We start from the raw sequence: 288,358 nt of genomic DNA on the forward strand, positions 1-288,358 counted from the left end.
ATGATGCAGCTCCATGATCATGTGATCAAACTTCAAGTGTTTGGTAACTGACTCATGACAATTATAGTGTCCCTGGGTCATGGGATCACCTTTTGTTGCCTTTTGGCAAGCAAAATCGGTGGGGAAGGCAGGCTCACTTAACGGTGTTACTAACCACTGCAGTGATTCGCTTAACGATTTGCATGAAAAGTCAAAAAAAGGGGCAAAAATGTCTCACTTAGCAACCGAAATGTTGAGCTCAATTGTCATAAATTGAGGAATACCTGTATTTATTCTAGGATTGCTGAATTAACTCACCTAAAACACCTTCATGAGGATATTACTATTCAGGTTCATTGCCTTCATTCCACTAAAGGAGCAAATTTGCAGGAAGAACATACTGGTAGTCCTTGTTTAAAGAATACTTAGTGACTTTGAAGTTATGGTGATCTTACGACCCAGTTCAGGAGTAATAACAGCCGCTAACACTCTGCAGTCACATGACTGCAATTTGCTTGGGAACCCGCTTGCCTTTACCACCAGTTGTAGCATTCTGTAGCAGAGTGACTGCAATTCCTTTTTTGCCAGTTTCTGGCAAAATCCTAATCCTAACCCTGCAAAAATAAAGTTATAGAATTGAGTCTGGCTACATGCGTGTCTCAACTTACAACTATCATGACTTACAAATTCCAGTCTCCATTACAGTAAAATGTTGTAATACATTTTAAATCATAGAAATAATAACTGCTCTTAACATGAGGTGAACTGGCTGCCATTTTGCTTCTGGGTCCACTTCAAAGTGTTGTTTATTATTACCTATAAAGCCGTTCATGGTATGGGTCCATAAAACAGCAGCAGGACATATTAAAAAAATTAGGTGGCAAGAAAATGCTACTAGCTATATAATCACTGGATAATAAAAAAAATACTGAATTTATTTTCCTAGATGTTATGAAAGACTATCGTAAGTTAATTTCAGGTCTCTTATCGTGTGGCTAAAGATTCTAATGTGTACATAGATAATTCAATCTAAAGTCTTCCATCACCCCAGTTTATTTATTCATCTACTTTATTTTATCATTTTATATGGCCAAACAACATGAGGGTTGTGACACTGAGCAGATAAAACAGGGCTAAAAATAACCAAAAGAATAACCAAGCAAGATACAACCAACCAAGAACATAGTACAATTGAGGCCAATCCTAATTGCATTCCCAATCATTACAGGATGAGTTCATCCAACACTCTGACCTAACCCAATGGTCAGGTAAAAGACAAATTTCCAAGGCCTTACAGAAGGACAACAGGGTTGGATCTATCCAAATTTCATGGCATGTTGTTCTGAAGGTTAGGAGATCACTATTTTGATCACTTCCGAAAGAGTACTATTGTACTCTTCCAGCTCTTGAATGGAACCCTGTGATTGACTGCATATGCTGGTCAGACTGCTAACTAAAATAATAATTAAACAATTTATTGAGCACAAGCAGATTCTTCTGGGTCAAAGACTTTTAACACTTAATACACCTGAATTAGACTTTGATACCAGGAAATACCAATAATCACCAAGTCACACTATAGGAGATGAGTCTTCAGTTTTGTTAAACTCTCAGTATTGTTTTAGGATCATAATGTCTATGCAAGTGTGTGAGAGAGGAAATAACACAAAAACTAGATTTTTAACTTATTGTTATCAATGTCCTTATCAAATATACATTTTCCAGTTATTCAAAAATGCAGAGGGTAGAACATACAAATTTAAGCTTTTTTATGCTTCAACTTTACACAAACATTCTTACCCTCCTCATCTTACCCAAGTTCCTCAATGTATTTTGTTACAATTATCCCAGCAAATATTTCTGTAACAACCATATTTTATAGAACTTTGAGAAACTACTGGGAAATTTTTAGCAGTCCCATTAGGTGTATCCTGGAATTTTAAGAGTTGGGCTTCAAACCATGATTTCTGTACTGTAATGTTTGATAAACATATGGACCTTTTTCAAAGCACCCTATTCGTCTGCTATCTGTAGTCACTTCACAGAAAAACAGATTTTTCTTCTTTTACCTTCAGAACAATGTTGCATCTGAGGTATGTAAAGCTTAAAATACCATCTGTCCTGATTTAGATAGTAACAAATTTTTCAGTTAAGATCAGGTCCAAGAAGAATTTTTCACCACAAGACAAAGGTGCTACTGTCTATTAAACTATAGTAATTGTGATACTGTACATGACTTTGAAATGTAAACTGTCTTAACGCTTTTCCGCCTGACAAAAAATAAAAAATTTGCAGACATGATTGTGGGCATTTCAGCCAATAGTGCATCCAATTAGAATACAACTTTAAAACACTGCTTGAAATCAGTTGCAATACTTTTAGATACTTTTAGTATTTTTAGACACTAAATGTTTACAATTAAAAACATCCTGCTGCATGTTATTGTAACTTCTACACACTAATTGGAATACAATAACGGCAGTGAAAAAAGTCTTTGTGAAGTTAACAATTTTTTTAAAAAAAGTTACTTCTACCAAATTATCTGAATTTCTAAGATAACATTTCAGTCTTCTCCCTTCTTCCCCTGACATTCCTGACACCATATGAAACACAGATAAGCTCAAACATACCTCCATCAGAATGATTAATAACATAATTGTCATTGATGTTGGTACTCAACAAAAATATACTCTAGCAGCTAGCCAAAAGGTATTCAAATTCATATGCACTGCTGAGTACTCTTTTTAAATAAAAATCTTAAATTGTTAAAAAGGCATTATATTCTATATTCTAATCTGCACCAGGTTATCAGAGGTTTTCTCTATACATTTAAAAGATAATTCTTTTAAAGATTAAATACTTAAATTCTTTTGAAAAAGAAAAAGCTGTTTTAAAAATCAAATAAGAATATATCATTCCGTCTTCAAAATAATCTATTTACATTTGGAAAAGAAAGACTCTAGATTTAAGGTTTTATTTATGGATTGTTGATGAATACAGTAGAATTTACAAGGAACAACATTAGATTACAAGTTCACAGGCAAAAGAAGAAAGCTTATTTGAAAATATGTATATTTCATTCATTAAATTTTGTATCTTGGTATTATATTCTTTTCTTTATAAAATATTTGTGTTATATGAATCAAGATATTTTCTTTGAGAGAAATTGTTGCTATTGTTCCCTGGATGTTTCCCTTACTAAAATTATTGATCTGCAAAAGCATTAATTTCTGTTTGCAACATCCGAAGTAAAATAGTATTTCAGAAAGATCACGGAATTATGTAAGATTTAGGTAAATTAAATACAAATGCATTTGACATTATAGGAGACAGGAATCTTTGAACAGTGCTTCTTACTAGAATTTCTTACTCAAATTATTTGATAATTAATACTATTAGTTTACTATGGTAAAGGCAATCTACCTAGATAATTTATTTATTTATTGTGTTCATTGTATTGTATTCATTTTAATTCTCTGATTTTGTACTGAGATTTTGGAAATATGTTATTTAATATGTCTATAAAGGTGCAAAAAAAAAATAACAGATTTTCCTATAAACATTACTGTTTTTGCTGAATTCTCAATTCTGAGCTTTCACAATTTTTTCAGCTGGAAAGCCAAACAATTCAAATAGGCTCATGCAGCATAATCAGTAGGAATAAAGACAGTAGCACAAATATGACTTTCATTACAGTTATACCATAGAAATGTACTGTAAATATTTCTTTAACAACAAATAATAAAAAGCACAAATATTTTAGATCAAATACATTCACAAAAAACAGTTAAGAGAGAGAGACAACAGAAAAGCTTTCTATTCAATAGTCCATACCAGTGAAGTACATTGAAAATTACACTCTTGGCAGGTGTCCGACTCCTTTGGACAAATTAATAACATTTGACACATTTGGAAGGCTATAAGCATTCTAGCCATTGACCTTGTTATTCTTACTTTTTAAAAGTTTTAAAGAGACTGACAAACATATATTTAAATCAAATCAAGGGGGCGGAGGAGAGGCAGTTGCTGCTATTACAACATATAATACTATTAAACCAGGCATTTTTGTTTGAACGATTTTCTGCTCTTCAGTGGAATTTGCCCTCTTTCTCATTAGAAGTGTGTAAAATGTTACAGATCACAGTACAAGAGGAGAAATAAATTTATGGTCGGGAAATCATTCAAGAGCTGAGGAAGAGGCCATGTCACTGCTTAATTTCCAAGCTGCACTGCAGCCACGTTCCTTTGTTCTGATGCAGAAGGAATGTTCTTACTGATGGACAAACTAGGAAAAGTTTGGAGACATACCTCACATGCACCAATAGCAACACTCAGGAGTAAAGTGAGTAAAATAAGCTGTATTTTTTAAATATTAGGATAACACAAACTGCCCTTGTTTCATCAGTGAAGAAATCGGATACTCATTTTTTGTTCTACATCCACTTTTTCCAAAACCTGTAAAAAAAAAAAAGCAGTTAGAATATTCCAGTTTCACTTCATTTTGTTTAAACTTGCTAATCTATAAAGGGATCCTTGTATTTTTTGTCAATGAGAATGCTTCTTATTGTTGTGACCCAGTCCCAAGTAGGTAGTAGGAAACTCAGTCAGTGAAAAAACAAACAAACTTTATTCAAACAGCTGAGAATTACTTCATTCTCAGCGTAGTTCAACTAAATTAAAGCCAATTCCTCCCAACACAAATTCCTTAGTCCTATCGCAAACCTTGGTCCAAATTAGGCAAACTGCCAAAGGCCTTTCTTGGCAAATGTTCAGAAGAAACCAATACAACAATAAATGCAATTAGACGAAGCTACCAACATTGTTTTCCAGCAAAGCCCGAACGCTGTTGCTGGTCTGTTTTAAGCCTTATGGGAGGGGCCAATCATCTCTTGGCCCTACTCCTGAGTCGTCCTCTTTGCTTGAGCTGCTCTTGCCTTCTGGCAGCTCTTCTCATGTGTGCATTAAGAACACGCTCTTCTTATGCATGCATTAGTGCCTCACTACTATCAGTCTCTGGAGGCTCTGGAGTCCGCACCCCACTCCCCAGTGGCCCTGGCATCACCTCAGCCTCCGACGCAGAGTCCTCATCCAGGCCTTCCCCAGCTTCCTTGCTGTACAATTCTGTTGCCAGCTCCGCAGGCTGCTGGTGGGCCACAACACTTATGCTCTGCATAAATGTTATGTGTTTTTTAGTCTCAATTAGAGATGCAACCAAAGAGCAGCCCATCAAATTTACCCAATCTGTCCACAAGGAAGTTCATTAAACTGGATCCCAAAGAGTAATTGGAAAAAAATAACTCCTCCATTGCTTTTTGACAGCTCAGGAGGATCAGGACTGGTCTGAATTTTCAGGGAACTTTATTTTGAAGAAACAGGGCAGCCACTGAAAAGGGCTGAACCCATGGTCTCTGCAGATGGTGTCCTCTTGGGAACCAGAATCCATAGTCAATATCCAAACTAAATACCCTTCTAAATAACCCCAAAAAGATTGTTATATTAAATGTTCTTGGTATAGAAAGATGGCTTAGTTAGCTAGCTATGATTTCTTTATATAACTTTTCTATATTTGTTGTGTTTTTGATATCCACCTTCAACTGTAGGAAACAGGCAGTATACAAAAACAAATAAATAAGAAAATAAATGTGGCCAAATATTAATAGTATGTAGGGAAAAAAACAATCTGGAGAATATTTAGAGGAAAACGGCTGTCTCTAGAAGATCATTTGACGGCCGTCTCCAGGAGAGCGTTCTACCAGGTTCGCCTGGTACGCCAGTTGCGCCCCTTTCTGGACCGGGATGCCCTATGCACGGTCACTCACGCACTCGTGACGTCTCGCCTGGATTACTGCAATGCTCTCTACATGGGGCTCCCCTTGAAGGGCATCCGGAGGCTACAGTTAGTCCAGAATGCAGCTGCGCGGGTGATAGATGGAGCCCCCCGTGGCTCCCGCATAACACCTATCCTGCGCAGACTGCACTGGCTACCTGTGGCCTTCCGGGTGCGCTTCAAGGTTTTGGTGACCACCTTTAAAGCGCTCCATGGCATAGGGCCGGGTTATTTACGGGACCGCCTACTGCTACCGAATACCTCTCACCGACCTGTGCGCTCTCATAGAGAGGGACTCCTCAGGGTGCCGTCAGCGAGGCAATGTCATCTGGCGACGCCCAGGGGAAGGGCCTTCTCTGTGGGGGCTCCCACCCTCTGGAACGAACTACCCCCCGGACTTCGTCAGCTTGCGGACCTTCGGACCTTCCGCCGCGGGCTTAAAACACACTTATTTAATTGCGCAGGACTGAGCTAGATTTTAAATTTATGGGTTTTAAATTGGGTTTTATTTTATATTTTAATTTTTGGGGCTTTTAGAATAAGTTTTTTAATTGTTTTTATATTGTATTTATGTGTTTATGTGTTTTTTAAGTGCCTGTAAACCGCCCTGAGTCCTTCGGGAGATAGGGCGGTATATAAATACGATCAAATAAATAAATAAATTCCGATTGTTATAAAACAGAATGGCAGCTATACTCTTAACACTTGAGCAAACAGATTTACTGATTTGAAAACTGTCACTGACTTTTACAAACTCTGCAAAGGAGATTGCACTGTCACCATCTTGATCAGCCTCCTGGATTGTTCTATCAGCAATACTACCAAGTTGTTCATCAGAGATATTTACACCAACCATCATCCGCAAGACCTGTAATGGGCAAAAGTTCAAGGAAAATGAGAAAGTAGCTTTTGTTTTAAATTTGAACTATTAGAAATAGTCTATCAATCTCATCACTACCACCCATTTAAATACATAAATTTAAGTAGAACATGAAAACCTCATTTCTAGATGAAAGGACATCAGCCCACATCCATTTGATACCATCAATAGAATCCGGTATTTCAAAGATAAGTTATTTAAAGAGGTATTGTTACCTTGAAAATTCAATCAAAGTAATAAATAATACTTATATATTTTCCAATGCCTGGACACAATTCTCAAAAGTAGTTAGTGTAGGCACAATGAATGAAGTGGGCAACTTGCATTTCTCATTACTTAAACCACCCTAGCTACAGCAGATGGAAATTAGCATATCTGGAGGGTAGCACACTACTCATAATATACCGAAATGGATTTCAGCCAAAGACTGTTCCTTATCCAGAAAGAATAATTAGCTGAATCCTTTTACCTAAAAATAACTATGCAAAATCTTTAGAACAGTTTCAGAAAAATGAAACAAATTCAAAACCACAGGGAATAACAAAATCAAAATTATAAACATGACTTTACCAGACTAGAAATGTGAGAAGGAATACCTACAGAAACAAGAGGTAGGTAGAGCCCAACTATTGGTTGCTTAATGACCATTTGAAGTTGTGATGGACTAAAAAACAGTTACTTACAACCCATCCTCAAAGTTACACTGCTGTAACCACACCCCGGATATCAGGTGAGTGCATTTTGATTGTTTAGCAACCAGCTCATGTTATTTACAATTGGTTGCATCATCCCAGTTAAAAGACAGCCATTTTTGATGTTTTTGCTGGTTTGTGAGAAAAAACATCCATTGGATATGCTAGATTCACTTAATGACCAAGTTGTTTGCTTAACAATCACAATGGCATCCTTACTGACCATCGTAAAAACAATCATAAAATCAAGTCAGGTTACCTGGTAACAACTGCAATAACATGATGAAAATTCCCGGCTCAGTTGTGGTTGCAAATCAAGGAAAAAAACACTATTTTTTTCCTGTTGGCTCTACTATAATGTGCACAAACATCTTGAAAAATAAATATAGAAATACTCAACTGATAAATGTTGTATGTTTAGTTACTATTCAATCTTATCCATTAAAAATGATCACTTAGAGCAGGGGTCCTCAAACGTTATAAACAGGTAGCCAATTCACGGTCCTCTGACTGTTGGGGGGCTGGACCGGCCGGGTGGCTGTGGCTAGGTTGTCATGTGACTGGGTGGGCATGGCCAATTTAACAGTCCATTAAACAATGCACACAAATTAAACTTTAATTTGTTTTGGTCCTGGGGGTGTTTTATTTGCTTTTTTTTGCATGTTGCTCTTTTGATTGACTTTTCTATTTACTAGATCATTTTTTGAGTTGTTTAGGAGTCTAGTGGTCCACTTCAGGAAACTCAGTTTTGCAGCAATTCAAGGAACTTGCAATCAACAAGTCTCTGTCTGTCTGTCTCTGTCTCTTGTCTCTGTGTGTGTGAGAGTGTGTGTGTGTGTGTGTGTGTCTGTTTCTCTCCCTCCATCTCTCTCTCTCTCTCGTTTTTCACCTCCCCCACTTCCAGAAGCATTCTGCAGGCCAAAATGGGCTAAAATGGCCCATTTTGGCAAAAAATGGGCTAAAATGGCCTGTTTTTGGTCAAAAATGGGCTTAAACCGGGTGTTTTTTGCCCTCCTGAGGTATCTTGCATCCTGTTTTTCACCACCACCCCTCCAAAACGTCTCTGCAAAACGTCTCTGCCCAAATTGTTGGTCTTACCTTCTAGTTCCAGCCTGTGGGGCGCGCGAAGGTAAGTCCTGTGTTTGGCCGAAGGGTGGGGGCTGGCAGGTGGGCAAAGAGAAGTGGGCGGGGCAGTCTTGTGGTCATGCATGGGCTGGATTAATGGCTTTGGCAGGCCGTATGCAGCCCATGGGCCGTAGTTTGAGGACCCTTGACTTAGAGATACAAACCTTTTTTAAAGGATAAAATAAGAAAGTAATTTCAATCAGATTAAAGTAATTTACAGATTATGCAATCTTACTCTACCTGAAGCAGTTCATCTCGAGAAATTTTATCATCTTTATCCAAGTCATATAATTGAAAAGCAACTAGAAAATGAAATGAAACAAGATTAGCATCTTTGCTACATCGGTCATATACATACCACATCATATAGTCAATATGGATTCAGACCAATAGACAGGACCATAATAGAAAGGCATTCTTTTAATCTTAAAATGTTGCTAATGGACATTACATCTATGTAAATTCAATAATGAATATAAATCTATATTTCTCCAATGACTATATGTAATTTACATTGTTAAATGTCAGCATAATTTTTTGTCATTAACATCCATTTACAGGGTGGTTATATAAACCTTCAATAAAATCGTCAAAAGGAAGATTTCAGCTTTCAGAATAAATTAAGTTACTGAATTACAGTAAAAGTTTAATAAATGCCCAATATTTATGTTGATTCTAATGAAACAGATAGCAGCCATTTCCTTTGCAATTTTGATAAGGTTTTCAATTTATTTACTCTATACTTTGATATACTTTGAATAATACTTTACAGTAATATTCTTCAGTGGATAATATTAAAGTATAGAGTAAATAAAGTGCACAGTATTCTATACTCGATACTAAAGTAGTATATAGACTAAAGAAAGGGCAAATCTTAAAACAAAATCCATGAAGTAGAATACAAACAATGCCGTTCACATGAATTGCCATTAAAAATGTCTTACAGTGCAATTTGTTGCTCCGGCTGTTAAGAGGTTCTGGCCCATTCTGGTCTTTGCTTTTTTCATTATCTTCAATGGGTCGGAAATGGGCCAAAGTTCTCATGAATCCACGGAAATTCACCTGATCTTCTCTACATGTATACAATACCGATTGATAGATTATTTTAACGATGCTTTCAAATAAATATGAACAATAAATTATTGCTATTTTTTGTGTAACATTCTGTATTACTCTAATTTTCTTTTCAATGGCTAGAAATTCAAGGTACGCTCTTGTTCAACCAAACAGTAGTGAATTGCTATAGCAAATCTCTTGCTCTCTCTTAATCAGGAGGATAGTCTTAGCAATTAGCAAATAGTCAAGGTTTCATCATCCAGTTACATGTTTCCTTCTTCTACCACATGGATATTCAAAAACTGTTCCAAAATATCTTCCTAACTTGCTGGAATAGATATTGAGGGTACATAGGGAAGCCTTATAGTGCAACAATATATTACCAAACAGGGACAAAATGCTACATTTTACAAATGCTACCTTATTTGTATTTTGCAATTTAAGATCTTAACAGAACTCTCAAGTATTAGAGTATATTTAACTGCTTTCAAGCATATGCAATTGGCAGCAATTGAAGATTACATACACTACTGATTTGAATTTAATCCAGATGATATTGAAGATCAAGTCTTAATCTGAAACTTTACAGATTAGCATTTAAGAATATCATCTAGATATATTCTACTAGCATTCTCAAGGAATAAATTGAACTCAGATAACATAAAACTTACCCTTCTGGAAAAAAGGCATTGATAATCCTATCCCCCAATGGGTTAATAGCAAGTTCTGGAATGCGTTGAAAGTCTTCACGGCTACAATATCAAATAAATGAATGTTAGCTCATAACAAATGTAATTGAAAGTATCCATTTATTTTTCTATATGTTTAGTACCTATAGCACACTCTACATTAATAATCATTGCAGTGAAATCATGAAATATTGAACCAAGTTTAACAAAATATCTACACACTTGTACTGTTGTGACTTTGAAGTGAATAATACGATACTTTCTTTAATTTGGAATCTTCTAGCTTTCCCATTAGCTCACTATCAATTTAAAAATACTGAATTACAGTAAAAGTTTAATAAATGCCCAATATTTATGTTGATTCTAATGAAACAGATAGCAGCCATTTCCTTTGCAATTTTGATAAGGTTTTCAATTTATTTACTCTATACTTTGATATACTTTGAATAATACTTTACAGTAATATTCTTCAGTGGATAATATTAAAGTATAGAGTAAATAAATTGCACAGTATTCTATACTCGATACTAAAGTAGTATATAGACTAAAGAAAGAAGGGCAAATCTTAAAACAAAATCCATGAAGTAGAATACAAACAATGCCGTTCACATGAATTGCCATTAAAAATGTCTTACAGTGCAATTTGTTGCTCCGGCTGTTAAGAGGTTCTGGCCCATTCTGGTCTTTGCTTTTTTCATTATCTTCAATGGGTCGGAAATGGGCCAAAGTTCTCATGAATCCACGGAAATTCACCTGATCTTCTCTACATGTATACAATACCGATTGATAGATTATTTTAACGATGCTTTCAAATAAATATGAACAATAAATTATTGCTATTTTTTGTGTAACATTCTGTATTACTCTAATTTTCTTTTCAATGGCTAGAAATTCAAGGTATGCTCTTGTTCAACCAAACAGTAGTGAATTGCTATAGCAAATCTCTTGCTCTCTCTTAATCAGGAGGATAGTCTTAGCAATTAGCAAATAGTCAAGGTTTCATCATCCAGTTACATGTTTCCTTCTCCTACCACATGGATATTCAAAAGCTGTTCCAAAATATCTTCCTAACTTGCTGGAATAGATATTGAGGGTACATAGGGAAGCCTTATAGTGCAACAATATATTACCAAACAGGGACAAAATGCTACATTTTACAAATGCTACCTTATTTGTATTTTGCAATTTAAGATCTTAACAGAACTCTCAAGTATTAGAGTATATTTAACTGCTTTCAAGCATATGCAATTGGCAGCAATTGAAGATTACAGACACTACTGATTTGAATTTAATCCAGATGATATTGAAGATCAAGTCTTAATCTGAAACTTTACAGATTAGCATTTAAGAATATCATCTAGATATATTCTACTAGCATTCTCAAGGAATAAATTGAACTCAGATAACATAAAACTTACCCTTCTGGAAAAAAGGCATTGATAATCCTATCCCCCAATGGGTTAATAGCAAGTTCTGGAATGCGTTGAAAGTCTTCACGGCTACAATATCAAATAAATGAATGTTAGCTCATAACCAATGTAATTGAAAGTATCCATTTATTTTTCTATATGTTTAGTACCTATAGCACACTCTACATTAATAATCATTGCAGTGAAATTATGAAATATTGAACCAAGTTTAACAAAATATCTACACACTTGTACTGTTGTGACTTTGAAGTGAATAATACGATACTTTCTTTAATTAGGAATCTTCTAGCTTTCCCATTAGCTCACTATCAATTTAAAAATACATTTTTACCAAGTAGAAAATCTACATTAAATATGAGCAATTTCCACTATAATACAACTACAAAGAAAGCTTATAAGAAGGCCCATCTTCAAAGTGCAAGATGGTCATTTTGAAATTAACTTTCATGTTGCTACATATATATACCAATCACTTATCTCTCTTTATTTTGCGCCGTACATCTACTCTTAATCTTACTTTTTTGTTCAAATGCCATCTTCATTAACATCTTTCAGTAAAAGCCAAAAGTGCATTAAAAAATAAACCACCATGCTCAGTTACTTTTGCTTCAACTTTATTAAACATTTTTAAAAGCTTCAGGCCTTTGTGTCCAAGGTTTTTGCACTAGCTATATCTGTCCAAAACTATTCTATGAAAAAGAAAGCTCTCTTAATCAAAATGTCTTTTAAACATAGCAGGTTAACATTAAAGGTATAGTACTCTACAGTACTCTAGTTTCATATAATGTATACCTCTGCAATTATATTTTATTTTTATTATATAATTTTAAAGATATTGTTTAGAATGACAGAGAAAATTACTCCTTCAAGTCTAAATGAAAAAGTCTGGAGTATACAGCAAGGTGCTGTACAATAACTGATATATAAAGATTTACTAAAGAAAGATTGCAACCTAATAACTCAATTATTTATATTGAAAGTCCAATTCAAGTGCTATTTTGCCCATTGCTAAGGAAAACAAGAGTATTATTTTAAGAATCCTTTTTTCACTTTTACATCCAATAAGGCCAATAAGATATTTCTGACACCTCCCTCCTTCAACCAAACGGATCTTTTCTTGGGCTCTTGCTGCAGTTACAAAGAGAAAGCATAATGTGTTAGGAAAAGCCATACCACTTTTTAAGAAGATTGGATTCAGATTGGATCCTGAAACATTATCCTGGGACACGTATTATTTATCTTCATTTGTGAGTCGCAGAAAGTGTTCGCATGTCTACATGAGTGTTCTCATATGCTCCAAAGGACTTTTTTGTTTGTGGCTCCAAAGTACAACTGCCTCAACCCTACTCTAAAATAAAATAAAAATCAAATAGCAGCTATTCTAGAAAATATTAAAACTTTGTTTTTATTTGAATATTCTCCCAATGGATGTATATAGTAAATGGACATTTAAATTGGGATGTCACTGTGTAAAAGTTTCCCATATCACATGTCTAGTAATCCCACTATCCAACCATATCTAATTGTACAATCTGAATCCCATTCAACCATATTTACGTGTGCAAAATTAACTAATTTAACTCTATTTACTGGTTTGTTGTTCAATTTTTACAACCACCTGTCTCACAGATGTGATTCTTGGTGACTTACGAAGTTAAAAACCAAATATTACAGTACAATATTACAATCTAAGCTATTATATATTATCATATATTATATATTACAAAACATTATTGTATTATATATAATATGCATAAGCTTACTCCACTAATGTTTTATTCCTCTTTGTTCAGATTCAGGTTTTAAAATTTAAACAGAGGATATCTGTCTCTATATTGTATGTTTTACAGCTGAGCTTTAAGTTGAACATTAACCTCATGTTAACGACACTTTTTTTTAAAATCTATTTTTGTCATTGTCAAACACCTTTAAACATGCCATTTTACCCATGAAGGGAATATTATTTACCAGGAATGTTAACTAAAAAATCTGCACATGTCATAAAAGTAAATGAATACTGAAATGCAAGTTTCATTTTAATTAAACCTTCTTACACTGGTTTAGGTTGGAATTTACAGGAAATGTTCGTTTCTTCCACTAATATACCATAGCAACACTATCAGGTAACCTCTACCCAAGAATAATTATTTTTTGAAGCAATCTTGAATACTTAGTTTTGATTGCTATCATTCAGAACAAATCATACACCATATATTTAACAAATCAGTCTGCCAAACTACACTTAAACATTTCATTTTTATTTTTAATTAAATTTAATTAATTAAATTAAATTAAATTTTAATTAATTTAAATATTTTTAAAAATTAATTAATTAAATTAAATTTTAATTAATTAAATTGCAGAGGTGTAAATCAACAGATTGATCTACCATACCAGGGGTAGCAAAGTCAATTTCATTGAGGGCCACATCAGGATTGTGTTTGATCTCGCAGGGGTGGTGGTGGTGGCCAGGTGGGGCATAGCCAGTTCAACATCATTCATGTTGGAGGCTCCTGTGGTGACCTGAGCACTCTCCCACTGAAAACAGGCTCCCAAGCTCTGTTTTCAGCTGTGATGGCCTCCTGCAACCCACTGCTAGCGAAAACAGAGCTCGGTAGGGCCATGGCCCTCCTGAGCGCCGTTTTCAGTGGCAGAGGCACTGCAGGCCTGGCCTTTGCTGTTTCCAGGGCAGCCCTGTGGGCCAGATCTAAGCGGGCCTTGAGTTTGACACCCCTGTGTGATTAAAAAAAGATGTCTTTCCATTTCAAGCGAACATTCGCTGTTCTGGTAATATCACCATGCTTTTCTCTTGCCTAAATAATGCCACAAATCTTGCCTAAATTTGACCACAAAGTAAGTCAAATGTAAACACCGAGGGCACAGTTACAATGATGAAGTCACCCACAAATTTTCCTATTACAGTATGTAAAACAAGCATGTGAAATCAGAATGGGAAAGAAGGGATAGAAACATATAAGTTGTGCATGATTTCTATCCGACTTTAGGGACAATCATAAAGAAATCAGATGCCTACAACAGATGGATGGATAGAATTGTGCAAAATCTTTCTACATTGCGTTTATAATTAAGTAAATAATACAATCTATAAACACGTAGAAAAATAATAATTAGGGATAATGCTAAGAAATCTGAAGAGATACTTTACTATTTTATAACTATCATTAGTACCATATTTGGCATAATAGTGGCTAAGAAGAAGGCAGATATCAACTTCTTAAGTAAAAGGAAAAGAAATACATATTTATTGTGATCATGACGAAGAAGCAAAAAAAGTAGTACTTAATTTAAATTAGTTATTTTATGTAAAAGAATACTCAACAAATAAATAATAGACAAGTATGTCCTTTAGTAAACCATTTTCCAATGCATATTACACAGAAGATATTTCAAAGTCAACAACATTTTAAGCATTAAAATAGTAATATAATAAGGATTACTGATAAATGCAATCTTAATAAATTGGAAGCGCTCCTGCACTTAACACATTTAGCTCCTATGTAAAGTTCCAAACAGAACTTATATAAGCTTGTTATGTAAGCTTCTGCAGACTACTGCCTTACCCTATTTAGGGGAATGAAAGAAATACAAGATTTGGTCATAAGAATTCAGATAATGATTGATTCTCCATTTAGCAAAAGAAAGTAATATTTATTCCAGTGAACATCAAAAAAAAAATATTTCTACATAAAAATTATCTACAAACAGTAATTTATATTCATCAGAATGGTGCACCGTAACGATTATATGCTAACTGCACAGAGGATGCCAAATCCAAAATATGTATTACTTGGCATACACATTTGTGAATTAATGAGAACTGAAATAATGGTCATTGTGAATTAGTGTTTCAGTTCAAATATTAAATACTAAGTTTCTTTACAGATTTCATTAAGGACCTTCCAGACTTGAAGTAACCAATAATTTATAAAAATAGCAAAATTATCTCTTGGCAAAAAAGTCTATGAGCTGTTGTAATAAAAATACCCATCTGATTAAGCTACAGTCATTTTCAGCACAACCAGATATAACTATTGTTATACAAAGAATTGAAGCCTTTGAACTCTGGTGCTGGAGAAGACTCCTGCGAGTCCCTTGGACTGCAAGGTGAACAAACAAGTCAGTTCTAGAGGAGATCAACCCTGACTGCTCTTTAGAAGGCCAGATCCTGAAGATGAAACTGAAATACTTTGGCCACCTAATGAGAAGGAAGGACTCACTGGAGAAGAGCCTAATGCTGGGAAAGATTGAGGACAAAAGAAGAAAGGGACGACAGAGAACGAGGTGGCTGGATGGATTCACTGAAGCAATAGGCACGAGTTTAAATGGACTCCAGAGGATGGTGGAGGACAGGAAGGCCTGGAGGAATGTTGTCCATGGTGTCGCGATGGGTCGGACACGACTTCGCAACTAACAACAACAAATACAGGAAAAGTATAAATTATGTCACACCTTCCCATAGCTCAGTGTGGAACAACCTATTGAATTAAACACTTGAGCAATTTGCATGATAGGGACACTTATACATAATTTTAATATGTATAAAAAATCCCACTTAGGTGTAGCAATTAGCAATCTAGCTTGATCTTGAAAACTAAAATAGCCTGAGTAGATTAAGACTTAATAAGACGGTGTTGACAGGGGGGCAGAGGTCAGCCCCGAGGCGCCTCACTTGTGGGGTGCCGCAGGGGTCGATTCTCTCGCCCCTTCTGTTCAACATCTATATGAAGCCGCTGGGTGAGATCATCAGTGGCTTCGGTGTGAGGTACCAGCTGTACGCGGATGACACCCAGCTGTACTTTTCCACACCGGGCCACCCCAATGAAGCTATCGAAGTGCTGTCCCGGTGTTTGGAAGCCGTACGGGTCTGGATGGGGAGAAACAGGCTCAAGCTCAATCCCTCCAAGACAGAGTGGATGTGGATGCCGGCATCCCGGTACAGTCAGCTGAGTCCACGGCTGACTGTTGGGAGCGAGTCATTGGCCCCGATGGAGAGGGTGCGCAACTTGGGCGTCCTCCTGGATGAACGGCTGTCTTTTGAAGATCATTTGGCGGCCGCTCCAGGAGAGCTTTCACCAGGTTCGCCTGGTGTGCCAGTTGCGCCTTTCTAGACCGGGATGCCCTATGCACGGTCACCACGCCTCGTGACGCCTCGCCTGGATTACTGCAATGCTCTCTACATGGGGCTCCCTTGAAGGGCATCCGGAGGCTGCAGTTAGTCCAGAATGCGGCTGCGCTGGTGATAGAGGGAGCCCTCGTGGCTCCCGTGTGACACCTATCCTGCGCAGACTGCACTGGCTACCTGTGGCCTTCCGGTGCGCTTCAAGGTTTTGGTAACCACCTTTAAAGCGCCCATGGCATAGGGCCGGGTTACTTACGGGACCGCCTACTGCTACCGAATACCTCTCACCGACCCGTGCGCTCACAGAGAGGGACTCCTCAGGGTGCCGTCAGCTAGGCAGTGTCGCCTGGCGACACCCAGGAAGGGCCTTCTGTGGGGCTCCCACCCTCTGGAACGAACTCCCCCCAGGACTCCGTCAACTTCCGGACCTCCGAACCTTCCGTCGCGAGCTTAAAACACATTTATTCATCCGCGCAGGACTGGATTAGATTTTAAATTTATATTGGTTTTTAATGGGTTTTATTATTTATACTGCTTTTTAATAATTCGGCCTTTTAGAATAAGTTTTTTAATTGTTATTTTAATTTGTATTTATATGTTTTTACTTGCCTGTGAACCGCCCTGAGTCCTTCGGGAGATAGGGCGGTATATAAATGTGATTAATAAATAAATAAATAAATAAATAGACTTAAATCTATTTTGGAACGCTAGTTGAAAGGGGCCAAAAAATGAGAAAATGAGACACTTTGAGATTTGGTGAAAAACATTTCATTAAAAAAAGGAATTTTCTTATTCCCACTAGTAGATGAAGCTTTCTTTTGAAACTGCTATTTGATTATTATGATTCATCTTAAATGTTTTTGCTCAACAGTAAAGTAAAAGCATTTGAAATAAATATTAAGTAGTTCTGTGCAAACTCTACTTCATTTTCAAGTAACCAACATAAAGAAACAAGCAGTCAAGAAACATACTGCAAACTCTTCCGGTGGCTCCGCTTCGTTAATGGCGGTCTATTTCAGACCGCCAGTTCTGTGTGATTCTGTAGAGCCACTCAGACAGCGTTAATCTGCTGTCAAGTGGCTTGAAAACCTCTTCCCTCGGGCAAAGAGGGAGAGGTGAGCATTCGGGCTGAAGTAGAGCCCCCAGGAAAGCCCCAGGAAGAGTCTGGTGGCTTGGTGGGAACGCTCCTTCTATAGCCCGAAAAAAAGCTCCGGAATCTGGAACGCTTCTGCCAAATGGCGGAACAAAACGCAGCGTCCATCTCCGCAACTGGAATAGATTACTGCAGGACTGCTAACACGGACAGAGCTGAAAACAGGAGCGTTGGCATTTGATTGTAAGAAGATTTTAACTCCCTGACAGAGAATGTATTCGTAGTCAAGATTGGAGATGATGAAAGGAAATGGCGTTTTGTGTATTGGAAATGAAAGCTAAGCTAAGTGAAAGCAAAGGAAATGCTTATTACAATTGCTGGTGTGGAACCTTTAGGAAGAATATAACAAGATAATTTTTTAAAATGGAATATTTTTTTTAATCTCTTTATTTTTATCTTTTTCTTACAATGTTTAAGAAGAAAAGCTTACTGAATTTTTATTTTTATTTTTTTTCTTCTTCTTCTTGGTATTACTTAGTTTAAAAATGGCTTTTAAGCAAAGAGATTTAACTACTTCTAAAATATTGGAAATTTCTTCAATTCAGATACGGAAATTAAAGGAAGATATCAAAGAAGGTCTAAGGAATTTTTTACAGGAGCTTATGGAGGCTCATCTTTCAGAAATAGATCAAAAATTTAATGAAATGGAGAAAGAAATACTGGATTTTAAAGATACGGTGGAAGAGCAGAGGAGGGAGATGAAAAAATTAAAGGAATCAATTACCCCATTATTGCTATCTAGTATTCAGACCGAAGAAAGACTGGAAGAACTTAACCAAATTAATTTAGATTTGCAAAGGAAGATAGACGAGGTTCAAATTAATTTTAATTTAGAAAATAAAATAAATGATATTCAGGTTAAGGTAGATAGGGCAGATGAAGAAAGGGTTATATTACAATATAAATTAATGGAATATGCTATAAGGGTGAGGGGATTAAAAGAATGTAAGGAGGAAAATTTGAAAGAGATTTTTACTCAGGCCTTTGCTCAGATAGATGGAGTGGAACCAGAAGATTTTGAAGTTAATATTGAAAATGGAATATTTTTTTTAATCTCTTTATTTTTATCTTTTTCTTACAATGTTTAAGAAGAAAAGCTTACTGAATTTTTATTTTTATTTTTTTTCTTCTTCTTCTTGGTATTACTTAGTTTAAAAATGGCTTTTAAGCAAAGAGATTTAACTACTTCTAAAATATTGGAAATTTCTTCAATTCAGATACGGAAATTAAAGGAAGATATCAAAGAAGGTCTAAGGAATTTTTTACAGGAGCTTATGGAGGCTCATCTTTCAGAAATAGATCAAAAATTTAATGAAATGGAGAAAGAAATACTGGATTTTAAAGATACGGTGGAAGAGCAGAGGAGGGAGATGAAAAAATTAAAGGAATCAATTACCCCATTATTGCTATCTAGTATTCAGACCGAAGAAAGACTGGAAGAACTTAACCAAATTAATTTAGATTTGCAAAGGAAGATAGACGAGGTTCAAATTAATTTTAATTTAGAAAATAAAATAGATGATATTCAGGTTAAGGTAGATAGGGCAGATGAAGAAAGGGTTATATTACAATATAAATTAATGGAATATGCTATAAGGGTGAGGGGATTAAAAGAATGTAAGGAGGAAAATTTGAAAGAGATTTTTACTCAGGCCTTTGCTCAGATAGATGGAGTGGAACCAGAAGATTTTGAAGTTAATATTGAAAAAATTTGTGTTAATTCTTGGTTGGCAAGGCAGAAGTGTTTACCGAGAGATGTGGTTATTTATTTTACAAATAAGAAGATTAGGTATGGAATTTTGCAAGTATTTTATAAAAATAAATTTCAAATATTAGGACAAGATATAATAATGATGAAGGAAATTCCTCCTAAAATGTTAAGAAAGAGAAAAGAATTTGCCTTTTTAGTGGATGAGCTTAAGAAACATCAGATATATTTTAGATGGGAGGTTCCAGCTGGCTTAACAGTGAATTATAAAGGAAGAAAGTATTTTCTCAATATAGTTTTTAAAGCACGAGATTTCTACACTAACGTATTAAAGATTGGGAATCCTTTATCGATAGATGTTAAGTTGATTGGTGAATAGATGGTGGAAAATGTGTAAGACAGAAGATAAGGGGAGGGAGAATGTTTAATTTTATTATATATGATTATGGTTAATTTTTGTAAATGATTTATTTTGGATATAAATGTGTAATTTTAGGGGTACTATTTGATATATTTGAGGTATAAAGGAATAGGAAGATGGAATATTGTTTAATCTTGGAGGATAGATAGTAAAATTTAGGAATTTGGATTAAATATTATATTTGAGAGATGGATGTAATGTTGTTATATGCTTAACTAGAATTTAATTGTTATAACTGATATATTTTAGATAAGTTATAGGTGTAATTTTAATAATGTTATTTGATATAAGCAAGGTAAAGTGAAGATTTTAATTATTACAACCGATATATTGTGGAGATAATATAGGATTAATAATAATATTTGTAATATTATTTGATGTATGTAAATGATACCTAAGATATGAAAAGATGGATTATTTTTTACCTTTGGAGGTTGGACAGTAAAATTTAAGAAATTATTTTTTACCTTTGGAGGTTGGACAGTAAAATTTAAGAAATTATTTTTTACCTTCGGAGGCTGGACAGTAAAATTTAAGAAATTAAGTTGGAAATATGAACTATTCTTGAGAGACTGCTTAATGAAGAAAGACATTATAGAAGAATCCTTGGTGAATATTGGAAGATGGAACATTCTTTTGGTATTGATTAATGAAGGTTGGATATCAAAAACTATGTACTTTATTGAAGAACAAACACCAACTCAATTGGAAATTTCTGAGAACTTTAGGAATGGAATGGTCTGATATATGATGGATTGGAAGAAATGTATTTTCTTTGTTTCTGGAAGGGGAGTTGAGATTTTAAGGAGTGACTATGGATTATGATTGGTGTTATATTTTAATTTTTGACTGTTAGTTTTATACCCTGTATTCGGTTCTGGGAAGTCCCGGGGGGTGGGGGGAGGGAGGGGAAGGGAGGGGGAGGGGTGTATGAGGGTAGAAAATGGATTGATGGTTAATGTACAGAGATGGTTGAAGATGTATAATTAATGTAAGATCGGAGCTGCCTGGCTACCATTTCAGAATGATGGGAAGGAGGGAAGGAGAAGAGAGAAGGAGGTAGGAAAGAGAAGAGGAGGAAGAGGAAAGGAAGGAAGAGGGATAGAAGAGGGAGAAGAAAGGAGTAGGGATGAAGGAGGAGAGGATGTAGATAAGAGAAGGGGAGGATGGTTGTGGAAAGTAGAAGGTAGAGAAGGGAAGAGAGTTAAAGGAAGGGGGTGGTGACCGGGCAGGTCTGATTATTTGTATATGATGGTACACTAAATATGTTACTGGATATGAATGTTAAAATAAAACTTTTTTGAAAAAAAAAAAAGAAACATACTGCAAAGTAGCACTTGGGAGACCAACCCTGGAAAAGTTGCTGTAATATGTATGTACCTACAAAGATTAGTATTCCTTATGACCCTTCATGGAATTGAAAGTGTCAAGTGCAAGGAACCAGAACAACACCGTGAGCTGATCAAAGCTGCATCTTTACTGTAGCTCACCTACTTACAAGAATTTCACCAGACTGACTGTATTCTCTTGGGAACAGCCAGAGTTTGTGAATTCTGGGGGAGATCACTTCCTGCTACACAAGAACTCTAAGTTAGCCAAACTCTTCACATCTTCCCTCTCTCTGGCTGGAGATTTTATCACCATAAAATTAGACTTTAAAGACACAGGATGGAAAGAATACCAGTAGTCCTCGACCTACAAGAGTTCATTTAGTGATTGTTCAAAGTTACAACGGCACTGAAAAAAGGGAATTATGACCATTTTTCACACTTATGACCCTTATAGCATCTCCGTGGTCCCGTGATTTACATTAGCATGCTTGACAACTGACTCACATTTATGACAATTGCAGTGTCATGGGGTCGTGTGATCCCCTTTTGCAAACTTCTGACAAGCAAAGTCAATGGGGAAAACCAGGTTCACTTAACAACCGTGTTACTAATTTAACAACAACAAAATTGTAAAATGGGGTAAAACTCACTTAACGAATTTTTCACTTTACAATGCACATTTTGGACTCAACTGTGGTGGTAAGCCGAGGACTACCTGCATCTATGCTTTTGAAGAAAACTCCTAAGAATACCATGGACAGCCAACAAAATGTAACAAATGGATCACTGAACAGACCACTTATGGTAACAGACCATAATGTGTCTGTTAGACACATTATGCTAAGGCTCTTTGGAGAAAGCTCTAATGCTGGGAAAGATGGAAGAGAAAAACAGCAGTAGCAAGTTGGATGAATGGATTCTGTCATCATGGCGATATGTACAACATGTAATGCCTGAAGACCAGGTTAGGGATAGATCATAATGAAGAAAATCTGAATCAGAGAGAAGTATTTGGGGAGAAATGGCAAAGACCACTTGTATAATTAGAAATCTAAGAGAATAACTAAAAGTACTTACCTTAGGGTACCATTCTCTCCTTTGTCCAGGCTAGTAAACCGACTGTATAGACGAGTAATCTGACTATGAGAAACTGAGAGGAAAAAAGAAAAAAGGCTTAAATTAAACATAAATATCAACAATTGATCCAATAAAGACTTATTTTACAGCAGTTCAAAACTTGGTTTTTGTAATATTCCAAATTTAACAAAGAAATCTTAAAATTGCTCTTGCAGAACATAAAGCTAATGAATGTACTTTACTTTAGATGTTACTTTAAAAAAATGTTTGCAATCCATGTTTGAAAGCATTATTAATAGACAAAGTTGGAAATTCTATGATTCCTAATATTTTCTTCACTCTTCCTGTTCAAAAAAGCACAGGACTCAAAATATATTCTCCCTTTCTTAGCTGCTATATTGATTTGGAAATGGCTCCTTTGGCTTAGTTTTATTCCTTATCAATGGAACTCTGTTGAAGATACCACTGCTTCCTTTCAGGCAGTTTACATAAAAGGATTGCAGCCTTTCCTTGAACCAATCACTGCTGCCCAGAAAAAAATGTTGTTTGCTATGCATAAACATTGGTAAATAAAATAATAATGAGGAAGCAATTCTTCAACAAACAGAAGGCTATTAGCATTTCAGAAAGTGTTATAACCTACAAAACGAAGGAACATTAACTAAAAAAAAAACCTGGGTGGGAACTACCAGTTCCCTGAAAATAAGACTGGGTCTTATTTTCTTTTGGGCTCCAAAATAAGCACTGGGGTTTATTTTTTTGGGATGTCTTAATGTTTTTTCTATGTACGGGAGGTCTACTTCTTCGGCTTGCTCACAGTGGGGTAGAGGGCTGTGTGGCATGCTAGTGCTGCTGCTGCAAGGTGGAGGAGTGGAGCTGACCCTGCACCGGCTTACCTCAGGGCCCCGTTCAGCCAGGCCACCTATGCCCTGACACCTGCCTCACCGCAGCTCCATTAACCCTGTCCAGCAGGACCCCGCATGGCCACCAGCCCACTTCTGCTTTCTCACAGCTGCAACAGAAGAGGCCGTGCCGCAGCCACGAGGCAGTTGTCAGGGCATGGATGGCCTGGTTGCAGGGCCCCTGAAGTAAACCGGACACATCGGGCAGCTCCACCCCCTTGCCTCGCCTCCTGGACGTGGCACCGGCATGTCGCTTGGTCTCCTGCTCTGTTGCAGTGGTGAACAAGCAGAAGAAGTGGGTTGGTGGCCATGTGGGCTCCTGCTGCACATGGTTGTTGCTGCTGCCACCGTGAGGCAGTTGTCGGGGTGTGGATGGCCTGGCTGCATGGGCTCTGAAATAAGCCTGTGCAGGGAGTATGGGGCAGCTCCATCCCCACCTCACCTGACTTTATGTTGGCAGCACTATGAACAAACAGACAGAATGGGCGGGTGGCTGGATATGCAGGCACTTAATTAGGGTTTATTTTTGGGAAAACAGGGTACCTATCAAGCTGATATTGTCAGTTTTGGAAGGCAATTTTCTTTTTGCTTGTTAACTGCCACATATTTTAGCTGGGGAAGTTGGGAGGGGGTTGTTGTTGGAGTGGTAGAAAGTTAGTCATAACAGCATTCCGTATTCAAGGACTTTTGCCTGCGTCTGATGTAGACTGCCTGAAGATTGTATACAATTGAGTGTGAAGAGTTGATGGGACAATGTGATGAACTTGTAGGTGTGGGGCAGGGCTGTGAACTATCAACTGGGTGTGGAAAACCTGGAAACTTTCCGTTTCAGGTTTTCCCAGCTGTGCCAGCATGACATCTCTAATAAATTGGAACTTTGAGGAACCTCAAGCCTCAGAGCTTTATTTTGTTGGGGGTGTTCCTTGGAACCCTGACAGATATAGCAAAACAATAGGACTTTCTCATCTCACATGCAATTCTTGCACATCTTCAAAATCTTTCCTATGGTTGGCTACTGCAGTGTATAGTGGTAGCATGGAGGAAAAGAAAACTGTAAGTTATATATGTGTGTATATATACAAGATCAGAATTGATATATGTTTTAGATTGTAAATGTAAAATTGCAGAATATATTTGTTCCTCCTTCCCCTCACTCAGTTTCATCCCCTTTTGTTGGAGTCTCTGCATGGCTACCTTTAGGCAACTGGCATTTGAAGCCATCTGGTGGAGGTAGAAGAAGACACCTTGTCTGGGCCATGTGGTCATGCTTCACTTTACATGACCCTTTCATTCTCGGTAGAAGAGAGCCTTTTGATCATGCTACTGGATATTAATGTAATCTTCAAACCATTTATAGTTGCAGTAGTTCTCTATCCTCTGAACCTTCATCTAAGACTTTGCCCTGGCAATATTCCTCTAATCCAAATTATCACATAAGAGGTAACTGAAGTCAAACTATGCAAATAATAGTCAATTCTTTTATATTCTATTTTGGCATAATAGAAATATTCAAAGGACAATATTCCTCTAATCCAAATTATCACGTAAGAGATAACTGAAGTCAAACTATGCAAATAATAGTCAACTCTTTTATATTCTATTTTGGCATAATAGAAACATTCAAAGGAAGGCTTCTATTACTAAAGGAATAGCATTATCTCCATTCCATGAACACTCCATTCATCATCTTCTCCGTTCTGTCTAATCAGAACATAAATTTGCAGAATTCAAAATATCTATGCATAATATAAAGCAAGTAAGCAACCTTTACGTGCCAATTTGAAAAATGATTGCCATGTCCATCGATTTATGCCAATAAAGAGTTACTGTGCATATCTTTGCAGAATGCCTGTGCTAAATCAAATGAACAGGAGCTGCTCTCACATTGATTAAATAATGACTTTCAAGAACTGGAAGCTTAGGTACTTGTTAAATGATTGTCCACATTTTTAGTTTAAGTAGCAGAGATTCTGACAGTCCCAAATGAATGTAACATTAAATACTTTAAGGCAGTGATGGCAAACCTTTTTGCCATCGCGTGCCAAAAATGGGGGGAGCGCAGGGGAGTCAGGAGCGTGTGTGCCCACACTCATAATTCTATGCGCCCTGCCCCCATGCATGTGCATGTGACACCCCCCGTGCTCCCCCTGCTTTTGGCCGGTGGGCCTGGTAGGTCGGGTTTTTGCTCTCCCCAGGCTCCAGAGCCTTTCTAGGAGCCTTGGGAGAACAAAAATGGCCTTCCCCACCCCCCCTGGAGGCCCTCTGGAGGCTGGAAATGGCCTGTTTGCCAATTTCTGGTGGGCCCAAAAGGCCCAAAAATCAGTTAGCAGGCGCACACATGCGCGCCAGAGTTGACCTCACGTGCCCACCAATATGGCTATGCATGCCACCTGTGACACGGGTGCCATAGGTTCGCCATCATGGTGTTAAGGAAACCAAAAGGGTGCTTACATGAAATCCACAAAACACCACACTGTTTTCACTCATTCATTCATTTACTCATTCATTCATATTTCATACTTCTTAACTGCCCATCTCTTTTATTTACTTTATTTATTAAATGTATATGCCACCTTTCTCCCAGTTCCCAAGTAATTTATACTGAGATATTGTTTCTGATCCAGTATTTCAGTAATGACCCAGTCCTATCCTCTATGAATTTCCTAACTATCTTTTAAAACCAGCAGCATATGTTCAGTATTGACAGTCTGAATATATACTGTGTGAAATGCTTAAATAATTTTAATTAAGTTGTAGTTTTATATCACACTTTTTATCTAGATCAAAGAGATGTACATATGTAGAGGGAATGGAGAATGGCCTTGAAAGACAGAAGGAAGAGCCACTACCAAAGGCAACAGTTACGTAAGAGGGCCTCCAGGCTCATGCCAAGAAAGGAGCGTGAGTAAATGTCTCAGACAGACCTCTCCCTAATTGACATGAAGATAAAGGGAGGGGGAAGAACAATCAGATTTGCAAGATTTTCTTACTATGTTACAATAAAAGTAGTCCTGACCTGTGTGTCATTTTTAATAAATGGGGTGGCTCAAGGTTATAAGAAGCCTGTTATTAAAACCAGCTGCCTGCAATTACTGCAGGTTCAAGCCCCACCAGGTCCAAGGTTGACTCAGCCTTCCATCCTTTATAAGGTAGGTAAAATGAGGACCCAGATTGTTGGGGGGGCAATAAGTTGACTTTGTAAATATACAAATAGAATGAGACTATTGCCTTACACACTGTAAGCCGCCCTGAGTCTTCGGAGAAGGGCGGGATATAAATGTAAACAAAAAAAAAAAAAATTGTATATATAACTGAATATGTCTCTCAATGGCATAAAATGATGAAAATGATATAAAAATCATTAAAACAATTAAACATAGCTAATATATATATATATATATATATATATAAACATAAAAATGAAGATTGTGGAGAATAACAATCACCTCAATACAATAGAAACACCTTATAGGCTTCCCATATTTTAAGGCTTTTCTATAAGGCTAGCCAGGATGGTGGCTAATCTCACCTTGGAGGGAATGACAACATTAAAAAAAAATATTTATTTATATATTGATTTTAATACTAATAGTCCTTTTTCCGACTATGATCCCGACAACAATAACCCTGTGTTGAGCTGAGAGAGAAAGTGACTGCTTCAAAGTCTCCCAGCCAGACTTCATAACTAAAATGGGATTAGAACTCACAATTTCCTGGTTTTTAGCCTGGTGCCCTCAGCCACTAAACAAAAAGATATTCCTTCCTCCAATTTTATCACCATAATAATCACTCTGTCAGCACTGTGTGAACTCCTGTCCTGAGCCATAATCTTTAACCTTGGATCTCATAATGTAGAAAACTTCTTTCCTCGTGCCCTTGAATATAGAATTAGGGTTTTTTATGTAATAACACTGGTCAAGTAGTCAATGATCAACCATTATGCCAAGATCCCTTACCTGTATTTTGGTATTACTTATCCAGTCCCTAGTTTCAGACTGTTAATGAAAAGACTACAATCCCAGCTCCTAAAGTTTCTTGATCATTTTCTGTTGTAGTGAAAAACACTAACATCATTTAAAAATTAAAATGAAGAAATAATAAGTCAATCATGAGTTGGATCTTTTATTGCATAACAACCAAATGTGTCGCATCTTTTTATGAGACTTTGCAAAATCTTCTAAAAATCCAAGTTCACAGTGTTCCTAGTCTGCTGTTAATTTATTTGTACTGATTTAGCCTACTGTTAATTTATCTGTACTGATTTAGTACATGATAATGTATTAAATCAGTACATTTAAATTTAAATTTAGTACATGATAAGTAGGTTTTTTACACCGACATATACTAAATAGTTTCCAAGGATTACTCTAACATTTGCTGTAGTTAAGAACTGGAGAAAAGAGATATAAAGTACACAAGCAGTCAATCGTTTATAGACTTATCACCTGCACAACCAGGAAGTTCAGCATCTTAATTGAGAAAATTGAATTGTCTGCTGTGAACTTTTGTACCATAATGAGATTATTTAGCATTCTTTATCCCAAGGACTCCTATTGCAATAGGTCTCTGAGAGCAGTGTTAAGGAGGAGGAGAATAGTTTGTGTGAGCAGGTGAAGCAGGAATTAAGACTAAAAAAATGAAAAAGTAAAGTCTAATTAGCTGTTCTGAAAAAAGATCAACACTGAAACAGCTGCAAATACAAACTGACTCCATAGGGAAACCCCTGAAAATATTACTCCTAACCTACCCCATTATCAATTAAGCAACAGATACATCCACTTCAGTAGTGTGTTTCAAATGCCAGTACTACCGGTTCGCTATCGGTAGTATGCGGCACTTCTGCGCATGCACAGAGCGTTTTTGATGATGTCTGGGCATGTGGGCGGAGCCTCCCGCCGCCGCCACTACCGGTTCGCCTGAACCAGGAGCAACCCACCACTGATCCACTCCAAAAACACCAAAATGTTACTTATTGATTCTCTTTTTGATATTGTAAGCACAGTAACAGAGAATTTTCCATTTATACACCTCAGCACAGAGGCTGGTATCAGTCTTTATTATATAAGGACACTACCGACTTATAAATCATTGTTTTGAGTTCTAATATTTTATGACAAAGCAACCCTATACTACTACCCTGACTAAGTTAGCTGTCATCATTGATATTTAATAACCAAGGTAGTATTTCACTTAATTATTAAGAGACTTCAACTACTGAGGAACACAAATTTTAGGTCTCAAGTTAGAACTAATAGTTGGAATAAAAATCTGTATTAAAAACACCTTCGTCTAATTCAGTATGGCAGTTCTTACAATAGCTCACGCTGGTAAAAGCCTGTTATTAAGGCTTATTAAGAACACAGTAGCCTGCAATTACTGCAGGTTCGAGCCCGGCCCAAGGTTGACTCAGCCTTCCATCCTTTATAAGGTAGGTAAAATGAGGACCCAGATTGTTGGGGGGGCAATAAGTTGACTTTGTAAAAATATACAAATAGAATGAGACTATTGCCTTATACACTGTAAGCCGCCCTGAGTCTTCGGAGAAGGGCGGGGTATAAATGTAAACAAAAAAAAAAAAAAAAAAGTGCTCGATTGGCTCCTCTAACATAAAACTGTGTCAAACCAAACACACACACACATGCAGAAAACATTGAACATTTGCAAGTAACTTCAAACTATATAACTCGTCTTTCCTCTATTATAAGATGGCATTGCCTAATAAACCCCTCTTTTTGAGAACAGACAATCCATATTAGAACCCAACTTTTCCACAAAACTACTAGGAGGCCCGAGGCAACTTGCTCTTTTAGCTTTAATTCCTTAACTATAAAAAGGAAATTACAATGTTATCGGGTTGTTCATCTTTACGAGATAAAGGCTGCAGCATATTTTAGGTTAAAGGTACAGCATATTAAATTAGGGGAGGATGGAAAGAAGCAAAAATTCCAATTTTATTTATATATATATATATACACACACGCTAATTGTGCTTTATCAAGGATAAAATAGGACATATCAAGGATAAAGTATACTATTTATAAATAACATGCCAATAGCATGCATGCATTTTACATATATAAAAACAGATATTCCTAGACTAAAGTAATAGATCTAATTCTATGGAGGAGAAATAGAAATGAAAGAATATGTAAGATTAATATATTGTTGTATGACTAAAATATACCATATTTTTCAGAGTATAAGACACATTTCCCACCCCCCTAAAAGAGGCTGAAAATTTGGGTGCGTTTTATATTCCAAATGTAGCTTTTTAAGTTTTTTGCTATGGGCACTAGAATAGAATAACAGAGTTGGAAGGGACCTTGGAGGCCTTCTAGTCCAACCCCCTGCTTAGGCAGGAAACCCTACACCACTTCAGACAAATGGTTATCCAACCTCTTCTTAAAAACTTCCAGTGTTGGAGCATTTACAACTTCTGCAGGCAAGTTGTTTCACTGATTAATTGTTCTAACTGTCAGGAAATTTCTTCTTAGTTCTAAGTTGCTTCTCTCCTTGATTAGTTTCCGCCCATTGCTTTTTGTTCTACCCTCAGGTGCTTTGGAAAATAGCTTGACTTCCTCTTCTTTGTGGCAACCCCTGAGATAGTGGAACACTGCTATCATGTCTCCCCTAGCCCTTCTTTTCATTAAACTAGACATACCTTTTCATTAAACTAGACATACTAGACATACCCACTACATGGAAAACTTCAGTGACAATGTGCTTGGACAATTTTGTTAAAGGTAAGATCTGCCCAGCTCTTATGAGTTATCTAAGCCTGCTGTAACTTTGCCTCCTTTCCTTTATCCTGTCTCCTAATTTTATTTTGGCTTGCCAAGAGACTGGATATCTGACTTCTGTAGAGGCATCTGTACATGTGACAGATTCTTTCCAAACATTTGTGGGCTCTCACACAAGATCCTTATATACACTAATGTAATCCTCTTAAAAAAAATTAGACCTGTGTTTACAAAACAGAATTTGCATTCCCTTTGAGAGAACACAATGTCTGTGTTGCACACAAAGTCATTTTAATCACAACTTTGTTGTTGTTTTATCACCACAACTTTCATATGGGGAGGATTGAATGAGTGGAAATGTCTGGCAGCCAACTCCTTCCAAGTTCCAGACTCCTCACATCAGAAGGCAAAAAGAACATGGAAGCATTGTGATAGCAACGTGCTGCAGCATTCTTTTAGCTTGCATCAGATCTTTCCCTTATTTGCTCTGGGATAGGAAGCCCGTTTTCCTTCCATTGCTGGAACCAAGCCCAAAAATCCAAAACAATCACAGACAGATTGGATTTACGGAAGAGGAAAAAGAGGCATTGCTTGGAGATTGCCGGATATTGATGTTCTCATTGGCCATTCCTATCTTCCTGTTCTGCCCACTTTAAGTTGCTGGAAATGTTCAATTTACAAAATCACCACAGCACTTTTATACAGGACATTTTTCTTTACTCATGATACTTTTTTTTTTTTTCATTTCAATTTGTCCTTGGCTTCCGGGTCCTCCTCACACAATTTCCAAATTTACAACCTTTCCAAATTTACAACAGTTCCAATTCCTTCTTATGCTAATTCTTTCATTCTTATGCCTCCACCTGCCCTGTCTCTGATCTCTTGGCTTGATCTTTCAGGAGCCCATCTTTAGAAATTGTCTGAGAACAAGCCGCAGGCAAGAAGAGAGATTGCTCTGAGCCAGGAGCATCAGATGAATTCCCTCCTGTTTTGCTGTGAGCCTATCCCTCCGCACCTGTGACATGCCAGCTCAGCTATTTTTGGAGACAGGTGTAGTATCCTCTTTTCAAGTCTTATCTTTAGAATTGATTTGACTGAAACTTTACACAGGTTCAAAATATTCCCATGCCTAGGACCTGGTAGTTGGGCAACTGAATAGGTGTGAAATTCACCTTTTAAAGCCCCCACCTACATTTGCACAATCCTGCTCCGCTCCCTATTAAGGAAAGTGCCCAGCAATTGTTTTTCCCCACAGGCAGGCACTTAATAAAGCAGGAAATGAAGCAAGAGGAATCCACCAACTGGTTTTCTTAACTTGTTCTACATTAAAATGGACAAGACAGTCCCATTCAGGAGGCCCTACCTTACCTAGCCTGAAGCAAACTAGGAAAATGACCATCAGAGCAAATAATACATACAAACGTAAACCGCTCTAAACTTGATTGCAGAAAATATGACTTCAGCAACAGAGTGGCTGTTTTGCACTGTTTTGACATTCCATGCCTGGAATGCACTACCTGACTCTGTGGTTTCTTCCCCAAACCCCCAAAACTTTTAAGCTTAAACTGGCTACTGTTGACCTCACCCCATTCCTAAGAGGTCTGCAAGGGGCGTGCATAAGCTCACCTGCGTGTCTACCGTCCTTGTCCTAATATTGAGTCCCTAGGGAGATAGGGCGGTATAAAAATATGAATAAATAAATAAATATTCCTTTTTTACTTACTCTTTTCATGTATCCAAATTATGTTTATACTTTTATATATTTTATATATGATTGACAAATAAATAAAGCTTAAGAAATAGAGCTTAAGACACATCTATTTATTTGCGCAGGACTGGACTAGAATTTTTAAATGTTTTAAATTTTAAATCGGGTTTTAATGGGGTTTTATTATTTATATTCCTATTTTAAATATTCGGCCTTATGTAATAAGTTTTTTAAATTGGTGTTTTATTCTGTATATATATGTGTTTTATATGGCTGTAAACCGCCCTGAGTCCCTGGGGAGATAGGGCGGTATAAAAGTGTGAACAAATAAATAAATAAAATAAATAAAATAAAAATAAATAAATTCCCTGCCGACATAGCTTTTCTGCCGACTCAAAGACCGGGGAGGTATTTTAACGCGACCAGATATCTAGCCTTCTCCCAAATGTTGTAAAATAGAACCGTTTCCCCCAAACGCCAAGCTCTCTCGGTGTCCTGTGACCGGATCTAAGGCATACTAAGACACTTCGTTCTTCCATGAGCCAGGCTTTTTTTTGGGGGGGGGGGATGCTCTAGGTCGCGCCGACTCAGACGACCGATACCGACCCTCGTTGAGCAAAGCGGGCAGGCTAGGGAGCGGGGGAGACAGCTGGGTGGTCCCGCAATTAGCCCAAGGTGACCCGACACCCGGGGAAGGGCTTCGAGCCGAGTGATGGGCATGACCGGGAGAAATCACAGCGCCACTTCGCTCAATCCGGCCCCTCCATCGTCCGAGGAGACGAAAACGCGGAAGGGGTCGTTTGCCTCGTTCGTGCCGGGGCAATGAAAGCGATTCAGCCAACGAAGGAAAGGAAATTCGCCCGGCCAGAATCCCAAAGGCGAAGGTCAGCGCTCTGCATCTGCCGCCGCCGCTGCTAAATTATTTCTCATCGGTACTCACAGCCCGTCTCCTTCTTGATCTCCTCGATCTCCTCGTCCCTAAGCAGCGTAGAAGCCCGAGAGCCCATCGCAGCCGCTTCACGAACCGTCAAAAGGAGAGCTCCAGTCCCTTGGCCTAGAGCCGGCGCTGGAACCAATCAGCTGCGCGGACGTCGCGCGAGCTCCCGGCGATGCAACTGACAGGAACGCGCGACGCCCCCTCCCCTCCACTTTATCATCCCGAAGTTCCCCGCCCACTTCCCGCCCCGCCCCTCTGTCGTTGCTTCTGCGCAGAGGGAGCCACTCGCATTTCGGGTCGTTATCTGTCTCGCCCTCGAGATCCGTTCTGGCGTCATCGGGCGGGCGTTTCTCTCACCCTTGTCCCCGAAAAGTACGGAGTGCGGAGCACAGCGCCGGTTATACTTCCCTTATAGGTCAAGTTGGCTTTGACCCCTTTAAGCGATTGAATTGGGGGCTTTCCTTGGCTCCTAACGTGGTGACATGCGTGTTTTTTTTTAAATTACTGTGTCCTCCTCCTTACAGTACAGGATACAGTATTGTGAGGATTGTAGTTGCGGGCTCTTAAAGCGTTTTTATAGTTGCCCGCTTTACTCCGGCTGCCTATCTGCTGCCAGCAAAAAATGCAGTATATCTCAACCGGTGAGACGCAAGACTCCTGAGAGCTGTGGCTTGTCCACATATGTCCACATAGTCTCCACAATGGCTTGAGATCCGATTAATTGATGAATGGATGGAGGAGTCCTCCGGGCATGAAGAAAAAAAAAATCAGCTTTGGTGGTGTAATTTATGTCCTAGATGAATTTGCTTTCTAAAAAAGCAGGCTAACCGTTTTCCTACAAAGGATTGTCTGATCCTTGTTAAATGTTTAGGGGGAATTACTTTCAGCTTTAATAAGAGTGGCTATACTAGTCTTGATAACCACTGCCCTCCCCACCCCCAGGTATTTCTAGATTCTTTCTCTTCTTTTGCCTTTTCCTTTCACAATCTTTATTTATTTATTTATTTGTCACAACAGTATATATAAGCATAAGCATGAAATAACTATACGATATATAAGCATCCATATATAAGCATAAGTATGTAATAACTATATTAATTGAATATAATGAAAGGAAACATTAGGACAGGAACGGTAGGCACGCTTGTGCTCTTATGCATGCCCCTTACAGACCTCTTAGGAATGGGGTGAGGTCAATAGTAGACAGTTTTTGGTTAAAGCTTTGGGGATTTTGGGAAGAGACCACAGAGTCTGGTAGTGTATTCCAAGTATTAACAACTCTGTTACTGAAGTCATATTTTCTGCAGTCAAGATTGGAGCGGTTAACATTAAGCTTAATTCTACTGTGTGCTCGTGTATTGTTGCAATTGAAGCTGAAGTAGTCTTCAGCAGGAAGGACATTGTAATAGATGATTCTATGAATTAAACTCAGGTCATGTTGAAGGCGGTGGAGTTCTAAGTTTTCTAAACCCAGGATTTCAAGTCTGGTGGCATAAGGTATTTTGTTGTATTCAGAGGAGTGGAGAACTCTTCTTGTAAAATATTTCTGGACATGTTCAATTGTATTAATGTCTGAAATGAGGTATGGGTTCCAGATAGGCGAGCTGTATTCAAGAATTGGACTAGCAAATGTTTTATATGCTCTGGTTAGTAGTGTAGTGTTTCTGGAGAAGAAGCTACGCAAGATTAGGTTTACAATTCTTAAAGCCTTTTTTGCGATGTAGTTGCAGTGGGATTCATCTGAGTGAGGAACAGCTCTTTCAAACCAGTTTCCAGAAGAATGTGTGAGGCCTTTTCTTAGTTCCTGTGTAGAGGAAAATAGAAGCTCTTTCTATTTTGTCTAGGCTGGGCCACAGCATTTAATGCTGAAAGGTGACTCTAATCTTAGCAGTCACAAATATAATAGAAGATGGGAGTAGGCAATACATATGATGTTGGTCCCTGAAATGCTAACATCAAGATTAGTGTGTTTAATTTAGACGTATAGAGATGGTAGGGAGAATTAAAAAATAAATAAATATGGGTCTTTGGCAACCTTTATTGAAAGCCAGCTGGTTGTAGTGGTTAAGGCATCAGGCTAATAACTGGGAGACTATGAGTTCTAGGTCTGCCAGTGGCATAAAGACAGCTGGGACACTCTGGGTCAGCCTCCCTCTCTCCTAGGAAGAAGGTGAAGATTTTAGAAATTTTTCCAAGCAAGCTGTGAGGACTTGTCTGTGCAATTAACACATGTTTATTACAATGGATGTCATTTGCCTCAGCAGTATTCTTAGAAGTGCTATTCAATGCAAGTAGTCCTCCACTTGCAACAGTTTGTTTAGTGACTCCTCGACGTTACAACAGCAGTGAAAAAAGTGACTTATGACCATTTTTCACACTTTACGATTGTTGGGGCATCCCTATTGTCACGTGATCTTGGCAACTGACTCATATTTATGATGGCTGCAGTGTCCTGGGATCATATGATCATCTTTTATGCCCTTCTGACAAGCAATGGGGAAACCAGAATCACTTAACCGTGTTACTAACTTAACAACTGCAGTGATTCACTTAACTGTGGCAAGAAAGGTTGTATAATGGGGCAAAACTCACTTAACTCTCTTGCTTAGCAACAGAATTTCTGGGCTCAATTGTGGCCATAAATCAATGTTCTTTTTCCTTTTGAAACAGGATGCAGGGTTTATCTGGTAAAGTGGGGGGTTTTAGTTTGAGCTCTGGCCTGGTAGCAGGAAAACTGGTAGAGTTTTGTGTGATTTAAGGATGTGGAAACACTAAGCAGACAGGCTGGGAGTGGATTGAAGACAATTTACCATGATGGGTAGGAAAAGGAGAAGAAAAAACAAATGTGATCAGAAATGAAACCCTCACCATTTAGGAGAACAAATGAGTAAGATGGCAAGAAAAACAGGAAAAATCCCATCACCAATCTCTTTCCACTTATGACTGTATGACTATAACTTGTTGCTGGCAATCCTTATGATTTATATTGATATATTGATCATCAATTGTGTTGTAAATGTTGTACCTTGATGAACGTATCTTTTCTTTATGTACACTGAGAGCATATGCACCAAGACAAATTCCTTGTGTGTCCAATCACACTTGGCCAATAAAAAAAAAATCTGTTTTCCTTGAGCTGTGGCTAGATGATATGAATGCATATATGGCAAGGTTTATATATTAAATTAAGTCTTAAATGATTTGTGAAATATACCACAAGTAACTGAGTTCTGAATATGGTAAGCAATAAATCCTGTTTTATGAACTACCATGCTAAAACCAAAGTATGATATTTCAATTCAGTGTGTGCATGAGAATGAGTTGAAAAAATCAACTCAGCTCTGTAGCTTTAAGAGTTGAGGATATGAATCTCTGAAAGGAAAGGTTTTGAATGAACACTAAACTGTTGGTTTCTTGGTATTCTCTAAATTAGGTTGTTTTCTTGCAGATTTTTTTAGCAGGTTAAGTAACATCAGGGCATGGGAGAGTGAAATTTGCTGATAAACTACAATATACAGTATTTTGCTGATAAACAATATATTTGTAACAAATTTGCTGATAAACAATATACAGTATAACCAACCAGCAAGATTATTTCCCCATGTCCTAATGATGTTACCTAGCTCAGTAATGAACCATCTATGGGAAAACAGCCAAAGCCTCTGTGGCTCAGACTGGTAAGACAGTCTGTTATTAACAGCAGCTGCTTGCAATTACTGCAGGTTCAAGCCCCACTAGGCCCAAGGTTGACTCAGCCTTCCATCCTTTATAAGGTAGGTAAAATGAGGACCCAGATTGTTGGGGGCAATAAGTTGACTTTGTATATAATATACAAATGGATGAAGACTATTGCTTGACATAGTGTAAGCCGCCCTGAGTCTTCGGAGAAGGGCGGGATATAAATGCAAATTTAAAAAAAACTTGAAAAAACATCCAGAATTTAACAGTTCAAACTTGTGTTACATATGTTCTCTACTGTTAGAAAGACGGAATTGTAGGTTCCGTGGAATGAGTTTTAGAATTTAGGACCAATGCCTATTTTTTTAATTAAGTTCTTAGATAATTTACTTGTCTTTTAGAATTACTATTTCATCTTGTATGAAATGTAAAATACAATAAATGGAATAGCAGACATGGTATTTTTAAAAAAATCTGTATTTTCCTCCCAGGAAGTTTTAGAAATGTCTGCGTTAAGTAGTAACTTCCATTAATAGGACTGTCTTCTGACAAAATATACTTAACAATAGTACTTTATGTACCATGTTAAGGATCTAGGGATCCTTCTACATGGCTTACTTTTATACACATTTGAAAGCTTTGCCTACATGAATCTGTTTTTATTCATTTTATATGTTAGATACAAAACATCTAAGTAAGTTAGATGTATCTTTTGTAGTGACTTAACTATTACTGATTTGATAAAATATCCTACTTTTTGTTTTATTTATTATTTTGTTTTGGTTTTATAGTATATATGTACAATACACACACACACACACACACACACACACACACACACACACACACAAAGTATACATACATGAATAAATTTTTATATATATATATATAGTGTCCAGATGAGAGACTTGTACTCTTGTAGCTCAGCTTTATTGTATAAAGATCTACAGTATATTTTGTGTTTTTCGGTGTCTTTAAATTTTTTACTGTTTTATTTTGTAGTTTCAGAGCAGTAGTTGTATCCAAAAAAATTACCATATAAATTGACCAGGTTTTTAAGTCAAAAGAAAACACTGGAAAATCAACAACTTCTTGATTTGAAAGTTGGTTTCTCATTGTTTACAGAACTGGTTTAAATGGAATGGCAACCTTTCAAAAAAAGAAAAATAGACCATCCATAAACTATCTTTCAGGCCTGCCTGAGGGATCAAGAAACTAGCTACACTGGTTGAATTAGATGCTATGCATGTATATGTAAGTTTTAAAATCTAGAGGAAAGATCTAATTACGTTGCAAAATTCAGAGATAATCATGATGCTGCTTTTCATGGTAATAGAATAGAATAGAATAGAATAGAATAGAATAGAATAGAATAGAATAGAATAGAATAGAATAGAATTTTTTACTGGCCAAGTGTGATTGGACACAAATCACAATTTGGACAGCAAATGCTCTGTCTTACACATTGGAAAAAAGAAGCTAAACACTAAATACAAGCTCGATGGATATTACCTTACAGATGACCCCACCCTGTTAAAGACCTTGGAGTTTTCATATCAAATGATCTAAGTGCCAAAGCCCACTGCAACTACATAGCAAAAAAGGCTCTAAGAGTTGTAAACCTAATTTTGCGTAGCTTCTTTTCCAAAAATTCTACTAACCAGAGCATACAAAACATTTGCTAGACCTATTCTTGAATACAGCTCACCTGTCTGGAACCCATACCACATCTCTGACATTAATACAATTGAACGCATCCAGAAATATTTTACAAGAAGAGTTCTCCGCTCCTCTGAAAACAACAAAATATCTTATACCACCAGACTTGAAATCCTGGGTTTAGAAAACTTAGAACTCCACCACCTTTAACATGACCTGAGTTTAATTCATAGAATCATCTATTACAATGTCCTTCCTGCTGAAGACTACTTCAGCTTCAATTGCAACAATACACGAGCACACAATAGATTTAAGCTTAATGTTAACTGCTCCAATCTTGATTGCAGAAAATATGACTTCAGTAACAGAGTTGTTAATACTTGGAATACACTACCTGACTCTGTGGTCTCTTCCCAAAATCCCCAAAGCTTTAACCAAAAACTGTCTACTATTGACCTCACCCCATTCCTAAGAGGTCTGTAAGGGGCGTGCATAAGAGCACAAGCATGCCTACCGTTCTTGTCCTATTGTTTCCTTTCATTATATCCAATTAATAAAGTTATTACATACTTATGCTTATATATATGCTTATATATTGTATAGTTATTTCATGCTTATGCTTATATATACTGTTGTGACAAATAAATAAATAAATAAATAAAAATAAATTTGTCTTGGTACATATGCTCTCATTGTACATAAAATATACTTCATCAAGGTGCAACACTTGCAACACTTAATGATAGTCATAGATACAAATTTAACACTTAATGATACAACACTTGATAGTCATAGGCTACAATTAAGCAATCAGGAAACAATTACAGCATAAATCGTAAGGATACAAGCAACAAAGTTACAGTCATAAGTGGAAGGAGATTGGTGATGGGAATGATGAGAAGATTAAATAGTCATTATTAAATAGTGCAGATTTAGTAAATAGTTTGACAGTGTTGAGGGAATTATTTGTTTAGCAGAGTGATGGCGTTCGGGAAAAAATTGTTCTTTTGTCTAGTTGTACTGGTGTGCAGTGTTCTATAGCATTGTTTTGAGGGTAGGAGTTGAAACAGTTTATGTCCAGGATATGACATATCGTAAGTATTTTCACAGCCCTCTTTTTTATTCGTGCAGTATACAGGTCCTCAATGGAAGGCAGGTTGGTAACAATTATTTTTTCTGCAGTTCTAATTATTCTCTGAAGTCTGTGTCTGTCTTGTTGCAGAACCAAACCAGACAGTTATAGAGGTGCAAATGACAGACTCAGTAATTCCTCTGTAGAACTGGATCAGCAGCTCCTTGGACAGTTTGAGCTTTCTGAGTTGGCGCAGAAAGAACATTCTTTGTTGTCCTTTTTTGATGATGTTTTTGATGTTAGCTGTCCATTTTAGATCTTGTGATATGGTAGAATCTAGAAATTTGAAGGTTTCTACTGTTGATACTGTGTTGTCTAGTATTGTGAGAGGTGGAAGTATGGAAGGGTTTCTCCTAAAGTCTACCACCATTTCTACAGTTTTGAGTGTGTTCAATTCCAGATTGTTCTGGTCACACCACGAGGCTAGTCGCTCAACCTCCCGTCTGTATGCAGATTCATCATTGTCTCGAATGAGACCGATCACTGTTGTGTCATCTGTGAACTTCAGTAGTTTAACAGATGGATCGTTAGAGATGCAATCATTGGTATACAGAGAAAAGAGAAGTGGGGAGAGCACACAGCCTTGGGCTTGGATGTGATACCATTACCTAAATGTTTAATTCCGTTAAGTGGGGAGGCTTGGTCTGAGTTTCTATAGATGATTTATCTCTTCATTTTAAAGATATACTCAAATTTTCTCTGGTAACATAGTTGCGATAATTTTACTTTTTTATCTTTTAGATATTTTATTAGTAGCTTTAAATGAAGGGGAAAACATGTTTTACTAATCAACATCAAATTATATAATTACAGTTTGCCAAAGAAAGCAATATATATAATAACTTTTATACGTTGTTGTTTACTTGGAACTTTAAAGCACCATGAACTTAAAAAGAAAACTAAACACAATTGTAAAAGTGAGTCATACTTAGTTATATTATTTATCAACTTTAGACTTGAGTCTTCATAAGTGCTGTGGGCCAACTTGAGCCTTGAAAGTTGTGCTGTTCTTAAATCCTATATCTGTGGGTTTTAAATATATAATACTAGTGAATTTCTGGAAAATATGAATTCATATTCTCAATTTGTAATATTTAGTGTTAAACTTGAAAAGAAAGCTATGAAGCAGCTGATTGCCATACAGGAAACTCTGGGGAAAAAAACAAGGCACCAGAGGAAGACCACAAGGTCTTTTCTGGAACCAAAGAGGACGGGGCAGTGTAAATAATAGAATTCGTATCTTCAACAACAAATGAGAGAGACATTGCATGACAATCTCTTCACCATTTCTTCAGCTGCAGAGGTGATGAATGTCTGATTTTCATTTTACCTTATATAGATATGAGAAACAACCATATTTTGTTTCCCTGAATAAGCAGTATAGAATAAAATAAGTCTATAAACAAAATAGAGAGGTGTGTGGGTGTGGGTGTGGGTGTGTATTGTTTATAGTATATTACAGTATATTGTCTGTCTATAACAGTACAGTATATTACTGGATAGTCTATAAGCAATATGTATGTACATTCTATAAATAATCTAGACTAGAGTAACAATATCTACTTAGGTTGCTTCTGATTCACAGAATACAAAACTAGATGCAGCACATAATAGTAAAAAATGAAGACAAGCAAAGCAGTAGGAAAGCAAACAGGGAGATGCACACTGAGAAAGAAGAGGAGGATTCTGCTGCCTACTTTGTCCATATTGAGAGCCAATAATAAGGCAACACTGCCAGAAGCTATTTGGCACTGTCAAGGCTAGTTTTCTCCTTGGGATATCAACATAAAAGGAATATTTATAAGTAAATGAATTTGGGCAGTGAACTGGACTTAGTCCATGTGCTGATAGTTCTCTACCCCAGTAAGAAAGAGTAGATTAATTTATAAACCATAGTGTCTTTACAGACTGGGCACTCTCTCTCCCTCCCTCCCTCTTTCTCCCTCCCTCTCTCTCACACACACAAACATACACTATGTCTCTGTTATTTCTACTGTATTCCACATTCATTTATGAAATTTAAACACTGCTCATCTCATAATTCAAATGACTGGACAGTTTACAAATGCAAACCATAAAACCATTTTAAAAAGACATAATTAAAAGCAAAATTAAAACAGTGAAAAACAGAATAAAAACAGAGTTACAAAGATGAATTAAAAGACAGAGGAAGCATTCTCAAGCCACTAACCACCCCACCCACCCACCCACGCCTGGATTGCATGCCACTCTCATTTCCTATGCCAATTGGCAGAGCCAGGTCTTCATGTTCTTCCAGAAGGTCAAAAGAGTGGGGTCCAACCTCACCTCTGAGGGCAAGATGTTACATAGGCAGGGACAGTGATAGAGACGGCTCTCTTCCTAGGCTCTGTCAATTGAAATTCTTTAATCAATAGGGTCCATAATATATCCTCGCTTCCTCACCAAGTGGGATAGGTCAATGTAATTGGGGTAAGACAGTTCCTCAGGTAACCTGTCTTATGCCATGGAGACCTTTAAAGGTGATAATCAACACCTTTAATTGGACCCAGAAGCAAAATAACACCAGTGAGACATAAAAGAATTATTAAACAGCTATCAACACTTGTTTTGAAGAAGTAGATTGCTGATATACTGTATGTTGTTTCTTAATATTTAAACTAGTCTTTTCAACAGGGATAAGGAAAAGAATTTGAGATTGGAAATCCAATTGTAAGTTATTACGGTTGTAAGTCAAGACAATTAGATTTCCAGTCCCAATTGCAGTTATAAGAGCAGTGGTGGCGCAGTGGTTAGAGTGCAGTATTACAGGCTACTTCTGCTGATCACTGGCTGCCAGCAATTTGGGAGATTGAATCTCACCAGACTCAAGGTTGACTCAGCCTTCCATCCTTCTGAGGTGGGTAAATGAGGACCCAAATTGTTGGGGGCAACATGCTAACTCTGTAAACGGCTTAGAGAGGGCTGTAAAGCACTATGAAGTGGTATATAAGTCTTAAGTGCTAGTGCTGTAAATTGAATACCTGTATATTGGTTTGTTTGTAGCTCAGACAAAGCACATGCCCATGAACTCATAATTTTTCTTAAAAATTGAAGACATAGGCTTTTCTTAAATAATCAAATTGGTTTTCTTCCTTGTCCTTGATCTATAATCATTATCATATGAACCTAGATTTTTTACTTCAGTTGTCTCATTCATTAATGACTTATTTGAGTATTTTTATATTTTTATAATGAATTTTATATGCAAGATCATTCTACAGGTCACTTATTAGTCTGCATTTCTATGATTGTTTAATTATGTGGTCTTGTGATTAGAAGCCAGGCAATTTATAATTTCATTCTAAGTAACTAAACTATATATCACTGGTTGGAGAATAGGTTTTAATTTTATAGTCTACTTAATGTATTTTTATATACTTCTATAAATAACAAAATATTTATTTGGTGGGGTTTTTTTTAGACTGAATGCCAGATTCCTTGGAGGAAAAAATCCATAATGGATCCTAGCTGTGATTACCACTTTCTTCACCGTGTTTTGGGGAAAGCTGTACACATCACATTGAAATGTGGCATATTCCAGGGGATATTGCAACATGTGGATTCCAGTCAGTGTATCTTTCTAAACAGAGGTATTGCTGCTCTTTTTAAATTTAGTGCATTTATATTGAAAATTGTAGTGGGGTTTGATGTATTTTCTCTATCAAGATGACTAATTTCTATACAATAAGGTATCATTCTGGATTGTCTTGTGGAATAAAAATATAGTTTGGTCACAGATTATCAAAAAGCTAAAGTATGTAAATATATTTGAAATTACATCTCCCCACCCCATCACTGAATTCCCAACATTAGGTCTCATTTTTCAGAACATTTGATTTAATGTTATTTCCTTAGAGATCAAGCTCCAAATATTTTTCTCTAAAACTTGTTTAAAAGTTCATATCTGGATTGGCTGTGAAAATCAGAAATGCTGGACTGAATTACAGCTTCAGTCTAGAGAGACCTGAAATTTGAGAAGGAAATGAATAACTCCAGTACTCGAAGCTCTTATACTTGTGGTGTGAGTTCTTGGCAGATATAGTTGCAAAGCAACATTCCTCTCTTTTCCTAATAATTTGTTTGCTGTAATTTTTATGAACATTTGATATAGGATGATCAGCAAAAGAATTGGATAAATTATGATCAAGCTTATTCTTCCTAATAGGGGAGTTGGAATTAAAATATGGGACAATCTTAAACACCACCAAGCTGAAAACTTAGCTTTGTTAATCTTTTGTAGCAGAATCCATCCATGTTCAAACAAAATATGTTTCATGAACTTCTAGAAACTTATTACAGTCTCCTAGTATTGTCACTGACTCAAATACTTTGGCCACCTAATGAGAAGGAGAAGAGCTCTTCTCACTGAAGAAGAGCCTAATGCTGGGAATGATTGAGGGCAAAAGAAGAACGGGACGAGAGAGAATGAGGTGGTTGGATGGAGTCACTGAAGCAGTCAACGTGAGCCTAAATGGACTCCGAGGGATGGTAGAGGACAGGAAGACCTGGAGGAACATTGTCCATGGGGTCGTGATGGGTCAGACACAACTTCGCAACTAACAACAACAACAACAACAAAGTATTGTCACTGATTCATCAAATCCTGTTCCTGTCAAGAGTGGCGTTCCTCAAGGCAGCGTCCTTGGACCAACACTCTTTATTCTATACATTAATGATCTTTGTGACCATATCTCAAGTAATTGTGTTCTCTTTGCTGACGATGTCAAACTATTTAACACCACAGACAACACTTCTATCATTCAAAACGACCTTGACCATCTAACCGCTTGGTCTAAAATTGGCAGCTCAAATTTCAACCAGCAAATGCTCAGTCTTACATATAGGAAAAAGAACTCTAAAACTAAGTACATACTAGATGGACATTACCTTACAGACGACCCCATCCCGTTAAAGACCTTGGAGTTTTCATGTCAAATGATCTAAGTGCCAAAGCCCACTGCAACTACATAGCAAAAAGCTCTAAGAGTTGTAAACCTAATTTTGTAGCTTCTTTTCCAAAACACCACACTACTAACCAGAGCATATAAAACATTTGCTAGACCAATTCTAGAATACAGCTCACCTGTTTGGAACCCTCACCACATCTCTGACATCAATACAATTGAACGTGTCCAGAAATATTTTACAAGAAGAGTTCTCCATTCCTCTGAAAACAACAAAATACCTTATCCCACCAGACTTGAAATCCTAGGCTTAGAAAACTTGGAACTCCGTCGCCTTGACAAGACCTAAGTTTAACTCACAGAATCATCTATTGTAATGTCCTTCCTGTCAAAGACTACTTCAGCTTTAATTGCAATAATACAAGGGCAACCAATAGATTTAAACTTAATGTAAACCGCTTTAATCTAGATTGCAGAAAATATGACTTCTGCAACAGAATCATCAGTGCTTGGAATACTTTACCTGACTCTGTGGTCTCTTCCCATAATCCTAATAGCTTTAACCAAAAACTTTCTACTATTGACCTCACCCCATTCCTAAGAGGACCATAAGGGGCGTGCATAAGCGCACAAACGTGCCTACCGTTCCTGTCCTATTGTTCTTCTTTTCTTCTTCCTATATATGTTTATATGTGTATATACTATATAATCTTTTTGTATGATGTTGTGACAAAATAAATAAATAAATAAAATAAATGTGACATATTGCAACTTTCCCCCCCTTCGCTAAACCAGGTGTGGATGTGGCCCACACGTGATGCATCTGGGCTGCAGGCCGCAAGTTTGACAGCCCTGATCTAGAATCTCTTCATATTTAATTTCAATGGATGACCCTCCATTTTGAGAGAAAAACTTGTTTTTGACCTCATTTTCTTCATCTCTGTCTCATCTATACAAGTCTTTGCTCTAAGCTTAAAAGTACATTGTAACTATTCTAGCCTCCTAATAATTTTAGTTATTCTTTTCTACATATTGATTCCAAAGCCTTACTAATGTATTTTTTATAATTTTTTTGTTATAATATATGTAATATTTTAGGTTTGGTGCATAAAAGATTGCTAGCGAAGAAAACAGCTTTATCAAAAGTAATATTAGTGAATAATTAATTAAGAATAGGTTCATGGAAGGAAACTTATTATTTCTGAATAACTATATATAACTATTTATAGAAGAAATAACTATTTCTTAGTATTCTCACATCCTAATACTATACTGTATTACAGGATTCAAAGATATTTTATTCTTCTTAGAATTGGTTTATTCTAACCAATTCAGAATTGGTTCTAACTTTTAGTATTAAACCAAACTTTTTGTTTATCTAAACAGAATGATGCTTATTCTGTTTGTTTGTTTCAGTTAAGAATTTGGAAAATGGCAGGAATGTACCTGGAATAAAGAGGTTCTTTGGCCATGAAATCATTAATGGTGAGAATATTTTACAATTACATTCAGAAAATATTTGATATTTGATATAATGTTAACTGTTTTCAGGACCTCATATTAATTAGGAGTGTCTTTTTTAATCTCAAATTTCCAGCTGACAATATTTACCATATAGTCTTTGATACTGACTGAAGTATAACATAAGTTTTAAATACATTTTTGAATATATTTTCATTAGATCTTTTTTATCTTAAGCCTTAGAAAACAACAATGAAATGAATTACTATAAAACTATTTATCAAGAAATATTGCAATTCTATTGCTTTGATTTTATTGAATTGGGTTCTATTTATAAATTTAATTACATATAAAATATTTTGGATCCATTGGAATCTATAGATACAATCATTCAGTTTTCACAAAATACTTTGTAAGTCTATAGTAAGACCTGTTGGGTAAATTCTAATATTTTACACACATTATTTCTAAACTTTACTGAGACCCAGTTAATCTTCATTTCCTTTAAAGCAAAATGTTCACAGATGAACAGTATTTGAAAGCTAACCTATCAAACAAAGCAATTAGGTCTAATACAATGCATGCTAAGGGCATTTTCATAAACCCTTTATGTGTTGTTTTCAAAATTAACTGCATTACAGGTAGTCCTCAACTTGCGACCATAATTGAACCCAAAATTTCTGTTGCTAAGCAAAAGAATTGTTAGGTGAGTTTCACCCCATTTTATAACTTTTCTTGCCACAATTGTTAAGCGAATCACTGCAGTTGTTAAGCGAATCTGGCTTCTTCATTAACTTTGCTTGTCAGAAGGTCACAAAAGGTGATCATATGACTCACAGGATACTGCAACTGTCATAAATATTAGTCAGTTGCCAAGTGTCTGAATTTTGACCATGGGACCATGGGGAATGCGGCAACAGTCGTAAGTACAAAAAACATACCGGTACTTATGACTGTCGTAACTTTAAATGGTAAGTATGAAAAACACAGTGCTGTTGTAACTTTAAACTGTCATTAAATGAACTGTTGTAAGTCAAGGACAACCTGTATAGTTTCTAAAACTGCTGTAAAGCTCTTGCTCGCTCTCTCTCTTTTTTTTTTTGCTTAAGATCTTCTATTTCTCACATGACATGGAACTCTTGTCTTAACTTTCATTTTGTCTTTTGGCTTCTGATCCTGAAAAGGAAATCCTGGTTTGGATTTTGTAGCCTAGGTCAAACATGCAAAGCCCCAGGACTCAGCTGGTAGGGAAGGGAGTATCTTTTCTTTTTAGATGGCATAGGAATGAAAACAGTTTCGCTGTTGGAGTGCAGCAGCTGGAGGTGGGAGAGTGACTTTTGTTTCTTATTTAGGTCAGCCGGTAGGATTTCAAGAAGAGACTAGACAGCTATTGGTCTGGAATGGTTGCTTGCTTGAGCAAAGGGTTGGACTACAAGACCTCCAAGGTCCCTTCCAATCCTGGTATTCTATGTTCTATGTTCCATGTTCTAATTATGGATCATAATATTAGTAGTGAGCAGTGTCCTGAGATCATTGGAAGTCATTTTTTTCCTATCCATTTTAATCCTCTCTGTGCTAATAAAGTAAGAACCAGTTTATGTGGAAAAATATTGAGACTGTATATTATTTGAATATATCTGAAAATTGTAAATTACCTGCATGTAGTTTTTCTGAACATTTGCTTGTGTTCCTCCCTCTCTGCTATTTCTAATCTGTCTCAAAACCTTGAAAAGTGCCAAGGTACTCTTCTGAACTTGCCATATTTGGAAGATCTTAAACAACAAGCTGCTATTGCAAATATGTGAATGGTATAATATGAGCTTCTTTGACAACAAAGCCAAAATTGTTTTAGGAGAGTTAATTTAGAATAAACTATTGCAACCTATATTCTATTTACATAATGCTTGCATGTAAAATTATATAATCCTGTTGTGGTATGTAACATGCACATCTCATAGCTTGTTGCTACTTAATTTTCTATCATGACTTAATCCTGGCAGGTTTACTTGTTACTATGTCTGTATTCACTTTTAACTTATCTCATCTGGTTAAGTATACTTCCTGGTTGAACTTTAAATCCTTAATAGGAACTGTTGATCTATATTTCAGTGGAATTGCTCGATGACCTGGAACAACCTGCTGCAGAAAGAAATTTCACTCCTACTGGATCCAGGTACACATGAGGTTTTGCTTGTGAGAAATTACTGAGATCCTGAGTATTAGGAAAAGCTATTTATTCCCAGTGGAAAATCTTATTTGTATATTAGTGATCTATCAAACCTAAAGAAATTAAGGCTGACTACTATTATTTAATAATGTACGTGTATATACAGTATATATAGTATGTCTATCAATAATATATAATATAGCCTTCTCCAATTTAGTGTTCAGGTTCTATACCATTATTTCCAGCCAAAGAAATGCTGTTATATACCATCATACTATAAATATGTATTTGTCATGAACCTGCTTTACTTTAATATCAATAAGGGTGACTGTGCATATTGTTGTTCTTTCAAGGTTCTCACCCCAAAATTATGTAAATTACTGGCTAAGAAGTCAGACAATTTCCTAGCGTCCTATTTAGATCTCATCTCTTCCATATCCTTGTCAGAAATTATTATAATGAATTATAATGAAATTAGCTGAAGTAGAGATTCTACCTAGATTCAGACATTGTGCTAAGCCAAGTTTTGCCTTAATCACAATTGAATCCACAAATGTTGGATGAAGACCCCCATCTTACTACAGGGTTCTCGGTGGTCTCTCACCTTTGTTGTTTTCTTACAGACATTTCATTACCCATCAGTGCTAGAGAGGAATCAGCACTTGCTCCCTTCTTATATACTAGTGGCTTACCCTGTCAGCATTGGTGGGAATGTTCTTGGTGATTCTTTAATTAGACTGTTGTTTACTGTTAGCTCCCACCAAAGAGGAATGACAAAAATCAAACCATAACAGGAAGGTCTTCACTTTGCAGGATAGTACTATAAAACCTCACCATAGGTAGTCCTTGACTTATCACTATTCATTTAGCGAATGTTTGAAGTTACAATGGCACTGAAAAAAGTGACTCATGACTAGTCATCATTTTATGACTATCATAGCATCCCCAAGGTCACCTGATCAAAATTTGGGCAGTTGGCACGTACTTACAACAATTGCAACTTGCAACATTCCAGCATCATGTGATTGCCATTTATGATCTTCCCAGCCAGCTTCCAACATGCAAAGTCTGGGAAGCCAGATTCGTTTAATGACTGCATGATTCTCTTAACAGCTGCAGTCATTTACAACAGTGGCAAAAAAAGATGGTAAAGTCAGGTGCAGCTCAGTCAGCAACTGCTTTGCTTACCAATGGAAATTCTGATCTCAACTGTAGATGTAAGTCAAGGGCTACCTAAAATGAAGCTTAGCCATCCATGCAGATCTGTGGAGATAAAAGCAGTTCATTGCGAGTTCTTATTTTGTAACTTCTATAGGAATATTTGGGATAATTGCATCTTAACCCTCAGTGCTCAGGCAGATCAACCCAGGAAAGATGGATAATTATTCTGTAAACCAATTCTTACAGATATGAAATTATTTATGACCCCTACAGTAGCTAAATTTTGTCTTACTGTGATGAACATGAGGCAACGGTTGATACAAGTCTATATATTATTGCTTTTTCTTTTTAGCTATTTTTAATATATTTTTTATGGTCACCGACTAAAACCGATTGAAAGTACAAGGGTTTCCCCTTATCACAACTCTACTTCTAGGATTTCATGAAATAGCAGGATAAATAGCTTTCTAAAAAAAAAAAAACCAATAGGATGGTAGCCAATTTAACCTTGGGACTAGTGCTGTTCCAGAGAAGGAGGGACTGTGACTGTGAAGACTTGTTATTGTAGGCAACTTTCAACTGATGGTTGCATTGAAACTGCCATTTACTTCCCGAATGTTATGTTTTTCAAAATTTTGTAAGATATAAACAAGAAAATTATAGGCCATTTATTTTACATTTCTTTGTCCTTGGGACAAAGTCTATACACGTGCTAATGTTGAATTCCTTAGACCTAGCTTTTCCGCTCCATTACCGATTAGCCATGCCTCAGGTGCTGCCTTATTTGATACATTAAAGTTCTTTCTTATCACAATCTTTATGATTGAGCTTGCCTTTGGTAATGCATTCAGGTAAAGCTAAATCCTTTTTTTTCTTTTGAATGACATTTGAGTAATTAGCTGATAAAGCAAGATTTAAAGAACAGTTAACATCTGCAGCCAAAAGTATATTTGACAAAAAAGCCACCTCATTACTGTATGTAACCAGCATCCTGCCAGCAATTTTACTTTTATTAAACAAAATTCAAATAATATCTTCTGCAGGGAATTTCTACTTACTAAGTTTTCTGAAATCGACCAAGGATCACTGCTGGATCAAAGCACCCATAGAGCTAATGTTGTTTCCCCAGTGAGCCAGCAACTCTGTTTGGGTAACGTTAAGTTTAAATTTCCTGGTAATTATCAAAAATTCATGTCAGTACTTAATTTGTAAATCATTTATGTCCTGCACAATGCATGAACATCCACAGAATGGGGTGGTAAATGATAAAATGTATGTGATGACAATGACATGTAAATGTAGTGGTGCAAATATGTAATGACAGCATTTGTCTGAGGATATTACCTTTGTTTTGTCAATTTGGCCTTATCATGGTTCACTGAAGAGATTGCTGATACCGCTTCTACTATCATCTTAGTGTTTAGAAACCCCTAGAACCACCCAAGATTACTGAAATTTGGTGGCAAACCTCTAAATAACAAAAAATTAGGTTTTCCTCACATTTGTCAGGAAGAAACAGTTATATTAAGTTTTAGATGGACTAAAATGTCTCAACAGGTCGCAACATCTAGCCAATCCTGGTTGATCTTGAAAAAAAGTTACTGTCAGGTTTTACTCCAACCATTACTTAAGAATTAGTGTGTGGAGATTCAAGGACACAGCTCTTTGATTAGCTAATTGATTATTAGCTAATCAAAATTAGCTAATTCTAAATATTAGAAAAGGTTATATTAGAAAAGAAAGCTAGCAATGGATAGCTATAAGCCTAAAGCCATTTGGCCCCTCTTTCTTTTTTCCAGTCAGTCCCCAGGTTGAAATCTTATATCTCTTTTTATCTCCCTAAGTACTGCTATGGACCAGAATGTGACCTGGTTGATTTTCAGTTGAAGGAGCAATTGATGTTTGTGAACTATTATGGTAATAGGCCTATGAAGTCTCAGGCTTTTTGAATCTGGCTTGGTCCTCAAAACTAAATTGGCTTAGATCTGGTCTCAATTGATGAAAGAGCACAAGGAAATCCCAAGGGCAGATGGGGAAGCTGAAAAAGGGAAGAGTAAACCATTTTTGAATTGCCGCTGAAAGCATCACATTGATAAGAGTATATAGCCATCAAATGTTGATTTCAACTCAAGGAAGCCTTTACCTTTAGGCTTATGCCTAGAAAAAGTTAACTAAGAAACTAGAAAAAGAAGAAAAATGGAGAATTACAGCATCCAATTAGCACATACTTGGGCTCTTTTTTCCTAGTCATATTATAAATATGATCTTTCATAACCTTTTGAAGTTCTACTTTCTTTTTCTTCAACAGACATACATTGCATTCACATATTTCTAAAAAGGATGTTGGATTTTCCATTTTTTGAAATATCTTATTTATCTACACGTGTTTCCCCAAAAATAAGACCCTGTCTTATATTTTTTTGAACCCCGAAATAAGCGCTTGACCTTATTTTCAAGGAAATTTTATTATTTTGGGGCAGATGGAGCAAGACAGGGCTCCTCTTGCCATCTTACCTGATTTCCAGCTCTGTCTCCCTAACAAAAACCAGAGGAAATGGTGGGGACTGGCTGCGCATGTAGTTAAATATTTTCAGGAAGGTCTTATTTTCAGGGAGATCTTATTTTTGGGGGGGAGGGCTTATTTTAGCACATGCGCTCAAAAGCCCAATTGGGCTTATTATCTGGGGAGGTCTTATTTTCAAGGAAACAGGGTACATATATTTACATAGATACATATGCTGCAATAATGTGCTCAGATTCCCAGGAGTTTACAATAATAAACCAATATTTAAACTAAAAAAGCAATACCTTAATAATACATTTAATCAATACTGATAATACATATATATCATTCCTCAAATACTTGCTGAAAAAACTAGCTTCTGGAAGGCTATTGGGATTGTTGCCGAATTGACCTCAGGATGGAAGCTTTCTGTACTGTAACATAGGCGCTGCAACAGAAAATAGAAAAACGACGTGAGGTTCTACTGTCTTATTGTCTCTCTATTGGTGACCATTCATACATTTTGTTGGGAAGAATACACTGAGTGAATTGATCCCCCATGGACTGTCCAAATATTATAATACAGAATTAATACATGTGCTAAGGAATGCTTTATTGTAAGCTTTATCACAGGGTGGATTTTGATGGCAGAAACAGAAGTGGTTCTTTGTTTAACTTCGGTTCTTGAGCTAACATGGCATGAGGCCAGGTTTTTGAGGAAACCACTTCTCCCTGGTGACATCTCTCCGGCCCATCAGGTGCAGCAGAAGAGGCTTGTTGAAGGTTCTGTCCACTTGAGAATGTCATCTGCTGGGAACAAGAAGGTGGGCCTTTCTGCTGCTGCACCCTGTCTATGGAACAACATTCCTCCCAAAGTCATGTTGATTACTATTCCAGGAGAGCCAGAAAACCTGTTTTGTCTTCTGACTCTAGGGATCAGAGAGTGGTGCGGAGCTCATAAAATGGCTATACTGTTCTTGATTATCTAGGTTCTTTGGGTAACTTCCTCTAAGACTTTTAATTCTTAACTAAACAACCCATGATCTGTTGGGTCATCCTTTCAGAATTTTTTTTTTACCTAAATAAAGAAGTAAAATGACATTGGGCAGGCACAAAAGCAGTGTGAATAGAAGTGTCAGGCTCCCAAAACAAAGAATGTTGATTCTTCCTTACTTTTCTTTACTGTTCCACACCTGTAGAGACAAACATGCAAACTGAAAATTGAAGCACCCAACTATCTATATCAAGCATAAACTCTGATAACTTTTAGGGAGGGACTATCCTTATCCACTTCGTCTTACACAAACTATCTGAACTGAACTGCTTCTTATTCCTCTGGAATGCACCCCCTCCCTCCTGGGAATCCTGGCCACAACATACCATCACGGGGTGACTTCTGATTTCCTACTGGCTTCTGCATTGATTTTGTTTCCGGGAAAGCTGACAGGGAGCATCAAAAAATCATGATCACGTGACGTCAGATGACAGCGGTGATGCTGCAGTGGCCACAACTTGGTGTGAACATGCTTGAAGTTTTACTTACATGAAAGTAATAAGTTTGGATTTTGGAAACATTTTATAAGATAATGGGCTTGACTCCCAGATTTAGTATGTATTCTATAAATTCGAGGATTTGAGTTATCTTGATTCAAATGTCTACACAATGATACTCAGTTTGGGCTTATTGAAGGTTGCAAACAAACAAAGGTTTTAGTAGTATATATGCTTTTATTGTTTGTATGGCTTTTTAATTTTTTTTGGCAATGTTTATGTTTTATTTGTTAACTTCCTAGAGCCATGAATGTAAGATGGGCAACTATATAAATTGAATATATAAGTAAATACCTCAAATATTAACTTCATATTAGCATAAAATATATCCATCTGAGCAAAAGAGGACATTGTTTTCAACTATCATGACTTCCACTGTATACTATTAAGTATACTATTAAATTGAAATAGTAGTTTTTAAAAACATGGGAAAAAGCAAAGATATATTTAATGCTATTTATAAGCATAGAATTCCATTTATAATTGAAGAAAGATATATGGCCGTACAACCACCCATAATAGTTCAAATAACAAAACATATTTATTAAAATCGTTCATTGATGTATGGATTGAATAGTAGAGCCAAATGGAATCTTTGCGTACAAAAATTGTATATTAGGAAGCATTTATTTATTTAGCACATGATGGGAACATGACAAAATAGAAGTAAAAATATACCCACAATCCATATAATTATGTACAAAACTTCTATGGGAATACAGCAGTGGCCTCATAACTGAATGTCCAATTCAGTTATTCAGACTCCTCTGGCATTGCTTTGTGCTGGTCTCTAGGGAACTAGAGATTGCTTGTCGTGGGCAATATTAAACAATATGTTTAATAGTATGTATATCGGCACCACAAACAAACAAGGGGAATCTTTCCATCCCTCCTGATATAGGGCAGAAGCACTTCTTCCAATATCACAACTAATTCTGTTCAGTTTCGTCCAGAAAGAATGGGGCAGGTCAAAACCAGGTGGCTTGGTTGAGAGATCACTAATGATCAGGCTTCAAGAAGCTAGCTTGGACCATTCCTTTCTCCAGGCATTCTGCAGGTTAAACTGGGTAGATGTTGAACAAATCGCTGTTTTCCACGCTGGCCTATGGGATTTCAATCTTGAGATAAACCTTGCATTGTCCTGGTGAATAAGGAGGGCCTTATTGTTCAGCATCCTTGACCAGAGCCAAAGGACAGCTTCTTGTCTTCTAAAGTATGATATTGCTAAGTACTGGTAACCAGTACACAGGAGTGGAATGCAACATTTCAGAGATGATACACATTGTCTGGTGGAGTTGGACATCAACCATTTGGGTGTGGGTGCTGTTAAGCCACATGCTGACACATTATTCAGTTGTGGAATAAAGCAAACCAATATTAGGAATGAGGTTCAACTTGAGGGATTCTTTATCTTGTTAAGTGGCTAGCAAAATACTGCTTACCTGACATTCCATTTAATAATTTGGTCTTCGAGGCATTGTATGTGAGGATGCTTTGAAAAAGCACATTTTCTGTCTAAACCAGCTTTATCTTGATTGGTTTGGTTTATTAATCTTAGTTTATCTATTCTTGTAAAGGAAGAAGCAACATATATTTGGAAAGTATTTTAGGAGATTATATAGTGATTAAAGGTAAAGTTAATACTTTCAGAGATTGTTTTAATATTTTGTTACAGATGAAGATAGCGGGGAAGACATAGAATATATTGTTATTAATCAATTCCAGAAGACATTTGGTTCTGCTGTAAGTAGTTGCTTCTTCTCAAGGGTATTTTTCTTATTTTGGTATATCCCAGGGGTCTTAAACTCAAATCATCCTGAGTATCTCAAGAGGATTTGTTCAAGGGCTGCAATAGTGAAGCCCTTTTATATATTGATACAAAAATCTTGTTTAAAAAATGGGGAAAATAGCATTATGATATGTTTTAAAATGTAAATTTCTTACATTTGAAAAAATCACAAAGAAAAAAATTCAATAGAGTTTTCTACTATAATTAATGGAGTAGCATAGTTGTTTATGGTTTTGAATATTTGAGCCTAAACATGGTAACCAAATTATCTCAGTCCTCTCTCTCCCCCAGATCACCTAATCAGGACCCAAAATTCAAACAATCCACTTACTCAGAAAATTGTATTGGGATAAAAATTTTGTTTTCTAGTTCATAAAATGCTTTGGTAGAGACTTGCCTTGTTGCAGAGCAAGAGAAAACTGAAGTGAGCCTTCAAAGATCTAAAATTAAGATCTGATGGAGATGAGGGAGAAAAAAGGAGCGGCCACCTTGCTAGCAGCAGAGAGAATAGGAAATTTCTTACTCAGTGCACACATAGGAAAGTTACTACTAGAAATAGGTCGCAGCTTGCCAGTTTAACCAGGCACTATAGCTCATTGGCTGAGAAGAAACAGGTCTGTTTCTGGGCAAGGCAGGCTAAGGAGCAGCTGAATTCCTAACTTCACAGTGTCATCACAGCTAAAGCATGGCCTGCTCCCATAGTCACCACCCCTCTTTATGGCTTTAAAGTGAACAGTGTAGCTCTGTATCCAGGCAGGGCAAATTGAAGAGTAGTTGCACTCTGAGTCCTACATTAAGGTACTAGTGATGCCCGGATCTGGAGCTTGCTAGGCAGCTGTCCTTTGGTCAGTCACATTTGAATGGAGCATGCATTGGAAATGGTAAAATCAGCATGCTCTCCTTCTAGTCATTACTCTTCTGCTAAATGTATGAGTGAAGCTTTGAGTGTGTGACTCAATCACACTGAACAACTATTTCAAAGAGTCATGGAATCTTCCTGAACAGTGGCAAAATCTGTATTGAATTTCCCTATATTGCAACTTCTCCATTTCCAGCAGAAGAATCCTTCTATGGATCAAAATTTTCTTCCCCATACCTCTCACCTCCAAAAGTTTGTCATATTGTGCAGCTAAATTAAAAATGAACCCAGCAGATATAAGATGACCCTGGGCACTATGTATGGCACACTTTTTAATTGCTTATAGTGTGTGAGATCCTGCGTGGTCTCTGAGTTTGGTCGTTTTCTTACAGACATTTTATTACCAAACTAGGTAACATTATCAATGCTAGAAGGGAGTGAAATTTGCTCTCATTTTATATACTAATTGCTTGCCTTGTCAATGTTGGTGGGAACAGTCTAGGTGGTTTCTTGATTAGGCAGTTGTTTACTGTTAGCTTATTTGGTGGTTTCTTGATTGGGACATTGTTTAGTTCTTGATTGTTGGTCTAGTGTTAATCATGGTGTTAATCTCTAATCTAGGTGATGATTGCTAGTGAGATGTTTTGGTCTTGCTTTCTTTTTGGTTGTCTCTTTTGAATGGGATGTAGATGTTGTTTATCTCTATGTGCCTGTTGATGGATGTTTTGTCTGAGTGCCAGGCTTTCAGGAATTCTCTAGCATTTTTGGATTAGGTTTGGTCTAAGATGCTCACAATTTCCTAATTGAAATTATGATTAAGTCTGTCTATATGTTGTGAAATGAATGGGTTTTCATCATGTTTTCTGACTGCTAGTTCTTTTTCATGAATGTCATCTACGTACCGATCTGCCTAGAATCTATAGCACTCCCACACATATAACCCAAAGTATGGATCTGGTATGTAGATGACATTGTTACACACTGTGCTTATAAAATCTTTTCTATCTTCCTACATTTAATGATGCAGTTTAACACTGTATACAAAAACTAATTTCATGTTGTTTTACATGTCTTCCATATCCTGCTGCTATATTTTTTGTTTCCTTATTAGATGATGCACATCAAAAATCAAAGTGTATGTAGTATAGCAGCAGAGGGTGTCAATTTGTGTCGGCATGGAAAACTTTCTTGGTTACAAGTAAGAATGCACAATATGCAAAAATAGTCTAAGAATAAAAAATATATATCTTTGCCTTTCAGTGTAATTCCTCATTTTTGCTGTTTTATAATTTATATTTTGCTGTTTTTATATCTGCCCTTCATAGAATTCTCAGTTTCTATAGAGTACTTGGGGTTGTAATTTGCTTTGAAACATCAAGATATTATGGAAGGTGTTAGAAGCTATCCATATCAGATGCATCAATTGAAATAAACGAAAATATTGCCACTGTGACATCTTTAGAATTAAGATATCAAAAATATATTGATACTCTAACCATATTCTAGTATTAATATTTGAATTACAGCAGATCTATAATTTTGTTCTTTTCTGTATGTATTTACTATAGGTTGCAACAAAACATCATGTTTTCTTATTAGCAAAAATAGTCTAAGAATAAAAAATATATATCTTTGCCTTTCAGTGTAATTCCTCATTTTTGCTGTTTTATAATTTATATTTTGCTGTTTTTATATCTGCCCTTCATAGAATTCTTAGTTTCTATAGAGTACTTGGGGTTGTAATTTGCTTTGAAACATCAAGATATTATGGAAGGTGTTAGAAGCTATCCATATCAGATGCATCAATTGAAATAAATGAAAATATTGCCACTGTGACATCTTTAGAATTAAGATATCAAAAATATATTGATACTCTAACCATATTCTAGTATTAATATTTGAATTACAGCAGATCTATAATTTTGTTCTTTTCTGTATGTATTTACTATAGGTTGCAACAAAACATCATGTTTTCTTATTTGATGTTTTTGTTTTGGGAGCTCAAGTGTTCAAGAATGGACTACAAATGATACTGGAGGACCAGAATATTTTGAAAGTATGTATCTATGTAAAACAAATATCCAATAACATATAGTGAGGAAACATGAAATTGTTTTTTTAAAAAAGCCAGAAAATGTGTTACTTTTATTATATTCCTTGATCAAAATAATCTTGCTGCTTCTTCATATTTCTTAGGTTATCCATGATTGTCGTTGGCTCTCCGATTGTCTTTCTCACCAATATGGAATTGTGCTGTCCAATGTCTTTGATACACAGGTAGCTTGTCAAATATTCTTGTATGTAAACTGATTTGAAGGGAAGTAGCTTAATATGCTACTCCATAAAGTAATGTTTTAGCTGAAATGTATCTGTCCTAAATAATGCATAAAACATTCCATACAACTTAAGTTTCTCAGTCAAGATATTTACAGCCGTATAACAGCCTTTTATTGCCTTTCTATTTCCTAATAACATATCACTGATTTGCTGAAAAATATTCTTAAATCTACAAAAAACTATTTGTTGGATTAATATTAAAATGATAATGACAGAAGAATAATCCCCTATATTCAAGTTTCTCTGTGTGAACTTTTTCTCCAATAGGTTGCTGATGTATTACAGTTCTCAATGGAAACAGGTGGCTACCTTCCACATAGGATCAGCACTTTACAAGAGTGTTTAATGCGATATTTGAAGCTGCCTGACAAATGCGTTTCTTTTTTGGAATACAAACAGCAAGCAATGGAGGTGAGATGGCTCTGATGGTATCATGGTGTGAGTTGAAGGAAATCAGATCTGCTTGTAGCCCATTATCTATTTTATAACTTCTTAAAGTTGCAATAGAAATTATGTCTAAAATAGCATACACTTAATACTTATCCTAAATACTAATCCATGATTTTTCTTTCATTTGGTACCGAGCTAGATGTTGCAGATAACAAGGTGGAATTTATGTGCAAAATATTTTGAAGCCCTTCCAAATGAAATTGGAAAAAAGGGCTCTGTGGCTCAGACTGCTAATGCAGTCTGTTATTAACAGCAGCTGCCTGCAATTACTGCAGGTTCTAGTCCCACCAGGCCCAAGGTTGACTCAGCCTTCCATCCTTTATAAGGTAGGTAAAATGAGGACCCAGATTGTTGGGGGCAATAAGTTGACTTTGTATATAAATATACAAATAGAATGAAGACTATTGCTAACATAGTGTAAGCCGCCCTGAGTCTTCGGAGAAGGGCGGGATATAAATGCAAATAAAAAAAAAATGTTTCTTTGCTGTTAGACCAAGTCAAACTCCGGACCCAAAGGGGGAAAAAGTCCTGATACGTCACATGATGCTGCTATGATGACCTGAGTTTGACACCCCTGAGTTAGCCTATACCTGCAATTCTATTAACAAGTCAGTTTTGAGGAATACCCCAAGAATACTGTTTTGTACTTTTTCATATAGGAAGATCCTGAGGTCTGGTTTCTGCGACCCCTTCCACCTGTATTGTTAAATATATTAGCCCTGGAAACAGTGTATCTCTTACCTCTCCGTTTACTGCTGCTTGGTGAAATTATGTCTGATTTAACAACATTAGTGGATAGTTATTTGGATGCATTTCGGCAAGGATCTGCAGATCCCCTGGGGAGCATCAAGGTAAATTCAGTCTCAATTATACACTGTTGGGTAGGATCATCTAATTTATTAATGCTATTATTAATGCTAAACTACTACTACTAAAGTACTTTATTGGCACTAAATCCTAGTAAAGGATTCAGTAAAGATTTTTTAAAAAAAACCTTTATTGTCATTCTGTTTTAATTATGTGGAAGAATGGCAGTTGCAAAACTTCATTACATGCTTTACATTTTATTGTGAGAGAAGACACAAAGCTCATTGAGTTGGATGTTAGTATTGATATTAATTCAGAATTTTCATTCAGCAGAACATGTACATTAAAAAATTATTGTTCATTTTTCCTACTATATTTAATTGTGAAAAGAATATTTGTTTTATCTATATTTCTTATTTTATTATATATCTTTTTAGGGCATTAGCAAAAGAGAAAGTCCATTAACATTAAATAAAATGTAATAGCGGTAATTTAAATCAATAAAAATTGATGCAAAATAATGTTAATATCTAAAATATCAAATAAAACTGGAAGTAAGTCAAATCAAATATCAAAATAATAGTAGTATTGGAACAGGTACAACTCCTGTTTTTAGAATAGAATACAATTTTTTATTGGCCAAGTATGAATGGACACACAAGGAGTTTGTCTCCGGTGCTTAAGCTCTCAGCGTACATACAAGCAACAAGTGATATTTTAATGTATCTAATGATCAGTGGCTTAATATTTTTGGGAATATTAGTGAATTTCATATTGAAAATATGCAGTAAATACTCAATGTGTATAAAGGATTCAAAACAGGTTGTCTGCAAACAGCTGCAGCTTTGAACTTTGCTTATACATGTGCATCCATGCAAACTTCATTTTAATGCTGGGATGGAAAGCCTGGCTGTGTGTGGCCAAACACATGCCAATAATCATGTGTGAAGTTTTTCAAAGAACAGAGCTGATTTAATGTTTTGAAAGCAGGGCTTTACACATGCTTTGCTGATTACCTTTGTCAAATACCTTGCACAGCCTTAGTAAAATCCCCTCAAACGTATAAATATTCTTCAAACATTATAGAAAATATTTAAAAAAATTCCTTGAAGAAATGAGGGAACTTCTGAATTCAGTGCAAAGTGCTGTATTATTTATATTAATCTCATTCATTGATAAAACATAGCACTTCAAAGAAATAATGCTAATCAAGTGCTGCTCTAATCTGTTTGTGTTCCTGTGTTAATCAGATATCTTCTATGGAATTACCAGAAGAACTACGACAACTGGCAGATCTTTATAACACCCGAAGAAAAACTGCAGTGCAAAAATTCCAGCTCAATGAGGAAGGTTTCCTTATCAGAGGAATAGGGGCAATAAGAAGAAAAAAGGCAGAGAATGAACCATATCCTAATACATACTGTCCAGGTTCTGATGCTCAAGGCAATTATAAAAAAGAAGAGATATATAACCATGATAACCAAAAACCCATAGTTAGCAATGATGAGATAGACTCTAAAATGGAAAAGGGACATTTCATGTAAACTGACATTGGAAGAGACTAAAACCAAGGGAAAAATAATCACAAAGAAAGTTAAATTTTTCTCTAGAAAAAAAAATGAGATAGCTCTTCTTCAGCTCTGAGAAGCTTCTTGGATGAGAAGCGAAACTTCTTCAAAGAAAAAACAGAAAGTCCAGTTGCCTCTTGAAAAAAGCACCTTTGGGACAACCATGACCTGGATGACTGAGAATCTCCATAGATATCATATTAATCTTCTTTCTAGAATCTATTCTGTCTAATTTTCAGAAAACATGACATGAGATTTTTTTCCCTTCAGTAAAACAACTTGTTCAGTTTAAAATAAAACTTTAGATTTGTTGTGAAAGTCTTTTTGTAGAATGGATATAACAATAAAATTGCTTATTTCCAAGGGGGATAGTGCAATGGATCTATGCATTATTGTGTGCAGTCTCTCTTTTAAAAGACCTGGATCTCTCACTCCCTATTGGGACCAGCCTTGGCGAAAGGAGCCAAGTCAGTGCAAGACTGTTGTTGCCCAGCTGCAGACCATGTAGCCAGCACAAAAGGGTACCAGGGTTGATAGTATCAAAGGCTGTTGAGAGGTTAAGCAGAGCAAGGATGATTGCACTACTCCCATCCTGCTCTTGCTAGCGAACAACAAGAGTTTAACCAGGTCTGAATCTTGATTGAAAGGGGTCCAGATAATCTCTTTCATAGTTAGGAAACAATATAGATTGTTCTTATTTAAGAACTGCTTATACAGTGATAACTTGCAACCAATCCTCAAATTTGAAAACCCCTGCATATCTATAAAGCAAAAAAAAAGCTGAAGAAAGATCATAAGCACAGAAGTGCTTTCTTTTGGCCAACCCCATTACTTAATGATCATTGCCAGCCCCAACTATGTTCACTAAATGAGGACTACTTGTAGCAGGAACAGTTTTTAGCTACAATGCAATCAATGACCAATTAGACTTCAAGACAGTCCTCTAATGTCACAATTATTCATGTTTATGCTCTAACCCAGGGGTGTCAAACTAGATTTCTTCGAGGGCCAGATCAGCATTGTAGTTCTCCGCAGCATATGATGAATGGTTGCAAGAACTGGGTATGTCTAGTTTAATAAAGAGAGGAACTAGGGATGACATGATAGCAGTCTATTAATATTTGAGAGGCTGTTAAAAAGAACAGGGGGTCAACCTATTCTTCAAAGCACCTGAGGGCAGGGCAAGAAGTAACAGATGGAAGCTTATTAAGGAGAGATCCAACCTAGAACTAAGGAGAAATTTCCTGTCAGTGACAATAATTAATCAGTGGACAAGCTTGCCTGTTGAAGTTGTCTGCTCTATCCTAAGGTTTTAAAGAAAAGATTGGACAACCCTTAGTCCTGAATGGCATAGACAAGTCTCCTGCTTAAGCATGGGGTTGGACTAAGACCCCCAGCATCCCTTCCAATTCTCTTATTCTGTAATTCATTAAAACTAGCTCTCTTGAAAAATTTATAACGTGATAGAAGGAAGACAACATCAAGGCAGATAAATTTGATTATAAAAGCAATGGTTGCACTTTTGGAAGACCCATGGGCCCCAGTTGCAGACCAAGCATGGAGAAGAGTCTACCTACTGACATCAATTTTATGGCACATCAGTAATTTTGGATTTATTCATATCTTTCCTGTAATGATACACCCCTTATTAGTTCCAAGGCATATTATGATGACACATCCAAGGCAAAACTAGACAGCCAATTTGGTACTAGACTAGAAACTGGGATACTTTGAAGTATTAGTCCACTTTGAGCATGAAGCCAGCTAGGTGACTTTACTCCAGTCACTTTGTCTCTGTCCAGAGAAGGCAATAGCAAATCACTTCTGAAAATGTTACCCAGAAAGCTGCAAGGACTTATTCAAGCAAATGCCAATACAGGTAACCCTCAACTAACAACCACAATTGAGCCCAAAATTTGTTATTGAGTTTTGTCTTATTTTACAACATTTCTTGCCACAGTTGTTAAGTGAATCACTGCAGTTGATAAGTTAGTAAACTGGTTGTTAAGTGAATCTGGCTTCCCCATTGACTTTGTCAGAAGGTTGGAAAAAGTGATCACATAACCCTGGAACAATCATGTCAGTTGCCAAGCACCTGAATTTTGATCACATGACCAGGGGGATGCTACAAAGGTTGCAACTGAAAAAAACGGTCATGTCACTTTTTTCAGTGCTGTTGTAACTTTGAACGGTCACTAAATGAGCTGTTTTAAATCGAGGACTACTTGTAGACAGGGCTGACTTGAACACATCCCAAAAAATCCCCAAAACTACTTTAGGCAGTCTCCGCTGGAATCCTTAAAATGAAAATAATATTGCAGTTTTCACCAATTCTAAAATAATAATAATCTTAATGCTGAATTGGAACACACAGAATCAGAAAAAATAAATTTAAAGGTGTGTTTTCCCACACATTTAAATTCTAAAGTAGCCATCTACAGCTATTGGCAAGCAACAACGCTAGGAAAAAGGCCCGATTTTAACGTATCTGAAAGGGTGAAGGTTTTGAAAGTGTTCGTAACCCTACCGTCCACATAACTGGAGACTTAACTACCCTATTCAAAGTTGAGGCCTACCTGGGCCCGCAACTACACTCCATGCCTAACTAAGATTAGGAGAAACAATACGTCACTTCCAGGGAGGTCCCGTTGGAATAGCACTCTCGCGACTCTTTCCTTGAGCTTCGCGCGAGAACTGCTAACTCACGCTAGTTTCTGGGAGCCGAAAGCACTCGGCAATTTCCGTCACTGTCAGACTCAACCAATCGAGTGATAAGCGAATCGTTTCTGGATTACTTCTTTTGGGTTCTGTACTGGGACCGAGCACGGGATATGAACTTAAGGTCCGCATAAAAGTTGCGGCGAAGCCCATTGGGGAATGTCGGTGTGTCTCTGCTCAGAGCACTAGCTGCGGGTGCCGCTTTCGATTATTCTGGCCTGGCTATGGCGCCTCTCCTCCCCCCCGCCATGGCTCCCCGTGTCCCTGCTCCTCTCCTCTCAGTGAGCGAAAGTGGCCGCCGCCGCCGTCCCAGCGCCCGCAGCCGCCGCCTCCTTCTCAGCAGCAATAGCGCGGCCGCCATCTTGTCGAAGCAGAAGTCGAGGGCGCCGCGGCAGGACACAGGCAGCGCCAACGCAGCAAGGGGCGAGAAGCCGGGAGGGAAAAGCGGGGCGGACAACTCAAGTCCTACTCACGGCCTAAGCCGAGCTACGCACGCAGGTGAGGCGCCGTGATTCGCGGGCCCGGGGCAGGTGGCAGCAAAGCGGGGACCCGTTAGACCAGGCCGCGGGATCAGCCCCCGTCCGACCACTCCTTCGCAGTCCCCCGGCAGGCGCCCCGGCGGCCGGGCCTACTCTTAAAGGGACAGGATGTTGCCTTGTTGGGTGGGTGGGGGGAGACAACCCGCTAATGGGGAGGGGGCTGTACTCCGGGGGTCTCCCCTTCCTCCTCCCCCAAAGGCTGTTGCAGGGCGAAGGAGGTTCCTCAGGCGACGCTTCACTACCTTCTGGCCTCGGGCAGCATGCGGTGTGTGAGTGTGTGTGTGGGTTGGTCACACCCAGTCCACGGTCACACGTGCGCACCTTGCTTGCTCAAAGCCTGGCTGTCGAAAACGAGGAAGCCGATCAGTGCCCTTCTCTGAGATACGGGATTTCTAGTTGTGGGAATACTTGGGAGAGATTCATGTTGGTATGTTGAATGAATCTGAGATCCAGGTACGGCCGTTTATGAAGGATAAAAATCCAAGAGCATGGAGTGTCAATGTGCATCTTAGTCACCTTAATCAAAAAAAACTATCCGTATTTATTTATATATATATATATATAAGATATAAGATATATAAAATATAAGATATATAAGATATCCTTAATCAGGATATCTTTAAAAAGTGCTTCTTCATGGAATATATCACACGAATAGATGATGCTTTAGTTTAGTGGCTTTTGGCATTGATTGTTGTGCCAAAGGTCTGGTCTTTATGTTTTCTACAAACTAATAGCCCTTTAAAACCTTTAGCAATTTTGACTCTCGGAATTAGACTTTGTATATATATATATATATATTTTTGATTAAATGTACCAGTTGATCAAACGCTGCAGTGAAACATACAGCACATTGGAGGTGATCACTTTTTTAACCCCTTCTTGCATGCATGGTCTGCATATCAGATAAATTCTTGAGTAAGTTGAGTGTTTCTGATCTTTAAGCAAATTTGAGATTGTGAAATGTAAGGTACAATTAGTAAAGCTGCACTTGAGAGTTATTTGGAAAAAGGTGATTGGGAATGCCTGGAGTGCAAACTCAGCACTGTGAATTTTTTATTGGCCAAGTGTGATTGGACACACAAGGAATTTGTATTGGTGCATATGCTGTCAGTGTACATAAAAGAAAAGATACGTTCATCAAGAATCATAAGGTACAACACTTAATGATAGTCATAGGGTACAAATAAGCAATCAGAAAACAATATCAATATAAATCGTAAGGATACCAGCAACAAAGTTTCAGTCATAAGTGGAAGGAGATGGCTGATGGGAATGATGAGAAGATTAATAGTAGTGCAGATTTAGTAAATAGTTGGACAGTGTTGAGGGAATTATTTGTTTAACAGAGTGATGGCGTTTGGGGGGAAACTGTTCTTGTCTCTAGTTGTTCTGGTGTGCAGTGCTCTATAGCGTCGTTTTGACGGTAGGAGTTGAAACAGTTTATTTCCAGGATGCGCGGGGTCTGTAAAAATTTTCACAGCCCTCTTTTTGACTTGTGCAGTATACAGGTCCTTGATGGAAGATAGGTTGGTAGTAATTGATTTTTCTGCAGTTCTAATTATCTTCTGAAGTCTATGTCTGTCTTGTTGCAAAACCAAACCAGACAGTTATAGAGGTGCAGATGATAGACTCAATAATTCCTCTGTAGAACTGGATCAGCAGCTCCTTGGGCAGTTTGAGCTTTCTGAGTTGGCGCGGAAAGAACATTCTTTGTTGTTGTAAAGGATAAAATCCTTCATAATATTAAATCAATTTTATTTTGATTAAGCACTGAAGCACCTTATTCAGTGATGTTGAATTAGAAATGTTGTTTGGGATATGATGTTTTATATGATAATTAAAAAAAATCTTGTGTGTAAGATGTATTTATCACCAGAGTGTTATTCCCTAACTAGATATTCTTCTACATGATTGACATGTATATTGGTCATATTCAATGCATATTTATTTATTTTTATTATTTATATCCTGTCTTTATTATTTTTAGAGCCAATTCAAGACAGTGAACATATCCAACACACTTTACTCCTGTTTTCCCAAGAAAGCATACCAAACAATTGTGATTATGTCTAACAATCCAACTAACAAAATAATGTTTCTCAGAAATCCTTGTACACAACCAAGGGAGATGGGTGGCCCTTATAAAATTTAATAAAAATAAATATTAATATTTTGATTCTGAACTCATAAAATGGTTAAATGTGAAAGAAATTGAGCTACATCAAATAAAAAAATTGAGCTACATCAAATAAAAAAATTATCTAACATGAAAGAGAAGTTGGCTTTTTAGAAATAGAGCTCCAATTTTTAGAAATTCATGAAATTAAGAAAAAAAAAGATCTAAAATGAAGAAATGACAGCATTTCATAAGCAGAAAATGAGAGTGATTATACAACTTTTTTTTGTTGCAGAATGTGTTTTTAGAAGCTTTGTCCCTTTCTCAGTGTTCTAAAATTAATGTATTTCTTGCAGAGGAAGAAAATACCTACTTTCATATCTTCTTTTATTTTATCATAACATTGATGGAGTTTTGTTTTCATTTTTAACTTTGCCTACCTGCTTCTATTAAACATCGAAAAATAAAAAGGTGACATATTCAGAATTCAGCAACCATGCATATATTTTCATTTTTCCTAAATTTTCAGGTTCTTCCCCCAAATTCTTTTAGCAATATTATCATTTCTGGAAATTTAAAAAATCCATAACTGAACACAATTTAATGCATTTCTGATCATGAGTTAGGGTAGTAATTAGATGCTTTGCAGCATGCTGTTTGTTGAGGCTTGTAATTTTCCTTTCCTGAACCTGTGCTAAACTTAAGTAAAAAGTGCTAGACTTAAGTAGAAAGTCACATCCTCCAAATAATATTTTATATAAATTCTGTCAAAGTATTACAAGCTTTTGAATATTTTAGATATGGTGCTGACTGTAATCCATGATGCCTGCCATGATGTGTGAATGTCACCCAAAATATAAGTTGTACAGATAGTTTGTGATTCAGCATATTGCGCAATCATGTTTTGTGCTGATACATGGTGCCAACACCACTCATAATTTATGATTTAGCTTGTCATAAGAAAGTAGAAAATTGAGTTCCCTGAGTAAAATATGTTTGAGTTTTCTATGTATATAATCCTAGTGCAACTACAAATACAAATGGCCATATGCTGCTATGGGCCATTGACATTAGTGTAGTTAAAATGCTATATACACCTAGCAATAAAAGATAAACATAAACATACCTACTTTAATTAAAATAGCAGCACTGACACATTTCCTTGGCAATACAGTCGACTTAAAACAGTTACTGTAGCTTGATGATATTTTACCCAAAGCTATAATTTGCAATAAATCAGTCAATGTAAGATAATGATAGACTGTATTTATAATGTCAACTATGTCTTCTCCTTTCTCCACCATAATATTCTCACCATAATATTCTCTGCAGCTTCAGAGATCCTGTTGGGTCCTTAATACTAAATACAAAATTAAGCATGCATACACAGTAGCATTCTCTACAGGTAGTTCAAATATTTTTGGATTAAAAAAAATGAATCATTTATACAAATGATTGAAAAGTGGATGTGCAAAGCATAGAATTTCAATTAAAATAAATAACGATCTTTAGTGCTTATTTTAGAACAGGGGTCACCAACCTTTCAGACCTCAGGGACCACTAAATTCGTATTGTAAATCCCCCGGACCACTAACATGAATTTTTAAAAAAGATAAATAGTATTTAGTTCAATATAAAAAATGCAAATAATTTTTCTGCAGACCACCAAAATTTTCTCAGGGACCACTGGTGGTCCACGGACCAACAATTGGTGACCGCTGCTTTAGAAGATAGAAAATGCATTGGAGAAGAGTAGTTTTCAATACATTGTGGGATATTGCTTATATTAAGATAGATGCTTTTTGTAGGGATAGAAAGAGGAATTGCTTATTGGAAGTTACAGTAAGCTCAAACAGAACAACTTTATTACTTGACTTCTTAGGTCAAGGAAAATGAAGGTTGTTGTATTTCTCATAACAATTGCCTATTTGTCTTATGTGTTTGGAACATGTTAATTAACTGCCAGAATGCAAAAATCCTATATTGACTATCAATTCTTTCCAGTGGGAAAAAAGAAGCAAATTTAATATGCTTTTAGAACCCAAACCTTGTACTCTTAAGAAGAACCTTGTTACCCCATTATTTATCTGTAGTTGCTTGCCATTGTGCTTAGTCTCCTTCATCTTATTCAGCTATGACTGACACATTTATCTGACTTGTTCCTAATATGGTGATGATGACCTATGACATGTGCGGATGCCCCCCGCACACGCAAGATGCATGTGCATGGTGCCGTACATGCGCGACAGACCCAAAGACCAGCTGGCCGGCGGGAGGTGCGCACAAAATCATAGCAGAGCTGAACTAGCACAACAGCCATCACAGAGAGCCTGCGTGCCACCTATGGCATGGATGGTGAACCTATGAAAAGGCAGCAAAAAATCAGAGCTTTCACTATTTCTTTGCTGTTATCTAGATTTTTTTATCAAATTTTGTGTCTCTAGTTTACACGTCCTATGCCATAACATTGTTTTCTTTACTTTTGCTTATGTTTAACATGTTAGTAAACCCACTCACTTATATGTAAGACCTGGTTTTTGAGTTATAACATTAAATTACATTAGATTAACTTGCCAATTATGATTTATTCGCTGGGCAAACCCAACTAGAAAGTGAATATCTGGATTTATTTATGTGCTAATGACTTGTTGGTAACAATTTATGGAATAAATTGCATTTTGCTGCATTTATTCAGCAAAATGCAATTTATTCCATAAACAGAAGTTACCTGAAAACCGAACAAATTATATTATGGCTTAATATAAACAAGTCAGCCCATAGCAAGGGCATTCATGGGGAGAGTCAGCAAAATCAGATGGGAATTATGACTGCTATATTGATGTGTGGCTCTTTTGTATCTGTACCCAGGTCACATGTACATAAAAGGGATAGGGCTTTGATTACGTACTATCTTCACTTTTCTGATTATCCATCCCTGTGTACACAGTGATAGTCCTAATGTTTCAAAATTTCTCTTTACAAAAAAATTTTTAGCATACATTTCAGTTTGTTGTAGAGACAAAATTATGAAAGTTAACAGTTTTCCGTTCCTGGCCAAGTCTGATCAATTCTCTGAAACTTCAGGTTTTGCTGCATATATCTATAGGTTTGGATTCTTCAGGATGAATGCCTCTTTATTGACAGTTATAGACAATAATTACCACACTGGTCCAGTTAGGGGTTTTTAGATAGAGGTTATTCAATTTCCCAGTCTAGGAGAAGCCCAAAGATACCTAAGGAGGGACTAGAACCTGGGGGGACCTGGCGCCTGCTTCAGCACCTTAACCACTATTTTGATGTTGTTCAAGTTGTGTTTGACTCTTCTCCATAGGGTGCCAGGACTCCCTCTACTGTAGTGTAGTTTGCCCAAATTAATGTACATTGTATCAATGACACTATCTAACTGTCTTATCCTCTACCATCCCCTTCGCCTTTTATCTTCTATCTTTCCCAACATCAGGGTCTTTTTCAATGTCTCTTCTCATTAGGTGGCCATAGTATTAGAGCTTCAGCTTTAGTGTCTATCCTTCAAGGAACTGTCAGGGTTGATTTCCTTTAGGATTGATTGTCCTTGTAGTCCCAAGGGACACCATATTTCAAAAGCATCAGTTCTTAGGCGCTCATCCTTTCTTATGGTCCAACTTTCACATCCCTACATTGCTACTTGGAAAACCATAGCTTTGACTCTACAGATCTTTGACAGCAAGGTGATGTCTCTGCTTTTTAATATGCTGCCTAGGTTTGCTATAACTTTTCCTCCCAAGGTGCAAATTTTAATTTCATGGTTGCAGTCACCATCTGTAGTGAGCTTGGAGCCCAAGAAAATAAAATCTGTCACTGCTTCCATTTCTTTTCCTTCTACTTGCCGGGAAGTGACGAGACCAGATGCTCTGATCCTAGTTTCTTTAATGTTGAGTTTCAAGCCAACTTTTGTATTCTTCTCTTTTACTTTCATGAAAAGATATTGTCTGCATTTCTGAGGTTGTTGATATTTCTCCTAGCAATATTAATTCTCGAGAGCTAGCATTCAGCATTTCACATTATGTACATATATATATAACCTAAATAAGCAGGGTGACAATATATATAGCCTTGTCATATTTCTTTCCTATTTTGAACCAATCAATTGTTCCATGTCCAGATCTACTTACTGTTGTTTCTTGATCTGCATATTGGTTCCTCAGGAGATAGGTAAGGTGGTGTGGTACTCCCATCTCTTTAAGAACTTGCCATAGTTATTGTGATCTACACAGTCAAAGGCTTTGGGATAATCAATAAAGAAGAAGATGATTTTTTTTTCTGGAGCTCCCTTGTTTTCTTCATAATCTAATAAATGTTGACAATTTGACCTTTGCCTCTTCGAAACTCAGTACACTGTACTGGCTCTCATATAGGCATAGAAAGGACAAGCTGGTTTATCTGTAGTCTGGGGTGATGATCTCTCTTTGTTGGAAGGCCATTTTCTTTTCATTAGTGATAGCATCAAGAAACTTCCAAAGAGCCTTTGGTTTCCATAGGATTCTATTGGAAAATCAGGTCCCTTGTTCAATGTGTCTATGCTGCTCAGCAATTGTACTTGTAACAGTCCAGATTGCTGCTGTTAAGTGAGCATCTCACCTGATTGTGAGTTGTGACTTTTTTCTAGCTTCCCCATTAATTTTGTTTATGGGAAACCAGCAGGAAAAGTCACGAATTGTGATCATGTGACTGAGGGGAGGCTGCAACATAATCATGAGCTTGTAGTTATGTGACTGTGGATGTCCTGCAACAGCTCTAAGCACAAGGACTGGTTGTAACTACTATTCGTTCAGCATTGTCATAGGTTTGAACAGTTGTTGAACGAGAACTATCTGTATATTACATTCAATATATATAAAATGGTTAGCATGTTTAGAGTAGTTTGCAATTTGACTAATATGTACAATAACATGTATTTAAGGAAATGTCATACAACATACATATTAAAGCAAAGTATGCATAGAAATTCACTATACTGTGAAAAAAATGTTTGTAAAAATACAATATGTATCATGTAAATCAATACAGAATACTGGAAGCAAAAGATGAGCCTAAAATAGACAGGATGCAACCACTGTATAGGGTGATATACAAAACACACTATACATTTAATCAATATGGCAAACAAATTTTATGGGATTATGATTTGTGTATTAACAAGGATATACAAATAATTGGATAGTAATAATTTTTCTTTGGGAAAATACATATGGGGAGGATGTAATTTACTTGCCTATTCCAGCATCAGCTCCATATTTTCTCTTTCAGGTGGAATTAACTTTATGTAGAATAAGCATGCAATTCTGCAACTTCTGATTTCTTAACTATATTCTTCTTTGGGCTTGCTGTGTGTGAAATGTGATGTAGGAAAATGTTGTATTTTCTCCAGCCACTGAAAAAAAAGATCCAGAAAATAGTTATGATGTGTTAAACTGCTACATTTTGTTTCGAAACAGCTGTGCGTTAGGAGACATCTTTGCATGAAGAGAGACTTGTTCTATGGCCTCAGAGCTGGGTTCAGGAGAGGATGGCAACTGCACAGAGCTGGCAACACCTCTCTATCTGCGGTATTTGGAGAAAGCTCTGCGATTGGATCACTTTTTACGACAGACTTCTGCCATCTTCAACAGGACTGCATCCAGGTATCAAAACCATTTTGATGTGGATCTAAAAAACTAGTCATTTCATATTCCAAGCATCTTAATTTCTAACATTAGTTTCAGTAATGAAGGTGAATGAGCTCCATAAGGATGGGGACCTGCAAATAAATCAACAGACGTTAGCTTCAGATTTTAATATTTAGGAAGGAGCAGTGTATATACCCAAATATCCACATGCATATCCTTGTGCTGCTGTTAATGCTTTTAAAAGAATGGGAGATGTGATCAGAACTTACGTGTTTGTTTTTCATATAGTTCTGAAAGGGTATTTAAAAATACACAAATTAAGTTTGCCAAAGTCACTCCTTGTTTTCTAACGTGAACTGGAAAATTTGAAATCATGGAAGAAGAAAAAAGATTTGTAGAAAAATGGAAAAAAATTAAAAGTATACAAAACTATACAGTACTGAATGTGGAAAAATGTACTTTATATAGCAGTATTTTAAATTGTATTTTGCTATATATATATATTTACAAAATCATACTTGATTTTGTCTTATTCAGACATCTAATACATTATATCCATCAAGGGTTAGAGCAGTGGTTCCTAACCTTTCGTGGTCTGTGGACCAACAGCAGTGGGGAGGGGGGGATAGTTTTGCACACACAAATGGAACTTCACACGCTTGCTCACCATATGCAAGGCCAGGTTCCCAATAGGCCACAGTCCAGTACTGGTCTGTGGACCGGGGGTTGGGGACCCTTGGGTTAGATTGTCAGGCAACAATTGGTTAATCATGTCTGAGTATGGAAACTAAACAGAGTTGGGCATAGTTAGTATCTGGAGACCACAGAGAATATCAGGGTTTTTAGGCTAGACCAGTGGTAGTCAACCTGGTCCCTATCGCCCACTAGTGGGCATTCCAGCTTTCATGGTGGGCAGTAGGGGTTTTGTCCGATACTGAAGCACTTTCCCTTTTTTTAATTTAATTGACTTTTAAAAAAAAATTCAAAGCATTATTTAAAAACATTTTCATTAGGTTACCATAAAATTCCCTGTGACAATTTAAATTTTTGAAAATATACTATTTGTATCGCCCGCGCATAAATTTAGTTTACGTTACATAAGTGAAATTAAATGGCGCTATAGCAGAGGTTCCCAATCTTTTTCGCCCGCGGCTCCCCCGGAAATCCGACCTGCAACTGCGCATGCGCACCAGACGCCCCAGAAATGGCGCATCAGCGCCAGACCCAGTGGGCGCAGATATTCCGCGGCGCCCCCATGACGATAGCGCGGCTCCCTGGGGAGCCGCGGCTCACACTTTGGGAATCACTGCGCTATAGTGTGACCGCAAACAAAAGAGCCTCATCCCAGAATAGCTCATGCATCTCCCCCCACACTACTCATCTGTAATAGACAAGCAGAGCTGATAGCCGGCGCCCCCCCCCCCAAGCCCAATCCATGATACATGAGAGGCATGCACAGACAACGATACACGGCACATTACTGTGGAACCGGTGGGCGGTTAGAAAATTTTACTACTGACAGAGTTACAAAAGTGGGCGGTAGGTAGAAAAAGGTTGACTACCCCTGGGCTAGACTAAAGTTGGAAAAACATTCAAGAAGGTGGCAGTGGCAAACCACTCCATTTTATTGCCAAAATACTTTCAGCATATCAGTGTATCCACAGGATTAAAGTCAACTTTACTTCCTTCTGATGTTAGAGATGAAAAAAATAAAAGTTGTTCTGGAGCATAACTATTTTTACAGCATTACTTCTCTTTTATTACAATAAATGTATATCTCTTATCTTTCTTAAAGTGATGAAAGTGAGGATGGATTGGATGACAATCCTTTGCTTCCTCAGCCTGGGAGTCCCTTGATGCAAGTGAAAGAAGAGCCGGCAACCTCATTGCTTGGAGAACCTTCTGGAGCAGGAAGTTCAGGAATGTTAAACACACATTCACTCAATGGAGTGTTACAATCTGGTAAGAGTGTTTTAAAAATAATTTTAGTTTGCCTGTGATGATAATTATATGAGCTAGTCTTGCAGACCACTTGGATCCAGGAACAGTTGGGTTTGATTAATAATTCATCAAAAATGCGATGTGCTTAACAGACATAATCAGAAGATTCCTTTTTTTGTAGTTCAGATTACAAAATGATTCAGTGGTAATTCAATTTGGAGTAAATGCTTTCTCTATTGAAAGTATCTTTAAGTTGAACTGTTTGCACAATATAAGTGTTTTGATATGTTCTTTAAACAGAGCCAAAAACAGAAAAAGGGAGTCTATATAACTTTTCCAAATTGAAGAAAAGCAGAAAATGGCTAAAGGTGAGTTTTTTTGTTACTGAAATCCAGATCTGTTCTTAGTGATCCTTCTGTTATGTTATTCTGATCTATCCAATAAACTTATAATCTATAAAAACTGCAACATTTTCTGAAAAAAACCAAAAATGTCATTCCTCTTAACATTTTTTTAGTTTTCTAGAATTGATGTGTGCAGTAAAAGTTACAGGTTTTTAATCTCCCATTAATTCTTCCCAAGTTTTCATGGTTTGAAATGCACAGCATCAAGTTTTGATATCTTAGCTTTCCTCAGAACTCCCTGCCTCTGGGTTTTTTGTTGTCCATTTCCTGGTTTTACTCTTCCATCTAATTGTATTGAGCCATGCTAAACCTGAGGTAAAAAATCCCCATCTTTTCCTTCCCCTTTTGCTGATCTAATGGTTTACCAAGCAGCAGTGAGATTGTCGGCTTTCTTGTTCCATATGCAGAAGTTAACAACGTAACTTGCTCCTTTTATTTTTCTTCCTTTCCCACTCCAGTCCAGATGATAGCAGCTCCTTCCAGCACTACTCAAAGAAAGCATACTGTGTTTTCCTGAAAATGAGACCCTGTCTTATGTTTTTTTGAACCCTGAAATAAGTGCTTGGCCTTATTGCCATGTGTTCAAAAGCTTGACTGGGTTTATTATCAGGAATGTCTTATTTTGGGAAAACAGGGTAGCTATTAGCTGATTTTCTACAGTATATTTGTAGTTTAAGTAAATGGGGCTGGGGGTGGGTGGGTTTGAGGATGGGGAACATCTGCCATGATTATAAGTTGTCCTCAATTTATGACTAGAGTTGGGACCAGAATTTCTGATGCTAAGCAAGCCAATTATTAAGTGAATCACTGCAGTTGCTAAATGAATCATGCAGTCGTTAAGTGAATCACTGCAGTTGCTAAATGAATCATGCAGTCGTTAAGTGAATCACTGCAGTTGCTAAATGAATCATGCAGTCGTTAAGTGAATCATACCCAGTTTTACAAACTTTTTGCTATGGTTTTAAGTGAATCACTGCAGTTGCTAAATGAATCATGCAGTCGTTAAGTGAATCATACCCAGTTTTACAAACTTTTTGCTATGGTTTTAAGTGAATCACTGCAGTTGCTAAATGAATCATGCAGTCGTTAAGTGAATCATACCCAGTTTTACAAACTTTTTGCTATGGTTTTAAGTGAATCATACCCAGTTTTACAGACCACTTGGATCCAGGAACAGTTGGGTTTGATTAATAATTCATCAAAAATGCGATGTGCTTAACAGACATAATCAGAAGATTCCTTTTTTTGTAGTTCAGATTACAAAATGATTCAGTGGTAATTCAATTTGGAGTAAATGCTTTCTCTATTGAAAGTATCTTTAAGTTGAACTGTTTGCACAATATAAGTGTTTTGATATGTTCTTTAAACAGAGCCAAAAACAGAAAAAGGGAGTCTATATAACTTTTCCAAATTGAAGAAAAGCAGAAAATGGCTAAAGGTGAGTTTTTTTGTTACTGAAATCCAGATCTGTTCTTAGTGATCCTTCTGTTATGTTATTCTGATCTATCCAATAAACTTATAATCTATAAAAACTGCAACATTTTCTGAAAAAAACCAAAAATGTCATTCCTCTTAACATTTTTTTAGTTTTCTAGAATTGATGTGTGCAGTAAAAGTTACAGGTTTTTAATCTCCCATTAATTCTTCCCAAGTTTTCATGGTTTGAAATGCACAGCATCAAGTTTTGATATCTTAGCTTTCCTCAGAACTCCCTGCCTCTGGGTTTTTTGTTGTCCATTTCCTGGTTTTACTCTTCCATCTAATTGTATTGAGCCATGCTAAACCTGAGGTAAAAAATCCCCATCTTTTCCTTCCCCTTTTGCTGATCTAATGGTTTACCAAGCAGCAGTGAGATTGTCGGCTTTCTTGTTCCATATGCAGAAGTTAACAACGTAACTTGCTCCCTTTTATTTTTTCTTCCTTTCCCACTCCAGTCCAGATGATAGCAGCTCCTTCCAGCACTACTCAAAGAAAGCATACTGTGTTTTCCCGAAAATAAGACCCTGTCTTATATTTTTTTGAACCCTGAAATAAGTGCTTGGCCTTATTGCCATGTGCTCAAAAGCCTGATTGGGCTTATTATCAGGGAATGTCTTATTTTGGGGAAAACAGGGTAGCTATTAGCTGATTTTCTACAGTATATTTGTAGTTTAAGTAAATGGGGCTGGGGATGGGCGGGTTTGAGGATGGGGAACATCTGCCATGATTATAAGTTGTCCTCAATTTATGACTAGAGTTGGGACCAGAATTTCTGATGCTAAGCAAGCCAATTATTAAGTGAATCATACCCAGTTTTACAAACTTTTTTGCTATGGTTTTTAAGTGAATCACTGCAGTTGCTAAATGAATCATGCAGTCGTTAAGTGAATCCAGCTTCCCCCATTGACTTTGCTTGTCAGAAGATGGCTGGGAAAGTCACAAATGGTGATCACGTGAACCTAGAACACTGCAACCATTGTAAATACTTGTCGGTTACCAAGCGCCTGAATTTAGATCATATGACTATGGCAGGGGTCGGCAACCTTAAACACTCAAAGAGCCACAAAGGCCCTAACCGGAAGCCTCCCATTCAATTCTAGAGTCAACTGGAAGTCCAGTTCCCCCACCATAGAGTCTCCTAGTACGGCATCCTTTTTCCTCTACCTATCCTCTCTCAATTGGAGCTGACTGGCGATAGGGAGCCGCAGCAGAGGGATGAAAGAGCCACATATGGCTCCAGAGCTGCAGGTTGCTGACCCCCGGACTGTGGGCATGCTTATAAGTGTTGGGGCTGTCCGTAAGTCACTCTAAAAAGTGGCTTATGGTCATTAAATAAATGGTTATAAGCTGAGGACTACCTGTATAGGGAAGATCTGTCGAGTTTACCAACAATGTATGCCACTGCAACCTTGTAGAAAAACCCAAAAACGTTGGGCTACTCTTCTTTCATCATGGCCACAAAGAAGACTATATTTTTGTAATGAGTCATTGGACCAGATGTGTGGACTATTTCAATAAGTGAACTTCATAGTTCACTTTGCCTGAGCATAAAGAATAGGTCACTGTTGAAACATTGCAAAGAAATTTCTCACTCGCTACTGATAACATTAGAAATGTGATGTTCCTAAAGCTAAAGTGGAGGTCACCTGGCAGTGATTTTAAGAAAATGTATACCTGAAAGCAGTAAAGGAGGAAATCAGAAATGTTATGGGTGCACCAATCACTGAAGCAGACTCAAAAGATTACATGATGGTTAATATTGTGGTGGAGGAAGAAACAGTAGGAAATGTTAAACTGTGAAACTGTTCTATGTGTGTAGATGTTAGTTTTTTTCCCCCCTTTTTCAGAAGCTTTAATCCCATTGGCCTTTTTCAGAAATTCTTATTTCCTGTTCTGGTCATTTTGTTCACTGATATTGAATTGAAATTATCTCATTGGCAGAGCATTCTTCTGAGTGATGACTCCAGTGACAGTGAATCAGTTACTGATGAAGATGGGGAAGGAGAAGAATTCACTCTTTCAAGAGAAGAACTTCACAATATGCTGCGATTGCACAAGTACAAAAAACTGCATCAAAATAAATACAGCAAAGATAAAGAGGTAAAAAAGCTATAAAAAAATTCATCAATTGCAAACTATAGTGGAGCGTAGATCAGATTGGCTGTTCTGCTTATGTACATATATTCTTATATCCCACACTTTCTCTAAAATGCTCAAGGTAGCATAAATGGGGTTATCCCACATTTTAATCCCCCTAGCATCTTGTGTAGTAGGTTGGGTTGACAGGGTGACTGGCCCAATATTATACAATAACTGGTTTCCTTTGTTACAAAAACCACTCTTTTCACTAGAAATTGCACTAGAATAGCATTCTGGTATTACTTCTATTTTTTTCCTGAGATTTTGTATTATATCGTACCATTTTATAGCTAAGCGTATCATGTTAATATACTCGGTAATTACCAAACATAAAAACAATCTAAATTCGAAGTAACTTGAACTTTCTACTCAGCTATATTTCTTACTTAATTAGGCCTTAATTTTAAAGTAATTATTTTTATGTCTGCTTCAGTTACAGCAGTATCAGTATTACAGTGCAGGTTTGATGTCTACATATGATCCTTATTATGAGCAACAGCGTCATCTCATAGGGCCAAAGAAAAAGAAGTTGAAAGAAGAAAAAAAATTAAAAGGTGCGTATTTATGTTAACTCTCTTTTCTGAGCATTGATTTGTATCATGTATTTATTTACCATCGGGCTGTGAAATTTTACTAGCTATATATTCCTATCTCCTTACTTCCATATCGTCTATAGATGCTACTAGTACTGGGGGTTCAAAGCTGTTATCAATACCTTTCTGAAACCCTGTATCTAAAGTGAAAAAGAACTTTCTAATGCTAGAGATTGAGTTGGACATACTAAATCACACTGAAGCTGGTGAAAGATCCGCAGACCTAGTCTGGGCAAATGTATTATGCAGAACATAATGAAAAATTCAGAGTGCTGTGGTGTAGTTTGCCCATTTGTCTGCCATTATAATTGCACACACTAGAAATCCAGGTATTGAAAAGGTAGAGAAAATGCTTTCACTATACACAGAACGTGAAACAGGAAATAAAACATGCTTAAGTAAGTGTTTAAGAATAAGAGTCTAACACTGCAACAGCCTGTTTATCTATTACCACAAGACTCCCTTGTTCTAGTACAGCATTTCATGTTAATAAGATTTTGGAATATGTAATCTTAGCATAAAGTGAGGGAAGCCTGTATTAACTAACCTGAAGTTACTGCTATACAGTGACTTAGTGCATTTTAGAAATACATCATAAGAGTGATTTTTCTGGAACAGCTTTTTCCAGTCTGATATGCTTTCTCTGAAACTGTTTTATACTTCCTCTTTTGCCATATTGTAGATTTCATCCACATCTATTAGAACTCAGTTTTATTCCTTTTTTCTTATTAATTATCTTCTCAAGTATTTGAAAAGAGAAACTATAAATGACGGTGTTTTGGCATTTTGATATCGCTTATAGTCATCCTTTTTAAATGATTTAGTCTTTTTTTTCCTGTAGATTTATAGAGAATTGAGAAATTAGTTGCTACTTTGAATTGGTTCCTTTATTCATAGGCTGTGAGTTAATGCTATGAATTCAAATGATTAAGGAAGAAAACTAATCATATTGTGTGCTGTCCCCTTCCAGCAAAATTGAAAAAGGTGAAAAAAAAGAAAAGAAGGGATGAAGACATTTCGTCTGAGGAGTCACCACGACGTCATCACCACCAGATCAAAGTTTTTGCCAAGTTTTCTCATGATACCCCTCCACCAGGGTCTAAGAAAAAGCATTTATCCATTGAACAATTAAATGCACGCCGCAGAAAAGTATGGCTGAGCATTGCTAAAAAGGAAGTGCCCAAGGTAGGCTCTGCAAACTAAAATGTACTGCTAGTAGGAATACAGAAATCATATGAGGTAAAATTACATTCAGTAGCAAATTATATAAAAAATTTTTTTTTCCTGAAACAACGTATTCTGCATACATAGGATGAAGTCTAGTAAACTGGTAGAAGGAAGAAGAGAGGTGGACTATTTTGAGTTTTTGGTTATGATTTAAATCAGCAATCCCCAATCTTTGAGGCTAGACAGGCCAGCGAGGAACTGGGCCACACAAGTGGTGGGCCCGTGCGCAAGTGGCGGGCCGATGCACACAGCACACAACTTGCACAAACGGGGCCAGCATGCACCCACACAAGTGCCTACTGGCCTGCCACTCACGCAAATTGAGTTGCGCATGTGCGTGCTCTAACCAGCCATTCGTGCAGCCCAATTCTGAATAGGTTGCGGCCCGGTAATGGGTTGGGGACTCCTGATTTACGTAACAAATTTAAATGATTATCATTGCATCTTTGAAGCAAGACTATCATTATATTTGATATTTCTAGTTGGTACTTTCACTTTTATGAAAAAATTCATTGTTATAGTATGATATAATATTGTATCCTTTTCCCCCCTTTTTAGGCATACAAGCAAAAAGTCTCTGCCCGAAATTTATTCTTGAGTAATAGCAGAAAGGTATACTACGCAACATTTTGTACATTACTGGGACTGAAATACATTGCTTTTTTAAAAAAAAATGTTTTAATGTTAAGAGAATTTATATCTTGTCCTTCAGCTATAGTAAATTACCTATTATTTGGTACTACCGGAAATGGACTTCAATAATTACTTTAGTATACAGAAAGCCTTATGTAGAGGCAAAGAGAAATTGCTCCTGGAAACACAGTTCTAGGAACTGTGGTCTTTGAAGGTCAAGAAAAGCATTTTGAATTGGGCTAGGAAGGAGAACAGTCAGTGAAGTTGGTTGAACAAGTGAAGGCTATCTGTAATTCTTTGAAAATTGAACAGAATGGGACCTGTTCCTTTGGAGCTTCAACAGTGAAAGATAAATTATACTTTCTTGCCTGGACTGAGTTTGGGGTTTTTGACATACATCGTGTTCATTATGTTATCCAGGCATAAATTCATTAGGGATCTGTATTTGCTGTGATTGTCATTTATAAATAGGAATAATACGGTATATTTGTACAGCTATATCTGTATTTATGGTTTTTCCCAATGTAACTTCCATGATCTATTTAGTTCCAATAAGAAGAAAGCATCATTTCCATCAGAAGAATGAACTTCTGTTTTTAATCTTAAATTGATTTCATTTACAAAGAAAGTATTTAATATATAAGACCAAGATATTATTAAACCAGCCTTTGTAAGTTTCAGCTCTGGTACTAGGAGATACTCAAGAACAGGGGTCTCCAACCTTGGCAACTTTAAGACTTGTGGACTTCAACTCCCAGACTTCCTCAGCCAGCTTTGCTTTGGGAGTTGAAGTCCACAAGTCTTAAAGTTGTCAAGGTTGGAGACCCCTGCTCAAGAACACTGTTTCCAGTACAAGACTAGAGAATATAAACTTCTCTTCCAGGTTTTTCTCTCTTTGCCTAATTGTAATTCCCCTCCCCCTTCTTTTCTGTTTTAGCTGGCTCACCAGTGTATGAGAGAAGTGCGTCGAGCAGCTCTGCAAGCCCAAAAGAATTGCAAGGAGACTCTACCAAGGGCACGTCGGCTTACAAAGGAGATGCTTCTGTATTGGAAAAAATATGAAAAAGTGGAAAAAGAGCATCGCAAAAGAGCAGAGAAAGAAGCACTGGAACAGCGCAAATTGGATGAGGAGATGAGAGAAGTAAGAATAGTTCATTTAGGGAGTGAAACCTAGATATTAACACAGCAGACCTTGCAGCAAATAATTAGACAGTGACTGGGACAACTTTTCTGACTAACAGATTTCAGTGAAAGACATAAGCTCTTTTGAACTGCAGCTCACGTCATCAGATTCAACTGATGTGCGTGCCTTTGATGAAATGAGCTGCAGTTCACAAGACATCTTGTATTTTGCCACCATTGACTAACATGGCTGTTGTCCTACAGTGTCAGTGCAACAGTATACATTGTTTTTTTTCCCCCTTCTGGAGATTATAATCTAATTTTTATTTAATTCTGAATTTTGAAATCAATTTTCTAGAGGAAGGAAAGGCAATCCTTTGGACTGATAGGCACCTTTAGAATTCGGAGGGCTGGACCTAAATGTTGTCACAAAATGGTTATTGGATGGTTTTGTTTTTTATGGATAGGCTATTTACCATGAACAAAGTAATAAATTTGCTTTTTTCTAGCTCCATGGAGTACTCTCAACCATTCCCACTTTTTTTTTCCTGGACAGATATACCCATCTACTATTCTTATTCTCTAAAGTGATCTATGTAAGAACCAGAAACATTTCTGTAAATAAAGATGATGCTAGAAGCTAAGGATTTAGTTTCCAGATTCCCATTTATTAGTTTCTTTTTTAATTAAATGAATCTGAAAATATATTGTCAGGGCAAGGTGCCTGTAAATAAATACATGTACCTGGGAATGTGCAAGCAAACATATTTCATGTTGACTAGTCTAAATCTACACTACAAAGTTCCAGTTAATATTATCCATGTCATAAGTTTAATATTAATCCAAATTATTTTTAAAATTTGCCTAACAAATTTATATGCAGTTTTAGCATGCATGACATACTTTTCCAAGCTGAACCTACATTTAAAACACTAGGATTCTTCTTTAATTGAAAAACAAGATTTTCCTTTCCCCTCTGAGAGCACAAAACATAAGATTCATTGTATGTTTTATTACCTATTAAAATTGTTGTAATTTTTGAATGTGCTCTTTTCACATTTCATCTTTTGATTTTTGTAAAGTTAGACTGATCTATTTTATAATACTTGTTTTAATAAGGTTTTTTTTGGAATTATCAAGAACATGTAGGTTGGATCTTTCAGCTAGTCAGATATATTGGGAGATACATTTTTTATTCAATACATCAATAGCCATCCATCATTCAAAAAATCATTGTTTTAGGTCCTCAGTTGTGAAACTGTTCTATGTGAATCTTTACATGCAAAATTATTTATTTTATTTACTTATAAATGACTTTAGGCTAAAAGACAGCAGAGAAAACTTAACTTCCTGATAACCCAAACGGAGTTGTATGCCCACTTCATGAGCCGCAAGCGAGATACAGGACATGATGGAATGCAGGAAGAAATTCTGAGGAAACTTGAAGATAGTTCTATCCAGAGACAGATTGATATTGGTGGAGGAGTTGTTGTCAACATTACTCAAGAGGATTATGGTAAGGAAGAAACTAAATTTTAGTGAGAATTAGGAAAATCCTATCGTTGCTGTATTCCATACTTATCCTGAACTGTGAACTAGGGCTGATTGTTTAATGAGGGGCATTGCTTGCAAATGAAGTGCCACTCTGAAACCTTCAATTAAAGACACAAATAGCAAGACAAAGAGAGGCACTTTTCTGGGTAAGTGAAGCATGTTATAAAATAATCTGTTCAGCTCTATTTCAAACTTAATTTTCAGAAATTTGTGAATAGCTTATTTATTTATTTATTTATTTATTTATTTTTCTTATTTTTATACCGCCCTATCTCCCTAGGGACTCAGGGCGGTTAACAACCAGATAAAAATATACATATAAATACAAATAAAAACATCCATTAAAAAACTTATTATAATTGGCCGAATAATTAAAATGATGATAATAAAAATAATAAAATCCCCATTAAAACCAATTTGAATTTAAAATCTAGTCCAGTCCTGCGCAAATAAATAGATGTGTCTTAAGCTCTCGGCGAAAGGTTCGGAGGTCAGGAAGTTGGCGAAGTCCTGGGGGAAGCTCGTTCCAGAGGGTGGGAGCCCCCACAGAGAAGGCCCTTCCCCTGGGTGTCGCCAGCCGGCACTGTTTGGCCGACGGCACTCTGAGGAGTCCCTCTCTGTGAGAGCGCACGGGTCGGTGAGAGGTATCCGGTAGCAGCAGGCGGTCCCGTACATATCCCGGCCCTATGCCATGTATATTATTATAAGTAGAGTGTTGTAATTTAACCCTTGTTTTGTTTTTAAATTTTGCTTTATTATCAGATAGTAACTATTACAAGGTTCAGGCTTTGAAGAATGCTGAAGATGCTTTTCGGATTCATCAGGCCCAAGTAAGTGTGTACGATAAAGTATAATATAAATTGGAATGTATTTTAAATTTTGAAGTGTCTGGAATTGGCATAGCAACTTTTCAATATTTCTTGTAAATTATTAGCTTTAGTCTTAAAAAATAAAGATATCCATAATTAGGTAATGTATTTATTAAGTTTAATCAGAACGGAATAGATTTTAAGTGAATTTTATCCCATGGAACTGTATGAAGAGTAGTCATGATCTATCAAGTATTTCAAGTTCAGAAATTGAATCGAGTAAAACTTAAGATGAAGATTGCAGACTGTATTAGTTTCTGTTCTATCCTTCTCATATGTATGCTAACAAACGAAAAAAGATGTATCTTATCCTACATGTTTTTATTTGGCTGTAAGCTTGGGATTTGGACTAGTTAATTTTTTGTAAGATTATCCCTCTAACCCTTTCCCCCTCCCTTTGTTTAGACCAGGTCTTTTGATGAAGATGCTAAGGAGAGCCGAGCAGCTGCACTTCGAGCTGCCAATAAATCTGGCACTGGCTTTGGAGAGAGCTACAGCCTTGCCAACCCTTCCATCCGGGCAGGAGAGGACATTCCACAGCCTACCATTTTCAATGGCAAATTAAAAGGTTACCAATTGAAAGGCATGAATTGGCTAGCCAACCTTTATGAGCAGGTGTGCTTGTTTTTCTTGAAGCAAAATCTTTAAAACAAATTACTTCTTGGCATGACTCCAAAAAGAGGGCTGAACTAAGGTTACTTATATTTCGTTCCTATTCCTAAAATTAAAATGTCATCTGTGGAAATGTAATACATGTATATTTCCAGAGATGCTTTCTGGTATATTTTTATGGAAAGGACAATATTAACAGAACTTTCCAGAACTATGATTTCATGGTCTTTGAAGACAAATGATGAAGTTTAATACTGAATTGATTTTCAAGGTACTATATATGCTTATATTTTATGCCTTACTCAGACTGAAGTTTTCAATTTCATTCTTTCAGGGCATCAATGGTATCCTAGCAGATGAAATGGGGCTGGGTAAAACTGTGCAGAGTATTGCCTTATTAGCGCATCTGGCTGAGGTAGGTAGACTCTTTGTGTTTTAAACCTCTGGCTGAGAGTAAGCACATATTACATGATTGAAATGAGGCCCATGTCTATGTAATATGTCTGTGTGCATATATGTAACATTTCCTTTCTGTGTGCATTATTGAACTGAGGTGTTCATTTCTTTCATTTTAAAGTCTTTTCTCGTACCCAACATCTCTTATGCTTCCTGAGGCTAATTGATCCTCCCCAGACTTTTATCTCTACTACAACCTTACACAGTATTCTTTTATCTTCGTTTTGGCTGTTTTGAACTGCAACCCCAGGTTGCCTATAAAGGAATTCGTGCCACACTTGTACCACATTAGATATCCTGAGTTACATAAATATAAGTTTGTACTGAAAATAAAAAGCAAAGGTTGCTAGGTATGCATATTCCTGCCATACCTCAAAGGAATTATTTTCAAAAAACATAATTCTGGCATTTTTTTCTTCCTTTTTGACTTATTTTATGAATAAAGAAATCAATATAAATTGTGTGCATTACTTTGCTTACTCATTTGATATTTATTTAAAGATTGTATTAAACATTCTTTAATTTAAGTTTTTTTTCCTTCCAGAGAGAGAACATCTGGGGCCCCTTTTTAATTATTTCACCAGCTTCCACATTAAACAACTGGCATCAGGAGTTCGCCAGATTTGTTCCAAGATTTAAGGTGACTGCAGACATGAACATTCCAAAGCCTACCATTTTCAATGGCAAATTAAAAGGTTACCAATTGAAAGGCATGAATTGGCTAGCCAACCTTTATGAGCAGGTGTGCTTGTTTTTCTTGAAGCAAAATCTTTAAAACAAATTACTTCTTGGCATGACTCCAAAAGAGGCTGAACTAAGGTTACTTATATTTCGTTCCTATTCCTAAAATTAAAATGTCATCTGTGGAAATGTAATACATGTATATTTCCAGAGATGCTTTCTGGTATATTTTTATGGAAAGGACAATATTAACAGAACTTTCCAGAACTATGATTTCATGGTCTTTGAAGACAAATGATGAAGTTTAATACTGAATTGATTTTCAAGGTACTATATATGCTTATATTTTATGCCTTACTCAGACTGAAGTTTTCAATTTCATTCTTTCAGGGCATCAATGGTATCCTAGCAGATGAAATGGGGCTGGGTAAAACTGTGCAGAGTATTGCCTTATTAGCGCATCTGGCTGAGGTAGGTAGACTCTTTGTGTTTTAAACCTCTGGCTGAGAGTAAGCACATATTACATGATTGAAATGAGGCCCATGTCTATGTAATATGTCTGTGTGCATATATGTAACATTTCCTTTCTGTGTGCATTATTGAACTGAGGTGTTCATTTCTTTCATTTTAAAGTCTTTTCTCGTACCCAACATCTCTTATGCTTCCTGAGGCTAATTGATCCTCCCCAGACTTTTATCTCTACTACAACCTTACACAGTATTCTTTTATCTTCGTTTTGGCTGTTTTGAACTGCAACCCCAGGTTGCCTATAAAGGAATTTGTGCCACACTTGTACCACATTAGATATCCTGAGTTACATAAATATAAGTTTGTACTGAAAATAAAAAGCAAAGATTGCTAGGTATGCATATTCCTGCCATACCTCAAAGGAATTATTTTCAAAAAACATAATTCTGGCATTTTTTTCTTCCTTTTTGACTTATTTTATGAATAAAGAAATCAATATAAATTGTGTGCATTACTTTGCTTACTCATTTGATATTTATTTAAAGATTGTATTAAACATTCTTTAATTTAAGTTTTTTTTCCTTCCAGAGAGAGAACATCTGGGGCCCCTTTTTAATTATTTCACCAGCTTCCACATTAAACAACTGGCATCAGGAGTTCGCCAGATTTGTTCCAAGATTTAAGGTGACTGCAGACATGAACATTCCAAAAATTCAATTTTCCTAAGTTCTTAAAATAAATTCTAGATTTATATTACTTCCTACTCTTCTAACTCTGTTTCCGCCAAGTTCAGAAGCCTGATGTAAAAGACCAGAAATCTGAATCTGGTTAACAAGGAATGACAAAAGTCTGAAAGAACTAAAGGACTCATGTAAATAAGTACTTATATGGACTGTTTCCTATTTATTGTAGGTGCTACCATATTGGGGAAATCCCAATGACCGAAAAGTGATCAGGAAATTCTGGAGTCAGGTACTATCCCTCTCATTTATCTAAAGATTAAATGTATTCTTGTCTTTCTGTAATAGATTTGGGAATATTTTTAATCATCAATAAGCTTTCTTACTTTTATCTTAATGTTTGCCTTCTCTTCAGTACTTGCTTTTACATCTTTTTCTTATAATAATACTTATCTTTAAGGTCCTAAAACCCCCAACTCTTACCTTAGTAGTATCAATTCTTATTATCACATGCATCTAAAGTCTTCCCTTAATGTGAGAATTAGAATTTGCAAAATGTTTGGCTTTTACTATTTAAATATATTTGAGAGCTAATTGAGTGATTATATGAACGCACATAGATTTTTTTTCTTTAGCGATTTAACCTCATCTTCTGATGTAATAAGTATAATACAGAACTCTGGTCAAGATAAATCCATGTTTGAAGGAAGTATCTACTGCTGGAATGCTTGTAAATTGAACTGCCATGAAGATTGTAACATTCTACTTCAATCATATGCATATAAATCTGCCTAATCATATGTTAGATAACATAAATGTCCAGTTAGAAACAAGCTGCTCTCTCAGCTTGGAAACTGATTTTAAAATTATTGTGTATATTCCATGGATCAATTTTATTCATGGAACTTCATTTTTTCCCCTCTAATTGCAGAAGACTTTGTATACTCAGGATGCTTCTTTCCACGTGGTGATCACCAGTTACCAACTTGTAGTCCAAGATGTCAAATATTTTCAGCGGGTGAAATGGCAATATATGGTGTTGGATGAAGCACAGGCACTCAAGAGTAGCTCCAGGTATCTTATGTAGTAGAAAGAATTTACTGATTTTACCAGTGAAGAAAGGAATTGTAGCGTTAAAATGCTGTCACTTTTTTTAAGGGGCCGGGATAGCTCAGGCAATAGAGAAGCCTGTTATTAAAAACACAGAGCCTGCAATTACTGCAGGTTCGAGCCCGGCCCAAGGTTGACTCAGCCTTCCACCCTTTATAAGGTAGGTAAAATGAGGACCCAGATTGTTGGGGGGGCAATAAGTTGACTTTGTAAAAAAATATACAAATAGAATGAGACTATTGCCTTATACATTGTAAGCCGCCCTGAGTCTTCGGAGAAGGGCGGGGTATAAATGTAAACAAAAACAAAAAAACTATTTAAAAAAAAATGCTGTCACTTTTTAAAATGTATTTTGGTTTTATTCATAGCTGGGAATATTCCATGATTTATTAATTTTTTGTAAGGGGTTAGGTTGTAAGTCAATCGAAGCATTGACTATATTTAGGTTCCATGGGCCCTGCCAGAACTATTTCCAGTAACAAAGAATTTACAACAACCAGGTTTCTCCCTATTTCCCATTGTCTGGGCAGTGGCTTTGACAAGCTATCAGATCCTCTTTTCTGGGCAAGCAATGGTGGCCAAGGAAGTGTGCAGGAGAGGGTCAGTAGACAAGGAGTGCCATCAGCTCTGCTGCTTAAGACTTCCAAACCTGACTCTTTCAATAAATTGTATTTTTATAGTTATATTTGAGCTGCTTATAAATTGTTCATGTTACATTGTAGTCTTAATGAGTTGACATTATAAAAACAAAAGTAGCAATGTGTTCCTTTATTGCCACTTGCTAAATCAGTTTCTTCAAAATCTGTTGGTATTTAGCGTCCGCTGGAAAATTTTACTTCAGTTCCAATGTCGAAACCGACTATTGCTGACTGGAACACCCATCCAAAACACTATGGCTGAGGTACGCATGTTTTGTTCTCATTGGTTTCTATAAATAGTAGAAATTTAATGTTTTCACACATATGATCGAGGTATAATCTGTGAATTCTTATAGCCTTGCCTGTCTGTTTCTGTTTACTTTGTGTCCAGAAGTGCTCAGAAAATCACATTCCTTAATCTATTATCAGGTTTTGATGTAGTCTTCACTGTCATCGTTACTGAAAGGTTTTCTGAATTGTCAATCCAGTTGACTCATGTTGACATTTTTGGAAAGAAATTTCCTTGAACATTTTCAATATATGTAAGAAATGAGTTTTAAGATGTATTAGTTAATGCGGTATTTATCACACTTTTGTCTTTGCTTTTGCAGCTCTGGGCTTTGCTTCATTTCATTATGCCAACATTGTTTGACTCCCACGAAGAGTTCAATGAATGGTTTTCTAAAGATATTGAAAGCCATGCGGAAAATAAATCTGCCATTGATGAGAGTGAGTATGCATGATTCAGTATACTTTGCATTCAAATTCTACAGTTTGAGCAGAATTGCCCACATGTCTTAACAACCAGTTGTTATAAGTTGCTTAGAACATTAGAAGAACTGCACTGAATCAAATTAAAGGCTCAGGTAGCTCATTGTTCTGATCTCTCAATAGCTTACCAGATGCCCATGGAAAGTTTATAAACAGGTCATTTATATAATAGTATTGTTCCATTCACTTTCTGCAGCAATTAGTATTGAAAATACATTGCTGCCAATATTTAAAGTAATATTAATACTTATGACTCACAGCTCTGTTGTAAGTTGTTAATGGTTGTTCAGTCACTTCTCCCCCCTCATTACCCAATGGACATTATTTCATCAAGATTGTTACAGCAGCTGCTTTAAAATCTTATAGGTTCATGCTTTTGCCATCAGTGTGAATATCTATCCACTAACTACCAGACTTTTTCAACTGTTTTTGATTTTTTTTCAGATATATAATCTTCTCCAGTGTCCCTTATCTTTTTGTTGCTTTGTGTGTCCAAAATCCTTAAGATTTACCTTCACTGTTAGTGCTTTCTGTAAGCAGTCTTCCAGTTTTACTTGAGTTAATATTTTAAATGATTTGCTTCTTGTTGTGTATGGTATTGTCAACCATTTTCTCCAATATCGCAATTCCGAGGCATTTGTTTTTCTTTGTTCAGCTGTTTTGATCATCTTTCACAACCACATCACAGTTGGGAAAACATGATCTTGATAATACATACCTTTACTGTCAGTGTGATATCTCTACATGTTGATATTTGGCTATATACGTTTTCACAAAATTTTCCCATTTTCAGCCCTAGTTGTCACTGTTTCTATTTTCATGGCTATAATCATTATGAACACTTTATCCTAGGAAGATAAAGTTGTTAGTAGCTCCCTACAAACATGCATTGTGTTGGCATAACCTGTCAATGTAATTTTGGGACTTTTAAAAAGCAACAGACAAGCTTTTCACCTTCAACATGAGATTCCTTAAGATTTCTTAAGTCTTCCTCACTTCCAGATATCAAAGTAGAATGCTCAATATAGCTGGCATTTTTGATATTTCTTCCATCAATTTCAATTCCAATTGCGCTAATTCTAGTTACTATTGTTCTGTTCATAGGTTAAATAAAGTGCCAGTATATTACTATGGCAGATTCTTTTCCCAGTTTTGAGCCAATCATTTATAACAGAGCATTTTTAACATTAGATAAATGATTATGGATTGTTTTTCTCTCAATTTCAGATCAACTGTCACGTTTGCACATGATCCTGAAACCTTTTATGTTGAGAAGAATCAAGAAAGATGTGGAAAATGAACTGTCAGACAAGGTACCAATCAAAATAATAATAAACTCCTTTGTCCTCTTGGTTTTTTTTCCCCATTATACATCATTGTGCAATTTTTCTAACTAAAAATGCATTTTCAATATCTATTGGGTTTGAGCTAGACATCCCTTCAGCTAAATAATCTGCTTCAGCTAAAGATACCCCTTAAGCTAAATAATCTGCTGTCTTAAAAGAAGGGAAAGCTAATTTCATTTATTTTATATTTCCCCTATAGTACTCTGTTGCCTCCGAAAACTGGCTCCAGGGAACTCTGGGAATTGCTATAGGGAAAAGAAAATTGGCAAAAAGTACGTCATTTGACCAAAGTGTATCTCGAGATCTATCCTTTCTAGAGAAATGATAATATTTCTCTACTTTCAGACTTTGTGTATCTGCATAAATAAATATATTTGATACAATTAATAAATCAGAATAGTAAACACCTTAAAGTCAAAGACAGTGATGTCACCAGCTAATCCTTTCAATGCAGAAGCACTTCAGCGCTCCGACAGGACTGTAGTGATGGTAGTATTACTTCTGAGTGTTTGTTAGGTACTTGCTTTTTCTTTGCAGTGATTATCATTGCAGTGCAATGGTAATATTTTACATAATTAAGTTTTTAAATAACTTTTAAATTATCCAGTATATGCACAGTTTTGATCATTTTGATCACGCACGGTAATTATTGCATAAATGATATCCTTAGGGAATTCTTGATCCATGAACTGAACGCATTTTGATGTATGATTTTTGCACTTGTTCTGCTGAAGTGTAGCAAAGTGGGGCAAGGTCAACAGAATTGACACAAGCTGACCACCTCCCAAATTGGATATAAAATTTCATATAAAAAATCCTCTACAGGATGCCCCAATACTTTTGTTATTCTCTGAAAAGGATTCAAGGTTGTAAAGTTTGTAATAAGAATAATAGCAAACCAATTCTGCAAATTAAGAAGCAAGAAAAATAAATCATAAGAGTAATAAAAGAGTTGTGGAAAGAGAAGAAGGAGCAAAAATCAATCAAATGAGCAGAATCTCCATCCATGTATCAGTAACTGAGAATATTCCTGGGCTTTATACTTGTATGATGTTCTGAATAGTACAAATAATATTTGTATTTTTCTGACTCAATTTTTTTAATCTTCAGAAAATACATCAGTCATTGATGAATATGATACACAAATCAGCAATAAAAATGTGTCACTTGTAGACTAGGCTAAATCATACAAAGCTGTGAAGACGTAACTTTGAAAGTATCGTTCCAGCTTTTCCCTAAAGAGAACTCTTACATCTCATTACTATATGTTATATAGTAATATTCCATAGATTTTTGACAGGGTTCTTGATATCTGAATATTATTAGCTAAGAAAATTAATTCTGTATCCCTGACATTACAGTGAAGATTTCTGAGAAAAATCTCTTACTCCCCAAGATTACTTATGGATTGTGTTTGTGAACTGGGATTTAATATAATATTCTGTTGGCAATAGTTTAATCTATTTTCCTCTCTCTTAGATCGAGATTCTAATGTATTGCCAGCAAACCAGTCGACAGAAATTATTATATCAGGCTCTGAAGAATAAGATTTCAATTGATGACCTTTTACAATCCTCCATGGGCACTACTCAGCAAGCCCAAAATACTACCAGTAGCCTCATGAACCTTGTCATGCAGTTCAGGAAGGTGAGTTTAGGAAAAGCTATCATTTTTAAATGCTTGTCTCAAGAAAACATTTGTAGCTTTTACCCACATTCCATAATGCATGATTAACAGATTACATTTGCTTAATTTACTTAAGCTCTTTCTCCTTTGTTTTATAATTTGCAATGGTAAACTTGCCACTTTGTGTAGTACAATATAGTCTGTTGGAAAATTGAGTATTTTGGCAAGATAATATATAAGTATCGAAAAGGCAACTGTGCCTATTCTAAAAAAAATGTTGCAAATTATAGTTTACAAATTGTTTACAACAATCAGAGTAGAATAGTGGTTAGATGTTTTAACTATGACTGAAAACTATGACTCAGATTTAGATTTCAGTTTGGTTGTGAAGTTCTTGGTGGCCCAATATCTGGACAGATTGCACTGGCTTGTTTAAGAACTGGTTCATAATTGGAAATCTCCTGGATTGATAGCTCCTTTTGTAATCCAACCTCTCAATTGGATCACTGCAGTTTACTCTTATGTGAGGCTGATCCTGAAAATCATTTGGTAGCTATATAGTGTCCAAAAGGCACAAGCTGCCCTAAAAGGACACGACTTGTTCCTACACCCGAGGTGCTACCCCTCCCTGAACACCCCATACACCTCAGAAGGCAGAGACTGAAGAACTTGCAGGCACTTCTTGCTTCAACCAGTTAATACTATTACTCTGTGAGTTGTACAGGTTGACAATTGGCTTTGAGGTGCAGTTTAAGGCATTGGTTGTCTTACTTCTCTCAGCATTATCTGCCCTTCCAGTAAGATCAGGATAGAGAGCTCTCTTTGGGACTTTACTTTGAGAGATACTGTCTTCAGGGCCGCAGGGTCCCCCTTCTCTGCAACAACATTCCCCCCAGAATTAAAGAATTCCCAAATTTATCAGGATTTTGTAGGTTTTTGTATGAAGCCTTTCCTACTGGACATAAATATGGGCTCCCATACAATAAATGGTTATTTATGTTATTGTTTTATGAAGTGGGAATATATGATGTTCTGAATAGTACAAATAATATTTGTATTTTTCTGACTCAATTTTTTTAATCTTCAGAAAATACATCAGTCATTGATGAATATGATACACAAATCAGCAATAAAAATGTGTCACTTGTAGACTAGGCTAAATCATACAAAGCTGTGAAGACGTAACTTTGAAAGTATCGTTCCAGCTTTTCCCTAAAGAGAACTCTTACATCTCATTACTATATGTTATATAGTAATATTCCATAGATTTTTGACAGGGTTCTTGATATCTGAATATTATTAGCTAAGAAAATTAATTCTGTATCCCTGACATTACAGTGAAGATTTCTGAGAAAAATCTCTTACTCCCCAAGATTACTTATGGATTGTGTTTGTGAACTGGAATATATGATGTTCTCAGATATGTTGTTGTTATGTATGTTGTTTTGCATTGTTTTATTCCTTTTTACTGATAAGGTATGTGTGTCACTTAGAATTATTTGTGACTGAAGTGGTATAGACTGATGAAAAAATAACTCTTAGCTTGATCTGCTTTATAAGGTAAGAGAAATAATCATGTGCTGATGTGTCTGTTTTGAGGAAAAACAGGGTAAAAGATTAAATCCTGAAATTTTTTCCTGTATTTTTCCAAACATGTAGAATAATCATTATTTTGTAATATTATTACAAAATGTAATTTTATTACAAAACATTACATTATTATTATTATTGTTATTGTAATAATTAATTATTACATTTCCATACAGGTCTGCAATCATCCAGAGCTCTTTGAGCGACAAGAAACATGGTCTCCGTTTCACATTTCACTAAAGCCATATCAGATTTCAAAGTTTCTCTATCGTCATGGGCAGATCAGGGTGTTTAACCATTCACGGGACAGGTAAACAGTATTATATTCTGTTCAGTTTTTTTCGAGGTAACATATGCAGTCAGGGGAACCTCTTCAACTATTGCTCTTAATGAGAGATCTGTAGCTCCTTCAGCCCCTTCTAATGTTATGCTAAAGTGGCTCATAGCATAGCTGTATAGGAGCATAGTATATGCTTCCAGGCTTCTCAAGAGAATGACCTAAATAACCTAAAGACAACAATGTCCCACAATTATTAGAGCAAGGGTAGGTGACAAAATGAGTCCCTTGGGAGATAGGGCGGTATATAAATACGATTAAATATAAATAAAATAAAATAAAATAACTTTGAACTCATATGCACCAAGACAAATTCCTTGTGTGTCCAATCACACTTGGCCAATAAAATTCTATTCTATTCTAATATTTTAAATCTTTATTAATTTCCAGGTGGTTGCAGTTTTTACTTTCTCCTTTTGCACCAGACTATATTCAACAGTCTCTGTTCCATAGAAGAGGTAAGTTAAAGGACTGGGAGAACATTAGGATGAAATTAATTCATATCACTTTACCTAAAATGACAATAGCTTAGCTTTTTTTCTCTAAACTTATATTTAAAATTATATAGACAGTGGTGTCATAAACATCTTAATTAGTTTATTTCACAATTGAACTGACATCTATTTTAGCATTTCTAATAGATTACTTAAATCTTAAAAAGTTTTTTTTTATGTTATCACTGTTCTTTTCAAGATTTTCCTCATGCTAATTTTCCTTTCAATATTTACCACTTTCATTGATTTTTTAAAAATTCTTTCAAGCTATCAAAATTGTTCTGAAGTTCTGAATATGCTAATGAACAAATCCTTAAATCAGTTACATATCTTTTACAAAATGTAATTTTATTACAAAACATTACATTATTATTATTATTATTGTTATTGTAATAATTAATTATTACATTTCCATACAGGTCTGCAATCATCCAGAGCTCTTTGAGCGACAAGAAACATGGTCTCCATTTCACATTTCACTAAAGCCATATCAGATTTCAAAGTTTCTCTATCGTCATGGGCAGATCAGGGTGTTTAACCATTCACGGGACAGGTAAACAGTATTATATTCTGTTCAGTTTTTTCCGAGGTAACATATGCAGTCAGGGGAACCTCTTCAACTATTGCTCTTAATGAGAGATCTGTAGCTCCTTCAGCCCCTTCTAATGTTATGCTAAAGTGGCTCATAGCATAGCTGTATAGGAGCATAGTATATGCTTCCAGGCTTCTCAAGAGAATGATTTTGGCTAATAACCTAAAGACAACAATGTCCCACAATTATTAGAGCAAGGATAGGTGACAAAATGAGTCCCTTGGGAGATAGGGCGGTATATAAATACGATTAAATATAAATAAAATAAAATAAAATAACTTTGAACTCATATGCACCAAGACAAATTCCTTGTGTGTCCAATCACACTTGGCCAATAAAATTCTATTCTATTCTAATATTTTTAATCTTTATTAATTTCCAGGTGGTTGCAGTTTTTACTTTCTCCTTTTGCACCAGACTATATTCAACAGTCTCTGTTCCATAGAAGAGGTAAGTTAAAGGACTGGGAGAACATTAGGATGAAATTAATTCGTATCACTTTACCTAAAATGACAATAGCTTAGCTTTTTTTCTCTAAACTTATATTTAAAATTATGTAGACAGTGGTGTCATAAACATCTTAATTAGTTTATTTCACAATTGAACTGACATCTATTTTAGCATTTCTAATAGATTACTTAAATCTTAAAAAGTTTTTTTTTATGTTATCACTGTCCTTTTCAAGATTTTCCTCATGCTAATTTTCCTTTCAATATTTACCACTTTCATTGATTTTTTAAAAATTCTTTCAAGCTATCAAAATTGTTCTGAAGTTCTGAATATGCTAATGAACAAATCCTTAAATCAGTTACATATCTTTTTACAAATTGTAATTACTCCCAAACTGAATTTATACTCTGAACAGCATAGCTTCACCTTATTATTTGACTCTTCATTTGATTCTTAAGGGCAATGTGTAATCCTTCTTAGGTGTGCTATGGTTTAATCTTCTGGTCCTCAGATTTTGTATAATGGCACCATATTTTTCCTTTATTCTTACTTTTTCCAAAACTTAATTAGAAAATTTAGTTGTATATATAGAGAAAAGGAAATGATGTGCAGTTATTGTCATCCTGTTTTTTCTCTTCATGCGCCTATGGTTTTGTTGCCTCTGGGATGGAAAAATGCGTCATTCTTCATGCATCTCGTTCTTAGTGGCCCTCTTCTTCCTTCTTTAGCCATTTTCTATTATTCCTTACTAATGAGCTTTGCATATTTTATTCTTGTATGAAATGTTCCTGCTGATCACAGGCCACTAATATCGCTGCTTTTCAGAAAACATTAATTTTCATAAAAATTGGGCTCATGTGATATTCTGCTCTAGAGAGAAGGTGCAATACAGATATTCCAAATTGTGTCAGTTTTTATAAAGCTAATGAGGCACCAGTTTTTTCCAGGAGCTCATTTTAATTTTGTTACTCATACATTATAGGTGCTGAGAAAGGGAGTTGTTTCTCTTTCCTACGGTTTATTGATGTTTCTCCAGCAGAATTGGCAAACCTTATGCATAAAGGACACCTAGCCAGGTGAGAAATCTTAAACTAATAGCACATTTGGTTTAAGTTTAAGTAATTGTAAGAATATTTTTTTAAAAATTATGAATTTTTAATACATACAGAGTTAAATACAGTATATTGCAATTTTCGGGGGCAGAAATATCCATTGCATGAGCAATATTTATTACAAATACCTGGATACCAATTAAACTTTCATTTCCTATACTTTAAAAAACTGTATTTGAATGATCAATTCTTGAAATTGAACAAATACCTGTATAGTATGAATGTAAGCCAATTGTAGCAATTGTGCACTAATGTCCCTGTAGATCTTGACAAAAAAGGAATAATTTACACATACAAGAAACCATCTTGTAGAGTTTTTTTTTAAATAATAAGTTTCCAGGCTTTTGCTTGCGTCAGGCTAAACCGTTATGAGTCTATTTGCTATCAAAGATGTACTGTTGTTCTCTATAGAACTATATGTTCGCTAAACAGTATTGACCATTCACTATTTGCTAGTTTTAAAATCACCTTTCTGCTTATAACACTTGCATATAACATTTCATGTGTATAGAGTTGGATTTCAGAATTAAAGAACGACAGATTGAATGGCTAAACATTATGCCAAAATAGTTGTTCTCTCATATTCATGTTTTAAAAATAATGGTTCATTAAGCAATTCCCACCCTTTTTGCATATATTTAGTACTTGACTTAACAACTACAGTAACTACTGCAACCTGTATAGCTCAAGCCCCAAATATCTGATGCAAAGCAAGACGGTTGTTAAGCGAGTTTTGCCCCATTTTGTGGCCTTTTTTGCTGCGGTTGTTAAGCAAATCACTGCAGTTTTTAAGTGAATCAGGCTTCTCCATTGATTTTTCTTCTTGGAAGCCAGTTGAGAAGGTTACAAATGGGGATTACATGACCATGGGATGCAGTGCAACTGGCATAAATATATGCCAGTTGCCAAGCGTCCAACTTTTGATCACTTGATTATGGGGATGCACCAATGGTTGTAAGTGTGAAAACTGGTCAAAAATCATTTTTTTCAGTGTCGTTTTAATTTCTAACCAACTATACAAATGATTGTAAGTCGACTATTATATTCCTGTTCAAAAGGTGTGAATGTATACTTTCCCCCCCAGATGGTTAGCTCTTTTCCTGTCTCTGAAAGCCGCCTACAGGCTCCACCACTTTCGATTCTGGAAGGAGCCAGAAAAAGAAGACCAGCATCAGTCTCGGTATCTGAAGAATCAAGATTTTGTGCTGGATGTCAGTTTCCCACTCTCCCCACTCAACTTGCACAGCTGCACTTTGCTGCAGGTATGTAACATCTTCATCTTTGTGCAAGGGAAAATACTTTTAATTCAACAAACTGTCAGGAATTCCTGCTAATAAGTGAATATCCTCTTAACAGTCTTAAAATTTTTGCCTGCTCAAAAATTTAAGGCTTTCCAGAAATCTCAGAATTAAATCATCTGATCTACACAAGGAAACTTCAGCATGATAAAAAAAGAAAAGCTGTAGCAGAAAATTTAGTTTGCCATCTTATTCATTACACAGACTGTGTATATGTAAGTCGTACTTGTGGTGAAACAACTCTTGTTTCAATATTCAGTATTCACCCTCTAGGGGTCATGCTCCCTAGCAGCATGGAGCACGGTAGCCAAGGCACATGGAATAACATTAAAAACCACAACTCCCTATGTGCAACAATCAAAACTGCATGTTGTATCAAAGAATCTTAATATCTTTCCCATCAGGTTCTTTTTTAGGAGTGTTGTATTGTAATGTTACTCCATTTCTTGGAGCTCTTCATCTGCTATTAAAAAGAAACATAAACAGAGACCAGTGGCCTTAGAATGTCAGAGCAAGATAAAAATTTCATACTTCAAATGAACATATTTGGAGATTGCTCATTTTTGGCATTTCTTAGAAACGAATTGCTGTAGTAAAACATTGTTCAAATTTTGGAAACCTTTTTTGAATTTTATCATTTTTAGGGCCTTGTATTCACAAGCCACTGTAAAGCAGTAATTGGCCACTCAGATTGCATTGTTCATCAACAGCCAGCTACCTCATGGAAACAGTATTGTCAAATCACAGAGCTGCCGTCCTTTCTGTCCGTTGTGAGCCCACGGGTAAGCCTTTGTTAATCCTTTTTGAACCCATTTTGAAATATTTCTATGCAAAGAATTGTCTACATTCAGCACTTTTAATCTCAGAATATAAACTTACAAAATGTTCTTCAAAAGACAGCTGCTTTAGTCTTTTGATCATTTTGGTGGCCATTTTATGTTCCTCTTCCTGCTCTGAATATCCATTCAGACAGGCCATATACAGGTCACTGATTTTTTTAAGGGTACTGCAGACATTCTGATAATTGACATTCTTTTTTTGGAAGGCATTCAAAACATTCACAACAATCTCACAGACCCTTGATATTTTTGTTGAGATACTCATCTCAGTTATAATTTGCTCATTTTTCAGCAAATTAATGCTAACTGTAAAGTTAGCATTTGTAAAGACTGTGTAAGGTCATGTTTTTATGCACAACTGCAAATAAATATAAGAGTTTATATTAAGTATTTTAAATTTTTAACTTCTGCAAAGTAGGAAAATGGTGCACACAAATTTCCATAAGACTCAGGATCTTTTTTAAGGCTTGTGTCTGTCTAATTATCACCAATCAATCATCATTGCTGTTTTTAATAAGGTTGAAATGCCTATGACATGCCCACAAGATGCTCTAAACATCAGAAGTGCAAATGGGTTGCCAAACACCCAAATCATGAGTGCTAGGACAGCTGTAACTTTGAGGACTGGTCATAGGTATCACTCATTCATCACTGTTGTTATTTTGAATGGTCACTGGATGAGTTGTCATTTATTGTTCTTTATGTCCTTGAGCAAACATTTGAGCATTCCTGTTATAATCTCTGTTCATTCACATATATTGAAAAAACTGTGATGTTGAAATATTACTTTGATTCTTTTTTCATAATGAAAAATTGGATAGCATTGTTCAGTTGAAAAGTTGTGGTCTGAATGCAGTTTGTGAAAGCTGTTTGAAGTTCTAATTTCTTAGCTGTAGATGGCAGTATTGCATTGTATTGTCAGATGCTATGCAGTTTTTCAGTTCTGGGTTTAGAGTCAGCATTCTTTTCATTAAACTTCCCTTTGAGTTATTTTTTTTATTTTCACAATATCTATACATTCTTCAGAAATTTCTTTCAAGCCATAATAATGAGAAACTTAAATAAAATGTGATCCATAAGATTAATCTGTGCTTCTAAATTCAGGAAACTAAAACAAGGGCATCAAACCCCTAGATGATTATGACATCTTAATATGTAAGATATGTTTACTGTAGTTTGCACTAAACACTAAAACCTTTATTTTTCCAAAATTAGAAAAAAAATTAAGAAATTATTTTTGGAGCTATAAGATATGTAGTATAATATATATTTGTAAAGAGTTGGGAATTTGACAGTAATCATTAGCTTTAATATTAATATCATGGATCCATAATTATTTATTCCTGTATTGTGTTGGTTTCAGTTATGTTTTTAAATTTATTTTTGTTATACTTAAAACATTAGTTGCTGATAAAAATAAATAAAATTCTGCTTCCTATCAATTTTTCTGTTAGGAGATGGGGCTTAAATTCCAGGTCTAAAACAAAGCTCATTCAGATTCAATTTATAATTCAGATGACTAAGGTCTCATGAACTAATTCTGGGTTCACATGCAAATATTATATGCATTTGAACTACCTTCGGGTTCCAAACAAAATAGGAGTACTCATCTCAATGTCTTCTCCCCCAAAAACATAAGAATTCTGTAACTGTAGCTAAAGTATACTGTAAATTAGACTTGAAGTCTCAGTAAATTAATCTGTGTCCCACTGAGATTATTTTTGAGTCTCATGATACAAATATCACTGATTTACATTGGTTTTATGTATCATTTCATCAAAGTATTAAGAAGAAGGTGTTTCATTTCAAGCTCAAAACAAATATATTGTAACTTGAAAGCTCTGCTGAACTATTCTAGGGAGATCTCAGTTAAGCAGAACAAAAACCCAGAATATTTGTGTGGTTCCAAGCTTTGGCCAAAACAAAATACAGAGAGATGGATATGCTATGCTTAAAGAATCAATATGATCTTCCCAGAACCTGCCTTTCTCTATTTTCCCTTAGATCGAAGAGAGCATTTTATGCCCCCCACACACCCCGGGCCACATCTGGTCCTTTGGCTGCCTCTTTCCAGTCCATGTGAGGTCAATAGGAAATTAGAAACCAAATGTAAATAAGTGTTCGCTATGCACACAATACAACTGCATTGCTTTTATTTTGAAGGCAAGTTTTTTCAATTTTAGGTATGTGTATGCCTGCCTATTCACCTTCACAGTTCTGTTGGCTTTGCCCTTCACCACAGTCCCAGTTTCTCGTCTGGCCCCTTGGGAAAATTAATTACCCACCCCTGCCTTAGCTGCTGTTGCTGCCATGGTATTGTTAGATGTGTTAGATGCTGTTGGCTTTGGTCTTCCCAGTATTATACTCCCTTAACTGTTATGCTCCTTTTTCACAACTCTGAATTCCCTATTCTGGGTAGAGTCGAAATGACTGGATGGATTTGAGCATTTACTGGCCAGATACCTTTCCTGATGCCTACCTGGAGTTAGTCGCAGATATTTTTCTTTGTGCCTTAAGAGAGAAACATCTGCCACTACCTTGGAGTGAATTGTCAACCTTCTGGTTGAGAGGCGAATGTCTTCATTACTAAACCATCATCCCCATAACTGTGATGACTGCCTTGAATTCCCCCTCCCCCTCCAAAAAAAAAAACAGAAAAAAAAGAAAATCACTTCTGTCCTGAACATAAAGCATACATGTTTTAGCCTGGATATATTTCACCAGAAACTAGCTCTTAATATAATATAATATAACAACAGTTGGAAGGGACCTTGGAGGCCTTCTAGTCCAACCCCCTGCCCAGGCAGGAAACCCTACACCATCTCAGTCAGATGGTTATCCAACATTTTCTTAAATATTTCTAGTGTTGGAGCATTCACAACTTCTGCAGGCAAGTCGTACTACTTATTAATTGTTCTGTCAGGAATTTTCTCCTTAGTTCTAAGTTGCTTCTTTCCTTGATCAGTTTCCACCCATTGCTTCTTGTTCTACCCTCAGGTGCTTTGGAGAACAGCCCGACTCCCTCTTCTTTGTGGCAACCCCTGAGATATTGGAACACTGCTATCATGTCTCCCCTAGTCCTCCCCATGTCTCCCCATGTCTTCTGTGACCTTTTTTGAACTTCTCTATTTGGGAGACTAATTTGGTTGAAATCTCTTCTTGTGTCCATCCCCCATCCCCACCCCAGCAGTACAGTACAGATTTTAATTAGAAACTGCTTGGTATCCAGAGATGTAGAGTACATCCAAGTGTTGTGATGCAACTTTTGTCCTTACGTGCTTGTTATCAATGTTGCAATGCAAACATAAGAGTGCAGCACAGTGTCATAACATACATATTATTTTGGCATCATCATGGCTAACTGTGCCTGCAGATGACAGCTATTGATAGAGAACAGTTATTTGGAGCTTATCTTCAGTTTTAATGAAAATGTGTTTATATTTATTTATATTTATTTATTTATAATTAAACTTTTATACCATCCTTCTCCCGAAGGACTCAGGGCGTGTACAGCTATTTATAACAAATAAATAGCAAACTTAAAAGAATTTAAAAACAAATATTAACAAGGCCATCAACTAAAATGGTCAAAGACCGACTTAAAACCCCTTAAAATACAGTTAAAATACACATTAAAATATAACGTCTTCAATTCCCGCTTGAAGGTCCAGAGGTCGGGAAGTATATACTCTACCTCATTGGTAGATATGGTATTGTATTTTCTCAGGAAAATAAGGAACATTTCTTCTTGTACTATGTTGTCCTGGCAATGCAGTTAAATGTATTGTGTCTAAGTAAAGATAAGGTAGGGATGCTCCAGATCCCTTCCCTGAAATTCTGCTAACTAGTGGGACCTTGGGAGTATGCCTTTTCCCTGCTTGCCCCACCCTGTGGAAGACATCATTTGGCAGATCCCACCCTTTTAGCCTTTCAGAAGACCTGGCTTTTTACTGAGACATTGGGATAGGACAGGAAAAAAAATGGAATAAGGATAATTGGAGGTAGCTCCAGAGCATCCTAAGGATCCCCACAGATTAAGACACAGGCTTTTTGTTTTAGCATTTTACCATTTAATTGCTTTATGTTTTATATTTCCTGATTATATTGATGTCATGAACCCAGATTTGTTTAAGAAAGGTAGCAATAGAAATCTAATAAACAAACAAACAAACAAATCTTTGTTAGTAGAATGAATTTCAGTAATGGTTGTAAATAATGTTGCACCAAGACAAATTCCTTGTGTGTCCAATCACACTTGGCCAATAAAATTCTATTCTATTCTATTCTATTGGTTGTAAATAGTTTTTTTAATGTTTTGAAGAAGAGATTGGACAACTATTTGTCTGAAATGTTAGAGCGCCATGATGGCGAATCTATTGCACGCGTGCCAGAAGTGGCACACAAAGCCCTCTCTGTGGTGCACGCACGCTGTCCCTAGTTGCTCTTTTGGTTTCTGGCGCGCACATGCACACCAGCCAGCTGGTCTTTACGAGCACTGGAAAATGGCCTGAAAACGGGCCAAAAAAACAGCCAAAAAACATGCATGCGCACACCAGCCAGCTGATTTTTGGGTTTCCGGCACTCCAGCGCACGCACACACACATGCACATACATTCCGGTTTGGACACTCGTTGCTGAAAAGGTTCGCCATCACTGTTATAGGGTTTCCTGCTTGAGCAGAGGGTTGGACTAAAACACCTCTAAGAGCTCTGTTACTCTGTTAACAGACAGGATCACTTTTTCAATTACTGATTTCACATGTGAGCCACTCTCCTGCATTCTGTTTTGATTTCCTCTGCCATACATTTTTTGGAATAAGGGGGGGGGAAATTAAAAATTATTTTAATTTTCAATAAATCCTTGCCTACCTGGAGTTAGTCGCAGATATTTTTCTTTGTGCCTTAAGAGAGAAACATCTGCCACTACCTTGGAGTGAATTGTCAACCTTCTGGTTGAGAGGCGAATGTCTTCATTACTAAACCATCATCCCCATAACTGTGATGACTGCCTTGAATTCCCCCTCCCCCTCCAAAAAAAAAAAACAGAAAAAAAAGAAAATCACTTCTGTCCTGAACATAAAGCATACATGTTTTAGCCTGGATATATTTCACCAGAAACTAGCTCTTAATATAATATAATATAACAACAGTTGGAAGGGACCTTGGAGGCCTTCTAGTCCAACCCCCTGCCCAGGCAGGAAACCCTACACCATCTCAGTCAGATGGTTATCCAACATTTTCTTAAAAATTTCTAGTGTTGGAGCATTCACAACTTCTGCAGGCAAGTCGTACTACTTATTAATTGTTCTGTCAGGAATTTTCTCCTTAGTTCTAAGTTGCTTCTTTCCTTGATGTTTCCACCCATTGCTTCTTGTTCTACCCTCAGGTGCTTTGGAGAACAGCCCGACTCCCTCTTCTTTGTGGCAACCCCTGAGATATTGGAACACTGCTATCATGTCTCCCCTAGTCCTCCCCATGTCTCCCCATGTCTTCTGTGACCTTTTTTGAACTTCTCTATTTGGGAGACTAATTTGGTTGAAATCTCTTCTTGTGTCCATCCCCCATCCCCACCCCAGCAGTACAGTACAGATTTTAATTAGAAACTGCTTGGTATCCAGAGATGTAGAGTACATCCAAGTGTTGTGATGCAACTTTTGTCCTTACGTGCTTGTTATCAATGTTGCAATGCAAACATAAGAGTGCAGCACAGTGTCATAACATACATATTATTTTGGCATCATCATGGCTAACTGTGCCTGCAGATGACAGCTATTGATAGAGAACAGTTATTTGGAGCTTATCTTCAGTTTTAATGAAAATGTGTTTATATTTATTTATTTATTTATTTATTATTAATTAAACTTTTATACCATCCTTCTCCCGAAGGACTCAGGGCGTGTACAGCTATTTATAACAAATAAATAGCAAACTTAAAAGAATTTAAAAACAAATATTAACAAGGCCATCAACTAAAATGGTCAAAGACCGACTTAAAACCCTTAAAATACAGTTAAAATACATTAAAATATAACGTCTTCAATTCCCGCTTGAAGGTCCAGAGGTCGGGAAGTATATACTCTACCTCATTGGTAGATATGGTATTGTATTTTCTCAGGAAAATAAGGAACATTTCTTCTTGTACTATGTTGTCCTGGCAATGCAGTTAAATGTATTGTGTCTAAGTAAAGATAAGGTAGGGATGCTCCAGATCCCTTCCCTGAAATTCTGCTAACTAGTGGGACCTTGGGAGTATGCCTTTTCCCTGCTTGCCCCACCCTGTGGAAGACATCATTTGGCAGATCCCACCCTTTTAGCCTTTCAGAAGACCTGGCTTTTTACTGAGACATTGGGATAGGACAGGAAAAAAAATGGAATAAGGATAATTGGAGGTAGCTCCAGAGCATCCTAAGGGGATGATTAAGACACAGGCTTTTTGTTTTAGCATTTTACCATTTAATTGCTTTATGTTTTATATTTCCTGATTATATTGATGTCATGAACCCAGATTTGTTTAAGAAAGGTAGCAATAGAAATCTAATAAACAAACAAACAAATCTTTGTTAGTAGAATGAATTTCAGTAATGGTTGTAAATAATGTTGCACCAAGACAAATTCCTTGTGTGTCCAATCACACTTGGCCAATAAAATTCTATTCTATTCTATTGGTTGTAAATAGTTTTTTTAATGTTTTGAAGAAGAGATTGGACAACTATTTGTCTGAAATGTTAGCCTAAGATTAAAATGATGGAGATGGTCCAAGATGATATAAAGTTAGATTCCTGTGTTGGCAATACATTTACTTTAACTAAATAATTTACACTGAAGTTGTCAGTGAAGAAAGTTGTAAGTACAGGAAGATAAATTCCTGTTCCAACTTATTTATTTATTACAGAGTTTTAAAGAACGGCTGAGTCTGTATGATTTTGAGCGCTTTACATAATTAGTCAGAACAATAAAATAGAGAAACAGATGATTCCCTATCCCCTATTGTATAGTAAAATACAAATGAAATGGCATAAAAATTGTAACCATCCTATCCCGGGACCTAAGAGAACAGCCAGGTTTTCAGTGCCTTTGGAAGATAAGGGTAAGAGCCAAACAAGTCAATTAAAACAGTATTTGCAAAATTACGGGAGATAAATCAGTACTTCCCAAAGATTCCATAATAGGGTAGGATCACTTGGCAATAAATAAATAATAATAACAGCAGTGTTGCTGTTACAAAATATTTATTTACAAAAGTTTTGTATTCATAAGATTGTCAGGCTTTAGAAAGTTCATTGCTGCCAAGACAAAGATTTCTTGCTGTTTCATACTCGGCTCAGATCATAGTTATGTAAAGTATGTTTTTGTAAGCTGAATTAGTATCATATTGAAACTATGGCCCCACTGAGAACTGACCAGAGCAATTCAGGATCCTAAATCACTCAAGTAATCTTTGTTGCATAACAAGATACTCCTCAGGAAACGATGTATTGATATATGCCATTCTTGAAACCTTTCTTCCTCTCAGGCTTTATGTGATTTTACTCAGTATTTCCATCACTAACATCTTTTATGTTCAAAATAATTTTCTTCTCTATAAAATTATAGAATATATAAAATAAAATTAGATTTCATTTTATGCTATTATTTTGCTATTTAGCATGTTGCTCATCAAACTCTTTTCTTTATTCTGTAATTTTTAGTGTATTATAAGACCTATGAGCAAGAAATATAGTCTTGGATTCTGTTAAGCAATTAGATGCTGAAATCTCATAAGCATCAAATAAGAAAGAATTCCATTAAAAAAGAAAATACCTTTATTAAGCCTTAGTCTAGTATTTTGTAATATCTCTTGCTTGAGCTCTCACTTGAATTAATCATCTTGAAAGATCTAGAGATCATTCAATTATATCATAATTACTTTGCTTCTGCATTCTGTTTCTAAGGACCAGTCTTAGATAATTTTTTTTATAAAATCTAGAATAACTTTAGCCTTTTGATTCACAGGTAACAGCTGTTCCATTGGATTTCTATTGCAATGATCGCAGTGCAGAGTATGAGCGTAAAGCACTTAAAAGAAGGAGGAACTCTTGAAGCAAAGCATTGTGTGTTTTATGGAGCGCCTGAACTTGTAACCAGTTGGCTAAAACGATGCTCTCAGTTGTTTCCTGAAGCCCCAGGAGGATTATTGGGGCTCAAACCTCCAAACGGCTGGTCTTTCGTCAGGATACCAGGTGGTTTGCAATTTTGTAATTCAGTATATACTATTAAAGCTAAGAATAGAAACTATACCCGTGATGGCGAACCTATGGCACACATGTCACAGGTGGCACCCAGCGCCCTTTCTGTGGGCACGCGAGCCATCACCTCAGTTCAGCTCTGCCATGCATGTGCGCACGCCTCCCACCGGCCAGCTGATCATTGGGTCTCTACCACGCATGCTCAGTGGGGGGGGGTGCATTGCATTTTGGGTTTTTGGCCATGCGTGCTTTGGGTACTCGGTCCGGAAAAGGTTCGCCATCACTGTTATAGGGTTTCCTGCTTGAGCAGAGGGTTGGACTAAAACACCTCTAAGAGCTCTGTTACTCTGTTAACAGACAGGATCACTTTTTCAATTACTGATTTCACATGTGAGCCCCTCTCCTGCATTCTGTTTTGATTTCCTCTGCCATACATTTTTTGGAATAAGGGGGGGGGAAATTAAAAATTATTTTAATTTTCAATAAATCCTTGCCTCTTCTGTCTCCCTTCATAATATGTGTCAGTGAGTTTATAAGAAGGTAAGGAAATTCTGCTTCTTATCCAAATAACTGAATGTGATAAATTCTTTAATTCTGGTCATTATAAGTGTCCTTTATTTTGTTGTATGTAAAATTGAATAATTTAAAGAATAGTGTTCTAAAATAAGAGTATTTATGTCCCTGTTCTGACATATAAATAAGAGACTCCTAGTAAACTTTTGATGAATAACAGAGTTTTATATGAGAAACATACACTGCTTTTGCTTGGCTAATTTATAAATATAGATTCTAAGTCCTGATTGCAACTTCCACGGCTCTCTTTATCATTGTCATTGCATCTTATGTCCATCTTGTTGTTGTTTTGGCCTTCAGCTTTGAAAATATATGTGTTTGGGAACAATAACATGTTGTACAGGATGATATCACAGACTTGCTGTTTAGCCTGTTAAAGAGAGATAAGAGAGTTGTGTGTGTGTGTGTGTGTGTGTTTGTGTTTTAAATAAAAGCAATCTTGTCTGTTGGAACATATTCCTTATCTGGAGACTATTCAGCCACTTGGAGAGTTCGCTGTTTGCTGCTATCTGGATGAAGCAGAATGTTAGCCAAAGATTAAAATGATGGAGATGGTCCAAGATGATATAAAGTTAGATTCCTGTGTTGGCAATACATTTACTTTAGCTAAATAATTTACACTGAAGTTGTCACTAAAGAAAGTTGTAAGTACAGGAAGATAAACTCCTGTTCCAACTTATTTATTTATTACAGAGTTTTAAAGAACGGCTGAGTCTGTATGATTTTGAGTGCTTTACATAATTAGTCAGAACAATAAAATAGAGAAACAGATGATTCCCTATCCCCTATTGTATAGTAAAATACAAATGAAATGGCATAAAAATTGTAACCATCCTATCCCGGGACCTGTGAGAACAGCCAGGTTTTCAGTGCCTTTGGAAGATAAGGGTAAGAGCCAAACAAGTCAATTAAAACAGTATTTGCAAAATTACGGGAGATAAATCAGTACTTCCCAAAGATTCCATAATAGGGTAGGATCACTTGGCAATAAATAAATAATAATAACAGCAGTGTTGCTGTTACAAAATATTTATTTACAAAAGTTTTGTATTCATAAGATTGTCAGGCTTTAGAAAGTTCATTGCTGCCAAGACAAAGATTTCTTGCTGTTTCATATTCGGCTCAGATCATAGTTATGTAAAGTATGTTTTTGTAAGCTGAATTAGTATCATATTGAAACTATGGCCCCACTGAGAACTGACCAGAGCAATTCAGGATCCTAAATCACTCAAGTAATCTTCGTTGCATAACAAGATACTCCTCAGGAAACGATGTATTGATATATGCCATTCTTGAAACCTTTCTTCCTCTCAGGCTTTATGTGATTTTACTCAGTATTTCCATCACTAACATCTTTTATGTTCAAAATAATTTTCTTCTCTATAAAATTATAGAATATATAAAATAAAATTAGATTTCATTTTATGCTATTATTTTGCTATTTAGCATGTTGCTCATCAAACTCTTTTCTTTATTCTGTAATTTTTAGTGTATTATAAGACCTATGAGCAAGAAATATAGTCTTGGATTCTGTTCGCTTAATTAGATGCTGAAATCTCATAAGCATCAAATAAGAAAGAATTCCATTAAAAAAGAAAATACCTTTATTAAGCCTTAGTCTAGTATTTTGTAATATCTCTTGCTTGAGCTCTCACTTGAATTAATCATCTTGAAAGATCTAGAGACCATTCAATTATATCATAATTACTTTGCTTCTGCATTCTGTTTCTAAGGACCAGTCTTAGATAATTTTTTTTATAAAATCTAGAATAACTTTAGCCTTTTGATTCACAGGTAACAGCTGTTCCATTGGATTTCTATTGCAATGATCGCAGTGCAGAGTATGAGCGTAAAGCACTTAAAGAAGGAGGAACTCTTGAAGCAAAGCAATGTGTGTTTTATGGAGCGCCTGAACTTGTAACCAGTTGGCTAAAACGATGCTCTCAGTTGTTTCCTGAAGCCCCAGGAGGATTATTGGGGCTCAAACCTCCAAACGGCTGGTCTTTCGTCAGGATACCAGGTGGTTTGCAATTTTGTAATTCAGTATATACTATTAAAGCTAAGAATAGAAACTATACCCGTGATGGCGAACCTATGGCACACATGTCACAGGTGGCACCCAGCGCCCTTTCTGTGGGCACGCGAGCCATCACCTCAGTTCAGCTCTGCCATGCATGTGCGCACGCCTCCCACCGGCCAGCTGATCATTGGGTCTCTACCACGCATGCTCAGTGGGGGGGGGTGCATTGCATTTTGGGTTTTTGGCCATGCGTGCTTTGGGTACTCGGTCCGGAAAAAGTTAGCCATCACTGGCCTATACCATAACAATAACTGAATTAGGAAATGAATTGTGTTTTTTTAGGGAGAGGCTTTTTATAAGGTTAGGAAAAATATGAAAATAACTTCACAGGTTATTCTCTTCTATTATGAAACTTTTTTTTCACTCTTCTATGCTCCAGTTTACCCGGCTTTGCTCTTGATGAATTGCCCCTGCCATTTTATTTTTATCTTAAATTGTGGTTAATAAGGATTTTGGTATAGAGTATTTTCTTCATCTTTGACAGATAAATCTGTAGAACAAGCAAAGGTGTATTTTGTTTCTAATATGCACATATATCAGTATGTGCAGATGAATAGTAAAGCAGCATGCAGCTCATTACATTCCATTTTATTTATTTTGCCATTTGTACTCTGTCCTTCCATGCCAAAGTGTACTCAGAGCTGCGTATAGAATAAACATTATCTTGAGCAACTACACAATGAATTCAAAAAGATATATTACTTGATGCACATCCACATACATACCACTGTTAGTAAATCAAAGTTTGATATGTTAACAAATTTATGTTATGTTTTTGTAGTGTCAAATTACTCCTACAGCTTTTTAATCCATTCAGACTAGTGAATATATAATAGCTGATTAAGGTGAACTTTTAGCATTGGGAATAAGTGGGTTTGAATAATGATCATAGGTGTAAAAACAAGAATGGAATAAATGTATCTTAAAATCAAAAAAGAAAAATTTAAAAATGATGCACAGTATTATCTCCAGTTTATTGCTGGCACATTTTGGATAGTATTTGCTTTAAACTGAGGCAAAATATCAGGCATTTGATAGCACCTTGTTCATCTAACAAATTCTGTTAAAAGGCATTACACTACACTAAATAGTGTACATTGAGAGGTCTTATTTCCATTTCATTGAATAAAATACAAACTTTTAATAAAAATTCTCCAGTCATATTTTCTCATGATGTTTCAAAACACAGTTGTAGTACAAAACTAAAATAGTAAAACTGCAGAGTAAAGAAAACAAACAGCAAGAATACTAAGCTAGAACAAGTTGATATTAAGATACGTTATGGGCATTCATTGAGAATTGTAAAGAACTTTTAAGAAAGAAATAGCACAGAATTAAATTCAGGTATCAGTGGGATTATGCTGGGTGTTGAAATTGAATTAAAGAGGAATTCAGTAGATTTTTAATTCAAGCTGCAAAATTGCAGGGATTATCCAAGTGAGCAACAAAACAGCTGCTGTAGCACTTAACCCTGCCCTTCTCTCTCAATCACTGTTCCCTATTACGATCACTGTGGGAATCTCTTAAAGCTTTTCCTGTTCTTTGAAAGAAAAATGGTCTTAGATTAAATGGCAGGAAGTGTCTGAGTCCTTTTTGCATCGATAAAAAGCACCAACTTCACTGGCTGTTTACTATGAGAGCTAGCTAGTTCCTCACTGACCCCATTGTGCCCTGTGGACCACTATGAGAGGAAAGCAACTGCTGGAAGCCAAGTTTTAGCATTTTTGACTATCTATTTTTACATTATTCTTAATGGTGTTTTTTGCACAAAGAATAACAGCCTAAATTCCCCCTAATTTCAAAATCAAGTTTAATTAAAGCCAGCTAAAATTCTTCCTTTGAATGAACTGCAGACAGACTGAGTCATTACTTAATAATACCAGTTTGTGTCACAAGGCAGATAGATTGTCTTTGTTAACCATTATAAGTATTGTACAGAAAACAAAAGGTCTTTGATTTATAATATATATTTTTACACTGAAAAATTACACACAAAAGTCATTTTTTACTGGAAGTAGATAAAATAAGGTCAAAAGGATAAAGCCTTCCCCAGATAGTAGGTTTTTGACTTGTTGAAGGCTACCTCCAGATTTAAGATGTGATATTAGTAAACCTAATTGAATTAAATGTAACAGGACATAAAATCATGTTATATTTTCCTTTCTTCTTTTAGATAAAGAGAGCTTGATCACAGACAGTGGAAAGCTTTATGCTCTTGATGTTCTATTGACAAGGCTAAAATCTCAAGGACACAGAGTTCTTATCTACTCTCAGATGACACGGATGATTGACTTATTGGAGGTAGGAATATCACCTTTAGAGTGGGAGCATTAGACTTCATGGCTAGGGAAAAGAATAGTGGTTTATGAGCAGAGTTATCTTATTGCTGGGAGAGAATTAGTACCGATAGCTGGGATTAATAGTATAGGTAGGTAATCCTCAATTTCCAACCATTCATTTAGTGACTGTTCAAAAGTGACTTATCACCGTTTTTCACACTTCTAACTGCTGCAGCCCTCCTGTGGCCATGTGATCAAAATTCAACATTTGGCAACTGACTCATATTTATGACAGGTGCAATGTCTCAGAGTCATGTTTTGCAATCTTCTGACAAGAAAAGTCAGTGGGAAAGCAAGATTCACTTAACAACTATGTTACTAACTTCATTCCTGCAGTGATTCACTTAACAATTGTAGCAACAAAGGTCGCAAAATGAGGCAAAATTCATTTAACAACTGCCTCACTTAGCAACAGAAATTTTGGGCTCAATTATAGTTGTAAATTGACCTGTAACCGTAACTATGTTTCATATATTCAATCCTGGCTGTTTTCTTTTTATTGAAGAGCCAATGGATTATGTTCTAAATGAATTGCTTTGATGAACATTCAGGTATTTATCTTTGAGTTGAATATTTGGGTAGTGTACAGATTTTTATTGTCTTTGTCATTCCCAATGGATCAGAGGATGACTCAGTGTTTTAGTTGCCTCAGTAAACAATGTTTTTCCACTTAAGATGGATTTTATTATTTTACAAAATTAGTGTTTCTGATGTTCCACTCAGCAGGCTTATTAAAAAGATGTTCAAGTGATTTTAATAGAAACATTCTATTAATATTTTATCGGTATCTCTTTTCTACTATTTTGACAACAGTTCTTGAAGCAGTATAATTATTGTTGTGTTGTTAATATCCTGAATACTTAACTTTTTTAAAAAAAACTAGTTCAGTAGCCCAAGTGTTTATTGGTCCAGATATTGCAGATGAGCTAAGATATTACATTAAGCCTTAATTAGCCTCATCCTTTCTCTTTACTCCATGCCCATATTCAGCTAATTTAAGATAAATTCCCTGCTATACATCTTTTCCTCAGAGAAAGCTTAACATATTTTCTGATAGATGTTGAAACCTTTGGAAATCTGTAAAATTAAACATTGTCATGCAGTGCCTACCTTCTAGACACTATTCCTCTGGAGATTCATCTGGCCTCTGCCCTGATTCTGCTTAAAATTAAAATACGGTTTTTCCTCCAGATTGTGGTGCAGGGTATATGGTGAGCTGCTTATCTGATTCTACATGTAAATTTGAATGTTTTTCCCCCTATTCTGGAGCCCCTTAATTCTTTAATTTGTTATATTGGTTCTTTCTGTTTTTAATGTTGTATGTTGTCCAGAGTCTTTATGTAATCAGGCAGCCCTATAGGTTTTATAAACTTATATTTGCTAGGTGATGTGCAAAGGTCTGAAATAATTACTTAGCCAGTATCTCGGGTCCTCTAATAACCAAATCTTGTATAGGCATACCTTCATCTTTACAAGAAGTAGTTTTTATAAACTATATGATATTTGAGTAGTTTTTTAGGAAAAGAGCACACCAGGAGTACTTGGTGTGTTAAAAAGCAGCTTCAATTAGCAGAAATTTGGGTTGGCTGTGTCAGTGAAATCCTGTATGTTGTCCAGTATTCTGTTTTATTTGTAGGCAAAGTTAATTATTAAAATGGATAATTTAAAGCAAATATACTTTTATAAATAAAAAATTATTTTCAGCCCAATTTTGTCGTTTGACTTTAAATAAGAATTTGTTTGTATTTTGGGTTTCTGGTTTTGGTGTAGGTAACTTTAAAAATATTAGCATTTCATAACCTTGACCTTAAAAATGTTTTTAAATTTACCCTAAACACCATTAATATAAGTTTTATCATTGAAGGATGTTTTTAAATCAATAGAACATGTTCATCTTCTATGATCATTCATTTAACATACATAAAATACAAAATAAAAACTATTGTGTTCTTGGCAGTTAGGTTTCATGTTGCACATTTTTAAAATATGCATCTCCGTTCTCTAGGAACGACTATAAGTGCTACAAATTGCAAATGGACTGGAGCTTCTTGTTGTTGTTTTTTGTTGTTTAGGAATATATGGTTTATAGGAAGCATACATACATGCGGCTAGATGGCTCCTCGAAAATTTCAGAAAGAAGAGATATGGTAGCTGACTTTCAGAACAGGTATGTTTCCCTTCCTCCTATTTAAATAGAGTAATGATGTGTCTTACCTAACTCCCAAGGAAGAAGCTTCCACCCACTACATAAAATCCTTGTGTTGAGACTTTTCTATTTTGCTGAATGAGCCAAAGCTCATTGTTCTATTTCATTAACATATAAAGGGCTTCTCTGATTCCCCACTTTTATTACATTATCAGTTATTCTAACAGCAAACAAAAATATTGTGACTATTGAGCGCCTCTGAGAAGGAAGAAAGGAATGTCAGTATATTATCAAATATATGATTTGCAGAACTATAACTTTTTTAAAAAAATGTCATGCAGCCAAGAGCCACAGACTAATCCAGTGAGGGTAGTTGCATAACCACTATAATAATGGCATGAGGAACATTTGAATTTAGTGCTACTGTAAATTTGAAATGCCCCATTTCAAGATCAAGATTGTTGTTTTGAGCTTGCCACAAAAAATGAATGACAATTCATTTGGGTAGTACATTTCTCCCCCCTGCCCCATTTTTATTACTGTTAAAATAAGAAAAATAAATGTGTTTTGCTGTGGCTTAGCATATCTACAATATTTTGTGTCTTGAATTTTCCCCCAGAACTACAAATAATGTGGAAACAAAGGAGCCAACATTTCAGACTGCCCACTCTGTTGGTATCACTGCAATGTCACTGAGCTGTTTGCAATACTTAAAAGCCCCCCCTCCCAAATTATGTTTCATAATGGGAATTCAAGTTAGAAAACAATTAATGAAAGACACTGCAATAGTTATTGTATTAGGATGTGCTTTTAAACTAATATAAAATTTGGCAAAAAATCATAAGAGGAGTTAAACCTGTTATTTTAAACTGTTACTTGAGATGGGAGAGAATGTTTACTCAGAATAAATGGATTCACTCTGTTGAGTGTTTTCGTTCCTAATTGGTTTTTCAAAAGTTAAAAAATTTGTACTGTTGAAAATACTCATTTTGCTCCAGCGTGATTTTAAAATATGGGCCCTCTTAAGAGTCACAGAAATGGATCAAGGAATCACTTGTCCTTAGAATATGTTTTACACATTGATGCAGAAATCTGATTATCCATTAAATGGAGCTTACTCCCTTTTATATGTATTTAGAACTCTAGCCTACACTGTTTTATTAGAAGAATATATGTAATATTTTGATTCCTGACTGCAACCAGAACAGTCTGGAACTAAACACACTCAAAACCATAGAAATGGTAGTGGACTTTAGGAGAAACCCTCCCATATTACCACCTCTTACAATAGTAGATGACACATTATCAAGAGTAGAGGCCTTCAAATTTCTAGGTTCTACCATATCTCACAACCTAAAACGGACACCCAACATCAAAAATATCATCAAAAAAGTACAACGAATGTTCTTTCTGCACCAACTCAGAAAGCTCAAACTGCCCAAGGAGCTGCTGATACAGTTCTACAGAGGAATTATTGAGTCTGTCATCTGCACCTCTGTAACTGTCTGGTTTGGTTCCACAACCCAACAAGACAGACACAGACTTCAGAGGATAATTAGAACTGCAGAAAAAATAATTGCTACCAACCTGCCTTCCATTGAGGACCTGTATACTGCACGAGTCAAAAAGAGGGCTGTGAAAATATTTACAGAACCTTTGCATCCTGGACATAAACTGTTTCAACTCCTACCCTCAAAACGATGCTATAGAGCACTGCACACCAGAACAACTAGACACAAGAACAGTTTTTCCCTGAACACCATCAGTCTGCTAAATAAATAATTCCCTGAACACTGTCAGACTAGTTTCTAAGTCTGCTGTTAATATTCTCATTGTTCCTATCATTCATCTCCTTCCACTTCTGACTGTATGACTGTAATCTTGTTGCTGGTATCCTTACGATTTATATTGACTGTTTCCTAATATGATTTGTTTGCTTATTTGTACCCTATGACTATCATTAAGTGTTGTACCTTATGATTCTTGACAAATGTATCTTTTCTTTTATGTACTCTGAGAGTGTGTGTACCAAGACATTCCTTGTGTGTCCAATCACACTTGGCAATAAAGAATTCTATTCTATTCATGATGTAATGCTTGTGCAGTAAAGTGATTATTACAGCTCTGTTTCTTTTACATTTCTATAGGAATGATATTTTTGTTTTCTTACTAAGCACGAGAGCTGGTGGTTTAGGCATTAATCTTACAGCTGCTGATACAGTAAGTAAACAGATTTATAATTTTCTATAATTGCACTCAGTTGACATTAAAGTAGGAAATCCCATTAATTAAGGGTGCAGACCTAGATTTTTCCAGATAAGAGCTGGAATTAATCTCATTAGTGTAGTAGCATATTATTATTATTATAATTTTAAGTGAATTATAGTGTCAAATTACACCAATACCAAAATGGGAATTTTAATAATAAAGGCATTGCCACACAGATGACGTCTATGCATTCAGTTTACCCAGTTTTCAGTAGTAATACTTCTTTCTACAGCATTTCTATTATATTATTACAAGTTACATTAAGGCAAAATAAGATATTTATTTTTTGCTTGTGATGAACAAGCAGGAACAACTTTTCAACATTTTCTCCCAGAACCTGAAGAATCAATATAATAACAAAATGCTTAATATCTAAGAATCAGCTATAATTACTCTCTTTCTCCTGTTTGTTTGTACTGTTCCAAATAACTTCACCTTCAAGATGAAGAGATAATTACGTTCTGGTGATCTTTTGCTGTAATAAGTGATCACCAAAGATCATATAGCTATATGCCCTTCTTCTTTTTCTTCCATTCTTCATGTTTTTGAACTGATAGAAATTCTTTACTGACAACAATCACAGATCTGCTTTGATTTTTTTCTGAAGTAATAAATGTGTCAAAGCAGAATAAAAGATGTGCAGTAATTTGCATCTTCCATGTAGTAACTGTAAAACAATGAAGTTTAATCCTGAAAACTCACTAAATAGGCTAGTATCCTTGTGAATAATTTAATTTTGTATATGTAACTTGTTTAAAAAATGTCCTGACAGGTCATTTTCTACGATAGTGACTGGAATCCAACAGTGGATCAACAGGCTATGGATCGAGCTCACAGGTTGGGTCAGACAAAACAAGTCACTGTGTATCGACTGATTTGTAAAGGCACTATTGAGGAACGCATCTTGCAAAGGGCTAAAGAAAAAAGTGAGGTAAGAGACCAGAATATTAATGATATATGAGATAGCTGGGAAGTGAAATTTTTGCTATTGAGATGAAAGCCATTTGTTTCTTGTGAGTGGAACTTATGTCTGATGGGAAATAACAGTTTGAAGAAAAGTTTATTCATTTATTTAAAAGTTCTGACTTACACAAACTGCTGTGTAGAAACCTGTTATTTGACAAAGTTGTGTGGCTTTTATTTGGTTATCATTAGAGTTAGTAGAACCATTGCTCTACTAGTAGAGGGTTTGCTCTATAAAGTAGCAGATAACTGCAAATTACATGATCTTAGGCTCAGGACTGTGTGGCCATTTTCTTCTTTACACAAGAAGAATATCTTCTTCCCATAATGGTCAGTTGCCCCCGGGTATCTTTCTCCTTGCTCAGTTGTAGATTTTATTAGGTTTCCTAGGCTCTTCGTGGCTTTTTCATGGCAGCTTCGCTTTTACAGTGTGACTTGCTCAGCTGGCGATGAAGGGAGTTATCCTAGTTTGTTACCAGCTCATGTTGCATCTGCTATATATAACTCTTTCATGGTCTTGGTGAAGGAGCCTCTCATTTATGCTGTTAAAGCTAACAGTACTTACAGATTCCAAGCAGCAAGTGTGAAGTATTATTCAGCAGGCCTCTTCATAGCAGATTGCAGCAAGCAATCTGGATGATGTGGGTATCCAGTGGTGTTACCAAGAGGCCTTTCTATAGAGAATTGTGCAGAGTGGAGATGCCAGCAGAAGCCATGTGGCACAAGCAGGATAACTCTCTCTGTTACCATAAGTGAGTGAGTCACTGAAGAAGATGGCCAGTACTATGAGATTTATAACAACACTGATCCAACAAGATCTGCTGTGACTAAACAAGAAGGAGAAGCAATATGGGTACTTTGCATAATGAACATGGCAATTGCCTGGACAAATTCATGCATCTTTCTTGGCAAGAGTTTTGACACTACCTTCTTCCTAGGTCTGAGAAAATGACTGACCCAGTTACACAGCTGGTTTAGTACCTAAGGCATAATTAGTACTTACACTCTCCCAGTTTCTGGCTCTTAACTACACCATTCTCTTGCACAAGCTATTTAAGTCTTAAACTATATATGTTAAACATGTGCAAAAACAGCTCTGTCATTTTGCATATATGTAATATTTGCATATATATGTAAAGTAGCAAAAAGCCAAATCCAGAACCAGAGAAACACAAACAAGGTGTGTTCTCCAATAATGACCAACTTTTTCTCTATTACTTATATTTAATATATATCTGTTAGAAAAGTTGAGTTGATGTACATATATAACATTCTAAGACTGAATTCCAATGTTGACACTGATCAGTTTGAAACATGTTTGATTTTAGCAAGGTGGTTGCATTGTACCCTTCAGACTATTCCAGATTTACCTCAGTCTGATGCTTTTCAATTGTATTGAACTACAGTCTTTGTTTCCTTCCAGCCAATGGATGTGCTGATGGGAAATGGTGGTAGCTACAATCCAATGTGTATAATGAATAGGTTGTTCAGAACATCTCATTGTTTTTGTGTTGTACACCTGTTTTCTTTAAAGTAGGATTCTTCATAAGTCTAGAATGAAGTAACAGACTCAAATTATTCTATTAATGAGAAGGAGATCTTACCAACTACCAGAATATTTTGTTTCTTCCTGTTTATAGGGTTTGTCACAGTCGTCTCACAATTGTTACTGAGTGCTCAATGCTCTGCCTCCTTTTATTTTTATCTGAACCTGAATTTAGTCATATATGTTTATGTGCATATTCAAATATGGCTAGACTGGTTTGGAACATATAACTAAGCTGCCGTTGATTTTAGTACAGAAACAGTTTTTTAAAGTTTCAACATATTGATAAACAATAATAATATTTATTTAAAATTTATTTGTTTGTTTGTTTGTATCCTGCTTTTATTATTTTTACAAATAACTCAAGATGGTGAACATATCCAACCCTCCTCCTTCTTCCTATTTTCCCCACAACAACAACCTTGTGAGGTGGGTTGGGTTAAGAGAAAGTGACTGGCCGAAAGAAGAATCTGTGTTCATAAATACCAGTCTAGTCTACAATACATTTTGAAAGGTGCTTTTTTATGTTGGGGTCTCTAAATACTGACTTAAAATTCAAATGCTGTCTCCAATATTAATATCCTGGGGTTTTGTATTGTTTTTAGATTCAGAGGATGGTGATTTCAGGTGGCAATTTCAAACCAGACACCTTGAAACCAAAGGAAGTTGTTAGTCTACTTCTGGATGATGAGGAACTTGAAAAAAAGTGTATGCTAAATCCTCTTTTCTACCTAACACATTTGTGTGACAATGTTGCTATTTTTACTTAGTATTTTGAACAAGTACTAGAATTTGAGGTGGATTAATTTTACTTTAATTTGCTGCAGAATTAAATCTTATTTTGGCATTTGATCACAATATGCATTCAAGCACTACTATGGAATATTTCTATGTTTGAAACAGAATGTGAGATTCCCCACCCCACCCCACCCCCGATTGTCTAAACTTCATACATTTCAAATACAGAAGAAGGACATTTGCTGCTGCTGCTCATTATCTAGCTAAAACCTATCAATGTAATACAGCCGGAATGATTCTTAAATGAAAATTGGCATTTTTCTCCTTTAAAACATTTAAAAATAGAAAAAACAGCCGATTTTCATTTAGAATGAAACCAAGAATACATTAGCAAGAAAAAGACTGACACTATAATTCTATCCTACCATTTGCATGTTGGTAAATGTTTATATGAGAGGCAGTTTGCATCTGATTACAGCTATTTAAAACATTATTTTCTTGGAAGCAGAGATGATCTATATTTGAAAAAGTTGTAGTTAAAAGACTAGGATAAATAATTGCAGAACTAATACAGACCTGCTTTGTAAACATTAAACTGTGTTTTAATATTTTACAATTATATTTGCATCTGTGCTGTTCATGATCTTTTCCTATATTTTTTAACACAGTGCGTCAGCGTCAGGAGGAGAAACGGCAACAGGAAGAAACAAATCGCGTCAAAGAGCGTAAACGGAAAAGGGAAAAGTATGCTGAAAAGGTATTTTGAATATTCCTTCTCCATTGTTTATATTTATAGGATTAAATGTTAGTTTTGTCTTCAGAAACTTATATTGTCTGTTCGATTCAGGTGCTTAATAGCCAGTAACTCAGCTGGAATATATTTTGATGTAAAATCACCAACGGATGGAAATCACCAATAGTTTTTAAAACATAGTCTGTCATGTATTGCACATGCACTCAAAGCTCAAGATTTGTAAACTCCTTCATAGAAAGGGGTGAGAGTCTGGTCATTATAATTTGATTAACACTGCAAACTAAAGACTGCAAGAGAGAGTGAGGGAAGAATTTTCAATGAGATCAATTTTGCTGTTTGAATGGAATTGTTCTTAAAGCTTACCCAACTTTAGAATTAACTTAAGATTTTTACATTGGCAAATAAGGTATCTTGTTATAAAAGTGTAACTATTTCCATGCAAATATTTTAATAAAAATGTTGTTAGATAATGTAATTTAATTGTAATAGTAAATTATATCATAATGTAATCAAATATAAGATATGGGACTGGCAAAATCCTTGGTTAACAGTTTTAATTGGGATCAGAATTTCCATCACTAAGCGTTGCGATCGTTACGGGAAAAATAATGTGGCTGCACCACTTAGTGGTGGCAATTTTGATAGTTCCAGTTGTGAGGCCAGGAATTCATGCTTCTCCTGCTCTTCCACATTCGCTTTGCTTCGACTCACCTGACCATGGGGGTGCTGCGACAGCTGTAACCTTGAGGACTAGGCATAAGTACCATTTGTTCAGCACTATTGTAACGTTGAACAGTCGCTGAAAAAATGGTCGCTAAGTGAAGGCTATCTGTACTTATAAAAGGCAAATAATCATGGTACATGTTTTTTCACACTTTAGAAGTGTGAAAAGTTATATCCCCCAAAGGATGGTTGCTAGGGATAAAGTTTGAGGTTTGTTTTTTCATGGACTATTGGTAAGTTTTCTAGTAGTACCTCATCCCAGCATGAGCTGTGGGACATGGTGGATTATTTTGTCTGATCTGCCAGGACTCCTAAATTAATATGGAAGTCACAGACCAGGCAATATTGTTTTTATCCTACTGCTTTGTATTGTGTGGGTATACAAACTGACATATTGTTAGCTTAATTTCTAAGGCTTTGGTATATTTCCAAGCCTCATAAATTCTTTTTATAATTTAATTGCAGAAAAAGAAGGAAGATGAGTTAGATGGGAGAAAAAGGAAAGAAGGCATCAATCTTGTGGTCCCGTTTGTTCCATCTGCAGATAATTCAAATCTTTCAGCTGATGGTGATGAGTCTTTTGTTAGTGTGGAGTCTGCCATGCCCAGCCCTTTCAGTGAGGTAAGGATATCTTTAGGAAACAACTTGACCATTTCATAAATAAAGTTATTATAATTTATAAATAAATTTATAAATGTATTAGAAAATACACATATTTATGCGACTGGTTTAGGAACAAACAAAAAATAAGAAACAAAAGCAAAGGTAAACAAGAGTAATAGAATAGGTGGTGGGAAGCAAGACCCTACTAGCTTGTCTTCTGCCCCATATTCCATGAGAATCATTGTGAAAGCACTATCATAGCTGTGGTGGTGCAGTGGTTAGAATGCATTATTGCAGACTAACTCTTGCCCACTGCCTGGAGTTCGATCCTGATCGGCTCAAGGTTGACTCAGCCTTCCATCCTTCCAAGGTCAATAAATGAGGACACAGATTGTTGGAGGCAATATGCTGACTCTGTAAACCACCTAGAGGAGCAATATAAAGCGTTGTAGAGCAATATAAAGCGTTATATAAGTTTAAGCACTATTGCTATGGCCTCTTGGAATTCTAGAAGCGAATTTGTTTATTTTTCCCATTTGTAAAGCTGCCCATGTCAAATATAGTGAATTTCAGAGACAGAGCATACAGAATTAACTTACAAAATATCTAATCTGTGTTCTTTGAAAATAGGAGGTAAAGTTCATTGAGAAGAAGATACAAGCAGTGGCTAAGGAAAGCTAAACGAGGCTAAAACAGGTGCTCAGAGGGATGTGTTTGGCACAGAGGCATTGCCAGTTGTAGCAAGAAACTTTTGAGTCATGTGTTGTCAAAAAGCATGTTTAATTTACTGGTGTAATTTAAACTAACATACAGGATTTTGTTTGTGTATGATTTAGATTTCCATCAACAGTGAGTTGCACATGGGTTCCATCCCCCCTGATGAGAGCAGCAATGACATGCTTGTGATTGTAGATGATCCAGCATCTTCTGCACCTCAGTCAAGAGCTACCAACTCCCCAGCTTCCGTCACTGGCTCCGTCTCTGACAACATGAATGGTCAGTTTTTATCTGTAACCTTGAGCTAGGAATACATGCTGGGAATTCTAGATTGCATAATACTGTGAGATTTACAAAACATTAGACAAGAGGCAATCCAGAAAAGAATGTCCTATTCAGATATGTTAGGTCAGTAAAATAGTATGTCCTGACCAATTCTTTATATGCTTGAGATGTTTACTTTTAAGTTAAATTCAGAAGTTGATACAAGCATCTACAGTGACTTACAAGTGGGAGCTGTGATTGGATTAATTCCTCAACTTGGCAAAGACATTATTAGTGCCTTCTGCCAGATCACTCTTTTTCTTCCAGTTCAGTGCCATATACACTAATGAGAAGAATAATAGTGTCCTAGCAGAGCATATGTGAATGAAGATATTGTATTTGAGATACCATTTGATCTACTTATGGGCTGTTCTTTGAAGAACATCTAATGTTTTAGATGGAGGGTTTAAAAAAACTTCTTCCTGTCCTGTTTCTCATGCTGTGTATGATCCTATACGCAGCCAGCTTTTCATCTAAACTGAAGTGCTCAACCATGGTAGCCTTTTCTCACCAGGAAAGAGTGTCAATTCCTCGGATCATGTTTGGTTCCCCTCTTCAGTACTCCGGCCACCTCTATTAGTTTCTTTTTCAAATAAACAACCAGAACTGTGCATATAGATTTGGAGATTTGTATAAGAGCATGACAGTATTGGTAATTTTATTTTCAGTCCTTTTCCAAATGATTCTTAATGTGGCATTTGCTCTTTTTTGAAACCTTGGGCATCTGGGTTAGTATCTTTATTGAGCCACATGATATGACCCTAAGGGGTTTTTTGGGGGGAGGGTTACTTAAAGCAGCTGAGACTTCATTAGTATAGATAAGTTAGTAAAAGGAATATTTTTATTGAGCCTGTTCTTTTGAAAGGAATATTTTTGGATTTTTAAGGAATATGTTTATTAAGCAGAGTGAGCTAAGCTTTTATGCACAGAACTAATTAATTTTGAATACAAATCTTGATAACTTCAAGGAAAAGTTGGATGGCTGCTGAACTGATACAAAATAGTTATGGAATATTATATTACAATGATAACTTAGGCAAGCAAGATATTTGTTCACTGTCCTTATAAATTTAATAACAATTCATAATGAAAACAGAAAGTGCAGGGATAAAGCATTCTTGTCACAAAACAATTTCTTAACTAAGAATGTGGTTTTCTGCTAACAAGCTGGTTTGGAGAATGACATATCTTTAATAAATTATACATTGTTTATCCATAAAGGAAGATCTAATTATGCTTGTTAGAGACTGTTCTGATACAGTGCTGGATGTTTACACATTTTCTTTCTTTCTTTTTTTCTTTGTTTTGTTAAGGAATTTCAGTACAAGATTTGCCTGTCACAGGAAGAGGTCATTCGGGTAGAAGTCGAGGTCGGCCCAAAAATACAAACAGTGGATCCAAAAGCACAACAAAAAGTCGGAGCCGAAAATCAACTGCAGGAAGTGCAGCTGCCATGGCGGGAGCTAAAGCAGGAGCAGCTGCTGCCTCAGCTGCAGCCTATGCAGCCTATGGGTACAACGTGTCTAAAGGTAGGCTCTGCACTTGGGGAGTTATCAGAGGAGACCCAATTTATGTCTTCCTGAAGGAATCCCTGATAGCCATATAAAATTCATATTTGATTCCAGAGAAAATTGCAGTTGGATACAGCTGCCTAGACTTCCAATCCATATCATTGTTTTTATTACCATATATTTTTAATTGGAAAGCACCCCCATTGTGGAATCACTTTGCACTAATAACATTTTCTGTTACCAAAGTAGATGATAGTTGAACAGACAACATTTGTAGGTTGTTGTTTTTTTAATTTCATTAAAATGAATGGGCTCAGATGCCTCACACTTAACTATTCTTAAATCTGCTTGGGTTTATTAAAAAGTTAGCAGTTGTCCTTTTTTTCACTGAAAGACATAGTCAATAATAATGCCTGCAGGTTTAGTACTGAGTTCACTTAAAGCAGGGGTGTCAAACTCGCGGCCCATGGGCACGTACTGACCACGCCCACCCACTTTAGCAAAGGGGGGGAAGTTATGATATGCTATGTGATGATGGTCATTGTGAGTTTCACATCTCTGACTTAAACAGTTTTGTTTCAGGTCTAATCTGTTGAGGAAGTATTTACTGTTACTACTACTACTTTGAGGTGCTCTTTTTTTTTTTCCTGGCTAGGTATGCCTTCAGGTAGCCCTCTCCAGACTCCACTTATACGACCTGCTGGACTTTCAGATTTTGGATTATCAAACGCGTCTTCCTCCTTGAGCAAAGGAAATAGTGTTTGTGGATCCTCTAAGAACTTAAGCTTAGCCAGTTCCTTGGCACCAGAAACCCCTATTCGAAAACAATATAAAGGAGCCCATATTTCAGGTGGGCGGTAGTAATTTTGAATCCCTGGAACCTATACGTGTTCACATTGGCTTTCAAAGTAGCCCACGCCTACCAGCAAAAGGGTATATAGATGATGCCTTGTTTTCATCCCATGTGGGTGTGAAGATTACTGCACTACTTGTCAAGAGGTGTTTTATGTGCACTTTCATGCATAGTCCAGATTTACTACCCTTTGCAGAATTGTGAGGAAGAGGGTCTGAGACACGGGGATGCTTGGGCTTAACTTTTCCATTGAGGATTTTTTTTTTGTAGCATTCTACAAATCATGCAGGGAAAGAATCCAACTTCTATATGGGACTGGCTGCAAGATCTCCCCCTTCATTCCTACTCATACCAGCACCCTCTACCCTCATCTTTCAGGTTTCATGGAATTCAGCTTGGTTTTAAAATAAAGAGATCAGCATATAAACTTTGGAGGTGCTCTGTAGATTCAGAGGAACCTTCTGCTCTGCATCTTTTGGAAGAAGCTGTGGAGAAATAATTGGATGGTTCTAATGTGATGAATAGTGAGATACCATAAAGAATAGAATTCAGGGAAAAGGAGAGTTTTGCACTGTGTTCTAAAAAGGATCTTTTGTCAATATCATGCATCTGGATTACTAGACTACTGTTTTATTAGTCAGCCCAACAGTAAAACAGCTTAGAGCTCTTTGTTAATGGCATTGCCAGCTCTATAATCATAGAGTGGGGGGAAAAAACTTTTAAGGTCATAATATGCGGGAGTCAGATTCATCAACATCTTTTAAGCTCCCTCACCTCCCAAATGTGTTTATATGAGTTTAAAGGTTTTAAAATAGAATGACTCTAAACAAGAATAAATCTGAGAGAGAGAAAACATCACTACTTCTCCTTTCATTGTGCCATAGAAAAGCTTTTGGATGATGATTTAGGTACCACTGTTCACTGTATTACACAAGATGAGTAATGCTGTTTTCTTTCCATTCTGGTCCTAGTTAAAGTAAAACGTCATTCATTCCAATTCATTATATGTGTATGCGCACACAGCTGGTCTTATTTGTCAGCAGTGTCCACATCCTTCAGTAGGGTTGGGTTGGATTGTTCCACTGTGGTGATCTGGCACTTGTTGAATGCTCTGTAAAACTAGTGAAGTTGTGAGAGATTAATGATGCCATTTGTGCAACTTTGCTCTGGTACTCCATTCTGAATGCACAAGAGCCCTCTGCTTTAGCATGATATGTATACGGTCCTCATTGCACTGAGATGAAGGGGGGGGCAGTTCTCTTGCCTTCATATTGACAGTAAGTGGTTGTTGTTTTTTTCTGGGCATTTCACCTTTCAAGGGAGAACCAGGTTACGAGGTGAAGATCTTAGCTAAGTCAGCAAAGGATTTTTCAGTCTCACGCACCTTGCCTGGCATCCCTCAGTGTAGAGCAAGTGCTTCCTGTTGACTTTGCTTCTGATTTGCACACCTGAAAATAGCAGAAATGAGTTCAGTTAGATTGATTTAAGAAAAAAAAATTGGAGGGATTAATTGGGTGGGGAGGGATATTTAAGTTAAATCATGAAGATTTTACCCCGCCACCCTCAGATTCACATGTGTATATACAGTGTTTAGAGGGAATCAGAAAAATGCCAAGCCTTTTTTTTCCTCTTTGAATGTGCTGTCTATTTTTATAACTGAACTTGTATATATGTATAAAAAGAGACACATCTTTCTTTTACTAACTGGAGAAAAGAATCTTAAATAAAATGGAGCAAGATAATTTTATGTAAATTCTGCTTCTGTGGTTTATTTGTTTCCGAGGAGAAAATGATCCGGTGATGGATATAAGAGGATTTCTGTTGTTGACTGCTGCTCTCTTAAATGTACCTAAGATATTGTGTGTGGACTGCCTCAAATACTTTGCAGCAGGGGTGAAATCTAAAAATTTTCCCTACCGGTTCTGTGGGCATGGCTTAATTGGTGGGCGTGGCTTGGTCAGATGACTTGGTTGGGCGTGGCCAATAACAATAAATAATAAAAATAATAAAGTATAAAAAAGAAGAGGTACCAAAAACCAACTTTCACACTTTACACCAACACAACACAACACAACACAACTGACTCACACACAATGTAAAAGCAGCTGCATTTCACACTTCACACAGCCACAAAAAGCTCAAAAACCAACTTTCACACTTTACACACAACACAACTGACACACACACACACACACACACCACACACACACACAAAATGCCACATACAGCTTTCTGAGATTTTGTGTGTTTGTGTAGTTAGAGTGAAACACTACAGAAACACACCAAATCTCAGAAAGCTGCACAAATATTTTATTATTTTATTTTATTTTATTGTGGACTTCAATTCCCAGAGTTCCTCAGCCAGCAAAGCCAGCCAGCACTAATTGATCCCTGAGGAAATAGATTAGCTAAGCAATTGATTCTGTCTGGGCTGAAAGTGAAACTGCTTTCAGGCTGCGAAAAAAGCCATGCGTTCATCAGTAATCAGGTAAGTGCCTTAGAATCTCTACTCTTACTTGTAGAAAACATGTTTGCTACAAGTAAGAATACAAGTAAGGTTCTGCTGATGAGGAACTCGGGTGAGATCGCCAGAGGAGACTGTAATTATTTTTTTTTAAAGTTTAAAGGCTCTGCCGATCTCAGCTGAGGGGCGGGATCCTCAAAGGCTTTTTTTTTTTAAAGTTTAAAGGCTCTGCCGATCTCAGCTGAGGGGCGGGATCCTCAAAGGCTTTTTTTTTACTTTTAAAGGCATGTTTTGGCTGAAGCAAAACCGGCTTTTAAAAGTTAAAAAAAAACCACCTCTGCTGATGGTGCAGCTCAGCAGAGGCAGGGGGGGTGGGACCAGGGATTTTTGTTACCGGTCCTCCGAACCAGCAGCCACCATCGCTACCAGATCGCATGAGCCGGTCCGAACTGGGAGCATTTCACCCCTGCTCTGCAGGTTATAAATGTAGCAATGTTCTCTGTTAAAAAAAATTGTTTTCGTTACTATCTGCCTTTTATATATCTACATAAATGACCATGTGTGGAAGAATATTTTGGCCAAGTATAAAAGGGCATAGACTATGTATTACTGTTGGTGAAATGGAGTGACCTGTGGCTCCAGGCCTACTGGTGACTTTCTTCTCTGCTCATCTTGGGTAGATGATATTCAGTATGAGGGTTCCCCCATTATGAAGCTTTAGGGGGCTTATAGTGGATAGAGAAGTACTAGAAATACTTGCGTTCATTGTCAAGATCTTTTAATGTGATTGTGTGCATTTTCTTTGCAAAAGTATTCTCATAAAATCCAATTTAAAGCATCTCTGAAAAATTGCTCTCAGATCTCTGCTTAAATACATCCAGCAAAAGGAGTTTTTCCCTCTCTCTTGGTTAATTAGTTCCACTATTTAATTGCTTTTGTTTTAATGTTTCTAATTAATATTCAACAGTGACACCCCTTCAGATACCCCCTTGAAGAGTGCTATTTTTTTTCTCAAAGTTAACCATTTGTGTTATTATTTTATTGCTTTAAAACATCATAAATTTTAAAAGAATATCAGAAACTCCCCAAGAAAATACAATCAATGCATTAATAATACATATTAGAAAAGCAGTAATTTTTAAGAAAGAATTAAATCTTGGCTATACAAAATAATTTTGGTCAATAACTTCATTATATCAACATATATATGAGCCATGTGGCGTTTGTCCCAATCTTGACAGAGTTTCATGACACATCTTGAGAAGTAAAGAAATAATTTTATTGGTAATAATCCTGACTGAAGAATAAGAATGCAGCTTTTAAGTCCAGTGAATAAAGAAATCCATGTTTAATAAAAACTTGTTCCAGATGTTTCCACTGTACCCTGCCTTTTCTACATCCAATGCCAGTTGGAGATTTTTTTTAAATAGTATTTATTGAAATTCCAACATATTAAAACACACAGTACAAAAAATACAATACAGGGGAAAAAAACACAGAAAAAGACATAGCAAAAATTTTCCACTAACGACAGCTTTTCTGTATCGGTATCTCTATCATAAGTTGGAGTTAGAGATTTTTTAAAACAAATGCCCATAATATCATTTAGTGGTTTAATATTACCCAATGTTTGACGCATTTTGTAAAGCCAGATTGCACAAAACAGACATTTAAGATGATGATGTTTGTAATCTACAAACTCAAGGCAGTTCTCAGAATTTTTGAACCAGTATTTAACAAAACAGGCAATAATTTACATGTTCAGCAATATCTTTATTAGATTTCAACATTAACGTTATATATGAGCTTCATTTTGAAAAAGTTGGATACACTACTAAAAAGTATCATTAGAAACATCAAATATAGGGCCAAAAAAGTAAAACATCACTGAATATCATGATATTGTGATATTGCTAATATCACATCATGATTTTTCTCTTATAGTTTTAATAATATGTTTCTTTAAATAATAAGGGTGGAACAAAATAAATAGTTCACATGTAATATTTAGATCAATATTTTTTTAATTGATTCCTATCTCAATGTCCTTTAATTCATCATTGTACATGAAAAAATAAAAATACTGATTCATTAGATCAGATTTTTGTATAAATTTTATTTAAACTATTAAGAATAGCAAAACTAGCGTGAAGAAAGAAACAAGTGCAACAAGAAAAGATAAAAAATACAATTTCTTTTGGAAATTGGAAATAAAAGTCTGATCACCAGATTATCTCTTACTCTCTAGTTACAAAAAATAGCTGCCTTTTTCTATTATCTAATGTTTTCTAATCATCAAAGCCACAAATCAAAAGTTCACATTTTCTGTTTCATACTAAAGTCTATACAGGTAATCTCGACTTACAACCACAACTGGAACTGGAATGCCTGTCGCTAAGTAGTGAGGTCATAAAGATGACTAGGTGACTACACTGTTTAGCAATGGCACTCTCCATCTTTGATCACTGAATCCCACCAATCGTTGGCCAAGGATCTACCTGTATTCAAACCATTCTGGGCATGGTCCCTCCCATCCCCAACCCTCAGAAAGCTCAGGGAGTGCCTGCTCTTCAACTCCCCCCATTCACCTATCTTCCCCCCCACCCCGCCATCACTGCCCTGCACCTTGCCTTGTGGGGCAATAAACAGCCCAGAATTGCACATTTGGGGGGGCTATTTTCAACACCTCAGCTAAATGGCTGCAAGAAGCCCCCTGAGCTAAGTGCAGAATGTCAGTGCCCTCAGAAGCCCCCAAAACATGATGCAAAGCTCAGTGCTCTGGAACAGGGGTCTTCAACCTTGGCAACTTTATGACTTGTGGACTTCAACTTCCAGAACTCTGGGAGTTGAAGTCCACAAGTCTTAACAGAGTCAAGTTTGCAGACCCCTGCACTAGGACATAGTCACACAAATTAGACCACTTTTTCCTGGCTGTTATAGATTAAATTACACGGAACAGCTTGTACAGGAGCTAACTCTTATTACTTGAGAATACTAAGGTTACAACAATGAAATATTTAAAGGGTGAAAGAAGTTTCAAGCGATTTGCTAAGAGTGATATTTGACTTTCAAAATAACATTATTTTGGAACTCTCTAAAGATGAGTAAAATGCTTTTGTTTAAAAAATGTTTTTGCTGAACAAAATAAAGTGATTGGCTATGCTAATACAGGATATTACCCCAACTAGCTGTCACATTAGAGAATTAGGGTTGTCCCTGTCTTTTTTTTCCCCAAATAATTGTGTCTTTTTACTTGGATAAATTACTTGCACTTGATTTAGATCTGTATTATAAATATAATTTTCTTGCAGGCCTTTTATCCCAGTATTAAATTTTATGCAAGGGTGTTTTTAGGCTCTTGATATATTCACACTCCTATGAGAAGATAATTTAATAGCATTACATCCAGTGTACAATGTCTCATTAATTTTGATGCAGCTTCATGATAAAATAAGATTATATCTGGGGAGATCCCCTTCGACTAGAGAAAAGTCGGTGAAATGCATTGAATTTTCTTGAGACAATCCCTAACTCTCATTTTAATCCATCTGATTCCCATCCATATATACCAGTACAACTTCATGGAATAGGGATAAATTTGGTTAGACATTCATTCACAATGAATGTCAATAGCTCTACATCAAACTAAAAAAAGATGTCTAGTGTAATATCATACCATAAGGTTCCTCTCCCTGAGTATTTATAAATGATTTGGAATTGTTAAAAAATACTAAATTTGCAGCCAATGGAAAGGGCAGGGGGGCATAGCAAACAGCTTACATGACAGTATTAAAATTGAGAAGTATCTTGGCGTGCTGGAACAAGGAAGAAATCATCAGCAAGAATTTCAATTTGGGAGAAATGCAATGTCCCAAACTGGATAGAAAAGTTAAAGATATAATTGAAGAATGAAAGGACCATACTGGATAGCTGGACATGCAGAAATAATTTGGGTGTCTTAGTGGGTCACAAGTGGAATTTAAGCCAACAGTATTTTTGAAGATTTGTCAAACTGAAGATGGGGTAGAATTATATAGGTATAGACTTGTTATAGAAGATAGGACAAGAAATAAGCAGTTGAATTTAGTTAACTTTGGTTTGGTCAGGAGAAACAATTCCTACTAGTAAAATTCTGTTGAGGTTTCAGTGCTCTTTTGTTTGGTCCAGTAGCATTTCACTTCTAGCAAAACTTAGGTTCATCTTTTCCATTTCCTCCATCCGTAAAAACATTTGTTCAATATCATTGTTGCCTTTCATGGCTTCTATGTGTATAATCCAAAATTTGTATTTGCTGTGGGAATTTAACTTCTTAAGTTTATTTTCGTATCATTGTAAGATTATATGATATATGAGCATGGGAATTTACCATTATTTTAATCTTGAATAAACCAAGTTAGCTAATGGAAATAGCTAGGTAATGGTATAGCTAGGAAAAGATTCATACCAATCATTTGAAATAGTTACAAATATTTTTGTTCTTTTGTAGACTCTTGAGTATATATGCCTGACTGCTTTTTTGGTTTGAACATAACTGGTAACACTTGCAGCAAACAAAAGTGTGCAGTATTTCAGGAACTAAGAACCCACCTTTAATTTACTGGGTTTTTTACTCTTTTCTGAGTGCAGCTGCCTTTCCCAAATGATTGCCTTTCAGTTGTATTTGATTGCAATTTAAGTAATCTGATTGTTTATGTGCAGTAAGACTAAAACTTTCAGGGAAACTAACAATAATTTTAAGGCAATAATATCCCAAGAAAAACTATCAAACCTGAAATTTAACATCTCTATTTTAATCTTAGCCAGTGTGCTAAAAAAAATGAATAAATAGAGCATATACCTTGGTTAGTACCACAACAGATGCGGTAACCTCAGGCAGAGTTCTCTAGATACAATATACTGCAGAAAATTGGCTTACAGCTGTAATAAACTTAATTCCCCAAGCAGATCCAAGTTTGATATGCTGAGTGTCACATCCATGTGCTTGCCCTAAGAACATGCAGGTGGTGGGCTTGAGAAGAATGTATGATGACCAATATAGCTATTGAATGCTTAGACACTCCATTTTGCAATCCTATACCTAGTTTTTGCACATCTGCTGCGTGAGTTGTGACCATACTGGTGACATCTTGATTGTATTCTACCTTGAATATCACACACTATACCTATTTTGTGGGATAATTCTAAAAGCTGCAGTTGATGCAAAATACAAGAGATTGCCTGCTAACCATGCAAGATTTAAGGGGTAATATTGTAGTGTTAGTGCGTTTATTGTAATGGACAATATTAATACCTGTCTTGAAAAATCTGCATTACTTTTCAAGCATGTTGAATGTTATAGAGCCCTAAATTGCTTGGGACTTAACTATTTACCATACTTCCATTGGGAACATTATAAAGTCCCTTTTGAGGATTGCCTATCTGCACATGTCTATTTTTCTGACACTTCAGTGTTACTCCTAAATTATTCAGGTCTTTGGAACTATATTTGGTGCTCATTTTAGCATTTAGAAAATTTTTTTACGATGCATCTTTTTCACCAGGCTTTTATCTACTAAATTGTTTTACTGCCCATTAGTATTGCTTTTTAGAAAAATATTTTAACAGTTTTAATCATTTAAGTTAAAATTGAATTAAATTAAATTAAATCGAATTAACAATTTAATTGTTAGCCAGGATAAAAAGGCAAGATACAAAGTAAAATAAAATACCCTTGAGAATTAAGTTCTATTGAAGTAGTGGGAATTATTTTTAAATTGATGTATCTAGGATTGTACTGTTAAAACATTCAAAGGAAACATTAATATGTTGATTCTTTTTCAGAAAAGGTTGAGTGATGTATGGCTCACAGCCTAGTCATAAGCATGCCTATTTGAAACTTGCTGCTTCCAAATAACCCCAGAAAATTTAGGCTGTAGTCTTACACTTAATAGGAAGTAAGCTGTATTTAAAAATAAATGCTTCTGATTATATACAGGATACTACTCTCATTACAGAAACAGCAAATTTTGACTATTATAAAATAGTAAAAGTACTAGGTCTGATGGCCAATACATATGTGTGTGTAGTGTATATTTCTCTGTGTGTGTGTGTGTGTGTGTATTTTATATATATATATATATATAGGTCTTTGGTTGTTCGGGTTTTCTCCCGTGTAAAATTGGAAGTGTCTTGGCGACGTTTCGACGAAGTCTCATTCGTCATCTTCAGGCTTCAGCTTCGTGCTTCTGGGAGCAATGTGTGATCGCAGCTGTTTCTTCCTTTTAACTGCTAGTGGGGGTTTGAACTGATTGGGTGGGAGCTTGGCTGTGCTCTGATTGGATGGGGGTTTTTCTGTGCTCTGATTGGCTGGGGGTGTGTCCTGTGTTGGTGGGGGCTTGGTTGTGCTCAGTCTAGTCTGTGCTGCAGGGGGATTTGAGCTGGTGAGCTGCATAGCTGTTGTTTGACACCAGACCCACACGCATAGCTGTTGTTTGACACCAGACCCACACTCACAAGGTCCACACAGGATGTCACCACCGCACATCCACCCAGAAAGCAGACCCAAACCCACACTGATCATGAAGCACGACCAAGGACCAGAAGCCAGACCGCAGCTGCAACATTAGCCATTTCAAACCCCTCCAATCCATTCATGCAGCAGACTGACACCCAGTATGAAGATGTAGCACGACCACAAAGCCAAACAACAGCTATGCAGCTCACCAGCTCAAATCCCCTGCAGCACAGACTAGACTGAGCACAACCAAGCCCCACCAACACAGGACACACCCCAGCCAATCAGAGCACAGAAAACCCCATCCAATCAGAGCACAGCCAAGCTCCCACCCAATCAGTTCAAACCCCACTAGCAGTTAAAAGGAAGAAACAGCTGCGATCACACATTGCTCCCAGAAGCACGAAGCTGAAGCCTGAAGATGACGAATGAGACTTCGTCAAACGCCGCCAAGACACTTCCAATTTTACACGGGAGAAAACCCGAACAACCAAAGACCTATATATATATATATATATATATATATATATATATATGTATGTATGTATGTATGTATATATATATATATATATATATATATATATATATATATATATATATGTATGTATGTATGTATGTATGTATGTATGTATGTATGTATGTATGTATATGTACATATTTATGTATGTATGTATGTATGTATGTATATAGTTTGATATAATATAGAAAAAAATAAAACACTATTATAGTTTCCTGTTCTGGAAAGCTTTTGTTGAAGATGGAAGCAGTGATAGGATTTGTGTTCCTTACTGATTAATTTCAGATGTTTACTACTGGCTAAAACATGAGTGAAATGCCATCTTTGTATTTCTTTACTTATTTAGTACAAATCAGATGCTGGTATCACATGCACCTCTTTTTATGTATATTATCACATTTCTGCCTAAGAGATCTTCTCCTGGTGTCCAATTAACACTTAAATTAGCAGTTGTCACTTTGGTGACTCTTGGAATTCCTTCTAATTATTACTATAAAAGGAACCATTGAGTGTCAATGCTATGACTGTTCAGATCTGATGGCTTTAAAATGGTTTTAAAATGATACAAAACCTCTCATGTGACTGCAATTATTCCTCAAACGTCAATGACTGGCATGGATTAATACATTAAATGGAATGCCTGGAGACGCACACCTTCCATTTCTCACGCAGGTACTTGTGACATCAAGGCAAGGCTTCTAAGATAAACAGCTCAGTGAACTGTCACAGAAAACTGGGCTTCCAGGTGAAAATATTCTAAGCTGAGGAGGAATGGGCAAGGCACCCATGGGGTCACATTTTACATGTATTGAAGATGCAAAAATTGCTAATGTCACAAAACAGGCAAGGATCATTGTTTGGGGGCTGGTGACTACGGATTATTTGTTCTTTCATTATTAAGCCTATGTTAAAATGTGAAGTTCACCATCTACATTTTGATTCTCTACTGATTTTTAGCAATCACATCACCAAAATTCGATGATATATGCAGGAAACTGCAGAAAAAGCATTTGGGCCTGACCATTGCCCATTCAGAGGAAACCTCAGTCCTTCTTAATTCACTGTCCCACCTCACTCCACCCTTATCAGCCATTCCCAATATCATTGCCTTTGAGATATGTTGAGATCTACACAGAATGGCTAGACTGATAATTCTGGAAAGTATAATCTTTATAGACCTGGAGGGTGCAATTTAAGGAAAGTGAATTTGCATATAAGGGTTGTTAGGGCTCTTGTACATTGCTTAGGCTATAAGCATCATATAACGATAATTTATTATTTGTGCTGTAAAGATGTCATGGATTCTTGGAGAACCTTTCCAAACCAGGTTAGAAATAGCTTTTTCTCAATCCTTGTTTTTTTTTTACTGGTTGTATCAAGTTTTACATCAAGACACTACACATAAGGGTACTTAAAATCTTATTTAGAAATTGGATTACTCAGAAGACAACTTTTAAACCAAACCAGACCATAGTCTGTTCTAACCTGGAAACTACCGATTGCCACCTTGGCAGATTCAGTCTTTTCAAATTACGATTGAGAAATTTGTACTTCTGCTCATCCCAAGTACACAAAGCATAAACATAGTATAGGTTTTTCATTTGTTGTTTTATTTCATTCCTTTCCCTTGGATCGCTGCTCTGTAATTTTAGAAATAGTGTTACTGTAATACTTGTTTTTCCTGACTCAGTATATTCTGTGAACTTGTAATACCTTTTCTAGTTTGCACTTGTAGCAGCAACAGCTTTGTCTCTAAACTATTTGCCAGCAGGTCAGACTCCCAGGAACCCATGTAATGTGTAATTATATATATTCAGTCTATAAATAATGTATTGACTTCTTGAGCCAGCTTTAAATCTTACATTACTTTTGGTGTTGACAAGTTGCAGGTACAGTATTTAATGTAACTATAATTACTCATTAGTATCTAGTCTAAATGTTTTAATTATTTTATCCTCTTAGTTACCGTTGTTGTTACTGTTATTTTCTGCTTCCTTTTGAAACCTTGCTTGCATTACAGCTTACTGAGATTGCAAGTTGAATTATTTTTATCTAAGAATGGTTCTGGGATTAGCAATGGGGGTAACTATTGTAACTGAGCCCTTCCACTTTGTTGCTGGTTCTCCTTCTCTTCTCTTTCTCCCTCCCTTTCCCAACAGTAGAGGATTTTCCAGAGAGCTAGTTCTTTGCATAATGCATCCAAAGGCATGCTGATAGAGAAAAAAATATAAGCCATAAATTTGTGTCTTTAAAAATATAACTATTATTCATGATCAGAAAATTAAATGTTCATTGGGAGAAAATGAATGATGTATGCAATATTGGATATGCTTAGGTTCAGACCTTCAGGCTTCTACTATTCCTAGTTCTAGATTTCAGAAATTAAGAGATTCGTATCCTCGTCTCTCCTGTTCTCAATTTTTTGAATGCTACAATGTGGAGATTTCACAGAAGGTTGATAAAGGCCAGTTTCGTTATTCTAAGGAAGAGGCCCTCTGTAAAATTAGAAGGTGTTGAAAAGGCACACAGGAGGTTGATTAGTCTTATGACATAAATAAAGTGGTTGGGAAGTTAATGGCAAAACCACATCAATTCTGACTATGTGTTATTAGCTATTAGACAAGTAGAGGTTTTGCCTCAATCGTCCAAGTGCTAATACATGAAGTCTATGTTTCAGTGACCTGGAAAAATGTCTATCTTTGATCCTCGGTAAAAACACTCCCTGCCTGACTGAAACTGCCTTTGATATGATCTCAACTTTAATTCCATCATATTTGAAAAAACTGTTGGATAGAATTTAGGAATGTATATGCAAACATTAAAACAATTAACAAGAAATTATTTTCTGGGAGTGGAGTGAAATAATACAAAAAGTCCTTAAGAATATTAATTCTTCAAACTGGGATCAAAGTGAAATTGAGAAAACAAACAATCCTGGAAGTATGTGTTATTATTTTTGAATTACTTAAACCACAGTTCTTAGGAATCAATTGTTATTCAACTTAGAAAAATTGAATGGAAGTTAATTTTTAATGATGATAAAATACTGTGAAAAATCAATTTAGCCATAGTAATCTAATGGCTAGAATTATAATTTAGAAAAAGACAGCCCCAAATTCATGTCTACCTTCAACCACAGAAATTCATTGGGTGACTTGGAACCAGTCATTATTACTCAGAACAACCTGTATCACAAGGTTTTTGTGGGGATTATTTGGAAAAGGAAACCTTGTGTATATCTCCTAAGTATAAAAACGTAGAACGTAAGTATGGAACGAATTTTGAAGTCAAACATTGTTATGGAACAATGTTCAAATAAGTAATCACAGATCTCACATCACTTAATACTTTCTTATTTAATTATGGCTGGATCATAAGCCTCCCTGAAAGGATAATCTTTAAATTAGCATCTAATGGCATAAGTTATCCTAAAACTGCCTTTACAGAATATTCCACTATGTTTGCGTTCTTATCAAAAACAAGTCATTAAAATGTTTGTGTATTGTTACCTTGTACATTGTCTGCTTTTTTCTTTCATCCCTCAGCAGCCTAGATTTGCATTAGTTATTTCCTCATTCTAGCTGTCATCTTCAATGCCACCACTCCATATTTATCATCACTGCCATCCATAGATCACATGACTTGTCATATGCTTCTATGGTGACATTTGACAGAGTGCCTTTATTGATTCTGTATGACTAGCATGTGTTCTTGAAAATAAACATTTGTTGGAAAAATATTGTAATTGAACAAAGTATTTCTGGTGCTGCAAAAAGTCATTTTATATACACGTGAGATATATATACTGGTATATATACATACATACATAAATACATACACACACATACACACACACACACACACACATATATATATATATGTTTTCAGAGGTTTTCGCAGGTGTTTGTATGTAGGTCTTTGGTTGTTCGGGTTTTCTCCCGTGTAAAATTGGAAGTGTCTTGGCGACGTTTCGACGAACTCTCATTCGTCATCTTCAGGCTTCAGCTTCGTGCTTCTGGGAGCAATGTGTGATTGCAGCTGTTTCTTCCTTTTAACTGCTAGTGGGGTTTGAACTGATTGGTTGGGAGATTGACTGTGTTCTGATTGGTTGGGAGATTGACTGTGTTCTGATTGGTTGGGAGATTGACTGTGTTCTGATTGGTTGGGAGATTGACTGTGTTCTGATTGGTTGGGAGATTGACTGTGTTCTGATTGGTTGGGAGATTGACTGTGTTCTGATTGGGTGGAGGTGTGTTCTGATTGGTTGGGAGATTGACTGTGTTCTGATTGGTTAGGGGTTGGCTGTGCTCTGATTGGATGGGGATGTGTTCTGTTTGGGGCTTGGTTGTGCTCAGGTTAGTCTGAGTTGCAGGAGATTTGAGTTGGTGAGCTGCACTGCTGTTTGGATTCGCGTTCGTGGTCGTGCTGCATCTTCATGGTGGGTGTCAGTCTGCTGCATGTATGGATTGGAGGGGTTTGAAATGGCTAATGATGCAGCTGCGGTCACACATTGCTCCTAGAAGAGCACCAGCCTGAAGATGATGAGTGAGACCTTGTGGAAACGTTGCCAGGATACTCTCAACCTTACACAGGAAAAGACCGAATATGCCAAGACCTACATACCTATACCCATGAAAACCTATGAAAATATATATATATTCCTGAGGTTTTTGTGGGGATTATTTGGAAAAGGAAACCTTGTGTATATCTCCTAAGTATAAAACGTAGAACGTAAGTATGGAACAATGTTCAAATAAGTAATCACAGATCTCACATCACTTAATACTTTCTTATTTAATTATGGCTGGATCATAAGCCTCCCTGAAAGGATAATCTTTAAATTAGCATCTAATAGCACAAGTTATCCTAAAACTGCCTTTACAGAATATTCCACTATGTTTGCGTTCTTATCAAAAACAAGTCATTAAAATGTTTGTGTATTGTTACCTTGTACATTGTCTGCTTTTTTCTTTCATCCCTCAGCAGCCTAGATTTGCATTAGTTATTTCCTCATTCTAGCTGTCATCTTCAATGCCACCACTCCATATTTATCATCACTGCCATCCATAGATCACATGACTTGTCATATGCTTCTATGGTGACATTTGACAGAGTGCCTTTATTGATTCTGTATGACTAGCATGTGTTCTTGAAAATAAACATTTGTTGGAAAAATATTGTAATTGAACAAAGTATTTCTGGTCCTGCAAAAAGTCATTTTATATACACGTGAGATAGATATAGATATATATATATTCCTGAGGTTTTTGTGGGTGTTTGTACGTAGGTCTTTGGTTATTCGGGTTTTCTCCTACGTAAAATTGGAAGTGTCTTGGCAACGTTTCGATGAAGTCTCATTCGTCATCTTCAGGCTGGTGTTTACAGCTTCGTGCTTCTAGGAGCAATGTGTGATTGCAGCTGTTTCTTCCTTTTAACTGCTAGTGGGGGTTTGAACTGATTGGTTGGGAGATTGACTGTGTTCTGATTGGGTGGAGGTGTGTTCTGATTGGTTAGGGGTTTGGCTGCGCTCTGATTGGATGGTGGGGTTGGCTGTGCTCTGATTGGATGGGGATGTGTTCTGTTTGGGGGGGGCTTGGTTGTGCTCAGGTTAGTCTGAGTTGCAGGGAGATTTGAGTTGGTGAGCTGCACTGCTGTTTGGATTCGCATTCGTGGTCGTGCTGCATCTTCATGGTGGGTGTCAGTCTGCTGCATGTATGGATTGGAGGGGTTTGAAATGGCTAATGATGCAGCTGCGGTCACACATTGCTCCTAGAAGAGCACCAGCCTGAAGATGATGAGTGAGACCTTGTGGAAACGTTGCCAGGATACTCTCAACCTTACACAGGAAAAGACCCGAATATGCCAAGACCTACATACCTATACCCGTGAAAACCTACGAAAATATATATATATATATATATATATATATATATATATATATATATATATATATATATATATATATATATATATATATATATATATCAGTTTTTCACTAATGTTTGTTGCAGATGCTAAGAAAATTAAAACAGTTAGTGTGTTCTCCCATTTGCTCTCCTTTCCCGTTATCCAGGTCCTCCTCTGCCTGTTCAGATATCTGTTTACTATACTTCTTTTTCTTTCATTCAATCATATCTGATTCTCAGAGACAGCCTGGACAAGTCCTTTCAGTTTTCTTGGCAAGGTTGTCAGAATAGGTTTGCCATTGTTTCCTTCCTGGGGCTGAGAGAAAGTGATTGAACCAAGATCACCCAGCTTTGTGACTAAGGCAGGACTAGAATTCATGGTTCCCTGGTTTCTATTATATAGAATTATAATACCATTTAAAAGATAACCCTATTCTCTTCCTCTTATGATTTATTCAACTTTTTATTTCCCTGACAATGTGCACTCCTTGGCTTCTATTCCATATCATTAATCACTTCTGAAAAAAGCAAGGAGAGGCAAATTACCGTGATGTCAGGATTCAGGAAAATTCTACTAGGCATTACTGCAGGATTGGGGGGCTTTGGCCCTTCCAGTTGTCGCTAACTCATAATTCCAAGTATCTTATTCTGTTGATTATTTCGGTTGCAGTTGCTAGAAGATGAGCTTACTCAAGTTCTTCTCCTTTTTTTTACTGAGAGGGAAGGGAGGGTACAAGGAAAGGTGCTGATTTCTGCAGCAACTTTGGGTTCTTAAAGGTACAGCTTTAGCCTTGAATCAGAGGTAGGTTACAGCTGGTTCTGACCAATTCTGGAGAACCGGTAGCAGAAATTTTGAGTAATTCGGAGAACTGGTAGTAAAAATTCTGACTGGCCCCATCCCTATCCTCTGCCTCCTGAGTCCCAGCTGATCGAGAGGAAATGGGGATTTTGCAATAACCTTCCCTTGGATTGGGGAGGGAATGGAGATATTACAGTATCCTTCCTATGCCACGCCCACCAAACCACACCACACCCACCAAGCCACACCACGTCCACCAAGCCACTCCCACAGAACCGGTAGTAAAAACTTTTGAAACCCACCACTGCCTTGAATGCACTGTTTTTATGCTCAGAAATTAATTCTTGAAGATTAAAAATTAGCTTAAGAGGACAAAGAGATATTTAGTTTATTCTAATATGATTTAATTAAATATAGGCTGCAATTCACAGCATACTTCCTGGAAAGTAAACTTGATTGAATTAGGACATTGAATAGACATGCTTTAAGACTGCACTGTTACTTTTAATGGCTTGGTAAAATCTCTTTAACACCATACTGGTTCCGCCTGATGCTCACTTTAAAATACTGATGTTTCTCCCAACAGTACTGATATAATTCTATTGAGGGGATTCCACCCCATCCTCTGTAGCATCTGTCTTTATCAATAGCACTTGTAAAATCTGTTCATTTTTTATTTCCTTTGTTGTTTTGCAAGCATAACATTGATCAACAAATAGATGAATTCACTTTGTTCATGGAAGCACTGAATCCCTTTAAACAAGAACAGATAGCTAAATCAAAGAAGAAGGCGAGAAATGCCTTGTTTTGGTGTCCCCAGGAGAGGGTGAAAGTCTCAGATGCTCAGTAAACATCTCCCCGTCACTGAGTTTGTCTGACCTTTTATTTTAGTTCTCCAAAGTTCAAGGTACTGGCAGTACAATTTAGGAACTGCAGAGCATAAACATACAACCCAGCCATTCAGTTGGCAGAATGGATGAGCAACTGGAGAGATGACAAGGGAGTGAAAGAAATTACCCCCTCCTAACCTCAATTCCAAATTTAGGGAACTTCTTCCTGTCTCTCTCTCTGTGTGTGTGTGTGTATGTGTGTGTGCAGGAAAATGCTCCTGAAATCTTGATTTCTTATATGGCTTTTGCCATTGCCAAAAGCAGACCCAGCATTTGTCTTGCTGCAGCAAATGCAAATATTTGACCATGCTTTCTCTTGCAACACAATGCAGTGGTGCAGGCCTCCAGATCCTTTACAGTAAAAGAATTCATGGTAGCAATTGAAGGAAGATATCTATTCTAGGTTTAGAGGCATTTAATTCTTCTTTTGCTTTGGTATTACATTCTTTTGTAGGGTATTATATGAAATATTGCCTAACCAAGCTAAATACAAAAAGAGATCATCTATTTTAGGCATTTGTCACTCCTCTAAAACTGTACTTGCTGCTTTCCTCAGACAGCGAGAGTGAGATCCTCCTTAAAGCCAAGGATTTATTTATTTTTTTAGTATAATTTAAGGGCTTGCTGTTTAACACAAACATTCCTTTATTTTAATATGTGTCAACTGCTTTGAAGAAGGAATGCTTAGTTGATGACACTGCCACATGAACTCTCTGCAATCTGACTGTTGGTTGTCAGGGAAATCAAGGTGACAGTGGAAGTGAGTCATACAGCACGAAAGTTTGGTTTTTCAGTGTCAGATCAGTTGCTGGTGAAAAACATCTGTTATACAGGGTTTATTCCTGGATGAAAATGCTGACTTGGTATGCATTACAGAGATCTGACTGAGAGGGCAGTATGTAGATGTGCTTTGTTCACAGCAAGCTAGGTCTGGCAGGTGGAAAAAATGGCATGGCTGTAGTCTTTATCAATAGCAATAGCACTTAGACTTATATACTGCTTTACAGATAATTAGAACTGCAGAAAAAATAATTGCTACCAACCTGCCTTCCATTGAGGACCTGTATATTGCACGAATCAAGAAGAGAGCCGTGAAAATATTTACAGATCCCTCACATCCAAGACATAAACTGTTTCAACTCCTACCCTCAAAACGACGCTATAGAGCACTGCGCAACAGAACAACTAGACACAAGAACAGTTTTTTCCCAAAGGCCATCACTCTGCTAAACAAATAATTCCCTCAACACTGTCAAACTATTTGCTAAATCTGCACTACTATTAATCTTCTCATAGTTCCCGTCACCAATCTCTTTCCACTTATGACTGTATGACTGTAACTTTGTTGCTGGCAATCCTTATGATTTATATTGATATATTGACCATCAATTGTTTTGTAAATGTTGTACCTTGATGAACATATCTTTTCTTTTATGTACACTTGAGAGCATATGCACCAAGACAAATTCCTTGTGTGTCCAATCACACTTGGCCAATAAAAATTCTATTCTATTCTATTCTATTCTACAGTGCTTTATAGCCCTTTCTAAGCGGTTCACAGAGTTAGCATATTGCCCCCAACAATCTGGGTCCCTATTTTACCCATCTCGGAAGGATGGAAGGCTGAGTCAACCTTGAGCCAGGTGAGATTTGAACTGCCAAATTGCAGGCAGCTGGCAGTCAGCACAAATAGCCTGCAGTCCTGCACTCTAACCGCTGTGCCACCGTGGCTCAATGCCATTTCACTAATCAAAAGTTTTAACTAATGTACTGACTTTAAATACTACTGTGGCTGGGACAATATAAAGATTCCCTTAATGTACAATTCACTCATTACACAATTGTCGTCTTCCTGAGCTAGTCAGAATGGTGATAGGTAGACTACCCAATCTTGTCCTTTGGGAGTTAAAAAGCCCATTCTGAGCTTGGCCACATTTCTCATGAGAATCATGGATTTGCGCTGACTGGTACTTTGTCCCACACACAGTAAGGTGCATACACTGAATTAGGTAGTTGTTTAGCTAGAGCTAGTGTTCTGAATGAGGGGGAGCTCTTTTTAACTCTGGTATCATAAACATTATTCTCTACTTAGTCTTGGACTGGCATCTGCTATTAACCTCTGTAGAGCTAGTTAAAGATTGAACTTCCTGGTTCATCTATTCATGATGCTATGGAAGCCCTTGCTTTAGTGAATGTTGGAAACCAGATAGAGAAAATGTAACCCTATTAGTTCTTCTAAACCTCATGGTGGCTTTCAATACTATCAACCATGATGGCCTTTTATCAGCCATGGTGTCTATCAGAGATGACCTTAGGTGCACTGTTTTGTTGTGCTTCCACTTCTTTCAGTTGGGCTGTATCCAGAAGGTGATGCTGAAGAACTACTGTTTAATATCTAGGTTGTTCATCTATGGTGTCCCACAAGAATCTAATCCTCATCAGTGTTTAAGTCTACCTGAACCTGCTGGGGGAGGTCATTCAGAGATCTGAAATGGAATGCCATCAGTATGCTGATGTTCCATACCCTCTAACCCCAAGGGAGCAATTAGTACCTATAAGCGTTGCTAAATAATGAGCTGGATGATAAAAAACAAGCTGAAATTGAATCTAAAACAGACAGGTTGTGTTGTGGTGGTGGTGGTTGTTATTCAGTCATTAGGTTGCTTACAAATCTTAGTGATCCAGTGGGATATTATTTCATTAGAATTGTCTGTCATAACCACTTCTTTGAGTTATTAAAAGCTCATGCTTGTGCCGTTTATCTAATACTTTAGGTATTTTGTCTGTCAATCTTTTTCAAAATTGTCCTTGTTTTTCCAGGCATCACAATCTTCCCCAATGACTCTGCAATATGTGTACAAAATATTTAAGCTTTAGCTTCTTTATTAGTGCTTCCAATGAGCACCTTTTCAGTTTTATTTCATCTAATACTGAATTATTTGTTCTTCTTTTGATCCAAGTTATTGTCAGAAGTTTTCTTCAGCACCATAATTCAAAGATAGCATTTTTTCTTCATTCAGCCTTTCTAATGTTCCAGCTTTCAAAGCCATATGTTGTAGTTGAGAAAACTATGTCATTGACAATTCATATCTTTGTTGTTAGTGGGCTCTCTCTCTTTTAATAGCTTGCCTGCTTCTCTCTTAATCTTTCTCCCAAATAGCAACAACTCTTTATTTGATATCTATTATCACTGTATAAATTTTGGAACCTAGAAAGACAAAATCTGTCTTAACTTTCAACTATTTCAATTTCTTTAACTGTTTGCATTGGGTTGGCATTGCTTGTTGACATGATCTTACTTTTAGTCACAGACCATTTTTTTACACTGCTTCACCTCCCATAAGAGGTTACTTAGACATTGTGAATGTCAAAAAATTTTACAAAGTACAAATTAAGAGAATTACAGATGAAAAGGGAGCATATCCAGACTATGTCCCTTTGATTTATGAGAAACGTCTTAAATGACACTCAATGGGTCCTTCGGAATATCTGTGTAGTACTCCCTGGAATGCTACCAAGGCTTAAAATATCTGGAATCTCTACACGCTAATGAAGTCATTGGCTTTAGTTTACCTCTTCAGTTGTTGGACTACGAAGTATCTGTGTATTGTTCTCCTTATTTTAATTGTTAACAATTATTGCAATTGTTAATTGTTATAAAAGGCCTCCGGGGATGGGATGGGATGGGATAGAATAGAATAGAATAGAATAGAATAGAATAGAATAGAATAGAATAGAATGGGGTGGGGTGGGGTGGGGTGGGGTAGGGTAGGGTAGGGTAGGGTAGGGTAGGGTAGGACAGGACAGGACAGGACAGGACAGGACAGGACAGGACAGGACAGGACAACAGACCTTGGAGATCTAATCCAATATCCTGCTCAGGCAAGAAACCCTACACCAGACCATTCATACAAATGGTTAGCCAATATCTTCTTAAAAACTTCCAGTATTGGAGCATTCACAACTTCTGAGGCAAGTTGTTTCACTGATGAATTGTTCTAACTGTCAAGTAATTTCTCCTTAGTTCCAGGTTGCTTCTCTCCTTGATTAGTTTCTGCACTGCGGACCACCAAACACTGATCAGTTAATCAACATTGCAGCAACAGACTTCACACCAGCTGCTAGCAGCCTTCACATCTTCAGTGTCCTTCTCCTTATTGCTTCACTGGAGTGGACAACTCTCCTCCACAATTTTCAAAAGTATATAGAAAATGTGAACATATAATGACTAACTATTGCAATCTATCAGTAATGGAAAAGTGGTATTTTCAAATAAGATTCTAAGTAAATTCTGGAGTTGTTTGGTTTTCATATTTCTTAATCACCCATTTCCCTATTAATAATAGTGTTGAGAAATATTTAATAGGATTTAAACAGACTTGGAACCACTTGTTTTCATATCTGCATATTTCTTTTTCTACTGCCAAGAATGTAAGAAAATTTAAATTTTGTAAAATTCTGGCCTGACATAACTCAAGTTCTAGATTTAGAACATGGCCAGGATACTGGCTCCTTAGTTCCCCAGGGTATTTTTTCTTTTAATCACTTAATCAGATTGTGGTTCTAGAGCATTTCCTGTTATCCTAGATATATCTGCTTCATTACAGTCTTGGGTTTGTTGCTGAGTTGTGATGAATATTTATTCCCATCTTTGTTTATAGCAACATTCTGTCATTGGGAAATTCGGCACTGTGTGTATTCCTTCCGACACTGATGCTTGGAACAAATATTGGCGTTGTCATGTCTTAGGATTGATCATTGATTTCTCCCTCTTTTTTGGAATGTTATTTATATAGTTTGTGAGGGACACTGCAGGACTTTTGAGTATTGAGTATAGGGTCTTGGAAACATGTGGACAATGACACCTCAGAAGGAATTGGGCCATGACAGGTACAAGCCTTTTCTTGATAAACACTAGAATTAGAAAAATTAGAAAGGAGGAGGAGGAGGAGTTAAATCCACCATAAATACAAGTCCTTTTTTATATTTTGGAAATGAATCTCTTCTTCATGTGCATATAACGAAAGAACAGGTGAAACAACCTTCTAGTGTATCTCTTGCCAGCAATATTTTATAGCTAGCTAAGGATGCAATACTAGTAATAGTTATTGGAAAACAATGTCCATATAAGAGTGGTAGCAAAAAACCCACAACATTCTGAGATAATATGAATGAATTGTTCTTGGAAAGCACTAAAACCAAATGTCCTCCAATGTTCCTGTTCCAAGACATACCAAGTTTTTCTTGGAATTAGTTCTGGCACAAACAAAGAATGGAAAGTGTCTGTTCAGCAGCAGCTCTATTAGTTAAAAATAATAATTTTCAGATGAGAATTAATTTTAAAACCTACTCCAAGCTCTTATGCCCAAAGATCTGCTATCCAAGGAATCCTTTTCCTTCTCTTCCCAAGTTTGTTACCGTAAATGGGTTGTCAAGAAAAGAGATTGCTGTTTGGCTACTGGAAGAGCCTGGGAGTCTTTCCTTAACAAAAAGTGAATGGCCTTGAAAACTAGAGGCCATGGACCAGGGGTGGGGTGGGGGTGACACTTAGCTTCAAGTAACCAATAAGAGCAGGGTGAGTCCCCAACTTGCTTACTTCACAACAATTCACTATAGACTGGCTATTTGGGACAATTTGTGCTGGCAGAAGCTGAAAAACTTTGGAGCAAGAAAAGATGGACAGAAAGTGCCTTCACTGTGGACTGGGATGGGTTGAAGGTGAAATTGTGCACTCATATTCTCAACAAATGGATACTAGGGCATTTTTACACCAAAATAAGCAGGATATGTAGATGAGTTCTTGAATTAAAATATCGCTATTACAGCCAAAGCCCAGCCTGATACATCATCATCATCATCATCAATAATATAAAAACAGTGAATCTCTTATTAAAGAATATACCAGCACAATCTCTATATAACCAGACACAAACATATTTATAGGCTAAAAGCACTCTAAAACAGGATAAAGATTAGATTGTATTTAAACAGTCCACAGTCAAATGGCTGGTTCAAAAAAGGAGTTTAGATATTCTTGAACATTTGTGATGTTACATGTAATGAAGTAATTAAATCAAATCCTATGACAATAGTGAAAGAATCAAAGGTGATGACTGTTAGAAGTAAAAAGAAGAAATATAAAGTTGGTTTATATGATCAAAATTAAAACAAGATATGTTTTTCCTCTGATAACCCTATGCACTTTCAGCTCATACCAGGTCTGAGAAGATGATGTTTTATGAATTTGTTTACAAAAAGGAGATGGGCTATGGGATGAGCAGACAAATGTTTGTAGCCTTAGAGGGGGTGAGGAGTCATTAAATTTGTTTATAGTTGAGATAAGGTTGGAAGTCACTTCTTAATATATTTCTTTTCCTATTCTTACTTTTACTTCTTTCTCTTTTTTCCTGTACTTTTTACTCCTTTCTGTTCTCTTTAAGTTATTTTGCATATATTGTATATATACACACCCCTACGTACACACATATACATATACTGTATATGCATATATATAAAAGCATAATTGTTGGGCATAGTTTTGTAGTTGTGTATGTACCTCTTTTATTTGTACAAAACAGCTGAAGAAGAGAAAGAAGCTTGACTTCAACACATTTCTGTTATTCGTGTGTGTGTGTGTCTAATTCTATTCCCCAGTTTGGCAGGTTTTTTTCTGCTCCAGCATCTTTATGGTAAATATTCCTTAATAGGCTGACTAGCTGTTGATATCAGTGCTGATGCTCGTGAACTGTATGCTTTTAACTGTTTTTAAAACTTTTTTAAGGACTCATTTTCTGCCTGTAGACTATAACATAAATACTGTAATGATTTTATAGGCAGTTCGTTCTACAGTGTTTTCAGTTGCTCTTTGTGGGCCCACCAGTTTGGGAAAACAGATGTATCACTTTTCACATAAGCAGGAAAATGCACAGCAAGGCACTTCCCTCCCCCCACCCTTGTTTCTTGGAAATCCTTCATCACCCTCCTGCAAACCTCCCTTGGCATCTTTGTCAGGATAAAAGTAAGTGATTGAACTTGACCTCTGTCCTCAAACGACTGACTCCTGAAGCACTTGTTGGAATCCTGCATCAGACCGTTGGGAATGCAACTATGAGGGAGATGGAAATACGATAACATAAATAAAAAAATAACCTATGGTTACACATCTGAGCTATTTTGTATGAAAACGTAAACAAAATAATCTGGAAGTCACATAAGTTTCTTTGGGCAGAGGCTCAAGAGCTCAACCTTGTGATCATTCCATTGAAATATAATTGACACAAGCATAATCTGGGAGTAGTTTTCAGATATTTTAAGAGGGAAGTATGAAATTGCACACCAGTGACCTCCTTTAATATAAGCCAGTCTGGTTAGCAGATTTGCCATAGGGCACTTAGGGACCAAAATGAGCTAGTGAGGCAGACCTCATTATTGTGATATGGGCCCTGGAAGAGTGACTTCTCTAAGCTCTTATTCTAAACCTGAAAAATGCTTAGAAAAAGAGCAGCTCCTGTCTTTGCCTCCATCATTCAAAATGCTAAAAACATAGCAAAGAAACTAAACTCTTTACCAATGCTCTAAAACATGGGTGTCAAATTCGGTGTCGTGTTGCCATTACATGGCGTTTTGTGATGTTTTCCCCATTCACGGAGCTGCAGTAGGCATGGCTTGCACATGCACATCCAGCCCGTGGGCCGCCAGTTTGACACCCTGCAAAGGAGGGGGCCTTTTTTAATAGAATAAAAAGTTATTGATGGTTCTATTTTGTTTACAGGGCTCCATGCCACTTCCTTCCAGTGTCAGCTTCTTTGGGTAAGATGTCCTTAGGTGACCCTGTTTGCTCTTTCCTTCTGGAAGACCTCAGTTGAGGTCGAGCAGTGTGCCTAACCTCAGCTCAACCCCACTATTCAACCCCAACTTCCATCATCCTCAGCCAGCATGGCCACCAGTTACCATTAAGAATGCAATGGTAACTGGAAGTCCAAATGGAACTTCAGCCACATGAAGGAGGTAATTGGTTTCTGCTGCTTGCACATTGGGAAAGGGCAGGTGATCAATCACCAGCAGCACAGCCAAGAGATTGAGGATTAGCTAGGGCAGTGGTTCTCAACCTGTGGGTCGCGACCCCGTTAGGGGTCGAATGACTATTTGCCAGGGGTCGCCTAAGACCATCGCAAATATAGGAAGTATACTTGCAAGTCGAAGAATCGCGCTCCAATGGTTGACTCCACAAGTCAGCTGCAGGCTCTTCAAATCACTAGCCGAATTCAGCTTCAGGCGCGATGAATTAAAAGAGAGAAATCTTTGCTCTGATGTCTCCCTCTCAAGCCAGCTATAATCACTCCCAATCGCTAGCCTAATCTGGCTCCAGGCGCCATAAAGTTAATAGGGGAGGAGTCTCTGCTTTAATGCCTCCGTCCTCAAGGCAATCGCAAGCAGTTCAGATCACTAGCCAATACGGCTTCAGGCACGATAAATTCAAAACAAATAATTTTACGGTTGGGGTCGCCACATCGTGGGGAATTGTATTAAAGGAGTCGCCACATCGTGGGGAATTGTATTAAAGGGGTCGCAGCACTATAGAGGTTGAGAACCACTGAGCTAGGGCTCCAAGATTGAATGAGGCAGTAGATGTTACTGTTGTACAGCAGCAATGTGGTTGCATTATCCAAAGGCCATAGCGCATGTACAGGGAGTCTGTTTTCATCACTAGTTCTGATTAGTAGTCTGGGTTTTGATTTAGAAAGTTCAGATGCAGTCTAAAACATCTGGAGAGCCTGAAGTCAGCATAAACAAGATTTATGCTACACAAGTGACAGTGACACAACTCTGGTGGCTCAACAGACTAAGACAGTCTGTTATTAACACAACTGCTTGCAATTACTGCAAGTTCAAGTCCCACCAGGCCCAAGGTTGACTCAGCCTTCCATCCTTTATAAGGTAGGTAAAATGAGGACCCAGATTGTTGGGGGGGCAATAAGTTGACTTTGTATATTTATTTATTTATTTATTTATTTGATTTGATTTTTATACCGCCCTTCTCCCGAAGGACTCAGGGCGGTCAAATATACAAATGGATGAAGACTATTGCTTGACATAGTTTAAGCCGCCCTGAGTCTTCGGAGAAGGGCGGGATATAAATGCAAATAAAAAAAAAGATGCAGCTGTTTTACCAGTTGCAAGAAGGTGCTACTTAAGCTTTTCAAAACTAGAATCATTTAGTGTTATTCAGTGACATCCTGAATAACACAAAAACTATAGGAAATTGCAGAAGTTGCACCTAACGGATTGTAAAGCTACGGCTTGGGTACTGCTGATGCAAAGCTTTGGAAACAGTTTCATAAACATTTGACAGTTATTCACTATGAAGGTAATTTGCAACAGCTGTAGTTCAACTAATTCCATTTTTCTATACAGTTACATGAAATCCCATGACAAAGAATTTTAATAGTTTAAATGCAAAACCAAAGAAAAAAAATTCTGTTCAAAGAATGTAATTTCAGACTCATTTATTTATAGATAAAAGATATACAGTTCCTTTTAACAGTAGTTGTCCATTTTGTTAACAAATTCCAGGGTGAAGTCTCTCCCAAAGGCTGCATCAGAAAGCAATTGGTCTTATCGGCTTTATTGAATCGTGTCTTTCAGATTACAATATTCAGCACAGATCTTTCTTTTCATGAACACATTTAATATTCTCAGAAACTTTAATTTCTTGTGATTTTTCAGAGAACCAGACATTAAGTGGCCACTTCATTATTTGAAATGCAGGCAAAACTTGAGCATGGTATTCCGAGAGACATATATACCCTGCAGTTACATAAACTGACACAAAAGATTATTGTAATGTAAAAGCATCTATATTGTGTGTAGGTAGTGTAACAGTTCTATTTACCGAAAGCTGTCTCAAATAGGTAACCTAGTAGCAGCTGCCCTGGTATGAAGCTCCCCTCTAAGAGGAAAAAATATATATCTAAAACCAGATCCCCTGCCAGCTTTCAAGCTAGCAATCGGCCCCGCTCTGCAGGACATTTGGACATTTCTCTCCATGAAATATACATCTTCATTACAATAAATACATTTTCAAGTTGTAAAAAAAGTAGTACACTAACTGCCTAAGGAGGTTTGGCCCCACCAAAGTCTAAAACAGGGGTCTCCAACCTTGGCCACTTTACAACTTGTGGACTTCAACGCTGTCTGAAGAATTCTGGGAGTTGAAGTCCAGAAGTCGTAAAGTAGCCAAGGTTGGAGACCCCTGGTCTAAAATCAAGTTCATTTTCCACTTAAAAAAAGCCCAGCGTATGAGCAAACGTGAGGATACCATGACCAAGGCTGGAAGAACTTTTGAAAACCTTCACAACTTCACATGTGTAGCATCAGCTTGTGAGGTAGAGCAAAGCTCATAGCATTATAGTCATGGCCCTGCTTTGGATGAAAACATGCAAAGAAAAACATTTTATCTTCATCCCCCGTTCCCTTCAACAATTCAAAGAACACTGTTAATTTGGCTAAAAGTGCAAACAGCAGCAGCCCCACTTGCATGAACTCTAAAGTAAAAGCCCTATTAAATTTAGTAGGACTTAATCTCTCTGGAGTATACAACTGAGACTAGGAAGTATTTTTCAACCAGCTTTGTATCACCAGCAGCTAGTAGAATGGCAATGGGTCTCTCCAATCTCTACTCAAGACTAGAAATGTGGCTGGATTCCAGTGCTACTTAAAGTGTAGTTATATTACCGTGCCTCCAACTACTTTTGTCTCCCAAGGTCTACATGTACAGGTTTTTAAACCTGACTTCAGTTGCATCAGCTCATGTATTCATGCATGCTGTCCTTGGTTAAAAAGTGTTCATCCAATTTCATTTTGGTGAATACTGTCAAATTCATTATTGTACCAAGGGCTCCTCAGCAGGATATATACAGGGCAGGATAGAGATCAGGGCTTCCTCAATCGAGAACAAATGTTCATCTTCTACTTGAGGGCAACAGTAGCGCATGAAGTCTGCCAGCCGCAGAAGGTACTCAATGTTGTGGCCAGCACGGCCACTGGAGACTATGATTTGAGCTGCAATATCCTCTTCAGGTGCTGGCCCCAGATAAGAGGGATTCTGGGGGGTTGCAATATAAACAAGAGCTAGAACAGGTTCATCGGCCTCTTCTTCCTGGGGGTGAAACTTCACCAGTTTGGTGTCATAGCCTCCGAGCACGGCTTCCCGCATGTTCAAATACTTAAGGACAGCAGCAATTTGAAGCCCGCGAAGTTCATAGCCAACACCCCATGTGCACCCCTGCAATCAGAAATCAAATTACAAGTTACTTACAGATGTCTGCTTCATTAAATATAGAATTACTTATCTCCATAACCTATACAAATAAGCAAATGCCACACTAAAAAAAAATGTTATCTGCCATGTTTTATTGCATTTCTAAACAGTATCAGGTCAGATAGGTTAAAAATCAGCTTTGTGATGAAAAAGCAGTTCTGAAATACAGTAGCTACTCATTCCTTCCAAATGAGTTGTCCTCACAGCAGTTAATAAAACTGTGCAAGACCCACAGTATCTTGGCCATGTGCCCAATTCTTTTCAGCAGTGCTACCTTATCATCTCCAAAATTGTCAAGATCTGTTTTCTTTTATCATTTAAATTATATTCACAAACATTGGCTGGTCTCCTAGATAAGCAGTACTCTACGGATCAAATCATCACTCATCCAAATGATAATTGGATAATTATAATTGCTGCAGGTCAAGTAACAGAATTACATAACCTCTAGTTGCTATGATAAAATTCACTCTCCATCTTTCCCCTACAGCTAAACAAGGTAGGTAGGTCAAAATACAGGTAGTCCTCGACTTACAACATGTCGGGTAGTAACCTTTCAAAGTTATGGCACTGAAAAAAGTGACGTATGAGCATTCTTTACACCAGAACAACTGTTGCAGCATCCCCATGATAACATGATTTACATTTGGATGCTTGCCAGCTGACTCACATTTATGACGGTTGCAGTATCCCGGGGGTCATGTGATCCCCTTTTGCAACCTTCTGACAAGCAAAATCAATTGGAATTCAGGTAACAACCATATTACTAATTTAACAACTGCAGTGATTTGCTTAACAAATGTGGCAAGAAAAGTCATAAAATGGGGCAAAACTTACTTAACAAATTTCTCACTTAGCCACATAAATTTTTGGCTCAATTGTGGTCATCAGTTGAGGACTACCTGTAATTACTTGATTTTAAGCCTTCTCCCGTCCCTCCCTCCCTCCGATTAGCTTTGGCTATTGATATGTATGCCAACTGTTTAAGAATGCAGGCACAAAATACTTACATTGTAATCTTCCTGAAGGGTGACCACTCTTCCAGGCTAAGGGAAGGGAGAGAAAGAGGCAGTTTTAATATGCAGTACTGTACTCTTTTGCAGACCAACATCGTAATTACAAGTTCTACCATTTCGAGGAAGCATCATTGGTGCAGTCCAGAAGTTCCCTGCTCCCTCAGCATTAAAAACTAATGTGGGAGGCTCTCCAAATTCTGCACAACAATGTCAAGCCAAGGGTAATCCATCAACTCCACCTCTGTGGACTCAGTTGAACCTACAATTTCTAACTCCCCGAAACGTAACCAATTCTTGCTTTATCTCTTATTTTCCAAGTCCCACAGCCCATCCCACCACCCCTTCCACTCTACGGAAGGGATCTCTCATCTCAGGAGAAGCCCTCATCCGTCTTTAAAAAAAACACACAAAAACTGGGGATCAGCCACTGTCCTTTCCCACCCACTTAGCCTCACCTGGAAAGAAGAGCCCTTACCATTTTTTCGTTACCCCGGTGGAAGGTGTCTCCTTGCCAGAAGCGGCGGCTGTAGCCCCGGATATAGCCCACTTTGCGGGAAGTGAATTCGAAATCAGGTCTCCAAACCAGCGAACCGTAACCGAAGACCCAGAGTGGAGACTTGGGCGACCCTTCCTCTGTTCCCGAGGGTTCCTCCTCCTCCTCCTCCTCCTCTTCCTCTTCGTCCTTCTGCAACCTGGACGGATGCTCCGTTCCGCTGGAAAGATGCCGAGGATGCGGATCCCCCTTCATGACTCCGCAGGACGAGGGTGCGCTGGTGGCTCTGATCTCCGGGAATGGACTGAACCGAAGGATTAAGCTCGGCTAGCCTGGGATTTGGCACAAGAGACGACGACGACCGACCCCTCCTACACAAAGCAAGAAAGAAAACTGCGCTGCTCCCCAGGTCTCCAGCGTTTAAATACCAGCTTGCCGGCAAGCCCCCGCCCAGTTGTCAGGGTATCTCGGTTCCCGCCGCTTCTTGTCCAATCACCCGCTTTCAGAAGCAAATAGTCCTGCCTGGAGAACGGCTTACGAAGAGCGGATTGGTCAAAGCCGTCTGTCACACATGAGCAAAACGCGCCCGCTCATTGGTTTTTTTCCTCTTCTCCGCTGTCTCAAAACCAGATGATGCAACTCGCCTAGGAGCTTTCGAGGGAAACAGAGGTAGAAGATTGCGTCAGGCTCCTCTCGCCTCGGGCGCAGCTTGTTGGGAGGAAAAGGGAAGGGTTCGATCGGAGGAAACGGGCTTTGTGGGTTGATCGTAAGCTCTGCCAATATACTTATATTGGTTCCGCGGGTATGGTTTGCTCCAGTTTCCTAAAGGTGTGGATGCAAATAAGCATTACATCTCATGTATGTAAGATATAGGTGCATCTCTATGTGTAATGGGTAGTCTGAAGTGGATTCCTTCATGATCATGAAAGCAGTACTGTACTAGAAACAATCTCCTATCAAAATATTCATTTTAAAGGGCTGTAATAGCTCAGGCTGTTAGAAGCCTGTTATTAGAACACAGCAGCCTGCAATTACTGCAGGTTCAAGCCCGGCCCGAGGTTGACTCAGCCTTCCATCCTTTATAAGGTAGGTAAAATGAGGACCCAGATTGTTGGGGGGGCAATAAGTTGACTTTGTAAATATACAAATAGAATGAGACTATTGCCTTACACACTGTAAGCTGCCCTGAGTCTTCGGAGAAGGGCGGGATATAAATGTAAATAATTAAAAAAAAATTTTTTTAAACCAGGGGTCTCCAACCTTGGTCCCTTTAAGACTTGTGGACTTCAACCCCCAAAGCTGGCTGAGGGACTCCGGGAGTTGAAGTCCACAAGTCTTAAAGGGACCAAGGTTGGAGACTCCTGGTTTAAACCAGAGAGGTGAAAATGGGTCTCATCGCGAAGGTAGAAATAATATGCTTGTGCAGGCAGCAATGGTCCCTCTATATCTATGGAAATTCTCAGTCATCCAGGTCATGGTTGTCTCAAAGGTGCTTTTTCAAGAGGGAACTGGACTTTCTGGTTTTTCTTTGAAGACCATTCACTTCTCATCCAAGAAGCTTCTTCACCTCTAGAGCTGAAGAAGCTTTTTGGATGAGAAGTGAAACACCGTCAAAGAAAAAGCAGAAAGTCCAGTTGCCTCTTGAAAAAGCACTTTTGGGACAATGGCCCCTCTACCCTCTTGTCCACAGGCTTTTCTCAGACTTAGGCAAAGGATCAGGCCCATTTGACCGATCCTTGCCCACACCTGCCGGTGAAGGAGTTAATGGATCTGGAAGAAGTAGGTTCTACTTCTAGCCCACCCACTAATGCGGTCTGGAAGTTTGAACTAGAGGGAAAGACATGAAGCATATCCATCAGCTGTCATTTCTCTTTCCCATATTTTTTCTTTTAATTTTGGCTTTGTTGTACACCGCCCAGAGTATTTTGTCTGTCAATCCATATAAATATGAGAAAATAAATAAATTCTGTCCCTGGATAGCATAGCGATGTGTCTAGGGCTTCTTGGGAACGGTGAGGTTAAAAAATAGATGCCTAGATGCCTTTAGCTTAGAACCAGCCTATCCCTAAAGCAGCAGCATCTGCCTTCTGCTTTGTACCACCCTTCTTACTTTTCCATTTCAGCTTTACAAAGGTGCAATTAGTAGGGTGCCAGTTTGGTGTTAGTGGTTAAGGCACCAGGCTAGAAACCAAGTCCTAGTCCCTCCTTAGGCACATAGCAGCTGGGCTAACTCGCACCAATCACTCCCTCTTAGCTCTAGGAAGGAGGTGATGGTCAACCGCTTCTGAAAAACCTTGCCAAGAAAACTGCATGGACTAGTCAGGGCAGTTGCAAGGAGTCAAAAACCTGCTTGAATACATTAACAAAAAGTTGCAGTGGTGGAACTATATAGTAATGTCAAATTCAGTGTCAAATTCTGGTCCTTCTGGTAGTAGAATTTCTTGCATATTGCTACTGAGAGACACTTTTTTCATCTGGGGGAAGAATAGTGATTAGTAAAACTTGCTTCATGGATTGAACAAAATGTTTACAATAAACCATGCTTGTAGACTGCTGCACTATCAAAGAATTGATTGGCCCATTGGCACGCATTCAGTGTAGGAGTGCATTTAAATTACAAAAGGAGCTGCTGGGCCCAATGACGCCATCATTCCTGATACAGTTTATGCCCAAGAGAGTCTTCGATAGCTTTGGCCTTTCTTGGACCAGGAGGTGTTGACAACAATGATCCATGCCTTTGTGATTGCCCCCTGGCTAGACTACTGGAATTTCATTACATGAAATTGCCCTTGGAGGTCATCAGAAAACTGCATCTGATGTAAAATACAACTGTCTACCTGTGGAAGGTAGAATAACCTCTGCTGACCTTCCAGTAGGCTTCTGGGTCCAATTTGAGGTGCTAGTTATTACTATGAAGACCTTTATGGCTCAGGTTGCCATTGTCTGAATTTTCATACCCAATACATGTTACCTGAGAGGGAGGTAATACTGTAGATTAGCTTTCTTTCCAAAATGTATTTGGACTACAACTACCATAATCTCTTGACACTGGTTATGCTATCTAAACTTGATAGAAGTTGCAATCTAAAATCTCAAGGATACCAGTTTATCAACCCCTTTATTAAACTTTCCTAAGCTAATTATTCAAAATGATGTCCTTAAATATTATATCTAGAGGAGCTAGCTTTGGTCACCAAAACAGATGTAACAAGGATGTCACATATGTTTCACATAATTTAGAGTTCATTAAATCAAATGAGCTCTGAATCATTTTTAAATGCGTCATTCAAAAAAAAATTAAGTTATGAGCTTAATTTATGACCCATTTAACAGTTATTTAATTACAATTAAAACCAAGATGATTTCAGAAGTTATATTTCCATTACAAAGTGGACTGAGTGTTTAATTTGGAAATTGCAGACTTACTTTTAAATCACTGGTTTATACCCCAATGCTTCTAGCGTGGTTTGGGGAGAAATCACTCTCTCTCTCTGTTTAATTACCTCAGAGATGTTTACGAGAACTAAAGTTGAATATGTAAAGTTCCTGAACCAATTAAGTAAAGAGGGAACCTTTGAGGCACATTAAATCTTTATCCTGGGCAGGTAATTAAAGGAGAAATATGGTTTCATGTGTTCCTTTTTCCTAGCTGTGATTGTGATGTAGAATTCAGCACATTGACTTCTTGTATCTCATCTATTTATATCATGCAAGGTAGGCAGTTCAGGTGTGTTCCAAATATTTGGTATGTTGAGCACCAGCAGCACCTTTAGGTTCCTGCCAAGCTCTTCTGCCTAAATTGAAGACAATAGCCAATTCTGGAAGCTTATTATTTCTCCTCCACTAACTTTCTTTAAGTAAGCAGGCAGCCAAAATAGTTATGATATGGAGCTGTATTTTGATTCTAGCTGGGCTCAGAGACAGAATCACAAATGGCAGTGGAAAAGATCCTGTGAGAAAAGAGCTTCTGCAGGTCTAACTATAGTGGAAATGTCCAAAATGCTCAGACATGTCAGCTTTGATGTATTTTAGCAGACAACCTGCAACAGTTGTAGTATAAAACATATTGGTTTTATACCATTTCAACTTTAGTTGATTCTTTCTCCAAATCTGAAACACTGCATGGGGCAAACAGGTTGCTAGAAATTCCCTGGTCTCGCACTGGACTAGGGTTTCCACATTTCTTCAGAAGAACTAATTATTCAACCAGCTTATTGTGTGTAGAATTACATCTTTTTATTTCCCTTCCAAGACAATCTGTCCATTCTCAAAATATGTCCTGGAGAGTTAAGTGAAGTTTCAGAACAGATGTGAAGTCCTGGGAGAGCTTGTTAAGATGTAAAAGATGAGCAGAAATTCTTGTTCCCTAAGCAGAAGTCTTTTTTTACACAGTTTGGTAGGTTTCAAAATATTAATCTCTCTACCTCTCTTTGTTTCACTGACTCAGGGAGCCTTGGAACAATAGAAACATCATTTTTGCAGTTTTTCAAACCCACCTTTCCTATTACATCTGATTTAATTGACTTTTTTCTGTTAATTGGCTCAATTTTACCATTATCATGTAAATGCTACCTAACAGGGTATGCATAGTATGGTGAAAAAAGTCAAGATGGTGGCACAATGGTATGATTAAAGTTCCCTCTGTTTTTTATGTGCATTGCACATGTGGTGCAAATGAAAAACAGGCAATGCTTCAATCACACTGTCATGGCCAACATCTTGACATTTTTGCCTATAGCTTGAAAACTATAGCTTGAAAACACGTCTGGTATCAAAGTCTAATGCTGCTCCTGAAAAGACAAAAAATGTTATTAAAAATTAAAACAAGATATAATTTGCTTACAAGAAACACCTATTAGAAAAAGAGACAAAATACTTGATTTATAAAAACTTGGGTGAAGAATTTATTTCACCAGGAACTAAAAAGAAAGGAAGAGTTGTTCTGTATATAAATTCCCAATTAAAATAAGATTCTGGAATTAATCATATGAATCCTTCCTGTGGAAAAGTGCTTTGGTTTTGAATTCTTAAATGATGCAGTGGGGCATTGAAGATCAGACACTTAAAGGAAAGGAGCTAAAGATTATAGTTAAAGAGAATAATACTTAAATTTGATTTTACTAATAATGGAATGGAGCAAAGTATTTTAACATTGAACATAGATATTTTGGAACAATGGATACAAAAGTTAATTTTAACAGTGTGTGCCTCTAAAGATAGACTGTGTTTAAAAAATGATATGGAAAAGGCAATTGTTTTGCTGGACAAGACAAACTGATCTGAAAGTGGATTTAAAAATTACAAACTACAAGAATGATACGGAAAAGGATGCAAAACAGGCCACACAAAAGAAACCAGCCAATGTGTTAATAATTAAAATAAATATACAAACAACAAATCTAGATAATGACCTGAATTTTTTTCCCTATATTCCTAAAAGAGGCTTGTTAAAGCTTTGAAGAATTTTGTGTGAAGGGCAAGGAAAAATTGAAAGGAAATCAAGGACCTTATTTGAAGAGAGTAAAAGATCAAGATTGTTGAAAGTAAAATAAAGCAGTACAAAGTAGGTTTATTTGATCAAGATTGAAGTAGATATGTTGCTATCTTTGGTAACCCTTAAATGGACTTTTGCTGCTGAGGACACAATTGTCAATTTCCAGAATTCTCAGAAACCTTGATAGCTGGTGATAAGTGATAAGCACCACCTTGAATTGCACCTGGAAGCCAAATGGTAACTAGCACACCATGTGTTATGTATTCATGTTTGTACCTTTAAATATTTGAGCGGGAAATCAGCACGTTGCTGATTGGACGAAGCCTCCAGTAGAACTGTATAAAAGGAGAGGTTTTTCCCCCAGCCTGTTGCTGGGTTCACCCTATATTAAAGAGCTGTTGTCACTACCCTGGTCTCCAGCCTCGTTACTTCCCGAACATAACATTGGCGACGAGGGTGGGATCTCGAGGCTAAGGAGAACCAGAACCGAGCTGAAGCACGATAGACCCGAACCCAGCAAACTCAGGGCAGAAAAGCGGAGATGGCCAGTTACACTCCGCCCGCACCGTTTGACCGGCTAAGAGAAATGGGGAACGTATATGACCCGTTTCGAAAGCTTTCTAGAAGCCAACGAACTGCAGGGAGTTCCAGATAACCGAAAAGGGCTTATTTCTTAAGCCACTGTGGTCCGGAGGTCATCGATATCGCGGAAGCCCTGGCAGAGCCAACGCCGTTGCAGTCGGTGTCATGGCCAACTCTACAGACTTTACTAAAAACCACTGCACCAACGCCGCCCAAATACGTGGCGGCGGTTTGAATTGGAGGCGAAGGCAGATGGAGGGCGAAACCATCGGTGACTACATGGCGCCCTAAGAAAAGCGCCCAAGGACCGCGGATACCGCGACTCAGACGAGGTGCTCCTCGAGCAACTCATCCGAGGGGTCAAAGACATCCGTTTGCGGCGGCTGCTAGCAAAGAGCAACCTAACGCTGGCCACGCTCTGGGCGAAGCCAGAGCACATGAAATGTCCACCCAAGCGCAGAGACACTGCAGAAGCCGGGTCCCACAAAGGCGAGCGAAGGCAACTCCGTGCACCAGGAGGAGGTTCAGACCGAATCCGGCGGTGAAGATGAGGAAGGGGTCTGCCGCCGAACCGAAACGCGACAAAGGGGACCGAGACGAATGCGGAAGCTGCGGTGGTCAACACCAGCGCCAACGCTGCAAGTTTAAGGACGCGACATGTCGGCGTGGGAAGAAAGGGCACCTAGCTCAAGTTTGTCGAGCGCCCAACCTTCCCGCCGAAAATTCAAATCGGCCAATCAGAGCGCCGGAATCGCAAGGCGACCCGATTGGCTCAAACAAAAAGGCGCGGATTCCAACCAAACAACTGTGGTCATAGGTCGCCCGACCAAAGTGGAGAAGAAGATCTTCACCAAGCCAAAATAGAGGGAGTACGGTGCCGGCTTGAAGTAGACACGGGATCAGTGATCACCATCATGTCCTGGGACACTTTGGCGAAGTCGCTGCCGTCCGTCGCGAAGCGCCACCTGCAAGCACAACGGCTACGAGTCCACGACTACCAGGGAATCGCATCCCTGTTCGAGGGACCACCTCCGTCCGAGTCGAGTACGGTCCACACAAGAAGACCCTGCCCATCACGATCGTCGAAGGAACTCTGCCCAGTCTGTTGGGACTAGACTGGTTTCGTGCCCTGGGCATGGGGTGACTGGCATCTACAGAAGTGACTGTAACCTGAAAGACATTCTCTTTAACGAGTTCGAAGATGTCTTCAAGGACTGCCTGGGCAAGTACAAGGGACCCCTATTTCCTTCAACTTAGACCCCAGGTAGCCCCCATTAGGCTTAAGGCGAGGAGAGTCCTTTGCCCTAAAACCAAAATCGATAAGGAGCTGGACAAGCTCATAAATCAGGGATTTTGTCTGTCAATGGACATCCATATAAATATGAGAAAATAAATAAATTCTGTCCCTGGATAGCATAGCGATGTGTCTAGGGCTTCTTGGGAATGGTGAGGTTAAAAAATAGATGCCTAGATGCCTTTAGCTTAGAACCAGCCTATCCCTAAAGCAACAGCATCTGCCTTCTGCTTTGTACCACCTTCTTACTTTTCCATTTCAGCTTTACAAAGGTGCAATTAGTAGGGTGCCAGTTTGGTGTTAGTGATTAAGGCACCAGGCTAGAAACCAAGTCCTAGTCCCTCCTTAGGCACATAGCAGCTGGGCTAACTCACACCAATCACTCCCTCTTAGCTCTAGGAAGGAGGTGATGGTCAACCGCTTCTGAAAAACCTTGCCAAGAAAACTGCATGGACTAGTCAGGGCAGTTGCAAGGAGTCAAAAACCTGCTTGAATACATTAACAAAAAGTTGCAGTGGTGGAACTATATAGTAATGTCAAATTCAGTGTCAAATTCTGGTCCTTCTGGTAGTAGAATTTCTTGCATATTGCTACTGAGAGACACTTTTCTCATCTGGGGGAAGAATAGTGATTAGTAAAACTTGCTTCATGGATTGAACAAAATGTTTACAATAAACCATGCTTGTAGACTGCTGCACTATCAAAGAATTGATTGGCCCATTGGCACACATTCAGTTTAGGAGTGCATTTAAATTACAAAAGGAGCTGCTGGGCCCATCATTCCTGATACAGTTTATGCCCAAGAGAGTCTTCGATAGCTTTGGCCTTTCTCGGACCAGGAGGTGTTGACAACAATGATCCATGCCTTTGTGATTGCCCCCTGGCTAGACTACTGGAATTTCATTACATGAAATTGCCCTTGGAGGTCATCAGAAAACTGCATCTGATGTAAAATACAACTGTCTACCTGTGGAAGGTAGAATAACCTCTGCTGACCTTCCAATAGGCTTCTGGGTCCAATTTGAGGTGCTGGTTATTACTATGAAGACCTTTATGGCTCAGATTGCCATTGTCTGAATTTTCATACCCAATACATGTTACCTGAGAGGGAGGTAATACTGTAGATTAGCTTTCTTTCCAAAATGTATTTGGACTACAACTACCATAATCTCTTGACACTGGTTATGCTATCTAAACTTGATAGAAGTTGCAATCTAAAATCTCAAGGATACCAGTTTATCAACCCCTTTATTAAACTTTCCTAAGCTAATTATTCAAAATGATGTCCTTAAATATTATATCTAGAGGAGCTAGCTTTGGTCACCAAAACAGATGTAACAAGGATGTCACATATGTTTCATATAATTTAGAGTTCATTAAATCAAATGAGCTCTGAATCATTTTTAAATGCGTCATTCAAAAAAAAATTAAGTTATGAGCTTAATTTATGACCCATTTAACAGTTATTTAATTACAATTAAAACCAAGATGATTTCAGAAGTTATATTTCCATTACAAAGTGGACTGAGTGTTTAATTTGGAAATTGCAGACTTACTTTTAAATCACTGGTTTATACCCCAACGCTTCTAGCGTGGTTTGGGGAGAAATCACTCTCTCTCTCTGTTTAATTACCTCAGAGATGTTTACGAGAACTAAAGTTGAATATGTAAAGTTCCTGAACCAATTAAGTAAAGAGGGAACCTTTGAGGCACATTAAATCTTTATCCTGGGCAGGTAATTAAAGGAGAAATATGGTTTCATGTGTTCCTTTTTCCTAGTTGTGATTGTGATGTAGAATTCAGCACATTGACTTCTTGTATCTCATCTATTTATATCATGCAAGGTAGGCAGTTCAGGTGTGTTCCAAATATTTGGTATGTTGAGCACCAGCAGCACCTTTAGGTTCCTGCCAAGCTCTTCTGCCTAAATTGAAGACAATAGCCAATTCTGGAAGCTTATTATTTCTCCTCCACTAACTTTCTTTAAGTAAGCAGGCAGCCAAAATAGTTATGATATGGAGCTGTATTTCTTGATTCTAGCTGGGCTCAGAGACAGAATCACAAATGGCAGTGGAAAAGATCCTGTGAGAAAAGAGCTTCTGCAGGTCTAACTATAGTGGAAATGTCCAAAATGCTCAGACATGTCAGCTTTGATGTATTTTAGCAGACAACCTGCAACAGTTGTAGTATAAAACATATTGGTTTTATACCATTTCAACTTTAGTTGATTCTTTCTCCAAATCTGAAACACTGCATGGGGCAAACAGGTTGCTAGAAATTCCCTGGTCTCGCACTGGACTAGGGTTTCCACATTTCTTCAGAAGAACTAATTATTCAACCAGCTTATTGTGTGTAGAATTACATCTTTTTATTTCCCTTCCAAGACAATCTGTCCATTCTCAAAATATGTCCTGGAGAGTTAAGTGAAGTTTCAGAACAGATGTGAAGTCCTGGGAGAGCTTGTTAAGATGTAAAAGATGAGCAGAAATTCTTGTTCCCTAAGCAGAAGTCTTTTTTTACACAGTTTGGTAGGTTTCAAAATATTAATCTCTCTACCTCTCTTTGTTTCACTGACTCAGGGAGCCTTGGAACAATAGAAACATCATTTTTGCAGTTTTTCAAACCCACCTTTCCTATTACATCTGATTTAATTGACTTTTTTCTGTTAATTGGCTCAATTTTACCATTATCATGTAAATGCTACCTAACAGGGTATGCATAGTATGGTGAAAAAAGTCAAGATGGTGGCACAATGGTATGATTAAAGTTCCCTCTGTTTTTTATGTGCATTGCACATGTGGTGCAAATGAAAAACAGGCAATGCTTCAATCACACTGTCATGGCCAACATCTTGACATTTTTGCCTATAGCTTGAAAACTATAGCTTGAAAACACGTCTGGTATCAAAGTCTAATGCTGCTCCTGAAAAGACAAAAAATGTTATTAAAAATTAAAACAAGATATAATTTGCTTACAAGAAACACCTATTAGAAAAAGAGACAAAATACTTGATTTATAAAAACTTGGGTGAAGAATTTATTTCACCAGGAACTAAAAAGAAAGGAAGAGTTGTTCTGTATATAAATTCCCAATTAAAATAAGATTCTGGAATTAATCATATGAATCCTTCCTGTGGAAAAGTGCTTTGGTTTTGAATTCTTAAATGATGCAGTGGGGCATTGAAGATCAGACACTTAAAGGAAAGGAGCTAAAGATTATAGTTAAAAGAGAATAATACTTAAATTTGATTTTACTAATAATGGAATGGAGCAAAGTATTTTAACATTGAACATAGATATTTTGGAACAATGGATACAAAAGTTAATTTTAACAGTGTGTGCCTCTAAAGATAGACTGTGTTTAAAAAATGATATGGAAAAGGCAATTGTTTTGCTGGACAAGACAAACTGATCTGAAAGTGGATTTAAAAATTACAAACTACAAGAATGATACGGAAAAGGATGCAAAACAGGCCACACAAAAGAAACCAGCCAATGTGTTAATAATTAAAATAAATATACAAACAACAAATCTAGATAATGACCTGAATTTTTTTCCCTATATTCCTAAAAGAGGCTTGTTAAAGCTTTGAAGAATTTTGTGTGAAGGGCAAGGAAAAATTGAAAGGAAATCAAGGACCTTATTTGAAGAGAGTAAAAGATCAAGATTGTTGAAAGTAAAATAAAGCAGTACAAAGTAGGTTTATTTGATCAAGATTGAAGTAGATATGTTGCTATCTTTGGTAACCCTTAAATGGACTTTTGCTGCTGAGGACACAATTGTCAATTTCCAGAATTCTCAGAAACCTTGATAGCTGGTGATAAGTGATAAGCAGCACCTTGAATTGCACCTGGAAGCCAAATGGTAACTAGCACACCATGCATAGCAGTGGTGTCATGTGGGCATAGTGTCCAACATTAGTTGTGCCACTCCATTTTGGACCAACAATAGCTTCCAAATGTTATTTGCAGAGTAGGGCATGAGTGAGGGACCTTGTAAATAAGGGGCCACAGCTTTGATCTCTTCCCCCTTGTCAACACCAACTGGAACCAGCTGAGAAGAAGGGAGGAAAATCACTACCAGACAGTGCCTGCACTTCCAGTCCCCCCAGCTGCTCCAGAAGATTACTATGATCAATGGTATCAAAAGCTACCAAGAGAGCAAGGAGCATGAGGATGGCTAATCTTAGGCTGATACATGCAAGTGTGTGCTATTAAGGCAGGCAGCTGAGACTGTAACCAAACAGCTGTTTTTAAAAACCAGAAAGCTTCCTTAATGTTCCAAATGGCAGGAGTGCCTCCTTCATTTGCTAATATGATCTCAGATCACCATCATAGTCAGGTTGGGGAAAATATTTTAAATTGAAATAGCTGTACAGTTACAGTCTAGGCATCCTCAAGGAGTGGGGATGATCAGCGTCAGGGGACAGTATTGTAATGTCATTGTAGTGTAGCTTTTTTTTTTTTTTAAGCAAAATAAAATAAGATTATCCATCCTAGTGCTCCTGCCCAGAATTCAGCTTTGCAGTGTTCAAACTTAAATCTTACCCCTCCACACCCTCTTTCACGAAAACTATAAAATGTGTCATAATTAAATAAATTAATAAAATTTATGATAGATAAGGAGCCTGGGAGGGAAGGAGGCATAAGAAAGAATGATTTTTTTCTAGGCAGAAATTGTATGGACAAATAACGCCACCACACTTGCTTAGTAAACAAGTAATCCCTCCAGGGTGACTATATTGTCTCTTAGTCTCAGATGACCAGAGCATATGCACAGGTATGGTTTCTTTCAGTGATGAGTCATAGTCAAGCTAGAAGGTCATTTGCAAAGCAAAGGTGATACATAGGAAGAGGCTGCATTAAAGGCAATGATCTCATTTCAACTTCTGCTGTCCTGTTAACTACACAAGCGGGAAAAGATGTCTTCTGTCTTGGAAGATGCTACAGCCAAAGGACTGTAGAGATAAAAATAAAAATAAACAAAAAACCTGAAGCAACACATTGAATTCTGGAAAATGTGCTGTAGGAATTTAGCACCCACCCCCCTCCTAGAAGAATGAAATATTTTAGAAAATATTTAAAGAGGCAGAATATATTTCCCTGGATGAGAAATGGAGAAACATGTTTTAAAGACAAAGCAGCTCCCTGCAACTTCCTGCCACCCCCCACCTTTGTCAATGGGCCATCATCTGCATCATAATAGAACCCATCTAGAAACTGAAACTCACCACATGGCACCTGGGAAGATTACATCAGCCAGCAAGGCTAGCTAAGACTCCCACCCCCTGGGAGTCTGACAGCCAATCAGAGTACTCTTCCTGTGCCCCAGGAAATTCAAAGCTCAGAGAAAGCATAAAGCCAGGGAGCACACAGGATCTCATCCCTTTTCTGTTCAGGAACTCAAGCCATGTGATCCTGACCACCATTAAACCATCTTTCCAAGCAGTCTCCATGTTTCCAGTGTCTTTGTCCCCACTTGGAACTGAACCCAGATGGATATTTCTTCCAACAGTGCAATGTGAACTAAGCTCAAGATAGCTTGCTTGTCTTTTGCCAGCTTTCAGTGGGATGTTAAATCCTTTTTAAGGATTTTAACTCTTTTTAAATCTCCAGATAAATACTTGGCTTGAAAATTTGTTTGCTAAAATTCCATTTTCTAGGTTGGCATTGTTTGGACAATAGCATAAAACTTTCTGGAGCCAGTCTAAATTAAGCTCATGAAGCCTCATTATTTCAGAAGTTGTTGTTGTGACAGCACTGGTCATAAAACGTCACTTCTGAGAACAGTGTGTGTGTGTGTGTGTATACACACACATGCTATCTGCAAGCTAGGCAGTATTATAGCAGGTTCACATAGGCCATTTTCATGGAAGGCTTCCAAAGATGCCAAAAAAATGCACCAACCATGGATACTCCAAGGAATTATTGCAATTTGGAAAATTATCTCATGCATTCAGGCCCATGGGGGTTAGCTCTAATAACATAATAACAAATCTCGATCAAGGCAAAACAATAGATGCAATCTACATAGACTTCTGCAAAGCTTTTGACTCAGTAGTACACGATAAACTTCTCCTAAAACTAAAATCCTATGGTATTTCAGGACCCCTTCACAAATGGATATCTGCATTTCTGTCCAACAGACAACAAGTGGTCAAAATTGGCAATGCTCTATCAAATCCTGTTCCTGTCAAGAGTGGCGTTCCTCAAGGCAGCCTCCTTGGACCAACACTCTTCATACTATACATTAATGATCTTTGTGACCATATCGCAAGTAATTGTGTTCTCTTTGCTGTGATGTCAAACTATTTAACACCACAGACAATGCATCTATCATCCAAAAGACCTTGATCATCTAACCACTTGGTCTAAAACTTGGCAACTCAGATCTCAACCAGCAAATGCTCAGTCTTACATATTGGAAAAAAGAACCCAAACACTAAGTACATACTTGATGGACATTACCTTACAGATGACCCCACCCCGTTAAAGACCTTGGAGTTTTCATGTCAAATGATCTAAGTGTCAAAGCCCACTGTAACTACATAGCAAAAAGGGCTCTAAGAGTTGTAAACCTAATCTTGTGTAGCTTCTTTTCCAAAAACACTACACTACTAACCAGAGCATATAAAACATTTGCTAGACCAATTCTAGAATACAGCTCGCCTGTTTGGAACCCTCACCACATCTCTGACATCAATACAATTGAGCGAGTCCAGAAATATTTTACAAGAAGAGTTCTCCATTCCTCTGAAAACAACAAAATACCTTATCCCACCAGACTTGAAATCCTAGGCTTAGAAAACTTGGAACTCCGTCGCCTTCGACAAGACCTAAGTTTAACTCATAGAATCATCTATTGTAATGTCCTTCCTGTTAAAGACTACTTCAGCTTTAATTGCAACAATACAAGAGCAACCAACAGATTTAAACTTAATGCTTTAATCTAGATTGCAGAAAATATGACTTCTGTAACAGAATCATCAGTGCTTGGAATACTTTACCTGACTCTGTGGTCTCTTCCCATAATCCTAAAAGCTTTAACCAAAAACTTTCTACTATTGACCTCACCCCATTCCTAAGAGGACCATAAGGGGCGTGCATAAGCGCACAAACGTGCCTACTGTTCCTGTCCTATTGTTTTTCCTTTCTTCTTCCTATATATATATATGCTTATACCTCCTAATATTTACTCATATATATGTTTATATACTATATAATTCTTTTTATATGATGTTGTGACAAAAATAAATAAATAAATAAATAAAAAACATAGCAATGAGGCAAAATACTGTATCTCTCGTCAGAGTTCCTCTGACATTAAAAATAGAGTTCTTGGATTGAATCCTGTCTCACATTAGTTTTTGTCCACACGTGTTAAGTTCCAGCATAAAGAATGAAAACTGTTTCGTCAGGAGCAACACTCATACAGCAATTGCATTGTACCAACTAACAATGCAAAAGGGCTATCGGAGCCTCACATTTGCTTCAATTGTATTGCCTGAGTGACTCTCTGGCTGTTGAACTGAATGACTAAAATGTTTGCTGTTTGCTCACTAATCTGCATGTACAGGAAACGAAGAAATCCCGTTGCATATTTTAGAAAAAGGCAAAAAAAAGGATTATAATGAAAAGGCAAAGTTCAACAAGATTCATCTTGGAATGATAACATGTATAAATCTATTAAAACCTGGATGACTTTCTCTGTGGGATTTTCTTTTCCTGCATCAAGGGGTCATTTAGAGCAGGGGTCTCCAACCTTGGCCACTTTAAGCCTGGCGGACTTCAACTCCCAGAATTCTCCAGCCAGCAAAGCTCCAGCCAGCAAAGCTGGAGAATTCTGGGAGTTGAAGTCCGCCAGGCTTAAAGTGGCCAAGGTTGAGACCCTGATTAGAGCTTTACAACTTAAATGTGATAGACTTAAACTCAGATATGGTCAAATGTAAATTGTGATGAAAAAGCAAAGATTTTTTTTATTGCCTGACTAAACATCATCATAATTAGTGATTAATGCAAACTCCTAAAATCTTTATAGAAAGGTAATTGTGCCTTTGACAATGGTAAGATTATAATATTTTCCATTTTTTTAAAAAAAGGCAATACTTTGGAGGAGAGGATGGAAAATATATCGTTGTCAACCCTTTGAGGAAGGCAATCTCAAGAAACAGGCACCAGAGGCGATTCTGGGAATGCTTTTTATTGTTGTAGGATAAAATAACATCATCTTGAATGTCCCAAAGGTGCTTTTTCAGGAGGCAACTGGATTTTCTTGTTTTTTGTTTTGAAGACGTTTTTGCTTCTCATCCAAGAAGCTTCTTCAGCTCTGACAGGATAGTGGGGAATGGAAGGATTTTCTTGTTTCTTCTTTTGAAGACATTTCCCTTCTCATCCAAGACCTTGTGCATCCTATCAAAGCTGAAGAAGCTTCCTGGATCAGAAATGGAGAAACATGTTTTAAAGACAAAGCAGCTCCTGCAACTTCCTGCCACCCCACCTTTGTCAATGGGCCATCATCTGCATCATAATAGAACCCATCTAGAAACTGAAACTCACCACATGGCACCTGGGAAGATTACATCAGCCAGCAAGGCTAGCTAAGACTCCCACCCCTGGGAGTCTGACAGCCAATCAGAGTACTCTTCCTTAGGACTGAGTTTTCTTTCTCACCATTTGTTCATTCCTTCCCCATTCCTGAGGCCACATCTACATTGCTTCACAATAATACACAAACATCATCTTCTATTCCCTTTTGTCTCTCCCTCTTACATTACATGGAAACTGCAAATGACTGATCAGAGTTTCTCTCTGCCTCATCTTACACTAAATCAAGTGAGTCTTCTTCCTTTGGACTGAGTTTTCTCACCATTTGTTCATTCCTTCCCCATTCCTGAGGCCACGTCTACATTGCTTCACAATAATACACAAGCATCATCTTTTATTCCCTTTTGTCCCTCCCTCTTACATTACACGGAAACTGCAAATGACTGATTAATTTCTGGGACCAGAAAACGGGTTTCAAAATCAAAACTCTCTGGCAATTAAATCAGCCTTTGCAATGTCAAATCGTTAATCTCTGAGTGAAGCCTCTTTTTTTGTGGTGTGAAATCACAAACTTCCTTCACTAAAGCAGTACAATTGGTGCTTGAAATTATAACTCTGCCAGTTATCAATGTCTGGCACCGAAACTAATGTTTACCTCTCAAATAAAATAAGATTATCCATCCTAGTGCTCCTGCCCAGAATTCAGCTTTGCAGTGTTCAAACTTAAATCTTACCCCTCCACACCCTCTTTCACGAAAACTATAAAATGTGTCATAATTAAATAAATTAATAAAATTTATGATAGATAAGGAGCCTGGGAGGGAAAGAGGCATAAGAAAGAATGATTTTTTTCGAGGCAGAAATTGTATGGACAAATAACGCCACCACACTTGCTTAGTAAACAAGTAATCCCTCCAGGGTGACTATATTGTCTCTTAGTCTCAGATGACCAGAGCATATGCACAGGTATGGTTTCTTTCAGTGATGAGTCATAGTCAAGCTAGAAGGTCATTTGCAAAGCAAAGGTGATACATAGGAAGAGGCTGCATTAAAGGCAATGATCTCATTTCAACTTCTGCTGTCCTGTTAACTACACAAGCGGGAAAAGATGTCTTCTGTCTTGGAAGATGCTACAGCCAAAGGACTGTAGAGATAAAAATAAAAATAAACAAAAAACCTGAAGCAACACATTGAATTCTGGAAAATGTGCTGTAGGAATTTAGCACCCACCCCCCTCCTAGAAGAATGAAATATTTTAGAAAATATTTAAAAAGGCAGAATATATTTCCCTGGATGAGAAATGGAGAAACATGTTTTAAAGACAAAGCAGCTCCCTGCAACTTCCTGCCACCCCCCACCTTTGTCAATGGGCCATCATCTGCATCATAATAGAACCCATCTAGCAACTGAAACTCACCACATGGCACCTGGGAAGATTACATCAGCCAGCAAGGCTAGCTAAGACTCCCACCCCCTGGGAGTCTGACAGCCAATCAGGGTACTCTTCCTGTGCCCCAGGAAATTCAAAGCTCAGAGAAAGCATAAAGCCAGGGAGCACACAGGATCTCATCCCTTTTCTGTTCAGGAACTCAAGCCATGTGATCCTGACCACCATTAAACCATCTTTCCAAGCAGTCTCCATGTTTCCAGTGTCTTTGTCCCCACTTGGAACTGAACCCAGATGGATATTTCTTCCAACAGTGCAATGTGAACTAAGCTCAAGATAGCTTGCTTGTCTTTTGCCAGCTTTCAGTGGGATGTTAAATCCTTTTTAAGGATTTTAACTCTTTTTAAATCTCCAGATAAATACTTGGCTTGAAAATTTGTTTGCTAAAATTCCATTTTCTAGGTTGGCATTGTTTGGACAATAGCATAAAACTTTCTGGAGCTAGTCTAAATTAAGCTCATGAAGCCTCATTATTTCAGAAGTTGTTGTGACAGCACTGGTCATAAAACGTCACTTCTGAGAACAGTGTGTGTGTGTGTGTGTATACACACACATGCTATCTGCAAGCTAGGCAGTATTATAGCAGGTTCACATAGGCCATTTTCATGGAAGGCTTCCAAAGATGCCAAAAAAATGCACCAACCATGGATACTCCAAGGAATTATTGCAATTTGGAAAATTATCTCATGCATTCAGGCCCATGGGGGTTAGCTCTAATAACATAATAACAAATCTCGATCAAGGCAAAACAATAGATGCAATCTACATAGACTTCTGCAAAGCTTTTGACTCAGTAGTACACGATAAACTTCTCCTAAAACTAAAATCTATGGCATTTCAGGACCCCTTCACAAATGGATATCTGCATTTCTGTCCAACAGACAACAAGTGGTCAAAATTGGCAATGCTCTCTCAAATCCTGTTCCTGTCAAGAGTGGCGTTCCTCAAGGCAGCGTCCTTGGACCAACACTCTTCATACTATACATTAATGACCTTTGTGACCATATCGCAAGTAATTGTGTTCTCTTTGCTGACGATGTCAAACTATTTAACACCACAGACAATGCATCTATCATCCAAAAAGACCTTGATCATCTAACCACTTGGTCTAAAACTTGGCAACTCCAGATCTCAACCAGCAAATGCTCAGTCTTACATATTGGAAAAAAGAACCCAAACACTAAGTACATACTTGATGGACATTACCTTACAGACGACCCCCACCCCGTTAAAGACCTTGGAGTTTTCATGTCAAATGATCTAAGTGTCAAAGCCCACTGTAACTACATAGCAAAAAAGGCCCTAAGAGTTGTAAACCTAATCCTGCGTAGCTTCTTTTCCAAAAACACTACACTACTAACCAGAGCATATAAAACATTTGCTAGACCAATTCTAGAATACAGCTCGCCTGTTTGGAACCCTCACCACATCTCTGACATCAATACAATTGAGCGAGTCCAGAAATATTTTACAAGAAGAGTTCTCCATTCCTCTGAAAACAACAAAATACCTTATCCCACCAGACTTGAAATCCTAGGCTTAGAAAACTTGGAACTCCGTCGCCTTCGACAAGACCTAAGTTTAACTCATAGAATCATCTACTGTAATGTCCTTCCTGTTAAAGACTACTTCAGCTTTAATTGTAACAATACAAGAGCAACCAACAGATTTAAACTTAATGTTAACCGCTTTAATCTAGATTGCAGAAAATATGACTTCTGTAACAGAATCATCAGTGCTTGGAATACTTTACCTGACTCTGTGGTCTCTTCCCATAATCCTAAAAGCTTTAACCAAAAACTTTCTACTATTGACCTCACCCCATTCCTAAGAGGACCATAAGGGGCGTGCATAAGCGCACAAACGTGCCTACTGTTCCTGTCCTATTGTTTTTCCTTTCTTCTTCCTATATATATATATGCTTATACCTCCTAATATTTACTCATATATATGTTTATATACTATATAATCCTTTTTATATGATGTTGTGACAAAAATAAATAAATAAATAAATAAAAAACATAGCAATGAGGCAAAATACTGTATCTCTCGTCAGAGTTCCTCTGACATTAAAAATAGAGTTCTTGGATTGAATCCTGTCTCACATTAGTTTTTGTCCACACGTGTTAAGTTCCAGCATAAAGAATGAAAACTGTTTCGTCAGGAGCAACACTCATACAGCAATTGTATTGTACCAACTAACAACGCAAAAGGGCTATCGGAGCCTCACATTTGCTTCAATTGTATTGCCTGAGTGACTCTCTGGCTGTTGAACTGAATGACTAAAATGTTTGCTGTTTGCTCACTAATCTGCATGTACAGGAAACGAAGAAATCCCGTTGCATATTTTAGAAAAAGGCAAAGAAAAGGATTATAATGAAAAGGCAAAGTTCAACAAGATTCATCTTGGAATGATAACATGTATACATCTATTAAAACCTGGATGACTTTCTCTGTGGGATTTTCTTTTCCTGCATCAAGGGGTCATTTAGAGCAGGGGTCTCCAACCTTGGCCACTTTAAGCCTGGCGGACTTCAACTCCCAGAATTCTCCAGCCAGCAAAGCTCCAGCCAGCAAAGCTGGAGAATTCTGGGAGTTGAAGTCCGCCAGGCTTAAAGTGGCCAAGGTTGGAGACCCCTGATTTAGAGCTTTACAACTTAAATGTGATAGACTTAAACTCAGATATGGTCAAATGTAAATTGTGATGAAAAAGCAAAGATTTTTTTTATTGCCTGACTAAACATCATCATAATTAGTGATTAATGCAAACTCCTAAAATCTTTATAGAAAGGTAATTGTGCCTTTGACAATGGTAAGATTATAATATTTTCCATTTTTTTAAAAAAAGGCAATACTTTGGAGGAGAGGATGGAAAATATATCGTTGTCAACCCTTTGAGGAAGGCAATCTCAAGAAACAGGCACCAGAGGCGATTCTGGGAATGCTTTTTATTGTTGTAGGATAAAATAACATCATCTTGAATGTCCCAAAGGTGCTTTTTCAGGAGGCAACTGGATTTTCTTGTTTTTTGTTTTGAAGACGTTTTTGCTTCTCATCCAAGAAGCTTCTTCAGCTCTGACAGGATAGTGGGGAATGGAAGGATTTTCTTGTTTCTTCTTTTGAAGACATTTCCCTTCTCATCCAAGACCTTGTGCATCCTATCAAAGCTGAAGAAGCTTCCTGGATCAGAAGCGAAACGTTTTCAAAAGAAAAAACAAGAAAGTCCAATTGCCTCCTGAAAAAGCATCTTTGGGACAACCATGACCTGGATGACTGAGAATCTCTACAGATTTTTCAGATTTTTCAGATTTATCATCCTGAAAGCTTATCAGAGTTTCTCTCTGCCTCATCTTACACTAAATCAAGTGAGTCCTCTTCCTTAGGACTGAGTTTTCTTTCTCACCATTTGTTCATTCCTTCCCCATTCCTGAGGCCACATCTACATTGCTTCACAATAATACACAAACATCATCTTCTATTCCCTTTTGTCTCTCCCTCTTACATTACATGGAAACTGCAAATGACTGATCAGAGTTTCTCTCTGCCTCATCTTACACTAAATCAAGTGAGTCTTCTTCCTTAGGACTGAGTTTTCTTTCTCACCATTTGTTCATTCCTTCCCCATTCCTGAGGCCACGTCTACATTGCTTCACAATAATACACAAGCATCATCTTTTATTCCCTTTTGTCCCTCCCTCTTACATTACACGGAAACTGCAAATGACTGATTAATTTCTGGGACCAGAAAACGGGTTTCAAAATCAAAACTCTCTGGCAATTAAATCAGCCTTTGCAATGTCAAATCGTTAATCTCTGAGTGAAGCCTCTTTTTTTGTGGTGTGAAATCACAAACTTCCTTCACTAAAGCAGTACAATTGGTGCTTGAAATTATAACTCTGCCAGTTATCAATGTCTGGCACCGAAACTAATGTTTACCTCTCAAATAAAATAAGCAGCAGCCATACATTACCCTAAATCTCAAATCATGCCTTCTGATTCCTACTGGCCAGCAGCAATTTATTGATGTGCTGACAAGTCATTGACATGGTATTTTAGGGAAAGTTTGCCCTGAACGGAGGTTTTGAGACTCTGAAAAGCTCCACAACATTTTTTCATCAATTGGTTCAACTTTTGAATATTGTAGGGCTAAACCACAATATGGTGAATCAAAATTTATTTCATAATTTATAATTGGCTATTATAATTTAATCATAATGTTATGGGAAGTACACTTCAAAAGGACAGTGCCAGAAACTTCACAGCACCAGGAACCTTAGAAAACAGTGTCAAGGGACTCAAGCCAGCCCTTCCCCTTTTAAGAAAACCAAGAAGCACCAGCTGAAAGGAAAACTCAGAGCAGCCTGCTAACAGCTGTTACAAAAGTAACAAAGCTGACCACAGAAATACTTAAGTAGAGCCATTAAGATAAAGGGAACCAGGCTAAAAATAAACTCTCCAAGGTAAACAGAAACTCCCTTTTTCCTGCCCCTGACATGATTAAACCCCAAGGACAACAAACAAAAGACCTGGAACCAAGATAAACCCAGGGAAAAAAAACCCATGGCAATCAGAAACACACCAAAAGTCATCAAGATGCAGGAACTTCAAAGGGGAATTAAGCATAAAAGGCTCAGATTCACACTCCCAAGGTGCTTGCAAGCCAAGAATGCTCCACCTGTGTCACTTGTTGCTTCTTGCCTTCCTACATTAAAAAAAAATCCACTTTCTGGCAGCATCCATTTCTTCTCAGCGTCTGTGGTGTGTCCCAGCTGGGAAAGAACCGGGGAAATTTCTTCCAACAATGTAATCAATTATTAAATAAAACGTATTTGTCTGGAATTGTACCTTGTGCTAAGGCTTGAATAATGGTTTATAGTTCACGGTGGCTGGGTTCAGACATTTCATTAAGCAAAAAAGCAAGCAACCATACTTTAGCTTAATGTGATATATTAATAGAATAACTGAGTTGCCCGTAGAATAGAATAGAATAGAATAGAATAGAATAGAATAGAATAGAATAGAATAGAATAGAATAGAATAGAATAGAATAGAATAGAATAGAATTTTATTGGCTAAGTGTGATTGGACACACAAGGAATTTGTCTTGGTGCATATGCTCTCAGTGTACATAAAAGATACGTTCATCAAGGTACAACATTTACAACACAATTGATGGTCAATATATCAATATAAATCATAAGGATTGCCAGCAACAAGTTATAGTCATACAGTCATAAGTGGAAAGAGATTGGTGATGGGAACTATGAGAAGATTATATAGTAGTGCAGATTCAGTAAATAGTCTGACAGTGTTGATGGAATTATTTGTTTAGCAGAGTGATGGTGTTTGGGGAAAAAACTGTTCTTGTGTCTAGTTGTTCTGGTGTGCAGTGCTCTATAGCGTCGTTTTGAGGGTAGGAGTTGAAACAGTTTATGTCCTGGATGTGAGGGATCTGCAAATATTTTCACAGCCCTCTTCTTGATTCGTGCAGTATACAGGTCCTCAATGGAAGGCAGGTTGGTAGCAATTATTTTTTCTGCAGTTCTAATTATCCTCTGAAGTCTGTGTTTTTCTTGTTGGGTTGCAGAACCGAACCAGACAGTTATAGAGGTGCAAATGACAGACTCAATAATTCCTCTGTAGAACTGAATGAGATAGGTGAGATAGGCAGCATATAAAATTAAAATAAATAAATAAATATAAAAATTAAACTCATATTCTTTTTCTTTTGCCTTTGGAAACTGTAAATTGTAAATATAATTGATTTGTTTTATTACAACATATAGTATTATTTTCCTTTCAAAGAACCAGAATATCACAGCTTGTTGCATTTTTTTCCCTTTTGGTGGCGTTTGTGGTATCCTGCTAGTTTGCCAACCATTTTCTGAACAGATGATTATTACTAGGGCGAATCATATTTTCTAAGGTAGTCCTGTGGCATCTAAATCACAGTATTGGACACAACAGTGCCTGAAATAAGAAACATTTCACTTCTCTGCAAAGAACGGCAAATATTGGAACACGTTCAGAATCTTTCCTCTGATGTCTAATTGATGGAAAGGACCCATTTTAAAACCAAAGTTTGGGCTACAAAATGGATCTGATAAATTTCTGTGATGCACTTGTAATATAAATTTCCAGGCACCTTCTCAATTTTTTTTAAAAAATGTATCTATTGTGCGTGTATTATTATGCTGTTAAATTTAAAAACATAACACAATATTGGACTTGTTATTTTACCATTATTTTGTTGTCATTGTTATTTTTTGATCTATTTTTTTTTTTAAATAATGGGATGATATTGCATAGGCACAAAAGCATAGGCCATTGCATAACAAGAATGGGAGTTATTGTTCTGGCATGTCACGTTTTCATGGCTCATTTTCATAAAATGAAACATGAATGGCTTAAATGTTGCATCAGTCTGAAAAACATGGGCCCAGCTCTTAGACAGCGAGAGACATTGGATTAAATTAAAGGCATAAAGTACATCTGAACAAGCTCTGTTGGCATATACTCCTCTCTGAGACAGGAGATAAGCATATCAAGGAAATACTCCTTCCATTATGAGGAAATAGTTTTGAATGTATTGTTAACTGAAGGAGGCCAGAAAATTGGCTATATCTTCTGTTAAGGTCTGCCTGATCTTACCACCAGGAAAAGGGCTCCCTGATGTGCATGTGATATCACGATAGAGATGGCCCACCAACTTGGATAGTTGCTTTGAAAGAGCAAGTTCACGAGGAAGAAGGCTGGTGATAGTTTTAATCTTAATGGTGCTACCAAATATAAGCCTAGTCCTGTTCCTCAGTTTCTCATAAGGTTGGCTTCGGATGTAAAAAATGTAGGCAAAGATAAGCCTTTGGCTGGATCCAGCAGGTCTATTCTGATGTTCTCATGACAAGGGTTGCAACAAACAACCAAATTCAGAGAATGCCAAAAACTCCACTTTTGGAAGGAAAAAAACAGTCAGCTCTTGCTAAGGCCCACTAACGTTGGTTCGATTCCCTATGGCATATTTTTTTTCTTATTGATTCAGTTTATGATGAGTCTGCTTTCAGCCATAGCTTCCTGCTGGCTGTTCACATATTGATGCATCATGCAGACACCCAAACAAATCAAGTTGCCTTTGTTTTACTGATAAAAAATTGAGAGTAGATGTTAGTTTCTAGAGACTGATAGGAAATAGTTCTCACAAAAGGGGAGGGGGCGACTGGAGACATAGAATGGCTTGCCTGCCTTTGCAAGCTGGCCCCAGGGACTCTGGGAAGGCAGCGTGGAAGGCAGGCAAGCATGGCAGGGCTGCGGGGAAGGGAGTAGGCTGCTAGCTCCCTTCCCTGCAGCCCTGCCATGCTTGCCTGCCTTCCACAGGGCCTTCTGCTTGCCTGCCTTCACAAGTTGGGCACCGGGATGCCAGGAAGGCCGCATGGAAGGCAGGAAAACATGACAGGACTGCAGGCCGTGGACCAGTTCAGGGACGTAGCCAGCCAGTGGTTGCTACCGGTTTGGCGAACCACTCCCAATCTCTACTACCGGTTCACCCAAACCAGTCCAAACCAATAGCATTTCAGAATAGAAGAGGATAGGAAAAGATTGCCTAAGTTGTCACATATAATCTCTCCTTTGGGTGTATTGAATTCTGCTAAGTGTTCTGAACTTCTCTCCTGTGTTTGTATAAGTGTTCAATTCTAGACTGAGGATCAATGGCCACTGCTTCCGCTTCTAAAAAGAAAGAGGGAAAAACACAAATCAATGAGATGAAGAGAACAATAATAGTATGCTGTTTATGTTGGTAACCCTAAATCTGTGATGGCGAAACTATGGCACACGTGCCAGAGGTGGCACACAGCGCCCTCTCTGTGGGCATGCAAGCCATTGCTCCAGTTCAGCTCTGCTGTGCATACGTGCACCCCCCCACTGGCCAGCTGATCTTCGGGTCTCTGCCATGCATGCACAGGGTGTGCGCGCATGTGCAGGGGGCGCATGCCAGGCCATGCACACATGCGCAGGGGGCTGCATGCGCATTGCATTTGGGGGGTTCAGGATTGCACTTGCGTTTTGGGCACTTGGTCTGGAAAAGGTTAGCCATCACCTAAGTGCTCTACGTATTGCTTTTATCATCATAGAAGTTGCTATAGGCAGAAAAAGAAGTGGAATAGGTAGTTGAGTTCTCAGTGTTTTCTTCAAAATTATACGAGATGCGTTAGAAATGTGTTTCATCACTGAATGGCAGTGGAGGTATGGAGTGGGAGATAGAGTCAAGCTAAAGAAGAAGAAAGCCCAAAATTATTACAATCCAAGGAGTTGGAATCTTCATCCTTGACCGTCTCGCCTGTAACAGTCCAGAAATATATACATTCTGACCATCAGTGCACATTCCAGAATTATATAAAGTCCCAATTGCTTTAGCATCATGGAGCCTTCTCTTACCTAAAACTAAGCCATCTAATTTCTTTGTTTATTTACTGAGACTTTTAAGGAGACACTATGCTATGCCACCTTCCCATTTACACGCACACAGATATACATATATTAAATTATTGCCATAGTTAAAGTGCTGAATTGGAAAGGTCAAATTACAGTTTCCCTTTACCTGCTCAGAGTACCTGTGGAAGGATCCCAGCCTAATCTTACAGTGAGGTGTGAATTTAACACCTACAGTAAATCTAGACTAGACTAAGTTTAGCCTCAATCTACGCAAATGATAAGGTCTGACATCCATCAAACCATTTGGGATTTTGTTAATGTTTGACTTGAGACCATATTCTACTTGTAAGTCATGAAAATTAACCCTCTTTTTCTTCTTGGATTGCTCCAGAAGGTGGCCTCAGTGGAGGGAGTCTTAGTTTCCCAATTGCCTATATTTTCTCAATGAATAAAATCGCATTTAAATAAATCAGAGCAATGGTGGGATTCACAAGTTGTAACAACCGGTTTGCTGCACGTGCGCTCTGGGCACGCTTCGCACGCATGCACATTACGATCAAAAGTTACCTTCTAGTGAATCAAGAATGAAACAGCTGTGGCACGGCAATCCACTCTGCTGTGTCTATCACCTGGGTGTTGTGGACTGCCAGCAGCCTGCGGAGCTGGCAACAGAGTTGGACAACAATGAGGCTGAGGAAGAACATGGGCCAGTCCTGGAGGCTGGGGAAGGCCTGGATGAGGGCTCTGCATAGGAGGCAGAGGTGGGGCCAGGGCCATCTGGGAGTGATGTGCTGACAGTAGTGTGGCAGAGGAACAGGAGGAGCCTGTTCCTAATGCACGCATGAGAAGAGCTGCCAGAAGGCAAGAGCAGCTAAAGCAAAGAGGACGACTTGGTAGTAGGGCCAAGAGATGATTGGTCCCTCCTATAGGCTTAAAAGATCAGCAACGGTGTTTGGGCTCTTTGCCAGAAAACAAGATTGATAGTCTTGTCTTGCTGCATTTATTTCTTGTCGGCGTTTTCTGCTTTTGAATTTTTGCCAAGAAAACACTTTGGCAGTTTGCCTAATTAGACCAAGGTTGGTGATAAGACTAAAGAATTGTGTTAGGAAGAATTTGCTTTGATTTAGTTTGGACTATGCTGAGAATGAGTTAATTCTCAGCTGTTCTAATAAAGTTTGTTTTTAAACTGACTGAGTTTACTACTATCTACCTGGGCCTGGGTCACAACACCGGGCTTAAAAAAACCAAACCATAGGTAGGTTATAGTGCAGGAGTGGGCAGGCCCATCTGATCATTGGAGCAAACTGGTTCACTCTCAGCTGATTGTCGGAGCTACCAGTACGCCCGAACTGGTCAGAACCGGCTGAATCCCACCTCTGAATCAGAACTATGTTTGCTCCTCTTTTCTTTCCAAGTGGTTGAGTGGGGCAACTAGAGCAATAAGAATAACTCAGCTGTTTTATTCTTGGGTGGATGCTCCTCTATTTTGTTTCACCATGTGATAAGATTGGGCAGCAGCCCTGAAATGTCTGAAGCCCACTGAACCACAGTCTCTTTGACCTACTCTGCTGACAGTAAGAGAACTATTACAAGGGTGTCCTCTTACTGAAATACAGGCTTCCCTTCTATTTTAACTTCATCCTTAGCTGAACCACTGACACTGCTTTCTAGGGAGACTAATGCAAAACTGAATTCAGTATTACAATATTACAATATTACAAAGATTAGCATAGAACCGTGATGGCGAGCCTTTGACGTTCCCGCGTGCCGGCCTGCGTGCCGGAAGTGGCATGCAAAACCATCCCGGGAGGTATGCACAGTCCCACTGGCTTTCGTGTGTGCAGGAGCGGCAATACCCAGAAAAGCGGCATGCACAAACCGGCACCCAAACACCCAGATACGGGCATGAAAGCACACCCAATGAACAGCTGGCTATCGCGCATGCGTGCAATGTCAACCCAGAAGGTCAGGTGCCTGCCTGCGCATGTGTGCCGGAACGCCACTATTCCGGGTTCCGCCGCTCCCGCGCACACGATGGCCAGCTGACCGGCATGTGTGTGATCACAGGAACATGGAACCAGCTTCTTCCGGCACATGTGCCATAGGTTCGCCGATACTGGCATAGAAGGAATCTCTGAACGAATGTATACAGAAAAAGGATTAGTGAAAATATATACATATATGAAGTTTGTTTTTCTGAATATCTCTTACCATGTAGCCCTTGGAATCTGGCATTGAAGATTCAAGTTGCACTTCAAATGATTTTGGGCATCATACTTCAAATCCAGTGTCCTCCGCTCTGACTGACCGCTTGCAAGCCACTCAGCTGACTGGGCTGTGTGCAGAAGAAAACAAGGGGCACAGAGTTAGTATGATGGGCTTTCTAAGCTTAGCAGGGTTGAAAAGAAGAATGTAGCCACGATGCCAACTAGTTGTGTACCAAAGTGTAAAAAGACTGCATAGAATGCATGGCCTGCAAAAATACAGATTAAAGTATCTTGTATCGTAGACTATCGTGGACCATCCTTGCCATTCCCTACTGTCACCCCAGCATTTTGTTAACTTGCATGCACTAGGATGGTGAAGTTTAGTTATATACAGAATAATAAATAAATAACATAATATGGGAAACAAGTAAGCAGGTATACGGTAGATCAGTTAGCTGGTCCAGATATTGGAGTAGTTTGTTTTGAATTTGGGGGTGGGGGTGGGGGGGTTACCAGTAGCATTTTCTCTTGTAGTGGCAGGCAAAACAAAAGAATTTAGTTCTTCTTTGATGGCAGGATAGTGAGGAATAAAGGTAAGCCAGGAAGCTTTTCAGTTCTTACTAGCAAAGAAAACAAATATTGCCTAGGATGGAGGTCTTCATTTTCTTCAACTCATTGGCCTCTTTAGATATTTTTCAATTGTTCATCAATCCACCCCAAACATTTATTATCTGAAAATAATTTAATATTACTTTAACTAATGGTACAATGAATACAATAATAAAAACATTGACCTCTTGAATAATAAAAACATTGACCATCGACCTTTGGGGGGATCAATATTGATCATTTTGGAGCAGGGGTCTCCAACCTTGGTCCCTTTAAGACTTGTGGACTTCAACTTCCAGAGTTCCTCAGCCAGCTTTGCTGGCTGAGGGACTCTGGAAGTTAAAGTCCACAAGTCTTAAAGGGACCAAGGTTGGAGGCCCCTGTTTTGGAGAACCTTGGACTAGACCAGACCTGGGCATTTTACAGCCCCAGGCCACATCTGGCCTTTGGGCTGTCCCTGTACAGCACACGTGAGGTCAATTGGAAATTAGAAATCAAATGTAAATAAGCACACTGCAGGGGGTGGGAGGAGTAGCCAAGTTGGGTCCAATTCTGCACTGGTGGCCACGGCAGACAAAGAAGGTAAGTTATTTTCTGCACTTGTTTAGTGCTTGTCTCTTGCCTGGAGCAGCCTGAGGAGGTAGAAGTGGCTCTATGCTCCCTTCTCCCTCAACTTGATTTCCAACCATGATGGGTGGGGCTGAAAGAGATTTCTGACAAAGAGCAACAGGAAGCAGTTGAACATATTGATGAAGTACAGAATGAAATAGACTGAAGGCTGTTCCTTTTTGTGTAAAGTTAATTAATTGTTGGTCGTTAGCACACTGCAAAACATACACAATTTCAGAATTGTTTTTGAGAAGGTTAAAACTTTGTTGTTGTTTTTTGCATTTATATCCCGCCCTTCTCCAAAGACTCAGGGCGGCTTACACTATGTTAGCAATAGTCTTCATCCTATTTGTATATTTATATACAAAGTCAACTTATTGCCCCCAACAATCTGGGTCCTCATTTTACCTACCTTATAAAGGATGGAAGGCTGAGTCAACCTTGGGCCTGGTGGGACTAGAACCTGCAGTAATTGCAAGCAGCTGCTGTTAATAACAGACTGCATTAGCAGTCTGAGCCACAGAGGCCTTTGTTAAAAATGAAATGAAATAGTGATATGATGATTGGCATTTTTACTTTTGTTTAATTGCTAGGTTTGACCTATTCCACATTTTCATACAGGTAATTATATTGTAATTGGTATTCTTACCAGTAGCACCTAACCAAAAGCATATAACTTACTGGTTTTTACAAAGCGATCAAATTGATATTGAGGAGAATTAAGTTCAGCCTATTGGTTCGGCCCTCAACAACAGTTCCAGTTTCTCATGGCCCCTTGGGAAAATTAACTGCCCACCTCTAGGGACAAAGATCACCTCCCCTATTCCACAGCCAAGGGATGGATGGTGCTTTGGAAACATAGCTGGGTTTCTGTCTGTCTACAATATTCTGAGTTGCCCCCTTAAATTTTAATTCTGTATTGTTAAAAAAAATCATCACTTGTCGGTTTTGCATGTTAATGAACCTCTGAGAAACCAAATGTCATCTGTCCATCCTTATTTCTTCCAGTCTTACCCTTACCACCAACATTTTAGCTGGAAGCTGATGATTTAAAGCAGGGGTGTCCAAAGTTTTTTTGGTGAGGGCCAAATACAGAAAAATAAGCAAAGGCCCGGGCCACACCATTGAACAGGGGGAGGAGGGCTAATTTTTTTTCGTACCAGTTCTGTGGGCGTGGCTTATTTTGGGGTGTGGCTGAGGAACTCTGGGAATTGAAGTCCACAAGTCTTAAAGAGACCAAGTTTGGACACCCCTGATCTTGGCTTTTGTTTTGTATTTGGTATGAACTTGAAACTCCCTTCATTATTCCCTGCCCAAGGGGTGGAGGCGCGAGGAGCCTCGCCAGGCGGCCCGAGGAAGGCGAGGGTAGAACTGCTGGGGTCGGGCACGGCCAGCAGCCTCTTTCCCGCTCGCCGCCTCCTCCGCCCCCTCCCTTCGTTATTCCCTGCCCAAGGGGTGGAGGCGCGAGGAGCCTCGCCAGGCGGCCCGAGGAAGGCGAGGGTAGAACTGCTGGGGTCGGGCACGGCCAGCAGCCTCTTTCCCGCTCGCCGCCTCCTCACCTGTTTCTCGATGGCTGTCACTGCCGCCACGCGTGTCCGACATGGGGAGGCGCGAGGAGCCTCGCCAGGCGGCCCGAGGAAGGCGAGGGTAGAACTGCTGGGGTCAGGCACGGCCAGCAGCCTCTTTCCCGCTCGCCGCCTCCTCCGCCCCCTCCCTTCATTATTCCCCGCCCATGGGGAGGAGCCGCGAGCCTCGCAGCGAACCACCGGGCAAGTACCGGGAGGCGGCCGAAAAGGGCCATATTCAATTATACTTTCAGAATTTGCTGCGGGCCAATAAAAACTGGCCCGCGGGCCGTAGTTTGGACACCCCTGATTTAAAGTGACAGGACACTGTAAACTTTGAATATGCTCATAATGGAATATCAGTCACAACACAAACAAACAACAAGCATAGCATTACATAACAGCAATCTTGGAATGTGTTGCCTGAGCATATGGATGATTGTCCTGCTTGCTGGGCCCAGGTGACATAATAGAGTCAGAATTGCATCATGTTATGATCCTTGTCGATCTCCCAAAGGAACCTTATCCTGGGGCAACCATTGAATCCAGCTGGGTTAACTTTTTGCTTAAAAGTATAGACCAGGGATAGTCAACCTTTTTATACCTACTGCCCACTTTTGTATCTCTGTTAGTAGTAAAATTTTCTAACCACCCACCGATTCCACAGTAATGCGCTGTGTATTGTCATCTGTGCATGCCTCTCGCGCATCGTGGCTTGGGTTTGGGGGGGTGCGCCGGCTACCAGCTCTGCTTGTCTATTACAGCTGGGTGATGTGGGGGGAGATGCCAAGCTATTCTGGGATGAGGCTCTTTTGTTTGCGGTCACATACAAAATCACCATTTAGTTTCACTTACGTAACATGAACTAAACTTATGCGCAGGCGATACAAATAGTATATTTTCAGAAATTTAAATTGTCACGGGGAATTTTATGAAAACCTAATGAAAATGTTTTAAAATAATGCTATGAAATTTTTTTAAAAAGTCAATTAAATTTAAAAAAAAGGAAAGTGCTTCAGTATCAGACAAAACCCCTACCGCCCACCATGAAAGCTGGAACGCCCATTAGTGGGTGGTAGGGACCAGGTTGACTACCACTGGTACACACAGTTCTTCCAGAACTCAAACTTGCAGGTCATCAAAAATAGATGTTCTTCTCTTCTCAATCTGTTTGGGAAACAATTCTAACCTTCAATTATTCCAGATTTAATCTTAAATTACTGAATCCTGTGGCAACTCAATACCTCATTTTAGTCTGATGAGGAACTACTGATATGGACTCTTTGAGTACAATTTTGAGCCAGCTGTGTATGCATTATAAGAGGACATCCATGTTAGTGTATGGCAGACAGTGCATCTGATGAAATGAACCATAGCTTGCAAAGGTGATGCCTTTAAAAAAGAGTTATAAGTCAGGAAAAAAAAATGCTACTAAACTGTTCCTGATTTTTGGCTATGCATTGTTTAGCCATCCAAATCACAATGGAGGTATTTGCTGAAATCAAGATGTATTAGGTCCATGACATTTCAACGATCTAAAGGAAAGTTATATATTGAAAGAATGATAGTCTCCAAGCTTGTTGTGCTAATATTTGAAATCTGTTATTTAATTTGAGATGCTTATAGGTTAATAACTCTAGAATTTCCCATGTATCAGACTGATGGGGAAAAACTAATTTAGAACAATTCAGTGAAGTGATTAGTATTCTTATTGTGAAATGACAGCTACGGTAGTGGGCAAGATAGTCTTTCTGTTTATCTAACTTCAGTATCACCCAACTCCATTTCTTTCCTCATGCCATGATTTAGACCAGGGCTGTCAAACTACTGGCCTATGGATGCATAACAGGCTGGCCATGGCCACGCCTGGTTTACTGAAGGGGAGGGAAAGTCCTGATACATTAAGTGATGCCACCACTGTGACGACATGAGTTTGACACCCCTGATTTAGACAATATTGTTCTGCTCTTTTCTTCACCACAAAATACTGGCCACCACAAAATTGCAGAGGACAGTGAAGGCAGTAAGGACAATTACACATTATGCTGGTAATTCGAGATCCAAGTTCCTCTGAAATTTGTTCCTGTGGAAAAGCTCAGGAGCCGAGAGTGAGGCAGTTCAGAGGATTCATGGCTATGATTGTATTTTAATCAAGGCTTCTATCTTCCTGCAGCTGCTTCTTCTAAATATTTTACAAGTTCTGAGTTACAATTACAGCTCCCAGATGTTTACAGGTGCTTTCCTTCCCTCTTCAATTTCAGTACTTAAAGTCTGAATGTGTATTAGGATCTTCTAAGTCAGTGATGGTGAACCTTTGACGTCCCCACGTGCCGGCCTGTGTGCCAGAAATGGCACATGAAACCATCCCGGGAGGTATGTGCAGCCTCACTGGCCTTCACGCACGTGGGAGCGCCGATACCCAGAAGAGCAGCGGTCCATCACACATGCGTGAGCTGGCACCCGAACACCCGGATACTGGCATGGAAGCACGCCTGAAGAACAGCTGGCCATTGCGCATGTGCGCAACGTCAACCCGGGAGGTTGGGTGCCGGCCTGCGCATGTGTGATGGAACACCACTCTTCCGGGTTCTGCAGTTCCTGCATGCACAACGGCCAGCTGACCAGTGTGTGTGTGATCACAGGAATGCGGAATAGGAGCCAGTGAGGTCACACATTCTTTGCGGGATGGTTTCGCTTGCCACTTCTGGCATGCGTGCCATAGGTTCGCCGACACTGTTCTAAGTAATTGTGTGATTTATGCATTGTCAGATTTTTAACAAGATGCTGTTTTATTACCAAGAATGCATGCATTTTCTTCACAGTATTGATAGACTCTCCCCTGCACTGAATACATTCAGCTCTATTCAGTGTTCTCAGAGCTGGTATTATGCCCACTGACACCTTTCTTAGAGACCCTCAAACTTCCCCATTCATATTGATCTGATTCTTCTATCTGAAGCACAACTGTGAAGCTAGCTAATTGTAAAGCAAAGTGTTTGTCCTAATCTCCATTTGCAGCAGTGCCCCAGAGTTCATAAAGATTACATAGCTATCCTTATTGTTCTTTGAAAATAAATGGTGGGTAGCCGAAATTTAGGACTTTGCTCAGGAAGACACAAAGGTGAACTGAATAATAGAGAAGATGGGGAAAACTAAGAGGAGGCAGAGCACAAGGTAAGTAGCTCCTTTGTCCTTCCCATTATTTAATTTGTGAATGTGATCATAGTTTGGTCAAATGTCAAATATGCCTCCTGAAGCCAGAGTAAGCAGAATTAGATATAAAGGGCTTAAATGGGTAACAAGGCAATCCTATACACAATTACTGAGAAATAAGCTCTGTGGAGTCCCTACTGCTTAGTCGATACATTAGGAGAAATTTCTTGATAATGAGAGCAACTGAGTAATGCAACAGGATTATATGACTGGGACAGGTGACAGGTGAGATCTTACTTGCTTGAAGTTTTCAGGCAGAGACTGAAGCATAATTCGTCTCAGATTTCCCAGAGATTAAATTAGGCTCTACTAATTCTATGAGTCTAATGGCATATAAAGCAGTGCAGTGCACAAAGGCCCTTTGAGGTAAATCTCAGTTTATAAACAAGAGTTATGGAGAAGACATCCTTAAAGTTTGTCCTTATTGTTTCACTTTATAAAAATTCTTCTGACGGAACTAAGACAGACTGTGTCTTTAAAGCAGTAATACTTTGGGAAAGTTTTCCAGTGAGAATGAAGAGCCTAGTATCCTTCAAATATTATTTGTAAACTTCTGTTGGCCCTGACTGTTTTTCATGCTGACTATGGCCAATGGAAATTGAAGTTCAACAATATCTGAAGAATCTGGGATTCTGCAGATGCTACTTTAAGATACAAGTACAGTATCCAGTGGTGGGATTCAAATAATTTAACAACCGTTTCTCTGCCCTAATGACCGGCTGGGTGGGCATGGCCATGGTGAGCATGTCCAGGAGGTGTGACAGGCAGCACTCAGCCTCCTGGGAGCAAAAACAGGCTGAGGGAGGGTGGGGGGCGTGCTGCATCCCTCCACGCCCTGTTTTGGGCCTAGTAGGCCTCCCTGCACTTACCTGGGAGCCAAAACAGGGCGCGTGGGGACTTCTGGAAGGGGTGGGGAGGGGCAGGGCTAGCCAGCAATTTAACAACCAGTTTGGCCAAAGGGGTGCGAACCGGTTGAATCCCACCACTGACAGTATCTCAACTCTTTGCAAAAGAGTCAGTAAAATGACTTTACGGCTCCTTGCTTAAATCAGCCCTCCCCAACCTTTGTCCATGTTCGCTGGGGAATTGTAGTCCAAACAATTGTAGTCCAAACATGTAAGCCACCAGATTGGGAAAAGCTGGCTCAGTTCCTTCTGTCCTTTCAGATGTATTTGGCAGTAGTCCAGCAATTTATAACAACCTGCAATTAGAGCTAAAGCAGGGGTCTCCAACCTTGGTCCCTTTAAGACTTGTGGACTTCAACTCTCAGAGTCCCTCAGCCAGCAAAGCTGGCTGAGGAACTCTGGGAGTTGAAGTCCACAAGTCTTAAAGGGAACAAGGCTGGAGATCCCTGAGCTAAAGCAATACTGAGGAAAGGATAAGGCCTGGAGGACAGGGACAATAGGAAGCTGACAAAATTAGGTCAAGTAATACTGAGTTGTCTCATCACTAATGCTTCACCTCCAATCGCTGAAAACCATAGGCACAAACCTTTTTGATTCTGAGGCTTGATTGCCCTTTATTTGTGATGGAATGTGTTGAAGAAGCTTGATTGCCCTTTATTTGTGATGGAATGTGTTGAAGAAGCATGCTATGGCAGGCAACACAATTCTACTTTGAGAGCTAGAAGAGCGCCTTCTCTTTCTAAAAATAAGGGCACAAATATGAACGGTTCTGCTAGTTGCAGGATATTTTTTGGTAATGAGGAAAGAGGGAGGCCACTCAGCAGATTTGTCTGGATTGGTTCTGTCTCAAAGGTTCTCTTCCTCTCAAAGACCCAGTCAGTTAGAGTACCTCATGATGGATACGCCCAGGGGTGGGCTTCAAAAATTTTAGCATGCCCGGTTGCTGGGTGGGTGTGGCCATTGGTGGGCGTGGCCTAGTCGGCCTCCTGCACCACAGCGGGTATGGGGGCATTTTTGCTCTCCCTGGACTCCGGAGGCTTTCTTAGAGCTTCCGGGAGGCGAAAACGGTCTCACCAGGTTCTGGAGAATCTCTGGAGGCTGGAAACAGGCCTGTTTCTGGCCTTCCCGAACTTCAGGTTGGCCCGTTTTTTGCCCTCCCATAGCTTCCACGTGCACCCTGCACTTACCTGCATCCAAAAGAGGCTGCGTGGGGACTCCTGAGAGGGGCGGGGTGGGGTGGGAGGGGCCAGCTAGTAGTGGGATTTGGGGGTTCTCCGAACTGCACAGAATCTTAGCTAGAGGTTCTCCCAAAGCCCTGTGAAGCCCCAGCAGCCCACCCCTGGATGCGCCCAAAGCAAAGGAATGGGAAGGGCCACCATCCGAATGTGAATGGGGACACTTGTCAGTTAGTTCTCTGAGTTCCCTTCATGTTGTCTTCCAACATGTCTTCTCAACGCCCCAAGCCACCAGCATGGAGAAAATTATAGTTCACTTTTACCAGGAATCTGAACCGATCTCTTGCAGTTTGAGGGCAACCTGCAGCTGTAGGCTTATGCATTTAGAATGCTGGAGACAGAAAGGGAGGGAGGGACATGGTTTCCACTTTGGGACAGTACAGTACAGTAAAAATGAACTTTTCCTCCTTTTTCCATCCATTTTCTCTCTCCTCCCTCTTTCATAGTACATCAAGGTAACCTAAGAGAGTCCAGCCTATAAGAATTAACTGTATTTGAACCAAAAGTGGGGGTGTGATAAAACCGGTAAGGATTGTGTTATAGGATAAGACAGAGATAAATAATTAATAAGACATTAATACAATTGAATGAGTCCAGAGATATTTCACAAGGAAAGTCCTCCACTCCTCTGCTCGCAACAAAATACTTTATGCCACCAGATTCGAAATTTTGGGATTAGATAATTTAGAACTTTGCCGTCTTCGCTCTGACCTAAGCATAGTACATAAAATCATCTGCTACAATGTTCTACCAGCCAATGAATACTTCAGCTTCAACCAAAACAATACAAGAGCACACAATAGATACAAACTCATGGTAAACCGATCCAGACTAGACTGCAGAAAATGCTTCTGCAGTATTTTACAGTTATCAACGCCTGGAATGCACTACCTGACTCTATGGTTTCTTCCCCAAACCCCCAAAACTTTAACCTTTGACTGTCTATTGTAGACCTCACCCCATTCCTAAGAGGTCTGTAAGGGGCGTGCATAAGCGCATCAGTGTGCCTACTGTCCCTGTCCTAATTTATTTATTTATTTATTTATTTATTTATTTATTATTTAAATTTTTATACCGCCCTTCTCCCGAGGGACTCAGGGCGGTTTACAGCCAGATAAAATGACAGTACTATTACAAAATAAATACTATTAAAATACCACTAAAAAACTTATTCAAATTGGCCGCAATTAAAATTTAGCAAATAATAAAACCCATTAAAAACCCATTCAAAACCCATTTAACCCCTTAAAAACCCACAAATTTAAAAAACTAATCCAGTCCTGCGCAGATGAACAAATAAGTTTTAAGCTCGCGACGGAAGGTTCGGAGGTCCGGAAGTTGACGAAGTCCTGGGGGGAGTTCGTTCCAGAGGGCGGGAGCCCCCACAGAGAAGGCCCTAATGTTTTCTTTTATTCATACCCTTTACATGTATTTATAATTATGTTTACATTTGTATCTGTCATAAAATACATGCTTGACGAAAAATAAATAAACAAGTAAAATAAGAATAAATAAAAAGAGAAGGCTTCCTTTTGCTCAAACTGGAAATTGCAAGCAATTGTCATTAGGACTTCATAAGTGCCACAAGTGGGTCTGGAGTGCCCTCTACTGGTTCATGGTTGCAGTACAAGCTGCTCCTTGGGCCTAGAGACTGTAAGGTCAAACTAGATGTTGTTTGTGTATCAGAAGTCAAATCAATCTGGAGTCCAGCTTGAAATCCTATATCCTTCTAACCACAGGTCAACCTCCACATTCCTGGATATTTATGAAAACTGGAATGGCACAACTAAACATATCAGATGGTAAATGCTGTCAGATGGTAAATCCAACATTACAAATAACTATTTCCTGTGCTCTGCATAATGTTACTTGCCCCCAAAGTACCATTATATATAGGATTATTTATTAATATAGAAAGGCAATCAACAGCTGCAGTGAAGATTTTTATTGGAGTCCAACTAGCTGTGGTATGCAAGAGCCAAATGGTTTTTCAGTTATTTTTTTCCAAAATAGAACCGAGTAGGCTTTTCAAACTGGGTGCAGACAACAACATTCAAGCAGAGATATTTTTTTTTCATTTTAAGGGGGGGGGATGTGCAGGTCCCCAAGTGGCCTCATGTGCTTCATCCCACAAAAAATAATAGATTTAGGTTATCAATTTTAGCCAGGAAAATAGCATGGAAAAGGGGTCCCTCCACCTCACAACAATTCTAGCCCTCTTTTCGGTACTTGCTATCTTTCTAGAAAAATGTGGAACGTGAACCTTTTTTTAGTTGTTCTGCATATGGATGTGCATTCAGAAGACATAAGGAAAGCAGGCATCATCAAAGCAAAATCTCAGTATGCCTACATTTGTTTTTCCTTCAGCCTTGCTCATTTATTATGTTTTTTTAATTTTTTAATTTATTTATTTGTCAAACACAACAGTATATATAAATATAAGCATGAAATAACCATACGAATTGGATACAATCAAAGGCAACATTAGGACAGGAATGGTAGGCATGCTGGTGCTGGTGTTGATTCTCTTGTCAATCCCACATCACCTTTGTCGGAATTACAGCTCCAACTACTCAAGTCTTAATTTTCTTTTGTTCAGAATTGAAGATAAAACTCACCCAACTGTTTCAAACTGTTGTTCCAAAGCTTTCTAATAGCTCTAAGATGGTTAATATAGTAAGCAATTTCCAAAAGTGATGAGAAAGTGAGGCTTGTGTCTTTTAAAAGGCTTTGCCATGGCTGCAAGCAAGATTTTTATTTATTTATTTTATTTATTTGCCAATCATATATAAGATAACAGGTAAAAGTATAAACATAATTTGGATACATGAAAGGAGTAAGTAAAAAAAGGAATATTAGGACAGGGGCAGTAGGCATGTGGGTGCACTTATGTACACCCCTTACCGACCTCTTAGGAATGGGGTGAGGTCAACAGTAGACAGTTTAAGCTTAATGTTTTGGGGGTTTGGGGAAGAAACTACAGAGTCAGGTAGTGCATTCCAGGCATTGACCACTCTTACTTAAGTCATATTTTCTGCAATCAAGTTTGGAGCGGTTTGAGTTTGTATCTATTATTTGCTTGTGTTTTGTTGAAGCTGAAGTAGTCATTGACAGGTAGGACATTGTGGTAGATAATTTTATGTACTACACTTAGGTCAGATTGAAGTCTGCATAGTTCTAAGTTGTCTAAGCCCAAAATTTGGAGTCTTGTGACATAGGGTATTTTTTTATTATTGATCCCTTTGTCTTCTAGTGCTCAAATCCATAAAAAACTGCTCTCCTGCTGCCTCCTTGTGAGGAACAGTCATCCGGAGCCCAAGTGGGTGATCATCCATCCTTTCCTTATCTGAAGAGGTTCTGAGGAATCAGTATACTCATTGGTTCCTTGGTCTTTGCTGAATACACTTTCATGGAGCCTCCTTCAGTTCACTATATCTCCGGAAATGTCATTTGAAATTGATCCCCTCTGTGTATCACAGGGCCACTTCTCTTTCATAAAAGCTAAAGCCATCTTTTTAAAAAAAAATGTTCTATTGTTTTTTCAAAACTATGTTAAATCAATGTAGGTGCACAGCTTATTTAAAGATTGACTAATTTTTTCAGAAAATACCAGTCACACCTTATATAGGTAGGTGTGGTTGCAGAAGCCAGGAAATGTTATCAGTGACATCATTGATAAAGGTATCCTAGATCAGGGATCTCCAACCTTGGCAACTTCAAGACTTGTGGACTTCAACTCCCAGAATTCCTCAGCCAGCAAAGCTGGCTGAAGAATTCTGGGAGTTGAAGTCCACAAATCTTAAAGTTGCTAAGGTTGGAGACCCCTGTCCTAGATCATGTTCACAACAAGACTTGTGCTGTAGCTGTAGAACAGAATTTTAAGGACTTCAGTGGGTAATTTTATAGTCCTTCCTAGGCTGAGAGCTGCATAGAAAAACCTGGGGTCTGCCTTAAAAGTCTTAAGTTGCATGCTTTTGACATAGATCTAACTCACAGTATCCTTTCTAATTACATCCTCAACTGGAGAGACATTTAAGAAATATTCTATTGTAGTAATATATCTATGAACCAAATTTCCACTTTAGAATAGAATAGAGTAGAATAGAATTTATTGGCCAAGTGTGAGGCCAAGTGTTATTGGCCAAGTGTAAAGAAGCCATTTTTAAAAAATTATTAAATTTTGTTTTCCTGTTCAGAATTTTAATTGAAATATGTTTTATAGCAAGTTATATTCACTAAAACATGTAATGAATAGGAAATATTGTAACAATATTAAGTTAATGTTGGAAATTGAGTAGTTAATTGAGGAAGTTGCATTTTTCTTTTGTCAGAACTCCCAGCTAGAAATATATTTATTATAGTATTTTTGTTTAACAAGTAAGGGGGAGGGAGAGTGGGAAGTTGGTTAATGCTTGAGAAAAACAGTTGCCAAGGATTTAATCAGACAGGAAACAGGAAATGATGTCATTAGGTAACAAACAGGAAACAATGATTATAACACAATGAGATCTCTTTGCTTTCAGTTGGAACTTAAAGGGAAAAAAATCATTCCCTACCATAAATACAGAAAGAGGGAGCAATATTTGTTGCTTTCTGGAAAACAGATTTCAGTTTACTGCGGTATTCCCAATTAAAGTGTATGACATAGGCTTGTTTGTTACAGAATATGAACAAGCATGGCACGACGTGGCATGGCATGGCATAGCACAGCACAGGTATGAGCCAGTTTGGTCTAGTAGTTAAGGTGCTAGATTAAACTTTTAGAGACTAAATTCTGTTCCTGACTTAAATTTGGAAGCCCAATGAGTGACTTCAGACCCGTCCTCCAAGCCCTGGAACAAGGAACTGCCAAAGCCATTTCTGCAAATACCTTGTTTCCCCCTGATAATAAGCCCAATCGGGCTTTCGAGCGCATGGCAATAAGGCCGAGCACTTATTTCAGGGTTCCAAAAAATATAAGACAGGGTCTTATTTTTGGGAAAAAGCAGTAGCAATAGCACTTAGACTTATATACAGCTTCACAGTGCTTTACAGCCCTCTCTAAGCAGTTTACAGAGTCAGCATATTGCCCCCAACAATCTGGGTCATCAGTTTACTGACCATAGAAAGATGGAGAGCTGAGTCAACCTTGAGCTGGTGAGAATCGAACCTCTGGCAGCTGGCAGTCAGCAGAAGTAGCCTGCAGTACTGCATTCTAACCACTGCACCACCACGGCTCTTCTAATGTTGCCAGGAACACTGCAAGGATTTATTGCTATAGTCATCAGAATTTGGGATTACTAGGGAGGACAGAGGAGAGGGGGAAAGTATAGTTGTAGCGGATAGTTCATGCATTTTTTCAATAATTTATTGCACCTGCACATTCGCATTCTACAGTATTATGAATCTGAAAATGATGATATTGTGGTGCATTACCAGAATTTTAAAGAGCAGTTTGCAAGGAATTTTTATAGCTTTGCTAAAATTCTCAGATACAAATGCCCAGATTCCAGTATTTATACAGGTAGTCCTCAATTTACAGCAGTTCATTTAGTGATCATTCGATGTTACAACGGCCCTGAAAAAGTGATTTATGACCATTTTCACACTTATGACCATTTCAGCATCCCCATGGTCAGGTGATTTACATTTGGATGTTTGGCAGCCGGTTCATATTTATGATGGTTGCAGTATCCCAAGGTCATGGGATCACTTTTTGCGACCTTCTGATAAGCAAAGTCAATGGGGAAGCCAGAATCGCTTAGCCACCGTGTTACTAATTTAACAACTTTAGGGATTCACCGAACAAAGGTAGCAAGAAAAGTTGTAAAATGGGGCAAAACTCACTTAACAAATTTCTCACTTAACAACATAAATTTTGGGCTCAATTGTGGTCATATGTTGAGGACTACTTGTACAAAAACTATACCAAAAATATACAGTTAAATTCCTTTGCCTTATTATGAAAATTATTCTTAAAAGAATGATACAAACAAAATTAAATAAGTGTTTATTTAATCAATGCACATGGCCACCCAGCTGAGATTTGTGACTCTAGCCAGCTAACACAGGGCTAGAAAAAGAAAATATAGTAATCACTAAATGAACAGTAAACAAAAAATAGTATAAATCACATTTTATTGAACAAGGTTCAAGATGGCAAAAGGAAATCCTGACTTCATGCCCAGAGGAGCTAAATAAATTTGATTAAGAAATAAAATAAATGCCCAGAGGAACATTCAGGTTTTCAATGCTTTGCAAAACAGCAAGGAGGGGTGGGGGGGCCATGCAAAGCTTGTGGGGAAATGCTAATTCCAGAGGGCAGAGAGAGAACATAAACTTTCTGGGTCCTGCCAGATGGCATTGCTAATAAATGGGATATGGAGCATGCCCACTCAGTCAGATTTGGTGGGGCGGGCAGAAATAATTGGAGACAGGTGGTCTTACACATCACCTGACCTGATGCCATAAAGCCTTTGTAGATGATAACCAGGACATTGAATGGAACCCAGGAAGTCTACTGGGAGCCAATGCAGCCTGGGGAATGGTGGTAGGGGAAAAATACTTTTCGAGCTGTCTAAGTGACAAATCGGAGGCACGAGGAAGGGGGCAAGCAGCGCCAGGAAACCACCCTTCTGTTTCATTCACCCCATGCCCTTGACTCACGAAGGGAAAAGTCAGGGGTGAAATTCAGCAAGTTCTGACAGGTTCTGGAGAACTGGTAGCGGAAATTTTGAGCAGTTCGGAGAACCGGCAAATACCACTTCTGGCTGGCCCTAGAATGACTTACAGACCGCCAGTTCAAACAGACCTCTCCTTTATTCACGAACAACAGGAAGGGAAAAATACACGGCTCTAACGGAGCTATAATACACAGAACTGAACTGAATAACCACTGACAGACTTCAGCACCCTGGCTAGCTAGCTGTCAAAACGCCAGCCAATAGGAACTCCCTCGGTTTCCCGCTCTTTCGGTTGCCGGCGCTTCAAACACTCTGATTGGTCGTGAGTCATCCTGGCTGCAACCGGTCGTAGGTGCGAGGACACAACACCCCTCACCCCTCGGATCGCGCAGTCATAGTCAGCCAAGTAAGCTGGCTGACGACGGCTACGATTGGAACGTCTGAGTACAACCTGCGGCGGAGGAGAGGAAGGCACTTGACTGTCCTTGTCTTGAACAGATGTCTCCGCCAATGGACAGCGCCCATTTGCAGCCGGCCCGGAAGTATCGTCAGGTAGGACTTCCGATATTGTGTCTTTCTGGATTGCTGGGAGCTCCGGTGAAGTGCTTTGAGATGCATATTCTGCTTGTGGTGCCAAATTGGGCGTCGGGTCATCACTATTGGCTGGGATACCCCTGGGAACAAAAGGGTCAGTTGCGAGGTCTGCAGGTGTCTGTCTCAAAAACTCTGTCGGCCGGGGAAAAACGTCTTGTTGAGGCCTCACTGTTGATTGGTTTTCCCCATCGGTGGCCAGGCGACGCCTTAGTTGATTAATGTGGCGTCTCCAGATGCGGCCGTCTGCCAGTTGGACCCTATAAGAATACGGCCCAGATAAGTGAACCACGTTCCCAGGTAGCCACTTCTCCGTTCCCCCAAAACACTGTGCATATACTGGATCCCCCAGGGTAAACTGCCTAGTCTGGCCCCCCAGTCCTGGAACCCGTTCAGGCGTATAAGAGGGGTGTAGCCTATCCAGTATGGTTCTAAGACGGCGGCCCATCAGTAATTCTGCGGGAGTCTGGTTTGTCAGTTGGCATGGGTAGTGTGTTGGGCCAGCAAATACTGATTGACTTTCTGCTGCCAATCAGAAGTGCCCAATCGTCCCAACGCTTCCTTTGCTGACCGTGACGGCTCGTTCTGCAAGGCCGTTTCCGGCCGGGTGGAGCAGCGCCACGGGAGCATGTCTGATGCCCAAACTCGCTAAATACACTTGAAATGCTGCCGCAGAAAATTGGGGCCCATTATCCGTTACCATAACATCTGGCAGCCCATGGGTAGTGAACAGTTTGTCTAATATTCTAATAACGGACTCAGCCGTGGTGGAGGTCATTAGGAACAACTCCACCCACTTAGAGTAAGCATCCACTATAATGATAAACGTCCGTCCTTGGAAGGGGCCAGCGAGATCTACGTGGATCCTTGCCCATGGCCCTCTGGGTGTCTCCCAGTCTTGGACCGGAGCCCCAGGGGGCGCCGCCCGGGACAACTGACAAGTGTGACATCGACCTACCCATGTCTCTATTTCCTGGTCTAATTTTGGCCACCACACGTAGCCGTCCCAGGGCCTTCATGCGCCCTATCCCGGGTGAGCTGCATGTAGGCACGTTAGTATTTGTGGCCTTAGGGACACTGGAACTACGACCGGCTACCCCATAATAAACAGCCGGCTTGGGTAGACAGCTCGTTCCGCCTGCGACTGTAGGGTAGGTATTCTGGTTGCACCTCTCGATCCGGCCAACCCCTGCGAACCCAATCCAAGACTTGCGCCACCACGGAGTCCTTCCTCGACTCCCTGCAGATATCTCGTGCAGAGAGCGGGCAGCGGACTCTTCTATCAGGAGAACGGGCCAGGACGGGCCGGGTCAGAAATTGAGATGGGCAAGGGACAACGACTCAGTGCGTCAGCATGGCTAATATCCTTCCTGGTCTATGTAATAGCCGATACGAATAGGCTGCCAGGAACTCAATCCAGCGTGACATTCGGGGACAAAATTTGGGAGATGGCCTGTCACCGCCAGCAACCCCAAAAGGGGCTTATGGTCTGTGATCAGCAAAAAACGACCATACAGGTAATCATGGAAGCGCTTGATACCGCTACTATTGCAAGCGCCTCTCTATCCAGCTGACTGTAGTTGCGTTCAGCTGAGGAAAGTGCGTGAGTAAAATGCCAAAGGAGCTTCTCTTCTGTTTGGAAGAATATGACTAAGGACAGCCCCAACGCCGCAGGGCGAGGCGTCACAGGTTAACGACAAAGGTAGGCGCTCATCGTATTGTACTAACACGGCGGGTGGTGGGAGGAGCTGTTTGACCGCAGCAAAAGATGCTGCTCCATTCCCGTCCCCGACCCCAGGGGCCTCCGCGTCTAACAGGCGTTGGAGTGGCTCTGCGATGGTGGCCTTAATGGGCAAAAATATCGCGTAGAAATTTAGAAGCCCCAAGAATGATTGGAGTTCTGCCTTATTAGATGGCGTAGGGGCATTCTGGATTGCTGCTATTTTGGTGGCCGTGGGGTGGATGCCCTGAGCATCCACTAAAAACCCCAGGAATTCTACTTGGGGTACTCCTATTTTGCACTTGCCCTTTTTTAGTTTTAATCCGGCTCTTGAAGCGGACTAATACTTCCCTTACTTTGGTGACCAATTCGGGCATGTCAATAGCCGAAATCAATACGTCATCAAAGTAAGGGCGACCTGGAATCCCCTGGAGCAAGCGTTCCATGAGACTCTGGAAGATCCCTGGGGCGACACTAACTCCGAATTGGAGTCGTGTGCATTTGAAAGCACCCCGGTGCGTGGCGATAGTCTGCGCTAATGCAGTCTCATCATCCACGGAAGCTGTTGATACGCTTGGGCCATATCTAATTTGGCAAACACACGGCCCCGCCCCAGGAGTGTAAGAGGTGTTGGACCACCGGCAGTGGATAAGGATTATGCTGAAGAGCTTTGTTGATCGTTCCTTATAGTCCGCACAGATCCTCACGGATCCGTCGGGCTTAAGGGGAATTACGATAGGTGTTTCCCATTTTGAGTGGTCTATTGGAACCAATACCCTTGCTCTATCAATTTATCCAGCTGTTCATCCACCTTGGGCCTCAAGGCCAAAGGAACTCGCCTCGGTTTGAGGCGAATGGGTGTAACCTGTGGGTCTAAACTTAGGAAATAGGAGATCCTTTGTATTTACCCAGATGTTCGTCAAAAACATCAGCGAACTCTATAGCCAATTGGGAAGACCCTCCCGGCTGGTGTAGTGGATCCCGGTAACATTCAGACCTAGGGCAGCAAACCAATCTAACCCCAAAAGGCAGGGTAGGTCACTCTTAACAACAATAAGGGGCAGTCGGCCATCAAAGTTACGATATGATACCCTGAAGGTACCAACTCCCATCGTTGGAATTGCCCCCCCTTGATAGTCACGTAAGATGACAGAGCAGGGTTGCAACCCGGTCTTGGAGACATTTGGCAAAATGCGTTTCAACGTGGTCCAGGAGATAAGCGAGCAGGATGACCCTGTATCCACTTCCATGGTGCACGGTGCTCCTTCTAGACGAACGGAGATGTACAATTTATTAGCTGGACCTACGGGAAAAGCGTAGTTAACGAAGACTTCCTCCTCACAATGGGCCACAGCGGAAGAATTCCCTCGGCGTGGAGTTTGTGGCCGGAATCCTCCCCGCGGCTTGGCCGGTTGGCGGGCAGGTCCTTGGGTTGGCATGGTGGCCCTGCAGACCCTGGCCAGGTGACCGCGTCTCCCGCAGCGACGGCAAACGGCCGTCCTGAATCTACAGTCATCCCTGGCATGGTCGCCGCCGCAACCTAGGCATTGGGAGGTCGGGTAATAAGTCATGGGGCCGCTCTGCCGTCTAGATGTCATGTTAAGGCGACGGACGTCCTCGTCATCCTCTGGGAACCCGTCTGGAACGGAGTCCCCATAATTCACAAACAGTGGCTGTCCACTGCTTGCCGGTCTCATTTGGGCACGCTGGAGCTCAGCGGAAGACCTCTCTGCCATCTCAGCTGCTTCTGCCTCTTCTACAGCAGACTTGAGGGTTAAATCCCTTCGCGCCAGTAAACGGCGCTGGGGCTTTAAGTCCTTGAGGCCGTATACAAATTGATCCAGTAACATGGTCTCGAGGGCCTCAAAACCACAGTGGAGGCGGCAGCTCGCAGCGACAAAGTTGGTGACAGTCTGTCCCTCCGCTTGCACGCAGCGACGAAAGGCATGTCGCTGGGCAATTTGGCACGCGCCAGCGAATGTGCCCGCAGTTTCTATTAAAGTGTCCCAGGAGAGATCGGATACCAGTTGTGGAAAAGCAAGGGTACGTGCCATTGAGAAAACGTCGCTGCCGCAAGAACTCAAAAAATATCCAAGCTTCCTGGCCGGGGGAAGGTCAGATAAATTGTTAGCAAGGAGAAAACATCCGAAACGTTCAACATACACGTCCCACAATTCAGCTGACGGGACGAATGGCGAAAAAATCGGCAAATTGTTCGCCATGAGGAAGCTGTGAGGTGACAGATCCTAACGTGAATGGCACAATAACCCAATTTCGAGCGGCAAAAAACTCGGGTTGGCGTTCCCATCCTCGTCGCCAGTATTAAATATTAAGAGGACTTACAGACCGCCAGTTCAAACAGACCTCTCCTTTATTCACGAACAACAGGAAGGGAAAAATACACGGCTCTAACGGAGCTATAATACACAGAACTGAACTGAATAACCACTGACAGACTTCAGCACCCTGGCTAGCTAGCTGTCAAAACGCCAGCCAATAGGAACTCCCTCGGTTTCCCGCTCTTTCGGTTGCCGGCGCTTCAAACACTCTGATTGGTCGTGAGTCATCCTGGCTGCAACCGGTCGTAGGTGCGAGGACACAACAATTCACCCCATGCCCTTGACTCACGAAGGGAAAAGTCAGGGGTGAAATTCAGCAAGTTCTGACAGGTTCTGGAGAACTGGTAGCGGAAATTTTGAGCAGTTCGGAGAACCGGCAAATACCACTTCTGGCTGGCCCTAGAATGGGGTGGAATAGAGATTTTGCAGTATCCTTCCCCTGCCATGCCCACCAAGCCACGGCCACCAAGCAACACCCACAGAACCGGCAGTAAAAAATTGTTGATTTTACCACTGGGAAAAGTGGGGAGTGATGAAAAAGTGAAATGGCAAGAGAGGCAGCATCTGGACATAGTCCTGGAAACATCTGGACATTGTGCCTGGAAGAGGCACAATGCCGGAAGTGCACCAAAATTAGACCCACAGTTAGCCTAAAAGTCTTGGAGGAGCAACCAAAGAATAGGGTAATGGTGAAGCCACTTGTTTTTGCCAGCTTGCCAGCACCATACAGCCAGAACTGGAAGTTAGCATTTAGAAGGCCAACCTCCTATGTATGGACCCTGGAAAAAATATGCACGGAAAACTTATTGGAAAAACAGTTATGTACTAATTGGTGGCCTGAACTAGTAAAATGTATCCAGAAAACCTGTCTTTCTTTCCTGGTTCAAATTGAATTTATATGCTGCATAGGATTCTCCAGAAAATGCTAGTTCTTGTTTTGAAAACAAACCTAGCATACTTAGTGCTACAGCTAAGGGTCTCGAAGATCTTTCCAAACGCTGTTAAACCTAATATATAAAGAGCCCGGCTAACGTGGGACCTGCTCTTTCTGAACCATCAGCCAGGCATTACATGTTCAGCCACCCCTAGACAAGCCAGGAGTCGGCTATTTCCCGCAGCCCAAATCACAACAGTTACACGGAACAGGATCCAACTACTGGAGGAGATGGAATGTCTCTGCAGCACCCTAAAAGTAGCCAACAGAAGCCTGGTCAAATCTTAACCCCTGTGCATCTTCCGCAACATTGTTGATGAAGACTCCTGCCATGTCAGTGGCAAACATTGTAGGGAAGGAAAACATTTATTTAAAACTGGAACAACTAAACACAACTGTAAGCTACCTTTTCCATGGGCTTGGAGTGAGATGAACACAGTGGTATGAGGACATGGCATATAAAACTGGTTCTGGGGCAGGTTTGGTTCATGAGAGTAAACTCATTATCTCAATAAGGCAAACACTGAGTAACATTAAATATTTCTTTTGGGAAAAGCTATAGCATACACATGAAATTGTAACTTAGATACATCAAATGGCATTATTTTTCCTTTCCCTCCTCATAAGGACAAGAAAGAAACTTAACATAAGCCATAGGTGTCAAACTCGCAGTGTCACGCTGTCACGTGATGTATCGCGATTTATTATTCATATTTATTATTCATATTTGCGATGTTTTTCCCCTTTGTGGAGCTGGGGTGGACGTGACCTGTGCATGACATATCTGGCTCGTGGACCACCAGTTTGACACCCCTGACATAAGACATCTTTTTTTCCTTAGTTTGATTGTAGGCTTTCCCAAGCTGGATCCTTCCAGATGTGGAAGATGGAAAATTCAGGTATTTGCAAAACTTGAGCTGACAACCTGGGTTCGAGACCCCAACTCCATGCAATGGGGTGAGCTCCATTACTGTGATGACTCCCCAGACACTTTCCCAAATACCTCTGCAGATTTCAGCTTGGAGGAGGATGAACCAGTTCCAGGCACATCTTTGGGGGGGGGTTGATCAGTGGCTCCAAGCAGTTGTCTGAGAGGGATTTGGCTGAAGCACAGCTGCAGCAGGACAGCCCTGAGGCTTCAGGTAGGTAAAACACACAGCTGCAGCTAGTCAGTGATGAGGAAGAGGAACTGTCTTCTGCATCTGATCCAAGAACACGTAGGGGAGAGAAAAGAATAGGAGCAGTGATGGTCAGTCTGATTACTTGTGAGGAGGTAGCTCATCTTGTTGATGGGCTGCACCAGAAGCTGGCCATTTAGCACAACAGACAGATGGAGGCAATGCTGGGAACAAATATATTCATTTCCTTGCTGTGTGTTTCCTGGTCATTGTGATTCTGCCTTGACTTTGGATTGTGCCTTGTGAACTCTAGACTTTTCTTGCCTCGTGTCTTTTTTGTGTTATGAATTTAATTTTGCCTGTGGATTTGCTTGGGAAACTTTCAAGTGCTTTGTGGACTCATTGGCCATTGTTCTGTGGACTGGCATCGGTTTGCTTTTGGCTGGACTTAATTTTTTATTTATATTTATTTATAATTGCATTTGTATACCGCCCTTCTCCCGAAGGACTCAGGGTGGTTCACAGCCAGTTAAAAAATACAATAAATACAAAATTAAAAACAGACTAAAATTTATATAAATAGTGGCCAAAATATTAAAAACTAACAGTATAAAAAACTAAAACCCCATTTAAAATTACTTATTCAGGCTAGCCCAGCACGATGGAATAAAAGAGTCTTCAGCTCACGGCGGAAGGTCTGGAGGTCGGGGAGTTGGCGAAGTCCCGGAGGCAGCTCATTCCAGAGGGCAGGAGCTCCCACAGAGAAGGCCCTCCCCCTGGGGGTCACCAGTCGGCATTGTTTATGTAATTGGGACAGTTCTGGCTTTTTGGTGAAGGGAATTGCTGGGAATATTAATAAACCCACTTAACCACCATTACGTGTGCATGTGAGTGAGAAGGACAGCACAGTTACCTGCCCCAGCTCCTGCCCACCTAGCAGTTTGCAAGCATGCAAATGCAAGTAGATAAATAGTTACCAGTTCAGTGGAAAGATAACAGTGTTCCACCTGCCTTTGGCATACAGTCATGTTGCCCACATGACCACATAAATTCTCTTCAGACAATGATGGCTCCCCTGGCTAAGAAATGGAGATGAGCACCGCCCTAGAGTCAGACACTACTGACATGGAAACATTTACCTTTTTTAAACAACTATTGATGGGCATAGCAGGATAGATTTTATGTCTCCACATGTAACTAGAAACTTTTTTTTAGGATGTTGGAAGGCTTCTCAGTTGATGGATAGAGACTGGCAAATTGCTGTAACATATCAGTCTACAATATCACTGGCTATATGTTGTGTCTTGTCCGCTCTCACCGCAGCCGGGGTCTGCTTATCTGCTCCCGAACACGGAGGAATGTATGCCTCCCGGCCCCAGTCCTGGCTCCATGCCCAGACAAGCTGCAGAGGAGGGGGCACCTCCCGGTCCCAGCCCTGGCTCCATGCCCAAGCAGGCTGCAGAGGAGGGAGCATCCCCCGGCCCCAGCCCTGGCTCCATGCCCAGGCAAACGGAGCAGCTAGACCCCTCCCCCTCCTCCACAGCATGTGAGCCTGAGGAAAGTTTACTTCCAACAGCTGATTGGAGTGACCCTAGCATCAGAAGATTGGATAGGCGGAGGCAACAGAAGGAAGGGAGGGGCAGGCCTTAATGAGTGCTGAGTCATGGAGCCACACCCCATGGCCTATATAAAGGATCTGCTTTCTGGCAGTTTCTGAGTCAGGCAAAGTCGAACTTATCTTGCTGAAGTCACTTACTGGTCTCCTGCCTGCTCTGAGGACTTTGCTAGGACTTTGGGCAGAGCTGCAGAGGCAAGCCTGATTTGGATTTCCCTGACCCGGCCGTCAGCGGAGGAGTGGGACACGACACTATATGTGCTCGCTATTGCTTGCTAATCATTGTACTAAAAGTTTATCGCTGATGAAAATGAATAGTAAATCCAGCTGCAGTGCAGTGCCAAAGTGCAAAAGGATGGAACGATTAAAATATAGTCAGGATTTCTAGACAGCAGAAAGCAGGGACATCCAAGGGGGATGTCAAAAAAGTCAAAAAAGTCAAGATGGCAGATGCAGTTGTACCTAATGCATGCAAGAAAGAGGGCATGGCTTTTACATCATTATTGTGAGTGCTGTTGTGACATTTGGACTCCCTATGGCAGGGAATGAATGAATGAATCCTTGATCAGTTGTATAACAAACAAATTTGACTCACATTCTATGAAAACCAGCATGTTTAACAACCCCGATTAAAAAAAACCAGTCACTATTTTGTTCACTGCAATTGTTCTCATTCTTCATTCACCTCTTTTTTTTGAGGAAGATTCCTGTCCCTGCCTCCAAATCTTTAACAATAAAAACGAAAAGCTGCCAATACATAAATGAAACTCACTTAAATGTTTCTAGATTGAAGCAAAATGTGGCCATTTGGATATACTTTTCACCTAACACAAGAATGACTCATGAAAGTGTACAGATCAATTTTGAATTATGTTTTGTGTAGCTATATACAGTTATGATAGCCAGAAGCAGAAATAAATCAATGTTTTAGAAAACAAACTCTGATCCTCCCCAGCCTGAACTTTACACTATATAGCCAAGAACAAAAAATAAAAATAAAAAATACCAGATCAGGAAGAAGGGAAGCAATGAGCCATATTGCAAAGCAAATCAGTTTGAAGTAAACTGAAGGATGAAGACACAGAGTCTTCATCATGAAAAAAGAGCCAGCAAACACACAATTTTTACCATCCTTCTTTACAAATGGTTGTGGCTTAATAGACTACGAACTCTTTGAGCAACAGCAAAACATTTTGAGGGAAATATACTGCCCTTCATCTGATTCTCTTGTGGGAAGCCACCCCCACCTAGAAGAATGAAGTATTTTGAGGAATATTTAAAAAGGTAGAATATTATATTTCCCAAAGGGAGAAATTGAGAAACATGTTTTTTTAGAGACAGAAAGCAAAATCAGTCTCCCTGCTCCCAGCAGATAATTTGTGCCATTAAGAAAGACTGGGCCAGCCTATCTACAAAACAAAAGACCTTCAGCTCCAGGATGATGGGATTATCCTTCAGGACATAATAGGATTAACCCACTACCATTTAGTAGAAGACACAGAGCTCACTACATTGCACAATCTCCTAAATGTATTGCAGTCATTGCACTGCCCTCAGAAACTTCAACCAAACCTAGCTCAGACAAACACCTAGGATTGTACTTTGCTTATAGAGCCAGCTATGACCCCTACATAACCCCTACATGGCCCCATGGGAGTCTGACTACAGCTAATAGAATACATGTTCTTGCACAGGAACAGGAAACTCAAGTGCAAAGCCCAAGAGAAGGTACAAAAAAATTCACTCTCAACTCCATGTGGTCAGCTGCACCAGAACCATAACTCATGTGATTCTGTTCATCAATAAATGGACCTTCTTTCCAATCAGCCTCCAACTTCCATTTTGTCTCCAGTGTCTTTCTGCTGGCTTGGAACTGAACCAGATAGATATTTCTTCCCACACTCTGAAGAAGCTAGAAAAAATGTAGCTAGGAAAAAAATGTGTGTGACAAAGAAGTACAGTGACAAAGGATCTTGAGAATAAAGGCTTGAATTAGGAGTGAAGTAACTTTATGAGTTTTAACACAACATTCTTTTTAAGAAATCTCCAATATCTGCTACATATATCATTTTAAGAAGCAGACAGATGACCAATTAAAATATACTATTTCAAATATTATTTCTATGGAGCTTATATTTTGGGTCAGAATCTTATTGACATTGTTTTAAAGATTTTAATGGTCTAGTCAGGAAGCCCAAAAGGTATTTTATCATACAAGTTATCTCACAGGAACAATATAATAAAGCTTTCATAATTAAGGGCTTTATTCATGAGTTCAGAAATAATAGGGTCCATGTGTATGATATTCAGGTAGGCTTTATCCAAATCTTTCTCTTATTCAATTTAAAAATAAATTATATTTTCTGTATATGATTCATCATTTTTAAAAATTTGTGACTATATATCACTCAACTGAATATCAAATAATTCAGAAATTACCTTTTCCACCCTTAAAGGATTAGTATAAAATCCTCCAAACAGTGTGTCATTTAAGATTTTACTTCCTCAGCACTTTGGGAGCGGAGACTGAACATATTTCACAATCAAATTTGTACATGCAAGTTTCAATTCTCACGTGATCCTGTTGGAAAACAATGCTATTTGGAGCTTGTAGATTTACTTCCCCCTTTTAAATATCATACTGAAATATTATGAAATCTGTGGATGGTTTGCAGATGTAATAAAAGAAAACATTCAAATCCCCTAATATAAAAAAATAAAAACAAAGATTAAATTTCAGAATACAGCAGGTTTAAATTGCTGATGAAAAGGATAGGATATCCAGTTTCTGAAAGATGGCTGGAAAAGCCAGGTTGTAATGCTTTCTTTGAGAATGGTAAGTGCATCTAGATCTCAGGGGAATTGCTTAATCATGAGGGCCAGGAGTGTCTCAGAGAAACTCTGGTTTGCAGGATCCACTGCCTCACCTCCAGGGCCAAAGTACCAACTACATCTCCTCTCAAATTGATAGAATAAGCCAGTGAGAATCTACTTTGAAGAAAGGAGACACCCTGATCCAGAGGTGGGTTTCAGCAGGTTCTGACCAGTTCTGGAGAACCGGTAGCAGTAATTTTGAGTAGTTCGGAGAACCGGAAATAAAAAATCTGACTAGCCTTTTCTCTGCCTCCCATCTCTTCCTCCTCCATCTTTTCTCTGCCTCCCAAGTCCCAGCTGATCGGGAGGAAATGGGGATTTTGCTGTAACCTTCTGCTAGAGTGGGGTGGGAATGGAGATTTTACAGTGTCCTTCCCCTGCCACGCCCACCAAGCCACACCCACCAAGCCACACCCACAGAACCGGTAGTAAACAATTTTGAAACCCACCACTGCCCTGATCCCAGATTTAAGTAATCTTGATTTATGTACCATATATAGTCCTTAATGTGTATGCATGCCTTTCTTCTCAACTTTTCCTATAGAACAATGCATGAAAACATGTTTAATAATATAATAACTACCCACAAATAATTTTTGTAGGCTTTGGCGCATGTACATTTCAGAGTTCATGTTTCCTACCATTCTTTCTCCTGAACCCCCAAAGCCATGTTTAAATCCCACTATTGTCTTTTTGAAGCTGTGGGAAGATTTTCCTGACTCTTTTCCTGTTTGTTTTTTTGTTTGAAGAACAACTCTGCATTTATGTGCTTGTACATGTGTATAATCCACAAGTTCAATTAAGAGGAGCATCTGTTGAGTTGATTTCTCATTGCCAAGAAAAAGCTGCAAATCAGGGGCATCTGCTCTGCTTTTTGTCAATGGTTTTTCATAATTTGTTCTACAAGACAAATGTTTAGAGACAGGAGGGTTCTATTTATTTCTGAGTTCCATCTTGATGATTGTTTGCCTCAAATGGTTGCCAAGGAGACCAATTAGGATTTTCAACTGATTTTCTTAAGAAAAGAATTAAACAGGAAAGCACACATGCGTAATGTTTTAAAAGGTAAACAAAATTGCATATAATTAAAACAAGAGCAAGCTAAAAGATCCTTTGCAATCTTGTTATTACGGCTGCCATTAAAAGATAAAGCAAGAAAATTTGCATTATTGTCTTAAAATACAGTTTATAAATTAGTTACACTAATTCCATGGGCTTAAATCTACATATTCCTGATAACTGATCTGCCGTTCAAGCTGATAGCACTTAGAACTTGTTTATTCTTTCACTTCCATAATTTTAAATTTGAATGTTGTAACAAGCTTAGCAAATCTAAGTCACATTTTTAGATTTGATATTTGAACATTTTAGCTTGACAGAACTTTGCCATGACAAACTGATCGTAAGTTTTCTGTTGGTTGCTTTGCTGCTGTCAAAATAAACACCCCAATATTGTAGCATGGATACAAGAGATTAAACCTAGTAATGGCAACACAAAAACCTCTAGTCTCCTTTATTATGTCCAATGGCAAACAGGAGTTTGGTAACTCTTTTTAAAAACCAATCAGGTGCCATAAATTGTTGTAGATTTTGTCCTTGTTGCTGTCACAGACAAATATGGCTACACTTCTGGAATTGTAATTTCTACTAACATGCTATTTGTGTTGGTGGAAACAGCAGTCTGAAAACACTCGCAGATAAACAGCAACCAGATGTATTGAATCAATGCAAAACCGTAAAAAGTAATTGCTATGTTTCCTATTCTTATACAAATGACTCTGTTACTTGCTTCCCTATATTAAATCTATTTCAGAATAGATGTTAACACAAGTACACCATGAATTCCAATTACAGTAGAGAAAAGCAAGAAAATCAGTTAAAGAACTTGCATTTGTTAATAGAATATAAATTTGAGGTGTATTTTTATTAATGACTTGGAGACTTTTCCTGTTACTATTTCTAGCAAAAACTATATATGGGAAGATTTTATTCATATTGTAAGATATAGTTTTTTTTAATCTATTATGTTTACAGGTTAAACTTTATATCAAATGGGACATTCCATAACTCAAATCACATATTGAGTTCATTTACTGAGATACTAATATTAGCAATAATAAATTTCTGTTATCTTACAAGCTTTGCTATGAGTGATCCTGTAAACACTGCACGGTCATGAATCCAAATTATAACACAAGAAACCACACTAAAAGTTTGCAGTAGCAAGAAGGTATCTTCATTATTTGAAAAAAAAATAAAATTCAAACTTTGTCATCACATAAAAACATGACATATGTAATAAACATATTTACACTTCTGTTTCTGATTATAAATATACATTATATACAAAATAATGTTACAAAATGTAGAAAGTTCAGTGCTTCTGATTTTTACTTTAAATTATTGAAATGCTAGGCTTCAAAATAAACTAGACGGACACTAATATAAACCATATTATTGATTTCTGAAGCTCCTCTTCACAATGGCCTTGTGTGGTCAGACCAAAGTGTCAGTAGTGAACATGCCAAGCAACAATTTGATTGCACAGTTCAAGGCTGGAGATGGTTTAATCCAGCCTGGGATTTTCAAGGTCAGGAACATTGCTCTTCCATCACAGAAAACACGATCCCAACTTCCTTGAATGAAAATTTGCTTCCTCTCTCTGCTTCCGCCATATTCTCTTTCCCACAGTACTTGTTTATCGCTATGAACAGCACTTCCTATCTGAGATGTCTATTATTATTGCTGTAAATGTACAAGAGAGTCTATGTCAATTCTGAATTTCCAGTTCAGAACTGCTCCTTTGGATTCAAAAATTTAAGGATATTCTTTTCTTTGTAGCAAAGTGAAGAAAGAAAGAAACAGAGCAAACTAAGGGCTTTATAGTTCCCTCTTGCCACATAATGGATTTCACCACCACCACTACCACCACCTAAGTCCCCTTTGTAGCTTAGTCTTTGTCAGGTGTTTAGAAAAAAAAAATCAGCTTAAATCAGCATGGGAGTTTCTGCAGAAAGTAATGGAAAGGCAGGATCATAAACACTTGCCTGGCTGTAAAAAAAAGTAATGGTGCAATCTTCCAGATTATCTGCAGTGGAAAGGATGAGATCTCCAGGACAAAAAAAATATATGTAACACAGAAAAAAAAACCACTTCTGTTTATAGTGACTAGTAGTGCAAAGGTCATGAAAACAGCTGATTGATTTTAAACGCACTTGTAAGGCTTTCAGGGAGCCCTGGGCTTGAGTTTCCTCTTATAAAAGAGAAAAGTCATCAGTCTCTCTCGGGTCAGATTATGTCTGGGGAGGTTGCTGTGATTCACAAAAAGAACAAACCCAGTTACTGCTCAATTCACCAAAGCAGTATCCAAGGAGGCAAAATGCCAATTCAGTAGCCTTAAGTTGTCTGTGAATAATAAATGGGAAAGAGGGAAAGGAGGCCTTAAATACAGGAGCAACAGGAGTGGCTGACAGCCGACAGCCACTTCTGGTCAATACTGCTTGGGTGCTGGAGGGGGAAAGGCTGATGGGTCTTGATTTGGGCTCTCTAGATTCTCAGACACACTTTTAGGCACTTCCAAATCCAGAAAAGAAAAGAAAAAAACACGGTGACATTTATTCTGTATCCTTTTTCTGCATAGAAAAATATGTTTCTTCATTCTTCTCACAGTGACGATTAACTCTGTGATAAAGTCAAGGGCCTTTATGGTGACAGGCACCTTTCAAGACTTAAGTTCTGGAAAGTCATACAACTGTCCATGAGCAACTGGCATGTCATTTCAAAGGCTACTAAGAGACATCTTCGTCTCTCCCCTGCTAATAGTCAGTTACATTCCTCCTATTAAACTTCAAAATAAGGAAACAGGGGGCAAAAAGGTATATTGCATCTTTTAAATTCACAGTCTGTCCAGTTCACCCACTTTCATCCACTCCTCCTCCTGAGAGCAGCAAATTGCATATAATTAAAAAAAAAAAACCAAGTCCAATCCAATTTTGAATTGTAAACAATGTAGTAGGAATGTCCACTTCGTGGCATCTCTAGAACTGAGGTGCAAACAGAGCAGCTTTCACTCTTATACCTGCCATAAACATAGAAGAGAAAACAGACATTTCAATTAATCCAATACAAAAGTAAAATTAAATATAATACAACGTTGACTTAAATAGTTTGAATGTACTATTTTAGTAGCAGGGGAAGGCTCTTTATGATTTGTAAGTTCAACCTTCACCCATGTAACTCTTTATTTAAGTCTTATGTAGTCAATGCTTTAATTAGTTGAATTCTTGTGTCCTTACTACCTATGCTCTGATTTAGAACTGTAGATTCAAAGATGGTGTTGTGTAACAGAGTTATTTCTGATCACACAAGGTTTCTTGGTTTCCCCCAATTTCCTCTTTCTGCTCTGGCCCTCTTGGATCACATCCCTTGCCATTCTGAAGATCCCCCCAATTACCATCCCCAACTTTTCATGGGTTACAGGATCCCACACATTACCCATCCCCATGGAAAAAATTATTCCATGATCACAGAATTTGAATTTAATATTTTGTTGAATCATTTATTGGGGTGATCATAAGTAGTATTTAATAAGCCTGTCTATGTTGAAAACACCAAGTTGTATTGCTCTCTGTTCTTTCTGAATGTCACATTTCTGAACATTATTCAGAGCAAAGATCACATTTCTGTAGGCAATGTACATACCTCTGTAGCTATAATACATTCATTCCGCTCTTCTGTTATTACAAAAACAGACTGGTACATTGAATCCCTTGGAGAGCATATTGCTGATATTCTACATTCTGGCTTTTCACTGTTGAAAAATAAGATAAAATACATGGTGAAAATTCAGGACCAATGTCAAAGCTTTATATTGCAAGACGTGAAAAAAGGATATTGTTAGGAAAGTTGTGGTTGAAAGAAAAAAGGCACTGGCATGAGAGACAGCAGATAATAAGCGCAAACAGTTCCTTGCATATTCTAGATGTATTCTTTTTCATGTCTGTATAGTAGAAACTAATGGCACTTATGGTTTCTATCAACACCCCTCTCTGTCACATATTTGACAAAGCAACAGCTTGAACTTGGACACACTTGAGAAAGACTAAAATTTGTTTCTCTTTTCAAAACACAAGTTTAATTAGAATAAGGAGAAGCTGTATTCATCATTGAATGTCCTTGAGTTTACTTTTCATACACAAAAAAAGTGACTGCAAAGGACTAATTGAAATGAAAACATGATTTTTTTAAAACAAAAAGACTGTCTAAACATGTGATATATTATAGCCTAGCTCAAATTACAGGTATTTCTTGAAGGAGTAATGTCATAGAATGTAAACTTCAGGAACTCTTGTAATATGGAATAGGTTCTGTTTAAACCTACATATCAAAATGAGACTAGCACAATAGTAAGAAAAACTAGAGATAACAGTTCAGATTGTTCATATTATTACACTGGAAAATAATAACCTCACTTCAGTGTTAAAAAGAGGATAGAATTTCACCAAATTTGTTTTCAGTATTTGGTTTACAGGTAGTCTTTCACTTATGGCAGCTGGCTTAATGACTGTTTGAAGTTATAATCGACTTCAGAAAAGCTATTTAAACCTCATCCTTAAAAGTTACAATTGATGTGCCTAATCCTGTGATCACTATACTCACATTTTGGGTGCTTGGCACTCAGGTCATATTTATGAACAATTGCAAGATCCCACAGTCATGTAACTTTGATTTGCAATGTTTTTTGCCATTTTTCAGCAGAAAACAGCAAAAAATACCCAGCAGATATGCTGGATTTGCTTAATGACATGATTCACTTAATGATCACATGACTTACTGAAGAACCACAGTGACTCACTTTATGATCATAAAAACAATCATAAAATCAAGTCCAGCCACTTATCTGCAATGAAGGACAAGGAGGGGAGTGGTTTTTGTGAATTGAATACATCATCCCTTATTTTTATTCTAGTTCTGTTATGATCCAGGGAATTAGTGAATTCCTGTTCACAACAGTGTTATTTCCAACCTAAGATGGACTACAGTATAGTAATGCCATGCTAGCTTAAATAAAGATGAGGATATAGAGAAAGAAATACCAATAAAATGGTATTTAAAAACCAATATATAGGATTCAAGCTTATATAGAATATTTTCTCAAGGTGGAAGTATTTCTTGTTCTAATTAGAAAAAGTATTTTCAAAACATGGCCAATTAGTTTTCTTGTAATAATGAAGAATTAGTATACTAATTAGTATACAAAAACTTAAAAAAATATCAAAGACAGACATTTTCATCTATATTTTCAGACTCATTTGCTCCTTTCTGAGACTTTTACACTAAAACACAACCTTTATTCTTCTTCATCGTTTTAACAGTGCAAATACATCCATCTTTTAAAGGAAATTTTCATACCTGCATAACCAGAAGGGTGATTTCTCTCCTATACACTTTTCACTTTTATGGTATTTATCTTCCTGAGTTCCTCTATTTGTCAGTTCCTTCACTAGGTTATAATCCAATGTATGGTTTTTAAGTTTGTAGTTTGATTTCTCCAGTACACAATCGATTTCAAGGTCTTTATCTTTATTGGTGTTTTTAAGCTGAGAAGCTGGGATGAGATTTTCCTTCTGGAAGTCAGACACGTTGTTCATAGTTTCTGAATTTTGCTCCGGGTGTCTCTGCATCTGTCGGATAACTATGGCTATCATGCAGCACAGGATGAGGAGAGCTACTAACCCAACTCCCATGGATATAGCCACCCAGGGAAGTGGCTTAGGAAGTGGTGGAATGATGCTCGTCACAGGATTTGCCACTGCAAATTCACAGTGGATGCCCAGGAAGCCAGAAGGACAGTGGCAAGCAAAGCTTTTAGTATAAAGCCCAATGTAGCATGTCCCCCCATTTTGGCATGGTCCAGAAGAACAACCATCTCTAGTTCTAATTTCACAATTTCTGCCAGTGAAGCCTGGCAAGCAAGTACATTTGTAATCATAAGTAGCATCAAGGTCTTGACATGATCCTCCATGGGAACAGGGATTTCTTGAACATCTGCTGATGTATATCTCACACGTCTGACCAGAGAAGCCTGGACGGCAGCGACATACATGCTGTTGGCCCATTACAAAACACTGCCCACCTAGAGAAGGGGAAAAAGCCTTTTTAGTGCTCACAAAGCATTGCAATGATTACAATAGTGCAAAGAGTAGGAATGTCCAGCTACAAACTAACACCAAGCTAGAATACTCAACTTTGGAAATAACTATTTAAAACAAACCAGAATCCCCTTCCTATTCCATGGTCTTAAATCATCTCCCCTCTTTGCATTTTTACACAAAACCTTCAAAAGATGAGTGCAGATATAATTTGGTTCTACAGATTTGCTTCTATGACGCTTCTGGGTATCTTGTGTATATTGTCTTGGTTTCACTAATCTATTAGTGCACTGCACACCAGAACAACTGCACACCAGAACAACTAGACACAAGAACAGTTTTTTCCCCGAAGGCCATCACTCTGCTAAACAAATAATTCCATCAACACTGTCAGACTATTTACTGAATCTGCACTACTATTAATCGCTCATAGTTCCCATCACCAATCTCTTTCCACTTATGACTGTATGACTATAACTTGTTGCTGGCAATCCTTATGATTTATATTGATATATTGACCATCAATTGTGTTGTAAATGTTGTACCTTGATGAACGTATCTTTTCTTTTATGTACATTGAGAGCATATGCACCAAGACAAATTCCTTGTGTGTCCAATCACACTTGGCCAATAAAAAATTATATTCTATTCTATTACTGAACCTGCTTCTTATCCTACACAATTAAGTGAACAAAAGCTCTCACAAGATGTAACTATATTGCCTAAGGACTTTTCGGAGAATTAAACTTAGTTTAGGGGAAAGTAGGATAAGTGGCAGATCTATGATAGAATACAAAGTTGAGGGATGTTTTATTCTAAATGTCTTTTCTTGAAGTTCTTCAGTGTGGGTAGAATTAGGAATGAACAACCAGATTCATTTAAAGACATGCTTATTTTTAAAAATCCACTTGTCCAAATTCAACAAAACTGTAATATGTTTTAGTTGTTCTTTGACATGGCTACTATAGCCTAATGAAATGAGAATATGTATGTATATATGCACGCAAAGTTACAAACCACTCCTTTACCCGTTAATTATCTGTTAATTAAAAATATCTGAAAAACATCCATGGATGGTAAGAATTAGCATTTTGTCAACCTAAAAAATTCATAAGGAAAATGAAACTGGCATGCTAGAAATGAAACCAGAAGCAAATTAAAGTTTCTTTCATGACCATTCTCAAAATCTAAGTCCCCTTCTTATGGCTTACCATTAGCACAGGGATTGTTGGTGCACCTGTCTACTTTTTTCTCACAATTGGATCCAGTAAATCCCATGGGGCAAAGGCATGCATAGCTAGTTCCTTTTTCTTTTTCCAGGCACGTTCCACCATTAAAACATGGAGATTCAAGACAAGTCAAGGTAGTATGCTCACAGTTAATGCCATCATATCCTGGGAGACATGTACATTTGTATTCATTTCCTAAATCCTAGAGGACCAAGCAAACAATATATATAAAGTTTAGTACCCTGAAATAGCAGTTGTTTCAGACTACAGCTATTTTTACATTTAAGTCAAAACAAACCGAAAAGATGAAGACATTAATGGGGATGCATGAGTGGATTGGGTAGGCTGGAGGGCAAGCACGGTGGCTGTGGGGGATATGTCACTTTGACAGTGTATTGTTATGAATATACTGTATATTAATATAACTTCATGTTATATTAATCCTGCTATCCTTGAAAAAGGAACTAGATAAAATAATAGTAATGCCATTTTTAATTTCATAAATTAACTGTTAGCATATAATTTGTCCTTACCGTGCAACTACCACCATTTTTGCAGGGGCTGCTATCACATTCACTAATATTCCTTTCGCAGTCCTTGCCAGTGAACCCCTCTTTGCAAGAGCAGGTGTAGCTTCCTTGACCGGTGTTCATGCAAGTGGCTCCATTTTGGCAAGGTTTATGATGGGTACAATAATTCAGATCTAACAAGAAACAAAGCACAGAAGAAGACTATCAGTCAATGAGACGGATCAGACATTCCAAAGAAGAAACATGAAAAACACAAGACATAATGAGTTGGGCCAAAATATATCTGCCTGAAAGTTTGTTGCTTAGGTGTATATGCCTTCAGTACTGTTTACTGGGACTACAGAAAATAAACAAATTTGTCCAAGGTTATTACTTCAGGTTTTTTTACTCTTTTACTCTTGACCTTGACAACCAGAGAAATGTAAACATTTTCCAGGTGTAGATAAGTAAGTAAGTAAAGCAAGCAAGCAAGCAAGTTGAACAGTTTAGTTTGAAGTCTTCATTTTTACCCTAATCCCAATAGATAGAGAGACAAGGAGATAGACAAAGAGCATTTAGTGAAATTAGCATATCAAAGGTGAGATGGTATCTGGATGGTGCCTTTAATAATGAAAGCAGACAAGCAGCATTCCATCTGCTGGAGCAAATCTTAACAATAGAAGGGGACAGTCGAAGCCAACATAACAGGGATAAATGTCTGTATAGCTCCAAGGATGATTTAATTCTGAAAATTAACCTAAACTGGAAAAACTATATAAACGTTATAAACATATCAGGAGCCATCCTTTACTTCTGTATGTGTTGACTGATTTGCAATTATAGAATTTAAAGATTTGTTTAAAAAAACCCATTGTATTTTCTTCTTAAGTGTTGTCTGATTGGGTGCTTATTTTTCATAATGTAAGTCATCAATCACTTCTCACATAAATCTGATGTTGATTAGGACCAAGAAGGAATTACTGGACTAAGATGACCCCCTTGGTTTCCATGCCTGAAGGAGAGTTAGAACCTGGGTCTCCCTAACTTCTACTCCAGCACCTTAGCTATCCTACCACACTGGCTCCTAAATGCCAAGAATATCTGACTCATAAAAATCCGAGTAATTCAAAAAGATTGGACAAGGACCAAGCCTTGTCTTTAGAACAAGCAAACTACAAATGATGTTTGATCATGGGTTGCTCATCCCTGCAAATCATACTATAAATTGCTCTCAAACAAATCTTTAGTACAAATAATAGCTTGGTCAATTATCTCTCAAATTCAGAGTTCAGGCAATCTTCTACATCTCTAAATTACGTGTTCTAGGTGGTCATACAAGCACAACCTGTGTTGAAGAAAATTAGTGTTATATTAATCTTAATTGTTTGCTATAGATATAATAGTCAGATACAAGGAATAATAAACCGCATCATTGTACCAGTCAATCTGATTCAGAGGACAAAACTGAATTAAAGAGGGTGACACAGAATATCTGAGACCAGTACAGACTGATCATTGCAAAAAAAAGAAAAAAAAAGTTTTGAAAGCCAAGGAACTGAAATTGTCCTTGTTAGTATCAGAACAATTGGAAGAATGGGATCTGAAATTAAAGGAAGTCTAGCAGAGAGAACTCAACCCAAATAGAAGAAAAAGCAGTGGAATTCAATCCCAGCTGTGAGAAAAGGAGGAAATTTCTGGGACCTACAAGAGTGTTTTTTCTGAGAGAGAAAAAAAAATGCATCACCAAACTTGCTTTAGAATTTGTCAGAATGAGTATACTAACTTAAATGAACTAAATTATTCATGTACCTTAAACAGAAAACTATCTTTAGATAGATTTTTATTCCAAAAGCATTTTATTAAAATAAATTTCATAAAGAAATTAGAGGCATCTCTGTACCATTAAATTGTCCTAGCATGAATAGAAATGTCCTCCAATCATTTTTGAAGGATGACATCATCCTCAACTCCTTCCAGTGTGTTTTCCCGTTCCATGTTAAAAAGTATTGTTCTCCATCTTTTGCCAGTTCAAAAGCATTTTGTCTGCTGCACTTCACTTCCTTCTAGGCAATCCCTTGCTCTTAGATTATTGCATGTAGTGGCAGGAATATCCCTTTCATCTGGGTTTATGGTCACTGCCCTGCAGCTCTCTAACCTCAGCTAAAGACTCCTGTTAGCTAAAGACTCCTGGATTATTATTGTTTCAAATTCTAGCATGTATACATGTGTGTGTATATATGTCTGTCTGTCTGTCTGTCTGTCTGTCTATATTCTATCTATATTCTGAACTATTTTTCTGTGGGACTATGTTAAACAATGCACTACTGAAATACTGGAATGTGCTTTTTTTCCACCCAGTTCCCAAATGGTTAATTAATATTTAAGATGGCTTAGAATCCAGTCAGCATCAGCATGGGATAGGAACACTTCAAGGGGGCAGCTTTTATATGCTTTAGAACAATGTTTCACAGATTTGGCAACTTTAAAATGTGTGGACTTCAACTCCCAAATTTACCCTTGCCAGCATGTTGGGCTAGGAAATTCTAGGAGTTGGTCCACACATCTTAAAAGTTGTCAGGGTTGGGAAACACCACCTTAGAAGAATACAATTCAGTTTTAGAATAGACTTTGGTAGAAAATTGCAATTGCTAATTAAGCCATGACTATGAAAATAAATTTTAAGAAATTATCCAATGGTAGAAAAAAAACTTTGATTGTAAATGGAAGCACATTATCAATCATCTTGAAAAATGTATCATTTTTTTAGCTAAGGACATAACATGTCATATAATCGTGCCAAAAGTGTCCTTTTAAAAAGAATCTTAATACTTCATTTAATAAAATATAACCTTAGCATTTGTTGTATAAAGTTATTTCCTCTTATATAACACAGATCCTGAGTCTGCTGCTTTTGATGGAAGTTTTTGGCAGAAATGTTGACAACTCAGTTAAGTTCAAAAGCTGCACATATAAACACAATTTGCTTACAGACTTAACTACTGCTCTGGGTTCTCCTAATTGGGATAGGAGAACCCAGGACTTCGTCAACTTCCGGACCTCCGAACCTTCCGCCGCGAGCTTAAAACATATTTATTCATTTGTGCAGGACTGGGCTAGGTTTTAAATTTGTATTGATTTTAATTGGTTTTAGTATTTATATCATTTTAATTAATTTGGCTTTAGAATAAGTTTTTTGTGATCTTAATCTGTATTTATATGTTTTTATTGGCCTGTGAACCGCCCTGAGTCCTTCGGGAGATAGGGCGGTATACAAATTTGATTAAATAAATAAATAAAATAAATATAAATTGTGGGCTACATTCATATCACACATTAAACTGCAAAAAAAAAATTCCATGTTAACACTAACCAAGATTAACATGTTGTATGAATGCAGCCAATTCAATAGTTACTCACTTGGCTAAGGGGTGTTAATGTAAATAGAATTTTTGCTCAAATAGAATTTTTGTTGTGGGAGAAGAGTCAAGACTGAAAGCTCAACATCTCTATTTTAAAGAAAAGGGATTATATACAGCTTTGGTCAACTGTCCAAATAATGGAACTTTTCCTTCCTTGCCTCCCTTCAGATAGCAGCAACTCCACATCTACTTCATAGGACTCCCACTTCCTGGGCATAGCTGGGAGGCAAGGAAAACTCTAGGCTCCCATCCCATCCCTTATTTAGATCCCATCCAAAATATTTTTAGAAGGCATATTGTTAAGAGAGAAAATGAAAGAAGGAACACTTGTCATAATCCTTATCCACTAACCTTGATCACAGAAGAGGCCACCCCAGCCTTCATCACATAAGCATTTCCCTGGTTTTGTACATGTACCATGACGACATCCCACATGAGGAATGCATTCATCACAATAGCGACCCCGCCAACCACTACGACAACTGGAAAGAAATTGATAAGTTTTAAGATTCCTGCAACAAGGTTTAGCCCCAAGAAACACGAAGTTTTATGAATGATGACAAGTGGAAGGGGGGGAAAAAAGATTGGGATTTATACTTGAATTTCTCTCAAGTTTAATACTTACATGCAGTCTCCTGGTTTTCTGCAAAATCCACTTTTTTCTGAACACCCAGCTAAACAGATGGCTGCAAAAAAAAGAAAAAGAAAAAAAAAGAATTAAGATTCAAAACTTTATTCAAAGATGCCTTTAATGCATTTCAAGATATATTTAATCTGTATTCTGTTACTTTCCCTGTGAACGCAATAGAATTTGTCCTCCCCCACTTTTCATTTTTATAACAACTCTTAACAAGTCAGTAGTTGAACAAGGGTATGATTTGTATTTTTATCCTTGGGGGAAAAGTGGGGGGGGGGGAGTTTGCTGTGTTTTTCCCTAAAATGGTAGTGCTTCTCAAAAGGCAGTTGGATTTTCTTGTGGTTTCTTTCCTTGAAAATGGTTCACTTTTTATCCAAGAAGCTTCTTTGTTCCTGGAATATTATTATGCTGTGCTCAAAATTATGTCCGTGACCACAGAGCTTCCAAACAGATTTGTTCTACATAAAACTGCACATTTAAATGCAGATTGTTAATCCTACACTGCATTTGATTTTTCTGTAAAGATATCTTCAAAAAACACAGCACCTGTATTGCTAGTAAATATAGATTTCCTTTAGCCCTGAGACCATATTGTTTTCACAACAAACATAGACTTGATTTCCTCAACCCAGCTAAGAAGAACCTGGTTGTAAAGTGTAAAATTTCAACAACAGCAGCAAAGTCACTAGCTTTAGAGGACTGGTGAGAGCAGGACTGCCCACTTAGACTTTAGCTCTAAATCTAAATGTTTTTAGCAATCAAAGCGAAAATGCCCAAAGTACAGCTGCTAGTCTTTTCCTATCGTAAAGCTGTTTTCTTGGTTGGGAATATTTAGAAACAGCCTACATATCTTTCTGTAGCAAGTATCAACAGTGTTAACTGAAACTCAATAGAACATCCTACATGGCTGAATCCAAATATCTCCTTATTCCTAATGAAACTCCTTCAAGCCTCTCAAAGATGCTTTTTCAAAAGGCAACTGGACTGTTTTTTCATTGAGAAAGAAAAAAACGTTTTGCTTTTCATCCAAGAAACTTCATCAGTTGTGATGGTGGGGGATATCAATAGCAAAAGCACTTAAGACTTATATGGACTTAGCACTTAGACTATACAAGTAGTCCTCGACTTACAACAATTTGTTTAGTGACTGCTCAGTTACAACAGCACTGAAAAATGTGACTTATGACCATTTTCCAGTTACAACCTTTGCAGCATCCCCATGATCATGTGATCAAAATTCAGACACTTGGCAACTGGTTCATATTTATGACCGTTGCTGTGTCCCAACAGGCATGTGATCAACTTTTGCGACCTTCTGACAAGCAAAATCAATGGGGGAGCTTAACAATTGTGTTACTAAATTAAGAATTGCAGTGATTAACTTAACAATAGTGGCAAAAAAAGCTGTAAAATGGGGCAAAATTCACTTAACCAATGTTCTCACCTAACAATAGAAATTTCGATCATAAATTGACTACCTGTAGACTTATATAAACTTAGCACTTAGGCAATAGATGGAAGGATACGTACTGTCCTTCCAGTACCTAAGGACAGGTCAGCACAGGGAAGTGGCTCACCAGGCTAATGCAGCCTGTTATTAATACACAGCTGCCTGCAGTTACAATTACTGCAGGCTCGAGTCCCACCAGGCCCAAGGTTGACTCAGCCTTCCATCCTTTATAAGGTAGGTAAAATGAGGACCCAGATTGTTGGGGGGGCAATAAGTTGACTTTGTATATAAATATACAAATAGGATGAGACTATTGCTTGACATAGTGTAAGCCGCCCTGAGTCTTTGGAGAAGGGCGGGATATAAATAAAAAAAAACAAAAAACCTATCCTTCCATCCTCCACCATCACAGCTGATGGAGCTTTTTGGATGAGAAGCCAAACGTTTCCTTTAAACAACAGATTAACAGAGTTGGAAGGGACCTTGTAGGTCATCTAGTCCAACCCCCCATCTCCCCAAGCAGGAGACCCTACATCATTTCTGACAGACGGCTGTTTCTTGAAGGAAAAAAAAACCCCAGTCCAGTTGCCTTTTGAAAAAGCACCTTTGAGACAACTATGACCTGGGTGGCTGAGAATCTCCACAGCCATCCTTCCAACCTCCATAAGGGTCGGAGCAAAAGTCCCTCCCGCGCGCGCTTCCCTCGCGACCGATAGCAGGCAGCCCGCGCTTTCTTCTCCCCCGCCCTCCCGCAAGGCCCGCGCCCTCTGCCCTCCGCCTTGCCGGCGGCGGCGTTATAGGCGCCAAGCACTAGGGGGCGCTCGTCCTCCTCGCCTGGGGCTTCTCGTCTGCTACTTGCCCGCGAACTGGGGCAAGCGGAAAGTTTCTCACCCTCCGTACAGTAGTTTCCAGTCCAGCCCGCCTTGCAGACGAAGCTGCCGTCAGGTTGGCAAAGGTAGTGTCCGAAGTGGTCGTCCCGACTCCTGCAGATACGAGAGCAGTTATCGCCGTAGTAGTGCTCGTTGCAGATCACTCGGTAGGAGTAGCTGAGCCTGGCGCGCTGGTTGCTCTGCTCATCTTGGGACCAGTCCTCGCCCACTGCCAGCGAGCGCTGGATCGCCATTTGGCTGATGAGCCATTTCCGAGCTGGGGTCTCAGAGCCTGCGAAGGATACTGCGGGGTTAGCCCTTTATACATTTGCCATCTATAGGCAACCATAGTGCGCTCTCCCTTCTAGGAGACGCCGCTTTCCATCAATTTTCCACTTTCACTTGTAACAATTGTTCCAACTTCCTCGGGTATTTCTCCCACACTGATCCCTAGAAGCACATCCGACCAGGAGTATCTTTACCAGCTGCATCACAGGCAGAGGTACAAGAGGAAATTATCCCTACATTCTCTACGCTGAGAGTTGCTTCTCTCGCTTAACTGTGGAAGTTAGTTGTAGCATCTCTTCCAGTAAGTAACAAGTGACAGTTCCCCTCAGAATTCCCCCATAATGGCTCCGGAGGTGCTTGACTAATATAGCAGAGCTGCTCTGCCATTAAACAGAATGCCTGCTTCAAGAGCTCGAAAGGGGTGCGAGTGAAAAGTGCCGAAATCTAGCTTGCCCTGCATCCTTCCGACAGAAGACAGTGAACCGCCAATGCCAACCCATGTTGGCTACAGTTCCTTTTGTCCTTTCCCTTGATGAATAACATATGGTGGGACAGCCTTAGTCGTATTACATCATCCCACCAATGCTCTCTGCTAACACATTGTTTTAATTTATTAAAACTATTTCCCAATTATACTTCGCTTTCTATGCCTTCCTCCAGGCTCATCTGTAACACCTCCCTAGTGTCTGCCCAGATTTTATGCAACATATTCCGTCAGTTGATGCCTTCAGGGTTTGTTTGTTTTTAAAGAGTTTTTCCAAATGGAATATCTAATATAATTTAAAACGAAGAGTCTGAAATCCTGGTAATCCAATCCTTGTGATTTCCAAATAAAAAGAATCAACCACTTTATCCCTGGCAGTTGTGGGGAAATGCTTGTGATTAAATTGTGATTAAATTCCAAAGATAGGGAAACTCTTTATAGTTCAAGCAATAACAGTCTGTAAAATAACATTTCTTATTCACACAGAAATGTATAAAATTCCTGAAATATGTAGGACTCGGCTACTTGGTTGCAGTTATTTTAGAAAAAGGAATAAAGAGTCTCTATTTTTTTTTATAAAGCCAGTATTCTAAATTGCCTTCAGTATCCACTTTTCTTGGAGACGCTTTCAAAATAAGAGCTGTGCTGCTGTTGAAATATCCTTTTCCTTTATGTCAGAAAAACATCCCAAAGCCATTATTCCTTTTCCAAAGGGCGGAATTTGAAAAAGGTGTAAAATACAGGAAAAGGCAGTCAGGACTTCTTGGCAGCCTTGTCGTTTTCTCACCAAAGAGCTCCTTTCTTTCCCACGCCAAAAATAAACGGGAGGAAACACAATTGTGTGGAGATTAAGTCGAGGACAAAAATCAAAGCAAAACCGATCAAGATGTAGGGAACACAGCTCTGGCTTGCAAATTAAAGCAAGCACCAAAACCATATCCTAAAATTCTATGTACACTGAGATGTATTTATTTAGCTTTGGTGACAGCTATTTTGGAACGATACCAAAAAAATTAACTGTTTTCTGGGAGCTGTTTTAAATATACAGTAAAGTAAAGGCAGCACACGGCCTCCCCCTAGCGACCGCCGAGAGAAAATGATAAGGTATTCATTCACCTGTTGGATAATAACCTTCAGGGGCATGCCAGGCTTCAATAATCAGCGAGAAAGTTCCCTGTTGGACGAAAAGCAGCAGTGAGAGAAAGCGGCGAATGAGGGGATGGGAAAGGGGCTTGTAGGGCTTCGGGAACCCAACCGTCGCTAACCATTTGCAAGTTCTCTAACGGCAGGTCACCTTTCGCTCGCTATCCCTCCACAGCCCCGGGATGCGCGCTGCGAATGCCATTCCAGTTTTTACATTTCGCTCGATTTAAGCAACCCAAACATGTCTAAATGCTTTTGCAAGGGCCGCACGCGACGGCAGTTTTTTTGCAGGACGCGGAGAGAAGGCAAGAACCGCAGCTAAGCGCCTTTTTGCCTCTCGGCCAGCCGAGCAGCGCCCTTCCCTTTGGCTGCTTCCTCCTCCTCCTCCTCCTCCCCCTCCCCACCCCCGTCTCAGGTCTCTTGGAGGTGAGCTCTCACCGGCCAGGTGAAGTTAAATGGCAACTTGATGGGACTGCCGAAGCCCTCCGTCTCTTTGATGGCGAAAGAGTTGGTTCCCAGCACCGGGGTGGTGAGGCTTCCGAAGGTACAGGCGCCCGGGGAGATAACCGCCTGAAAGTGTTTCAAGCAAACGCGAAAGAAGGTCCTGCAGCCGACCCCGCACGGCTCTCCGCTGGCCAGGAAACCCTGCCCGTTGACGAACTCGCGCAGCTCCAGCTGGAAGACGCCGGAGCCGCAGGCTCGCTGCACAAAAGAGGAGAGAGACACAAAAGAGCCCGGTCAGAGCTTTCCCCAGCCGGCCGAGCCTTCGCGCCCCCCCGGCCTCGCCGCCGGCTGGGCCATTTACCTGCAGCAGGAGCGCCAGAGCCAGCGCAAAGCCCAAGAGACGCAAGGCGGCCATCCTTCTCGGGTGCTCGCGGGAGCCGACGACGTCCACCTTCTTCTGCTGCGCTGTTTGGGCCGGACTTGGCGTCCTCGCCTTGTATTCCTCGGGGGTTGCAGAGATGCGCCTCCGGCCTCGGCTCCAAAGTCGTCGCCCGCAGGTTCACCCCGTGCAGCGCAGTAGCGGCTCTCCCTTCCGAACACGCCCCAAACTTCGGAGAGGAGGGCAGTCGGGTATAATCCAGCTCTTGAAGCCAGCCGTGGGGGGGTGGGATTATCCGAGACGGCCTCCTTTCGATACACTCCAGAGGCGTGCAAGACGAGAGGCGGTGGGGTCCCCGGGGCCGCGGCGTGCTGGTACCGGTAGCTCCTCTTTCCCCGCCTCGCCGCGCTCGCTCAGCAAGTAGGCAACTCGCTTCCTTTCAGCTGCATATATAGCTGTGCAAGCTCATTATGTAAACTGCCAGTCAACTCCGGAGATCCCGCCCACTTTTCATCTTTCTGCAATTGGAGTCAAGTGTGGCCTCGAGCCCGCAGATCCAGAGTGTCCGGGGGGTGGCCGGGAAAGTCGCCCCCCGAGGAACCCAGCTTGGTCGTTCGCCAGCCCAGTCTTCGTGGGCTCGCTCCTCTTGAGGCTGCTACGGAGGGAGGAGGGAGGAAAGACCGGCCAAGGGCAGAGATGGGGAAGGGGGAGAAAAACCATGGGTTAATGAGGGTTAATGAATGCCTATTCCTGTTCCGTTTCCCGCGAAAGTGGATACATTTGGAATTATAGCGCAAGGTACGTGCGTCTCTACCTGCAGGTTCAGCGCCCGCGCCTACACCCCTGCTAGGAGAAACTAATAAAGTGGTTCCTGAGAAACTGGAAGGACGGTTTATTGCCGGCTTTAGTTCCCTCGACAATTGTGCGAGGAAGACGCCCTACCTGCCCTGCACGCATTGGCCCAACTCCTGCGGGGCTTCCTACTCTTAGCAGCTCGACGCTGCTAGGCGCGAAAAAAAGCTCTACAACTGCGCGTTCTCCTCTCCGGGTGGGAATTGGCAAACGAAGCGAGGCTTGTCCTGCAAGCTCTTGACAGCCCTTCTCAAGCGTTTGCGAGAGGAACGGGCAGAGAAATTCACTGCCGCTTTCAAAGCCACCTTCCCTGGCGTGGGAAGCTTATTTCTCACAGTCCGCGACGGGGGGGGGGGGTTGGTTGGGAAGAGCAGGTGAAATCCGATGGCTTGGCTTCCTGGGGAGCGAAGAAGCCACTGATGGGCGCCCGCCCTAGGGAGCGGCAGCATCCCCGCCACCGCTCTCCTGGGTGAAAACAACAGGATGGGGCTGAGCCCTGAGCCCTCCCTCTGGTTCGTGCGAAACCGACCTGGGAGGCTCAGCCCGTCTCCTGGCTGCAGGCTGCTGTCTGCCAGTAAAGCCCCTTGGTCTGCCTGCAATGTGTGCTTATTGTTGAGTCGCGTGTCCCTCATTAAAGCCAAGCACAGAGAAGGCCTTTCATGTGGCTTTTATTTCAGCTTGTTGTTAAATAGGAAGGGGGTGGGGAACAGAGAAGATAAGCCTTCAGCTGTATGATAATGAGGTTTTGTCACCTTTCCGCCAGCCCCAGTTCAGAAGGTTCATCGGGCCCTTCCTAGTTAAAAACAAGTGAAATAACCAATTTGGCGCGTTCTTTCTTTAGCTTGTATAGCTGATTGGCAAACAACCTTGAGAGAATACCCTTTTCTATTTCGAGTCGAGCAAACGCAAACGGGAGGGTGGAAGCCTGCCTTCAGCTGGGAGACCCCAGTCTTAAGAGCGGAGCCTGGCAACTTTGGTACGGAATGACATGCACCGCAACCCCTGGGAGAACCAAGGGCAAAATACTGGATATGTGGACACCCGGGAAGGGTAAAATTTGGGCAAGCCAGATGGCTGCTGGTGGGAGGCGGAATCACTCCCCTGAAATGTTGTCAATTTTCTGCCGGATCTTAAGAGACACTAAATGGTTTTTTTTAAAAAAAAGCCTTGTCTGTGAAGTGCTGAACGTCTGCCAAAGAAGTCGCTTTGCAGAGTGAGATGGGCGGCATATAAATTTAATAAACGACAAAAAGCATTGTAATCCAACGCTGGCAGAGCTACACTTTGCAAGGATTTTCTGTAAGGCAGGGATCCCCCACCCCGTCCACTGAGTACGTGGTCTGTTTTATCTTTAACGCTTGGGGCAACCACTTTATCTAACACCTCCCCCCCCCGTTCTGTTCCTTCCAATTATGTTTGAGAATTCCTGGCCAAGCGACCCTGCCTTTGGGACCGAAGAGCAAAGGCGTGGGGCTCGAGGGGGGCGGGAAGGTGGGGAAGTGGGAGGGGAAAGATGCGAAAAATGCAGCACACGCACTCGATCTGATCGCGGGTTTTAAAAAAAACATCCCGGAGGGTGCTGCCTACAAAGCCTTTGCCAAGGTCCTCGGAGGAAAACCAGCACCATTGACAATATCGGAGCTGCCTTCTAGAGGAGAAGTAGCTGGAATGTAGTAAAGGCTTGTGAAAGTGGGGGTCGTCCGACGTATGGCAGGCAGAGAACCGCTGTTGCTTTGCTGGTCTCCCTCCCCCCTGTTCCTCAACTGTCAAAACTGATGCGAAGAGCTCCGGCGCTAAATAAAACGAGAGGCCAGATAGCATCAGTGCTGATAAATGGTAATGAGTTTGTAGCCTAGGGGAACAGAAGGGCGGTGGGGCTCTTTAATTCGTGATTGAAAGGCTAGCTGGGCACGATGGGCTCTAGCAGATGTTAGTATGTGTGTGTTTTGATTTTTGACTTGTCTCGGAGGTTTATTAGACTAACCAGAGCCACCTCGCGCGGCCACTTGGCCCAGGCGCCATCTGGCACAAGCTGGGCGGCATGCGGGAGCAGGAACAGGAGCAGGGCATCGCCCGGGCGCCGCAGATCCACAGGCAGCATCTACCATATGGACTCGCTCTATTCTCTCGGGCTAATGTAGGTTACAGCCGGGGCTCCTTTCGCGCGCGACTCGGCCAAACCTCCTTCCAACCTGCAACCGGGTCCCGCGGATAGGCTTTCTTCTCACCTGTCGCTTTGCACGCTTTCCGCGCGCTCTCGATCCAAATATCATGGAGTGGGCAGCGCCCGACCCCGCCCTCCTGAAACCAAGCCGTCTTTTTCCGTTTGCTCCGGGGATCGCAATGGTTTTTTTTTCTTTCGGGCCCCTTTTCGCTTAGTTTTCTCCCTTCCCCGCTCCCTCCCCTCCCCACGGCTGCCCCAGAATGACTTGTGGGGCACAGCACGCGCATCCCTCCTCTTCCTGGTAGTAGTAAGCAGATGTGAAATCTTCTTGAAAGTCGCGAGCATATATTGTTGTGATTGTAGCTATTAAAGCGGCTGCAGTAAAATAATAAACAAGAAGCAGAATAGACCATCTGTTTTGTGTTTGCGAAGAAAGAAAAAAAAAGTCAGAGAGAGAAAATGCAACAGGGGGCAGCTGCCGGATCTGAGATGTCGCAGCAAGTTTGCAGGACGCTCCTTTCTGCATTTCTCTCTCTTTACCTGAATGTTTGTCATCAACCATATGGGAAGCACCTGTACTGTAGCTTCAACCGTTTTGCTGGTTTGTCAGAATCCAAGGTCGTTCTGGTAGAGTCATCAAGTCCTTCTGATTCTACATCCACAATTCTTAAACAGAGGATAGAAATATATCTGGCCATTGTGTATATTTAATTAATTAATTAATTAATTAATTAATTATATTTAATTAATTAAATATACACAATGGCCAGAGATGTTTAACAGATCTATAACATTTAAATGTATATTTGCAAATATATACATATTTGCATATACACAGCTATTCTGAAGTGGGGGGGAGGGAAAAGGATTTTTCTGCTCCTGGATTATGTATCTATAACACAATTTTAAAAAGACATTCCTTTAAGTGAAAGAACAGTCCCCCCCTTTTTTTCCTTTATTTTATACAATTTCCTTTAAATATGGGCTCCATTCATTAGTGAAATCACAATTATCACAATGTTTTGAAAAAATTGAATGTATTTGATTAGTTGCTATCCCAAACATTGCAACCCCTGACATACCTTTGTATGTGTCCACTCAACACAGTGGGGTTTTATTGGATTTGCACCTGAGCACATGACAGCAATCTTAATTGTAAAAGAGTTTCTAGCACCATGATTGACTAGACTGGGATAGTAGAAGTGAATAAAGAGTAAATCCAGTACTGAGCATTCCTTTAGAATCTTTTATTTGAGGAATGTTTCATTTGGATTAAGCTTGCCTGTTTGGGTCATCCTGTCTATTGCATTCTATTATGCCTAGTTTTGTAAAATTTTGACAGGGATTTAGTACTTTTTTTTAAAAAACCCAAAATTTGATAGTGAATTTGATATCCTAGGAAATATTTTAGGAATGGTAAGAAAGCAATACTCTCCATAGTTAATGGTTTTACTACTCAAGTGTTTGCATGTCCTTCTAAATGTTGGCAGTCAGTGCTAAGAACTGAAAATATTCCAAGAAATCATTAATATCCTGACTTACTCTATGAAATGAGCATCAAACAACTATTAAAAGAAATAGGACTGGCCTAAAAGCTACATAGTTAGAAATGGCTAGTTGTTTTATTTTAACGTTAACATTTATTTTACTCTGAACTGAAAGATTTAATGGCTGATACAGGCTGCAATCCCACAATCATTAAGTTTATTGAATTTTAAAAATTCCATTGCTGAACACGTTTCTACTGAAATTAATGGAATTTACATTAATCAATATTATTTTTATATATTAGGACTCTTGATTTCAACTGGATGCAAGCTATCATATTTATTATATATCCCTGCAGCCTTACATATTCAAAGTTGTCCAAATATAAGAAAATCCAGATACTGAGTCTGTTCCAGCTTTTCACAGCCTTCTGCCTTTCAGGTGTATTGGTGTCCTTTAAAATAGAACCCAATTTACTCAAGCCAGTATGGGCCAGGATGAATTAATCCAGAATTAATACAAGAGTTGTAATTCAACACTTATAAATGTCACCAGATAGGTGAAGACTTATCGTCACAGACTGCAGTGACTGCAAATCAAGGCCTTAATGTTAGGAAGAGGACAAATAATGATCTAAATCTCTTGATTGGTGGATTAAGTATGTGTTATCAAGTAAGTATTGATTCTTAGCAACAGGATAGATGTTCCCTATGAGGGCTGGTTTCTAACCTTATCTTCAACTGTCCTTATCTTCAGCTGTCATTAACAGCGCTTTTATTACCACTGTAACTGGACTCTATCTACCATGCTGCTGGTAGTTTTCTTCTCTTTGCTTTCACCCTTCCCAACATTAGAGCCTTTTTCAGATAACTAGATATTTGCATAATGTGTCCAAAAATTATTTATTTTATTTTTTAAATTTATTTGCATTTATATCCCACCCTTCTCCGAAGATTCAGGGTGGCTTACACTATGTCAAGCAATAGTCTTCATCCATTTGTATATTATATACAAAGTCAATTTATTGCCCCCAACAATCTGGGTCCTCATTTTACCTACCTTATAAAGGATGGAAGGCTGAGTCAACCTTGGGCCTGGTGGGACTTGAACCTGCAGTAATTGCAAGCATCTGCTGTTAATAACAGACTGTCTTAGCAGTCTGAGCCACTCAAGGACCCTTAAAATATTATTTTAAAACTTATTTTAAAATTAAAATAAGTTAATTTGAATATGCTTATTTGTTTAAATGTTTTATGAGAACCGAAATAAGTGTTTTTCTGCAAAAGAAATCCCCTTTATATGGGGTATTCTATGTAAGCATACATAGAGCCAAAGCTATATAGTAATATATCCTTACTTGTAATTTCTGTGCAATAATATTTAACTAGTTTATGCAAAATCATGAAAACTGAAAAGATATTGATGATCAATAAGGACAGAGAACTTTCTATAAACTTTACTGAGCAGATTTAAATTATTGCATGCTGGTAACTGAATTTCTATACTTTCCCCAGTGCTTTATGTACACTATGAATTTAGGTCTATTGCTATGTTAATGCTTAATTCCAACAGGCCTAAATAAATAAACTTTAGCCATACCTGTAATCTTTGGGCGTAGGCCTCCCTTAAGAACAGAGCGACAAATCTGGGTTATTTCTGATTTCTAAGCTGCCATATGGCAATGGAAGTTGCTGTACCAGAAACACAACATCAGCTCCCTATAGTTAGAAAAGTCCATATGTAGGCCTCTTCTATTGCTATAATAGGTGGAAACATAAGACAATTAACTAAGAACCGAAACAATAGGGCATAGTTTGGAATAAGGCTAAAGAGAGTAACATCACTCATATGAACTTTTCACTGAAAATTAAACATAGGATACTTTTGCTATTGAATTAGGGACAGCCGGCTTCAAAGGACTTAAGAGTTTTACTCAACTGCAAGATGGCACAATACAATCTGACAAAAAACAAATCCTCTAGGGTAGAATATACACATTGTTGACCCTTCTGATTTTTAAAATTAGCATCTTATGCCCACAGTGGTTTGTTCAAATCATAATTAAAACCCATGCCATAATTTAAAATACAAATCTAGTAGCTAACAATCTCACCTATACCAGAGGAAGGGACTCTCATAAAGCTTTGCCCTTCAGTTTTCTAAAACACTTGTCACCCAACAAAGGAAAACATTGTAATGTCTTGCTTCTCCTTCCTGAGGCAATCATCTCAGTTTAATCTTACACCTGGCCTTCAAGCACAACTATGCCCCAACCCCCTCTCCCATCTCTTCATGGACAGGAGTATAGCATACTGTAGCAATGACATGTAGTTCTTCCAGCAAAATGTGAAGTTAATTTTACAATTTTATTGTACATCATCCAGAGTCCTTCTTTGAAGGAGATGGATGGCTAAGACATGAAAAAAAAACTCTCCAAAAATTGAGGGTAGGGGGAGACTTATGGTTGCCAGGCCTTAATGCAATGAGCAGATGGATTGGGTTGAGTAAAGATAAGCACTAGAATCAGACGTCATGCCAAATTGGAGTGTTACTGATATTCTGGAAAACAAGCAAATAGTGTAAAGCATGATTTCTCTGAAGCAACTAACTTCCATCACAACTGAATGACAAAGCCTTATGAATGAACAAGCACTTTGGAGAGCTTAAAAAAAAAGTAATATCCCTCCTTTCACTTTTTTAAACATGGAAAATAGGTTAGGAAGAAAGCAGAGGTAATGAGCGACCTCTGATGATCTTCTAATAGCAGGAGAGGATTCATAAAAGCTCTCCAATGGAAGTGTCTACAGGAGGGATAGAGTCATATGCCCTTCCCAGCTGTAACTGATTCTCTGTTTTGGTAGCAGCAGCTTCTCAAGTGGGAGGTTGTATTTTAAAGAGTTTGGTAGTGTTTGTAGATATTTCCAATTCATTCTCCCAAATAACGCCTATAATTTAAGGGATTTTTTTTAAAAAATGAAGCAATAGTCCTACAAAGTCTATAGTGCTATTAGGAACGCAAACAATGTGGGGCTTAAGTAAAGCTTCCACCCAACTCCCACTGAAAAACATTCTTGGTATTTTTTTAAAAAGATCCACAGTGGCTTTTTCTGAAATTTGATAGCATTCAACTTCCACAGAACAGTCAAATTTGCCTGCAAATGTTTTCTGACCATGATCAAGGAAATGGCCTATCATTTATTTTTTTAAACAATAGTATAAACAAATATTATTCTTAAACCCTAAATCAGAATTGATCCTGTCAGGTAAATCTTTTAAATCTGCAAAGTTTACTTCATTTTTTGTTGCCATTGTTTGTAGTTTCCTAGTATGATTTGATTGTTTGTTTGTACCCTATGACTATCATTAAGTGTTGTACCTTATGATTCTTGATGAATGTATTTTGTGGTTTTATGTACACTGAGAGCATATGCACCAAAGACGAATTCCTTGTGTGTCCAATCACACTTGATTTTGATTTTGACTGTAACTTTGTTGCTGGTAATCCTTATGATTTATATTGATATTGTTTCCTGATTGCTTATTTGTACCCTATGATTATCTTTAAGTGTTGTATCATTATGTGTTAAATTTGTACCCTATGACTATCATTAAGTGTTGTAAATGTTGAACCTCGATGAAGGTATCTTTTCTTTTATGTGCACTGAGAGCATATGCACCAAGACAAATTCCTTGTGTGTCCAATCACACTTGGCCAATAAAAAAATTCTGTTCTGTTCTGTTCTGTTCTATTCTATTCTATCACTGAATGACATTATGTACCATACATCCCTAATTCTGTTCTGTTCTGTTCTATTCTATTCTATCACTGAATGACATTATGTACCATACATCCCTAATTTGAAGATCAAAAACAATTAGGACCATTGTTGAGCCATAGAATCAGTGACTGCAATGCCAAACTCCTCTTTCAGCTACTTCCTGACCCATGAACTCATCACTGGGGCTGCCTCCATCATTCTAAAGCCTTCCTGTGTTGCCCTTTATATTAGCTGTACTGGGCTAACAAGGCAACCAGCTTCTTTACTACTGGTTGTAGGTGGCATAAAAACAGGCAAAGCTGTCATGGGCTGTTAATCCAGATAATCTTTTTCTTTCATTCTATTTCTAGTTCTGTTTTAAGTGATCTTTAGTCAGATCTTAGCTTCATTTTCTATTTTATGTCCCAAACTTAATAATTTTCCTCATTGAGGATATGTAGTAAATACAGATTTTGTTTTTTATGCAGTAGTTTTTTTTTAAACTACAAGGAACCCTGTGAGAACTGTTTGGAATTGCTTCTTTTTGGAAAGAAAGGTGTCTCCACCTGTCCACCCACTCTCACTCTAGTTCCTACTGGCATTTGCAATGAAGTATAATAAGTATGAAGTATGAATGTACTGTATATTGGGGTTTACAGGCAAAAACCAGTAATGTGTGAATAGCCAAATTATTTTGAGAGAGAATTAAGGGATTATTTCCCTTAATTTCCCTGATAAATAATTCTTCTCAGCACAAGAACAAATTTAAAAAAGGGGAAGGAGGAGCAAGTTCTACCTGAATGCTGTGTCAGGGAATGGTGATTAAGGTTTCTTGCCTCTCTTTATTAATCTATCTTCATATTTCCCCACATCCTTTGAAATTAATAGACTTGAGCCCTCTCCTCACGTAGTGGTTCAAGGCACCACCAACCTTTGCTATGTCTACTAAAAGGAAGTCTGCTGCCATACATTGGGCAACCCAGATTCTGATCTCTAGCCATCTCTAGGGCTACTAACCAAATACTTTGGCCAAGCTAGGCATCAGATTTCATTCAGGGATTATTCAGCAGTATGGTTTGTACCATATTAGTATCGGTACACTGCCCAGAGCCACATGGATAGTGAGATGGGCTGTGTCTAAATTTGGTAAACAAACAAACACCCTTCTCACCAAGAACTGCACCTCCAAAGTCTGGAGAAATGGTATGGATTTCCTCCCCTCCACAACTTACTGATGTTGTGAGAAGTCCCTGATGGTTTCAGTAGGAAAAAATAGTGGATTTCCAGAATATGTCCTAGGGCTAGGCTGAGGAAAAGGTAAAACCAGCTCTGGAGGAACTCTGGGGTTGCCAGGGTGATCTGGCCACAAGGTAAACAAGGAGAAGGAAAGAATCTTTGAGTCTTGAAGTTGCTGTAGCTGGAGTAACCCTCCCGCAGACTGGTATCCTACCATCCAGATTCATCATCCCAAAGTAGCAGCCAGCTCTATGCCTGCTCCTCACTTGGGGCTGATGGGAATTATAGTCGAACACATCTGGAAGCATCAGGCTGGAAAAATGGAAAGCACGGCAGCGTCAGGCTAATTGCTTTTGAATTATTCCCTGCATGGTACTCTCGCGAGTTTCGGAAGCTGCATAAAATTTCCCACCCCGCAGTTTAAAACAGCAAGACCGACCACGAAAGTAAATCTTTCTCTTTAACTCCCCCCCCCCTCCTGCCCGTCTTTAATTCAAAAACTTTTAATTTCTGCAAAACTGGGGAAAATAAGCCATGCACGATCCCCCGCTTGTTTTCTTTCCAACACCACCACCCGCTCCCATGTCTGAGCCCCCCCCCCAGCTTTTGGGAGAGAGGGCGTCGAGGGGTGTTAAACGTGATCGATTTGGGAGCCAAGTGCTTGGAAATATTTCCTGATCTGCACAGGAGGAGGGGAGATTTGCAAACTGTTGCTGACACATGGCTCCATTCTCATTGTAATGAGGTTGGCGCGTGCCTCATCTGCTCCAGGGGAGCTGCCACGAGCCAGCCAAGCGCGCCGCCACGTGCCAACTGGGACAGGGAGGCCCAGCCCGGCGGCCTCCGGACACCCGCAGTCGCCGCATCCAGGGCCGGGGAGTGCACAAAAGACACCTGCTGCAGCTCCGGCAGGCCCGCCTTTCGCCCAGGAACCGAGCCAGCTCTTCCTTGGCTCGGGCGCAGCATGTGGCGCGGGCTTTTGGTCGGCGTCGAGGGGCGCCTCGTGGCGCTGGAGTTGGAACGGGGCTGGAGGTAAATGGACGGAGGGTGGGCAGAACAAGACCGGGAGGCCAAGAAACCTCTGTGGCCCCTGAGTATCGCAGCGCCGGAAGACGTGAGTGTTTTGGTGGAACACCGTCACGTGACTCAAGGGTTCGCTCTCGAGTCGCAAGATCTGGAAAACGGGTAATCTGACCAAGCTCAGCGTTTCGGTGGGACTCCGATCTTCTGCAGAATCCTTGCTCGGGTTGGGAAATAACCTCCCAAGCGGGATTTACCGTCCGTTCTATTCCCGCAGGAATTTGGCCCCGAGGGAAGGTTTCTCCCGTTTTACAGAAGGGTCACGCTAAGGCTGGGCGAATGGAGCTTTGGCCCACGGATACCTCTACGACGTGGAGGGCGCGCTGTTTCTTTCAGAGTCACAAAATAAAAGGCCGGTGTTTTGTTTGTTTGTTTTTAATTTGCAGCATTTTGCACAAGAGCAGCGAGGGGCGCCTCTGAAAACGTTTTCCCGCCAATTGCATACGTCCGTTAGGACTTCGTCCGGATGCCGGCCGCTCTAGGCTCGCTCCTATGGGGGCAAATGCAGTGGTGGGATTTAGACTCAGACCGCCGCTCCGACCTTTCTTCTTGCAACCCCCTAGGAACATCTGCAGCGCCGGTATGCGGGGGATTCACACCCAGTTGAGGAGAAGGAATCCCCATCATCTCCAGTTGTCCCTCCGAAGCGGGACGTCCAGTGCACGCTGCCTTCGGGCCCCATTCTTTCCGTACCGAACCCTGGGGCGGCAAAGGACAAGTTACAGCATTTTTTCCTTGGCGGCGTCGGCGTCATTGAGTGGAGGGAGGGGGGTGTTAGTTGCAATCCGTAAAGCTCGATCTTTGTTGCTCTTGCTATTTAGCGTGCAACCCACAAAACAAGGCCTTTCCTCTGAAATCGGATAACGATGACGATTGACTTCTCGTGCAATATCGATTGCTTCTTTTCCATACAAATGCCTGTTTATGCCTTGAAGTTCCCGCCATCTGTTTTGGTTGCGAACACCTGCCATTCAATAAATCGATTTTCCAATTTAATGTAGCAGCTTCAGAAGGCATTCTTTTTCTCTTCCACCCTCCCTCCCGCTGCCTTCACCCTCCCTTTTTTCATTGCCGGCCAGATGCCGCAGCAACTCCATCCCCAAAGCCCACGCCAGCTCGGTGCTCGACCGTCCAATCGCTGCTCGTGAACAGGTTTCCAATTTGCGCCCAGCGCTGAAAATCGGTCGCTGCTAGCTGGTATTCTACTCTTCGCAACAACTTTCCCTCTTTATGTTACAAAAATGGGTGCTTCTGATCCACCATGTCCCCTAATTTTAACGTCTGAAGGAGGGCAAAAGGCAACTAATCAAGGAGAAAACCAATCTATAACTAATAAGACATTATCTGACAGAACAGTTAAGCAGTGGAACAATTTGCCTCCAGAAATTGTGGGTGCTCCAACATGGAGATTTTTAAGAAGAGGTTGGTGAACCATTGGTCTAGGGCTTCTTACTTGAGTGGGTTGGACTAGAAGACCTCCAAGGTCCCTTCCAACTCTTACTGTTAATGATTATTCAAGGGTGAGAAAAAAACCCCACTCAGTGTAAGCACAGAGCAGTCTTCTGCTCTTCCAAGTTTCTCATGCTTAAACGTGGTTCTGGGGCCCAATCCTGATTTAGATTAAAAGTGGATGAATCAATTGGTGTGCATCAGGTGGGGAGAACCTCTCTGTCTGCAGTACTTAATGACATCCATGAATAGAAGAGATTCCATTCATCCTATTTTGCAGTTGAAACATTGAGAAATAGGCAGTCCCAAATTAAGTGGTCTTTTCGGAGCAGTAGCATTCTTGTACAGAAATTATGTTAATGAAGGTTAGATACACAATTCTGGGGGTTGGAGGAAGGAATAGGAAAACCAATAACTCCTAACATCAGGTGGGAAGATTCCAACTCAATTAGTATCCAATATAGTCGAATCTTCTCAGAAACGCCAATAAAGTACACAACTAAGCCACGTGGTATATGATTTTTTAAAAAACGTTAATAGCACTACTCAGTCTTATTGCTTACTAATATCATTGAAACATGATCTCAAGAGCCCACTCAAAAGGAGCTTGTTCTTAGGCAAAAATGCACAGAATTAACCCTGACTGGTTCCCTTTAACAGAAAGTTGCCCCTTGCTGGACCCAAAGCATTGGGCCCAGCAAAATCCAAAATTTTAAACTACCGGTTCTGGGGGTGTGGCTTGGTGGCTGTGGAAGGCTCCTGCAAAATCCTCATTCCCTCCCCATTCCTGGGGGAAGGATATTGCAAAATCTCCATTCCCACTCCACTCGGGCCAGCCAGAGGTGGTATTCTTCGAACTACTCAAAATTTCTGCTACTGGTTCTCCAGAACCTGCTGGATTTCACCCCTGACCCAAAGTCTGCAAGTTGTGAGAGATTTCAAGAAGACCCTAGAGCAGGGGTCTCCAACCTGAACAACTTTCAGCCTGACGGACTTCAACTCCCAGAATCCCCCAGCCAGCAAAGCTGGCTGGGGAATTCTGGGAGTTGAAGTCCGCCAGGCTGAAAGTTGCCCAGGTTGGAGACCTCTGCCCTAGAGGGTTGCTCATTTTACAGATGGGGCAAAATGAACGGAAGAGGCAGCAAGTTAACCAAGGACATCCTCTCCCAGTGTCAACCTGTCCTCTTCCGCCAAATCTGTATATAGGGGAGCGCATATAGACAGCGCCCGTTTCCAGGGGACCCAGGTCTGTTTGGAATTGCTGCCAACGATCCAGAGGGAAGGATTCCTACCCTCGCGGGAACGAGGCAAAAGGCCAGGTGGACTCCTGCTCAGAGGTAGACGAACGACTTCCCCGTCCCTTTCCTCTCTCTAGCACTTGGAGACTTAATCCGGTGTTGGATGGGCCGGCTTCCATTAAGGACCAAGCGCGCTCCTTTGCCTGGAGGACCGGTGTTCACTTTCACTAAGAGCTCTTGGGGATCGCCCACCTTTTTTCTCCTCCCTCCGTCAAGCTTCCCCACCTCCAGAGCCGGCCGGCCGGCCGATCCTCCAAGCTGCGGTCGGAGGCTGCTCGGGGGCAGCTGCTAGATGTGCTCGGGGGACTCTCGTTCGGTGACATTTCCTGTTCAATGGGGAGCAACAATGAAGCCTCTCTTGGCGCCAGGTTATCTCCCGGCCAAGCGCTTCTGTTATCGCTCTTCTCGAGCTCCTTTCTGCCTCCCCCCCCCTTTGAGCTTCGCTCGCAGCCCCGCAGCCTTTTTATCTCACAGTTGGCTAAACACCGGAACAAAAGAGGCGGTGGCGACAATGATCATCAGCGGGATTCTCGCAGCCTGTACCTCCGGGGTCTTGCCAACAGACCTGAGAAAGGCGGCCGTGGAGCCAAGCTAGGCAACAAGATTAAGCCGCGGGAGCCTTCCCTAAAGTCGCGACGGCCAAAATGGAACTCGGAGCCTCACCTCCCTGGTGGCCCTGGCGTTTAGTTAACTGCTTTCCCGCCTCCTGGGAAGCCTGGTGCCTGATTGGCCACAGAACTTTTTTTTTTTTTTAAAAAAGAATCCTGTGACAATTTGATCGGCTTCTTACTGTGTCCATTAGCCATCCTCACAGCTGTGTCCATGAAAGGGGGCAGTCCGTTTGAGGACCAAATAACAATATGGTTGCCGTTCCAGGCCTTCATATTCAACACCCACAAGTTTGATCTGGAGTCTTGTCTGACAGTGAACTGAATCAAGATGCCTACCTCAGAGGTCTCTAACCTTGGTCCCTTTAAGACTTATGGACTTCAACTCCCAGAGTTCCTCAGCCAGGTCTCTTGAGAGTTAAAGTCCATAAGTCTTAAAGGGACCAAGGTTGGAGACCCCTGGCCTACCTAGCCTTGGCTGGTGAATTCTGGGAGTTGTAGTCCCAACCCAGCCGGAGGGCATCAAACTGAAGAATTGTTTCCTAAGGAAATTTTTATTTATTTATTTTATTTTGTCACAACAATATATGTAGGAATCATACAAAAGATTATATAGTATATAAACATATGAGTAAATAAAAGGAGGTATAAGCATATATATAGAAAGAAGAAAAGAAAAACAATAGGACAGGAACGGTAGGCACGTTTGTGCGCTTATGCACGCCCCTTAAATTATTTATTAAATTATTAAATTATTAGACGATAATTAGGTACATTATTAGTAGTGTTTGTTTATTATAAGATTGACCAGCTCAAAAAGTATTTTGTAAATATTTTGTAATTATAAAAACTGTGGTCAGAGTATGACATCTTTTACAAATAATGAAAAAAAGGCCACATTTAGTGAAATAAAACCACACTGGTGGGATAATAACTCTAAATCAGGGGTGGGTTTCAGCAGGTTCTGACCAGTTCTGGAAAACCGGTAGTGGAAATTTGGAGTAGTTCAGAGAACCGGTAGTAAAAATTCTGACTTGCCCACCCCATCTATTCTCTGCCTCCCAAGTCCCAGCTGATTGGGAGGAAATGGGGTTTTTGCAGTAACCTTCCTCTGGATTGGGGAGGGAATGGAGATTTTACAGTATCCTTCCCCTGCCACACCCACTAAGCCATGCCCATAGAACCGGTAGTAAAAAAAATTTGAAACCCACCACTGCTCTAAATGAAATGGATCCAGTGATCTGTAAATCTTTCGTTGGGGGTGTTTCTTGGATCCCTGACACTGGGGAGTTGTTTATTTATTTATTTATTTATTTAATCGTATTTATATACCGCCCTATCTCCCAAGGGACTCAGGGCGGTTTACAGGCACTAAAAACAGATAAATAGAATATAAATACAATATAAAACATTTAAAAAACTTATTCTAAAGCCCGTCCAATTAAAAATAGAAATAAAACCCAATTTAAAACCCAAAATTTAAAATCTAGCTCAGTCCTGCACAATTAAATAAGTATGTTTTAAGCCCGCGGCGGAAGGTCCGAAGGTCCGAAAGCTGACGAAGTCCGGGGGGTAGATCGTTCCAGAGGGTGGGAGCCCCCACAGAGAAGGCCCTTCCTGGGCGCCGCCAGCCGACATTGCCTCGCTGACGGCACCCTGAGGAGACCCTCTGTGAGAGCGCACGGACGGTGGGAGGTATTCAGTCGCAGTAGGCGGTCCCGTAAATAACCCGCCCAATGCCATGGAGCGCTTTAAAGGTGGTCACTAAAACCTTGAAGCGCACCCGAAGGCCACAGGAAGCCAGTGCAGTCTGCGCAGGATAGGTGTCATATGGGAGCCACGAGGGCTCCATCTATCACCAGCGCAGCTGCATTCTGGACTAACTGTAGCCTCCGGATGCCCCTCAAGGGAGCCCCATGTAGAGCATTGCAGTAATCCAGGCGAGACGTCACGAGTGCGTGAGTAACCGTGGATAGGGCATCCCGGTCCAGAAAGGGGCGCAACTGGCGTACCAGGCGAACCTGGTAGAACGCTCTCCTGGAGACGGCCGTCAAATGCTCTTCTAGAGACAGCCGTTCATCCAGGAGGACGCCTAAGTTGCGGACCCTCTCCATCGGGGCCAATGACTCGCCACCGATGTTCAGCCGCGGATTTAGCTGACTGTACCGGGATGCCGGCATCCACAGCCACTCTGTCTTGGCGGGATTGAGCTTGAGCCTGTTTCTCCCCATCCAGACCCGTACGGCCTCCAGACACCGGGACAGCACTTCGATAGCTTCGCTGGGGTGGTTCGGTGTAGAAAAGTACAGCTGAGTATCATCCGCATACAGCTGATACTTCACACCGAAACCACTGATGATCTCACCCAGCGGTTTCATGTAGATGTTAAACAGAAGGGGCGAGAGGATCGACCCCTGCGGCACCCCACAAGTGAGGCGCCTCGGGGCGACCTCTGCCCCCTGTCAACACCGACTGCGACCGGTCGGAGAGATAGGAGGAGAACCACCGCAAACGGTGCCTCCCACTCCCAATCCCCCCAACCGGCGCAGCAGGATACCATGGTCGATGGTATCGAAAGCCGCTGAGAGGTCTAATAGGACCAGGGCAGAGGAACAACCCCTATCCCTGGCCCTCCAGAGATCATCTACCAACGCGACCAAAGCCGTCTCCGTGCTGTAACCGGGTCGGAAACCGGACTGGAACGGGTCTAGATAGACAGTTTCATCCAGGTGCAAGGGAAGCTGATATGCCACCATACTCTCTACAACCTTCGCCGCAAAGCGAAGGTTGGAGACCGGACGATAATTACCTAAAACAGCCGGGTCCAGGGAAGGCTTCTTAAGGAGGGGCCTCACCACCGCCTCTTTCAAGGCGGCCGGGAAGACACCCTCCACCAAAGAAGCGATCGTAATCGCCTGGAGCCAGCCTCGTGTCACCTCCCGAGTGGCCAGCACCAGCCAGGAGGGGCACGGGTCCAGTAAACACGTGGTGGCATTCAACCTACCCAGCAACCTGTCCATGTCCTCGGGAGCCACAGGGTCAAACTCATCCCAAATAATGTCGCCAAGACCACCCTCGAGCGTCTCACCCGCATCACCGCAATCTTGGTCCAGACCATCCCGAAGCTGAACGATTTTATCGTATAGATAACCGTTAAACTCCTCAGCCCGTCCCTGCAACGGGTCATCCCGCTCCCCCTGATGAAGGAGGGAGCGAGTCACCCGAAACAGGGCGGCCGGGCGGTTATCTGCCGATGCAATGAGGGAGGAGGCGTAGCTACGCCTCGCTTCCCTCAATGCCACTAGGTAAGTCCTAGTATAGGACTTCACTAGTGTCCGATCAGCTTCCGAACGGCTAGACCTCCAGGAACTCTCTAGGCGTCTTCTCCGGCGCTTCATCCCCCTCAGCTCCTCGGAGAACCAAGGAGCCGGTTGGGCCCTGCGCCGGGTCAGAGGCCGCAAAGGCACGACTCGGTCTAAGGCCCCCGCGGCCGTTCCCAGGCCGCCCCAAGTCCCTCGGCCGAGCCGTGAGCCAGACCCACAGGAAATGGCCCAAGCTCCGTCCGGAACCCATCCGGGTCCATCAGGCGCCTGGGACGGAACCAACGTATCGGCTCCGTCTCCCTGCGGTGGTGAATGGCGGTCAGAAAGTCCAGGCGAAGAAGAGAGTGATCTGACCATGACAAAGGTTCAGTGACTATTTCCTTTAAGTCCAGATCTCTCAACCACTGACCAGAGAGAAAATCAGGTCCAGAGTGTCCACCCCAATGTGAGTAGGGCCATCAATTACCTGGGTCAGGTCCAAGGCCGTCATGGAAGCCGTGAACTCCCGAGCCGCTGTCGATGACGGGCCGGAAGATGGCAAGTTAAAGTCCCCCATGACTAAAAGTCTGGGGGTCTCAACTGCCACCCGGCCAGCACCTCCAGGAGCTCGGGCAGGGCAGCTGTCACGTAGCAAGGAGCCAGGTACGCGATCAGCAAACCCATCTGACACCTATGACCCCATCTCACAAAGAGGGATTCGCACCCGCAATCTGAGGCACAGTGGTCTCCTCGGCTCTAGACTCTCTAATCACAACCGCCACCCCACCACCCCTACCCTGGCCCTCGGTTGATGGAATGCACGGAAACCCGCGGCACATCTCCACGAGGGCACACCCCTTCCGTGCCCAACCAGGTCTCCGTAATGCCTATAAGGTCCGCGGAACCCCTGAATAAGATCACAAACAAGGGGCTTTGTTCACCACGGACCGAGCATTGCACAACATCAACCAAGGCCCGGCTCTGAGGATCCTGACCATCCGGGAACGGAGAAGTCCAAGGTCGGAGCGCGTGATCGCTTTCAGACATCGAGCACGCTCCCGAAACTTGGTATGACCCCTCGCTCGCCATATCTGCCTCTCCCACTTACCGTGTCAATAGAACCACCTCATCAATAGGAACACCTCCACCCCATAACCTCCGAACCTGATAAAGAAAGACCGCCATGAGCATGTGCAGAGACTGGCCTCACCCGACGGGTTACCCCATTGCCTGCCCTTACCCTCCCACCCCTTAAAAGTTCCTCTAAAAACCCCACAAGCTCTTCTTTTCGCATGCCACCTCTGTGGGTCCCAAGACCCGTCATGGAGGCCGGCCCTCGGTAGTGAGGAGGCCATTCCTGCAGGCGGGGCACCTCGCAGGCGCAAGAGTTCCTCATGAGTATAGTGCGTAGCAGCTGAGACTAAGAATCGGCAAAAACAAAAGCTCCATCTCCGAATGGCAGGTGGTAGCAGATGGTACTAGTCCAGAATGAGGACGGACGAGAATGGAACAGCGATAGGCACCAAATGACAGTCTAGGTGGTATTCTGTCGAGTGTATAGTCCAAAACATCCTGGAACCGGGGTGAGGGAGATGGCACTCCAGTCCTTGGGCACATCCTCCTCCGCCTTCCTCTGTCCCCAAATAAGTCCCATTGTCTCCCCAAAAGTCCTAATAGGACCAAAACGGCCAAAGAAGTCCCAAAAGGCCGAGGGGGCATGGATGATGTTATCACAGTCACAACCACAGACTGGTTACAGGGGAACCGCCCGAATGCCTCCATCATCTCCCCAAACCTCCAACAACCCTCCAGACATGGCCAGGAATAAATCCTAACCACCCCAGAGGCCAGGTCTCCAGCCTTATCCCCAAGAGGCCAGGCCCATATAAAAGGCTGAACTTCTCCGAGAGGCTGGAGGATATGAAGGCTGCCAAGTCCACAATCCGCAGCAGGGAGAAAGCCAACAAACCGTGGCACAAGAGGCAGATGGCAGTAGTAAGGGTAGATGTAATACCTCCGCTCTCATCCAAGTTGCAGAGGCTGAAACCCCAAAGTCCAAGTCGATGGTCAGAAGAGGGCCGGAAGACGAGTCCAATGGCTAGAGGCCCGCCAGCGAAACGAATCGGCCGAAAAACGGCCGGCTAGAAAACGCCGACTCATCGCCCCACCTCCGAGCCTCAGAACATGGCCTCCGAATCCACCGCCAGCCTACCCGGCCTCGTTCTCGGCAGCCATGTATCAGAGAAGGTCCAAAGACCTCTCCCATGGCTGCTCGAAAAGAGATCTCCCGGGCCGGGGGCAGCAAGCGGCTAGACGGGCCGCCAGGACATTGCCAGCATCGGAGGGGCCTTTTTCTTCGCCGGAGCCGAGTCTTCAGAACAGCGCCATCTTGCGCATGCGCAGAGCTACAACTGAGCACCTTTTGTAATGGGAGCAATATACAAGAATATGGGTTTGTGTGTCAGGAACTTTTTCACTACAGGAGCAAAATCTTTGTTCACGTGGGATATACCCTGAATTTTCCCCTCAAGAACAGTTGTTGGGATGGAATTTAATCTTGCCAGGATTAGGCCTTTTCTACATCATTCAAGCTGGTTTAAGTTATCTAACCAGCTTCAAAGGAGGTGAATGACTGTCCAGGAGCACAGCTGACTGGACTTCCAAATTCTTGTTCCACTATTTAAGGGCTGTCTGCACTTTCATATCCCATCATTAGGATTGCATTAAGCGAGAGACCACAAGCACTTCACTTTCTCATGCACCATCCTACCCAATTAGATGCATTATTATAAATATCTTTCCTGAAATAATGTTTCTTCATGAGATGTTTTTGCCAATTGGTGTACTTAATTCTCTGGCTCCATTTATAGCTAAATGATGGTTCAGAACTTAGAAAAGAACCTGTATTCCTAGTGCAAACACATTTTGGATGATTAGAATCCCAACAAAATTCACTGTTAATTTGTGTTTGTGCATTTATGGAATTTTAAATGTATTTTAAAACACTACTACAAATATTGTGGATTTGTAAACTTGCTGACAGTTTCATCCAGGTGAATATAATGCCATTTTAGGTCCCTAAAGATCAGTGCTCACAGTCTGGACATTGTAAACAAAGGGAAATATTCTTAGCTTTCCCACATAATTACAGTGTGGATCCACTGAGAGACAGAATGATTATTAATCCAGTTTATTATGTCCCTACCTAGCCATCACAAGCCATTAAACCAACGTTGAGACAACCACAGTTAATTACTGACCTATTCTGAAATAAACAGTGCTAGGAAATCTGTATGCTATAAAGATCCATGCAGCATACTGTCCATTTGAACCGGTGCATAACAGACTGCAATACTACACGAGATCAAAGGTCCATGTTGTCTAACATACTTTTATGATATTCCCCAGTGAAGTGCTCCAAACAAACCCCACAATTAGCCAGGCATAATGCCAGTAGACATTTTGTACTGTTTGTCTGTAACATCTGTTAACCAGAGGTGTACAGCTTTTGAACATGGGAAACTTGTTTAAGCTGTATAAAGAGATAATTGCATTTGTTAATTTGGGAAACCAACTGCCTAAAGTGGTTGCTGGTTGACCCGAGTTTTAGGGCATGCAGGGTCAAGTGAATAATATTTCTTTTTACCATTATTTTATGTCTTGGTGTACATTCATATGACTTTAACTGCTCTTTTCAGTTAAAGTTAAATTTTATTTATTTATTTTTATTTATTTATTTATTTTGTCACACAGTATATATAAGCTTAAGTATGAAATAACTATATAATATATAAGCATATATATGAGTATGAATATGTAATAACTATATTAATTGGAAATAACAAAAGGAAACAATAGGACAGGAACGGTAGGCACGTTTGTGCTCTTATGCACGCCCCTTACAGACCTCTTAGGAATGGGGTGAGGTCAATAGTAGACAGTTTTTGGTTGAAGCTTTGGGGATTTTGGGAAGAGACCACAGAGTCAGGTAGTGTATTCCAAGCATTAACAATTCTATTACTGAAGTCATATTTTCTGCAATCAAGATTGGAGCGGTTAACATTAAGCTTAAATTTATTGTGTGCTCATGTATTGTTGCAATTGAAGCCGAAGTAGTCTTCGACAGGAAGGACTTTGTAATAGATGATTCTATGAGTTAAACTCAGGTCATGTCGAAGGCGGCGTAGTTCTAAATTTTCTAAACCCAGGATTTCAAGTCTGGTGGCATAAGGTATTTTGTTGTATTTGGAGGAGTGGAGAACTCTTCTTGTAAAATATTTCTGGACACGTTCAATTGTATTGATGTCAGAAATGTGGTATGGGTTCCAAACAGTCGAGCTGTATTCAAGAATTGGTCTAGCAAATGTTTTATATGCTCTGGGTAGTAGTGTAGTGTTTTTGGAGAAAAAGCTACGGAAGATTAGGTTTACAACTCTTAAGGCCTTTTTTGCGATGTAGTTACAGTGGGCTTTGGCACTTAGATCACTTGATATGAAAACTCCAAGATCTTTAACAGGGTGGGGGTCATCAGTAAGGTAATGTCCATCAAGCTTGTACTTAGTGTTTAGGTTCTTTTTTCTAATATGTAAGACTGAGCATTTGCTGGTTGAGATTTGGAGTTGCCAAGTTTTAGACCATTCAGATATGAAGTCAAGGTCTTTTTGGAGGATAGCTGTATTGTTGGTGGTGTTAAATAGTTTGACAATTTTGGCTATTAATCATTAGCTAATGTTTTATAATAAGCAGAACTACAACCACCATTGTCCCTGTAGTGGGGACTACAACTTGCATCATCCCCAGCAAATTGGTTGGAGGATGAAGGAAACTGGTTCCAAAATATGGCATTTGGATATCTGGAATCAAATTGCATTAAACTCTCCAATGATCTCAAACCAATTAAAACCTCCCAAATCCACAGGTGTATTAAATGGGGATAAAAGCAGTGATGACAAAATGTCTGTCACCTTGAGTATTATCATAGCTTCTTCCAAAGAATTCTAGTTTGGGGTGGGTGTTCTCCTAAGCTTCTTTTAATTTTAATGACATTTTAGTTTATTTGCTCATCCTGGTTCCTAACTACACCCCAAAACTACAGTATGCTACTCTGATTTATTTGGTAGGGAACCACAGGACCTAGGCACTCCTGGGTTATATTTTTCTGTGGGACTCTCAGTATTTCCTTTGAAATATCATGAAATTTTGCAATTACATTTTCATGACTTTAATGCAGCTCCAGGAGAAAAATGGAGAATAAATGCTACAGTTTTTATAAGGTTACATATACAGGGCAAAGTTCTATTCACTGCCTCTACTACTTTTTTTTATATCCAATCTGGAATTCATAAGAATTTTTGAATAGGCTTTGATGTAATGCAGTTAAGAAGTCTGTAAGTAAACAGTGGTGTAGTTTCCTCCTTGAAGTTGTAGCACCTGGTCTTGGTCCCATAAGAAAGAATGCAGGTTCCACCCTTTCACATAAGGTGAAATTCTTGGCCGAAACTATGATGAACAGTTATCCATCGTTGTTAACATTATTGGGCAAGATAGACCTCATTTAAGGCATCTTCCTCAGTTTCTGCCAGTCCTGGATGATTTTCTGTAATACAGTAAAGGCATATAATTATATCTACCACTTCCTGTACAGTGATGTGCTAAATATATATAAAAGATCCTGTTTTAACACTAGTCTACTTTTAAGCTTTGGTGAGAAAGGGGGAAAGTTGGCTTGGATTCCATTTGCAATCACACTTTGCCATCACCTCCCTCTCCCTGCCCCCAAATTAACCATAATCTGTAGACATTTATGAAGTAAGATTCAGGATTTAGAATGTATAAATAAAATAAAGTAACTGGCACAAAATTAGCACTGAATATTCCATCCTATTTGACTTTAATAATGGTATATTTCCTTTGTATACTCTGTCATTCTATTTACCTATCATTTTCCTGAATCCTCATGCATATATTCCCATGCTTGCTTTTGGATTTTCTTGCCTTTTCAAGTATAACTGATAGAGATAGAATAGATTTTTTTTTTAATTGGCCAAGTGTGATTGGAAACACAAGGAATTTGTCGTGTGTGCTCTCAGTGTACATAAAAGAAAAGATACCTTCATCAAGAATCATAAGGTACAACACTTAATGATAGTCATAGGGTACAAACAAGCAATCAGGAACCAATCAATATCTTTATAAATCATAAGGATACAAGCAACAAAGTTACAGTCATACAGTCATAAGTGGAAGGAGATGGGTGATGGGAACGATGAGAAGATTAATAGTAGTGCAGACTTAGTAAATAGTTTGACAGTGTTGAGGGAATTATTTGTTTAGCAGAATGATGGTGTTCGAGGAGAAACTGTTCTTGTGTCTAGTTGTGCTGGCGTGCAGTGCTCTGTAGCATCGTTTTGAGGGTAGGAGTTGGAACACTTTATGTCCAGGATGCAAGGGTCAGTAAATATTTTCACAGCCCTCTTTTTGACTTGTGCAGTATACAGGTCCTCAATGGAAGGCAGGTTGGTAGCAATTGTTTTTTTCTGCAGTTCTAATTATCCTCTGAAATCTGTGTCTGTCTTGTTGGGTTACAGAACCAAACCAGACAGTTATAGAGGTGCAGATGATAGACTCAATAATTCCCCTGAGTATCTGCCATTTACTGCTCTTATGCATCTCCATTATGTTCTTCCTCCCAGACATAAATATACACAGATGTTTTATAGGACTTTGTTTAAAAAAGCACTGAAAATTTGTGCAAATAGAAGGACAGAATGCATTGGTTGGCTAACTCTCTCATATTCCTCAAATACACAACCACAGAGACATATATGTATGTGTTTGGAGAACAAACTTTCATGGTTATGTAATATACTGTAATAGATGACTTTCTCTCTAGCTCTTTATAGGTCTATTCCACATGCAAATAACTAAATTGAGTTATTTAATTAACATTGCTCATTACAAGTTACTTGACTGAATTATCATGAATAGTGGCTATAGGTTTTGCATGGTAATTAATCTACTTGGGTAAGACGAGAAAAATTCCATGCAAAAATTCCAATCGAGTTCTGCAATTAGCCAATAAGAAATGTATGCTGCCTCTTTTTTGGGGGGGGGGGGGGAGAGGAAGTATTACTTTAAAAACTGTCTTCATACAATATACTAAGCTACAACTAACAAATTATATTTTAACCTAACATTTTGTGTCAACCCAGCCTCTGATTGGTCAATGGTTCAATGAGTCATACCAGAGGTTCCCAATCTTTTTCGGTTTGCGGCTCCCATAACACTTCGGATTTTTTCCGCGGCTCCCTTAATAGGTACATCCGATTTTTTTTTTAATTTTTGTCTTTTTTTCTGAATTTTTTTCTGAAAGCTGAAATCTTTTCTGTTAACTTTAAAATGTGCATATTGCCTCCTTGTAAAGAGAGATTCAACACATTCAACTTTTCAAAGATATCACATAGGTATGTGAGTTTAATCAAAAAGTCTGTTTCTACAAAGTGTTTGGCATACTCATGTTTTGCTGATGGACGCGCAGTCTCCTTTGATGGGAGCGGCCTCTGTGGAACTTTCCCAGGCGTGGGGGTCCCTGCTTCGGTCTCGGAGTTTGGCCTCTCGCGATCCCCTTGTTCTCTCGGGTCTCCGCCTTGTGGAGGAGGTGGCTGTTCTCGCCTCCAGCCTGGCTCACCTGGGAGGAACTAACGGGGTGGTTTTGCTATTTTCTGCGCAGCCCCTCTTTCCCGATGCCGTCGAGCGTGGTGGCCGCGGCCGTGTTGGGCAGCGTGTCGGGTGGTCTGGGAGGCCAGTGGCGTCGCGGGCAGACTGGAGGGGAGGTGCGCCGTTGCTTCGTCAGGCGGCGGGTCTGGGCGGGCGCTGTGGTTCAGGCGGGCGGGCGGGGCCGGAGCTCGCGCTTCTCCTTTGGTCCGTCGTCGGCGTCTGCCGTCTTCCTGCCTGCTGTGGCCTGCCCCGCGGGGGGTGTGGGTGCGGCTGCGCGGGGGTCCCTTGGCTTTTGGAGTTGTCCCGAGTTGCGGTGTGCGAGTCCCGGTCGCTGCGGCCGTGTCCGGCTTTGTGCGTCTGGGATCTCGCGGCACCGCGTGTGGAGCGGACGCTGCTTCTTCGCGGCTCCCTTGTGGCGGTGGCGCGGCTCCCTGGGGAGCCGCGGCTCACAGTTTGGGAATCACTGAGTCATACAAATGTAGAAAATTGGATTAAGTAAACCTGGGTTCAGTTAACTATGTATAGTGTGCTGTACAAACACAGCTACAAAGTAGTAAAGTTTATCTTAGCAGTAAGTCTACTACTTTTGTTTTAATCAACAGATATTAAAAAATAAAAATTGTGGTTGGATGAGTTGATGAGAACCTCAGAAACAGGTGTCTAGTGGTGCATAGCTATGATAGAAGCAGGGATGATTTGCAAAGTTAGAAAAATATGGTGAAGTACAATGCCACAAAGAAGAGTGTAAATTTTTTTCCCCAGAGTACCAGAAGGCAAGATAAGAATCAATGGATGGAAACTAATCAAGGAGAGAAACAACCTAGAATTAAGGAAAACTTCCTAACATTGAGAACGATTAACCAGTGGAATGGCTTGCTTTCAGAAGTTGTAGGTGCTTCATTACTGGAGGTTTTTAAGAGTCAACCACTTGTCTGAAATGGTATAGGGTCTCATGTTTGAGCAGGGGGTTGGACTGGAACACCTCCAAGATCCATTCCAGCTCTATTTTGATTGATTAAAGATTTATTAAATCAATCTAGGAGGGGCACATTGGAAAGAATGTGGCCAAAGATAATACTTATCTCCACACTAATTAGCTTTCTTGAGCAAATTTGAATGACACTCTTTTGGATGCATCAGTTAATAATTGACTGACTTATTAATTAAGTTGATAATTTATCAAGGATTGTCAAGACATGACATTATTGCCAGAGATTTATAGTGTAGTGATAATGAATATTTCTATAAGTTTGTTTTTTAATTTATTTATTGTATTTATATACCAATGGTTTAAAAACTATCAGTAGTTTTTAAAATAATCAGTAACAGGTACAATAAGATAAAAAATAAAGTGAGTAACAGCTAAGGTAATAACATAACAAGCATGGTACTAGCCTCTAGTTCAGTGATGGCTAACCTTTTCCGGACCGAGTGCCCAAAGCGTGAGTGCACACCCCAAAACACAATGCGCGTGCACACCCTGCGTACGTGCCCCGCCCCTGCGCATACTCATGCCTCCTGCATGCGCGGCAGAGACCTGAAGATCAGCTGGCTGGCGGGAGGCAAATGCGCATGCATGTGAGATGGGGAGGAGCTGAGATGGGGCGACGGTTTGTGTGCCCACAGAGAGGGCTCTGCATGCCACCTCTAGCACGCATGCCATAGGTTCACCACCACTGCCCTAGTTGATAACAATAAGGCTTCAAACATTTACAGAAAAGTTCTAACTTTGTAGTCTTCCTAAAAGATGGCTGAGTAAGTGACATTAAAACCTTGATGTATTCCATATATAACCCAGTTGAATCAAATAATGAATGAAACTATCTGACAATTCCCCCACCCAACCCCACATGGCAACAACAACACAACCAAATCAACCATTTGATTGACTCCATCACCATTTGTGGTCCCCTGACAAAACCACTTTTTTTGGGCCTACCATACTTTGGATAGAATGATGCTCCATAGAAAAGAGGCCACCACTGAGACCCTTTCTCATGATTGCACCAGATGTACATTCCTAATTGATGGGACCCCTAATATATTCAGTCTTCCTGTCCTGGTGAGCCAGGTAGATACACTTACATATATGCAAACCAACTTGCCAATTTCATTGCAAACATGGAAAGCCATGATTTAATACATCAGCCTTCTCCAATCAGAAGAATTCCACTTATGTTGGTTTATAAAACGTGTAATGTTCTAGCCACACTGCTTTGATTGTGATAGCTGCTATCACATGATGCTAATGAAAACTGCTGTGAAATACATCACACCTGAATGGTCAAGTTATAAATATATATTTTAATTTTTATAAAATTCACCTGGAATTCTGGGAACTAGGGACTTCAGAAATTTATGTTGATAAAGTAAAAATAGATATATTGATAAGATTTGTTTTACTGCCTTGTACCTGGCACAAAGCAGAACTGATTTTATTCAATGTGAAAATTATACATGTGATATATATGGAAGGAAGAAAATTGCCTTATGATTTGGTGGTGTCATTAATAATAAATTTAAAAGTAAAAATGGGGTAAAGCCAAGATATTTATGGATGCGGGGTTAAGCCAAGATATTTATGGATGCAATTGTGTCATTTCAGGGTTACTCATTAAATAGACTTCCTCTCTGGCTGTTTGTAAAGTTGGAAATATTATGTGAAAGATGAAATATTTGGCAGTAATAAAGACCTTTGAAAACAACAACACAGCAAGTAGTCAAAGAACACAAGGATGTGAAATATTGGGCACCCAGTAGAATCTTTAAGCTAAAGAAAAGTGTAAGGGTATTTCCTGAGTGGGAAGAATATTGTGTTTAAAAATGTTCTTCCTTAAAAAATGATAAAAACTCCCTAAAACCTGGAGATTTCCAGATTTGAAATTATATTTACTGGCAAAAGCGTTGTGCTTTTTACAGTATACAGAGCACATAAATCAACAGATACTGAAATGCGTTGAGTATTTGGGAACATCAGAAACTAGCAATACTTCTCTCAATTTTACTGGAATAAGATACAGTGAGGATTAGAATGGGATTTACAGAGTGGTTCAATATATTTCTTCATTTTATTTAGAATAAGTTTTCTCTGGTGACTTTTCTCCTTTTTGTTAGAGACTTTCTTCAAATTGTGGCAAATGTTGACCATTGTTGGCAAACTTATTTTTCTATAAGGCTGAATGGCAAAGCTAAGTTGTAACGTATGGCTTCATCGGCTTCTAGGAGTTTACTACCTCTCAAATGCTAAAAAGAACAGCAAATATCTGCTCTCAGTTGTGGCCCAGTTTTGCAGACATCAGGCGATAAACAGATGGCGTTTTAATGGCCTCCTTCATATTGTTCAATAAGCAGCAACAAAATGCTGAATCAGAGGCAGTAGGCTTCAGTATAAGTTGCTGGAGGACTCACAGTGACTAGAAATTACTATTGAACTTCTGATTAAGTCTTTCCCTTAAACATCTGGCTAGGAACAAATATTTATAAATAGAAACCTGGAGTTTGAACTATTAAAAATGTTTGGTTTGATCTTGTGTTTGTATGAGACACCAGTGATCAAATTTGTGGCATCTGATTTTGTGCTGAGACATGTCCTCTTGCAACAGACACTCTTGCTCATTGCTGTGTTTATTAAAATCTGTTCGATTCCAATTCCTTCTGGCATATCTGTATTCAACATTTCATGCGAGAGTTTTTTTTTCCTGAGACTCATTTCTATTCACTCTTTCTGTTCTAGAAATCACTGTTCTTCCCATTTTTCAAAGAGGTTGTTTGTGTATGCCAAAATACAACCATGCTGGCATAACACAGCTCTGCCTCTTCTGTACAAGTGTGCAATGTTACAATATACTTTGGAAACAAATAGAAGTTACACTACAATAGCACAGTGCTCATTTTGTTGTTTACTTTCTTGTGCTCCCCACAACTCGGATGTCTCCTCCTAGAGTTAATAAAACCATAGTTGTTTGGACTTATACCCCATCTTTTTCTATTCTATTTCTATTCTCAAGGTGGCTGAGTATTTAAAAAGGAACAAAAGGGATTAAAAATGTAAAAACATAGATTAAAATTAACATGAAAATAAGCACAAAATTCACTTAACAATTCTGGGTTTGATGAAAATCCTGTGCCTTTAAGTTGTTCCTAATTGCTGAAAGTAACATGTTTATTTTAAGGAATCTGTTTTAAGAATTCCTAGACTTAGTCCACACATAGATAACATGATGCTTTTCAAATGTTTGGACTCTCAGCTGCAATCTGCATGGCCAGCTGTAAGGACTGTGGGAGTTGTAATATGAAACATCTAGAAAATACCAGATTGCCGCCTGCTGCTCTAGTCACATGTGAAATGTTTTTTTACGTTGCATTGCTTTTATGACTTGATGTCTCTAAGGCACCCTTTTCTGCTTTTTAAAAATATACTTTAATCAAAGAAAGTGATGTTGCAAAAGAAAAAAAAACCAGTCTCTAACATCATTATTATTTTCAGGAAAGCTTCTGGGGCCTACTTGAGTTTCATATCAGATTATTGTAACAGCCTCTACATGGGGCTGCATTGGAACCTTCAAATGGTGCAGAATGTGGCTTCTATGTGAGCTGCATTGGTTACCACTGTGTTTCTGGGTACAATTCAAGATGCTGGTTGTCACCTTTAAAGCCCTACATGGGACCAGGTTTTGCAAGAGCCTCTACTTGTCCAACCCAATCTAGTGGAATTGGCATGCTGCAGATTCCATAAGACAGACTGTTGGCTTGCAGTGGCCCCTGCTCTATGGAGCACCTTCCCTTTTGAGATTAGAATGGCCCCAATCCAGTTAACCTTTTGTAAGGCTCTAAGAACCTGGTTGTGTTCTTGAGCCTGGATACTGAATGTGATAAGAATCTTGTTTCTGGCCCTTCTGGTCAAATATTTTGGCTCCTCTGTATGTTTATCTTGGATGTTGTTATTGTTTTGTATTGTTTTAAAACGTTTTTAGTGTTTTAATTGCAATATATTTCTTGAATTGTAAGCTGCCCAGAGGCATTGACTGAAATAGGCAGCTACAGAAATGGAATAAATATATAAGCCTTTTTTAAAAATAAAATTGGTAGATGGTTTACTAGTTTTTCCACTTCTAAATAAGTATTTCTGCTAGGCCACATTAATCTTAACAGCCATATTATTAATTAGCAAGCTTTTAGCAATTATTTTGTGACAGCATCAGTCTATTTATTTATTTATTTATTTAATTAATTAATTAATTAATTAATTAATTAATTAATTAATTAAACTTTTATACCGCCCTTCTCCCGAAGGACTCAGGGCGGTGTACAGCCTGCATTAAAACAATTTATATACACACTAAAATAACAATTAAAAAACTTATTCCAAAAAGGCCGAAATTAAAACCGTCCAATTGACCATATAAAATACCCAATAAAATACAATTAAAATTTAAGAATTTAAAAAATTTAGCATTTAAAAATCAGGCCAGTCCCGCTTGAATAAATAAATAAGTTTTCAGTTCCCGGTGAAAGGTCCGAAGGTCAGGCAATTGGCGTAAACTGGGGGGAAGTATTTACTTACTTCTTTAAAGCACAGGTTTATTTACAAAAATATAATTACTAGGGAAGAATAAAGCAGAGATATCCTGAGTCCTATAAAGAATGGATGTTATTGCATACATACATTCCCATATTTCCTTTAGAGCAGGGGTGAAATCCAGCAGGTTCTGACAGGTTCTGGGGAACCGGTAGCGGAAATTTTGAGCAGTTCGGAGAACTAGCAAATACCACCTCTGGCTGGCCCCATTGTGTGGTGGGGATGAAGATTTTGCAATATCCTTCCCCTTGAGTGGGGTGGGAATGGACATTTTACAGTATCCTTTCCCTGCCACACACACCAAGCCACCTCACTCCCACCAAGCTGCATTGCACAGAGCTGATAGTAAAACAAATTGGATTTCACCACTGCTTTAGAGGTAAGCAATGTTATATAAAGCATGGGAAAAGAGTGAACTTGTTAAGTTCGGGTATTGACGAGGCAGGAGACCAGGTTAGTGACAACAGCTCTTTAATATAGTGTGACCCAGCAAAACTCTGGAGAAAAACCTCTCCTTATATACACTTCAGCCTGAGGCTGCAACCAATCAGGAACGAGATATTTCCCGCCTAAAACTCCCGCCAAAACTTACAGTAATACATTACACTCCTTCCCTCCCAGAAGGCACTTTGCCAATATTTGCATATTACTTCTCTACGTAGTCCTGCAGGTACGTGGGGCGTCTCCTGACTCTCCCGGACCTGCGCAGTTCACTTTCTGGAGTTGAGTCGAGCTTGCCGGAGGGACTTTTCGTTCCTCTGAGCTCCTCCTCCCGGCCATCCGGCCCTGGATTATTCGCCGGCTCGGACCTGCTGTCCTCTCGAGGGGCCTGAGGGTGTCGCTGGACCTCGCCTGGCTCAGATAAGTCTCTGTTTGGTTCTATGCTTTCTGTTTGTTCTCGGTTCCAGTCAGCTGTGGGGTTAATTAAATCATAGTCAGGGCTCGTCTCGCCTAATTCTGCCTTATCGCTCAATCTGTTTCTTAGCTGATCTATGTGGCGCCTCCAAACTCTGCCATCGTCTATTTCCACTAGATACGATTTGGGGCCCGTTTTGTCTATGACTATCCCCCTCTTCCAGTTTGGGCCGTCGCTATAATTATGGGCCCACACTGAGTCTCCTATGTTTAATTCCCGGAGTCTATCTGGTTTTGTTTTGAACCCGTCCTGCACGTAGTTCGGGTGTAGCCGGTCTAGCGGGCACCTTAGCTTCCGCCCATTAATAGCTCGGCTGGGCTGCGGCGGTGGCCACACAGGGGTCCTGTGTTGGACGGTTAGAATCGTCGATTTGTGCCTGCCAGTCTCCGGGCTGCCGTGATAGCGCTTCTTTCGCACTCCGAACAAAACGTTCAGCAAGGCCGTTCGACGCAGGGTGGAACGGCGCTGAGAGGGCATGTCGGATGCCCTCTTCAGCCAGGTACCCTTCAAATAATGCTGCAGTGAACTGTGGGCCGTTATCGGACACGAGGGTGTCCGGTAGCCCGTGCGTGGCGAATAGGTGTTTTAGTGCTGAAATGACGGCTCCCGCGGTTGTGGATTTCATTAGGATGATCTCCAGCCATTTGGAGAATGCATCCACCACAATTAGAAATGTTTGGCCGTGGAAAGGGCCGGCAAAATCAATGTGAATGCGGGACCAAGGGCCTTGGGGTTTCTCCCACTCCAACACTGGGGCCGTAGGTGGTAGTGGTCTGGATTCCTGACATACCTGGCATCGGCCAACCCTGTCACCGATTTCCTTGTCCATTAGGGGCCACCAGACATAGCTCCTGGCTAGCCCCTTCATCCTTACAATTCCTGGGTGACCCTCATGCAGTAGTTCCAGGACTTTTTTCCTCAGCTTCTCTGGAACTACCACCCTATCCCCCCAGAGCAGGCACCCCCCTTGCACAGACAATTCCCCTCTTTTCTTTACAAATTCTCTAAAACGGTCGCCCGGCGCAGCGGGCCATCCCCTTTGAACCCAACCGATTACAGTTCTTAAGACAACGTCCCGGTAGGAGGCCCGAGCCACTTCCTGCGATGTAACTGGCCCAGAGTCCCAAGAGTCAATTAGTAGAACGGGGGTGCCCGGAGTAGGGTCCTCGATTTCCCCGGGCAATGGGCATCTGCTCAGTGCGTCCGCATGCCCCAGCTCTTTTCCCGGTCGATGCTGTAGTTTGTAAGAGTAGGCAGCCAAAAAGATAGTCCATCTGGTCAGCCGGGGTGATAGTGCCACTGGCGTTGGGCGGTCGCCAGCCAGTAAGCCCAATAGTGGTCTGTGGTCAGTGATAATGTCAAAGTCTCTCCCGAAAACGTATTCGTGGAATTTTTTCACCCCTGACACTATTGCGAGAGCCTCCCTATCTAGCTGGCTGTAATTTCTCTCAGCCGGGGACATCGTTCGTGAGTAGAACGCTATAGGGACTTCTGTGCCGTTTGGGAGTCTGTGGCTAAGTACAGCTCCTACTCCATAGGGGGACGCATCACAAACCAATACTAACGGCAGCCTGTTATTGTATTGTATTAACAGGCTATCGCTTGATAGCAAACTTTTTACTGCCTCAAATGCCCTATTCTCTGACTTCCCCCACGACCAAACTGTGTTTTTTCCAAGCAATTTATGCAACGGTTCAGCAACGGTTGCCTTGTCTTTTAAAAACACGGCGTAAAAGTTTACCAGACCCAGGAAAGCCTGGAGTTCTGTCTTGTTTTTGGGTGCTGGGGCTCTCTTTATCGCCTTGACTTTGCTCTCAGTGGGGTGAATCCCTTTTTTGTCTATTCTATAACCCAGAAATTCAACAGATTCGACCCCTATCTGACACTTGCTTGCTTTAACTTTTAATCCTGCCGTCCTAAAAATGGCCAAAACTTTCCTTAATCGCTTCCCCAGTTCTCTTAAATCTTCCCCTGATACCAACACATCATCGAAATAGGGCACGACTCCCGGTAACCCTTGTAGGAGTCGCTCCATCAAATTTTGGAATAGCCCCGGGGCCACACTCACCCCAAACTGTAACCGGGTGCACTTAAAGGCACCCCGGTGCGTTACAATGGTCTGGGCTTCCGCTGTGCTAGCATCTACGGGTAGCTGTTGGTAAGCTTGTGCCAAGTCTAATTTGGCGAAAACTTGTCCGTGCCCTAGTGAGTGCAATAAGTGTTGCACTACTGGAACTGGGTAGGCGCTCTTTTGCAATGCTTTGTTCAAGGTAGCCTTGTAATCGGCACAAATTCTTATGGACCCGTCTGGTTTCATAGGGTGACGATTGGCGTCTCCCATTTGGCATGGTCAACTGGCACTAGTATCCCTGGCTGACTAATTTATCTAACTCTTTGTCGATTTTAGGTTTGAGTGCAAAGGAACCCTCCTTGCCTTTAACCTAATGGGAGCTATTTGGGGTCTAAACTGAAGGATATAGGGGTCCCCTTATACTTGCCTAAACGGTCCTCGAATCGTCTGCGAATTCCTCCATTAGGGCGTTTGCAGGTTGCATCCGCTCGGTGGACGCCAGTCACCCCATTCCCAACGCCCGGAACCAGTCTAGCCCCAGCAAACTTGGCAAGGTTCCTCGACTAACGTGATGGGCAGGGTCTTTTCGTATGTTCCGTACTTGACCTCGACGGTCGTTGTCCCTCGAACAGGGATGCGGTTGCCCTGGTAATCCTGCACCCGGGCCGTTGTTTCTGTAGCTTGCGCTTTGCGATGTGCGGCAAGGCTTTCACAAAAGTGTCCCAGGACATGATTGTGATGGCGGATCCTGTGTCTACTTCCAGCCGGCACGGTACGCCTTCAATTGTTGGGTTAGTGAAGATCTTTTCTTCGATGCGGGTAGCTGCGTGGTCTATGGTAACAGTCATTCGGTTTGACTTCGCGCTCTTTCTTTCCTGGCCAATCGCGGGTCGCCTTGCCGATTTCGCTCTGATTGGCTGGTTTGAAATTTCGGCGGGAATGTGGGGTTTGCATCTCTGACTCAGAGCCGCTCTGATTGGCCGATTTGAATTTTCGGCGGGAAGGTTGGGGTGCTCGGCAGACTTGGGCCAGGTGCCCCTTTCTCTCACACCGCCGGCAAATGGCGTCCCTGAACTTACATCTTTGGCGCTGATGTCGCCCCCCGCAGCTTCCGCATTCCTCCGGGTCTTCCCTTGTCGATTTTCCGGTGTAGTGGACTTCTTCCTCCTCTTCGCTGGTTGACTCACGATAGGTTTCTTCGTGGTGGACTGTGCTCGCCTTTGCGCCCGCCATCGGCGTGAGTCGCTTTTGCAAGGTGTCTGCTGCATGGTTGGACATCTCATGGGCTCTGGCTTCGTCCAGAGCGTTTGCCAATGTCAGGTTGCTCTTGGCTAGCAACCGTCTCCTCAAACGGATGTCTCTGACCCCCCGTATAAGTTGTTCCAGCAGCTCTTCGTCCAGATCGCGGTACTCGCAATGCTTGGAGGCTTGTCTCAGGGCTGCCATGTAGTCGCTGATAGACTCGCCTTCTTGTTGCCTGCGCTCCCCAAACTCGTACCGTCGAACGTATTTGGACGGGGCCGGTGCGAAGTGATTCTTCAGGAGGGTCTGAAGGGTCTGCCACGACACGGAGTGTAGCGGTGTTGGCTCCGCCAGGGCTTCTGCGACGGCGATGACTGCGGACCCACAGTGGCTTATGAAGTAAGCCCGTTTGCGGTTGTCGGAGACTCCCTGTAACTCGTTTGCCTCCAGGAAACTTTCAAAACGGGTCATGTATATTCCCCATGTTTCCTGGGCAGGGTCAAACGGAGTGGGTGGCGTGTAGCCGGTCATCGCTGCATTCGCTATCACCTTGCTGGGTTTGATTCTCGTAGTGAGTTCAGCTCTGTTCTGGTGCTCTGCCTCAAAATCCCACCTTCGTCGCCAATGTTAAGTTCGGGTATTGACGAGGCAGGAGACCAGGTTAGTGACAACAGCTCTTTAATATAGTGTGACCCAGCAAAACTCTGGAGAAAAACCTCTCCTTATATACACTTCAGCCTGAGGCTGCAACCAATCAGGAACGAGATATTTCCCGCCTAAAACTCCCGCCAAAACTTACAGTAATACATTACAGAACTATAGTAAGCAAAAGAAATGAAAGGCAGAAGACAAAAGAAATTCTACCTACATCTAGATTTATGCTTAAACCAGGTATTTAAAACAAGCAGAACTTTTCTTAGACTGTGATCAATCAACAGTCTCATTTATTCCTGGGTCTCCAAATGGCCCAATAACTGTTTTATAATTCTTTGGCTTGTTCCACATATCCATTTATCTAATAAAATAACTTTTTGTCATGTTCCATTTATTCATTTATTCAGAAGAATATGTAGTTTTGGTCAAAAGCATGCATGCTTTTTTCATTATCGTTTTCATTAGAGTGTAACATGTAACCATCGCTATTCACACCTTCATGTGCATCTAGATGATTCTTATTCTTAATTTCTGTCATAAAATTTAGCTCTTTTATTTATTATCACTTCATCTCTCTCACATCCTTTGTCTAAATTTCAGAAACACACCACACTACTACTCATGCATGCATGCATGTATTTCTACATGTATGCATGCATGTATGTATTTCTGCATGCATGTATTTCTAAATTCCAAATGACAAACTGTCACATGCCATAACTATTACTAGATGGGCCTTTGAATATTTACCTCCAATGCCCATCATGGTTTGGTCAACTGAGGCTTTCATAAAACTTTTGATTATTTGTAATGTCCAATCTACATGCAGCATTCCCTGCTAATTTTAGGATTGTAAGACCAGTACATTTTGGCAAATTTAAATCAATATGCCATTGTGCAACTGGATTTACCCAAACATGTTCATTCTATTCCATACAAGGTAGGTTAGCATATTTAATCTAAGGACTACCGTGTGTGTCTTAACATTATTACAGTCTTACAATATATGGTTATTGGTCTCTATATTATATAAAAAATAGATATAATTTTATTGGTATTGTTGCAAAGAAAGCACTGGTTCTTTGTACTGTTTACCAAGTAGCAATTATACATAAAATCCTGGATAGATTATATTGTTTTATACATGTTTAATCCTTGCACTATTTATATTAAATCATAAATTAGCATTGATTTCACAAAGTTACAGAAGGCACCAAAACTGCTAAAAATGGAATGATGAACAATAACTTCTAATAATGATAGAAGTCCCCATCTGAAGGAATCTTTGGAGTAATACTTGGGGGGGAGGGTTGGGCCTCAGCTCTTTATGGGGACATGATACAAGAACAAAAGGTCTCTGTCCCTACAAATTGCAGCATTGCTACAGGACTCCAAAGTTTAGGGACTCTGTCCCAGTGACAGGAAATTCCCATGATTAGGTTTACTGATATCACTTTCTTTGGAAACTGGCAGTTACCATTGCATCATGGCAATGTATATGATGCCCAAACCAAACATAGTATAAATTAGTCGACACTCATTTTCCTGGTGAAGAGTATTGTTCCTCTTTTATTCAATGACTTTTTTGTTCTTTTACATCCTGGACCAATCAAAAGTCCTCGTTGTAACTGAGCCTTGAGTGTAGACAATAGCTTATTCCGTCTATTCTGTTTACTGGACTGTAGACACTTTGTCATGTGGAGAGTGGGGGTTGTTTAAAGCAATTTTTCCCACCATTTAGAAAGAGGCAGAATCCTGAGAGGAAAACCCTGTCATAATAATAATCTAGATCCTATTGAAGTCCTTCCACCTCCAGCTTTATAATTTAGGTGGGGCTGGAATGCAGTGGGTTCACTAGCTTTTATACTGTTGAAATCTGGAATTATACTCAGTATATTGGGCATTTCAAAGGCACGGTATAGAAAATAAATTACTTTCTCTGAGTCTTCTTCTCTAAGGACTCGCAACAACATTGATGTAGTCTCACCATCCTGTTTTATCCTTATTTACATACTGTACCACCATATTTGCCCCCTGCCCATGATTTAAGTGGTTTTTTTTTGTTTTTACTACACCACAAACACACAGCTATTTGTTTCTTCACAGCAAGGGTGGTGTTCCTCTGAGCTTTGCAAGGGAGGAAAAAATCTCATTGTAAGAGGTGTGCTGGGGTATCCATCAAGATGATCGCCTTGTTTATGTTGTAGATTTTTTGCAGCTTATACTAATAAAAAAAGTATTAAAATGGGTAATTGGATCTGTGTGTGTTCGTGTGCGTCATGTATATGATGAGGGGAGAACTTTTATTTGGAGGGGGACTTGATGTTTTTTATTGTATTCATGCCTAGATACTATGTGGCTGGCAGTGAAATGCCTGGATTATAAATATAGACCTAACTAAAGCAGCTATGGTGATTAAACCATTTCCTTGACATAGGACAACTGGAGACGAGAAATACAGTAAAGCAGGTTGGTGAAGCCTTCCAAAATTTATGCTTCAGCACTTTGTTACAAAATAGAATCTCTCTGAATTTCAGTGTAGTATGAATTATGTTTTTGTAATTTTCTTTGGATTTTGTTTTATTTAATTTGTATTATCTTCAAGATATTAATGTGGCTTTTTTTAAAAAAATGCAGAATAAACTGGAATACCACAATAAAAGAAAAAACACCACTGTAGATGATATCTCTATAAATGTATGCCAAGATCCATTTAAAGATATTCTGAACCAGCTGTGAGAATACCAGTGCTTTGCTGCACCGAGTCGGCCTTATATTGTCTTCTCAAGGTTGATACCCATTGAATATCCCTCATCTCCAAGACTTATGGAGGTCATCATGTTGGCAAAAATTCTTTTAAACATTTTAGTAAATATGACCAGGATGTTTCCTTGACTAATATAAATAGCAGAATAGCTACTATACATCCCATGTACAAATATTATTTAAACTGGAAGCTGACTCTTTAGGGCTGGCTACTTCTGCTGCCGGAAAGACAACATGTAGACTGTACAGTTGTGCTATGTGTTGGGAAGATGCGTTGTAGGCTGTACAGTTGTGCTGTATGTACCGTACTGAGTTCTCTCTTCCTGTTGTGGCCTGCTGCCAGTGGAGCTGGTGGCAGATTCGGACAAGGAGGAGGTTGGGGAGGAACCTGGGCCAGTGCTGGAATCTGGTGAAGGCTTTGATGGATGCTCTGCATCGGACACAGAGATAGAGCCAGGGTCATCTGATATTTCCCAGCCACTGGAGAGGCGGATGCCTTTGGAGGCTGAGATAAGTGAGGAGGAAGAACAGCTGGGGCCTGTTCCAGATGCATGTATGCGCAGAGCAGTTAGAAGTGGAGAACACGGAGAACAAGGAGTCGACTCGGGAAGCATAGCACATGTGGACACAGAATGGCCCCTCCCTGGCTGGGGAATAAATAGAAGGAAAGGGGATTGGTTGTTGTAGGAGACAACAGTTCGTATTTCTGAAGATTTTGCTCATTGTGTTTTATGAATCAAAGACTGCTTGCCAGAACTTAATCTGCAGCTTTTTGGCTGGGACTCACGGTCTTGCAATTATCGCAAGGAACTGATAAGGTCTGTTGCTGCATTTAACTCTGTCCAGGACTCTTGCTTGGACTTTTTGGTGGGTGAATGCCATTAATTCACAAGAGGTAAATAAAGAGGGCTTTTTTTTGTGGCAAGGAGTCTGTTTCTTGCTTCTGCTAAGGCTGGGTCAGAACACTTCCTGCACAATGTTGTCTTTCTTCCTTTGTCCAAGAAGGGTAGATAGCTAGCAGTGGACAGACTGCATGGGGATTTTTATTTCTTTTCTGAGCTCCCCAGAGCACCTCCCCGGAACTTGTGCCACCAGAATTTGGCAGAATAGGTCCAAATAAACACCAGTCAAGCTGTTGCTAGAATCAGTTGTCTTATTCTGCCTCTAATGATCAGACCCATCTTTTTAGAAAGGTTTTTACCAGAAAGTTTCCAGATAGATGAAACTGGTAATGATGGAAATAGCTTATAACCTTACTAGATACACCATTTCTTGCTACTTCCAATAATCAGACTGATATATTTTGCACTGAATGTACATTAGAAAATAATTGAACAGACATTTGTGGCTTACTTGATTGGTTCTGGGCAATGGCATGATTTAATTCTGCAGATCTGATGGACAGTGTTTGAATGCTCTCACTTGAAACATGTGTTTTTATGTCCCAAATTTATTAATAGTGGGTTCGAGAGAACTGCATCATGCTCAACATGTAGCATTTGCAAGCAAACTTATTTCTGAGGAAACATGATTAGAGTTTGGTTGCACACTAAACTGCAGACCTACCACTCCTTTCACCCCACCAATATGCTGGGTCTGTAACCAATGATGTGTTAATGATACATTCAGTGAATAAGTCATTTCCTGGTATGACCTCATTCTCTCTCTCTCTCTCTCTCCCTCTCCCTCTCCCCCTCCACCCCTCTCTCTCCTTCCACCACTGGGAATAAGACGATGGAAGGTGGGAAATGTGGGTGGAATATTTTCAAAATAGGTCTTTTTTTCTCAGCAGAAGTGATGCTGTCAGCACTTGCTCTTCATGATGTTACTGACAGAAAAAGAATGACTGCAATTAACTGCAGGTCTCAACTATGTGCTACACACCAAAGTTCCTCCAAAAATGAACAGGGGTAGTCAAGGAAGCTTAGACTGCAGATGTTTCTCCACTAGCCAAGTTTGGAAAGATGATGCAATAAAAGTGGCATATTCCTAGTGTCCAGAACTATGTGCTATACTGGTTCTGTCTTGGTATAAGGCAAATACATGAATGCACACATCCCATCTAACGTCGGGATTGTGACTTACACCTCCCCCCACTTTCCAAACCAACGAAGTTCTACAAATTGCAGCTTCAGGTCTGAAGGATGCCAGGATAAGGGAGACTGCAGTTTTCTATACATTATACTAGGAACCCAAAGTAGGAGGTGATGTCAGCATCACAGTATATTGGTAGACTAGGAAGTGAGACAGGATGGTGATTTCAGCAGAGGATGTGAACAAAATGGTCACTTTAGTTCAGCATTGTTGGGTATTTGCTGAGTTATCCTAGTAAATGGCCCACTGCCAATCCCTGGAGTCTTGCGGCTCTATTGCTCATACTTCTTAGCACCTCTAGTCTATACAATCTTTCAGTGAGCAAACTGTGAGGAGTATGGAGAAGTATCATGTCCCCTTATCTTTCCTTCAGTGATGTGCAACAAAGGAGAGACCTTCTTCCACCCTGCAAAATAAAACATTGGGACCAATCCTGTTGTTAATTCTCTTACAGGTTGCAGCAGAATTTTTGGATCAAGCTCATGGTAGTAATTGAGCAGGGCAAAGCTTTGACACATGATGTTTCTCCATTTTTTTCTTGAAGAAAAATTTAGTATCCCATCACAAAGCAATGAACACCTTGGAATGCTTTCCTCAACTTCTTGCCCTCTTGCCCATATATTGCTTCCAAAGACCAAAACACCTCCCCATCAGCAATCAGCACCCAGATGAGCATAGATTAACTCAGGGGTGAAATCCAAATTTTTTTCCTACTGGTTCTGTGGGCATGGCTTGTTGGGCATGGCAGGGGAAGGATATTGCAAAATCTCCATTCCCACCCCACTCTAGGGCCAACCAGAGGTGGTATTTGCTGGTTCTCTGAACTACTCAAAATTTCCGCTACCGGTTAGAACCTGATGGATTTCACCCCTGGATTAACTCCAAGATTAAAATCAGACCAACAATCAAATGAGCAATACCCCAGTCAAGGAACTGCCGAACAAGCCAACAGTAAACAGCCTAATCAAAGAACCTCTAAGACTACCCTCAGCTATTAATACTGAGAGGGCAAGCCACTAGAATATAAATTTAGAGCAAACACCACTCCTTAATAGCACTGATGATATTCCCTATGCAACATATACAAGAAAACAACACTCAGAGAGCACCAAGGACTCTCCCACTTGTATCCAGATGTATCCAGAGTTTCCATCCCAAGAACAGTTTAGAGGGGGCTGATTCGGGACCACCACTGAAAACAATTCAGCTGACCTATAACAAGGTATCTTGGTGCTTGTTGAATACTGCTGACTTATCCATAAAAGCAAAGTAACTTTAGTTTCTGGACTGCATTTGGTGTGTGCTGGCGTCAGGCTTTGAATTGCTAAGATCTGAGTCTATGGAAATAATAGATGTCTTGTTTGATTTTCACTTGCAGGATTTTTACAATGTTCGAAGTTTACACTTGTTGCTAAGTATTTTGGAGATCAGGGATCAAAAAGCAGGATGTGTATGGTTAAAGGGATTTTTATAAGCATTCTTCAGTTCACTTTGTGTTTTCTACCAGACTTTAACTTTGTTCTGTACAAGCTGGGTATTGAAACCTGGCATGCCTTTCTTAACAACAAGTGTTTATCTTACATCTTTTACGACGGATGTCAGAACGTTTCCCCTTTTATTTGTACTCCATCTTTTTCTCACAGTCCAGTCATTTATGACATCATCAGCTTTTCCTTCTCTGCCCTAGACAGAGTGTTTCTGGAGCTAACCGCTTCCTGAAGCAGAATTTCTAACTCAGGGCAGGGATGGTGAATGGGGGCCTGAGAGGGGAGAGGAGGGGGAACAGGAGAAAAGCACATAGAGAGTTTGCTTCGTGCAGAAGCTTTAAATGAAAAATACAGCCACAGAAAAAACCCTCACATAGCAACCACCAGCACCAAGATTAAGGTGATTAATTTCAAATCTGTTTTGAATAGGTTCTTTTTATGGGTTGGCACTTTAAGTGGTTCAAGAAGTACCGAAAAACAGGAAATCAGATGGCCTCATTAGTACTTGACTCTGTTTAGTAATTAGTGGCAAGGAAAGAAAACAAGGCAAAGCAGGTGGTGAGTGAGTTGAAGACGGTCATGGAGTCTGGACAGAATTGCTATTAGGGAAAGGAAAGGAAAAAGGAAAGGAAAGGTTCTTTCATGAACACAAGATACAGGAGTCAGTCCACGCTCAGCAATAAAACAGCTTAAAAACACTTTTCCAGTGAGAAATTTAATGAACAACAAACCAGCTGACTGGATCGTTTTAAAAAGCACCATTATTCTACAGAGTCTAGGCTTCTCAGAATAAAATTTTATTCAGAGTAATTAATGACTGATGATCTATTTACCAGGAACTCCAGAAGAGATGCCCATTCATATCCATTACATTCAATTAGGCTAAACTGAATTCAGTTGCAAGAGAGTGACCAGAAACCAGGGAAGATAAAGTCTGGCTAACAGGCCACCCAAGAGTCACTTACTTGAGATGGGCGGTATGAAATGTGATTAAATAAATAAATATTGGCTGCAATATGACCACAAGATAGTGCAAAGAGATACTGAAAAATCTAACCCTGCATTGCCATCTAGTCTTCATCTAGTAATCCTGATATGATAATCTGCAGACGAAATTTCTGTTAGGAATCTGATGCTACCAGCTAAGGAGAATTTGCTGCCTCAACTAAAGGATATGATGTGCTGTCTTATTCCTAATTGAGAAACACTGGATGGTCAACTGAATTAATACAACGCTGGTCGTTGGTATTTGTTCTCCTCTATAGTTATATTTTGATTGTGTGCAAGGACACTGCATTCATCTCCTGTATGGCAACAGTAAGATTATTTGCAAAGTAGTTTTTTGATTAGAGAGCATAGCTTGTGTAGAAAAATATAAAAAATGGGAACATGTTTGGGGAAACTGGGTTTTGCTTCCTTTGTGGCATATTGTCCAAAATGTAATATGTGTAATCTATTAGGAAATTTTTCTCCAGTTTTAATTATGATTGGAATGCTCAATTAACTAAGGCCATGGTGGCTGAATGAAGTCAAGATCTATAGGCCCATATGGAAGATTGCAATTAAGAATGTAAGAGGAATAAATGGATCATGAATTATCAAATGAATCAATGAATGAACAAAAATAGATCTGTTGTGATTTTGTGAAAGTTACAGAAAGGAGAAAGATATCATAGAGCTGAAGGTAGTCTAATCTTCTAGGTTGGAACTGATGAACTGATGAATATATGCAAGGGAAAGTATATTTTTTAATAGGACTAAAGTGTATGACATTCAGGTGGTTCTGAATGAATGCAATGCAGGAGAAGAAATTACTTTGTCAGGTGACATGCATGGATGCGTTGGAATAAGATAAGAAAATATAGAAAATGTTATTGGATGATTTGGAGACCCAAGGTTAAACAAAAATGGTGATTGGTGATTATCTGCTTAGGAAAAGATCTGCTTGTTTTAAGCAAATATTCATGTTATATACATGAAAAAGGAATGAACTGAAAATAATTAATGTGATTGCTTATGAAAGACTGAAAGAATTATTGAAGGGTACAAGGAAGATGAGAATTTTTTAATGATGAATAATTATTAAAATCATGATTTGGTTTTCTTAAGAATTAACTATGAAGGCTGTGTGTTTGTGTTTTATTTTTATGGTTATAATGTACACTGAAGATGGCATTTAATCTTGTTGTACAAGGTGCAATGACAATAAAGTAAACTAAACTAAACTATGGTGAAAATGAATATGAAAGAAAAAGGAAGGGATACTTGTCTGGCATTCCAGTTTAATTAACTATGGTTTAAGGAGAAAATGTCTATAAGAACATCTGTGGACATAAGAGTTATATATGTTGGAAGAAACATAAGATGGGGAAAGGGGAGTTGCCATCTCTACCAGCACTTGCTACTAAAATGAGGTGAAGCTTCTAACTCCAATGGTGGCAAGAAGGCAGCATTTTGACAGGGGATAGGGAAGAAATCTGCTTTGGTTGAAACTACTATGTTGTAAGTGACTTAGATCAGGAGATAGAAGAAGTGCTCATCAGATCTGCAGATGATACAAAACATCTCAGAAGATGGATTCAAGGTTGGATCTTGATAGATTGATAGATTGAACATTGGGCTATATGAAAAAATAATGCTGTCCAATGGTGACAAATATAGGTTTCTGCATTTAAATAGGAAAATCCAAAGATACAGAAACAAGGCAGGTGAAACTTATTCCAGTAGTTGTATTGGGGTCTGTGTCTACTGGCAGATTACAAATTAAGCATGAGCCAATAATATCCTTCAGCTGCTAAAAAAGCCAATAAAGTGGCTTTTGAGAAACAAATTCTGATTAATTAGGATAGCACAAAGATGTAGTTTGAAAGAGTTTATATCTTAGCCTTCCTCAAAATGGTGCTCCTTAGATATTTCAGACTATATATTTCAACCAATAGTATAGCCTCTGGTAGTGGATGATAGTTGCAATAAAATATCTCTGGAGCTAGGCAAGTTTGGGAACACTGAAAGAGAAGATGTTAGGTAGCAGAACACAGATAATTTGACAGTATTATGCCTGATGATGTCACTTAGATATGCATTGGCGTTCTGTTTTATAATCTAGTATAATCTACTCCCGAGTCGTCCTCTTTGCTTTAGCTGCTGTTGCCTTTTGGCAGCTCTTCTCATGCATGCATTAAGAACAAGCTCCTCCTGTTCCTCTGCCTCACTACTGTCATCCTCTGGAGGTTCTGGAGTCTGCACATCACTCCCCGATGGCCCTGGCCCCACCTGCCTCCCACACAGAACCCTTATCTGGGCCTTCCCTAGCCTCCAGGACTGGCCCATGTTCTTCCTCAGCCTCAACCTGTCTGACTTCATTGCCAGCTCTGCAGGCTGCTGGCAGACCACAACAGCCGTCTGATCTACTCCTTTGTAGTCCACTATAAGATCCTTGGTCTTATTGGTGTTAAGGACCAAGTTATTGTCTCCACACCTCGAAAGCAACTGGCCCCCCTCATCTCGATAGGCAGACTCATCCCCCCCCAAGATGAGTCCCACCACTGTTGTGGGTGTCAAACTCACGACAACACGTTGTTGTCACGTGATGTATCACAACTTTTTCCCCCTTCGCTAAAATGGGGGCATGCGTGGCCAGTGTGTGATGTATCCGGCTAGTGGGCCATGAGTTTGACACCCCTGAATTAAACCATTCTAATGTATGCTTAGTGAGAATTGCCAACAACTCTAAGTTAGCATTGTAAGCATTTAAATTGGCCTTTCTGAGATTCTTAGACTCAGAGGTACTGTAACTCTTTTGGGGAAAACCTTTGGCCCAAAATTGTGCAAAGATACTGACACCAAATTGGGATGTAGTTAATTCCACCCTCAAGGTGGACATTCATGTTGTTCGTTTGCAAATGTTCAGTTTTTTACAATTAACCTTGAAGAATGGTCTGTCCAAGGTTTTCAGCATATTTCTGTCATAACTTTATTAGACAGACACAATATTCTCAGTGAAGTCATCTTTGCATTTGTGAAAAAAATGCAGAGCGTTTATTAATCTGGCAATGGAGCAAAACAAACAAAGAGGAAAAAAAACCTCCAGGAAGTGCTGTCCTTCCACTAATACTAACATTTTCTTCATATTTTAGTGTGCTTATCACAGATCTGAATAGGCTGCCTTGGTATCAATAGGCAATTAAAAGCTCATACATATCATTACATTGATTGCTATGCATCAACTATCGTTAGTGAAAGTCAAAGGGTTTAAGGTGTTTATGGCATTAATGAGAGGCAGGCATGAATTAGTCAGGCTAAGCATAGATTCTAGGAAGAATATCAACATAAGCAAGAGGGCATTCTGTTTGCTACTGTGGGAACAAAATGTTGGACTAGTTTGATCTTTGTTCATATCTATTATGGATTCATCTTAAATACCACTTATTTTCCTATAGGCGCTAGCAAAGAGACAGGGTCTAAAAAAGAGGAAGGCCATTCCCATCATCATCACCTATTTAAAAAAAGAAAGTGGCTTTTATTTAAAATTTGCATATGCTAATTGACAAATTTGGAAATATAAATTCTATGATTAAGCACAATGCATTTTGGAAGAGTGCCAAAGATTTAATGAGATAAGCTGGGAGACTGCTCAGTCTGCAGTCCAAGTATTAAATGTTGATGGACATCTTCAAGGCACCTGCACTCCATTTTAGGATCCACACCCAAAAAAAAAACCCCTTTCAGACAGTAAGTGCTTGCAAATAAATGGTTCTGAGTGTTACCACTCAAAAGACAGCTATGCAGTTTTTCTATCTTTTCTTCCTAAATGGATTTTTTCCCCCAGTAAACAAAGACATGAATAGGGAGTGGAAATATTGGAGGCTTAAAAGGGGACGAGAGCATCAACTTATTTCCTAGAAGATTTCCATAAGTGATGCAAGGAAGTTGTTCCCTGATGGTTCTTCAAAAACTGCAAGCTAGAACATAGGGCCACCTTAGGACAGTTATAGTACTTTGCTCTAGGATAAATAAACTTTTTATAGCCAAAGTCACAATTTTTTCCCCAAGGGCCAAGGTCCCTTATGGACAAGAGGGATAATAACACAAAGTTTTGTGTGTGGAATTTTCTGGGGATTTGTTTTCTTTTTGATTTTATGGTGAAGATACTGTGTTTTTTCCCCTTGTTTACAAAATGTGCTGAAGTCTGTCCTAGGACTTTACGGAATTTTCCAACCTAAAAATGTCAGAATAGCATTTCCACTGATTTTTGGAACTAAAGTTTGGGGGTTCAGTCAGTTACAAAAATGTCATTTAGTATGAGATGCAGCCCCTACATTTAAGAGTTGCAGTTGCTTTATAATGCAGACTTCTGAGCCAAGACTTTCTTCTTGGTCACAGTCAAAACCACAAAAGGAGTCAACCTCCCTCCACCTGAGGCATGGATTTAGTTTTTCTTGAAACTTAGATAAGATAATATCAGTTCTGCAACTGAACCAGTCGTGGGTTGCCCCGGTTCGGACCGGTTCTTGCAAACCGGTAGTAAAACCAGGGGTAGGATCCGGCCACCGACCCTGACATCATCAGGAAGCATGCGTGCACGATCCTGCTGCAAACCTGTAGTAAAGGTAAGTAGAACCCACCCCTGAGCTGTACCTCCTGACATTAGTAATAGCAAAACTAAGGGCTTCTTTAGAAACATAGTTTCATGTTCTTTTATGTCTGGGGAAAGGGAGCTTATAAAATACTTCAAGGTTATTAAGAAAACAGAGGGTGCCTCCTCACCCCGTTCCCAAGCTTACATGTTCCTTCCTCCTCATGTTCCTGAAACCAGTAGCAACCTGGAAGGATCACTGTACTTGCAGGGTTTTTTTTCTTTAAAAAAGAAATCTAGCTACATGAAACATTGTTCGTCTTTTTTTTTTCCCCTTTCAATTTCAGGAAGTCCCTTGATGCCCTTTGCTTGATTTTGTTTTGCTTGTTATCGGGACAACTAATATTTTTTCCTGTTAGGGGAGAAAAAGATTTTCCCAAGCAGATTAAAGATGTTATTTTACAATGTATGAATGGTGACATGGTTCACTTTCATTGCTCTGTTTATTTTTAAGAATGGGGAAAAAAAACAAAAACAAAAAAAAATGTACCTTGATTTATTGCAATTTCACGAGATGTCCATTCTTAAGCGGAGTGAGGGCTGCTGAATTGAACAGTCTCTCCTTTTTTCTAAAATTCAATTGTGGCTCCTTATCTAGGAGAATTCTATGGATTAGAGGAGAAAAAAAGAATATGTGATAAATTTGTGCTGCAGCATGTATTAGTGGCTTCTGAAAAAGGAGAAACAATAGAGTTTGCAGGGAGGAAAATCTCCCTGTTAAGTTGTGATAATTGGACAATGGTCTCCTCAGAATGAAAGCTGAGCTAAACAGTTACTCAAGGACAAAATGCATTTAAGTCTCTCGCTGAGGAAGACCGAAACTGTTTTTTTTTTCTTTTTAAAATTATAAATAGTAATAAACGTGAACTTGTGAATTAAGGTGCGAAAAGGAATCAGTACGTTCAAACCTTGAACTTAAAGAAAAGACTTTGGTTAACATATTACGGCTCCTAGCTTAGCTTGAACTGAGAGGTTAGAACTGCTGTATGAGGACATCTGAATTCAAATTATTACTTAGTTATGCAGGTCACTGAACTGGTAATTTCTACAAAACATAGAATGTAAACTAATGTTGACTGTATTCATACAGGTCTGTATTCATACGTAACCTACATATAGGTTAGCTGTAGTTCATGGAATTATGTGAAAAACTGGCTCCATTGACCTACTACACTGTCTATGATTCTTAGGAGGACAAAAATAGGACAGAATGGACCATGTGCTACCTTCTAATCATCAGAGAAAAAGTAGCATATAAATAGAATGATCCAAGACTGGAGCTTTCTTTTTTTCAGTTTAGGTTTGAGTTTAGTCTTCGGCATTCATTAATTTATTCATTGAATGCCCCCCCAATCTAAACAGTCTCATAATGGTTTACAGAACAATTAAAACAATAAAATGCCTATGGGAATTATATAAAAATAACATCCAAAGTAGCCAACATAATAATGAAAAACAATAAGCATTCACAATAACTTTATAATACAGTAATTCCAATTAATCTCATTAATTATAAGCAACCTCTTAATAAAATTCTGCACAGCAGCAGTCTCATGGGTACATATAAGATGACATTCCATTATTAAGGGTCCTGTTTGAAAAACCGGGTTTTCACAACTTTCCAGTAAGTCATCTAAGTGCAGATTAGATTGATATCCAAAGAGTATCAAAAATGTGAATAAAAGACTAAATCAGCATTGTTGTGATAAAATGGTCTTAAAAATTAGTTATAGACTCTGGTTTAGCCAGTTGTCCCTTCTACCTGGTTGGTTGGAAGTTGTCCTTCAGCTAGATGAAGCCCGATTTCTGCCATTAAAGTGGTTATTTACACAATATACTAAACCATGGCTTCCTTAAACATTATTATTTAGTGTACAAATCAAATTGCCTTGATTCAAAAAATACACTAAACCAGGGGTCTCCAACCTTGGCAACTTTAAGACTTGTGGACTTCAACTCCCAGAGTTCCTCAACTCCCAATTCTAGGAGTTGAAGTCCACAAGTCTTAAAGTTGCCAAGGTTGGAGACCTCTGCACTAAACCATTCATTGTGGTTTACAAATCAGCCTGGCTGAGATTGTATAACACACTAAACTATAAACAAAAGAATCTCCCCAATGGATCTCATGGTGGTTCTGATCCTAATGAGAAGTAGGAAAAAACAGGAGGGAATTGACAGCTACTCAAGATGGCTAATCCTTCTTTCTTCAGAGTATCTCTGATGTGTGCCGTTTCCCCTAGTATTGGGGAAGCCCATCCAATATCCTGGAAAGAAATTTCACAGAACAGGTCCCTTATATAGCAGTTTTTCTCTTATGAACAGAAAAACTTTTCTGTTATAAACTTTCAACGTTCATTGTTGGATATAGGTGACAAGATACACTAAGGTCAAATTAGAAAAAGGATGAGTCTGAGAATTTTGATCTTTCTTTGACTCCCTTCCATTTAAACCTATAAACCCGGGTCATAGGAATGTTTCCTCTTTCTCCTTTGAACCTTAGTGAATTATTCGTTATAATGGTCCGAAAACTCTTCCCAATGCCTATTAGATGAATGAATATGGGGGCGGGGGTGGGGAGTGCAACACTTGTTTTTGTGGGCTGAATGCCAACTGAAATTCATTTGTTGGAGCTTAAGCCCATTCCTATAAGGAAGAATATTGCAACAAAACTTTGCTCGCGACTGAATATGCTTGTGCAAATCTCATAAGGTTTGCTTGGAACTAGTTAAACAAAATTAGTGAATGGCTGATCTAACTTTTTTCATTTGAGAGGCAGTGACAAAATGCAGGATCCATAGTTTTGAAGGGAAGTTGCATGTTGTGACATGCTTATTCTTTAGCTCTACAGTGCAGCTATGACTGAGCAGCCATTATCTGGCCAGACACAAACAGTAGCAACAATGACTGAATTTCCTGTTCCTTCTAAGGATTTAACTGTGCCTGACATTAAAAATGTGTACTGTCTGTGCATGCGTGTTTAAGAGTTAACCAATAGTGAGCAAGGGTCCATTTGGAGAATTTCTACAGTTGGGAGAGAGCAATTTAATTTTTTCCTTCTTTCTGTGAACTTCTGCAGTGTAATTATTGATGCCCAGATTCCCCCCTCCTCCTTTCTTTTATTAATCAAAAAAATTAGGAGGACTTAAAACTCCTCTTCTTGCTTTCCCTGACCCCAAGATATAACAGATCAGGGGTCTCCAACCTTAGCAACTTTAAGCTTGGAGGACTTCAGCTCCCAGAATCCAGCAAAGCTGTCCCCTGGATTATCTGTAACAAGGAACAGGTAATTCTGGTGATCCTTGATTGCTCAGTGGAAAATACAGGTGGTCAGATCTTGGGGAGAATTGCTCCTAAGAGATCTCTCCTGATTAACCCATTCAGAGAAGCTCCTTAATTTAACAAGACAATCTGGGAACTGAAATAGTAAGGGAGACCCTTGGAATGAGGATGGTTCTGTGTTCTACTTATTGTCTTTATTCCAAAGCCAGAATATAGGCGTTTCATAATGCAATATGGTTAGGCAGTATGTTAAATTCCTTTAAAGCTGCTGGGATTGTGAAGTTGCATTCCTGTTCAGCAACATGACCTATCACAGAATTGCATTTCCATCATGTGTTTTTTTTAAGGTGTATATGATAACTCATCCAATTCTCAGATTTCCTTCTAATGTTCCATGTTTCTCCTGTCTTCCCTCATCGAACTTATTCTTTGCAAATAGATGTCCCTCTTTTGAGTTAAAAAAAATATAAGATTGGCTCCTTGTAAAATAAATAATCCCATTTAGCTCCCTATCTAGTTGAGATGGAGCAACTAGATTTCTTCTGCCCCACCAAGGCCGTGGATGAGGCTAGGCATGGAGAAATAAGTTTGGCAATAAGCCTCAGATCTAAGAGACTTTTGCACGTGCCACCTGCTCCTTCTTAAAAGCTTCTCCACTGATCATACTGCACATTTCCTCTTGTGAAGCAAAATCTGAATCAGTGAGTCTTCTGGGACAGCTTGGTTTGTAGTTCCTTGTTTTTTCAGGGAGAAAGACATTGTTATTATGCTAATCTGGATTCTTTCTCCAGCCTATGGTTTTGCTTGGAAACACATCAGGGAAGAGTAATGGAAATTCTTTTCTTTTTCCCCCCCCCAAAACTGTGTGTAAACTTGAGGCATTTGACCATATGCAAGATATAATCTTTTCTGTACTTTTCAACCTGAGATTAAAAAAAACAAAACTAAATAACAAAGAAATCAGTGTATACTCTTGTTATCACATGGCCTTTGATATTTCATACCACATGGACAAACAAGAGGGAGACAGATTGGGACCTGTCAGGGGGTAGGACAGTATACCACAACTACATTAATACTTCTGCAAGCGAAAAGAACAAAGGGACAGAAAACCAGAATCTGAGGTACACAATTCAAATACACAATTACAGAAATACCTAAAAGAAATATATGTACAGAACCTAGCTCTAATTACTGTTTACATTTTCCATCAATTGTGTACATTTACATGCAGATCACAGTGTTTATTGTCCTGAACGTGTCAGGAAACTTAATCCAGTCCCTTGTTGTCTAAAGCAGGCAGAAGCAAGTAGGCTAGTAAGGTGATTTGTAGATTAGAGATCCTAGCTTGCACCAAACAATTTGAATTTTCTTGCAGTAAAAATGGTTGAACTTGTGGAATACTAACCAAAAATGTGCCCAAACTGACCAATACACTAAGTATGTGCTGGTATTTCTCGACTTAAAACAATTTGTTTAGTGACTATTCAAAGTTACAGCAGCCCTGAAAAAAGTGACATATGACCTTTGTTCACTTTCATTACTGTTGGAGCATCCCCATGGTCATGTGATCAAAATTCAGATGCTTGGCAACTGGTTCATATTTATGACGGTTGCAATGTGCCAGGGTCATGTGATCACCTTTGGTGATTTTCTGCCAAAGTAAAGTCAATGGGCAAAGAAAAAGGTAAAATGGAGCAAATCTTACTTAACAACTATCTCGTTTAGCAACTGAAATTTGAGGCTCAATTATGATCATAAGTATTTTTTGGAGTATAAAACGCACTTCCCCCCAAAAAAAGAGGCTGAAAATTTGGGTGCATCATATACTTCGAATGTAGCTTTTTTGAAGCTTTTTTCAGCCATAACAAGGTGCTAGCAAGTGATCTTCCGAGCTTTGCCTGCTCCCTCTGACTCTCAGATGTGCTTTACAAACTTTTTTTCAGTCCCAACGAGGCGCTAGCGAGTGAAGCGATCTCCATGCTTTGCCTGCTTTTCTCATTGCTGCTCCCTCTCAGCTATGCTTTAGAAGCTGTTTTTTATCCCCAAGCAGGGGATAAAAAGCACGCATGCCTGCTCAAAACCAGCAAACTAATGTGCTGAAGCTGACCAGACTAAGGACGCTAGCCAGATGAATACCTGGTAGGCAGATTTCCCCACCCCCCTATTTTCCTCCCCAAAAACTAAGCTGCGTCTTATACTTCGGTGCGTCTTATACTCCAAAAAATACGGTATGTATGTATTTGATTTCTATTTCACGACATTCATTTCAACTCTTGGCAGTTTATAAATACAGTAAAACTATGATGCAAAAAAGCAAAAGTACAAAGTACAATCAATAAGTCCAAAAAATAATTGATAGTAACTTAGCCATGGAAGATTAACTATATTTCTTTTTCTTGACTCATATTTGTCAACTTTATTTGGCTTACTATTTTGTGTCTGATTTCTGCATTTTGTATAATATTTGTTACCTCAAAAGGAACAGCATAATATTTGTTACCTCAAAAGGAACAGTTACCTCAAAAGGAACAGTGTGTGTGTGTGTGTGTGTGTGTGTGTGTGTGTGTGTCTTTAAGGTACTGGAAGACACTTTTTAAAGATTAGAATGGCAGCCATGGGATCAAAATCAGAGGAAGCAATGCTTCAGGTGCTTGAACAGTGAACAGAAGAAAAAGGAGAAGGAGAAGAATTGACAATGGACTGTAAAACTGATGGAGCAGCCCCAGTGACTGGACTGCTGCAGGCTTCTCTTGGCTTGAAATCATTCAACAATTTTTGTCAATGTCGTGGTTGAAGGGAAATTGTCTTAAACTTTGTAGATGACACTAATTTGCCAAGACCTTAGAGAATGAAAACAGGATTCAATGTCATCTTGACAGGATGAGGAAGAGGGACAAAATAACAAACTGCATGTCAGCAGAGATAAACATAAATGTAAACAAACAAACAATAGTGCTATCATAAGAATGATGCAACAAAAAGTACAAATACAAAACCATGTATTCGAAATTGACAACTAACATTATACACTCCTGTAAGATTGAGTTTGGAGAAAAGGAAAAGCAGAGAAAAATGGGATTAAGTTTAGAAGAATTTGTTACATAAATACAGGACAGCTAACATCTGGGTTGGTTCAACAGCAGGGTATGTCAAAAGACTCTTTTTTAGTGGACTCTAGGCTGAACACAAGTCAGCAGGATAATGCAGTGGCAGTTAAAAAGACAAATGTGATTTTTGCTTGCAGCAATGTAAAGATCCAGACTGTGAAAAAGAATAGTATCTCCAGTCTTACCAGGAAGATTTAACAGGCTGGTCACCAGGAGACTGAATTTTACTCCTTAGGAACAAAAATCTGCTGGGTGTCTTTGGACCAGTGATTTTATCTCAGCCCTAGGAAGAATGCAAGGGCAAATTATTTCCAAAAAAGTTGCCAAGAAAGCCGCAGGGACTTGTCCACGCACTCAAGAGTAAATTGATGGGACAAAATAATAATCTCAATCTCTCCTCCCCCTCTCTTTTTCACTGGTTATAGATATTTTTTGACATCATCAGGTAACTTGGTTGCACAGTTGTTATTATGAAAATGGTAAATGTGAACACTGGGGCAGTGGTGAAATCCAAATTTTTTTACTATTGGTTCTGTGGGCATGGCTTAGTGGGCATGGCAGGGGAAGGATATTGCAAAATCTCCATTCCCACCCCACTCTGGAGCCAGCCAGAGGTGGCATTTCCCAGTTCTCCTATTCAAAATTTCCACTACTTCGAACTACTCAAAATTTCTGCTACCGGTTCTCCAGAACCTGTCAGAACCTGCTGGATTTCACCCCTGCACAGGGGGAAATATCCATATAATCTATTAGCGGAGTACTTGCCAGAGCCTCTTAGGATTCAATAGTCTGAGTATGTAAACGCTTCCTTTTTATGTAGAAGTTTTTGTTTTAACCATCCAGTCATATCCAACTTTTGGTGACTTTATAGGCAAGTGCTCTCCATGCTTCCTTGTCAAGCAGAGTTCATTTCATTTGTTGGATGGTATCAAGCCAGTGTGTTCTTTTCTTCTTGTTCTGGTAACCATTCTAGCATTATTGCCTTCTCTAATGAATTTGCAAGCATGACATGGCCAAAGTAAATCAGACATAGCTGTATGATTTTAGCCTCTAGTGATTTGTTTGGTTTTATATGATTCAGATAATGAATGATTCTGTGAAGTAATTGACCAGCCATGGGGAGGTATAGTAATGGCCCTATTTTTAAAAAGTTATGTGAAAGCCAGATTCCTGAAATTCTCAGCTACCAGTGATATCCTCACGTATGCGGCCGCGTGGGTGATAGAGGGGGCACCGTGTTGCTCCCATATAACACCTATCCTGCGCGGCCTGCACTGGCTGCCAGTAGCCTTCCGGGTGCAATTCAAGGTGCTGGTTACCACCTTTAAAGCGCTCCATGGCTTAGGACCGGGGTATTTGCGAGACCGCCTTCTGCCACCGATTGCCTCCTAACGACCTGTGTGCTCCCACAGAGCGGGCCTCCTCAGGGTGTCGTCGACCAAACAATGTAGGTTGGCGGCCCCCAGGAGGAGGGCCTTCTCTGTGGCGGCACCAGCCCTATGGAACGAGCTTCCTCCGGGGTTACGCCAACTCCCCGACCTCCGGGCCTTCAAACGTGAACTGAAGACTTTATTATTTCACCTAGCGGGACTAGCCTAAGAATGTATTTTAGCGAAATTTTAATGGGTTTTAATCGGTCTTTGACCGTTTTAGTGATTCGGCCACTAAATATTTGCTTTTAAATAGTTTTTAAATAGTGTTTATTTATTATATTTATATTATAGTGGTATGTGTATTTTAATATTGGCTGTACACCGCCCTGAGTCCTTTGGGAGATGGTGCGGTATAGAAATGTAATTATAAAATAAAATTATAAAAATAAATCTACCTCTGGATGTATTAGAATGCAATTTTCACCACCATAGCCCATATTGGCAGTAACAGGAGTTGTAGTTCAATCCGTTCAACTCATCTAAACAACACCAGATTTAAAATGGTTCAAACTAGAACACCTAGAGCATTTGAATTTGATTTACAAATGCCCTTTCCTTCTCACCCACCCACCCACCCCTCTTTTTAAGTTTTTAGGTTGCAACAAAGAGACATTCCTACTTTGTTTCTCTGAAAATGAACTTTCAATTCTTCCTTGCTACAAAATTTCTGTGGGTCTTCAGAGGAACCTAAAAGGAAAAGGCAAGAGTTGGTAGATCCTGCTTCGTAGGAGCCACCCAGTAAGGACGAGAAGCAGAAGACTAATCTATCATGTCCTGTGATGGCCACAGTGTAGATAGAATGAGAATCCCCTTGGTCCAACTGCTGACCCACCACAGTCTAGTCTGGAATGTCTGAATGAATTTAAGGAACAACTGGAGTATTACTGGAGCAAGCGATTTTGGCTGCAGTGTGGAATTGTCCTAAGACATCTGTTATGATACAATTGGAAATAACTAAAGGATCTTGCATTTCTTTCCACTGTACAAGTGTCATAAAAAAACAGGACCGATGATATCAATGAAACATACTGACACAGTTCTCAGTTTGGTAGTTTTTAAGAGCTTCCTAACAAACAGGAAGCAGCAAGTGAAGCTAAGCAAGATCACATCAAATACCTGTACAATTAGCACAGGGGCCCCCCAAGGCTGTGTGCTCTCCCCACTTCTCTTCTCTCTGTATACCAATGACTGCATCTCCAATGATCCATCTGTTAAGCTACTTAGTTCGCAGATGACACAACAGTGATTGGTCTCATTCGAGACAATGACGAATCCACATATAGACGAGAGGTCGAACGACTAGCCTTGTGGTGCAACCAAAACAATCTGGAACTGAACACAGTCAAAACCGTAGAAATGGTGGTAGAATTTAGGAGAAACCCTTCCATACTTCCACCTCTCACAATACTAGACAACACAGTATCAACAGTAGAAACCTTCAAATTTCTAGGTTCTATCATATCGCAAGATCTAAAATGGACAGCTAACATCAAAAACATCATTAAAAAAGGACAACAAAGAATGTTCTTTCTGCGCCAACTCAGTAAGCTCACAAGTAAGTCCACAAGTCTTAAAGGGACCAAGGTTGGAGACCCCTGGTCTAATCCTTGGCAGAGGCTGGGGAACTGAGAGAAGAGGTGAGATATGCACCCTGTATATTTTGCCCCTCAGCATATGCAAATCTGCCAGATCCCAAGGCCTCTGCCCACAATGCCAGCCCTTTTGTGAAACAGTCCTCATTTGGCAAGCTGGTTCCTGCAGCTGCAATGAAAAAGCCAGACAGGACAGGGGGTGGAGGGGGAGAAATCAGCCATAATCCATCAACGTCACCCACCATCACCATTGGCCTTTGGAACAAGATGGCTTCATTGCTTTGCTAGGGTAGTTGTGGGGCTGCAAAGCAAGGGTGGGGAGATAGAGAACCTGGTTGGGGTTAGGATTCTGCTGGTCTGGAAATCCTGCTGCTGCTGTTTACAACCAACAATCTAGAGAAGGACACAGTGGAAGGAGGAGGGAGAGAGGAAAGCAGCCACTGAAATCTCCATGGAGACATTTAACCTGCTGCCATGGATGCCTTTGGGGAATTGGCACTGACCAAACTCTGAAGAAGAAAAGCTGCCGCGAAACTTCAAGAGGCCTCATTATTACCCATGCTAGCTCAAACTGAGAAATAAAATGCAGGCAGCCCCTTACTACAGAGAGGGGACACAGGAATAATAGCAAGGCTGGCTGGGCTCCTAGATGAAAAACAAACAAGCAAACAAACCACCATAGTCTCCTAATGCAGGGTTTCATCCAAGAACTTCTGGATTGGAGGCTCAGATGCTTGGAGGAGTTGGAAATGAGGCTCTGGAGCAGGAGTGAAATGCTCCCAGTTTGGACCAGATCAAGCGACCCGGTAGTGATGGGGGAGGGTAGTTTGGAGAACCAGTAGCAAAAATCCCTGGCCCTCCCCAGTCGCCCGGTCACCACTTGCCTACTTGGCAGCTTGCTGCTTCTTTTGGGCTCGCCTTGCTTAGGCTGCTGCAATCAATTGCATCAGGTAGCAACTCAATCTGCCTGCCTGTAATCCATCTCATCGGTGAGCAACTCAATCTGCCTGCCTTTTCCCTTGAATTGGGTAAGTAAGGGGGGAGAGCTTTAAAAAAATAGTTAATTGGGTTTTTTTTTAAGGAGGTTTTTTTTTTAGACATAGCAATTTAAAGTTAAGGAAGTTTTAAATTTAGCTGCTTTTATCTAAAAATATAAATTAAATAAAATAATAAAATAAAATATTTGTGCAGGTTTCTGAGATTTGGTGTGTTTCTGTAGTGTTTCACTCCAACTGCACAAACACACAAAATCTCACAAAGCCTTATGTGACATTTTGTGTGTGTGTGTGTGAGAGTCAGTTGTGTTGTGTTGTCTGTGTGTAAAGTATGAAAGTTGGTTTTTGAGCTTTTTGTGGCTGTGTGAGGTTTCTGCTTGTTGCAGGGGCCATTTTGGGTGAAGTGCAGCTGCTTTTACATTGTGTGTGAGTCAGTTTTGTTGTCTTGTGTGTGTGTAAAATGTGAAAGCTACCTGTTTGTCTGAACTGGTATTTCCGACGATCAGCTGTGCCACACGATTTATATTCTAAATCGTGCGGCACAGCTGTTCCCCCCCCTTGTTGTTCTACTTACCTTCTTAAGCCTTCTTTTTCCATATGCAGCGTGGGTTTGGTGCGTACTGTGCATGCACATGCAGCATGCATTTGGCAGTGGTGAAATCTAAATTTCTTTCCTACCGGTTCTGTGGGCATGGCTTGGGGACATGGCTTGGTGGGCGATGTCATGTGACTGTGTGGGTGTGACTATATAACCATGTGACTGGGGGATCAAAAGACATAAACTCACTAACAATGTCCTGCGGGAGCAGGGTTGGACTAGATGACCTCCAGGTCCCTTCCAGCCCTGGATTATATCTGAACCTGTGTCTAGTGCCAGGTTTGTAGTCCTTCCTTCCTCTCCTTTTTCCTCCCTCCCTCCCTCCCTCCCTCCCTCCCTCTTTCTTTCTTTCTTTCTTTCTTTCTTTCTTTCTTTCTCTCTCTCTCTCTCTCTCTCTCTCACACACACACACACACACACACACACACACAAACACCCCCATTTTTTGCCTACACCCCCTATTTTTTGCCTAGCAGGTTCCAGCTTTTTTACCTTTTAAAAAATACTTTTAAAAGTTAAAAAAAAAAGACTCTGATCAGGCATTTCAGCTGGGATTGCCGGAGCCTTGTTTTAACTCTTTAAAAGCATTTTTTTTACAACCTCTTCGGTAAAAAAAAAAAAAAAAAGGCTCTGACGGATCGTGTGGCTCAGCTGGGAATGGGGGAAGCAGGGATTTTTGCTACCAGTTCTCTGAACCATCCGCCGCCATTGCTACCGGATCCGAACCGGGAGCATTTCACCCCTGATGCACACATAGAGTGCTTTTGGCATGTGCACAGCACACGTTTGGCACACAGTGCGCATACGCGGGCAGCAAACCAGTAGCAAACCTCAGAGGATTTAACCACTGGTTTAATCCAGGGGTGCTATTCAGCAGGTTCTAACAGATTCTGGAGAACCTGTAGTGGAAATTGTGAGTAGTTCAGAGAACTGGCAAATAGCTGACTCCAGAGTGGGGTGGGAATGGAGATTTTGCAGTATTCGTCCCCTGCCATGCCCACCAAGCCACGCCCACCAAGCCATGCCCACAGAACTGGTAGAAAAAAAATTGAATTACACCACTAGTTTAATCTAAGAGGCTGAGTTTTCATATCAGAGCAAATTATGTTTTCTTTAACCATGGTCTGCATACAGTGGTAGATTTGTGTGTCATGGGAGAGGATGGTCACATATGGTCAGCTATGTGCTTAGAGGGTTTGGGGTTTCTTTCTACATCCTTCCAGTAACAACATTTATTATTTCATAAGCTGGGCTGTAATTTATGCAAATATATTAAACACAAACATCAAATCAATCTGTTAATCTTAAAGGTGATACATTTATATCAGAGTCAAATTTTGGGATATTTCAGGCACAACACAATGTGGTTGATGTTCTTCAAGAATATCAAGAAACCACTTAGTTCTGGGGCAGCTGCACAAGGTTAGCAAGTATAAAAATCAAATAAATAATAATAATAATAATAATAATAATAATAATAATAATAATAATAATAATAATAATAATAATAATTTAACAGAGATTATTAGACTTCTGTAGTCTAATAAGGGAAGAAAATAGTAATTTCATTTTGTTTCGCGAAACAGTTGTTCTAGGTTCCATGTTAGCAGTGTTGTATATTGCTAGGCAATGCTATTACAAAATTCCTAATCAAGATAGCAATAGAACAGGGGTCTCCAACCTTAGTAACTTTACGGTTTGTGGACTTCAACTCCCAGAGTTCCTCAGCCAGCTTTGCTCTGCACAAACCTTAAAAGTTACTAAGGTTGGAGACCCCTGCAATAGAAGATATTAGAGGCACTGAAAAAGTAAGAAAGGAATTTTGATCTTTCAACCTTGTATGTATCAATTTAATTTAACATACTCTCTCGCTATATAATACGTAAATATTCTCATATAAAAGCATATATATTAAGAAGATGTGTCCACAGGAAAGAAGGTAACTGGCAATTATAGTATTCTTCTGGAACAGAAAAGTGGAAGAGCACAACAGGAGGGGAATAACCCGTTGGGACGATGGTGTTGCCTGCTATCTGGACTTACACTATGCTGCCTAAATCTCAGTCCAGAGAGTTCTCAAACTAGCTTAGGATAAAGCTGGCACAAGCACAGGATTAGAACAGCTGAAGGATGCCAAATACATATATGCCTTGAGAGCACTGAAAAACGAACCCATTCCAGATGGGGTTCCAGCCTCTGAATTACCAGACTGCCGTAACCCTTTTAATAAAACTATGCGCATTACTCCTGTATGACAAACTGCATGACAAGTAAATGGAAATCACCGAATCCACCTACAGTAAACAAAGGAAAATGAGGAAGTGAGTTATTGTAAACGTATGTGAACTTACATCGGAAACGAAAATGACTACTACTAGAATAAAGAAATGAAAAGGAGATATATGGTCTAGCAGAATAGCTCCGATTGCTTCTGTGTACTGCTATCTTAATTGATACATCCATTTTATACTGTAAAGCCCGTTCCGTACGAAGTAATTTCTGCAGAAAATGTGCAGCAGCAACATTGCAGTTCTTTTTTTTTTCCCCCTCCTTAACTGGCTCTCAGCAAGCATTGTTAACTGGGTGACTAATCCGCGAGTCACTAATCCGTAACTAATCTTACTTTTAATGTAAGTAAGTTGTTAATAATACATTCATGTGTTCTCATGCGTGATAATAAGTTCATGATTAGACATTATTGTGTTCTCTTATTTTTGTAATTGAAGATGATTTGGATCACAGATATTTTTGGATGGTTACTTTGCAGCAGGAATTCTGTATGGAGGAG

The 288,358-nt window shown here is 39.2% G+C and overlaps 5 protein-coding genes across 9 annotated transcripts; 2 read left to right on the top strand and 3 right to left on the bottom strand.

Moving 5' to 3' along the window:
* Positions 1-2,937: 2,937 nt before the first annotated feature.
* Positions 2,938-32,991, bottom strand: CHP1 (calcineurin like EF-hand protein 1). Its single transcript, XM_058162068.1, has 7 exons — positions 32,799-32,991; positions 22,509-22,581; positions 11,667-11,747; positions 10,884-11,011; positions 8,744-8,805; positions 6,552-6,674; positions 2,938-4,434 (listed from the first exon to the last, which is right to left on the bottom strand). The coding sequence occupies exons 1-7, from the start codon at positions 32,863-32,865 to the stop codon at positions 4,381-4,383; spliced, it is 588 nt and encodes a 195-aa protein (XP_058018051.1). The 5' UTR covers positions 32,866-32,991; the 3' UTR covers positions 2,938-4,380.
* EXD1 (exonuclease 3'-5' domain containing 1) lies at positions 32,502-61,209 on the top strand. 5 transcript variants are annotated; one of them, XM_058162064.1, is made up of 12 exons: positions 32,502-32,742; positions 42,707-42,875; positions 45,606-45,674; positions 47,760-47,823; positions 50,022-50,152; positions 54,708-54,775; positions 56,792-56,878; positions 57,632-57,736; positions 57,877-57,957; positions 58,285-58,428; positions 59,127-59,318; positions 60,525-61,209. In XM_058162064.1, exons 2-12 carry the CDS (start codon positions 42,743-42,745, stop codon positions 60,816-60,818), a joined length of 1,368 nt encoding a protein of 455 aa, XP_058018047.1. In that variant the 5' UTR covers positions 32,502-32,742; positions 42,707-42,742; the 3' UTR covers positions 60,819-61,209. The 5 variants fall into 5 exon arrangements, with proteins under 5 accessions (XP_058018047.1, XP_058018046.1, XP_058018048.1 ...); XM_058162063.1 differs by lacking the exon at positions 32,502-32,742 and adding an exon at positions 33,076-33,210; XM_058162065.1 differs by lacking the exon at positions 32,502-32,742 and adding an exon at positions 33,078-33,167.
* A 151-nt stretch (positions 61,210-61,360) lies between these two features.
* Positions 61,361-127,459, top strand: INO80 (INO80 complex ATPase subunit). The gene is made up of 36 exons (XM_058162067.1): positions 61,361-64,058; positions 71,693-71,878; positions 73,659-73,825; positions 74,105-74,172; positions 77,629-77,787; positions 78,260-78,380; positions 79,390-79,604; positions 80,205-80,258; positions 81,217-81,420; positions 82,722-82,917; positions 83,718-83,785; positions 84,230-84,439; positions 84,771-84,851; positions 85,437-85,532; positions 86,954-87,013; positions 87,653-87,795; positions 88,648-88,732; positions 89,081-89,198; positions 90,468-90,553; positions 92,066-92,233; positions 93,979-94,112; positions 94,530-94,597; positions 96,658-96,751; positions 97,872-98,049; positions 98,730-98,867; positions 109,516-109,741; positions 111,975-112,102; positions 114,213-114,307; positions 116,434-116,506; positions 117,327-117,485; positions 119,669-119,771; positions 120,470-120,558; positions 121,744-121,899; positions 122,718-122,877; positions 124,236-124,451; positions 125,089-127,459. The coding sequence occupies exons 2-36, from the start codon at positions 71,736-71,738 to the stop codon at positions 125,292-125,294; spliced, it is 4,665 nt and encodes a 1,554-aa protein (XP_058018050.1). The 5' UTR covers positions 61,361-64,058; positions 71,693-71,735; the 3' UTR covers positions 125,295-127,459.
* Positions 127,460-151,856: 24,397 nt separating this feature from the next.
* Positions 151,857-155,578, bottom strand: CHAC1 (ChaC glutathione specific gamma-glutamylcyclotransferase 1). The gene is made up of 3 exons (XM_058162069.1): positions 155,167-155,578; positions 154,686-154,721; positions 151,857-153,639 (listed from the first exon to the last, which is right to left on the bottom strand). Exons 1-3 carry the CDS (start codon positions 155,437-155,439, stop codon positions 153,238-153,240), a joined length of 711 nt encoding a protein of 236 aa, XP_058018052.1. The 5' UTR covers positions 155,440-155,578; the 3' UTR covers positions 151,857-153,237.
* A 55,659-nt stretch (positions 155,579-211,237) lies between these two features.
* DLL4 (delta like canonical Notch ligand 4) lies at positions 211,238-227,619 on the bottom strand. The gene is made up of 11 exons (XM_058162070.1): positions 227,152-227,619; positions 226,785-227,048; positions 226,320-226,377; positions 224,454-224,723; positions 222,101-222,161; positions 221,827-221,957; positions 218,081-218,250; positions 217,530-217,749; positions 215,579-216,302; positions 213,869-213,977; positions 211,238-213,245 (listed from the first exon to the last, which is right to left on the bottom strand). The coding sequence occupies exons 1-11, from the start codon at positions 227,203-227,205 to the stop codon at positions 213,240-213,242; spliced, it is 2,067 nt and encodes a 688-aa protein (XP_058018053.1). The 5' UTR covers positions 227,206-227,619; the 3' UTR covers positions 211,238-213,239.
* Between the last annotated feature and the right edge of the window lie 60,739 nt (positions 227,620-288,358).

This window comes from Ahaetulla prasina, chromosome 1 (assembly GCF_028640845.1).
Source record: "Ahaetulla prasina isolate Xishuangbanna chromosome 1, ASM2864084v1, whole genome shotgun sequence".
Taxonomy (NCBI): domain Eukaryota; kingdom Metazoa; phylum Chordata; class Lepidosauria; order Squamata; family Colubridae; genus Ahaetulla; species Ahaetulla prasina.

Excerpts from the sequence above, each read along its gene's own strand:
- CHP1 (XM_058162068.1), bottom strand. The coding sequence starts at position 32,865 with ATGGGCTCTCGGGCTTCTACGCTGCTTAGGGACGAGGAGATCGAGGAG. Across the intron at positions 22,582-32,798 it reads GATCAAGAAGGAGACGGGCT|TTTCTCATAGTCAGATTACT; the intron begins GTGAGTACCGAT and ends TTTTCCTCTCAG. Across the intron at positions 11,012-11,666 it reads AATGCCTTTTTTCCAGAAGG|AGAAGATCAGGTGAATTTCC; the intron begins GTAAGTTTTATG and ends GTATACATGTAG.
- EXD1 (XM_058162064.1), top strand. The coding sequence starts at position 42,743 with ATGGATCCTAGCTGTGATTACCACTTTCTTCACCGTGTTTTGGGGAAA. Across the intron at positions 50,153-54,707 it reads CGTTAAGTTTAAATTTCCTG|ATGAAGATAGCGGGGAAGAC; the intron begins GTAATTATCAAA and ends ATTTTGTTACAG. Across the intron at positions 56,879-57,631 it reads GAAAACTTTCTTGGTTACAA|GTTGCAACAAAACATCATGT; the intron begins GTAAGAATGCAC and ends TATTTACTATAG.
- INO80 (XM_058162067.1), top strand. The coding sequence starts at position 71,736 with ATGGCCTCAGAGCTGGGTTCAGGAGAGGATGGCAACTGCACAGAGCTG. Across the intron at positions 82,918-83,717 it reads CATTACTCAAGAGGATTATG|ATAGTAACTATTACAAGGTT; the intron begins GTAAGGAAGAAA and ends CTTTATTATCAG. Across the intron at positions 94,113-94,529 it reads TTTAACCATTCACGGGACAG|GTGGTTGCAGTTTTTACTTT; the intron begins GTAAACAGTATT and ends ATTAATTTCCAG.
- CHAC1 (XM_058162069.1), bottom strand. The coding sequence starts at position 155,439 with ATGAAGGGGGATCCGCATCCTCGGCATCTTTCCAGCGGAACGGAGCAT. Across the intron at positions 154,722-155,166 it reads ACCGGGGTAACGAAAAAATG|CCTGGAAGAGTGGTCACCCT; the intron begins GTAAGGGCTCTT and ends CCCTTCCCTTAG. Across the intron at positions 153,640-154,685 it reads CCCTTCAGGAAGATTACAAT|GGGTGCACATGGGGTGTTGG; the intron begins GTAAGTATTTTG and ends TTCTGATTGCAG.
- DLL4 (XM_058162070.1), bottom strand. The coding sequence starts at position 227,205 with ATGGCCGCCTTGCGTCTCTTGGGCTTTGCGCTGGCTCTGGCGCTCCTG. Across the intron at positions 224,724-226,319 it reads TGAAGGTTATTATCCAACAG|GCTCTGAGACCCCAGCTCGG; the intron begins GTGAATGAATAC and ends TATCCTTCGCAG. Across the intron at positions 216,303-217,529 it reads CAACAATCCCTGTGCTAATG|GTGGGCAGTGTTTTGTAATG; the intron begins GTAAGCCATAAG and ends CCCCTTCTCTAG.